The sequence below is a fragment of the Bubalus bubalis genome, chromosome 7 (genome assembly GCF_019923935.1).
Source record: "Bubalus bubalis isolate 160015118507 breed Murrah chromosome 7, NDDB_SH_1, whole genome shotgun sequence".
Lineage (NCBI taxonomy): Eukaryota > Metazoa > Chordata > Mammalia > Artiodactyla > Bovidae > Bubalus > Bubalus bubalis.
The window spans coordinates 75,203,258-75,468,465 of NC_059163.1; the positions used below are offsets into that span (position 1 = coordinate 75,203,258).

The window sequence follows — 265,208 nt, forward strand, 5'->3', positions numbered from 1 at the left end:
AAGGGAAGTCGCTCAGTCGTGTCCGACTCTTTGCGACCCCGTGGACTGCAGCCTTCCAGGCTCCTCCGTCCATGGGATTTTCCAGGCAAGAGTACTGGAGTGGGGTGCCATTGCCTTTTCCGCAAACTCTGCTAGGAATGTAAAACGGTACAAGCTACTACAGAAGCAGTACAGAGATTCCTCAGAAAAATTAAAAACAGAACTACCACATGATCTAGCAATCGCACTTTTGGATATATAACAAAAAAAGTCAAAAGCAAGTTCCCAAAGAAATGTTTGCACATTTGTGTTTGTTGCAGCACTACTCACAAGAGCCAAAAGGTAGACAAGCAACTCAAACGTCCTTTGATATATGAGTGCAGAACGTGTCTTACATACACACAATGGAACATTATGCAGCCTTAAAAAGGAGATTCTATCACATACTACAACATGGATAAACCTTGAGGACATTAAGCTACGTGATATACTCTGGGCACAGAGGAACAAATACTGTATGAGTCCACTCATATGAGATGTCTAAAGTAGACAAAGTTATATAAATAGAAAGTAGAAAAGTAATTGCCAAGGACTGGGGGAGGAGAGGAGGGTTAGTGTTTAAAAGGAATAGAATTTCAGTTTCACAAGATGAGGAAGTTCTAGAGAGCTGCTGTACAACAAGATGAATGCACAGACATTCCCCAACTTAATGATGGTTTGACTTATGATTTCTCAACTTTACAATGGTGCCAAAGTGATATGCATCCAACAGAAACCATACTTCGAATTTGGACTTTGATCTTCCCCCTGGACTGGCACTACATTCCTATCTCACAATACCCCGCAGCAGCAACCACTGGATCATGAGAAGAAACAAGCAACACACTTACAACCATACTGTATCCATACGATCATTGTTTTCCACTTTCAGTACAACAACAATTTCAATAAAGTACATGAGATATTCAACACATTATTATTATAAAATAGGTTTTGTGTTAGATGACTTTGTCCAACTATAGTCTAAGATAAGTGTCTAAGCACTTTTAAAGCAGACTAGGCTAAGCTAATAATAGAATGTTCACTAGGTTAGGTGTATAAATGCATTTTCAATTTAGATTAGGGTTTACAGGGATGTTAAGCCCATCATAAGTGGAGGAAGATCTGTACTTACCACAGCTGAACTGTACACTTAAAAAAAGCTTAAGATGGGCAGTGCACTTGGAGGTCTGTCTCTTGCTTCATATCTTGCTTCAACAGTGCTTGGTCAGAACAGACACAGGGATGCCTCCTGCTCCAGCCTCCAACCACCCTCCAACTTTTTTCTAGCTGCAACATTTGAAATCAGCCACTCAGCTGTCCAAAATCACTGGGACCAGCCAACACCATTTTTTGAGCTTAACTCCTTATTACTGATCAACTATGAGCTCCCAAATTCATCAGAATTATTCCACCAAGGTGAGGCCACTGTCAACATTCATTTGAGGGCTTTCTACACCTGCCTCTCTCTGGGCTTCTATTTCAACCACGATGATGTGACTCTGGAGGGTGTGGACCACTTTTTTGTGCAAATTGGCCAAGGAGAAGTTCAAGGGCATGGAGCTTCTCTTGAAAATACAAGACCAGCGCAGCAGCTGTGCCCTCTTTCTGGACATGTAAAAGCCATCTCAAGATAAGTGGGGTAAAACCCAGGACACCATGGAAGCCATCCTTCTCATGGAGAAGACCCCGAGCCAGGCTTTTTGAATCTGCATGGCCTACGCTCTGCCCGCACAGACCCCCACCTCTGTGACTTCCTGAAGAGCCACTTCCTAGACAAGGAGGTGAAATTGATGAGTTACCACCTGACCAACCTCCACAGGCTGGCTGCTCCCCAGGCTGGGCTGGGTGAATATCTCTTTGAAAGCACCCTCAAGCACGACCAGGAGCCCCTGGGGCCCAGTGGCCTTTGAGGAGCCCCACTAACATCAGAGCTTGTGCCTAAACCCCTATCTGCTGCCACTGGGCAGCTATTTAACACACTGGAAACCTCTCTCAAGCCTTGGAGCAAATGGAAACAATAAAGCTTCTTGCAGCAAAAAAAAAAAAAAAAAAGTTTAAGATGGTTAATTTAATGTTATGTATTTATACTCACAATTAAAGATAAGATAAAATTAATATGTAAATCTATTATGACCCATGCAGGGCTACATACCAGAAAGGAAATTCTGGAAACATAGCTCCAACTTGGCCAGTTTAACACAAAACAAATTCTCCACACAACGCACTCTTACATTTGGAAAATTGAATTAGATAATGCATTTGAAACCACTTAGGTGGTTATATATGTAGGTATATGTTAGTACCTAATCTTTATTGTCGAGTTTGTACATTTTCTTATACAGCAATTTTCTGGCCTCATATTGTTGTTATGTCACATATTATTCTCATTTGAAAACCCCTCATCAGTTCTTTCCAATAGCACAATTTTAAGCTCACCTTCCCCTTCTAGGACAGGGTGCTGTCCACCACCAAACTTAGTAAAAAGATGTGACTGAGCAAAACTATGTGTTCTGGGACAAATTGTTCTGTGACTCAGAATTCAAGTCACTATGAGACTCCATGGATGGAATGGGAAGCCCTGCCTTTGAGAATAGGAAAATGGATTTTCTGTTGTGTGTCACTTCAGGAGAGCATTAGATGTCAAAGGATCCCAGATACTAAGAAACAAAACTGCCTATACCAGAAATAGAATGTGAGAGAATATCAGAGAAGTCAACAGGCCCTTCACAAAGTGTCTGCAGTGCAAGCCATCAGTGGAAGTTATGAGGCCAAGAGAAAGGAAAGGGGCTGATACAGGAGAACCATGGCCTGGGGATGAGAGTGTTATGGTCAGGCATGTACAGCTCTGGGCTCTCTACTCAGTGCTATGTGGTGACCTAAATGGGAAGAAAATTCAAGGAGGGGCTATATGTGTTAATATATGTATAGCTGATTCACTTTGCTGTACAATAGAAACTAACAGTGTTGTACAGCAACTAAATGTCAATAAAAATTAATTTAAAAATAAAATGACCTTTCTCTATGAAATAATGGCAATAGCCATTCCTTTTAAAACATCGTCCCAATGTAGCCTTTCAATTAAAAAATAATAATAGCACTTTCCAGGAAAACACACACACACAAACATACTATAGCACACCAGGCCTCCCTGTCCATCACCAACTTCTGGAGTTCACTCAGACTCACATCCATCGAGTCAGTGAAGCCATCCAGCCATCTCCTCCTCTGTCGTCCCCTTCTCCTCCTGCCCCCAATCCCTCCCACCATCAGAGTCTTTTCCAATGAGTCAGCTCTTCGCATGAGGTGGCCAAAGTACTGGAGTTTCAGCTTTAGCATCATTCCTTCCAAAGAAATCCAGGGCTGATCTCCTTCAGAATGGACTGGTTGGATCTCCTTGTAGTCCAAGGGACTCTTAAGAGCCTTCTCCAACACCATAGTTCAAAAGCACCAATTCTTCGGCACTCAGCCTTCTTCACAGTCCAACTCTCACATCCATACATGACCACAGGAAAAACCATAGCCTTGACTAGACGGACCTTTGCTGGCAAAGTAATATCTCTGCTTTTGAATATACTATCTAGGTTGGTCATAACTTTCCTTCCAAGGAGTAAGCATCTTTTAATTTCATGGCTGTAGTCACCATCTGCAGTGATTTTGGAGCCCAAAAAATAAAGTCTGTCACTGTTTCCACTGTTTCCCCATCTATTTCCCATGAAGTGATGGGTCCGGATGTCATGATCTTCGTTTTCTGAATATTGAGCTTTAAGCCAACTTTTTCACTCTCCTCTTTCACTTTCATCAAGCAGCTTTTTAGTTCATCTTCACTTTCTGCCATAAGGGTGGTGTCATCTGCGTATCTGAGGTTATTGATATTTCTCCCGGCAATCTTGATTCCAGCTTGTGCTTCTTCCAGTCCAGCGTTTCTCATGATGTACTCTGCAAAGAACTTAAATAAGCAGGGTGACAATATACAGCCTTGACATACTCCTTTCCCTATTTGGAACCAGTCTGTTGTTCCATGTCCAGTTCTAACTGTTACTTCCTGACCTGCATACAGGTTTCTCAAGAGGCAGGTCAGGTGGTCTGGTATTCCCATCTCTTTCAGAATTTTCCACAGTTTATTGTGATCCACACAGTCAAAGGCTTTGGCATAGTCAATAAAGGAAGGGCCACCCAAAGTAAGGAGAATGGTAAGAAATACTCTCTCCCAAAGCTGGAAGCCCAAAAGGCCTCATCTTGAATCATAAGCTAGAAATAAAACTTTCATTCCATATCCTTAGGGATCTACAAGAAAAACTGCCTGTCTGAAGTCTACCTCTAAAAGGGAAACACACTCCTGACAGGTTTAACCATAACCAGTTCTGACATTGGTCTGCATCCCAAGGTGTTTATAAATGGGCAGTCCAAAAATCCTCAGAGAATTTTACTTGTTTATTTTACTTATTTGTTAAGATTTTTTTTGAAATGGACCATCTTGAAAGTCTTTATTGAATTTGTTACAATATTGCTTCTGTTATTTATGTTCAGTTTTTTTTTTTGCCACAAGGCATGTGGAATCTTAGCTTTCAGACCAGGGATTGAACCCCCACAACCGTTACCCCACCCACATTGGAAGGCAAAGTCTCAATCTCTGGGAAGTCCGAAGAGTTTTGTTTAAAATCACCCTGGGAAAGGACAGAAGGGGCTGACATAGTGTTAGAGGGAAAGGACTTCATGGTGATTTCCATAATCAAAGGCTAGAAGGGAAATCTGGAAGGAGAAGAAAAAATTTACATGAGCCAGAGATAAAAGAGGAAGAGTCCGAAAGGGAGAGTTTGAAAGGTGAAATCTACAAGCATCTGAGACAGAAGTAATAGCCATAGATGGGAGTTGGAAAAAGGGGGTTATTAACTATTGTTGGAGACAAGTGCTATTTAAAAGAAAATCACAGACTAAGAATTTTAATACAACATGCAACTACACTTAAGAATTATATTACTAGAAGGAAGAAGAGGTCTCATCACCCTGTGACTAGAGACTACCACATATCTATAGCTCAACATATAAAAAAGGTTTTCATTCACATCTGAAAACCCCTTCCAACATTGCCCTGGGGTCAGCAGGGAGAGGAAGGGTCTCTTGCTGGTCAGACACAGCAAATGAGACACTTTGATGTCCAGCAAGGGAGATAAAGATGAACTTTGAAAGGTCTTTATCTGCTATAAGTATTTATCTGGTAAAATATTTAGGCTTCCTAAGGAAAAACCCCGTGAACAGAGAAGTCTGGTGGGCTACAATCCCTGGGGTCACAAACAGTCGGACACAGCTAAGCATCAAGGGATCACAACTACTTGTGCAGAGATGTATAAAATCAAGGATTTTTTTGATAACTGAGATTTTGCTTTTAACCGTTAGAGCATGTGGCAAGAATTCCTGTTGACTGTGGAGGGGGTGAGTTCCACATCATACACCCTCTCAGGATAAATGGACCCGCCAGTTTTTACTTGGATGTTTATCAGGCTATAAATCTGCCTTTCCAAAGCTTGTAATTGCTCATTATCTCTAAATGTCCCTTGAGGGTGGTGAACACAGTCGAGCCAAGAAAAGAAGACCTTCCTACTGGAGGCCTCAGAATAACCAAGCGGATTTCTAGTTTGCAGCAGTAATCCTGAGGTTATTTGCCCATCATTTTCTGAATCCTTGAGACTATGTTGTGGCCTCCCCTCGGAAAGAGGCAAAAGCTGCAAGATGCTCGCCTTTCCCCATTTTAAATACGAGGCCAGCACCAAGTGTTTAAAAACTCAGAGTCCTTTTCTGCTTTCCAAATCTTAAGTTCTATCTGTGATTTAAAGAAATTCACTTCTTTTTTTGAGGTCATTTTGACATAGTAAAGATTTCGAGTTCACAGGTCTCTGGCTTATAGTGTTTGAGAGATTTATGAGATATATGGGTACACAGTCCATCCAGGTGCAAAACACTTTTAGTCCAGAATTCCATAACACAGATCCAGTCTCCAACTGAAAAGACTCTATTGCTGTGGAACACATGATTGACTTGACAGCACACATCCATGCAGAAAGGATCACACTCAGAACAAGGCTTTGTAAATGACTCTTCCATGGTTTCTCCCCCTTGGCGAGAAACAGAATATGAGGTGGTAACTTGTATCATTCAGGATGATTTCAGCAAGCTGAGTACCCCAGAGGAGAGAATTGCAGCTCACACATCCATCCTGATCAGGGGAAATTTGCAGGCCACTTCCATATATATTCACTGAGAAATGACTTGGTCTTTCTCAATTTCCTTTCCCTACCTTGTCAGAGCACTGCAGGTAGGGAAAAAATTAGCTTGATATTTTCTATATTTAGGATTTCACATACATACAGAAACCATATCCTATAATATGAGAACCTTGAATGAAGTTTACAATCCCCAGCAATAAACCTACTTCTAGAGCAAGTTATATTTTTTAACTTTTATTGGTGTATAGTTGACTTATTAATACAACATCATATTAGTTTCAGGTGTACAGTAAAGTGAATCAATTATACATAGCTGATTCTTTTTAAGAAACCACTCAAAACCACTCTCTTTTAGATTCTTTTCCCATATAGATCAACACAGAGCATTGAGTAGAGTTTCCTGTGCCATACAGTAAGTTTTTATTAGTTATTTATTTATATACAGTAGAGTATATATGTCAATCCCAGTCTCCCAATTTATCCCTCCCTCTTTCCTCTCTGGTAACCATAAATTTGTTTTCTGCATCTGTGATTCTATTTCTCTTTTATCAGTTCAGTTCAGTTCAGTCACTCAGTCATGTCCGACTTTTTGCGACCCCATGGACTGCAGCACACCAGGCTTCCCTGTCCATCACCAACTCCTGGAGCTTACTCAAACTCACGTCCATCCGGTCGGTGATGCCATCCAACCGTGTCATCCTCTGTCATCCTCTTGTCCTCATGTCTCCAATCTTTCCCATCATTACGTTCTTTTCAAATGAGTCAGTTCTTCTCATCAGATGGCCAAAGTATTGGAGTTTCAGCGTCAGCATCAGTCCTTCCAATGAACATTCAGGACTGATTTCCTTTAGGATTGACTGGTTGGATTTCCTTGCAGTCCAAGGGACTCTCAAGAGTCTTATCCAACACCACAGTTCAAAAGCATCAATTCTTGGGCGCGCAGCTTTCTTTATAGTTCAACTCTCACATCCATACATGACTACTGGAAAAACCATAGCTTTGACTAGACAGACCATTGTTGGCAAAGTAATGTCTCTGCTTTTGAATATGTTGTCTAGGTTGGTCATAGCTTTTCTTCCAAGGAGCAAGCGTCTTTTAATTTCATGGCTGCAGTCATCATCTGTGGTGATTTTGGAGCCCAAGAAAATAAAGTCTGTCACTGTTTCCATTGTTTCCCCATCTATTTGCCATTAAGTGATGGGACTGGATGCCATGATCTTAGTTTTCTGAATGTTGAGCTTTAAGCCAACTTTTTCACCTCTCCTCTTTCACTTTCCGGAGAAAGCAATGGCAACCCACTCCAGTACCCTTGCCTGGAAAATCCCATGGACGGAGGAGCCTGGTAGGCTGTGGTCCATGGGGTCATGAAGAGTCGGACATGACTGAGTGACTTCACTTTCACTTTTCACTTTCATGCATTGGAGAAGAAAATGGCAACCCACTCCAGTGTTCTTGCCTGGCGAATCCCAGGGACGGGGGAGCCTTGTGGGCTGCCATCTGTGGGGTCACAGAGAGTCTATGGAAATGACTTAGCAGCAGCAGCAGCTTTCACTTTCATCAAGAGGCTCTTTAGTTCTTTACTTTTTGCCATAAGGGTGGTGTCATCTGCCTATCTCCAGTTATTGACATTTCTCCCGGCAATCTTGATTCCAGTTTGTGCTTCATACAACCCAGCATTTATCATGATGTACTCTACGTATAAGTTAAATAATCAGGGTGACAATATACAGCCTTGACATACTCCTTTCCTGATATGGAACCAGTCTATTTTTCCATGTCTGGTTCTAACTGTTGCCTCTTGACCTGCATATAGATTTCTCAGGAGGCAGGTCAGGTGGTCTGGTATTCCCATCTCTCAGAATTTCCCACAGTTTGTTGTGATTCCCACAGTCAAAGGCTTTGGCGTAGTCGATAAAGCAGAATATATTTCTCTGGAACTCTCTCGCCTTTTTGATGATCCAACGGATGTTGCCAGTTTGATCTTTGGTTCCTGTGCCTTTTCTAAATCCAGCTTGAACTCTGGAAGTTCACAGTTCATGTACTGTTGAAGCCTGGCTTGGAGAATTTTGAGCATTACTTTACTAGTGTATGAGATGAGTGCAATTGTGCAGTAGTTTAAGCATTCTTTGGGACTGGAATGAAAACTGACCTTTTCCAGTCCTGTGGCCACTGCTAAGTTTTCCAAGTTTGCTGGCATATTGAGTGCAGCACTTTCACAGCATCATCTTTTAGGATTTGAAATAGATCAACTGGAATTCCATCACGTCTACTAGCTTTGTCTGTAGTGACGCTTCCTAAGGCCCACTTGACTTCTACTTCTAGGATGTCTGGCTCTAGGTGAGTGATCACACCATCGTGGTTATCTGGGTCATGAAGATCTTTTTTGTATAGTTCTTCTGTGTATTCTTGCCACTTCTTCTTAATATCTTCTGCCTCTGTTAGGTGCATACCATTTCTGTCCTTTATTGTGCCCATCTTTGGTATCTCCAATTTTCTTGAAGAGATTTCTAGTCTTTCCCATTCTATTGTTTTCCTCTATTTCTTTGCATTGATCACTGAGGAAAGTTTTCTTATCTCTCTATTCTTTGGAAATCTGCATTCAAATGGGTATATCTTTCCTTTTTCTCCTTTGCCTTTTGAGTCTTTTCTTTTCTCAGCTGTTTGTAAGGCCTCCTCAGACAACAACCATTTTGCCTTTCTGCATTTCTTTTCCTTGGGGATGGTCTTGATCACTGTCTCCTGTCCAATGTCACGAAACTCTGTCCATAGTTCCTCAAGCAGTCTATCAGATGTGTTTAATAAATAATTTCATTTGAACCATTCTTTTTAGATTCCTAATCTAAGTGGTATCAAGTGATATTTGTCTTTCTTGATCTAACTTACTTCATTCAGTATGACAGTCTTTAGGTAGGTCTATCCCTGTTGTAGAGCAAGTTATTTTTTATACTAATATCATTTGGAAAGTTCCAGCTGATCCACAGAGGAGATCCACAAGCAGGACATGCACGTAACCCCTAGGATAGAAAAATCATAGACATTTTCTGAGTGAATAGAGATCTCCCCCATCACACCCAATGGGACCTTTTGTTGCACCTGTACTGGTAGAAATGGGACAGAGCACACAATGAGATCATACTTTGGGGGGAAATAGAGCACTCTGTTGTTGTTGTTGTTCTATTATCCCCCAGTGAGTCACTTAGTGGAATAACTGGATGAGGACAAGGAGCAGGGAATGAGACTTTGGGAAGCTTATCTGGGTACAGATAGAGTTTGTGAACAGGGAGGACTACATGGCCGGCTGTGTGAACGTAGCCTTGTTCCAATTTGTAGATTAGGCATTTAGGTGTCAGAGAACAAAATAAAGGTGACAGTGTAGAAGGATGATATTCTGGGATGGAAGAGTATTTGAAGCTGGATCTCCTCAAGCTTGTCCCTTTTAAATACTACAGTTGGCTAATTCAAGAAATACAAGCTTCCTGGGTGTTATATAATTCTCATTACTTAAACTTTAATGCTGTGAACCTAATATCTTAAATGACACATAACTGTACATGATTATTTCTTAAAATCATAAAACTATAGTATTTAAATAGCCATTTCAAATTAGTTAAAAGATTGTCACTCTACTGGGCCAGATTCTCCCATTTATTATTAGTATGAAAAGTGAAGTCACTCAGTCGTGTCCGACTCTTTGCGACCACATGGACTGTAACCTACCAGGCTCCTCCCTCCAAGGGATTCTCCAGGCAAGAGTACTCGACTGGGTTGCCATTTCCTTCTCTGGGGGATCTTCCTGACCCAGGGATTGAACCCGGGTCTCCCACATTCCAGGCAGACGCTTTAACCTCTGAGCCACCAGGGAAGCCCTTATTATTAGTATGTGCAATATCAAATAGGCACAGCTTCCATCTCTACATGAAAATACTAATACTAATCCTAAAAGTCTGATTTTCTTCAACACCTCTGTGTATGCGTGCTAAGTCACTGCAGTCGTATTGGACTCTATGCAACCCTATGAACTGTAGCACACCAGGCTCCTCTGTCCACGGGATTCTCCAGGCAAGAATACTGGAGTGAGTTGCCATGCCCTCCTCATCCCAATCCAGGGATCGAACCTGTGTCTCTTAAGTCTCCTGCATTTGCAGGAGCGGTTCAAGGTCTTCCCTGGTAGCTCAGACGGTAAAGCATCTGCCTGCAATGCGGGAGACCTGGGCTCAATTCCTGGATTGGGAAGATCCCCTGAGAAGGAAATGGCAACCCACTCCAGTACTCTGGCCTGGAAAATTTCATGGATGGAGGAGCCTGGTTGGTAGTCCATGGGATCGTAGAGTTGGATACCACTGAGCGACTTCTCGGTTCTTTACCACTAGCAGCACCTGCTGCTGCTGCTGCTGCTAAGTCTCTTCAGTCGTGTCCGACTCTGTGCGACCCCACAGACGGCAGCCTACCAGGCTTCCCCGTCCCTGGGATTCTCCAGGCAAGAACACTGGAGTGGGTTGCCATTTCCTTCTCCAATGCATGAAAGTGAAAAGTCAAAGTGAAGTCGCTCAGTCGTGTCCAACTCTTAGTGACCTCATGGACTGCAGCCTACCAGGCTCCTCTGTCCATGGGATTTTCCAGGCAAGAGTACTGGAGTGGGGCGTCATTTCCTTGGGAACTCTAAATCTTCTCAAGTCGGAAAAACATTATTTCACTACAGAAAACAGTGATCATACCAAGTAAAACGTTACTAAAAGAGATCTATGCCAGAGGATGTTATTTGTTACTCTGATGGGATTTGCTAAGCACAATTTTTACTTGTTACATCAATGATTTCATAACTCTATGATCAGTTAGCTCACTTTCACAGATTCAAATAATATACATGATCCAATTCTTCAGTCTACCAACAGTTCCTGTATTTGAATTGGTAAATTTCAAGTTAAGAAAAATGTCTGTCTTCTATCAACCTTAGACACTTTGCAATTGATGGGATCCTAAGAAGTCGAACTTTAAATATTTTGAATCTGCTGGCTCTTGCATTTTTTCATTCTTAGAACCGTAAAATTCTTTAAAGTTTTAATATACATATATTCCCTGGTAGCTCAGCTGGTAAAGAATCCGCCTGCAATGCAGGAGACCCTGGTTCCATTCCTGGGTCAGGAGGATCCCCTGAAGGGCTAGGCTACCCATTCTAGTATTCTTGGGCCTCCCTGGTGGCTCAGATAGTAAAGATTCCACCTGCAGTGCGGGAGACCTGGATTTGATCTCTGGGTTGGAAAGATCCCCTGGAGAAGGGAAAGGCAACCCACTCCAGTATTCTTGCTTGGAGAATCCCCCTGGACAGAGGAGCTGTCCAGGGCTACAGTCCATTTGGGTCACAAAGTGTCAGACATGACTGAGCAACTAAGCCTATTACTTATACATTATATGATTATATATTATGTATTGCTGATATAAACATATACATACATAATTTGAGTATTTCATGTCTGCTTTAAGGTCACAACTTTATTCATATTCCCTTTGACTCAGAAAATACATTTATCTGAATCATTTGCATTTTTTGTAATGTTCTATCCTCTTGAACAATATAACAAATTAGTCAATAACACCAACATGATTGAATAATAAGACTCAACACTTTAAGTTACATTTTCTCTTTTGTACAAAATTATATACTAATGGTTTTTCAGATTTAATGGGTGTCAGTTGACCAGAGCCATTATCCTCTTTTTGGTGCTCAAATTGTCTCAAGTACACTTTAAATTGGTTCCTGTGGTCTTTTGACATAACACCATTAATCTTCGAAGGCTTCCTAGCTTTCTGGCACAACTAAGTGTGCCAGCTTCTCACAGAACCCTCCAGCACAGACGTGGAACCAACCTTTCATTCCAAGAGGCCCCACTTTCCTTGGCATTAGAGCACATCACAGAATGACCTTGCTTCTGGGCCATGTCAGTGGACAGGGCTCAAAATGACATTTCCCCCACAGAATGGCATGAGTTCTTTTTTCCAGCTTTATGGAGGTGACCTGTTAACAAATTTCCAGTGCACAATGCAGTATTGTTAACTGTATCTAAACTGTACTCACCATGTCATACATTAGATCTCCAGAACTTATTCATCCTGAGTAACTGAAACTTCATAATCTTTAAACAGTAATCTCCCCTTTTTCCCTTTCACCTCACTCCTGGCCACCATCACTCTACTCTCTGCTTCCATGAAACTGACTATTTTGGATGCCACAAGTAAGTCTGATTATGCAAGTATTTGTCTTTCTGTGTTGGACTTATTTCAGTTAACATAATGTCCTCCAGGTTCATTGATGTTCATGCAAATGGCAGGATTCTCTCCTTTTTTAAAGCTGTATAATATTATATTGTATATAGAAAGGTATATAGACATTTGCACTCTCATATTCATTGCCTTATGACACACAATAGCCAAGATATACAAACAAATGTCCACTGATGGATGAATGCATAAATAAAATGAATAGTTTAAATAGGAATTCTATGCCATTAGAAAGATTAATACAAATTCATGCCTTTCACTATGGATGAAAAGGACAGACTTTTGCAGACAGCTAAAAGTCTCTGCCACTTTGATGGCTGGATGGCATCACTGACTCGATGGACGTGAGTCTGGGTAACTCCAGGAGTTGGTGGTGGACAGGGAGGCCTGACGTGCTGTGATTCATGGGGTCGCAAAGAGTCGGACACGACTGAGCGACTGAACTGAACTGAAAAGTCTCTGTCACAGTCCAAGCATCTGAACAATTATGAGGGAAATCATAGCTACTATGTAACTTTTCTCAAATTTAAAATAAATGATTCTTTAAATGGGGAAATACTATATCCAAATATTGTTCTAATAGTATGAAAATAAAGGTAAGTAAATATTTCTGAAATGCTTTAATTTATATTTCTTGTACTAAACTACAGTCTATCTTTCTGAAATGTTTATTGGAATATCCCTTAGATAATGTTCAAACTCTTTTCAGCTTAGTGGAAAATAAGTATCAACTGCAAAGATTCCTCACAAAATGGATTTCTTTCATACCTATTGAAACCAGTAAAACTAAAAAATATTTGAAAATTTCATGTTGACTAAAACAATAATTTCTTTTAATTGGCTTTATATGGGTAATATAATGTCAATTATTTAGAAAACTTTTATAGCCTATCATTTCCATGTAAATTAGGTGAGCCATTTCACAAACTAAATATATTATACAAGTAAAAGAAGCAACAATGCCAAGATATGACAATGGAAATTGGTGACTGAGTACATCAATTCCCTAGGAGCCTTAAACATGCCATTTCAATCTAATTTCTGTTTCTGCAGCAACAAAAGTAAGTCCAAAAAGGAGTAAATCAAGAAAGGCTTAGGAATTTCCCTGGCTATCCAGTGTCTGGGACTCTGCACTCCCAAAGCAGGGGCTGGGTTTGATCCCTGATCAGGGAACTAGATCCCATATGCCACGGTTAGACAAATAAATAAATATTTTAAAAGAGAGAGAGAGAAGGCTTAAAGATTTAATCCAGTAATGTGGTAAACTAAATCAAAGCACTGATTCTTTGACACCCTTCCCATAGATAGTTCAGTCCTGGTGGCTAACGGCTGTTTGACCAATAAAATTTGAGGAAAGTGACAATGTGCTGATTTGTAGACCTGGAACTTGGCAGTTTCTACTTCCTGGTCTCTCAGAACTCTCATTTGTATAGCCTTTAGCTACCCTGCAAGAAGCCTGATGCCTCTAATGGAAAAATTATGAAGGTAGGCCCTGAGGCTACGTGGAGAGAGCAAATCGGCTGAGCCCAGACTTCCAGCTGTCCCTAACAAGGCTCCAGATGTGAGTAAAACCCTCCTTGGACTGTCTTGTCCAGACCAGACTAGCCTCCAACTGAGCCCAGTTGGACCATACAGGGTAGAATTACTCAGCTGAACCCTGTCCAAACTCCTGACCCACAGATCATGAGCATAATAAACTGATTGTTTTTACAAACCACCAAGTTTGGAACATTTGTTACACAGAAATAGATGAGGAGAAAAAGTAGATACAGTCTTAGGTATTTAAAATGGGAACTCTGCTTGTACTATGCAAGCTACATATCCTATGAAACCTCTTGTTGCAAATACTGGCTAAAACTTTTCCCAAAGTATTTTAAATGTGTAGCTAAGCTCCCAAGAGAATAAGAACACATTCATAAGTGAAGGCGCCCACAATGAATCTGGACTAGTAAGTAACACTAAAGTTGGCAACTGCCCAAGGAAAGTGGTTCTAAAAAGCAAGAACCTTGGTTTTAATGGCTGAGAGAAAGTTTGGGGCCATCACAAAATGGGGAATTAGAGTAGAGAGGCTGATTAAGCCAGGAGTCCAACAGGTTGTGCCTTGAATAAAAGACTGAATAGAAAAATGTCAGTCCTGCAAAGGGATATTATTGGGAAACTATTTTTGGCCTTCAGGGAAGGAAGAAACTAAGAAGATATTTATTCTGAGAATCTGTTAACAAAAGCAGTCCTCAAATGGATTTGGGATTCCAATTCAAAACTACCTGCATGTTCCAAAAGAGCTAAAAATTAAAGTGGTCTGAAATTGGAAACAGTCCTAGGTATCTAATTAAAATACAGGCTAGTCTCCTCTGAAGAATAGATTCCTGTCATGATGAAGTTTGAATTTCTATAGGTAAGGAAAGTAATGGGCTTGGAGCTGACTCGTGCCAACTCACAAAAGCCAAGTATGTGCATTTCTTCCCAACTCTGCATTCAACAGTACCAGGTTGATAGCCTGAAATTGGCTAGGGGTGTGGAGATTATTCATACCACAGAAATTAGCAAACACCACAAATTGGGGCTCTTTTTTTTTCATAAGTGAGCCACTTCATCAGCATAAAACTAGATAAAGGCTCCATAAACATGAGTTATTAGAAATATCACAACAAACCACAAACAGGAATCAGTAGAAAACAGCACAATTCACCTCCTAAAAGCTTCATATGATTGAACTGTAAGATAAAAAATATAAAATAAGAGTCTTTCAGATGCTTACAGGAAAGAGATTCACAAACATAGGCAAAAAATGAGAGATTATAAAAAGTGATTAATAGACTTTAAAAAGGTTTCACATATCTTTGTAAAGTATATTTATTGTGATTACTAATCATTTTTAGTATGATATAAAGATATAACTGACTTTTATAAATTAAACTGTATCTTGAGAATTTGCTGAACTTTTTTACTAGCTCTAGAAACTTCTTGATAGATTCCTTTGGACTTTGCACTTATAAGTTACCACCTACATGATTATGACATGAGACAAATTTCTTTTCTGATTTATATGCCTTTTGCCTTTAGACTAATACTTTCAGTACAATGTTGAATCAAAATAGTAAGTAAATATTCTCATCTTATTTCCAGTCTTAAGATGCTGCATATGGGAATTTATTCTTTTACTATTAATGATGTCAAGAGATTTTGTTGTAGATTGCCTTCTATCAGGCTGAGGGAGTTCATTCCAAATTTTCTGAGATAGTTTTAGCATGAAATGGTACGATTTTCATTAAATTTTTCTCTATACCTAAGGACATGATTATACAGCTTTTCTCTTTTGTTAATATGATGAATTTAATTGATTTTTTGTGTTAAATCAGTCATGTATTCTTGGGTCATGCTATCTTGCACTTCTATATATTGTTAGCTTCAATTTGCTAGTGATCTGTTGAGGATTTTCCTGTCTTTGTACCTGATAGGTGTCCTTAGTTGCTCAGTTCTGTCTGGCTCTTTGCCACCCCCTAGAGTGTAGCCCCCCAGTTTCCTCTGTCCATGGGGATTCTCCAGGCAAGAATACTGAAGTGGGTTGCCATTTCCTCCTCCAGGGGTACATGACAAATACTGGCATATAATTTTCTTTCTTATAATGACTTTGTGCAGCTTTGGCATCATGGTAATGCTGACTTAATAAAATGAGTAAGGAAGTATAAGTGAGCCACTTCAGCATTTAGGAGCTGAATTGTGCTGTTTTCTACTGATTCCTATTTGTGGCTTGTTGTGATATTTCTAATAACTCTTGTTTATGGGGACTTTATCTGGTTTTGTGCTGATGAAGTGGCTCACTTATAAAAGAAAATTGATGAAGCACAAGCTGGAATCAAGATTGCCAGGAGAAATATCAATAATCTCAGATATACAAATGACACCACCTTTATGACAGAAAGTGAAGAAGAACTAAAGAGCCTCTTAATGAAAGTGAAAGAGGAGAGTGAAAAAGTTGGCTTAAAACTCAACAAGCAAAAAACTAAGATCATGGCATAGGGTCCCATCACTTCATGGCAGATAGGTAGGGAAAAAGTGGAAGCAGTGACATTTTATTTTCTTGGGCTCCAAAATCACTGCAGATGGTGACTGCAACCATGAAATTAAAAGATTCATGCTCCTTGGAAGAAAAGCTATGACCAACCTAGACAGCATATTAAAAAACAGAGAAAAAATAAATAAATAAAAATAAAAAGCAGAGATATTACTTTGCCAAGAAAGGTCTGTCTAGTCAAAGCTATGGTTTTTCCAGTAGTCATGTATGGATGTGAGAGTTGGACTATAAAGAAAGCTACGTGCCCAAGAATTGGTGCTTTTGAACTGTGGTGTTGGAGAAGACTCTTGAGAGTCCCTTGGACTGCAAGGAGATCAAACTTGCCCATCCTAAAGGAAATCAGTCCTGAATATCCATTGGGAGGACTGATGCCGAAGTTGAAGCTCCAATACTTTGGCTACATGGTGCGACAAGCCGACTCATTAGAAAAGACCCTGATGCTGGGAAAGATTGAAGGCAGAAGGAGAAGCGGACGACGGAGGCTGAGATGGTTGGATGGGAACACTGACTCAATAGACATGAGTTTGAGCAAGCTCTGGGAGTCGGTGATGGACAGGGAAGCCTGGTGTGCTGCAGTCCATGGGGTCACAAAGAGTCGGACACAAGCGACTAAACTGATTTAACTGAAGGAAGTACTCCCTCATTTTCTTTACTGAAAGGTTTTTTATAAGATTGGATTTATTTCTTAAACCCTTGATCACATTTGCCAATGAAGCCATCTGAACTGGAATCTGTGGTAATATGGAATTTGTCTATTTTGTCTGGGTTGTTCAGTTTATTGGCAAAAAATTATTCATAATATTCCTTTATTTTTGTTTCAGTGTCTGTATCCTTGTATTGGAATCTTGTGTTTTCTCTCTTTTACTCTTGGTGATTCGAGCTAGAGGTTTATCAATTATATCAGTTTTTTTTATTCAAAGAACCAACTGGCTTCATTGGGTTTTCAGTTCAGTTCAGTTCAGTTCAGTTGCTCAGTCGTGTCCAACTCTTTGCAACCCCATGAATCACAGCAGGCCAGGCCTCCCTGTCCATCACCAACTCACAGAGTTCACTCAGACTCACGTTCATCGAGTCAGTGATACCATCCAGCCATCTCATCCTCTGTCATCCCCTTCTCCTCCTGCCCCCAATCCTCCCAGCATCAGAGTCTTTTCCAATGACTCAACTCTTCACATGAGGTGGCCAAAGTACTGGAAGTTTCAGCTTCAGCATCATTCCTTCTAAAGAAATCCCAGGGCTGATCTCCTTCAGAATGGACTGGTTGGATCTCCTTACAGTCCAAGGGACTCTCAAGAGTCTTCTCCAACACCGTAGTTCAAAAGCATCAATTTTTCGGCGCTCAGCCTTCTTCACAGTCCAACTCTCACATCCATACATGACCACAGGAAAAACCTTGACTAAACAGACCTTTGTTGGCAAAGTAATGTCTCTGCTTTTGAATATGCTATCTAGGTTGGTCATAACTTTCCTTCCAAGAAGTAAGCGTCTTTTAATTTCATGGCTGCAGTCACCATCTTCAGTGATTTTGGAGCCCAAAAAATAAAGTCTGACACTGTTTCCCCATCTATTTCCCATGAAGTGATGGGACTGGATGCCATGATCTTCATTTTCTGAATGTTGCGCTTTAAGCCAACTTTTTCACTTTCACACTCCTTGGGTTTTAACTTTTTTAATTAACTTTTACTCTTTAGTATTTGTTTTCTTCTCCTTTGGGTTTAACTTGTTCTTTTTCTTGGTTGCTAAGAGGGTGCTTAAAACATTGATTTTAAAACTTTCTATTTTCCTAATAACTATACATATCACTATGAGTACTGTACTGACTACATGTCATCAATTTTGGTATGCTTTTTTCTTTTTTATTCCATTAAAAATATTTTCTAATTTCTTTCATGAGTTAGTCTTTGATGCATAGGCTGAATTTCCATATATTTAGGGTTTTTCTGGATGTCTTTATTATTATTTGCCCACATAAATATCACTTTAATGCTTTTCATTTCCTTGTGATTTTCAGATTTCTACAAGATACCATTTATCTTCCATCTAAATAATGTCACTTAACATTTCCTATAGTGCAGGTCTGTCTACAATGCATTTTTTTACATTTTGTTTAACCAAAATTTTCTTATTTAGCCTTCCCTTTGAAGGAGATATTCACTGAATATAGACTTGTAGGTTCAAAATCTGTCAATGTTTAAAAATGCCCTTGTCTTTTGTCTGGCAAAAGTTTCTGTTGGCTCTTATCTAACATGGAGTGGGTTTTCCATGCTCTTCTCCAGGGGATCTTCCTGACCCAGGGATTGAACTCATGTCTCTTACATCTCCTGCATTGGCAAGTGGTTTCTTTACCACTAGTGCCACCTGGGAAGCCCAATTCAGTCCATAGCTGTCTCTAAATCTTCAGATGGAAATCAAACCTTGGAAAGCTGGGTTCATGATGCCAGAGTAAATCACTTGGGTAAAACAAATGCACCTGGCTTACCTGTAGACTTGATGGTTTATTGCAACTAAACTACAACTAGTTATACTAATCATTGTTTTAATTTGCTGTTTGTTTCCAAATTGTTTATGCTTAGTGTTTCCCTGCTGCCCTATAACTTTGTCAGTGTTATTAGCTGTACTACTTACGTCCTGTCTATTTTGTAAGAATGTTTGCTCTTATAGTACCCAATGTGTAATCAGACCTCCAAAGATTGGTGATGGCTAAACATCTTGAGGAAACAGATCACGTTTTTGATTTTTACAGAATGATAGTAATAATGTGGTTCTAGGTATAGGAAGAAGCAAAAAGGGAAAATATCTGCTGGGTCATAATTGACTAATAAGACAGAGGGTCCAGAGAACCTTTAATTAGCAACAGGGCTTAATCCAGAAATTGGCACCTGGAGTGGCATATCAACAAGAATTTTTGCTTGGTCTGGGGAGAGACTCTCAGCACCCAGGGACAAAAATTAGGTCATGAAATATCTCCCAAACACTGGTCGAATTTTGGACCAAGAAAAGGAACTGAGAAATAAAATATTGCCCAGCATATCAGTAAGCAAAGGACGTTACAGTCAGCAGTTGCAGCCCTCCAGTGTTCACCTGGTGAGCCCTGGGGCAACCCTTCAAGGAAACAAAGAATACCTGCCATTTGGCAGCCATCAGACTACAGCTACTCTCAGCAGTGAGTCTTGAGGAGACTCAGGATATGAAAACACAGGATACAGCCCTGAAGAGCTGAGGCACATACCAAAGGAATGATTGGAGTGAGCTCAGACTCGCACTCGCATCTTCCCACATATAGAAAAGTGCTAAATTCCTTTATCTGGGATATTGTTTTCTTTTATTAAAAGTAATCTTTTGTTCCTACTACCTGCGCTTTGTTGCAAAACTCCTATATATTCTAGGTCTCCTCTTGCCTCCTCAAAGCAGTTTTCTCAGGGATTACTTGCTGCTTCCTGGGCTTAAAGTCCTCAGTGGTGGTGGTGGTTTAGTCACTAATTTGTATCCAACTCTCATCGACCCCATGGACTGTAGCCCATTAGGCTTCTCTGTCCATGTGATTTTTCATGCAAGAATACCAGAGTGGGTTGCCATTTCCTTCTACCAAGGATCTTCGCAACCCAGGGATTGAACCCATGTCTTCTGCATTGCAGGCAGTCTCCTGCATAGTATGTCTTCCAAATAAAACATAAGTCTCAAAAAGAAATGCAGAAACTAATAGAAGACACACACTGTTGCTAAGTCGCTTCAGTCGTGTCCGACTCTGTGCAACCCCATAGATGGCAGGCAGCCCACCAGGCTCCCCCATCCCTGGATTCTCCAGGCAAGAACACTGGAGTGGGTTGCCATTTCCTTCTCCAATGTATGAGAGGGAAAAGTGAAAGTGAAGTTGCTCAGTCGTGTCCGACTCTGTGGGACCCCATGGACTGCAGCCTACCAGGCTCCTCCTTCCATGCGATTTTCCAGGCAAGAGTACTGGAGTGGGGTGCCACTGCTTTCTCCAAATAGAAGACACACATACTCACACACAAATACCCTAATTCAGATGTCAGAGTAGATAATTTTAGTTATATAAAAGGTAAGACAATAAGCATCCACTTTGTATGCTCTTGCCTGGAAAATACCATGGACAGTGGAGCCTGGTAGGCTGCAGTCCATGCGGTCGCACAGAGTCAGACACGACTGAGAGACTTCACGTTCACTTTTCACTTTCCTGCATTGGAGAAGGAAATGGCAACCCACTCCAGTGTTCTTGCCTCGAGAATCCCAGGGACAGCAGGGCCTGGTGGGCTGCCGTCAATGGGGTCGCACAGAGTCGGACACGACTGAAGCGACTTGGCAGCAGCAGCAGCATGTATGCTCTAATAACTTAAAAGTGGATTGAGGATCTTTCAGAGCCTGTAACCTAGAAAAGCATCCTTGCTCTATTTACATCAACATATTTTTGTGAAGACGAAAAATAATTAGCTAATGGTGGCTCCGATGGTAAAGAGTCTGCCTGCAATGCAGGAGACTGGGGTTTGATCCCTAGGTTGGGAGAATCCCCTGGAGAAGTGAATGGCTATTCACTCCAGTATTCTTACATGGAGAATCCTGTAGACAGAGGAGCCTGGCAGGCTACAGTCCATGGGGTCACAGAGTTGGACAGGACTGAGCGACTCAGCATACACACACACAGAACACATCTAACATTGTATGTCTTCCTTTATCCCCCATACTCCAGCAAGAAGCACTAATTTGTAACTGGACATTCTTCTATGCCTCTAAGAAGGGAGAAAAAAAAAGAAAGAAAAATTAATTTCATGGTCTACAAGATTTATTGCACAGAAAATTTGAGTCAAATTGTAAGCTTACAAAATTATAATAAGGTTCATAACCCTACTATTATCCTGAGTTATTGCCCTGAGCCTCAAATTTTATTTTTTAAAAATCTGTGAAGTAGGAGGAATATTTTTAGGAATAATCTTACTTTGTTTATAATTTTTAAATATGTATATTGTACATATCCTAACTTTACCTGTTGATTTGTAAATTAGTCATTTATACTTTCCAAAATGTGCATGTCTTAAGGGCTAACCTTAACACTTTGATCTTTGTGAACCTCTGAATGTATCATTTTCAATAGAGATTTTCTTTTAAATAAATGCATGATTTTCTATTATGAACAAGTAATGCCAATGTCCAAAAATGACAAGAAGAAAAAAAACTCAATGCATCTATTTAAAGCCAAGTCTGAGAATATGTCATTTCAAAGTCATTTCAAGTAGCTAGTAACTGCAATTCTAAAATTAAGTAAATTTACATAGTCTAACACATTTTCCCTCTTTAAGAGTTATACAAAGAAACTGACTCTTTGGAAAATGTCATGCTTTGAACAATCATTTAAATTAATGCTCCATAAATCACAATCTTATTTAGCATATTAGTTCAGATAATTAGTTTACATACACATGATTGAAACAATAAAATGTTCTGAGTTATATAATTGTTCATAATTAGAATATTAAATTACTGCCCTAGTTTTTAAATTTTCAAACAAATTGTCTCATCATTATTTGGTATTTATTTAGCTTATGTTTTTATTGCTACACTTGAGTTTCTACTTGGCAAGCTCAAATATAATTTGTTTAATGGAGTGGAGAAGATAAAACATTTAGGTAAATGTCAGTATAGCTGAATATGTAAATTTTAGAAATAGATGCAAAAGATTTGACTCCTTTCTGACAGCACCCTAAAATATAAAAAGGAAAATATATACATATACACACACATACCTATCATTTTAAAAGGCTTATCCATGCCGAACACAGACTTATTACAGTTTTGTTTGAATCTGACTTTAAAATCTATGGTAATTCTATATCATTTGTCTCTGACAGTCATATCACCAGGGAAGAATTAATCTATCTGAGTTGCTGTCTGTTTCTCTTCTTTCTCTCCTCTATCTGCTGCTATTATTCTTTCTCCTCTCTTACTTTCCACTTTCTTTTTATCCTTTTCTTTCCTAATGCCAAAAAAGCTTATTTAATTAAGCCACAACTACTATGCCTGACCTCCTAGAATTCCATAATTAAAAGCTTTATCTTCATAGACATAATGTGTCTTAGAACATATGGTAGATGTAATCTAGAATGTTTCTAGCATTCAGTAAGAATAATCAAATAACAGAATTAGTCATATTTCAACTTTATTCCATGAATAAGAATTAAATACTGAAAATATGGAGATGTCATTTTTAGGGTCCATTTTAAGGCTCTACATGAAAGCTTTAGAAAACAATTTGATTCACTTCTCAGAAGGTAGCTATTATGGGTTCAGTTGTGTCCTCCCACAAATTCATATATTGAAGTCCTAACTCACAGTCCCTCAAAATGTGACCTTATCTGAAGATAGGGTCTTTATAGAGGTGCTCTAGTTAAATGACATTAGGGTGAGCCCTATTCTAACATAACTGATAAAAAGGGGAAATTTGGAGACACATGCCACATTCACAGGGAACCCCTATGAATATCAACACAGAGATCAGGGTGATGCACCTAGAAGCTAAAGAACCCTAGAGATTGCCAAGCAAACCACCAGAAGCTCGAGGACAGATATGGAACTGATTCTTCCTCAAAACTCCCAGAAGGAAAAAACCTTGCCAAAGCCTTGATCCTGAGATTCTGGCCTACAGAACCATGAGACAATAAATGTCTGTTATTTAAGCCTCAGTTTGTGGTATTTTGTCATGGTAGCCCTAGAAAACTAATATAGTATCTAACTTTTGTTATTTCCACTTGGTAACTTTGTGGCTTCTAATTTTGATTTGTTTTCATTTGCATTGAAGACTCATTATACCAGAAAAGAAAAAAATCAGAATGTTAGGAAAAGTGAAAGTGTTAGTCACTCAGTTGTCTCTGACTCTTTGCGACCCCATGGGGCCTGCCAGGCTCCTCTATCCATGGAATTCTCCAGACAAGAATACTGGAGTGGGTTTGCCATGCCCTCCTCTGGGGGATCTTCCAAACCCAGGGGTTGAACCTGGGTCTCCTGCATTGCAGGGAAATTCTTCACCATCAAATGAATCTCAGTTCACAGCTGAATTATCAAATATATCCTACGTTCAGACTGAAAAGGCTCAACAATCCATGCATTATAGAAAAAGTTCTCCTACATTATTACAGCAGCTGGTATTACTGATGTTTCGGCATTGTAGTGTCAAAAACACACAGGTTCAGAACTTTAAAACAAGACTTGCCCCAGGTTGCAAGGTTGATGTAACATCCAAAACTTAGTTAATGTAATACAGCCTATCAATATAATTAAAGACAAAAACCAAGCAGGCATCTCCATAGACATAGAAAAGTCATTTCACAAAAATCAGCAATTTCTCATAAGGAGAAACCAACAAATTAGGAATAGAGGGTAACTCCCTTAACTAAGGAAAGGGTACCTACAATAAAATCACAACTAACATCATACTTAATGATGGTGTATCAAATCATCACACTCACAATTCCTAATTTCAAACTTATTATGAAACTGTAGTGATCAAGACAATGTGATAATGTCACAGTAGACATGTATGTTCTTGGAATAGAATAGAAAGTCAAAATAAATGGACACCTATATTAGTGGTCAATTGATTTCTAATAAGGGTGCCAAGACAATTCAATGGATATTGAACTGGATACCCAAATGTAAATGAATGAGGTTGGAACCATTCTTCACACCATATAGAAAAATTAACTCAAAGTGGATCACAATCCTAAAGGTAAGAGCTAAAACTATAATATTACTAAAATATAATGTAGGACCTTGAGTTAGGAAAAGCCTTCTTAAATATGACATCAAAATCACAAGCAATGAAAAAAGAAAGAAATTAGACTGCATTACTCAGGATTCTCTGGAGAAATATAACTGACAAGATATATACACATATAGAAAGATATTTCTATACATACATAGAAAGAGAAAAACATTGGCGCATGAAATTATAAAGACTAAGGAGTATAAAGATCTTCAGTCAGCAATCCAGAGAATCTGGAGAATAGATGAGTTAAGTTCCAATAGCTCATATGCTTGAGACCCCAGAACAATGCTGTTTTGGTTTGAGTTCAAAGGCAGAGAAAGATTAATGGGCCAGCACTAACAGTTAGGCAAGAGGAGTTCCTTTTACTCAAAGGAGGGTGAGGTTTTTTGTTCTATTTAGGTTTTCAACTGATTAGATGAGGCCCACTCACAGTAAAGCTTTTCCCTGATAGCTCAGTTGGTAAAGAATCCAATTGCAATACAGGAGACCCTGGTTTGATTCCTGGGTCAGCAAGATCTGCTGGAGAAGGGATAGGCTACCCACTCCAGTATTCTTGGGCTTCCCTTTTGCCTCGGCTGGTAAAGAATCTGCCTGCAAATGTGGGAGACCTGGGTTTGATCCCTGGGATGGGAAGATCCCCTGGAGAAGGGAAAGGCTACCCACTCCAGTATTCTGGCCTGAAGAATTCCATGGACTGTCCATGGGATCACAAAGAGTCGGGTGTGACTGAGCAACTTTCACTTTCACTCACAGTAAAGAGGGTAATCTGCTTTTATCAGTCTCAGAATGTTTGACCAAATATCTGGGCAACCCCTCCACGATGACCTAGTTAAGTTGATATGGTATTAACCATCACATATACTTTATTGAAATTAAAAATTTTTGTGCTATAAACATTAAATTAAGGAAGCAAAAGATGAGAGAAATCAAAGAAAATTAGAGAAAATATTTGCAAATCATATCTCTGATAAAGGTCTTTAAATCCATAAAGAACTCTATTAATGCAATAATAAAAAACAAGATTAAAAATAGGCAAAGTATCTGAACAGATAGTTTTCCAAATAAGATATACAAGTGTCCAGTTAGCTCATGAAAAGATGATCAACAACATTAGCCATTAGGGAAAATGCAAATCAAAACTACAATGTGATATTTTATAGCTACTTTTGTTGTTGTTCAGTTGCTAAGTTATGTGCATTGCTTTTGCAACCCCCATGTCAGGCTCTTCTGTCCATGGGATTCCCCATGCAAGAATACTGGAGTGGAGTGCCATTTCCTTCTCCAAGGCATCTTCCTGACCCAGAAATCAAACCTGCATTGCTTGCATTGGCAAGTGGGTTCTTTACCAGTGAACCATTTACACCTGCTGCTGCTGCTGCTGCTAAGTCGCTTCACTCGTGTCTGACTCTGTGCGACCCCATAGATGGCAGCCCACCAGGCTCCCCCGTCCCTGGGATTCTCCAGGCAAGAACACTGGAGTGGGTTGCCATTTCCTTCTCTCATGCATGAAAGTGAAAAGTGAAAGTGAAGTCGCTCAGTCATGTCCTGCTAGGATGGCTATAAAAAAGTAAAAGGAAAACAATAAAAATAAAAACAAGAGTTGGAGAGGATGTGAAGAATTTGGAACTTTCATAAATTGCTATGAAAGTGAAAGTTGCTCAGTCGTGTCCAACTCCTTGCAACCCCATGGACCATACAGTTGATGGAATTCTCCAGGTCAGAATACTGGAGTGGGTAGCCTTTCCCTTCTCCAGGGGATCTTCCCAACCCAGGGATCAAACCCAGGTCTCCCACATTGCAGGCAGACTCTTTACCAGCTGAGCCACAATGGAAGCACTCATGGGAGTGCAAAATGATGCAGTTTGACATTCCTCAAAATTTAAATATGAAGTTACACCAGGTGACCCAGAAATTCCATTCCTAAATACATTCACACAAATGTCTATGGCAGCATTATTCATGAGAGCAATAAATGGAAACAATTCTAATTTACATCAACTGATGAATGGATAAATGAAATAAATGCATCTATATGATAAAAGAGTATTCAGAAATAAAAAGGACCAGAATACTGACACATGCTACAATAGAGGAATCTTGAAAATACATGTTAAGTGAAAAGAATCAGTCTCAAAAGACACTTATTGCACAATTCCATTTATATGAGATGTTCAGAACAGGCAAATTTATAGACAGAAAGTAGACCAATGATTGCCTAGGGCAGAGGTGGGTTGGAAGGGAATGGGAAGTGATTGCTACAGGGAAGGAATTTCTTTCTAGGAAGACAAAAACGTTCCAAAATTGATTCTGGGAATGGTTTCCCAACTCTGTGAACATAATAAAAGCCACTTAGTTTTGCACATTAAATGTATGAATTGTATGATCTGTAAATTATATCTCAATAAAGCTGTTAAAAATTAAAATAAAATTTTAAGACATTTGCGATTGATTTGTCCCATTTCCAAGAATAGCATTGAAGAAGGGAAATGCTCATCCATGACCATTTCCTAGTTTTTGAACACACCAAAATTATAAACTTTTTTTTAGTACCTTAGTATGTCCAAGACCCTCTTCAACATCTGTTTTGTACTCTGCAAGAGAGAGGGTCTCTGAGATAACTCTGATGCGTATCAGTGAAAGGGAAAGTTAATCATATCCCCCAAAATTATCTGATTTCAAAAGGACGATTTTAACATAGATTTGGAAGAAGTCACAGGATTTGTCCAGGGGAGTAAAATTGTTACTCTTTTTGTTATTTGAGATTTTCAAGTATTCTACTTGTAACTCTGTTGTTTATGAGAGTTCTGATAACCCTGTCAATCTCTCTACTGGAGGTGTACAGATACACATATTTCACCGTATATTCTTTTTTTCTATATATTCTTTAACTGTAAATACGTCTTTCAAAGCACTGTCATTTCTCACTATCATTTTAAATGTAACTTGAGGAAATTGGGCATGGCAAGAGGTGGTAGGGGGGAATGTTTCTGTAGGGAGCAGCAAACTTCAAACGCAAGCAAGATAAAGACACATCATGACATCTCCAGTGGTTTTCTAAAGTAGTAGTAGGGGGCTTCTCTGGTGGTGCAGCGGATAGGAATCCACCTGCCAATGCAGGAGACACAGGTTTGATCCCTGATCCAGAAAGATCCCTCATGCTGCAGAGGAACTAAGCCCTTGCACCCCAACTACTGAACCTGTGGCTCCAGAGTCTGGGAGCCGCAACTTGTGAGCCCATGTGCCACAGCCACTGAAACCCATATACGCTAGAGCCCGTGCCCTGCAACAAGAGAAGCCACCGCAATAAGAAGCCTGCACACCACAACTAGAGAGTAGCCCCTACTCTCCGCAACCAGAGAAAAGCCCATGAGGCAAAGGAGACCCAGCACAGCCAAACATAGATAGATAAAATGAAGTTTTTAAGAATTAAGATTGAAAAAATAAATAAAGTAGTTCTGAGGTTAATTCTGCTTCATCAACAGGTAGGTCTTTGAAAGCTGGGGTAACCACCTGGCAGCCTTTCTTTGAGGCTAGAGCTATGTGCTGCACAGAAGTGAAAACGTGGGGGTTTCCCTTCCAGGATTGGCCTTAGACCGGGGCAGTAGGACCCTTGCCCTATGTTTCATGGTTTAGAAGATGACTATAAAACACTCAAGAGAACTTGGGTCCTGCCTCACTTAGAACCAGAGTCTTACTACTGCTAGATGCTCAGCAGCCTCTCTTGTGAGTAACACTGCTCAGGGCCCAGGAAAACACTTTTCTGTACTTCTTCCTTTGTGTTCTTGATGGTAGGGATAAGGATGAAAATTTGCAATTGTAAAGCTGATGATATTGAAGACAGACAATGCTTCAGTGTGCAGGAAGGATTTCCTCTCAGGGAATCAAATTAATCTATCAGATTCTTCCTCTCAGTGTGAATGCCATAGATACTCCCATAGCAAAGTACCATTTCCAATCGGTGTTCCAATATGTGCTTCAGGAAGTACCCAGGAATTAATTAGCGTAGTATTTGCAACATTGCACAAGGCAGCTGATGGACATTTTGTAATAGTAATTAATACTGCTCTCAAAATTGCATTATATAATTTGAGACTCAAATGTATGAAGCTTGACAACTTTATATTAAAAATTTGATGGACAGTGAACATAAGGAATGTGAATAGTTTCATTTTTATAAATGTATTTAACATGACTATATTTTCAAAAATTAATACATTTCAACTTTAGTAATTTTGAGTTAAAACATTGATGCTTATTATTATTTGAATTTGTATTTTGGTTTTAAATAATCTAAAGCCTAAAGTAACTTTCTGAAAACTTATGAAAATTATTTAAAATATTTGATATTTATTTTTTATTAATGTGAAAATATATTGAAATATATCCATTTTGGATATAATGAAAGTGAAAGTTGCTCAGTCGTGTCTGACTCTTTGTAACCCCATTGACTGTACCCAGGCCAGAATACTGGAGTGAGTAGCCTATCCCTTCTCCAGAGGACTTTCCCAACCGAGGAATCAAAGCGGGGTCTCCTGCACTGCAGGTGGATTCTTTATCAACTGAACTATCAGGGTACAATAGAATTGTTTAATTTTTTATTTAACTGCTATTAATAGACTGTAACTCAAGGGAGAAATAATTATTATAATAACATAATTATTGATATTGCTGAAATGGAGGCAAGAGAAAGAAATTTCATGGAAGAAGTTTATAATAATTTATAAGTTTTAATTTATTCAGTCATCCAAAATCACCATTAAATCAGCATAACACGTGCTGCTACTGCTAAGTCGTGTCAGTCGTGTCCGACTCTGTGTGACCCCATAGATGGCAGTCCACCAGGCTTCCCAGTCCCTGGGATTCTCCAGGCAAGAACACTGGAGTAGGTTGCCATTTCCTTCTCCAATGCATGAAAGTGAAAAGTGAAAGTGAAGTCACTCAGTCATGTCCGACTCTTAGCGACTCCATGGACTGCAGCCTACCAGGCTCCTCCGTCCATGGGATTTCCCAGGCAAGAGTACTGGAGTGGGGTGCCATTGCCTTCTCCAACATAACACCTAGACACATATAATTAATAGTTAAATTGAGTTGTCTTCACTCTTTGGCTAAAATCACATAAAAACTATAGTTTTACACATATATTTGCTTCTTATTAGAAAAGTGTATTTATCAAGATAGGCAATTAGAACATGTTTTACATAATATAGCTGGTTGGCTTAATTTAGGACTTTTAAATCTTTAAACCTATGGTAAGTAGAACTAAAATTGTGCCTCTGAACCAGAGTCCCAAAATGTTAGGGGCAAAACAATTCCCTTCTAAAGTTTGGAAGTCATAAAAGTTACTTTTTATTTGCATATTGTTTTGGTGGTGGTTGTAACATGTGTGTATGTGCTTAATCACTCAGTCGTGTCTGACTCTTTGTGACCCTTTGGACTGTAGCCCACCAGGCTCCTCTGTCCATGGAATTCTTCAGGCAAGAATACTGGAGTGGGTTGCCATGCCCTTCTCCAGGGGATCTTCCCAATCCAGTGACTGAACCCAGGTCTCCCATATTGCAGGTTGATTCTTTACCATCTGAGCCATTAAGGGAAGCCAAGTAGTGGTAACATAATTTGCCTCACTTTCCATGACTTTCCTGCTCATTACACAGAGCAGACTTTCAATGAAATTTATGCATCCACAGGCATGATCAGCTACACTATATAGTTCTGGGAGTTCATAGGGCCCAGCTGACCCAGGGCAAGGCAGGTATATCTCTGGAATTTTTACTGACATAGACCTTGGCTACAGACATGTGTCAATTTGGAGTTCAGAGTTGGCCAACCCACTCACATGCTGAAAATGAACTTGGAATGACAATGCATGTTTGAGAGGGGCCACAACCTGCCCTCCAGTTGTTGGAGGGAAATAGTGGGAATACATGCTGAGGCCCATCTGGTGATGATTTCATATAGTCTGAGGCCCATAGTCCCTTGAATTGCATTTCCCATGTTCACCATGTTAGTTGGAAGTGCTTCAAGCCTTTTACAGTTTTTTGTTTTTTGGGTTTTTTTGCAAAGTTACTTTGTTTCCTATGGTTGCTGTCATAAATTTGCAACAAACTGTGTCTACAGCAGAAATCTCTCTCTTATGGCTCTGGAGGCCAGCAGTTAGAAATCAGTTGCACTGGCACAAAATCAAAGTGTCTTCAGGGCCCTCTTCCCTCCAGAAGTTAGAGGGAAGAATCTGTTCTTGTCTCTTTCGGTTTCTGGTACCTGCCAGTACGCCTTGTCTTGAACCACATCACCAGCTTTATGGCCAGCATCTTCAATGCCTTCTCTGCTTTGATCACACAGCTTTGCTCTGTGTGTAATAAAATCTCCATTTGCCTCCTTCTTCCAAGGGTACACATGATTGTATTTAGAGTCCACCTGGATAATCTAGGATTCTCTCCTCACCTCAAGATTCTTCATATCATCCCATCGGCACAGACTTTGCTATAAGTAACATTTACAGGTTTCAGGAATCAAGACCCTATATCTTTGAGGAAAACATTTTTAACCAACAAGAAGTCACAGTCCTTTCTTAATATCATGATTTTTCTATTCTACTTTATCAGAGTTTTTAGGGTAGTATGAGGTACATAGTTTAAAATTATCTTTTGGGTCTATGTACATAGTTATGGAAAATTTACCATTAAAATGAAAATCTTGGTCTTGAACTATGTTACAAGAAACTCCAGCAAGTATTCTTGGAGTTTGGGGGTTTTTTTCCCCTACACTAAGGCACTTGCTTTTTGACAAGAAAATTCTTCTGCCCATTCAGAGAACAGGTACATGATAATTAGAATATGGGAGTATCTAACCTACTAGGGAATATTAGTCAAGTCAATTTGTAGGTGGATAAGGAATCCTACCTACCTTCCCAATGGCTTCTGCATAAGCTTTGGTCTGGTTTCTCTGAGTTACATGCAGCAAAAGTTGGGTAGTATGCACATATATCGGAAGAGCCAGGCCTAGATCAATCATCTTCTCCTTCTTCTATTGTCTTATCTCTGCCTATGGGTCCCACTAGCTTGAATGCCTGGGTGAAGACAGGAATGAAGGTCTGGGAATTCATGGAAAGACCACGTGGGAATAGCCAGACATCCAAAAGGTAGACAAAGCTGGCCTCAGACATCCAGGCAGCATTTATAAATCAGTGTCCATTTCATTCAGTTATTCAGTTGGTTTGTTTGGGCTGATAAAACACATTCTGTAGTAACTGTACTTACCACTATAGCACCAATAAATTTCCCAATATTTTAAATCAGATTTTGAAATATTAATATAAAACATATTTTTCCAAGTATCCAAAGTTGAAGTACTAGTTGTAAAAAATAAAAGAGATTCAAAAATGAGTTATTTAACCAAAAAGAAAGTTGGTTTGATTCAACATGCCCCTTTCCCCACCTTTCATTCTAAAATCTGGACTTTTTGCTATTAGGTAAGATGGTTTTCTCTTTTTCTTTCATTAATACACATAGCATTAAAATTTACCATCTTAATCTAGACAAGATTTTAAAGCATCATTTTTTCATTCCTTGTGTGACCCTGACTTTCAGTCAAACCTTTTATTCATTAGTTACTGTATGGTTTATTTTTAGCTGCCAAAAGTTAAATTTATCATGTTTGAGTTTAAAATTCTGTGAGAAAAATAGAATACTGTTTTAAAAACAGTTTATTTCCTATTGATTTTGTGTCAGAGAAACAGCATCTTACTATGTGTATACCTCAATTCACATCCCCATTTAACACTTCAAAGCTGAATTATTTTTGTTTGTTTAGTTTTGGGGATTTTTCTAATACCCAGTGTAGTCAAGAAGTCCCACTCCCTTTTAGATCTGCCTTGTAATCAGCAGAGGAGGAGACCCCATGACCCTCAGAAGGTTGAGATTTTGTGGCATTCAGCAAGGGATGGGGAAAGAACTTATTGTCACAAGCGCTTTTAAACTTCAAAAGACCATTTGAAAGGACTGTTGGCATATATTTGGAAAACTGTATAATACTTATTAAGTAAAACAGGATCTATAAAGGGATTATAGTATTTGCCTACTGAAATAAAATATTGAAGATTTAGGAGTTGCATGACTGTCCAGGGAGCAAATAATTAGGGATCTCTTTATTCTTTGTGTTTTTTAAATTTTAGAATATGTGACACCAAGTTTTTTGATTATAGAGTGGTTGATTTTCCCTTGAGTGTTATCTGTTGAGTTTCACTTCTGCCATGTTAATTGTAACCTACTTAAAAGTCTTTGAACCCAAAGGCTTCCAACATGGAATATTAAAACCAACAAATGCAGGAGTATTCAAACAATGTATAACTGAAATCTGATTCATGTGATATATTAGGTACTCAAATACTACATTAAATAGGGTCCATGATAATACTTAGGGTCTTAGAATAAAAAATAATCTGGCTTCCCTCTTGAGGAGTCCAACTCCTGGTTAAAAACCAATGTGTGATTTTTCAGTTCTCATCATAGCCAATCATAAAGGTCCTACCTGGCAGGTCTCGGGGGAGAGCTACCTGCCCCACTCCAGACTCGGTGCACAGCCCGTGCACTGCCATCTTTCAGAGGAGTTACAGTCAAAAACACGGGCACCCTCTGGTTGGTCATGCTCTTATGTTTATCTGCATTCTTAGACCAGGCTCCTATATTCCTAGGCTTCTTTGTTTGAAGCCTTGGGCTGAGGTCCTTTTAGGGTGCCTCTTCCAAGGTCTTCTTATGGAGTGAAAAGGAAGCCTTGAAGCCATTTTATTTACTCTTAGTATTCAGTAATTTCCCCCCTGAGGTTTATAAAAACGATAGAGCATTTTTGTTCAGGGCTTCCTTAACAGTAGTCCCTTCCACTCGGCTCTGGACCATTGCACCAATTCGTATGCATCTTTGGGATTGTAGATGAAATTTTATTCTTTGCTGTAAAAAGGAACTGCTGTAAGAGTTAGAAACTCTGCACCTGTGTACATATATATTTTGGCAATAAAGCAGCATGGGCTGAGAATGCAAAAAAAAAGAAAATGGAACATGAGACGTTGGCAATTTCTCTAATTTTAGCCTCTTTGCTTACATTATCTCAGAAACTGGTTAAAGACAACTCTTTTATCTTTCCTTGCTGCCTTAAATGGGTTACTCTGATATGTACAAGCTCAGCTCTCTTTTTCCCATCTCTATTGAGCTTATGCTATCTTGGGGCATTCAGGTTATTATATAACATAAGCAACATTATTAAATCAACTTGAACACCGTTACTCGAGTTTGTCAAGGGTGATTCTTCCTAATAAAGAAACCAGAATGGACACTAAGCAAGAGCTTATGATGAGCAAACCTGGGCACATAGTCTATGGAGTTGAGATTTCCTCAGTTAGGTTCAGTTCAGTCGCTCAGTCATGTCTGACTCTTTGCAACACCATGAACCACAACATACCAGGCCTCCCTGTCCATCACCAACTCCCCGAGTCTACCCAAACCCATGTCCATCGAGTCGGTGATGCCATCCAACCATCTCATCTTCTGTCGTCCCCTTCTCCTCCTGCCCTCAATCTTTCCCAGCATCAGGGTCTTTTCAAATGAGTCAGCTCTTGGCATCAGGTGGCCAAAGTATTGGAGTTTCAGCTTCAGCATCAGTCCTTCCAATGAATATTCAGGACTGATTTCCTTTAGGATGGACTGGTGGGATCTCCTTGCAGTCCAAGTGGCTCTCAAGAGTCTTCTCCAACACCACAGTTCAAAAGCATCAATTCTTCGGCGCTCAGCCCTCTTCACAGTCCAACTCACATCCATACATGACCACAGGAAAAACCATAGCCTTGACTAGACAGACCTCTGTTGGCAAAGTAATGTCTCTGCTTTTTAATATGCTGTCTTGGTTGGTCATAACTTTCCTTCCAAGGAGTAAGCATTTTTTAATTTCATGGCTGCAATCACCATCTGCAGTAATTTTGGAGCCCAGAAAAATAAAGTCAGTGAGATTTCCTAGTGTGGCTTTATTACTTATCTTGCAATACTATGGATCAAACACATTTGTATTCAAACATAAATACTAAGACATATTTCTTGTAGTCACAGAATCTTACCTTCTCTGCCACACATTAATATGAATATGTCAGAATGGTTTTGGTCTCAAGTAAAAGAAAACACAGGGATTTCCCTAGCTGTCCAATGGTTAAGACTCTGTGTTCCATTGCAGGGAGTGCCAGTTCAATCCACATGCTGCCTTTGTAGTGCAGGCAAAACACACACACACACACACACACACAAAGTGACCAAAGTAATAAGGAAATTTTTTAACTGCTCTAAATGACAGACCATCAGATTTGCAGCCTGGAATATACAAGCCTGGACTAAAAGTTCAGACAAACTAAGAGTAAAAGCATGACTGAGTTCTTGACTACAACTCCCTTTACAGAGTGCAATGGCCATGCATCAAGTCTAGTGTGTGGAGGGCAGCTCTCCCCCTCTGAGACCCACTAAGTAAGACCTTGGTAATTGGCTATGGTCAGGCATGAAAAATCACACGTTGATTTTTAACCAGGAGCTAGGCTTCTGGTCTGTCATTTAGAGTAGTTATGGTTTGATTAAAATGTTATCAGTCTATATCTCAGTCTTACTGTGATTCCTTTACCCTTTCTTTCTCTGTATATCCTTCTGATCAGCACAGAATGTTTACTAAGGAAACAATATGGCTTCCAGAGTTCTAGACTTTGTATCTGTGGGTCATTTCATCCAAAGGAAAAGAAAGTCTTAGTTTTCCCAGCATTTTCTCTCTTTAATTATACTAGCTTTGGTCATATGCCAACTCCTGAGCCAATCTTGGTGGCGAGGGCAGTGCATTATTCCAACTGTCTTGGTCAAGGTGATGTGCTCTATTCTTAAAGCTGATGGATGGAGTTATCATCTTTCCTAAAACTGCATGGAATCCCAAACAGAAATCAGGAGTTACTGAGAAGAGGTGAATGGGTACTGGAGAGGCAGCTGTAACTATCAAATAAATCGGGTAATAAAGAATTGACTACACTTTTTAATTTGGTCCAGAAATTAGCATAATAATCACAAACTCTCTGACTACTTCTAGCTTGCTTAATTAGTACAATGCATTTTGCACAACCACTATTTCAGAACCATATTTAAAGTAATGTATATCTTTAAAGTTGTACATTTAAAGTAATGTACAACTCTTTTTAAGGAAAATGCCTTTGCCATAAACAAATTACAAAGCACATCATCATTGTAATTACTTTCTGGGGGGGGGAAATCTTTAAATTGTTAAAGTATTATTGGGTAAATTAATGTAAATAGGATTATAGCAACTTCAAAAGTATCTCAGTTGCTTCCACTGCTAAAAATAAGTTGGTGATGAGCAATGACTTGAAATACTCAATAGATGACAGTGTCAATTGTATGTGGATTTATCTATGTACAGATTTGAACAAAAATAAGTAGCATATGATGTTTGCAGTATGTAAGGCAAGAAAAATTAAAGGAACAGCCTCAAGACCTCCATAATGTCTTTATTCAGATCAGATCAGTCGCTCAGTCGTGTCCAACTCTTTGTGACCCCATGAATCGCAGCACGCCAGGCCTCCCTGTCCATCACCAACTCACAGAGTTCACTCAAACTCACGTCCATTGAGTCAGTGATGCCATCCAGCCATCTCATCCTCTGTCGTCCCCTTCTCCTCCTGCCCCCAATCCCTCCCAGCATCAGAGTCTTTTCCAATGACTCAACTCTTCGCATGAGGTGGCCAAAGTACTGGAGTTTCAGCTTCAGCATCATTCCTTCCAAAGAAATCCCAGGGCTGATCTCCTTCAGAATGGACTGGTTGGATCTCCTTGCAGTCCAAGGGACTCTCAAGAGTCTTCTCCAACACCACAGTTCAAAAGCATCAATTCTTCGGCGCTCAGCCTTCTTCACAGTCCAACTCTCACATCCATACATGACCACAGGAAAAACCATAGCCTTGGCTAGACGAACCTTTGTTGGCAAAGTAATGTCTCTGCTTTTGAATATGCTATCTAGGTTGGTCATAACTTTCCTTCCAAGGAGTAAGTGTCTTTTAATTTCATGGCTGCAGTCACCATCTGCAGTGATTTTGGAGCCCAGAAAAATAAAGTCTGACACTGTTTCCACAGTTTCCCCATCTATTTCCCATGAAGTGGTGGGATTGCCCTAAACACTGAGTACTTGCATCTCCTACATTGGCAGGGAGTTCTTTACCACTAGCGCCACCTGGGAAGCCCCATATGTAGATCTAGTTTCCAATAAATGATGTTACTAGCTACTTCTTCCAGTTAATGCTGATGGCATGACATTTAACCAATTTTAAGTTGTCTTTGGTATAAAACATATAACCAAATTATTATTCTTATTCAATCTATCCAATTCAAGGATTTTCACCCCACAAAAAGTTTCAAAATATACCTAACATGTCCATAAACAAGGACAAGTAATGCCATCCTTAATGAAATTTTAAAAATGTTGTCAACAGGCAACATTTCATATAGCAATGGTTCGCCTGTATATATATTTTTTTAATCTGAATCGGCTATATGAATGATTTTATCATTTGTAAAAGTAGATATTTATAAAATATCTCAATGCAGTAACACTGGGTATACAAAGATAAACAAGGCAGTTTCTGTGCTTAAAATTCTTATAATCTACTTTTAGAAGCAGAGATGTGAGTAGAAATTAGTCCCAAGAGCCCAGGAGATGAAGAGATTCAGTTCAGTTCAGTCACTCAGTCATGCCCGACTCTTTGCAACCCCATGAATCACAGCATGCCAGGCCTCCCTGTCCATCACTAACCCCCGGAGTTCACTCAGACTCACGTCCACTGAGTCAGTGATGCCATCCAGCCATCTCATCCTCTGTTGTCCCCTTTTCCTCCTGCCCCCAATCCCTCCCAGCATCAGTCTTTTCCAATGAATCAACTCTTCGTGTGAGGTGGCCAAAGTACTGGAGTTTCAGTTTAAGCATCACTCCTTCCACAGAACACCCAGGGCTGATCTCCTTTAGAATGCACTGGTTGGATATCCTTGCAGTCCAAGGGACTCTCAAGAGTCTTCTCCAACACCACAGTTCAAAAGCATCAATTCTTCGGCGCTCAGCTTTCTTCATAGTCCAGCTCTCACATCCATACATGACCACTGGAAAAACCATAGCCTTGACTAGACCAACCTTTGTTGGCAAAGTAATGTTTCTGCTTTTCAATATGCTATCTAGGTTGGTCATAACTTTCCTTCCAAGGAGTAAGCGTTCTTTAATTTCATGGCTGCAGTCACCATCTGCAGTGATTTTGGAGCCCAGAAAAATAAAGTCTGACTCTGTTTTCACTGTTTCCCCATCTATTTCCCATGAAGTAATGGGACCAGATGCCATGATCTTAGTTTTCTGAATGTTGAGCTCTAAGCCAACTTTTTCACTCTCCTCTTTGACTTTCATCAAGAGGCTCTTTAGTTCCTCTTCACTTTCTGCCATAAGGGTGGTGTCATCTGCATATCTGAGGTTATTGATATTTCTCCCGGCAATCTTGATTCCAGCTTGTGTTTCTTCCAGCCCAGCGTTTCTCATGATGTACTCTGCATAGAAGTTAAATAAGCAGGGTGACAATATACAGCCTTGACGTACTCCTTTTCCTATTTGGAACCAGTCTGTTGTTCCATGTCCAGTTCAAACTGTTGCTTCCTGACCTGCATATAGGTTTCTCAAGAGGCAGGACAGGTGGTCTGGTATTCCCATCTCTTTAAGAATTTTCCACATTTTATTGTGATCCACACAGTCAAAGGCTTTGGCATAGTCAATAAAGCAGAAATAGATGTTTTTCTTGAACTCTCTTGCTTTTTCGATGATCCAGCAGATGTTGGCAATTTGATCTCTGGCTCCTCTGCCTTTTCGAAATCCAGCTTGAACATCTGGAGGTTCACGGTTCAGGTACTGCTGAAGCCTGGCTTGGAGAATTTTGAGCATTACTTTACTAGAGTGTGAGATGAATGCAACTGTGTGATAGTTTGAGCATTCTTTGGCATTGCCTTTCTTTGGGATTGGAATGAAAACTGACCTTTTCCAGTCCTGTGGCCACTGCTGAGTTTTCCAAATTTGCTGGCAGATTGAGGGCAGCACTCTCACAGCATCATCTTTTAATATTTGAAATAGCTCAACTGGAATTCTATCACCTTCATTAGCTTTGTTCGTAGTGATGCTTCCTAAGGCCCACTTGACTTCACATTCCAGGATGTCTGGCTCTAGGTGAGTGATCATACCATCGTGATTATCTGGGTCCCGAAGATCTTTTTTGTACAAGAAAAAAAAGACTTCGAGTGTCAAAACATTAAGGCTTGAGACTTGATTTTTCATGCAGTGAGTGTCAGTAAAGTGTTTAAGAAGGCAATGGTACAAATGGTTTTGCTTTTAAGGATGACCCCAGTGGAGTGTGACTGTCAACTGTAGTAAGAATGGAGACCAGCCAGGGCCAAGTTTAAAATTTAGGTGAGAGATCACCCTGTTCTGCATTAAGTCCATGGAAGAGTTCAGCAAAGGGAGATTAGAATGCTGAGATGCTTCTGAATTTACAGCTAATAAGACTTGGTGAATGAATGAAAAAGGAACATTGAGTAGAAAAAAAAGAACACTAGATTTGCAGCATAGGAGACCTGAGTTGACTTCAGGTTCTGCCATTAATATTTTTTGACCTCATAAATTATTTTACCCTTATTACTTATAAGTTAGATATAACCATACCTCTCAATGGTTTATCATGATTAGATATAATATTTATAAATCTCCTCCATATCATTAGTTTTATTATGATTATTAATCATAGTATGAGAGAGAAGGAAATTCTGGGATGCCTTCTAGGTTTTTGACAGAAGAATGGATGATAAGGTCAGGAACTTAAAAAGTGAAAGAACAAGTTCTTGAAAATAAGACTGAATTATTTCCATTCTCTGTAGGACTCCAGGTTGAGGTGCCCAGACATAGTTATTAACATGGGCCAGAAACTTGGAAAGAAAGCGTGAGATTTGAAATACTGTTTCTAAAATTTATCAGTGTGCATATAATGTTTGAAGTGGAAGTAATGGATAAAGCTGGTCAAAGAAAGAAGAAATAGCTAGAAAGAAGTATTTTGTGAACTAAGCTTATGTTATATGACCTTGAGTCCCACCCCCTCCAAAAATTATCCATGAAGTTCTTTAAGAAAGGTCTGTTACTTCAAAACTTCATTTTATATTAGCATAGGCTTGCTTTTGCCTTTAGGGAATCCAGACTCTCAGTTTGGGTAACTACTAGCTGGAAAAAAATGCAAAAGTGGAGCTAAAGCCATGTTCTGGTAGTTCAGGCCCTTGAGAAGCCAGACTGAGCTATGTAATGTAAAAGGTTGTCCTAGTTGGGTACAAAGAGATGAATGCAGAGATAAATAGAGTGCCACGTGGTCTTTTTCTTCAGAGGAAACTCTGTAGTGGTCCTAAGTTGCAAATCAGTTGCCTGACCTGGATATAGTGGCAAAAGACTAATCGAACCATCTAGTTTCTGGTTCCCTCTGAAGTCTCCCTCAGGATAGCTGGCGCTCTCGCACAAACCATGCAGTTTATCCGATTAAGCGAATGATTAGAGGTCTTGGGGCCCAAACGATCTCAACCTATTCTCAAACTTTAACTGGGTAAGAAGCCTGGCTCACTGGCATGGAGTTGGGCATGGAATGCAAGTGCCTAGTGGGCCACTTTTGGTCTTGGAGGACTCTTGTCATCAACTGAGTCCTCTCAATATTCAAAGAGCCTGATATGCCACTGAACTGAAGAAGAGTCTCTCTTTGCCTAGCAAGTCTTATCTCTGGATGTAGGTGATGTGGCCAATGAGGCCTTCTTTCACAGTGAGCTGTCTAGAGCTTTACAATCTTTTGGATAGTTTGGAAACACTACCTCCCCACCCCAAGTCGAATGAAAGGTGGGAAGTCGTTGACTTAGAATGCACTTTGAGATAGGATACAGACAGCCCCCGAAATAGCTCAAGTGAAACTGAGCCTCACAAGAAAGGGACCGAACCCGGTATCAAGGAGATGTCCAAACTGACCTTCATGCCAAGGCAGCAACAACAGCTTCTTCAAAGATGATTACTGGGGGAAGGGGGCGCGCGTGCATCAAGTTCGTTCTGTCCATTCAACAAATGGTCGGGGCTATGGGAGGGTCCGATATGGCTGCTGGGCCAGCCACTCAGGCGGTCTCCATTTTTCTCAGCCAAACTCTCTCCCCACCCACCCTCGCACCCAGCCACTCCTCCCTGCCTTCCTTCACCTTCACCGGACATGGTGCCTTTAAGATGACTCTGATTGTAAATAGGCATTGACAGGAAGATTTCTTCAGTCTGACCTGTCATTCCTGTAACCCTGGGGTGGGGAGGGGATTATTTTTGTCCCCAAAGGCCTCAGACCTCCTCTTTTTCTGGACCCTCTGAACCCTGGTCGCTGGACTTCATTCAATTGCCGTTTAGTAAGAGGGTCATTCAAACAGTCTTGGTATGGTAGATATGCTTTCTGTGTGGGTTGAAGCCTTCCCACCCTCACTGCAAGCTTTAAAAACCAAATAAACAGACAATAACAACAACAACTAAAAGGCAACAGTGTTTCCACTTGGGGTATACCTTCCGCAGTCTCCAGTGATCATGACACCCACTTCACTGGGCAAATCCTAGGAGCATTCTCTTGCAAAATTCTTTGGAACCATCACTCTTCCAATCACCCTCAATCATCAGATGATGTGTACAGAACCGATGGGAAAATTGGACTCCAAGGAGAACAAGGATGACTTCCATGGGATTGGATGAACTGATAAGTAGGATGATAAAATGTATGACTTTTTGTCTAAAATAGAATTGAGTGTGAAAGTAGGGGCAGGGCGGGAAATTTAGGAGGTTGGGAGGAACATATACACATAACAATACATAAAATAGATAATCAACAAGCACTTACTATATAACACAGGAAAGTATACTTAATACTTGGTATTAACCTATAAGGGAAAAGAATCTGAAAACCCGAAACTAACATGATTCTGTAAATCAACTCTACTTCATTTTTTTTTTAATCCCTTAACCTGAGTGAAAAGTGAGAGACAGACAGACAGACAGAAGAAAAAGAAAATAGGATCTACTGTTAAATCTTTTGCTTTCCAGATACAAGGAAAAACAAACGACCAAAAGAACACAACTTGTAAATTTTTAATTTTGAAAGATGGACATCCATTTGGTCACTTAATACCCCTGGCAGCAGAATGGAATCATTTATCTTTTTCTCCCTACCTGGTCCTTCCAGACTTCAGAAACTCTCAGTGAGGATTCTTATCTCCTTGGCAATAGTTATTTTTATACGTTCCTTAGGGGCCCAAATGATGTTTCCATGAAACGGGGATGCACACTTCTGAATAGGAGATTCTGATGCTATTTGCTTTCCTTTGTGTGTTGTTCTTAACCTGAAAGCAGGAATGGATCTTGAAGTTTTCCAAGTTGCCTCCAATATCTGGATACAACCCTCTCCATGCACATTTACCATTTTCTCTTACCCTTCTGATTTGGCATCACTGAGAATTCAAAAGGCCCCATACCTAAAGCCCTGCAAGTAGAAACTAGAGGACCTGGTGAAAATTTCTGAGAGAGCATCCCTGGTGGCTTACACTGTAAAGAGTTTGACTGCAATGCAGGAGACCTAGGTTTGGTCCCTGGTTCGGGAAGATCTCCTGGAGGAGGAAATGGCAATTCGCTCCAGTATTCTTGCCTGGAGAATCCTATGGACAGAAGAGCCTGGCGAGTCCCAGTCCATGGGGTCACGAGGAGTCAGACATGACTGAGCAACTCACATTCACTTTTGGTCTTTTTCATCTGTGAATTTAACACAAAAATGTTTTTCCCTAGGTTAGCACAGTCTATAGAACTTCGGGCACACACTCTCACTTAGGGATCACACCTTGTATCATGGCTTTGAATACAATGTAAATAGTGATGATTTTCAAATTTTTATTTACAGTCCAAACTTCTACATAAGCTCCAGACTCCTGTATCCCACTGCCAAATCAACACCTCACTTGGATGTCAAAGAGGCATCTCAGAGTCAACATATCCAAAACCTATCTCCTGATTCCTTCCTCCTTCTTCAAACTCTTCTCCTCGCAGAGTCTTTTCCATTAATAATTCAGAAAATGATAAGTCCATCTTCACAGTGGCTCATACTAAAAAAGCCATCCTTGATTTGTCTTTCTCTCACAATCCATAGCCAATGCCTCAGTAAGTATTATTAGTTTGAATTTCAAAATAAATTCAACATCTGCATGAGAAGTAGAGCTTTGGGAACTATTTAACACCCCACACCATAAATTGCAGAAATCTCAATAGCCATTAACAATGCCCCAGTAACATCCTAACTGAACTCCTTGTGTCTGTCTCTCCTATGACAGCAGCTGCTGCTTTGCTCCAAATGATCCCGCTTTCTGATAGCCACGCCCACATGTAATCCCCTTTCCTTGATTGTGAGCTGGACCTACCAGAGTGCCCCAACCACAATAGAAGCAATGGTATGGAATGGTCCTTCTGTGACTACGTTACAAAGACTCTGGCTTCCATTTGGCTGAGATTTCTGGCTCTGGCTCTTCGTGCTTGCTTGCTCTGATGGAGAGGACTACCTGGCAAGGAAATGAGGATGGCCTCTGGCCATCAGCCAGTAAGTGACCCAGGCACTCATTCCAACAGCCCATGAGGAACTGAACTCTCCTCACAGCCACTGAATGAGCTTGGAAGTATATCATCACCCAGTTGACCTTGAGATTACTGAAACCCTGGCAACACCTCGACCACAAGGATGGGAGACCCTAAAGCAGAGGCCGCAGCTAAGCTGTGTCTAAATTTCTGGCTCCTAGAATCTATGTGATAACAAATGTGTGTTGTTTTAAGTTGCTAAATTTTGAGACAATTTATTACACAGCTAACAAATCTCAGTGAAGTCAATTTTGAAAGAGCAGCCAAACTGACTATTTGTGAAAATCATATCAAGGTGCTCCACTTAAAATCATTCAATGGCCAGAGATGAATCCACACACCTATGGACACCTTATCTTTGACAACGGAGGAAAAAATATACAATGGAGAAAAGACAATCTCTTTAACAAGTGGTGCTGGCTGTTTACAATAGCCAGGACATGGAAGCAACCTAGATGTCCATCGGCAGACGAATGGATAAGAAAGCTGTGGTACATATACACAATGGAATATTACTCAGCTATTAAAAAGAATGCATTTGAATCCATTCTAATGAGGTGGATAAAACTGGAGCCTATTATACAAAGTAAGTCAGAAAGAAAAACACCAATACAGTATATTAATGCATATATATGGAATTTAGAAAGATGGTAATGATGATCTTATGTGCAAGACAGCAAAGAGACACAAATATAAAGAACAGAATTTTGCACTCTGTGGGAGAAGCCAGGGTGGGATGATTTGAGAGAATAGCATTGAAACATGTATATTACCATACGTGAAATAGATGACCTGTCCAAGTACAATGCATGAAACAGGGCACTCTGGGACAACCCAGAGGGATGGGATGGGGAGGGAGGTGTGAGGGGGATTTGGGAAGGGGGGGCACATGCACACCTGTGGCTGATTCATGTCAAAGTATGGCAAAAACCACAATATTGTAATTAGCTTCCAATTAAAATAAATTAATAAAAAAATAAAATAAAAGTGAAAAAATAAATCATTTAATGGCTTCCAATCTCACTTGGCATAAAAGCCAACATCCTGCAATAGCCAATATGATCCTACCTGATCAGGCCTGATCCTACCTGATCCTCCTTCCTTAACAGTCTTAGTTCTCTGACTGTATCTGTGACTGTATCTCCTAGGAGTCTTTCTCTTGTCTTTGCTTCACACTGACCTCCTGGCTATTTTTGAGCATGCAATCATCCGCACTATTTCAGAGTATGTGCGTTTGTAGTTTTATCTGCTTGGAAGGCTTTTCAAATATCCACATGCTTCTCTCCTTCAGTCTTTTCAGTCTCTATTCCAAGGTCTCCTTACCAATAAAGCCTTCCCTGATGACCCTACCAAGTATCAACTCTGATGACCCTCCCCTGGCATGTTCTACTTTTTTTCCATACTTTAAAAAAAATATTTTTATTGTGGTAAGGTCACATAATACAGAACATAGCATTTTAACCATATTTAACTGTACAGTTCAGTGGTACTAAGTACGTTCACATTGTTGTGCAATTCTCACCACCATCCATCTGAATTTTTCACCTTCCTAAACTGAAACTCTGTCCTCATTAAACACCAAGTCCCCATTCCCATTACCAACCCCTCACCTCTATACTGTTTGTCTACCTATTTATAACATGTAACCTGTATCTTTTGGGACGATCCCCTGGAGAAGGAAATGGCAACCCACTCCAGTATTCTTGCCTGGGAAATCTCATGGACAGAGGAGCCTGGCAAGCTACAGTCCGTGGGGTTGCAAAGAGTTGGAGATAACTTAGCAACTAAACAACAACAACAGCCTACACCTTGACTTGTATATGAGTATATTGTCCGTCTGCCCTTACTAAAATAAAAGCTCCGGGAATAAAAGAACTGATTTATTCACTGCCATATTCCCAGCACTAGAACAAGGCTTAATGCATAGTTAGCACTCAATTTGTCGAAAAAGCTTCTGGTCATTTTGCAGCAGAATTGGTACATTTGAAAGTTGTAAATGTTTAATGGGAGAGACACGTGATGTCTCAGGGCTTTACGCAGGACCTGCCTAGCAAGCAATACATAAATAGCCATAGGAACATGAATTGCTATGAACAACATATCACTCATTAGGATACAAAAAGAAGGTGTTAGTCGCGTCTGACTCTTTGCGATCCCATGGACTATAGCCCACCAGTCTCCTCTGTCCCTGGTATTTCTCAGACAAGAACACTGGAGTGGCTTGCCATTCCCTTTTCCAGGGGAATTCCCAACTCAGGGATCGAACCCATGTCTCCCACCTTGCAGCCAGATTCTTTACCTCTGCGCCACTATAGGCATTAATTTAATGCTATTACAAGCTAGTAATTTTTCACAAAAAGAAAAAAAATTCGGTCCCATAATCACACTGTACCCCTAACCTTGGCTAATCATCTTGCAAATGCCTGCGATTAGTCACAATGGGTAATGCGAAGGGGACTGCCTGAGGCCCAGGCAGCACCATCCATCACCAGCGCAGGGGATATAACTCACATTTCGTGTCCTACTAATGGCAGGTCAGTTAGCATCAATTTTGTACTTGAAGGGCAATTCAAACCAAATTCCTTAAATGCACCAAAATTTTGATAAGTATTCTCTGCTAATACTAACATTATCTAGCAAAACTTTAACATGGGAAGAATTTGTAGCCGTCGGGAAAGCAACTGAATTAAAAGTATAAAAACAAATCACGCAAGGCAATCTTGCTAGTTGTTTTGATGGAACGTCAAAATGTAATGGCCATTTAAGGGAACAGCATTTTATCAAAATGTCAGAAAATCTTACTCATTTTTTTTATGGATACTAACAGTTTGATTCAAATTGCCCTTCAATACAAATACCAAATATCAGAAATGGGTCAAAAGGTATGATATTTATCCCTGTGTAGAACTACCTTTGCACCTACCATAGGATGTAACATTTTAAGGCTGGAGGGTGAATATAAAAGAGTAAGAAGACCCTCTAAGAATACTCAGCAAGGCAGAAAACGAAGTGAATCAGGGTATCTACAGACATTAAAAAATGATAAAAAGGAAGTTTTCAATTGTTGAGAGCAAGAAGAAATGATGGGATGGCCTACTGTTTAAAGAATATAATGTTAACAGGTGATAGAACACTAAAATATTTCTATTCAGTCTCCTTCAAGTTGGAAAGGTCCAATTTAAAGAAAGAAATTATAGCTCAAGATAGTCGAAAAGATAGTAAAAAGGGCACATAGGCACTTCAAGTGAATTTAAGTTTCTAAGACCAAGCAAATTACATTCTCAGAAGCTGAAGGAATTTCTAGATGGAATCTCAGGACCACTCTTTGACATGAAGAAAGGGGTAGAAGCCAGACAGTTGAAGGCAGCTCTATGTTGCTCTGTTTCCTAAAAACTGAGAAATACACATATATGTATAGACATATATATTTTTAAGTGGTAGACAGAGACACAGATTGTGGGCAAAATCCAAGAGTGGATTTATTAAGTACAGCCATTTTAAACCTTCAGAACATAATGCAGTGATAGGTGTGCTGTGGCCAGAGTTTATAAACACATGGTCTAAATTGAAGTGATTTGCATTATTGGTTTGCTTTTTTTCTTTTTTTTCAGAAGTTTCAGGTTTGCTAGAAAGAGTTTTGGAGGCAGAGAGCTGATCATGATATAAATGCTGGTTCTACCACTGTCTTCCTGGGAGCTGTGGGGGAATTCTCTTCACTCTCTTTGAGTCTTGTTTACTCATAATACTGCCTCAAAGAGCTATTATGAAGGTCTTCAGGCTATCTATTGCACCTTGCATAGATGACTTAGTGTTATTTGTTAGTGCAAATCCTCCATTGCTGTGCTTCTCTATTTCCCTGGAGAGAGATCAGCTATAGCAACTTTCCTTGCCTCTCATCCTGTCTTATTCCCCTTATTTGCATACATGGGAGAAGGAAGTGGGCCTGTCCAGTTCAGACGCTTCTCTTTTTTCTCTTTTGGAATCAGAATATTGAAGGACACATGCATTCTGGTCACCTTTTCTGCCAAGAAGAAAGCTTGTTTAGGCAGGTTTGGTTTGTACAAAGGGGAGGCAGGTGATTATCCAACAATGCCTGTGACCAGGTGGGTACCATGACCTATTGTAGAGATTAGAAGCCCTGGTGGCCGCAGATTAAAACACACTCTTTGGTTCAGTTTTTCCAACAATAAAGTTGATATTCTGATCTCCATCCAAGTCTGATTCTTGTATCTCTGTCATTGGGGGAAATTTTTAAGGTTGGAGATGGAGAAAAAAGTGTTAGTTATCATCCCACTAATAGAATTATGTAAAGTTTAAAAACAAAATTAAATTAAAAAAAAAAAAAGAACCTCAACAAGATGATGACAATAACGGTGACAAAACAAGTCAATTGGGACACTGTCGTCCCGAGGATTTTACACTTGCAGCCCTGTTCCTTAAATGACAAAATCGCCGGCTGCATTTTGGTGAAGGAAATGGTTAAATGTCTGTTAACTAGATAAGTAATAATTCTACAATACCAAGGACTGATCAATAATACAGAATAGTTCCTTAGCATTTATGGAACCCTAGAGACTTCACAAGTTCTTCACATGTACCATCTAATTCCTCTCTGCAGTCACATGAAGCAAATATAACACCTTATTTTATAGGTGAAGAAAGGAGAGTTCAATGGTTAAATGATTCCTCTAAGGTCATGCAGTTAACAAGTAGAAAAATAGGATACAAACTCAGATCTAATTCCCGAGTTCATATACGATCCAGGGCTTGGCAAAACCCTACATCCTGCAGGCCAAATTCAGCCAAGACCACTTGTTATATATTGTTTATGACTATTTTTGCACTATGATGACAGAGTTGAGCAGTTGTGACAAAAAACATATGGCCTGTAAAGCAGAAAATATTTACTATCTTCACCTTAATAGAAAGTTTGGGCCTTCTGCTCTAGTATAAACCATTGTGAAACATTCTTTCAATTTAAAATCTTGAAAGTTCCCATCTCATGCCAAAAATATGATGCGAATGGTCCTTCACTTAACACTGGCAGACAAGGTAAAATTTGAGACTCTCTGAGAGGTAAGAAAGCATTCCTCAGTGATCAATGCAAAGAAATAGAGGAAAACAATAGAATGGGAAAGACTAGAGATGTCTTCAAGAAAATTAGAGATACCAAGGGAACATTTCATGCAAAGATGGGCTTGATAAAGGACAGAAATGGTATGGACCTAACAGAAACAGAAGATATTAAGAAGAGGTGGCAAGAAAACACAGAACTGAACAAAAAAGATCTTCATGACCAAGATAATCACAATGGTGTGATCACTCACCTAGAGCCAGACATCCTGGAATGTGAAGTCAAGTGGGCCTTAGAAAGCATCACTACGAACACAGCTAGTGGAGGTGATGGAATTCCAGTGGAGCTATTTCAAATCCTGAAAGATGATGCTGTGAAAGTGCTGCACTCAATATGCCAGCAAATTTGGAAAACTCAGCAGTGGCCACAGGACTGGAAAAGGTCAGTTTTCATTCCAATCCCAAAGAAAGGCAATGCCAAAGAATGCTCAAACTACTGCACAATTGCACTCATCTCACACGCTAGTAAAGTAATGCTCAAAATTCTCCAAGCCAGGCTTCAGCAATACATGAACCATGAACTTCCAGATGTTCAAGCTGGTTTTAGAGAAGGCAGAGGAACCAGAGATCAAATTGCCAACATCTGCTGGATCATCAAAAAAGCAAGAGAGTTCCAGAAAAACATCTATTTCTGCTTTATTGACTATGCCAAAGCCTTTGACTGTGTGGATCACAATAAACTGTGGAAAATTCTGAAAGTGATGGGAATACCAGACCGCCTGACCTGCCTCTTGAGAAATCTGTATGCAGGTCAAGAAGCAACAGTTAGAACTGGACATGGAAAAACAGACTGGCTCAAAATAGGAAAAGGAGTACATCAAGGCTGTATATTGTCACCCTGCTTATTTAACTTCTATGCAGAGTACATCATGAGAAACGCTGGGCTGGAAGAAACACAAGCTGGAATCAAGATTGCCGGGAGAAATATCAATAACCTCAGATATGCAGATGACACCACCCTTATGGCAGAAAGTGAAGAGGAACTAAAGAGCCTCTTGATGAAAGTCAAAGAGGAGAGTGAAAAAGTTGGCTTAGAGCTCAACATTCAGAAAACAAAGATCATGGCATCTGGTCCCATGACTTCATGGCAATTAGATGGGGAAACAGTGGAAACAGTGTCAGACTTTATTTTTCTGGGCTCCAAAATCACTGCAGATGGTGACTGCAGCCATGAAATTAAAAGATGCTTACTCATTGGAAGGAAAGTTATGACCAACCTAGATAGCATATTCAAAAGCAGAGACATTACTTTGCCAACAAAGGTCTGTTTAGTCAAGGCTATGGTTTTTCTAGTAGTCATGTATGGATGTGAGAGTTGGACTATGAAGAAAGCTGAGCACTGAAGAATTGATGCTTTTGAACTGTAGTTTTGGAGAAGACTCTTGAGAGTCCCTTGGACTACAAGGAGATCCAACCAGTCCATTCTAAAGGAGATCAGCCCTGGGTGTTCTGTGGAAGGAGTGATGCTTAAACTGAAACTCCAGTACTTTGGCCACCTCATGCGAAGAGTTGATTCATTGGAAAAGACTGATGCTGGGAGGGATTGGGGCAGTAAGAGAAGGGGACGACAGAGGATGAGATAGCTGGATGGCATCACTGACTTGATGGACGTGAATTTGAGTGAACTCTGGGAGGTGGTGATGGACAGGGAGGCCTGGTGTGCTGCGATTCATGGGGTCACAAAGAGTCAGACACAACTAAGCGACTGAACTGAACTGAACTGAGGTATACTTTTCTATTCAGAAACTTTAATTTAATAAATAATTCAATGGCCCTATAATGTTTTAGCTTTTTCTCCCTAGAGCCTCAGCATTGTTCTTAAATTCCAATAAATTTCTTAACAATATCTCTTGATTATACTAAATTTGACCTTTTCAACAAAGTAAGATAATTCATAAACAGTACAGCTGTTAGGAACAGCTTTCAAGTAGCAGGTAGAGTTTTACCTACTTTATATTATAAAAATTTTCAGATATATACAAAAGTAAAGAGAACAATACACTAACATTCCTTGTATCTATCACCCAGCTTCAAATTACCATCTTCAAGGCTAATTTTATTTCACCTAGAAATCCTTCCTCCTCCCCAACTCCCACCAGACCATTTGAAACAAATTGCAGACATCATATCATTTCAGCCACAAATGCTAAAAATGGTTTTCAACACAGAGGCAGGGAAAATATGCTAATAGGATACCAGCACATAGAAGCATATATGGTTCCTTATATGGTTATATATATAATTATAATTCTGTTCAAGTTGAGAGTTTATACTAATTCTTTGCTTATAGGCACGATGTTTACTACATTTTTTGGTCAAAACAAGATAACATACTATTCAAACTCCATTAAGGAAAAGAGTTCAGGAACCACGATAGCAGTTTATGTCATATGGCCTCAGGTGATCTCAGTCATTCACCCAGCAGTGAATCTTCAGAGGGTCATCAATAAGACAGAGTCCATGTAATAAATGAACATCAGGGCAAGAAAGAGGTCAACCCTGGTCATGGTATGCCAACAAAAATAATAAATATACTGCCTGCCATATATACTTGAAAGATCCTGTACCAAGGTTACTGAAACCATTCATTATATATTTTCAAGATTACAATAATGCAACTGTTGCTGTTGGAAGCTGGCTTTTAAGTGTGTAGGGAGAAGCTATACTCTATTGTTTAAAGATGTCAGCACAAGTCGGTCATTTACGAATGTTCTTGAAAGCTATAGGTGTGATTTTACTCTATGCAAAACAACAGAAAAGAACTTGGTCAATGCTGGTTCCTCCTGTGTCCCCAAATACTATTTGTGAGTAGGAAAAGCTAAGTATTTTGTTTACCATATTAATAGAGAACAAGCCTCTGGTAATATCTCAGTAGGGGAACAAAGTCAGAATTAATCAAGAATTGAGAACTGAAGTTTAGTTCTTTAGGTTTTTCAGTGCAAGAGAATTTGGCAAGAACTGTGTAAGGAGTAAGATATAACAGTCCAGTATTGTTGAAACCAGGAAGGCAAGGAGTTCTGAGGTATGACATTGAGAGCATCTTAGAGTACAAATGGTCTGTTGATACTTTCTGTTGTAGAATGGATGGGTCTTTTGAAGGTCCTGCTAATGAAGGCAATGGAATAGTAAGGCCATTTTAAAGTAAACAGCTGTGGGGAGCGTAGAGCGTAAGCATTTTAATTCCTCAACATCCAGCTGTGGGTAAAAGTTGGTAGTTCCAGTTCTCAACTTTCATCTTCAAATTAGAAGCGTGCATGCGCACACACTCAGTCATGTCCAACTCTGTGACCCCATGGACTGTAGCCCGCCAGGCCCCCCTATGAATGGAATTTTCCAGGCAAGAGTACTGGAGCAGGTTGCCATTTCCCTCTCCAGGGGATCTTCCCAACCCAGGGATCGAACCCGTGTCTCTTGTGTCTCCGCATTGGCAGGCAGATTCTTTGCCAGCTGAGCCACAGGAGATATAGATAGTAGATAAGCTATGTAATGAGAGATAAATCAAGAATCTCTCTATATACATATTTGTTTTAATATAATGAAGTCCATATAGTGTTTTATCTACCATCTCTTTAAGATGCCAGTAAAGAGCCTCTGAATATGATTCATTAGGCATCTTTCTTCTTTATTTTGGAGTTCTGCCCATCATTTTTTGTCTGTGTGTCTCCAAGGGTGTCACCAACAATATCCTTCATTAGAGGCTTCTTGCCAATTGGGAAGAACATCCAGTATTGACAGAAAACTTTCAATCTCTGCATCTGTACCTGCTCAAAGTTCAGATGTTAATGGAGATGCATCATCAACTGTAACAAAAGGGTGGATCTTTAATTTAATTCTTTCCTTCTAAAGTTTGCTCTTAGTACTGAGAACCCAGAAATGTATTTTTATTCCTTTGTGTTACACAGCATTTCTGAGATGTCATGGATATTAACACTATCAAACATTGTGCATAAACACAGCAGTTTAAGGCTTAGAACTCGGTGCTTCTATTTAATGTTAAGCACTTATTTCTATACTGAATTTCTGATATCAACAGAGGACAAATTACAGACACGTTTGAGAGATCCTAAATCATCTTGGCATACCAGTTATGAGTGGGAAAATTTTTTTTGTAATTTCCAGGGTCACTTCCTTTAGCTAATGTTCACCGTTATTCAAGATTCATGCAATGTATATTCCACCTACCTTTGAAATGAGAAAATTCCAAACTTTCCTTAAGTTGTTAGCATTTTGGCTTCAAGTCCAATTCATTGGCTTCAAGTCCAATTCAGCTGGAGGATTCAGTCTCTTCAATCATGAGAGAACTAACTCCTGAAGTGGGACTTTTACTGATTTCTGAACCAACTCACTGTACAGCCTCCAGTAAAGAAGGTACTGGTTACTGTGAATGCCTCCCACAGCAGCCCCTTTCAATTGCCTTACCTGATTAAACCAGCTTCTAGCCTGACACTTTTACCCCCATTAACAGATCATACCTTCCCAGTTATCGTGTTCTGTATTTATCCTGTACAACCTCTCAGTGTCCCTAATACTCAGAGCGTGCTTCCAAATCAGTGACTTTTCCTTACTGATTGAATAGTTGGTCTTGACTTTCCTTAAAAGGAAAAAAAAAACCCAATTCTCCATGTAAGGAGCCACCAACTTTATTCTTTTCTTGTGTAAGGAAACCATTTTTACTTGTAATAAAATCCAAATTCAGCTTACTTCAAATTGTTGATTTGGGAATAATATCTGATGAGGCAAGACAGTCATATCTCAGAGACTTGGGTCTTGTTCTTGGAGATTTCTCATTAATTTCTCCTGCCACTTAATGAGACTGCTGCTCCCTCTTTGACATTTTCTTCCAGGATGGAATACAAGACTCATCCCTTAATTCTCCATAGCACAGCAAGAACCATGTTGAAAGATTAAAAATAATTTACTGAGTACTAAACAGGTATAGAAATACCAAAAGTAACTTGGTACAAAATAATCAATATTCCACTATATAATCTATTTTCTACTAGGGCTTTCTTGTAAAAAGTAGTCCTTTATTCATTCCTAGTCCCTGTCTAGCCCCAGATTTGCCTCAAGGGAACAAAGGTAATTTTCTCCTTGTTTGTCTTGTTAAGTCACTAAGTTGTATCAGACTCTTTTGCGACCCCATGGACTGTATCCCACCAAGCTCTTCTGTCCATGGGATTTTCCCAGGTAAAAATACTGGAGTGGGTTGCCATTTCCTTCTCCTTGAGATCTTCTGACCCAGGGATTGAACAAGTGTCTCCTGCATTGGCAAGCAGGTTCTTAACTACTGAGCCACAAGGGAAGCCAAATTTTCTTCTCACTGCCTGGAAAGACAATTCTAATGCATGACTAGATTCTTTGTAGACCAAAGCCAAAGAAAGGTGAAATGCTCATTCACACTTGTCTAAGACCCATCAAAGACAAAAACTGGACAAGCATGGAGATTGATTTTATTCATACTATTGCAACAGGGAGAACAACCAGATCTAAAGATCAGAGCTTCTCATCAGGAGTAGTATGCAAGTATCAGAAGGTCATTTACAGTTGAAATTGTTTTATAGTCAAGAAAAGTCAATCATCTGAACAGGGAAATGTTTCTTGTCTAGTTAGTTTCAGAGGAGATATATATATATATATTTTTTTTTAATTGTCAATTTTTTTGAATATTTTTATTTAATGTATTTACTTGCCTGTGCTGGATCTCAAATGCAGCACAAAGCATCTTCGGCCTCCATTGCAGCATGCAGGATATTTAGTGGGAGCATGTGGGATCTAGTTCCCTAACCAAGGATTGAATTGAACCCAGGCCCCCTGCCCTGGCAATGCAGGATCTTATCCCCTGGACCACCAGGGAAGCAGAGAATACATAGTTTTAATCTTAGCTAATCACTCATGAGACAACGAATGGGGAGTTAGCAAAGGGGGAAAGGTCTGTGTCTGCCTTGTTAGCAAGTCCAGACAATAGGGGAAAGTTGTGTTTGGCCTTGCCACACTTCTTTCCCCTCTTGTTGAAGACAGCCATAGGTTGTCCTTAAATAGTTACATCTGGAAACAAGGAGATGAGGAATGTCCAGCTCTATACCATTGTCAGTCCAGTTTCGATCCTGATGCGTAAAAACTATCAGTTGAAATTCAGCTTCTGCATGAGAAGTCAGTTGAAAATGGAGTTGTTTTTAACTCTGATAGATCATAATACACTGTTGAATTTTATTTCAAGATGATGGCTGTGCGACAGTGTTAGGACTTAGGACTCTGAACAAGGTTCATCACCCAACTGCAAGGCATAAGTTACAAGCAAAAGGACTGATAATCTTTGTAATATACCTCACAGCCAAGATCCTGCTTTCCATTTCCTGTCCAGCAGAACATGCCCTATTGGGCATTTGGCTCAACCTTAGAGAGTTGAGTAGCCTTGTCATTCAGTCTAGTGATGGATGACTCTACTTGGTCTGTGACATTAATCCAAGTGCAGCAGGAAGTGTTGGCCATGAAGCAGGCACCTCACAAACTAGAAAGGAGAAAGTCAAGTGCTATGTGATTGTCCACAACACTGGCCAATGAGTTTAGGCTTATCTGCAGTGCTTCCATCTGTGGTCCTATCTGGTTTAATGAGAGAGTTCTAACCACCTTTTCAAACTGTGTAATTCCCGGAGTGGGCACAATGACCCTCACAGCACACATAAAGAGAGAATCCATGACGTTTCCTAGGAGTTTTTTTGAATACCCTGTAGTTTCCTCATCTGGAAATAACCATTTAAATCTACAGAGGGACATATGATCAACAGGTGGGCTGGTGATTTTGAATAAGTGGAAGTCCTATAAAAGAGTTCCCATATAAGGTAATAACACAGGAAAAACTGGGATATGTGGGAAAGGCAGGGGTAGTCTTGCTGACAAATAGTAATATCTCGGGAGGAGTTGCCCACAGACAGTTTGGGGGGATAGAAATTATTAATAATACCTGGGGTTAACCATGGGGTATATCCCTCAGGAAGGCAGAGTCTTGCTTAGAATTAAGCAAAATTTGTAAGCCTGGCTGAAAAGCGGTGGAGGAAAAAATGGTTATTAGGGATAAAAAAAAGTGTGTTTTTTCCTACATCCTGAGGAATTAAAGCTGCAAAGCTTGGCGACTTCAAGAGAAGCATAAATTACACTGGGAATTAAGTTTCAGTTAGCACCTACTGAGAGGTTGAGGTTGGTGATATGGGCGTAGTTGAAATGCCAATATGATCATTAAGGGGAAAGTCTCCCTGAGATGTGTTGAAGGGAATGACAATTGGGTGTTCATCCTGGTGTCAGGTGGGGAGATGAGTGGAGAATGTAGGGATAGTTTGAAAAAACTGAGCCGACTTAACAAAGGAGTTTGCCCTTCCTGTGATGAGGATGCAAAGGAGGGAAAGGACAGAGCAAAGAAGGGCAAAGTCATTGGTTTGTATTTTTTAAATTATGAAATATGAGCCCAAGATTGTACTTCTTGTAGTTTTGTAGCAGTATTGGTAATTAGGAGAACGAAGGTGGGTCCCTTCCGCCTGGATTCAGACTCAATCTTTCAGGGCTATCTTTTCTGGAAGACTAGGTCTCCAACCTGAAAGTCATGTAAGAGCTGTGGTGGGATGTCCAGGGGAAAGACAGAACTGACCTGAATGTATTGAATAAATATGAATATATTTAATAAGACCTTGGCAGTGTTGAAGTACAGTGGACCCTTGAACAATATGGGGGTTGCTGCTGCTGCTGCTGCTGAGTTGCGTCGGTCGTGTCCAACTCTGTGCGACCCCAGAGATGGCATCCCAGCAGGCTCCCCCGTCCCTGGGATTCTCCAGGCAAGAACACTGGAATGGGTTGCCATTTCCTTCTCCAGGGCACGAAAGTGAAGTCGCTCAGTCGTGTCCGACTCTTAGCGACCCCATGGACTGCAGCCCACCAGGCTCCTCCATTCATGGGATTTTCCAGGCAAGAGTACTGGAGTGGGGTGCCATTGCCTTCTCCCAATATGGGGGTTAGGGGTGCCAAACTTTCATGCACTCAAAATTTCCCCATATAACTTCACATTTGGCCCTCTGTATCCCCAGTTCACATATATGGATTCAACCAACCTTGGACTATGTAGTGCTGGACTAGGTGTTTATTGAAAAATCCAGATTTCCCTGGTAGTTCCAGAAGTTAAGAATCCACCTCCCAATGCAAGGGACACAGGTTCAATCCCTGGGGTCTGGGAAGATCCCACATGCCATGGGGCAACTAAGCCCTTGTGCCACAATCTACTGAACCCGTGTGCCACAACTAGAGAAGCCACCGCAACTAGAGAGTAGCCCCTGTTCGCTGCAACAAGAGACAGCCTGCACACAATGCTGAAGACCCAGCAGAGCCAAAGAAATAAATAAATGAGGAAATCCATTCCATGCATAAGTGGACCCTCAAAGTTCAAACCTGTGTTGTTCAAGTGTCAACTGCATATTGGATTGAATCAGATTAGAGTCTCCCAAGGTTCAGGATGGGAAAGGGATCTTCCTTGACCTGTTGTAATTACTTCACAAGGGCCCAAGCAGGAAGAGCAAATGATTATCAGGGCTAATAGCAACACTTTGAGCCAGAATCTGAGGAACCATTGAGAACTGAAAACAGTCCATTTACCAATAATAGAGAGACTTGCCAGGGGGAGCTGGCTCCCATCCTTGTTTCTCCTTTACATGTTTACCAGGATTGTGTTTCTGGTGGATGATGCCAGTTGAGATTACCTGCCAATATGAGGGCTGATGCAATCTCATTATGATTTCTGCAGGAGACCTTTAAGATTTCCTTTGCTATACAGGGTAATCTTACAAGGGGCTTTCCAGGTGGCTCCAGTGGTAAAGAATCCACCTGCCAATGCAGGAGACACAAGAGACGTGAGTTTGATCCCTGAGTCAGGTAGATCCCCTGGAGGAGGAAATGGTAACCCACTTCAGTATTCTCGACTGGAAAATCCCACGGACAGAGGAGCTTGGCAGGCTGTAGTCCATGGGGTCACAAAGAGCTGGACATGACTGAGCAACTTAGTAAACATCTAGTCTTATAGAATAGTTGTTGTTCAATCACCAAGCTGTGTCTGACTCTTTGCTAGCCCTTGGCCTGCAGCACACCAGACTTCCCTATCCTTTACTATCTCCCAGAATTTGTTCAGACTCATGTCCATTGAGTCAGTGATGCCATCCTACCATCTCATCCTCTTTTGCCCCCTTCTACTCCTGCCCTCAATCTTTCCCAACATCAGGGTCTTTTCTAATGAGTCAGCTCTTTACATCAGGTGGCCAAAGTATTGGAACTTCAGCTTCAGCATCAGTCCTTCCAATGAATAATCAGGGTTGATTTCCTTTAGGATTGACTGATTTGATCTCCTAGCTGTCCAAGGGACTCTCAAGAGTCTTCTCCAGCAGCACAATTTAAAAGCACTCAGTCTTACAGAGGCTTATGGGCTAGAGTTCAAGTGAGAGACAAAAAGAGACCAAGCTGGTGTCTCCAAAGCTCACTGACTGGATAGAAATCCATCCTGTTTTCAGGTAGCCTTTCCAGCTTCAGGTACCGGCAGTTGTTATGCCTTAAATTCCCCAAAAAGAGTTTCTGTGACCAAAGGAGGTTGAGCAAGGCGAACTATGTTGAGGAAGAGTTTTCTTGGAAGCAGTTCCTTAGCATATTGTCAGTCAAGGAGTTTTCCTTAGCTTCAGGGGTCTGGTTACTAGTCTGAGGTTCGATTTTGAAAATACTTCTTAGACAGTCTAGAAATTACAGATTTTTATTGTGCCCTTGACTTCAGAGTCTGAGGCCCTCTTAATGGTTATATCTTTTGACTGATCCTATTACAGAATTACTTTTGTAGAAGGCCCCATTTTGGTCTATATCTCAAATTAGGTAAGGACTAGGAATAAGAAATAAAGACTTGATCCCAACTCATAAGTTATTTTTACATAAAGGATGAATTTTATGGAGAAATAATGTTGATTTTCTAAACGAGGATCCTCAGACCACCTTTGGTGTAAATGTTCAAAGGAAATTCGAATGATCTCATTGCTTGAATTTATGTCAGGTAGCCTGGAAGAAGCACAGATCATAGGAAGCCTGTAAAAAGAGATGAATCACATTCTGTCCTACTTGACATTATATTGGCCCAAGGTTCCTTCAGGTTAAGGGCTCTGGAAGCATTTAACATGCATTTCAAGGATTCATGTTGATTTTTCAGGCAGATACCAAAAGAACTTCTTGGGTTAGACATTCTTCCAAAATGGCTCTAAGTGCTTATAATTACATTTCAAACATCTGCGGCAACAATCAGCTGGTTTTTGCAACACATGGATTGACAGGCAACTGTTCTGATTCAACCTCAGTTTGCGTGGCGAGAACTTGTAGTTAGAGCCCCATCTGAGCTGTCACCGTTATGTCTTATCAACTCCAAGCAAATGGCCACCCCTGGATGTTATAGACCACTAAAACTGTCTTAAATAAAAATGTTGGAAGAACTGTTTCCAACATTTGCCAGATTTATTTATTTTTGTCCCCAGGGTTTAACATTTCCATTTTCAGCAACTCGAATTGAATTTTCTAAATTAATTACTGTGGAGAGGGAAGGAGGTGGTGACAACTCAGGCTAAGACTTGCTGTGATGGCCCTCGTCTAAAGCGGAGGTCACCGCGTCATCCAAATTTATGGTGCCCACAAGCTAAGGTGGCTTTTGCATTTTTTAATGGATGGGGAAAAAAGAATAACCTTCCACAACACGTGAAAATTATATGAAAGTCCAATTTCAGTGCCCATAAATAGTTTAATTGAAACATGGTGCTCTTTAATTTGTTATTTATCACTTTTTTTCACCACAATAGTTGCAACGGAGACTATAGAGCTGATCCGGGCTGAGATCTTTACCATCTAGCCCTTACAGAAAACGTTTGCAGACCTTTGCTCTAGGGTTAAGTCGCTCAATTGTGTCTGACTCTTTGTGATTCCATGGACTGAAGCCTGCCAGGCTCCTCTGTCCCTGGAATTCTCCAGGCAAGAATACTGGAGTGGTTAGCCATTCCCTTCTCCAGGGGATCGTCCTGTCCCAGGGATCAAACCGATGTCTCCCACACTGCAGGCAAATTCTTTACTATCTGAACCACCAGGGAAGCCCTTTGCTCTATACTGCTGAAGAAAAAGACTCCTTCTGGAAATCAGCCCTAATATTTTTACCTACTTTTGTCCATAGGGAAAAATTTTGCAGGAGACTTGTAAAGGACTAGACTAGATATTTATCTTTAAAGGACATCAGTGGGCAAAAGATAGCCCTGATTGAATGATTGATTATAAAGTATTTTTCCACTATGGCTTGATAACAACAGAATCCTTAGAGCACCATCTGGCATGGAATATTTAGCTCTGTCTCCAAAAAACTGAGTTGAGACACAAAGAATAGAAAATAATAATTCTCTTGATTCCTGCAACAGCTGAAGAGAAGCCAGCTGGAATTTCCATACTTGCTAGGAAAACTCAGAGCAAACTCATAAAAAGTTGTACCACCAACAGTAAAGGATTCTGTTAGCACAGTGGTGGGACTAGGGGTGGAGGATAGAGTGCTGCTGGGTTTGGCAGATAGAACAGTTGATTTTGTGCTTTTAGTCTTGTTTCTTTCCTTTGGTATTTAATTTCATGTTCCGGAAGGCAGTTTAAGAAGGGTTAAATTAAAAGAGTAGATCTTGCTCCCAATAAAATTTTCTTCAAATCTTATTTGTCACTAAGTGATCACTTAGTAGAACAATAATTAAATGACCTTACGGAATTATCACCAATCACTTATTACACCATCAGGTTTTGTTTTTTTTAAATTTTCTTTATTTTTTAACTTTACAATGTTGTATTGGTTTTGCCATATATCAAAATGAATGCGCCACAGGTATACATGTGTTCCCCATCCTGAACCCTCCTCCCTCCTCCCTCCCCATACCTACACCATCAGTTTTGATACGCCCACCACTTCAGTAAACAAAGGATGTTACAGCCATCAAGCCTTCAGCCACAGCTCCCCCTCCATGGTGCACTCCAAGGGGAATTCTGGATGTGGAAACACAGTATACTGGCCCTAGATGGTTAAGATACACATCAAAGGAACAATTTCAATGAACCCAGACTCTTGCATCTTCCAATACTTAGAAAAGCTCTAAAGTCATTAGCTTGAGGTGTTTGTTTTCTGATTAGCAGTAATCTTTTGACATTTGACAATGTATTTGTTTTCCCAGAAAAAACTCTCCTGTATCCTGGTTCCTCTCTTACGTTTTTGGAACAGTTCATCAGAGTTGAGAGGCCACCTTCCTGGGCTATGTGTATGTTAGTCGCTCAGTCATGTCCAACTCTTTGCAACCCCATGAACTGTAACCCACCAGGCTCCTCCATCCATGGGATTTCCCAGGCAAGAATACTGACATGGCTTGCCATTTCCTTTTCCAGGGGATCTTCCCAACCCAGGGATTGAACCTGGGTCTCCCACATTGCAGGCAGACTACTATGTGAACTACCAGGGAAGCTCTTCCTGGGCTATAGTTCTCAGTAAAGCCCCAAGTGAAACATGAAAGTGAATGTGAAAGTTGCTCAGTCGTGTCCAACTCTTTGCGACCCCATGGACTATACAGTCCGTGGAATTCTCCAGGCCAGAATACTGGAGAGGATAGTAGCCTTTCCTTTCTCCAAGGGATCTTCCTCGAACCCAGGACTCCCTCATTGCAGGTGGATTCTTTACCAGCTGAATCATAAGGGAAGCCCAAATGAAATATAATTCTCAACTTTTAGATTTCACATTTTTTTTTCAGTACAAGTGACTTTCTCTAGTTACTCTGGTGCCAGCTCTTCTTATTCCTTATCTGCTGCTGCCTCCTCCTCTCCCAATATTTAAAAGCAGACTTTCTTTAGGACAGATGCCTGCTAATCCCTATTCTTTTCTCCCTTTGACCTTTCTATTTAGGAAATCTCATCCTCACCTATGCCTCTAATAAAATTTATAGGCTCTGATTTATGGGCTTCCTTGGTGGCTCCAATGGTAAAGAATCTGTCTGCAATGCAGGGACCCAGGTTCAATCCCTGGATCAGGAAGATCCCTGGAGAAGGGCATGACTATTTATTCCAGTATTCTTACCCAGAGAATTCCATGGACAGGGTAGCCTGGTGAGCTACAGTCCATGGGGTCACAAATAATCAGACATGACTTAGCATTCACACACACATTCTTGCCTGGAGAATTCCATGGATAGAGGTGTCTTGAGGGCTACAGTCCATGAGGCTGCAAAAAATCAGACACCACTGAGTGACTTACATTTTCACTTTCCCTTTATATTAAAAAAAAAAATCAGTGGGAATGACCTGGCAATCCAATGGTTAGGACTCAATGCTTTAGTTACTAATGGCAAGGGTTCAATCCATTGTCAGGGAACTAAGATTCCCACAAGCCATTTCTTGTGGCAAATATATATATTTGTCTCTCCAGCCCTTGCTGAAAACTCCAGGTGCACATTCAAAGCACCACCTGAATGATTAAAACAAACCTCGGTCTCAACATGTCCCAACAGCACTCGTGATCCTCCCAGTCAAACTGCTCTTCCTCCAGGGTTTCTTGTCTTGGTGAATGGCATCATCACACACTCAGGTAAACCAAAACCTGGAAGGCATCTTTGACATCACCCCTGTCCCTCATATCCCCAACCAAACAACCACAGAAGTGAGTCCTGTGGTTTCTTAATTACAGTGTCATTCATATGCATCCTCTTTTCATCTCCATTCCCAACGTCTTGGCTTAAGCTACCAGAATAATTTCTCACCTCTGGCTAAAGCACCTAATTATTTCCCAGAATCTAGTCTTCTGCAGCTCCCCATTCTCCAAGGGAGTGCATAAAACTGCAACTTTTATGGTGTCTTCCCTCTGCTTTAAACCCTTCAAAGACTTCCAAATGTTACTAAGGTGAAAAACATTCTCTCAATGAACAAAGCCACAGTCCCAGCCAGATCTTACCTTTTCTTACCTCACCAGTGTCATTGGCTGGCTCTCCTCCTTCCATTTGAGGCCCTGCTAGATTTGCCTTTTAACTTTTTCCAAACGTTCCATTTTCTTTCCAGCTGCAGGAGCCTTCCACAGGCAGGTCTCCGTCCTCTCAGTTCAGTTCAGTTCAGTCACTCAGTCGTGTCCGAGTCTTTGTGACTCCATGGACCTCAGCACGCCAGGCCTCCCTGTCCATCACCAACTCCCGGAGTTTACTCAAACTCATGTCCATTGAGTCCGTAATGCCATCCAACTATCTTATCCTCTGTCTTCCCCTTCTCCTCCCGCCTTCAATCTTTCCCAGCATCAAGGTCTTTTCAAACGAGTCAGTTCTTTGCATCAGGTGGCCAAAGTATTCAGCATCAGTCCTTCCAATGAATATTCAGGACTGATTTCCTTTATGTTGGACTGCTTGGATCTCCTTGCTGTCCAAGAGACTTTCAAGAGTCTTCTCCAACACCACAGTTCAAAAGCATCAGTTCTTTGGCACTCAGCTTTCTTTATAGTCCAACTCTTACATCCATACATGACTACTGGAAAAACCATAGACTTGCCTCTGTTGGCAAGTAATGTCTCTGCTTTTTAATATGCTGTTTAGGTTGATCATAACTTTCCTTCCAAGGAGCAAGCATCTTTTAATTTCATGGCTGCAATCACCATCTGCAGTGATTTTGGAGCCCCCCCAAAAAAGTCTGTCACTGTTTCCACTGTTTCCTCATCTATTTGCCATGAAGTGATGAGACCAGATACCATGATCTTAGTTTTCAGAATGTTGAGTTTTAAGCCAACTTTTTCACCCTCCTCTTTCACTTTCATTAAGAGGCTCTTTAGTTCTTCTTTGCTTTCTGCCATAAGGGTGGTGTCATCTGCATATATGAGGTTATCGCTGCCTATCTCTGCCCTCTGCATATCTCTGTCCTCTGAGTTGCACTAAATATTACTTAAATGCCTCAAAAGTACCAAAGTCCTTCAGAGACTGAAAGCCTTTGAGCTTCAGAGAGGGACCTCCCTGGTGGCTCAGATGGTAAAGAATCTGCCTGCAATGCGAGAGACCTGGGTTTGATCCCGGGGTCTGAAAGATCTCTTGGAGAAGGGAATGGCCACCCACTCCAGTATTCTTGTCTGGGGAATTCCATGGACAGAGAAGCCTGGCGGGCTACAGTCCATGGGGTTGCAAAGAGTTGGAAGGGACTGAGTGACTAACATTTTCACACACAGAGCCTCAGAAAGGTACTGGTCTTAAAAGCCTGCATCCCTAGGTGTCCAGGAATCTTTTTTGTTCCTATGCAGACTTACTCACCCTTCCCCCAGTGACCTGATCTACATTTGAAGGGATATTAAAAACAGAACTTTTGGTCATAAGAAAAAGGTCTCCCTTGGGGCAGTGGGTACCTGCTTGTTTATAGTGTTTTTACACTTACATAATCAAAATTTTTACATTTACAAAATTAAGAGCATTTCTTCAAGAAATTTTTACTGGGAAAAAATAGGACAGACTTTGATAATTTGCAGTCTACTAATGTCAAAAAAAATTGAATGAAAAGTATATTTACCATATTTGCTCTCAACCTTTAAAATCATCTTGCCTTTTAATTAAAGAGTAAATGGGTGGCAAAGTGGTAAAGAATCCTCCTGCCACTGTAGGAAATGCAAGAGACTTGAACTTGATCCTTGAGTTGGGAAGATCCCCTGGAGTAGGAAACAGCAACTCACTCCAGTATTGTTGCCTGGAGAATCCCATGGACGGAGCAGCCAAACAGTGGGACATGACTGAGTGCTCAGACATGCACGCGGGCGTGAGCACACACACGCACAGGTTTTTTAAAAATCAAATAATAAAAAAAGTATAATGAAATGCAAGTCTCCTCACCAACAATCCCTTTCCAAGATAAGGTGGTCTTTATAACTGTTTCTTTATATCCTTCTAGAAATATTCCATATACTCACAGTACAAATAGATACACATACACACATTATTTCTAGAAAAGAGGACCAATGGCTTCTTCCACAGATCAAAAAACAGAGATCTTAGTCTCTTTCCTCAGGTCTTCACTTGAGGTGAAGTGCCACCCATTTGTAATTTGTTATAATTTATTGAACCCATTTTTCCACTCAATTTATTAATAGACATATTATTTCCAATTTGCCGTTATAAAAAAGACACCAAGTTGTATCACTAATTTAGAGCATAATGATTATAGCTAATAATAATGTATCATAGATTTTACAGCCAAGAGACTAAATCTTTAGCATTCTCACTACAAAAAAAAAAAAATGGTAACTATGTGTTGAAGAACACAGAGGTAGTAGCTAATATTTAGTAATAATCACTTTGCAATTTTTAAATGTAACAAATCAACATGTTGACACAAATGTACACAATGTTATGTGTCAATTATATGTCAACAAGCTGGCGGGGGTGGAGGGGGGGGGACAAAAAAAAATTTTATCAATTTGTATTGCCTCCAACCATGTAGGGAATCGTTGACTTCTCCACACAAGGAAGTCATGAAATGCTATTTTATTTACTTCATGAAATGCTATTTTATTTTTTCCAATTTGATGGCTAAAAATTAGTATTTAGATTTTTGTTGGTGGGTTGGTTTGCTTGCCTTTCTTTTTTGTGAGGCTGAACATCCTTCCATATTACACCTTTTATTTTTCCTTCTGTGAGCTAGCTCTTCTCTATTTTTCTTAAGTAATTGAAGGTTTTCTTACTGATTTGTAAGCTTTGTAAATGTAATAAAGAAATTATTCCTCTACCATATACACTGCAAAGCTTTTCAGCAGCTTGACTTTTGATTTTTTTTAATAGTATTTGTTCAGGCAGAATTTGTAACCTTATGAGAAAAAACTTAACAATTCAAGCTTTGTGTCTTGATGTGGTATATATGTGCACACACATATATACATCTATATGATCATATATATGCATATAAATACAATGTTTAAAACACTTTATGATTATATTTTTATATATTTAAACCTTTGATCTCTGTTGCAGAAGAGAGGAATTTGGTGATAAGCAGTGAGTAATAATAGCTGGTAATTTTAAAATAGTAATTATCCTTTGCAGAAGGAATTTAAGGACCTTTACAATAGTAATTAAAGGATTATATATTTGTCCTCCCCATCTGACAACAAATGCCTTGAAGGTTTTACCAAAGGCTTTTTTGCACAATGCAGCAAGCCAGACACTGAGAAGCCAAGATTTGCCTCAAAGCGAGGATTTATTCAGGAGGCAATCAATGGAGAAGAAAGAGAATGCATCTCAAATCTGTCTCCTCAAAGGCAAGGGTCTTGGGGTATTTATGGGATAAAGCTGAGGTGTAGGGAGAGGTGAAAGGTGATTAGAGTTAAGTAAAGGCTGAGCCAAACATTATGTACAGGCACAACTAAGCTACCTGCTTCTCCATGGGTTTTTTTTTTTCCTACCTTTAATAACATATTTTGAGATAATTCCCTGGCAATCCAGTGGTTAGGACTCCAAGTTTCCACTGTTGGGGGTGTGGGTTCTATTCCTGGTTGGGGAACTAAGACTCCACAAGCCTCAGGACACAGCCAAAAGAAAAAAAAAAATGTATTTGGAGAATTCAGCTGATTCTACACCTGTTTCGGAGGTATGTTTTCAATTCAGACCAGGCAGTCAGAGGACTTCATTGTCCCCGCCCCTTCTGTGTGACACAGACAGGCTGGTCATATCCCTCACTGGGAACCCTGTGTGTGGAGGGGGGATTGTTGTTTTCTGTTGTTATTTTTATCTTTTTGCTAGGATTTTACAATGTGAGGATGATGTAAAGGTGAAGCTGCCTGTGACTCTCCAATTATGAGTAATTCTTGCCGGAGAACGAAGCCAATAAAGTGCTAAGAAATGAAGAGAGAAAACTGGGAACATCATTTCAGCTCCTTGATCCAGCTATGCCTGAAGCAACATTCTAGCTACATGAACTAATATATTTCTTTTTGTGTATAAACCATTTGGAATGGTGTTTCCGTCACTTTCACCTGAAATGGTTTTGACTAACATAAGACTAGTTTTGATAGCATTTCATGGTGCTTTGGCAAAGGATCTATGAATGCCTGACTCTTGACTCCCTCCTTTGAGAGTTTGAGTGCAAGAAGGAAAGGAGGGGAATGAATATGCACACAAAACGAAATAAAAGCAGGAAATATTCTTAGCCAACTGAGTAATGAGTAACCCTGAAAGGCTCAAGCAGGGTGAAATACAGTATGGAATAGAATCACTCTCTCCCTTTAAGATTCTTTGTGTCTTGCATTATTAGTTGCCAGAGAGGCTGTTTTATTACATATGCCCATCAGAAGGGGCTGAGTTTTATATAATGAAGATTAGAGAAGCTAATTAAGTGAATTTAGAATTTATATACAAAGCTTTCACAGCCAAATAGGCTTCATATAGATGAGTGAGTTTCCTGATGGGGAAAGACTGAAGTCAGACTGTTGGGTTTTTAACATTTATAATCTATATCATCAAACATTCACTTAAGGAGTAAGTGCAAGTATGAGAAATTTCAATGCAGCCAATTGAGCCAAGAGATGAGTTCATAAATATAAGTTTTCCTTGACTTACCATATAGCAAATAAGTTATGGTTATTTGGCAGTCATGAAAAGACAAATTAATCAGTGGAGAAATATTACCTCTTCTTTTGTTCATTCATTCATTATTCATTCAACAAATATTTATGGAGTGCCTATTGCATGTGCGGCACTGTTCAAGGTGCTAGGATACAGTAATAAACAAGGCAAAAGCTTTCCCTTCATGGCAAGTACCTAAAGAAGCATCTTGATTATACTGAACTGAACTTAGAATATATATACATTAATCTATATGTGTGTGTGCTTAGTTGCTCAGTTCAGTTCAGTTCAGTTGCTCAGTCGTGTTTGACTCTTTGCGACCCCATGAATCGCAGCACACCAGGCCTCCCTGTCCATCACCATCTCCTGGAGTTCACCCAGACTCACGTCCATCGAGTCAATGATGCCATCCAGCCATCTCATCCTCTGTCGTCCCCTTCTCCTCCTGCCCCCAATCCCTCTCAGCATCAGACTCTTTTCCAATGAGTCAACTCTTCACATGAGGTGGCCAAAGTACTGGAGTTTCAGCTTTAGCATCATTCCTTCCAAAGAAATCCCAGGGCTGATCTCCTTCAGAATGGACTGGTTGGATCTCCTTGCAGTCCAAGGGACTCTCAAGAGTCTTCTCCAACACTACAGTTCAAAAGCATCAATTCTTCGGCACTCAGCCCTCTTCACAGTCCAACTCTCACATCCATACATGACCAGAGGAAAAACCATAGCCTTGACTAGATGAACCTTTGTTGGCAAAGTAATGTCTCTGCTTTTGAATATGCTATCTAGGTTGGTCATAACTTTTCTTCCAAGGAGTAAGCGTCTTTTAATTTCATGGCTGCAATCACCATCTGCAGTGATTTTGGAGCCCAGAAAAATAAAGTCTGACACTATTTCCACTGTTTCCCCATCTATTTCCCATGAAGTGGTGGGACCGGATGCCATGATCTTCGTTTTCTAAATGTTGAGCTTTAAGCCAACTTTTTCACTGTCCACTTTCACTTTCATCAAGAGGCTTTTGAGTTCCTCTTCACTTTCTGCCATAAGGGTGGTGTCATCTGCATATCTGAGGTTATTGATATTTCTCCCCACAATCTTGATTGCAGCTTGTGCTTCTTCCAGCCCAGCGTTTCTCATGATGAACTCTGCACAGAAGTTAAATAAGCAGGGTGACAATATACAGCCTTGGCGTACTCCTTTTCCTATTTGGAACCAGTCTGTTGTTCCATGTCCAGTTTTAACTGTCATGTCCAATTCTTTGCGACCCTTTGGCCTATAGTCCTACAGGCTCCTCTGTCCATCGAATTTTTCAGGCAAGAACACTGGAGTGGGTTGCCATTTCCTCCTCCAGGGGATTGAACTAAGTCTCTCAATTCTTCTGCATTGCAGGCCGCTTCCGCTGAGCCATCAGGGAGGCCCATTAATCTGTACAGTGATGGTTGTTCACTTGCAAAGGGATGAGGATGATTGAGGTAATTACTGGACAAATAGAACTGTAAAAGCCGGGTAGGATGAAGAAAGTCGTCTGGCTTCCTCCTGAATTTCCTGTATGATTATCTCAATTCTCCATTTTGTCTTCCTAGTTGAAGCATTGTCTGAGTGTTCACAGTGTTTATTTTGGAGGAATTTAGAGCTCCAGAGATGAAAGGAATTGATACATATATAATTGTAGTGTTATTAAAGATGAAATGCTTTTGTAGCTTATAATGTTTATAATGATATGCTCTAATTACATGGAATATTTTTCCCAGTGATTTCCTTCACACATCACACATCACTTCTTTACATTTCCAATAATACTGGAATGTGTGTGTGTGTGGGGGGGCAATTATTAGTTTCTCAATTTTGCAGGTAGGGAAATAGATCTTGAGCAAGTGATGTTTAAATCATAACTCATAACCAGGTTTATAAGAAAGCTTGGTTACAGGTTTATAAGGGAAACCAACTACACCTGCAAAGTTTTCCCAGCTCTCTGGTTCAGGCTTTCACGTGCACAAAGGGTTTGACCTTACATTCATTTAACCTCCTTAGATTTCAGCTTCATCTGGAATATGAGGCAATGGGCTAGATTCAGGATCAGCTAACCTTCAACAAGTACTTACTATATGCAAGTAGTGTGTTAGGAACTTTCAATGTAATCATAATAACTCATATTAAATTTTAAATTAAACCCTATAACAGGTGAAGAAACCTAGGCCCCAAGAAATTAAGCAGCTTGCTTAAGTCAAAGAACTAATTAGTATCAATAATAATTAATTTAAATCAAAATAATTTAAATTAATTTATTTAAATATAAATTAAAATACATTAATTAAACTAATTAAAATTTATTAATTTGGATTCATATATTAATCCTATCTCCTGACTTAAAAAAATCAATGCTTTTCCCTCTATACTTTCACACTTTCCTCCGTATTTTAGCATTATATACAATTATAGAAAAATGTATATGAGCTTTGATTTATTGATATATAAAGTATTCCTATTACCCAAAATACACACGAGTAAAATAATTAATATATCTAAATCGAAATTTTAAAGTTTGACTGAGTTTATATAATCAAATTGCTTGACTTACTAGTGTTTGAGGTTTCTGAGTGACATGGGAATGTGTTTTAAAACATATTACAGAAATCCAAACAGCAAGATATTCCATGTGTTATCAACATACAGATTCAGAGATTGAGTCAAAGTAGTGAATTCTTGATTGAGAAATGCATAATTTCAAATATACATTCTCATTCTGTTCAGCTCCATGAATGGGTTTTAGTATGTTAACTGACCCTAAGAAGGAAGAAGACTACTATTTTTAAAAAAAATTTTAGATGGAAATTTCATGATTGGTATATCTGCTATTGTGTCTATCATTAATAATTATTAGTTGGTGATAGATTTTAATCATTATATTGGCACATAGGAATACAATTTATAATAGCATAGCTGATATAACAAGACATACATCATATTTGGGAGATAAATATTTAGGAAATACTGCTATTTGGGAAAGTAATATACATCTCTGGTGTGGACTCTATTTCTAAATTTCCCCAAAGTCTGCTGTTTCCTCTATTATGTACCATGTTTTATGTTATGCACTATGTTTTAAATATTTTAAAACATATAATTCTGCTATAAAAATAATAGGCAAAAAGGAAGGAGAATTGATGACACTAAATAGAGAAGCAAAGACTGTGTGAGACATGGTAGATAGAGAAAAAGAAAGTAGAGTACATGTGGGATGAGCAGATAAAAATGATGGGACAAAAGAGAACAGGATGAAAGGATAAATATTTAGAAAAGGATGAAAGGATAAATATTTATGATTCACTAAATGTGCATATGGCATATGAGACACTCAATATATATCGGATTGAAAAACAGCTGCTCATTTGTGACATCAGATTTGGCCCCATGTTCCCTCTGTCCAGGAAGCCCAAATAAAGTCCATAGCTGCTTATTGGGCGAGTTATAATCATGGCCAGGTATAACTGCCCCCGCATCTCTAACAAAGCAGTGAGATGTTGGTCCCAGACATCTTAAATCTGTTAGGTCATCTTGCTTAAACTTCAGCTGTGGTCTTTGGAACTACACCAGCAGTGGGGAAAGTTGACGTGTCTGAGTTGGAAGATAGACCGATGGACTAACTCAGTTCATATGTGCATTGTATATGTTGAGGTGATAGGTCTTTCTTCTGTTTGCATCCTAATCCTTGTGGGTTAACCTAACCCAACTCTTTCCCTGCTTCTCCCTGGTCCATGTGTTTTAAATGGATATAATAAACTGTGATTTGAGCATCTTAATTTGCACTGTGAGCCTTCCTGTTCCACCACCTCTGTGCTAACCTGCCTGGTCATGTACTTGGAGACTCCTATTACATCAAGGTAATTCCCCACATGGCGCAGCTGGCCAATTTTTGCCTCATATTTCTTCTTTATATTTACAACTGATGGTAATTACACTGCAGTGGGTAGAGAATATACCATTTCAGAAAGATATTTGGTCATCTAAAAAGAGCATTTAACTGTCACAGGGATACATTCCAATAATAGTCTGGCTGCAGCAGACAAACAATAGAAGAATTCATGGTTTAGCAGGATAAAGTCAGAGCACTTTAAAGCTGGTTCCAGTTCAAATTCTCATTTCAGAAAGACGAGATTTAGTGACTTGCTGAAGGTCACTATTTCTAGTAACTAGTAAGGCAGAACAGGAGCCAATGCTGTCTAAAGAGGTTATGGGGTTATTTGAGCTACTGCTGCTTCTAGCTGGGTCCTGGGTAATAACCAAGCATGCATTCCAGCACATGCCATGTAATGACTAAAAATATAAACTACAGCAGTCGCAACTAATAGATTAACATTAAATGATGCAAAAATAAACAGAGAATGTCTGTTTATTAACAGGGTTTATAGAGGTGTCACTGAGACATTTCAAGTGCTAAAAATTGCTGTTCTTTCCATGTCAGTTTAATTATGACATTACACATTTCCCTTTGATTCTGGAAGACAGGACATTAGTCAACGTTCTCAACACTCACTAGCTAATATATTTGAAGAACTGTGTTAGATGTTTGCCACATAAAAATGAGTAAGGTATAAACTATGAGAATCAACACTTTAGACTCCCTTCCATGTGCCAGGCTCTGTTGTAGGCACTAGAAAACCAAAACAACAGTGGCTTAAACCAGAGAGCATTCATAATAAAAATAAGTCCAGAGGTTTGAGAGGCAGCTCAACGATGACCTCGGGGATCCAAGTGTTTTCTAGGTCTTTCCATTTCCTCCTATTATTTCAGAATTTTCCTTTGTTCCTTTTGCCTTGTGGTTTCAAAAGGCCTTGCTTCAGCTCCATGCCTCATGTTCTCACAATACCATTTCCAAAGCAAGAAGGATGAGGGTGGTGAGACAGATCTTTTCTTGTAGGTCTCTATTTATCATGCACAAAATTTCTATCCTGGTTTCTCCGCAGGCTCCCCTCAGAATTGTGTTGAAGAGTAGAATTTTCTGTGAGTTGAAACTCTTCCATAATTTGTGCTACCCAAAATGGTATCCACCAGCCACGTATGGGTAGTGAGCACTTGAATTATGACTAGTGTGACTAAGGAATAGAATTTTTCATTTCATTTAATTTTAATTAATTTGAGTTTAAAATTTAAATACATATGTCTAATGTCTACCATATTGGACAACACTGCCTTTGGCTCTTTCTGGGTAGAACTACAATATGGCCACCAGTAGTTTCCATATTGCATAGCTTTTTCAACCTCCAAAGGAGAAAAAGTTGGGGAATGGCTCTTTGGCAGCAACTAACAGAAGAAAGTGAAACTGTTAGTCACTCAGTTGTGTCCAATTCTTTCCCTCCAAGGGACAATGATTGCGTAGCCTTTTCAGCCTCCAAGGGAGAAAAAGTTGAGGAAAGGCAGTAACTAACAGAAGAAAGTGAAACTGCTAGTCACTGAGTTGTGTCCGACTTTTTTCGACCCCCATGGACTGTAGCCCACCAGGCTCTTCTGTCCATGGAATTCCCCAGGCAAGAACACTGGAGTGGGTTGCCATTCCCTTCTCCCAAGTATCTTCCCAACCCACGGATCGAACCCAGGACTACAGCAGTGCTCTCAGATTCTTTACTATCTGAGCCCCCAGGGAAGCCCAGAAACGAACAGAGTCTGCCTTAAAAAGTAAATAAGACAAAGTGTCATAGAGCTGGTATTGTAATGGGGGAGGCTAACATCATAAAACTATAAACAAACTTTTAAAGGTAGCCATCTTCAGGTTGGAACAAGCCATGTTATCTAGATTCAGTCTAGATGACTGGTCTAGATTTTAGAGTGATGTAATAGGGAGTAATTGAAGGTGGGAGGGAGTAATTTAAGAAGGGGTGGGAAAAATCTGAAGAAGTTCATCGTCTGGTAGAAAAGGAAGAAGACAGCCATATAAAATTAAATTGTTAATAAATAGGGTGGTATATATATATAAATCCATGTATTTATTGCATAGTAAATATATGTACATATGTATTTACTCACGTACATAGTTAATACAGAGTCTATACTAGGAGGATAAACAAAGCATCTTTGAATGTTTCCCTGGTATCTCCTACAATCTTTACATAACATAGCAAGACAGGATTCGCAGCATAGAAGCCTTGGAATGTGGTCCATCTACCACCCTTAAAGCAACAGTTGACACAATACAACTTTACAGGACTATGTGTACAGGAATATGGTTAATGAGTGATTTCTCAAACAGTTCCTATAGGATGTTCTAAGGTGGGATAATCAACAACACAGTGAAGACTTTGAAAGGACCTATTTAAGTAACTTCAAAAGGTATAATATTCTTGATGCCTGAGGGGGGATCAGCAGTAGATAGACCTGTCTGACAAGAGACTGTCAGGGCTGGGGTAGCTTAATTAAAGCGAAGATTTTGCTGTGACTGAGGGTTAAAGATGGTAAGTTTCAGACAGTGTCATTCTCAGAGATCTTCTTAACTGGGGAAAGGACCATCTACCTATGTCCTTATGAACCCATATGCTGGTACAGAATGATGATAACCCAGGGTTGTGTGCTTTCCAAGGACTACAGGGTTGAAAGACAGACTTTCTAAAGCCTTTTCCAGTTTTGATATACTGTATTATTATTTTGTGACTTGTAGTGATTTTTTTCAAAGACAGTGATTTCTGTGCCAGAATGTTTGAAATCATCCATGTATTAAAACATGTCCTCCACAGTTTTCCTTGGATTCAGGATATTACTTGAGATATCTCTGTGATAATTCTGTGCTTTCTACAGCTTTCTCAACTACAGTGAGGTAAAAAAGAGGATATGTATCAAATTGGTGTTAATACGGTAAACAAATTTCAAAACAGACATGCAAATTCATTTCAACCATAGGCTGAAGTAGAGTGTGTGAAGATACAGATTCTGAGTTCACATGTCAGTTGTGGCTCTGACAGTAGTAACATGGCTAATAAACTTCCATTTAGCTATAAAGTTTTAATCTATAGAGAAAACTGATGACAACAATGATGATTTTGTTAGGGAATAAGAATTCTTTAAATAAATTCAAAAGAATTTATTTAATTTCACCACTTAAGCTTATTTATAGGTTTAAAGCTACTTAACGGTGATGATGATATCCCACTTTTTCGATCCATCAGTGTCAAAAACTGCACAGTTCAACAAGGTAGTCACTAAGCACCTTGGACTTGAAATTTGAATTAAATTAATTAAAGGTAATGTGAAAAATTCTCTTCTGACCTCACACTAGCTACATTTCAAGTATTAAATAGCCACCACACTGGACAGTGCAGATCTAGAATATCTTATTTCAGACTGCACTGTTAGCAATAGACACCTTCAGGTTCACATTGTTGGTTTTCAAAAAATGTTGATCAAATGAAGCACTATTCAATTTAATGCAACAGTGTCTGTTAAATAGACATCATTTATTTACTATTGAGAAAGTTTTAGTCATATAAAGAGATTCCTAGGAACTGGTGCCTAAGATAGATTCTGTAGGGGCCTTAGTCAGTAATGACCTTAGACTTGGTGAAGAAAAACCCCTTTCTAACTCTGCATGTTATTTTATTTTTGGCTTTATTTTTATTTTTTAGCCACACCTGGCAGCATATGCGATCTTACTTCCCCAACCAGGGATTGAACCTGTGCCTCCTGCACTAGAAGCCAGGAGTCTTAACTGCTGGACCACCAGGCAAGTCCCTGAGTCTGCGTTTTAGAGGGCACCAACCAAGCTCTCCTCCCCAAAGGGTGAAAAATCTCCAGGGCCAAGGGACTTATTCCCTAAGAGCCTGTGTCCCCTTTCTGTCACTAGACCTTGTCCAAGGAGCCCAGGCCCCTGGAATTTAGTGACTGAAAATTCCCAATGCTACTTCCAGGGCCTGTGTGCTCTGTGCTAAATCGCTTCAGTCCAGTTCAACTCTTTGCGACCATATGGACTATAGCCCGTCGTGCTCCTCTATCCATGCCATTCTCCAGGCAAGAATACTGGGTTGGGTTGCCACGCCCTCCTACAGGGGATCTTCTCCACCTTGGGATCGAAGCCGCTTCTCTCGCGTCTCCTACATTGCTGGTAGATTCTTTGCCCCTACTGCCACCTGGGAAGCTCTATAAGGGCTTGAGCAGGCCTCTTTCCAGAATTTTCCTCTTAAGGGAGGGCCAAACAACTGGTATTTGCACTCCTAGGCCTGAAGGGCTGCCAATACCACTTGAGGGTGTGCATGGAGCTTCGTTGAGAGGCTGGGGTGTCCACCAGCGTGCAGAAAGCTCCTCTTGTTCATGAATGGTGCGGGCACAGGAAGTTAAAGTCACATAAGTGTGTAGACCAAGTGCTGGGACCTACCACTTATGAGGTGTAACTCCAAGGTATTTGAGAGCTCGGTACACACACCTGGCATTCCAGGTTGTTATTAAGGAGTATTTCTCAAGATGGGAGCACAGAATATATATATTTTTGAAGGTCTGACATACTCCTTGTAAATATTTAAATATAGGGTAGGTGAGCCCCGGTGTTGCGAATGTTAGCGCGGGGTTGGCAGCACTGCCTAGAAGAAAAATAGATTCCGCTTGAGTTTCTTGGCTGGTTTGCTCGCAATTGATCTAAAACCGGTTATATCTGAGGTATCTTTGGATACCAGAGGGAAATTTCCTTTTCCAAAGGCTGCCAGTCCATCGAGGCCCCAATGCATCCTTTGCAGTGGTTATAAGTGGAATTGCTGAAGGCCAGAAACGGCTTTGGAGGGTCCTTTTTCTGGGACAGGACCCTGTTCCCAGCTCGGATGTATCTGGGACAAATGAGACTACGGAGTGCCTAGAAGGAGGTTCGAGATGTCTGCAGAGAGGAGGGAAGGCGATTCCTTTGAAGACTGTTAGTTTGGGGCACTCTCTTCTTTCTTGGGTTCTCCAAAGAAACTGAACCCTGCTCTCCTCCCCTTCCCGAAGCCCAGGACTGGGGCTCGCCAGGCGGAACGCGCGGCCCCCAGGGACACACGGGGCGCCTTTGTCTGGAGGGTTGCGGTGGAAGAGTAGAGAAGCGTGCGAGAGTGGCCACCGTGGCTGGAGTTTGGACTAGAACTTTCTTCCACCCTCCCTACGGGTGACGGTACTCCCGCTGACCCACAACTCCGGCCCAGAAGCCGGGAGCGCCTAGGTACCGGGGGTCCGGCTCCGCGGCGGGCGGCGCAGGTCCCCACGCACGCCCCTCCTTCCCGGAGCCGCGGGCGGCGAGGGGAGCGGAGACGACGAGGTAGAGGAGGAGGAGGAGGTGGAGGAGGTGGCGGAGGGGAAGGGGCGGGGGCGGCGGGCGGGGAGGAGCCGCCGCGGGCAGTGGCCGGGGGAGGCGGCGGTGACTGAGGAGGAGGTGGAGGAAGCGGCGGCACTCCCGCCCCGCCGTAGAGCGGCGCTGGGACCCACGCGGCCGTGACCCCGCGGCTCCCCGGAGGCCGAGCGCGGCAGCTGCGGACAAAGGAGCATGTCGGCGCCGAGGAGGGCGCGTCCTCCGGCCACCACGAGACTCCGGGCGCCACCGGGCCCGCGCTGCGCTCCAGTCCGCCGGGGCACCGGGGCGGCCCGCTAGGCCAGCGCTGCGTCGCTCGGCCCGCAGGCCCCGGCCGGCCGCCCGGCCCGCAGCATGGAACGGCCCGGGCGCCCGCGGGGCCGCCAGCCGCCGCCCCTTCTGCTGCTGCCGCTGGCGCTGCTCGCGCTGCTGGGCGGCGGGGCCGTGGCTCTGCCCCCAGGCTGCAAACACGACGGGCGGCTCCGAGGGGCCGGGAGGGCGGCGGGCGCCGCCGAGGGCAAGGTGGTGTGCAGCAGCCTGGAGCTCGCGCAGGTCCTGCCCCCGGACACGCTGCCGAACCGCACGGTCACCCTGTGAGTAGCCCGCGAGGCGCCCCTCTGTACTGGCGCCCGGTCTCTTCCGTCCCAGCGCTTTCCGTCGTGCTGCTTCTCCTTTCTCGCAACTTGGAAGAGGGTCCCGCCGCCACCCCCGCGCCTTTGTGTGCATGGAGCCGCTGGCGGGGGTGATGCTGGGGAACCGGGAGGCTCGGCCGGAGGCGTTTCTGTGGCTGGCGAGCGGATGTGTGCCGGCGTCGCTCCGCTAGTTTGCAAAGTAAAAGTTTTAGGGTTCCCCCGCGCGGTCCCGGCGCAGTGCTTGTGAGCTAGCTGCGCGGTGCCACGTGAGGATGCAAGTAAACATGCAAGCCGCGGAGTTAAAGCTCATTCATCCTGTGCTTGGGCGCAGGAAAACAGCTGGGCTAGAAGGGCCAGCCCTTCAGTTACTTGCACGTTAAGTTACTCGAACACTAGTTTTCAGGATACTAAAGCCACACAGGGACTTTGAACGCCACTGTGTGTGATCTCCAAACTTCCAGACTGTTTCCTTTGCTTTTGCCAGCTGAGTTTTATTACATTAAAGAGCACCTTGTAAAATAAGAGTTTTTTTTAAGGGCCCAGAAATATATTTGAGATGAAATCGTGCACCTTCGACCCCCGGTTTCTTGGGTATGAGAGCTTATCTTTAAAGCCGAGAACTTCACATTTGCAAACTGGGTTTGTTGAGCCTTCCAACTCAAGGGACTTGATTTTCGGATTGAGTTTCCACCTGGAAAGAAAAATTTTTGGTCTCGTAATTCACTTTGTGCTACGATTCACTGTCCAGTTTTGCCAATTCTATCTGAACCCTTGGCCCGGTGACTCTTGATTTTATTTTCTGAACGATGAATTGGTTTGGGACAGTTTAAAAGTGTTTCTAATGGGTATTTTGTCGAACTGAAATATGAGTCCCTCGGCGCCGTGTGCCTATGTGTTGTTTTGGTTGGTTTCCTAAAAAAGAATCAAGGCTGCCAGTATAAAAACATGAAGGCAAGAGGAACAGCGTGACCTGTGAAAGAACTTAAAATATGGTTTTTAATTTAGCCCAGAAATATGGTTTTTAATTTAACCCAAATTAACCCTAGCAGGATTTATGGGTAAGTACAGATTTCATTACTAACACCTTTGTTCTTCGTTTCCATTTGTTTGAATTAGGAAAGGTTTAACACAGGAAAACTGTGTGTGCTTCTGTTTATGGAGGCCTGAAAAAGGTAAAAGAGTTTTTGTTTTGTTTGATTCCTTTACCAACACTTGACCACTTGGTAGTGGCAGCAGCTGTATTTATTTCTTAGCCAGATTCTTTGAAGTGGAAATCTTGAGTATGGGCCCATAATTACAGTCTGGAGTCAAGTGGAGAAAACCTTTGTTTTGGAGATATCCTTTGTTATTCTGAAGAAATTAGTCCTATATTTGGCTTCTGAATCAGTGGCACTTAAGCTGATTCAAGTTTAGGTCGATTTTTCCTGAATTGTCAACAATTGTAAATTGTTGATTTCACAGGGGAAAAAAGTTGATATTGTAGAAAATAACTTTTCAGCATATGATCAAACTATTTCATTGAATGTTAATGAACTGATTAAAATATGTGCCTTTGAAATGTCATTTTAATCCTTTTTTTTGCACCTGAAAGTCCTTTAAAGTAAAAGTAATACAGTTTAGTGAATGGGAAGAATTATAATTGAGGATCAGATAAAGTTGATGTTCTGGTTGAAGTTGGTTTCAAGTGTATCAGAATGGTGTGTGTGTGTGTGTGTGTGTGTGTGGTGGGGGTGTTCTGGGCCAGTTTCCTCATTTTCCTAGAGAATAAATTAGAGGGTCATAGTAGATAAGTGACTTGCCCAATTCCTATGATAGATTTATAGCGAGGGGATCCGTGCCCTGGATTCTTGCCCTGCGGTTCACATGCTTTTTCATCTTCATTCCTTGTCTTCATCTTCCTTAGTTCAACACAGGTTTTTTTTTTTTTTTTTTATTAAATCGTTTCTAGATCATTGGCAGTACGTTGAGGTTTGGACTAGGTGTTATTTTCCTAGGACTGTGGTAGATTAATCACTAGTTTGATGACTTAAGACAGCAAATTTCTTCTCTCACCATTCTGGAAGCCAAAAATCCAAAAGCGAGGGTTTTAAGCAGGACCATGTTCCTGCCAAGGCTCTGGAGAATCCTTGCCTCTTTTCAGCTTCTGACTTTCCTTGGCTTGTGGCAGCTCAATTCCACTCTGTTTCTGTCTTCCTGTGGTCTTCCCTGTGGTGTCTTTCAAATATTCTCCTTTCTCTTATGAGACACCAGTCTTTGAATCTAGGGGTCCACTGGGAAGTCCACGAGGCTCTTTTCTCAAGATTCATGACTTGGTTCCATCTGCAGAGAAACCCACAAAAACCAACCCTATTTCCCAGCAGCGTTATTTTCAGAGGTACTAGGAGTGAGAACTTGGACCTTTGGTTTTGGGGCACACTCACTTTTCAATTCATACAGAATATAGACAAAAGCATTATCTTTCTTCTCTAGGAACTCACAGAGATTTGAGGAGAAAGTTTCATCATGTCTCAGGGCAGTATGGTAAACATTCTAATATCAGGGAACACAATTAGCAAAAGGAACGCATAAGAGGGCAACTGAGGTTCCTCTGGGGCATAATGGGTGGGATCGAGGATCTGAGAACCCATAGCCAATTTGAGAAGTATGAGAAAGATACTGTGGAGGAAATGAGGGGATGAGAGGTGGGCATCCCCGGCAGGCCCAGGGTAGTGGAGATGCTTGAGGAATTGTGTGTTTGAAGTTGCTGGAATGTCAAGGACACATGTCTAGTGCTTGGAATGGTGGTGGTGGTGGTAGGGGTTTGGGGAGTTCTAGGAACAAGTCAAGGATAGGCAGGCTCTCTAATTCCTTCGTTGTGGCCAAACGTTTTCAGCTGAGTTGTGATGTGGCTGCCGAGTGGAAAGTTGGGGGTTGAAAGGAGGGCAAGGATTGAAGTTTTCTTTCTCTTTAATAATGAAAAATAAGATTATTTCTTCTTAGTGGATTTCTTTCTCAGATCCTTCTGCTGCTGCTAAACTTCAGTCGTGTCTGACTCTATGAGACCCCATAGATGGCAGCCCACCAGGCTCCTCGGTCCCTGGGATTCTCCAGGCAAGAATACTGGAGTGGGTTGCCATTTCCTTCTCCAATGCATGCATGCATGCTAAGTTGCTTCAGTTGTGTCTGATTCTGTGTGACCCCATGGACAGCAGCCCACCAGGCTCTGTCCATAGGTTTTTCTAGGCAAGAATACAGGAGTGGGTTGCCATTTCCTTCTCCATCAGATTCTTCTACGATCTTAGTGAACAACACTTATTTTCATAGCCATGTTTCTAGAGAGGTTTGGCAGAAATCCTCAGCTTGACCACACTTGTTCCTTGTATCTTATATAGCCTTCTGCATTAAAGGATTACGTTCCATTTATTATTTTTACGCACAAACTGAATACAAATTTAACTGCATTAATGCTTTTGTTGGAAATCTATTTCTATGTTTCATGTGAAATGCTCAATATTAAGTTTTAAAAATTCTGAAGACATCAGTGGTAGAAAGTTTCACAGATTTAGTCGTGGTCTTCCAATAGTGTTTTCCTGGTGATGCTACATGGTGATTGTAGATAAAAGGTTTCTTTTAAATAAATTTTATGATTTGTTAAGTAACTTTGGGACAAAATCCAGATGTTTTTCAGACTGTTTAACAGACTAAAATAATGCTCGGGTTTGGTTTTTACTTTTATAAAATGTTAAGTTCTTTTGCTATCAGAGGACTGATAATTGGACATCCCCAGTGTATGCACTTCAGTGCCAGGTACACAAAAAGAAGTGCTGGTGTTGTTTGGAAACTTCAGTCTGGTTGGAGAGGGAAGATTTGCACCGAAGCAAAGCAGACATCTAGGGAATAATCTCAGAATGTCTGTAATTAAGTAATAAATTCTGTACTGCTGATTGTTTAAATGCTTTAGGAAGCCTGTTAAGAGGAGAGAGCTGTGGGGCCGTGGAGGCCTGGGAAGGTATTAAAATTTTCCTGGAGAGGTTAAGACTTGAGCACGGCCTGAGGGAAGGGAAAGGTTTGGGTTTTGAGCTAGGGGAGAGAGGGCGCTCTGCAGTTGCAGTGAGGCGTGGTGATGCACTGGCCCTGCTGAAAAGCAGGGAGGGTTTCAGAACCATTGGTCTGTCTGTGGTGTTTCAAGCACCAGGCTGGTCCAGGTCAGTTAGGGGAGTGTGTCCAGATGGGAAGGAGGAGGGGCCCAGGCTGAAGTCCCCTGGACCAGTAGAGGGGCCTGAGAAGGAAGGTGCAGCTGGTAAGGTTGAGGGGCAGCAACTGGGGAGTATTTGGTCAAAGAAGCCAAGGGGAGTTCAGGTTTGAAGACAGGAATGGGGCGCCCCGGTGGAGAGATGCTGTGAGATCAGAAACAGTAAGAACAAGCTAGACTTGACAGCTTTGGTGCCCTCCGTGGGCCAGAGGCTGCAGGAGGCAGATTGTGGTAGATTAAAGGGAGAACTGTGTGAGGATGGTGGTGTTAGCTTGATGAGGAAGAAATTTGGTGTGAGGAAAGAGAATCTTTGCATCCTGCTGAGTATGGTTGGCAGTAGTCGGGGAGAGGGAGAAATGGATGATGGAAGGTGAGATATGATGGGAGCTGGAGCCAGGTGGGGTGTTAGGCTTTTAGATGGAGGGGGGTTGTTCCATCCCCAAGTGGTGACTGGAGGGAGCTTGGGCAAAATGGTGGGTGGGAGACCACTGAGGAGGGCATGTGGGATGAAGAGGGCTTTGCTGCCCCCTGGCATTTATTTTTTCAAAGACCTAGAGGCAGGGTTAGGGAAGAGGGTGAGGAGATGGTGTGAGGAGGAAGTGAATGAAGAGTGAAGTGGCCTTTTGGAAAGGACCCGGGGATTGTAGAAGTGCCACCCAGGTGGAGTGGTGTCCATTTTTGCCTTGTGATCTAATTCAGAGGGAGATGGTCAGCATGTTTTTTTTCTTCTCTCCAGCTGCTTTCAGCTTAGAGATGAGAACAGTGGATATTAGCCAGGCTGCTTCGCCACGTGAGGACAACAGAGGAGGAGAAGGAGCAGGGAGATTTTAATGAACATCACGGACAGCTGCTGTGGTCTGAATTCATGTGGATCCAGGTTTTTATCTTTGAATGAAAGGTCTTCTCTGTAGCCATATTTTCCCATTCTCAGCACAGGCTTTTTTCCCTGTGCACATCTATTGAGACCCTATTAATATTGTACGCACAACTCTGAGTGTTAGGGATGGCTCTGAGTGCTAGGGATGGCTAGAATAAGCCATAATTCTTTCATCCGAGGATCAATGCTGCTGCTGCTGCTGCTGCTTCTAAGTCGCTTCAGTCGTGTCTGACTCTTTGCGACCCCATATACGGCAGCCCAGCAGGCTCCCTCGTCCTTGGGATTCTCCAGGCAAGAACACTGGAGTGGGTTGCCACTTCCTTCTCCAATGCATGAAAAGTGAAAGTGAAGTCACTCAGTCATGTCCGACTCTTAGCGACTCCATGGACTGCAGCCTACCAGGCTCCTCCATCCATGGGATTTTCCAGGCAAGAGTATTGGAGTGGGGTGCCATTGCCTTCTCTGTGAGGATCAATAATATACCCCAATTCTCTGCTTCACCACAGCATGCGTCTCATTGTCCCCTGAGCAGATTTTTATGTATTGGCTTCCTGTATGCCTCGGCTAAGTTTGCCACTCGCCTGACACCCCTTTCCTGGTAAAAATCTGGGTTCTCATTAATTTAGCCCAATTGCAGTGGCCTCTTTTGTGCCTCTTCCAATGCTCTGATCCTTCTCTTCTCTAAACTTAGGAAGTGCTTCTTATCTGTGCTCTTGTGTCACTTTATGGGATACTTGATGCGATCCTAAAGCATGTCCTGTCAAAGGAAGGGCTCTGAGACCTCAGTGGGTGGTAATGTAATCACTCTTTATTGATAAGAGTAATGCCAGCAATGATAGGACTGTATGGTGGGAGGTCAGGACAAGCGGAGAGATGTGAATTCAAAATTTTACTCTTTTATGGCCAGTGAAAACATTTCATTAGTTTAGGTCAGCATTTCATAGCTGTTGGGTCCCCGATTCAAGAACAGGTATAAATATGGGCAGTTACATTTGACCTACATGATCTTATGTGTGTGATAAGCACACATTGCCAACATCCATTGGATCATAGAAAAAGCAAGAGAGTTCCAGAAAAGCATCTACTTCTGCTTTATTGAGTACGCCAAAGCCTTTGACTGTGGATCACAACAAACTGTGGAAAATTCTTAAAAGAGATGGGAATACCAGACCGCCTTACCTGCCTCCTGAGAAATCTGTATGCAGGTCAAAAAGCAACAGTTAGAACCAGACATCGAACAACGAACTGGTTGCATACTGGAAAAGGAGTATGTCAAGTATATTGTCACCCTGCTTATTTAACTTCTATGCAGAGTACATCATGGGAAATGCTGGGCTGAATGAAGCACAAGCTGGAATCAAGGTTGCTAGAGAAATATTAATAACCTCAGATATGCAGATAACACCACCCTTATGGAAGAAAACGAAGAAGAGCTAAAGAGCCTCTTGATAAAAGTGAAAGAGAAGAACGAAAAATCTGGCTTAAAACTCAACATTCAAAAAATGAAGATCATGGCATTTGGTCCCATCACTTCATGGCAAGTAAATGGGGAAACAATGGAAACAGTGAGAGACTTTATTTTTCTGGGCTCCAAAATCACTACAGATGGTGACTTCAGCCATGAAATTAAAACACGTTTGCTCCTTGGAAGAAAATTATGACCAACCTAGACAGCATATTCAAAAGCAGACACATTACTTTGCAGACAAAGGTCCATATAGTCAAAGCTATGATTTTTCCAGTAGTCATGTATGGATGTGAGAGTTGGACTATAAAGAAAGCTGAGCACTGAAGAATTGATGCTTTTGAACTGTGGTGTTGGAGAAGACTCTTGAGAGTCCCTTGGACTGCAAGGAGATCAAACCATTCAATCCTAAAGGAAATCAGTCCTGAATATTCATTGGAAGGACTGATGCAAAAGCTCCAATACTTCAGCCACCTGATGCGAAGAACTGACTCATTTGAAAAGACCCTCATGCTGGGAAAGATTGAAGGAGGAGGAGAAGGGGACAACAGAGGATGAGATGGTTGGATGGCATCACCACATCGATGGACATGTGTTTGAATCAATGGACATGAGTTTGAGCAAGCTCTGGGAGTTGGTGATGGACAGGGAAGCCTGATGTGCTGCCGTCCATGGGGTCACAAAGAGTCAGACACCAACTGCGTGACTGAACTGAACTGAAACACACACATAAAACAGTGTTTTGGCAGGTTGATCAGAAATACTGAAGAATTTTGGGCAGACTTAGGCATTTGGTCTATGAATGCAAGTCTTGGTGGTGGTGGTTTAGTTGCTGAGTTGTGTCCGACTTGTGACCCCATGGACGGTAGCCTGCCAGGCTCCTCTGTCCATGGGGTTCTCCAGAAAAGAATACTGGAGTGGATTGCCATTTCCTTCTCCAGGGGATCTTCCCAACCCAGGAATCAAACCCTGGCTTCCTGCATTTTAGGCAGATTCTTTTCCAACTGAGCTACAAGGAAAGTGTTTTTTGCAATCTGGTGAGGTTTTGCATGACCTAGCCCCTTAATCTTGTTGCTTCTTACCTGCTTTGGAGTCCTCCAGCATCAGGAATTTTTGATGAGAAGATGGTGGGTTTGGCAATAAATCAGAAATAAAATACTAGAAAGAGACATAGGAACTTTCCAAACCTATAAAGGTGTTTTTTTTTTTTTTTTTAAATAGGCAAAAACAACAAAGTAAAAACTCCTAAAAGTACTCAGAAAACAACACAGGGTGAAGTTCCTTAGAGTTGCATTTAGGACTTTTTTTTCCTTCCTATTTAGTTGCGTCTCTGAAAACAGTTGCTTTCTGTATTGGCTGTCCTCCTGTGGAGGAATTTTTTTTTTTTTTTTTTTTAATTATAGCAGATCTATTTAGCTTTATCGAGTCTTAATTGTGGCACACAGGATATTCATTGCATCAGGCAGAACTTCTGTTACAGAACACTGGCTTCAGTAGTTAAGGGCTCATTTGCTCTGCTGCCTGAGGGATCTTAGTTCCCCTGCCAGGGATCAAACCCGAGTCCCCTGCATTGCAGGGAGGATTCTTAACCACTGGGCCACCATGGAAGTCCCTCGCATGAAAGTCCCAGAGAACATAACAAATTCATTGTTCTCAACATTTTTGTCAAAAACAGACCAAAAAAAAAGAGTATAGAATTCTTAAAATTTTAGTAACTTATTAAGTCAGTTTTTTTTTTTTTTTGCCAAAATTAGGAAGCTGTAGATGCAGACTTGCTCCATGAGTTTTTAATAGTTGCCTAACTAAATTTATTTTAATAAATTATTTAATGCTTTATGGATGGTTTAGCTTGTTTTTATGTTCATGTGCAGATAATTTTAGTCCAAAGAGGGAGTTTTAAATTAAGCAGTCTCTCCCAAGCTTTTTTTAAATTTAATTTTGCATGTGTGGTGAGGGAAACTCCTGTGTGTTGGATGGGACAGAACAGAGGTGTAGCTGTTGCCCACAGAAGAGACAGGTCTGTCCTGGCCACTTGTAGTGCCATGCTGAGCACCTTGCACACAGTGGGCATTTCACTCAGGTAACCTTTTCTTGTCCTCAGAGCCTGAAGGGAGTAAACGGAAGGGGTTGGTGTAAGAATCATCTAGGACTTCCCCCATCCCCCTGTGCCCACCCAGCTTCCCCCCAGCACCCTTTGTCTGCAGGTTGCAAGCCCAGGTTTAAATCTGCTTTCCCACACACAGCAGGGACCTTCCAAAGACCAGACTTTTGGTAATCACTCTTCTCTAGTGACTGTCTTCGTAATTCCTATCCTAGTTTTTAAAACTGCTTGCTTTTGTGTTCGCTCGGCAAATAGTTATTCCCTGCCTACTCTGCATGTTGTCGATGTAATTTAGGTGTGCTTGTGTGATTGTTTTTGGCCATTAGACCAGTTTTATCCTAGGCGCGTGTGCTTGTATTCCTTTCTGGAACTCCACCTCTTGCCTTCCAGAAACACAACATCTCCCTGGTCTGCCTCTTTGTGACACAGTTTAACCTGCATCCTCTTCCTTCGCCACACTCTGCTATGAGAGCTGGAGATAACGGGGTTGGGGGTGGGAGGGGGAACTGGTGGACTTCAAAAATTACTATAGGCGTTGAGGTTTCTAAAGAGAAATCTGCAAGACTGGTTTAGGAACAACATAACCAATGGGACTGATAGACCATGGTGGGCAGTGACCACCTTTGCTTTCCCTTCACATCTGTCTGCTGGGCACAGAATCTTTCACCCCATATGTCTCTGATCTCCTGTAGCACATAATCACCTCCAGTACTCAGAGCAGTTCTTTCTGAGGATTTTCATGTTGTAACACGCACACACACAGTGCTAAGGTTTGTGTGGAGGGTGCTGCAGGTGGGAACTCCACTGAGCCAGACCCTGCATCCCAGCCCAGCTTGGGAAGGGGTTTGGGAGAGCAGTTATTTCCACCTTCCTGTAACCTGGTTGCTGAGTTTGCTGTTGAGACTTTTCACCTTGCTTTGAATCACCTGGGAACATTAAAAGCTCAGATGCCTGGGCCACAGGTCTCATGATCTGATTTGACTGTTCCAGGATGGGGCCTGGAAGTTGGTATTTTTCACAGCTCTGCAGGTGATTGTCTTGTCACCTGGGCTAAGAACCTGTTTTCTAGGTGTTTTCTTCACCACCTGTCATCTGCTACAACAAAAAAAGGTAGAAGAAAGAGGAGTGGAGCAGATTGAGGACAACTGCCTCAGGGGAAGGGGGCTGTTCCAAGTGGAGCAAGGATGAATGGAAATCAGGAGATGTTTTTAGGACAGAGAACTGAGAGCTTTAGGTTGGGGCCTTATTCATAAGAGAGGAGAAAAGTGACTATATGTAAAGTGGGGAATGATATGCCGAACTAGGATTTAATATCAAGTCATGAGGTTAATGGCTTCCCAGAGGGCTCAGCAGTAAAGAATCTGCCTGCAATGCAGAAGATGCAGGTTCGATCCCTGGATTGGGAAGATCCCCTGGAGAAGGAAATGGCAACCCACTCCAGTATTCTTGCCTGGAAAATCCCATGGACAGAGGAGCCTGGTGGCTGACAGTCCGTGGGGTTGCTAAGAGTTGGACACGACTGAGCAACTAAACAACAGCAGCAACGGCATGGGGCTAAGGACAGTAAGGTTGTGGAGGTGCATTGTGGCACTGAAAGGATGAACTGAGAGAGTCTAAGGGCAGCAAACCAGCATTTGGGGGCCTGATACTCAGATGGAGCAGACAACGAAACACATAATAGCCCCTGCCTTGATCTGCCTTAAATCCTTTATTGTATATTAAATTTAAAATAGAGATTTATTTCTGATAATAATCCATTATTAATATAAAATAGTAAGAAAGCGTAGAGAATCCATGAGAGGCCCAATTCCCCAAGTATCTACCTACGTCTAAGTTATTAAAAAAAAAAGAGCTTATTTTAATTTACATCCTCATTATAAGTGAAGTTTCATATATTTTTGACACATCTGCAAAAGGGTCATTTGTATTTGGCCACCTTCTCTGTACATTTTTAGTTTCCAGCAGTTTTTTTTACCCCCCAGTTGACACTTAGATTTTTTGAGTGACCACTCATCATCTGAAAATGTAGTACTTTCATTATTTTCTTGCTGCTTTGGCTGGGACTGAGGAGGCAGGATTGTGGACACCTTTGTCATGTTCTTCACTTGATAATGGACAGGCATGTTGGGCAGATGAGGACAAGAGATATTTCCTGGCAGGACACGTGATTTTGTTGAGAGGCTAAATCCACTCATATAGCAGGCATTTGCTAGTTGCTTTTAGCTCTTTATCAATTCACATGACTGACATTCTTGGTTCTTAGGTTAAATAAAAGATATCTTTTGTTCTTCTTTTCCTTCCCATATTTTGCCTTGTTATGTTTAAATTATGTAATGGTTGAATTGTACATATTTGAAATCTTTTCTTCCTGAATAATCAGTATTGGGGGGGGAAGGGCATGCCTGTGGAATGCAGTTTTATACAAAGAAGGCTCAAATGACAGTCATCCTCACTCTCTAGTTCTTAGGCTATTTTTATTAAATTCTTTTGGATGACAGTGGCATGAGCATGAAGAAAATCTTTTGGCAGGATTGCTAGCTCTACAAGCAAAAGCGGTGCTTCCACCTAGTCAAGAATTGTACAGTAATCCTCCTTTATACCTAGTTTCAGTTACTCGTGGTGAACCATGGGCCACAAATATTAGATGGAAAATTCCAGAAATAATTCATAAGTTTTAAAGTGTGCACCGTTCTGAGTAGTATGATGAAGTCTTGCTCTCTCCTGCCTGGGATGGGAATCATCCTTTTGTCCAGCGTATCCGCCTGTTAGACACTTGGTGGCCGTCTGGGTCATGTGTCATCAGATCGATTGTCCTGGAAGCTCAGTGCCTTCTGTTCCAGCCACCCTTGTTTTACTTCGTAACGACCCCTCAAGTATAGGAGTACTGATGCTGGCAATGCAAAGGTGCCAAAGAGAAATCTGTAAAATGCTTTCTAAGTGAAAAGGTGAAAGATTTAACACGGAAAGAAAAATAATCATATATACTGAGGTTGCGAAGATCTACAGTAAGAACAAATTTTTAGCCATGAAATAGTGAAGAAAAAAGAATCCGTGCTCATTTTGCTGTTGCACCGTAGACTGCAAAAATTATGGCCACAGTGTGTGATAAGTGCTTAGTTAGATGGAAAAGACCTTTTTCATTTGTGCAGTGAGATATTTTGAGAGGGAGACCACCTGCATAGAACTCTGATTACAATATGTTGTCATAATTCTCTTAGTTTATTGATGATAATCTCTTATGTGCCTTCTTTAAAAACTAAACTTTATCGGAGAATGTATATAAAGGAAAAAAATAGTACATAAAAGACACTGAAGTTGAGGCATCCGCTGGGGGCCTGTGGATAGGAGGGAAGCGTATCCCCTGTGGATAGGAGGGACTCCTGTACTTGCAGGCCAAGATGTTTCCCCAGAATAGGAACAAGCACGTCCTCCACCCAGGCTGGGGAGAAATAAAGACCGCTGTGGGTAATCTAAGCTCCCCAAGCTGTGCCCCTACTCCTCTCCCCTGCATCCTCCTAGTATGGGACATAATATACAGTAGGTGATTGTGAGTTAAATTCACTCCCTATATGAAGACATTTCTGAATTAGAATAAATAGTTCCATCTCTGTGATCTTGCCTCCCCTAGATAATGGAGCTTGGAGACTTTTTTGTCCCCTCCTGCCACTCTCGCACCTAGAAGAGTGGTCGGCTTTTCATTGGCATTTCTGTGATCGCCTCCTATCGTGAGCTGGATAGAAAGCAGGTTGTAAATTGTGTTGGGGATGACACTTCTGTCTAAACCCTCCTGAGATTTAATTGAAGGAAACTTAAAGTGGGCTTTGGAGATGCAGCTGTAACACAGACTCTGTAATGCAGTTGTTAAACTTCTCTTTCTTCAAGACTGCTTGAATCTAAGTCTAATTAAATTGATTCATTTCCCATCAAGATAAGACTTAAAAGCATTCTTTGTTTTATTGTGCAATTCTTCCCAACTCTTTTCTCATGAAAAGGCAAAGAGTAATTGACTAGGGGTGTATTCATCTCCAGTACCATGTTTAAGGCAGATGGGCTTTCTATTAGATTAAAAAATTTTTTAACCTTCATTTTGTTTGTTTGAAACAAGACCAAGTGTAAACTCTCCCTTGCTGGTGAAGATTTGATTAGATTTCTCAACTCTAAAGATGGTAACAATAACCCTGTATACGAGACAGCAAAAGAGACACTGATGTATAGAACAGCCTTTTGGACTCTGGGAGAGGGAGAGGGTGGGATGATTTGGGAGAATGGCATTTAAACATGTATAATATCATATATGAAACGAGTTGCCAGTCCAGGTTCGATGCACGGTATTGGATGCTTGGGGTTGGTGCACTGGGACGACCCAGAGGGATGGTATGGAGAGGGAGGAGGGAGGAGGGTTCAGGATGGGGAACACATGTATACCTGTGGCGGATTCATGTTGATATATGGCAAAACCAATACAATATTGTAAAGTTAAAAAAAAAAAAAAAGATTTCTAAACTCTTTCCAGTACCATGGGATTTGCAGTCCACCTTGGCAGCCAGTGCTAGGCTGGCTCCGCCATTCCTCGTACCCGCATCCAGCCTCATCCTTTGCTTGCATTACTGCAGCTGTCATAATCTTTGGAATTATTTATTTACAATCCTTTCTGTCTTACCAGACTCTGAACTTTTAAAAAAATTGACTATGTATAGTTGGTTTAGTTTCAAAATGTCCAACATAGTGATTCAGTATTTTTGTAACTTTAAATGGACTATGGCTGTGTATATACTAAGTCACTTCAGTCATGTCTGAGTCTTTGCAAACTTACGGATTGTAGCCCTCCAGTTTCCTCTGTCTATGGGTTTCTCCAGGCAAGAATACTGGTCTGAATAGCCATGCCCTCCTCCATGGGATCTTCCCAACCCAAGAATCGAACTCATATCTCTTACATCTCCTTCCCGGGTTCTTTACCACTAGCATCACCTGAGAAGCCCTTAAATGGAGTATAATCTATAACAAAATAATGGCCGTATTTCTCTGTGCTGTACAATATATCTTGTGGCTTAATTTACTTTATACATAGTAGGTTGTATCTCTTAATTTCCTACCCCTATTGTGCCCCTCTCCCCATTCCTTCTCCCCATTGGTGATCACTGGTTTGTTCTCTGTATCTTAAAGTCTGTTTTTTGTTTTGTTACATCCATCCCTTTGTAAGTCAAACCAGTCAATCCTAATGGAAATCAACCCTGACTATCCATTGGAAAGACTCATGCTGAAGCTCCTATACTTTGGGCACCTGATGCGAAGAGCCAATTCATTGGAAAAGACCCTGATGCTTGGAAAGATTGAGGGCAGGAAGGGAAGGGGACGACAGAGGAAGAGATGGTTGGATGGCATCACCGACTCAATGGACATGAGTTTGAGCATACTCCAGGAGATGATGAAGGACAGAAAAGCCTGGCATGCTGCAGTCCAAGGGGTCTCATAGAGTGGGACTTGACTTAGTGACTGAGCAACAATGAGTGATAACATAGAGTGTTTGTCTTTCTATGTCTGACTTATTTGTCTTAGCATGATATTCCCTAAGTCTGTCAGCTTTGTTGAGTTTCCTTCTATTTTGTGGCCTAGTAATGTTCTTGTATATATGTACCACATCTTCTTTATCTGATCAACTGTCGTTGAACACTTAGGTTGCCTCTCTATCTTGGTAATTGTAAATAATGCTGCTACGAACGTTGGGTGCATGTATTTTTTAAAATTAGCATCTCTGTTTTCTTCAGATGTATACCCAGCTGTGACATTTCTGGATCATGTGGTTCTGTGTTTTATTTTTGAGGAACCTCCATAGTGTTTTCATAGTGGCTGCACCAGATTGTAAACTCTTGATGGTGATACTTACTCTGTGTCCTGAGTGTCTATCACATAAACACCTAGTAAGTCTTTGTAGAAATAAGGCCCGTGTTTCCCAGTGTTCTTCTTTTTTCCTCAAGTAGAACTAGAAGAAGAATCTTGCATTATTTTTAACACAGGATGATGACTCTATCACTGATAAGCTTGAGAGTCTTCAAAGCGGAGTACCCAACCTACAAGGTCGAGGCTTAAACTCCCACTCTGTATTTGCTAGTGAAAAGCCTTTCTCTCTTATCCATATTACTTTGTTTTGTTTTTTTTTTTTTTTCCTTCCCTTTTCTTGATCTGCTTCCCTTCTACTTTTGGAGAGACTGTCACTTACCTTTTCTGTTTTAAGCTTCTCCCCTTGTTTGTGATTTTTCTCCTTGGCATACATAGCCTCTGTTAAAACAAAAACAACAACAAAAATCTCGCCTCCCTCATACCACCCTTACCGAAGCACTATGTAGGTACTCTTCTTATTTCACAATTAAGCTTCTTAAAAAGCAACATGAATTCACCCCGGCATTTCCTTATTTCAGTTTCAGTCCATTGTCTAGTTTCTGCACTGTGCCGTGCCTGAAGGCAGCTAAACTCAGAGCTCTTTTCATTCCTCCATCATGTGTAGTCTCCTGATCACCACCTCTGTTACCATGCTCATTTAATGATTAAACTTCAGCAATTTGACATGGTTTGGGCTCAGCAGCTCCTATGAGGAAGTGGCTAGCTTGGCTGTATGGTTTCCTGCCAAGATGACCACAGACAGCAGTACCTCCTTAGGGGATGGTGTTTTTTTGAAGGCAAAGCCCTACGGAATGCGTATTGTCCACCCTGAACCACCATAAACAGAGATTGTCTACTTGAGATTATTGCCTACGTAGAGAAACCTAGTTAACTGTCTTCCTTGGCTTGATTTTTTTCAGGGATCCTTACTAGGGGGCGGGAAGGGAACTGTCTTGGAGTTCTTCCCCCAGGGATAAAGTTGAAAAACTTGTCCATCAGCTTAACTAGAACAGCTTAGCAACCACAGACTGGGGCCATGATGTAAGGACTTTGTCAGACTTTCCCTTTTTAAGCTTTGTTAGTGTTTCCATTGTTTTTCCTTTTAGTGTTTTATAGAACTTTAAAAATTGCAGATGTTTTGTTTTCACCGCGTGGAGCACAGATGAGGGGGGATTTTGGAGACCTCCTACACTAAGTCTTAACTTTCACTAAGTCTTACACCATCTTAGATGTGACAGCTTATAAATAGAAAGAAACTGTTTATTTTTCTGTCGGGAGGTTGATAGTAAAGCCAATGTGAAGAACCTTCTTGTTTTAGGAAAAATAGTATTTCAGAAAACTTCTTAGCTTTCTGTTGAGATTAATTTGGTAAACCTGCTGTTTCTACTTCTGATGTAACTGTAAAGAATACATGATTGAGTTAGCTAATGTAGGTGGTTAAAAACTTTTGTTTTAATGCTGGTTCAACTTTCTCCCCAAACCAGCTTGATAATTGCCTTAAACTACCATGAATAGCACAAACTAAGGTGTAGAACTCCTTGGCCTCCAGAACTTTATATAGTTGACCCTTTAACAACAAAAATTTGAACTTCGTGGTTACATTTACGAGTGGAAGTTTTTCAGTAAGTACTGTAGTACAATGTAGCACTCAACATTCAAAAAACTAAAATCATGCCATCTGGTCCCATCACTTCATGGCAGATAGATGGGGAAAAAGTGGAAGCAGTGACATTTTATTTTTCTGGACTCCAAAACCACTGTGGACAGTGACTACAGCCATGAAATTAAAAGACGCTTGCTCCTTGGGAGAAAAGCTATGACAAACCTAGACAGCGTATTAGAAAGCAGAGACATCACTTTGCCAACGAAGTTTCATCTAGTCAAAGGTATGGTTTTTCCAGTAGTCATGTATGGATGTGAGAATTGGACCGTAAAGAAGGCTGAGCTCCAAAGAATTGATGCTTTCGAATTGTAGTGCTGGAGAAGACTCTTGGGAGTCCCTTGGACAGGAAGGAAATTGAACTGATCAATCCTAAAGGAAATCAACCTTGAATATTCATTGGAAGGACTGATGCTGAAGCTCCAATACTTTGGCCACCTGATGCACAGGGCCAGCTCATTGGAAAAGACCCTGCTGCTTGGAAAGATTGAGGGCATGAGAATGGGTGACAGAGGATGAGATGGTTGGATGGCATCACTGACCCAATGGACATGAGTTTTAGCAAACCCGAGGAAATACTGAAGAACAGGGAAGCCTGGTGTGCTGCGGTCCATGGGTTGCAAAGCGTTGGATACAACTGAGTGACTGAACAACAACAATAGAACTACATGATCTGAGGTGGGTTGAATTCATAGATGTGGAGGAACCATGTATACTGAGAGCTGACTATAAGTTGGATTTTCCACTGAGTGGAGGGTTGGTGCCCTAACCGCCATGTTTTTCAAGGCTCAGTTGGGTATAAGTGCCCTTAACTGATTTTGATTTCAGTTCAGTTCAGTTGCTCAGTCGTGTCCAACCCTTTGAGACCCCATGGACTGCAGCACTCCATGATTTCTTTAGAGCTGGCTGACTGATGGGGAAATAGAATAACTGAGACTTTAAATACTTACCGTGTCCTAGTAACTCAGGTTCTAATTGTGATATTTATCATGTGCTGGGTACAGTGCCAAATGCTCCACATACACATCTTAGTTGTTAAAATAACTTCATAAGCTTGGCATTGTCCCCATTTTTCAGGTGTGCCATCTGAGGGTGGACAGGTAAATTGATCCTCTCAGGTTACATGCTGTGTAGGCTCTGGCTCTGGAATGTGGCCTTTAAGCTTGTAATTCTCACTATTGTTCTGTTCATAAAAGTCACTGAGAAGCTAAATGCTCATAATGGCAGTAGGGGTTGAGGGTAAGCCTTTGCAGAACAAAAGAGATGGGGAACTTCTTTACCTGAACCATTTCTTTAGAGTTGGCTGACATGGGAAAATGGAATAATTGAGACTTCTCCTTCAGTACTTACTGTGTCCTAGTAAATCAAGGACAAACGTAGTGTCTCGTTTTGCTATCAGCAAGTGGTTATGGAAACGATCAGAGCGTCACGCTTAGGATTGCATTGTAGTATTATTGATTATTAAATAGTCCTCTTACCTGTGTTCCTGCGATCAAAAATTTTATCCTAGAGTGATATCTTCGAGTCATAAATGATCTACCTCAGGCATTACTGCTCTGTTAAGATGAAAGGAATAATGACATCATAGGGGGTAGTTGCATGTTTAATAGATCTCTATGGGACGTGAATCCATCACACACAGTCTTGTCAGGGAGCACTCACATCTACCTGTCAGAGTTGTGCCTGAGTAAGTAGGGAGCTGGTGTGCCTATTCCATGTTTGACAAAAATGCCCAGAAAGCAGGATACAGAGGAATTAGCAACAAGACTCAAAAGTGTTCAGGGGCTCTGTTAGCTTTGCTACTGAGTAGAATGTGACCCTTTACAGATCATAATTTTTCTGGCTATCGCTTTCCTGAAGAGTAAAATAAGATTTTGAACTAGGTTATCTTTAAGTCTCTTTAACTGCTGAAATTCAAGATTACTGAGATATTTTTAAAAATCCTCAGAGTTCATATGCACATTTGATGAAGCTCAAATTGTGTATTAGAAGGGGTTTGTTGCATTAAAATAGCAGGGCTGTTTTCTTGGCGGATGTTGGGGCTGTGCAGTCCTTAGTATCTGGCCGCATGCCTTTTCTCACCACTCTTAGGCTGATTGCCCATCAGTTGCGGGCTGAGACCTGCCCTCGTTCCCTAGGGCTAAACCAACATGGAACTTGGTGCTTTCATCCTGTTAGCTGATTTTGTTTTGTCCCTGAGTTAGATCTGAATCCTTGAGCTCTAGCACTGAACTCTGGCTATCTCTTTGCAGATCCTCATTCTTTTCCTCTGTTAAAGAAATATAGATTATTAAGTCCCAGCCCAGGTAGTCTACCAGTCTGCTTATCTGAGTTCCTGAGTATCACAGGAATGTACAAGGTGTCCATAAAGTTCAGAAGCATACTTTGTTAAAGCAACGTGAAAATGAGCTTTTTTTGACTTTATACATACACAGACCCATGGATATTTTCCTCTTTATTTCCAGACTGTATGGATATGCTGCAGATTTTATATCATGTGATTATTTTTCTTGCCTGCGTGCCCCCTACCCCCTTACTGCTTTGCCCAAATGCCACACTGTGCATCCTCTGATGCCAGTGTTCTGACTGATTCTACTTCACAGCACTTCCCTGTTGACTCTCTGTACACAGTTCACCTTCAGTGGGCAGGTCAGTGCCTGGTCACGATGCCTCCACCAGTTATAAAAAGTACATTGAGGTCGTAATTGCTGTGATAGAGTTTCTGTTGTAGAACCAGTATGGTAAATATATTCCTTGAATGACAACATCTGTGAATTGGGAGCAGCCATCAGGAGTGTGGCCTGAGCTTATCAGGAAAGCGCCAGTTCAGATGCCTGCTCTGGCACAGGATGGGGAGGTGGTGGCACACATGCCCTTATTTGCCAATGGCCCTGGAACCCCAAAACTCTGTTAATGACTGGATTGTTTGGTTTTATAATCTTGGAGTCATATGGGTTTTTGTACATACCCAGGTTCTTTGCTGTTTGATAACAGTTTCAACAGCTACATGGAAAGAGTGTCTCTGAATTTTATAAAAGTCTCAGGAGATTTCTTTTTTTTTTTTTTTTTGAGGCATGTGGGATCTTTGTTCCCCAAAGTATGAAAGTCTTAGTCGCTTGGTGGTATCCAGCTCTTTGCGACACCGTGGATGGTAGCCTGCCAGGCTTATCTGTCCATGTGGATTTTCCAGGCAAGAATACTGGAGTGGGTGGATATTCCCTTCTCCTGGGATCTTCCGACCGAGGGATTGTACGCAGGTCTCCTGCATTGCTGGTGTATTCTTTACCATCTGAGCCACAAGGGACACCCCCTGCCCCAGGGATCAAACCCATGCCCCCTGTAGTGAAAGTGCAGATTCTTAACCATTGAACTTCCAGGGAAGTCCCAGGAGATTACTTACCGAAAGAATTAGACAATTCTTTGCTTAGCAGTGAGCACTATGCTTGTCAGAAATAATGATTTCACTCCTTGGTAATAGTTTCCGAACTCGAAGTATCTTCTAACAGAGACTGGCACCCAGCATTTGGGCCAGCTGCCTAAGAATTTTTGGAAGATCGTAATTAGTGAGAAGAGACAGATAATCCATTCGAAATATGGGCCAGTAATAATCAGTAATGTTTGTTGAGTGTGCCAGATCCTGTCGTAAGTGTTTTTAAGGGTTGTGTTGTATTAGTTGATTCTCATAATTTCCTCATGAGGTCATTATTATTATGATCCCTCTTCTGTGCCTGAGCAAGGGAGGCATAGAAGCTCATTAATTTTCACTAGATCACCCGGGCAGTAGGTGGAGCCAGGCTGTGAGCTGAGGCAGTCTAACTTGAGAGTTCACACTTAACAACCAGTGTGTTATAATGATCAAAAGACATTTGCACACCTTCACAGAAAGGGAACACAAATTCACAATGGGAAGTGGAAATTACAAGGTATCACTTTTTTTTTTCCTGTTCAGGTTGAAGCATGCCTCTGGCAAGAATATTTCACAGGTGATATGTGCACTCATTTCCCTCCTTCCCTCCACTCCATTCATTAACTTAGGAGCATCCCCTCTATTGGTACCCAGCTGTGCAGCCACTTCCCACCCTGAGCAGAAAACCCACATACTCTGGGCTGGGCTTCTGACCTGCAGAGCTATGTGCTAAGTAATAGGTATTGATTTAAAGCATTAAGTTTGTGGTAATTCATTATGCAGCAAAAGAAAATAATACAGAGAGTTTATCTCTGTTTAAAAGGATTTTCCCCTTCCTGTCTGCACTTGGAATTCTTCCTCATTTAACAACAAAGTTCAGAAATGTTTCCTTTATTCATTTGCATTTCTGCAACATTTAAACTCTGTATTTTCTTTGAATCATACAGTCCTCTTGTAGCACTTTATACCAAGATTCATGTATTGTATTAGTCCTTGAGACCAATTATTGTGTCCTTTAATGTAACTCCCAGCACACAATAGATGCGCAAATACACTCAATTAATGCGTAGTAGGTTCATTGTGAATTTCAGCTTAAAAATCAGGCTCAAAATCCTAGAAGAAACTCATTCTGTTCCCAGGAGAAAGCTCTCTATTTGATTAAAATGCCAAATAAGCATGCTTTTATTGTATTCATAAATATTAAGTGTCCAGTGTTCTTTATGATGTTAAAGACACCTTGAAAAATAGGCTTTCTTTTCTCATTGAGCTAATGTGTTCCTAAGATAAAATGAAGTGTTATTTAATAAGCAGTTTTTCATTTTTAGGCATTTTGAAAACAATCAGTTCAGTTCAGTCACTCAGTCATGTCTGACTCTGCGACCCCATGGACTGCAGCATGCCAGGCCTCCCTGTCCATCACCAACTCCTGGAGTTTATTCAAACTCATGTCCATTGAGTCGGTGATGCCATCCAATCATCTCATCCTCTCTCTCTCCCTTCTCCTCACACCTTCAATCTTTACCAGCATCAGGGTCTTTTCAAATGAGTCAGTTCTTCACATCAGGTGGCCAGAGTATTGGACTTTCAGCTTCAACATCAGAGAAGGCAATGGCAACCCACTCCAGTACTCTTGCCTGGAAAATCCCATGGACGGAGAAGCCTGGTAGGCTGCAGTCCATGGGGTTGCTAAGAGTTGGGCACGACTGAGCGACTTCACTTTCACTTTTCACTTTCATGCATTGGAGAAGGAAATGGCAACCCACTCCAGTATTCTTGCCTGGAGAATTCCAGGGACAGAGGAGCCTAGTGGGCTGCTGTCTATGGGGTCGCACAGAGTTGGACACGACTGAAGCGACTTAGCAGTAGCAGCAGCAGCTTCAACATCAGTCCTTCCAATGAATGTTCAGGACTGATTTCCTTTAGGATGGACTGGTTGGATCTCCTTGCAGTCCAAGGGACTCTCAAGAGTCTTCTCCAACACCACAGTTCAAAAGCATCAATTCTTTGGCACTCAGCTTTCTTTTATAGTCCAACTCTCACATCCATACATGACTACTGGAAAGAACATAGCTTTGACTAGACTGACCTTTGTTGGCAAAGTAATGTCTCTGCTTTTCAATATGCTGTCTAGGTTGGTCATAACTTTCCTTCCAAGGAGTAAGTGTCTTTTAATTTCATGGCTGCAGTCACCATCTGCAGTGATTTTGGAGACCCCCCCCCCCCAAAATAAAAAGTCTCTCACTCTTTCCACTGTTTCCCCATCTATTTGCCATGAAGTGATGGGACCAGATGCCATGATCTTAGTCTTCTGAATGTTGAGCTTTAAGCCAACTTTTTCAGTCTCTTTCATGTTCATCCAGAGGCTTTTTAGTTCTTTGCTTTCTGCCATAAGGATTGTGTCATCTGCATATCTGAGGTTATTGACATTTCTCCTTGCAATCTTGATTCCAGCTTGTGCTTCATCTAGCCCAGCGTTTCTCATGATGTACTCTGCATAGAAGTTAAATAAGCAGGGTGACAATATACAGCCTTGACATACTCCTTTTCCGATTTGGAACCAGTCTGTTGTTCCATGTCCAGTTCTAACTGTTGCTTCCTGACCTGCATACAGATTTCTCAAGAGGCAGGTCAGGTGGTCTGGTATTCCCATCTCTTTCAGAATTTTCCCCAGTTTATTGTGATACATGCAGTCAAAGGCTTTGGCATAGTCAATAAAGCAAAAATAGATGTTTTTCTGGAACTCTCTTGCTTTTTCGATAATCCAGCAGATGTTGGCAATTTGATCTCTGGTTCCTCTGCCTTTTCTAAAACCAGCTTGAACATCTGGAAGTTCACGGTTCACATATTGTTGAAGCCTGGCTTGGAGAAATTTGAGCATTACTTTACTAGCATGTGAGATGAGTGCAATTGTGCAGTAGTTTGAGCATTCTTGGCATTGCCTTTCTTTGGGATTGGAATGAAAACTGACCTTTTCCAGTCCTGTGGCCACTTCAGAGTTTTCCATATTTGCTGGCATATTGAGCACAGCACTTTCACAGCATCATCTTTCAGGATTTGAAATAGCTCAGCTGGAATTCTCCACTAGCTTTGTTTGTAGTGATGCTTCCTAAGGCCCACTTGACTTCACATTCCAGAATGTCTGCCTCTAGGTGAGTGATCACACCATTGTGATTATCTGGGTCATGAAGATCTCTTTTGTACAGTTTTTCTGTGTATTCTTGCCACCTTTTCTTAATATCTATTGCTTCTGTTAGGTCCATAACATTTCTGTCCTTTATTGAGCTCATCTTTGCATGAAATGTTCCCTTGGTATCTCTAATTTTCTTGACGAGATCTCTGTTCTTTCCCATTCTATTGTTTTCCTCTATTTCTTTACACTGGTCACTGAGGAAGGCTTTCTTATCTCTCCTTGCTATTCTTTGGAATTTTGCATTCAAATGGGTATATCTTTCCTTTTCTCCTTTGCTTTTGGCTTCTCTTCTTTTCACAGCTATTTGTAAGGCCTCCTCAGACAGCCATTTTGCTTTTTTGCATTTCTTTTTCTTGGGGATGGTCTTGATCCCTGTCTCATGTACAATGTCATGAACCTCCGTCCATAGCTCATCAGTAGTATGGCATAAAAAAAAAAAAAAACCCTTTAGTTTTTCTTAATTAACCAAATGCTGTTTGATTACTGGAGAAGGCAATGGCACCCCACTCCAGTACTCTTGCCTGGAAAATCCCATGGACGGAGGAGCCTGGTAGGCTGCAGTCCATGGGGTCGCTAAGAGTAGGGCACAACTGAACGACTTAACTTTCACTTTTCACCTTCATGCATTGGAGAAGGAAATGGCAACCCACTCCAGTGTTCTTGCCTGGAGAATCCCAGGGACGGGGGAGCCTGATGGGCTGCCATCTATGGGGTTGCACAGAGTCAGACACGACTGAAGTGACTTGGCAGCAGTAGCAGCAGCATTTGATTACATGCGAACTTACTGCTTAATGCAAAAACAGAAAAATAGATTTCCTTCCTATTTATAAAACTACTGAATAAAGTGGAAAAAAGTGGAAGTGTTAAGTTGCTCAGTCTGCTCGTGGCAGCCCCCTGAACTGTAACCTGCCAGCCTCCTCCATCCATGGAATTCTCCAGGCAAAAATACTGGAGTGGGTAGAATTCCCTTCCCCAGGGGATCTTGCTGACCCAGTGGTCAAACTCAGGTCTCCTGCTTTGCAGGCAGATTCTTTACCATCTGAACCACCAGATCAGCTCTTTTATTTATAAAACTACTGAATAAAAATTCTGAAATAATTATAAGGAAAAGCAGGCCTTAAAATGTCAGATTTTTGATAGAAATGCCTGGAAACTTGAAAGGTTATTTAATGAACCATTTGAGTATTAAGGGTGACCATATGCCCAGGTTAACACCTGTTGTCTTGCTGTGATTATTAATGTGAATGTAAGCATCAAGTGTCTGGTGATAAATTATATGGTGACCCTATAATAATATGTTAGCTGGTGATATCTTTGACTTGCTGTCTAATTTTTAAATATTATTCAGGGACTTCCCTGCCAGTCCAGTGGTTAAGAATTCATGCTTCCATTGCAGAGGGCGCAAGTTTGATCCCTGGTCCGGGAGTCGAATCTTGGTCTCCTGCACTGCAGGGGCTTGCTGTGTAGCTCAACTGGTAAAGAATCCACCTGCAACGCAAGAGACCCCGGTTTGATTCCTGGGTCAGGAGGATCCCTTGGAAGAGGGCATGGCAACCCACTCCAGTATTTTTGCCTGGAGAATCCCCATGGACAGAGAAGATTGGCAGGCTACAGTCCATGGGTTCACAAAGAGCTTTACAGGACAGAGTGACTAAGCACAGCACCTGCACGGCAGGCAGATTCTTCACCGTCTGAGCCGCCAGAGAAGCCTGAATAAAGCCAGTAAGAGCTTTTAAAGTTGTTCAGTTGAGCTTTGTCTTTTAATAGTGGCCAGGTGAGGGAACAGAATTACAACTTCCCTCTCGCACCCCCTCCCCCCCCATGACTCCCCACCCTTGTTTAGCCTTTGGGGGTTGGATGCTGAACCAGATGCCTGTGGCACTCGTGAATGGGTTTACTCAGCGACACCTGATTGTTTTACAGGGCACCTGGAGCTTTACCTTTGGTGGACGTATGAGGCATTGTTTTAAGCAGGTCCCCTTGTGATTAAACGTCATCTTTCTTCCAAGTGAAAGGTGGTTGAGAATTTTCTATGGGTTTTGGCAACGTAAAGGGAAAGGCTAGCCTCCCTGTGTGCAGGGCTGGGATGGGCCAGACAGGAAGTCTGACCCCAGTCATGTTGCATCGAGAGAGGATGCAGGAGAGGAAGGGAGCCCTCCACTCTTAGGAAATGACTCTTTTACAACCCCCTCAGTGGATATACATTGAACCACACTTGTTTACTTTTTCTTCTTTCCTTCCAAAATTCTGTTGAAAATGACAGCAGAAACATGAAAATATGAACAGACCCATAACTAATGGGGCTGAAAACTGAGAAAGGTGCTGCAGTGCTCCAGGCGCACTGAGGATGCAGTGGAATAAATAAAACAGATGGGATCAGATTGATGGTGAAACTGCACGGCGCGGGAACTTACAACCCAATAGAGACGGAAGAGGGAGTAACTGCGCAAATGAATTTTTCTTCACAGGATCCTGGAAGATTCCCAAGAATTGAAACTCCAGGGAGTGGCAGCAGAAGTGGTGAGGAGAGTGATGGGCAGGAATGAATAGCTCGGAACCAGCTCTCGTTGAGTTTGACTCAGCAGGCTTGGTGGTAGGGTTCGCCTCTGCAGCAAAGCCCTTCAGCGGAGTTCTTAGTAAGCTGGGAGATTTGTCCAGGCAGAATACTGGTAGTTTACTGTAGCCAGAAGTTGAAGTTTTTGTCACTGAGGACCCCAGGTTTGTGTCCCTACCTTTGAAGGGTTATTAGACTTTGTGCCTTGAGATGAATGCTTTTTGCTCAACTCCCTTTCCTGCTTATTCCCCATTATTTTCATATGCGCTCAAGAAACCGCCTGCAGCGGGGAATCTGCATTGATCCAGACCCCCATTTGTAAAGATGAGCAAGCAACCATGGGTCATCAGGCATGTGAGAGGAAATCAGCAGGATGATCAAGAAGTTAATACAGGAAACTTTTAATTTCCTAGTCTCAGATCCAAGAGAAGGACAAATCCAGAAGGCAACAGCTGTTGAGGGAAAGGAGTTACAGAGAAAAGGAGGCAATTGGAGACATTAACCGTGAGGTTGTAATGTTAGACTGTGGCGGCTGGGGGCAGCACATGGGCTCGAGATTAAAATAGGAACTGCATCAGACTGAGAAAATTAGTGGTCGGGAAAACTGAGCTGAGGATTTCTTCTAAAATTCAAAGCAGAAGGTTTAAGAATTATGAAGAAGAATTGAGAGATGTGAAAGATGGGTCTACGAGAGCCTGTTTCCAACCAACTTGAGGAACAGATGGAGAAGAAAAAAGCAGCCAATATTTGCTGCTAAGATGCCATCAACAGTCAGATGCCTGTTTCCAAACAGCTTTTTTCTAAGGGAGCTAATTTCTCTAAAAATGTCGGTGTTTTTTCCCCACACCATGAAATACCACTTTTCAGTACTGAAGTGGACACCCAGCCATCTCATTTAGAAATCTTCTGAAGCACTTGACCATTCTTGTCATGCCTAGTGTCATCTTAATACAAAACTTTTTATACTGTCCTCTGAAAATAATTTCAAACATGAAAGTTGAAAGTAAGAATAATGAGCAGAACCCTCATTTTATACCCAAATTTGCCAGTTTTGACTATTAATAACATTTTACCCCTTTATCAGTCCCCTTTTCTTTTCTGTGTATAAATGATAAATGTATTTTAAGATATTGGACAGCATGGTGCATGTATTGTAAACTACTGAGCTTTTTATCAAAATGATCTTGACTTTTTCTTTTGCATCTTTAGCCTTGGCATTATAATTTGGCTGTTTGTAAGGAATATTAGGGTTTTATTTGTACTTTTTATTTGGTTAATTTAACAAACTTCCTCCACCTCCATTGAATCATGCTTCATTGAAGTTTAACTGCTTCCCTTATAAATTTGCTGCAGCTTATGAGAGATGGGAGCTGCTTGAATGATAGTTCTCCATGACACATGAATGAATCCCACCAGCCTCTCCTAAATGTTAAATTCTGGGAGATTTAACATTTCTGCTGCCTTTAATTATGCTGACTGTCATATAATATGTAGTCTCTCATTACATGACTTTTTATTTCAGTGCTGTATCATGGTGAAACCTTAATATATCAACATTAAGCCATCATTAAGGATTCAGACTTCACATTCAGCCACAGTTTGTGTATTTGCCAGGAAGAACAGCTACTGATAACTTATTCCTTTTTCTAGCAGCTGGACATTTTTTTTTTTTTTTTTCTATTTTAAGATGGTCCTAATTTTAGAAGGGTTAAAATGTGGGGTAAAGTATATTAAGACAACTTTTACTACAATATTAAAAGAGGAAGGAGCTTCCCAGGTGGCTCAGTGGTGAAGAATCTGCCTGACATGCAAGAGATGTGGTTTCAATCTGTGTGTTGGCAAGTTCCCCTGGAGGAGGGCATGGTAACCCACTCCAGTATTTTTGCCTGGGAAATCCCATAAGCAGACAAGTCTGCGTTGGGTTGCAAAGAGTCAGACACCACTGAACACACATGCACATAGAAGAAGAAATCTAGGCATATTCTGGTAGATTTTTTTTTTATTTCTGCCCCCGTCCCCTCCAAACTTTTTTCAGTAGGTCTCAGAGAAGAAGGAATAAGCATGGGACTGAAATTTATGTCTCATCTGTATGACTGGGTGCTTGGATATTGTAGATGTTGTATCATTAATCCCTTGTAGAGGGATCTTTGAACACAGAACCTTAAACCCAGCCATAATTTTATTTCACTCATTTACCAGACAGATATTGTAGGTGTCTTATCAGTTGGATCCTCTGGGAAGCACATGCCGGAGTAGGGTTACAAGAATAACTCTGGAAACTATCTCGGGGGGTAGGGGAAGAAGGAGATGAAGCAGAAGTTATGGAAAGCCTCTGGATTGGGATGCAAGTCTAGCACTTGTGAAAGGAGAGGGTAGGAAGGATGATTGGGTGGTGCAGACTACCTGCAGCTATGAGAGGGTTTTGGCCGCCCGGCAGGAAGCTCTGGTGCAGAGCAGGACCACTGCGGAGTCTGTACTGACCAGGGATGGAGAACCTGCTTATCACTGTGGAGCTCAGTCCTGGACTGGCATTGCCTGCAAAGTGGGTGGCCTCTGCTTGGAACTGAGGCAGATCTTCTGGACAGTCGCAGCTGGAAGTGGTCAGTTGCCTGCTCTTCTGAACAGGGTCTGTCCGGAAGGGAGATCTTAGTACTGCACCTCCCTTAGCCCCGTGAGTCTCTCATGTATCAGGCACCGTTTGACTCTTCACTCTGCTACTTGGTCTGAATATGAATCTGCCTAAGTTGCCCAGCTTGCAAATTTTCTTTTGTTACTGTCTTTGAAAAAACAATAGTGCCTGTTTCATAGTGTTGTTGTGAGGAGTAAATGAGTGTGTATCCATATGGAAAAGAATGGCTGCAAGATAGACTCTCTCCAGTGTTCACCATCATGATCTTTTTTTGTGGGGATGTGGTGACAGTCATGTTGAAAAAAATCCCCTGCGCTTTATGGATTTTACCTTGTCATAGGAGACATGTAAATAGACCAATATCTGAGCAGAGTAATTTCAGATAGTGAGAAGTGCTGTTAAAACAAGATGATGTGACAGAGCGAGGACAAAACATTTTTTGACCCACAGAGACAGAGCATACCACCCAGAATTCTTTCTGCAGGAATGAATGAATGCATCCAGTTAACAGAAGGATGCACTGATGAACAGATAACATGTGTGTAATTGCTGATGCCTTGCAGAATTAAATGCGATTTTAAAATAAAGATTATTCAAATCAATGTAGAGTTTTGAAATGCAGTAGATACTCTTACTCTTACTTGGTAGGAAGAATTAATTTAGAAATTAGCATTTGGTTTTCATTTGCCTGAAAACAGAATAAGCTGAGACAGAGTACACTAAGATAAGACTTGGCAAACTTTTTCTGTAACGGGCCAGACAGTAAATATTTTAGATTTTCCTGGCCAGTCTCCTTCAGTACTCCTCAAGTCTGCTGTCAGCATCAAAGCTGCCATAGACAATATGTGAACAAATGGGCATCGTCGTGTCGCAATAAAACTTTAAGAACACTGAAATTTGGATTTCATAGATTTTTTTCATGTATCATAAAGTATTATTCTTTTGGTTTTCTTTCAGCCATTAAAAAACATAAAAAACCATTCTTAGAGCCCATGGGTTGTCAACAAAACAGGTGGTGGGTTGTATTTGGCTGCCCCCAAGAGAACATGGGAAATAACTAATTTTCATTAATGGGATAAATGAAGCAAAGTACTAAACATTCACTTTTGAGGAGTTAACATTTCTGGTTTTAGCTTATCACAGGTGGCCCTAAAGGTTTAGGCAGTGTGCCCGTTGTGTAAGTTAGTAACTCAGAAGCATAGCCTAGCCATATTGTCTATTTTTCTTGCACTTGATAAAGATGTAGCAATAACAGGTGCTCTTCTACATGATAAATCTAGTAGAAAATCAATTTGCATTATTATTTTAGCAAATCAAAAGTGTCAAGGGATGGGACCGTTTAATATGTAAATATATGCCCTCGGTCTTCAGTGTGTCTGATCTGTATGAATAGCTAAAAGCTTCCTCGCCACCACCTCTGTGCCCCCATCCCCCATTCTGCATGGTATCCATTTAATGGAGGACTTAAACCAATTCCATATTCCTGGGGCCAACTTAAATATTCAGTAATTAGCTTTTATAAACAATAGAGCAATGCATAATTTTGTTATCTAAATATATAATTATATAATATTTAACATGTACTATATTTTGTACATGTGCAAGTATGTCTTTTGGAGAAGGAAATGGCAATCCACTATAGTATTCTTGCTTGGGAAATCCCATGGACAGAGGTGCCTGGCGGGTGGGCTACAGTCTCAAAAGTGTCAGTCATGACTTACTGGATTAAACAACAGCAACAAAATATGTCTTTTGGGTAAATTTCCAGAAGGGGAATTAATGGATCACATATTATATATGCATTTGTGCTTTTGCCCTCCATAGTAATTGTACTGATTTATAGCTAAATGTGAGTGGCTATTCCCGTCTGAGTCCAAATGTGTTACCACATTTTTCTCCATTCTGATAAGTGATTTATGGCATCCTGTTTTAGTAAGTTGCATTTCTTTTGTAATTAAGGCTGTATATCCCTTCATGTGGTGGTGATCCACTAGTGTTTACTTTCAATGAACTATCTAGCTTTTGCTAGATTTTCTATTGGGGATTTTTTTTTAAAGAGCTCTTTATACATTTGGGAAATTAGTCCTTTGTCTTTGATAGTGGTTGTAAATATTATGTATTTTTTAACAGTTAGAACTGGACATGGAACAACAGACTGGTTCCAAATAGGAAAAGAAATTCGTCAAGGCTGTATATTGTCACCCTGTTTATTTAACTTCTATGCAGAGTACATCATGAGAAACGCTGGACTGGAAGAAACACAAGCTGGAATCAAGATTGCCGGGAGAAATATCAATCACCTCAGATATGCAGATGACACCACCCTTATGGCAGAAAGTGAAGAGGAACTCAAAAGCCTCTTGATGAAAGTGAAAGTGGAGAGTGAAAAAGTTGGCTTAAAGCTCAACATTCAGAAAACGAAGATCATGGCATCCAGTCCCATCACATCATGGGAAATAGATGGGGAAACAGTGGAAACAGTGTCAGACTTTATTTTTGGGGGCTCCAAAATCACTGCAGATGGTGACTGCAACCATGAAATTAAAAGACGCTTATTCGTTGGAAGGAAAGTTATGACCAACCTAGATAGCATATTGAAAAGCAAAGACATTACTTTGCCAACAAAGGTCCGTCTAGTCAAGGCTATGGTTTTTCCTGTGGTCATGTATGGATGTGAGAGTTGGACTGTGAAGAAGGCTGAGCGCCGAAGAATTGATGCTTTTGAACTGTGGTGTTGGAGAAGGCTCTTGAGAGTCCTGTGGACTGCAAGGAGATCCAACCAGTCCATTCTGAAGGAGATCAGCCCTGGGATTTCTTTGGAAGGAATGATGCTAAAGCTGAAACTCCAGTACTTTGGCCACCTCATGCGAAGAGTTGACTCATTGGAAAAGACTCTGATGCTGGGAGGGATTGGGGGCAAGAGGAGAAGGGGACAACAGAGGATGAGATGGCTGGATGGCATCACTGACTCGATGGACGTGAGTCTGAGCGAACTCCGGGAGTTGGTGATGGACAGGGAGGCCTGGCGTGCTGCGATTCATGGGGTCGCAAAGAGTTGGACACGACTGAATGACTGATCTGATCTGATCTGATGGATTTTTAAAAGTAAAAAAATAAGCTTTAAAAATATAAATACATTACGTTTAAGAACATAGTTTTGTTTACACTTTTCCTTAGATCTGGAAAATCTTTGGTTATTATGCCTGTATATTAGGTATATCTGCCTATCTTCCATTTTCTCTTTTTCCTCTTTCTGAGGTTGCCCTTGTTTTCACATGTGCCTCTGAGTCCTCTTTTCTTTCTCTTCTGGGACACCCGTCACTGTGTTTAGAGCCCAGCCTAATCCAGGATGGGTTTTATCTTGAAACCCTTAACTTCATTGCAGATACCTTATTTCTAATTAAGGTAGCATTTACAAGTTCTTGGTATACCTTTTGGAGTCTTCCCTGGTGGCTCAGTATGTAAAGATTCTGCCTGCAATACAGGAGACCTGGATTTGATCCCTGGGTTGGGAAGATCCCCTGGAGAAGGGAATGGGCAACTCACTCCAGTATTCTTGCCTCGAGAATTCACTGGACAGAGAATCCTGGTGGACTACGGACCGTGGAGTGACAAAGAGACAGACATGACCGAATGACTAACACTTTCACTTTCATACGTTTTGAGGAACACCATTCAACCCACTCTAATGACCCTATTTATCTTTTTTTTTTTTTGACTTTCTTTTTTTTTCTTGCAGGAAATTATATTGATTTTAAGAGTTATATTCCTAACGTTTGCTCTGAATATTTAATGCTCTTGAAATACATTTTCAGTTCCTCTTAAAAGGAAAATGACTCTGTGTCTTCTGCCATACAGAATGTGGATGCTATGAACAGCATTCCATTCTGGGAGTTGAAATAGCATGCAACTGAGAAATTGTAATGCTGAATTTTTATTTCTTTCTGCTCCATAACCTTTTGATTTAAAAAAAAAAAAACATGTCTACATTTTGTCTTATTCCTTTTTTTCATGTTTCAGGCATAAATTACACACCGAACTAACTTGTTTCTGGGTTAAATGGTAGCAGTGGACATCACACTCTTCTTGTGTTTGAATTCTAGAGGCATGAACCCATAAAAGCATTCCTGAGTGTTGACTGTAGATCATGTGGTGGTAACATCATCAGTATAGAACAGAAATGAGTATATATAAGCTTTGTAACTGTGGTCAAGTTTTACATTTTTCATTTAGTTACCTCCTAGAAAGTTTGAAATTTCAAAGATGTCAGCAAAATATTGATTATGAATAGGTTTTAGGTTTATAATGATACATGATATTATGCACTTGCTAGTTCCACAGTCCCTCTGTCTCAAGATTGAGTATAAAAACTGTCTGCAGAGTAGATTTATTCATACCGATCCTGTTTTCTTGCAAAAATCCTTAAACACATCAAGTAATATGTAGACTGAATATATTAACATGAGGTTGTAAACTATATTTTTAAGGTTACAGTTATAACTTTTTAAGTGTGATAAAATATCTTTCCTTTTACTCTCGTCAATAAAGTCTGTCATTTATCGTACTAAAGCCTTTATGACTGAGCAAATGACAGGCCTTTTGCTGAAGCAATACCAAGTCTCACTGAGTGTAATTCAGTCCGCATCCTGGCAGTTTTTCCCAAGCTACGTCTGTGTGTAGGTTTCATTCTTCATTCTGAAACAGCATAGTGGTGCCAGTGAGCTTGGTAGCTTTGTGTAGTTTTCCTTTATTTCCTTACTTTTGGTTCATTGCTAGTAAATTCTCAGTCACCATCAGTTTCTTCAGCTTTGCTCATTACAACATGAATAATTATAAAAAATTAAAAATAAGTTGGGAGGTGCTTCTTTTAAGAATGGAGATCATTCTTGCCTAATCTATTCTGTCTTAAAAATGATAAAACAGAAGTCTACGTAGAAAAGTGAAGTGACTTGTCAGAGACTGAGTCATGTATTACTGGTGAGGTCTCAAAAGCTTGAGATAGCAACCACATTGTTCTTTGCACTACTTTTACTGCCTTTTAAGTTGCAGTCACTACATAAACCTTTTTTGAATGTAAATAATGAAATGTGAGCTTTTAATCTCAGCAGAAATAAAGTATTCCTTACTTCAATGTTTATTTCTAAGATATACTCAAAATCAGCTCAATTTGAAGCTATACTTGGTAATTAAGATTCTTATGTTTATCATCAAAGTCTGTTTCAAAGAGAAGAATCATTCTAGATATTTCAAAATACTGCAAGATTACAAAGACTAAGAGAGAAGTAGGAGCCTCATCACCAAGATAGTGATCATTGTCATCTATTTCTTCCAAGTCTTTTTTGTCTCTGCATTATATTCATTCCAGTCAATGGTGTCAGTTTTGTTCTTTGCTTTTTAACTGATTATAAGCATTTTCCTTTTTATCAAGTTTCCTTTAAAAGGATCATTTTTTAATGGATGTGCACAATTTTGTTGTTTGGTATACCATCATTTGTTTAACGCCCCCTCTTACAAAAGCTGAACTCTTTGGTATAAATCATGCTTAAATTAGATCATTGAATATATTTCTTGTTGGATTTGGTGACTTCTTAGCTTAGGACCCCTGCCTGTTTAGGAAGGCAAGGTTGGTAGCTCTTGGGTATGGACTGCCGGAGAAATGCCGTTACAGTGACCTCTGTGGCCTTGTCCAAGTCCAAGCCCATGTTTGCTTTTGCTCATGCCTACTACTACTTTACTTAAAGTCCTTTTGCAGCTTTGATTAGATAAAATGATGTTTTAATTGGCATGTTCTTGATCACCATGTTTTTCTTGGTTCCAGTGGTTCAGGCCTTATCCTTGCTTTAGTAACAGGTTGGAGGAGAAGGAAAATAACTCCATAGTGATATGCTTTGATTGCCGGATACATTTTGACATCAGAAACATTAAAATGAGGGACGATGTGTGTCTTAGAACCAAGGAAATAGAATTTGCAACATTACACTCATTGAGCGTGTTAGGTGTTTTCTGCTTTCTTTCTAGAATTATATGAGGTATCAGTAGATACTGTTCTTCCCATTTATAAATGAGGAATTGTGTTACAGAGAATGGAGTGACTTGCTCATGACCAGTGTAATTGAACATGATAGAGCTGGGCTTCAAGCACACATAAGCTTGACTTTATCGCAAAAATGCTGTGAAATGTTAATCTGCATTAGCTGTTTTTTTTTTTTAACTTCAAACTAAAGAATATCAGTCAAATGGCTATTTCTTTTTGCTTGCTTTCATACACATAATGGACTCTTTTGTTCTAAAGAAAGATGAGAGTAAACAAAATGAAAATGAGTGCCTGAAACCTCATGACCCAGGGATGTTCTGTTAACATTTGTATGTACAGTGTTGCCCATTCTGGATTGGGGGCAGCCCTCATCCTGGACCCAGTGTGAAGGGTCTGCCCCTGAAGTTGTACAGCACCTTGTGGGATGGAGAGTTTTCTGCCTAAAATGCCAGTAAGGGTGTCTCTTGACCAGCATTGGTCTGTATTGAAGAACAGGGGGTTTGGAGTGAAGTGTGTACCAGGGTTCCTATTCCATCTCTACCATTTCCTGGGATGGTCTTGAGCCGTTAATTGAACTCTTCTAAGGCTGTTTTTTTTTTTTTTTTTTTTTCATTTATTTTATCTCGTTATTTCCACTCTCCCAAGTAAGGTAGCTTTAACATTTCCCCCTTCTGTGTGGAAATTCCTTATTGGCTTGCAAGATGCAAAAGGAGCATAGTTACAAAGCCTAGAGAGGAAGCAAGACCATGTGTGCATTGTCTGCTCTTAGGCAAGTTCTGCCATGGTGGTGGCTCGACCAGGACTTCTTTTAAATCATTTTTTTGTTTCCAGTTTTTTAAAGAACATCATCCTAATCCATGAGTTGTAGTATTGCAATACAGCTACCTGTTTCTGCCTGTGAATGTGTGCAAAAAGTATATTTTCACACAAACTTATATGCAGAGTACATCATGAGAAACGCTGGACTGGAAGAAGCACAAGCTGGAATCAAGATTGCCGAGAGAAATATCAATAACCTCAGATATGCAGATGACACCACCCTTATGGCAGAAAGTGAAGAGGAACTCAAAAGCCTCTTGATGAAAGTGAAAGAGGAGAGTGCAAAAGTTGGCTTAAAGCTCAACATTCAGAAGACTAAGATCATGGCATCTGGTCCCATCACTTCATGGGAAATAGATGGGGAAACAGTGGAAACAGTGTCAGACTTTATCTTTTTGGGCTCCAAAATCACTGCAGATGGTGACTGCAGCCATGAAATTAAAAGACGCTTACTCCTTGGAAGGAAAGTTATGACCAACCTAGATAGCATATTCAAAAGCAGAGACATTACTTTGCCAACAAAGGTTCGTCTAGTCAAGGCTATGGTTTTTCCTGTGGTCATGTATGGATGTGAGAGTTGGACTGTGAAGAAGGCTGAGCGCCGAAGAATTGATGCTTTTGACCTGTGGTGTTGGAGAAGACTCTTGAGAGTCCCTTGGACTGCAAGGAGATCCAACCAGTCCATTCTGAAGGAGATCAGCCCTGGGATTTCTTTGGAAGGAATGATGCTGAAGCTGAAACTCCAGTACTTTGGCCACCTCATGGGAAGAGTTGACTCATTGGAAAAGACTGTGATGCTGGGAGGGATTGGGGGCAGGAGGAGAAGGGGACGACAGAGGATGAGATGGCTGGATGGCATCATTGACTCAATGGACGTGAGTCTGAGTGAACTCCGGGAGATGGTGATGGACAGGGAGGCCTGGCATGCTGCGATTCATGGGGTCGACTGAACTGAACTGAACTGGAGTTGCAAATGGAGAAGGCAATGGCACCCCACTCCAGTACTCTTGCCTAGAAAATCCCATGGACAGAGAAGCCTGGAAGGCTGCAGTCTATGGGGTCGCTGAGGGTCAGACACGACTGAGCGACTTCACTTTCACTTTTCACTTTCATGCATTGGAGAAGGAAATGGCAACCCACTCCAGTATTCTTGCCTGGAGAATCCCAGGGACTGGGGAGCCTGGTGGGCTGCCATCTGTGGGGTTGCCCAGAGTCGGATATGACTGAAGTGACTTAGCAGCTTAGCAAGTTGCAAATAATATTCAGTATTGTTGAAATGGCATCTAGAAGATACTGTATTTCTCTTTTTAAAACTGTTTTACTTATTTATTTATCTGTAATTGGCTGTGCCGGCTCTTTGTTTCCGTGTGGGCTCATCTCTAGTGAGCAGGGGCTGCTCCAGATGCGGTGTGTGGGCTGCTCATTGCAGTGGCTTCTCTTGTGCAGCATGGGCTCTAGAGCACGTGTAGGCTCAGTAGTTGTGGCTCATAGGCTTAGTTGCTCTATGGCATGTGGGCTTCTCCTGGATTAGGGAACAAGCCAGTGAGTGTCCCCTGCGTTGGCAGGCCAATTATTTACCAGTGAGCCACCAGGGAAGCCCTGTATTTCTTTCCAAGTCAGTACTTGGTAGAGCTCTTTTTGTATTAAGTTTCCAGTTTTTAAGTAGATATTCAGTTTATATAAATTAATTTTGTAAATGTATATGACATTCTTTATTCTTACACTGAACTTAGAACTATTTTATGTTGACTTTTTATTTCAAATGTCTTGGTTTAGGGTGACAAGAACAATTTAAGATGTGACAAGATGTGCAAATTAGCTATTTTGGGTTGTTTCTCAAAGAGAAGGAAGCTCCAATTTTTTTCAGGCATCTCAAAAATTCATTGGGTAATAAGTGACTTCTTAGACTTCTATAGTTTAAACTTAACAAGCTAAATTTCTTTGATGATGTACATATATTAGGCAACTTACCTTTTTTTTTTTTTGTCATTTTTAGGATTCTGAGTAACAATAAGATATCCGAGCTGAAGAATGGTTCATTTTCTGGGTTAAGTCTCCTCGAAAGATTGTGAGTATTTTTTTATTATCATCTCTTATTGGTATTTTGTTTAATACATTTCCAATGTAAGTCTGTTACTAAGCTATCAACTTTTCAAAATAAAATTTGTTTTCCCATTATGAAACATATGAGAATTTTTTTTTTTCCAGAATTGAATTTTAAAAAGCAATACATTAAAGCAGAGGAGGGTGAGCTTTTGGTAAGGGCCAGATAGTAAATAATTTAGGCTTTGTGGGCCGTGTGGTCTCTGTCACTGTGACCCAGTTATGCCATTGTCTAGAGAAAGCAGCCACAGACAGTACATGCACGAATCAGTGTGGAGGTAACTTTGCTTACAAAACAGGCTGTGCAGCATGGTTTGATGACGTGTGGCTTTTAAAGCCTCAGTGCTGTTTTGAAATTCTGTCATGAGATGTGTGTAGAATTAAAAAACAAACAAACAAAAAAAACCTCATCCAAGGGGAAGTACTTTTGTATAAACTTAATATTTTATTCAGCCGTCTTTGAATGGGATCCTTTGGTTTTGCTTAACAGTTAGGTCTAGTTTTGCTTCTGACCAGATGTGTGACAAGTGTCACTTATTTTTTGCCTTGGTGACTTTTGCACAGTGGATCTTTAATTTGCTTGTATGCTGAATGCTACTCTAGGATCATTTTTCCAATTCCCATATTACTCATATGCTTCAGATAACGTTTCAGATACAGCAGGGAGCCGGTCACACAGTGAGCATCTCCGTTTGTGTTGGATAACAGACTTCTTCATTTTCTTAGTTCTCATTTCTTCCTTTTCTCTACTCCTGTGTGGCCTTTCCTTGACCGTTTCACTTGGTGTCTTCTCCCACAACTGATTCCCACTGGACTTCATTGCTTTGATCTCAGATGTGTTATTTAAGCACATAGCATCTAAAATTCTTCATCTTTTTCTTTTATTGAGATCAAATGTCTTTGAATTAGGTTATATTAGGGCCTTCCAGCTCCCCCTCTACTCATTTACATATACACATATAGCAATGCATTTACATTTACCTATGTAATATATGCATTTACATGTATATAGCAGTGCATTCATGTGTGCATGTGTACATATAATCATGTATATACACACATGTTTACACATACACACCTATAAAATGATCTTTACACAGTAGTGCTTAATTCTCAGATTTTTTTTTTTTTTTCTTCTGTTTTCATTTGAGGCTTCCTGTCTTGTTCCACATTGTCTGTTTGCTTCCGAGGATGCTAGCTGTACCTCGTGTCCAGGCCTTTCCTTGAGAGAACCATCCACACACATTTCATGGTCACTGATCCAGTAATGGGTATTTGACACAGTTGAATCCAGTTGAGATTTGCTTGGGGCTTTGGGGAGAGGAGTTTGCTCCCTGTCATCAGAAAGATGGTTGGACTTCTGGTACAGAAGCCACCATGCTGCGGGCTTGGGCAGAGCTGACACACAGAGGAGAGTGGGGTAGGCCCGTTGGGTGAGTGGAGGGAGCTGGCACGACCTCCCTGAAGCAGGACTCCCTCTGGACTGTTGGAGTCGTAAGAGGTGGCATGATCCTGTTTAGTTTTCTATTCCTTGTAATAAAAGTCATCGTGCTGACAGATACCCTGTCACACGCAGCACAGTATCAGGCCCTGCATGTAGGTGCTCAGTGATGCAGGAACAGCGAGGTTTGCCCTTTCCAAGGGAAGGGTAATGGACACTCCAGGGAGCTGTGGTGTCTCTTGTGTTCAGAAACATAAGTTACTTTTGGCACCAGGATTGCTCTGGTGGTTCATGCACATCAGAAGTGTGGACAGCATTGTGGTAGTGGGGGTTTTGACCTCAACATAGGAAATCCGGGGGTACACAATTCAGCCTGTGGCAGTGATGTAGTATTTTGATAGATTCAGTTCAGTTCAGTTCAGTTGCTCAGTCGTGTCCAACTCTTTGCGACCCCATGAATCACAGCACGCCAGGCCTCCCTGTCCATCACCATCTCCTGGAGTTCAATCACGTCCATCGAGTCAGTGATGCCATCCAGCCATCTCATCCTCTGTCATCCCCTTTTCCTCCTGCCCCCAATCCCTCCCAGAATCAGAGTCTTTTCTAGTGAGTCAACTCTTCGCATGAGGTGGCCAAAGTACTGGAGTTTCAGCTTCAGCATTATTCCTTCCAAAGAACACCCAGGATTGATCTCCTTCAGAATGGACTGGTTGGATCTCCTTGCAGTCCAGGGGACTCTCAAGAGTCTTCTCCAACACCACAGTTCAAAAGCATCAATTCTTCGGCGCTCAGCCTTCTTCACAGTCCAACTCTCGCATCCATACATGACCACTGGAAAAACCATAGCCTTGACTAAACGGACCTTTGTTGGCAAAGTAATGTCTCAGCTTTTCAATATGCTATCTAGGTTGGTCATAACTTTTCTTCCAAGGAGTGAGCGTCTTAATTTCATTGGTACAGTCACCATCTGCAGTGATTTTGGAGCCCGAAAAGATAAAGTCTGACACTGTTTCCACTGTTTCCCCATCTATTTCCAGTGAAGTGATGGGACCAGATGCCATGATCTGTGTTTTCTGATAGATTAACCCATGTATATTTTCCTTACCTGTTTCCTAATTGCTCTGCCTCAGGAGAATGGATAACAGAACAGAAAAAAAGACTCTTTGACCAGTGAGTTCCTGAAGTCTTAGTCCAAATGTAGAAAAGAGGTTTCAGTAGATGTGAAAAATTATTCCTTACCTTGATACATACTCTGTGGGCTAATTGTGGAGTTAGAGGGAGTGTAGATAGAGCTTACATGCTGGTGGGTCCTCAGGAAAGGGCTCTGTCTTTGTCTTCCTCCCTGTTCCTACCTGGGATGAGGAGGAGATAGGCGAAAAGACAGGGAAAAAGATCATGTGAAGTCAGTAAAAGGTTCTGGATCCAAAGGGGCATCTGAGGCCTCTTTCCTGGGGAAGCAAAATCCCAGATTTCCCAGGACCCAGCATGACGTGGGAGCAGGAGAGCTGATTGTGTAGCCATTGAAGTGTGTGGGCTAGGACCGTCTGTCGAAGGGTTTATCGAAGGGTTTCCCCAGGGAGCGGTAGGATAGGCTTGGGGCTTGTTATCAGAGAGAGGACGCTCTCTCTGCAGAATCCTGCTGGTTGCCAGGAAGTACTTGAGAAGCGTCCTGGGCTGGTTCTGGGAACCCAACTTAAGACAGAGCTAGCTGGATAAATGACTTCTTGTTTGCATAAATGACATTTTTTCAGATCTTTCAAAAATTACCTGAAAACACTGTAGCAGACTTACTCCTTTAACACTTTCCAGAATGGGATGTGGTATAAAAAGCAAGTGGTAGGTCCAGGAATTATTCAGACTAGGGCCAAAACTGTAAAAGTCTGGCCTTAAAGTTCCTGTAGCCAGGCCATGCAGAATAAGAGAGGGGCTTAGTAGTGCTGGGCAGGGTGCTTGGAGTAGAACAGTAGGGGCTGGCTGGGTTGAACTAGCTAGCACATGTGCCCCAGAGATGGAGTAAAACCTGCAAGGCAAGCTGTCTTGGCAGTTCTTTTGGGTTGAAGAGTGGATTTCTTAAGAGGATTAGTTTTCTCTTTTTTTCCACAAAATAAAACTCGTGCTGGTAGACACACTCCTTCTTACAAACTCCATCAAGAAAGGAACCTTTTTCTTTAGGCTTTGTTCTTCCAAATGTTTGGTTTTCGTTTGGGAGCTTTCTTGTTTTCCATCATTTGTATTTGCTTTTGTCCCTCATAAGAAAGTAGCAGAGTGTGTGGTGTGTGTGCTTGTCTTTCAAAATTTTTATTTGAGTATAGTTGATTTTCATCATTGTGTTAGTTTCAGGTGTACAGCAAAGTGAATCAGTTATACACATACACACTCTTTTATTTTTTTAGATTCTTTTGAGTTTTTCTTCAGGGTTTGGGGTTTTTATTTTTAGGACATAATACCTCTTTCTGACATCTTGGAAACTAGTTTCCTAGTGATGATCTACTTTTTAAAAAGATTAATTGGCATTCTTTTAAAAGTGTGTGCCATGGATAAGTGATGTAGATATATTGTATCCTGTTAATTAAAACCATTAAAAAGGTAAATGGTCTAACATCAAGGCTTGGTACAAGTATTGTCTCAATCATTATTAAGTCTTTACTGAGTAGCTAATCTAAATTTGTTCAGCAGATATTTATTAATTGCCCACACTGTCTTAGGATTGGGATTCATTGGTGAATCCCAATCCTTTGTTGTCAAAGGTCCTGTCTTTAAAGAGTTTATGTTGTGATGGGGAGAAATAGAATAGACATAGCAAGCAAATTGATAGCATAAGTACAGGTGCCCCTGCTCCAGGTTCCATCCTGCATGGTATGGAGGACTGACTCTACTCTACCATTTTACATAAAGGACTTGAATGTCTGGATATTGGTGTTTGTGGGGGTCCTGGAACTACAGGAATGACTGTACTATGGGTAAAGAAACATACAGCAGGGAGTGGCGTTTGTGCACCTATGCACTACGTATGTGAGTTTTGTATGGTGATAGTGTGAAGGCTTAGAGCAAGTGATTGAGCCTTGAGGAAAGAATATTATAGGCAGCCGGACCTGTAGGTGCAAAAGCTGTGCTGTGAAACGTGTTGCTTGTGTTTGAGGAGCAGCAAGGAGACCAGAGTGAGGCCAAAGAGGTATTAGTGGGACAGATTCTAGAGGGTTATTGTAAGGACCTTGGCTTTCACTGTGAGCTACTGTGAGCAGTAGTCATATATGGATGTGAGAGTTGGACTATAAAGAAAGCTGAGCGCCGAAGAATTGATGCTTTTGAACTGTGGTGTTGGAGAAGACTCTTGAGAGTCCCTTGGACTGCAAGATCATCCAACCAGTCCATTCTAAAGGAGATCAGTCCTGAATGTTCATTGAAAGGACTGATGCTGAAGCTAAAGCTCCAATACTTTGGGCACCTGATGGGAAGAACTGACTCACTGGAAAAGACCCTGATGCTGAGAAAGATTGACGGCAGGAGGAGAAGGGGATGACAGAGGATGAGATGGTTGGATGGCATCACCGACTCAATGGACATGAGTTTGAGTAAGCTCTGAGGGTTGGTGATGGACAGGGAGGCCTGGTGTGCTTCAGTCCATGGGGTCTCAAAGAGTCGGACATGACTGAGCGACTGAACTGACTGACTGACTGACTGACTGTGAGCAGAGGGCCTTCCCAGGTGGTGCTAGTGGTAAACAACTCATCTGCCAGTGCAGGAGACGAGAGAGATGCAGATTTGATTCCTGGGTCCAGACAGTCCCTTGAAGAAGGGCATAGCAACCCACTCCAGCATTCTTACCTGGAGAATCCCTTGGACGGCGGCTCCTGGCAGGCTTGATCCATTGGGTCTCAAAGAGTCAGACATGACTGAAGTGACTTAACACGCACGCACTGTAAGCAGATGCTCTGGCTGCTGGAATGAGGGGTTGGGATAAGGAGGAAGTAGGGAAGTGAAACGAAAGTTGCTCAGTTGTGTCCGACTTTTCACAACCACATGGACCATACAGTCCATGGAATTCTACAGGCCAGAATACTGGAGTGGGTAGCCTTTCCCTTCTCCAGGGTATCTTCCCAACCCAGAGATCGAAGCCAGGTCTCCCGCATTGCAGGCAGATTCTTTACCACCTGGGCCACAAGAGAAGCCCAAGAATACTGGAGTGGGTAGCCTATCCCTTCTCCAGCAGATCTTCCCCGCCCAGGAATCAAAATGGGGTCTGCTGCGTTGCAGGCAGATTCTTTACCAACTGAGCTTTCAGTTCAGTTCAGTCACTGTCCAACTCTTTGCGACCCCATGAACCGCAGCATGCAAGGCCTCCCTGCCCATCACCAACTCCTGGAGTTTACCCAAACTCATGTCCATTGTGTCGGTGATGCTATCCAACCATATCATCCTCTGTCGTCCCCTTCTGCTCCTGCCCTCAATCTTTGCCAGCGTCAGGGTCTTTTCAAATGAGTCAGCTCTTCTCATCAGGTGACCAAAGTATTGGAGTGTCAGCTTCAACCAGTTCTTCCAAAGAACACGCAGGACTGATCTCCTTTAGAATGGACTGATTGGATCTTCTTGCAGTCCAAGGGACTCTCAAGAGTCTTCTCCGACACCACAGTTCAAAAGCATCAATTCTTAGGCACCCAGCTTTCTTCATAGTCCAACTCTCACATCCATACGACTATTGGAAAAGCAATAGCCTTGACTAGACAGACCTTTTTGTTTTTGAGCCTTCAGGGAAGTGTTAAATCTAAGGTAATTTAAAGCCCATAATCTCTGTTTAGAGACTAGTGCCCTCACCTGGACTGGTGGTTGTCCAACTTTGTGTGCAGTAGAATCACTTGGGAGGACTTGATAAAGCACAAACTAGAGCTCCTGATACTGTGTTGGTTTTTGATGTGGCTGTGAGATGTCCAGATGTAGGTGTTGAGTTAGACAGCTGTGTATGCAATAGGGAACTCAAGGGAATGGTGAGGTTGGGCTACAGATACAGTTGTGAGCCTAGAGAGGGGTGGTGATGATTGCCTCAGAGAAAGTAGTTGTGGCACACAGGCTTTAGTTGCCCACGGGGTGTAACATCTTCCCAGCCTAGGGATCGAACCCGCGTCCCCTCCATTGGCATGCAGATTCTTACCCACTCTTCCACCAGGGAAGAAAGACTTAGGTCTTTTAACAACTGTTAAGATACTCCTTTAATTTTGTTGATGCAATTCTTGTGTGCCTTTTCATTTATATTTTAATGATGCAACATTGAGATTTAGCTGTATATCCTCAACTTAGACTTGTGTTCACTAAGTCTGAAAGTTGTGGGTTGGTAAAGGCAGGGAGGGAGGGCAATGTTAAATGAAAGAATTTGACTATAAATATCTTTTGGCAATGCCTGATTAATATGGCTATTATTAAATATTGTATAATATGTCAAGGATTTTTTTTATTATTGAAGAAAAAGTGCATCTTTAAATCATATTATAGTCCTCGGTTATTCATGAGAGGTATTTTGTAGAAACACATGCAGTACATCATTGACCACAAATTTATGTACTGCTTTAGCTAAATCACTTCCCGTTGTAGATACTCTTTAAAATCTGATAACTGAAACATATGTATTAAAAAAATAGAACTGACATTGTATATTTCTTTTTGCAGAACTTTTTGCTTATATAGGTCAAAAACATTGATTCAGGTTTTTCCTAAAATCATATCTTTGCAATAAAGAATTGGGGTTGGTTGTGGTGGGGGAGGGGGGTGGGGAGATGAGAACTAATAAATTGAGCCTGAGGACTAGTTGTAATTCATGGGACTAAAAATAGTGGGAACAAAATTTGTATTAAAATTTTCAACATATAGAAAATTGAAAGAATGATGTAGTAATCTCCCACATTACCAATTTACCTACTCAGTCATTAATAACAGCACGTCATCATTGTTTTCCTTTATATTGGAGTATGCCTACATATACATGTTTGCTGAATGATTTGAAAGTCAATTGCAGACATCATGACCTTCTGCTTTTATTGAGAAATATTAGTACTTATGAATGAGATGCAGCAGTTTCTACATTGTCTGACTATGAATATCCTAATGATTTTGTGGCTAGCTGTAATTGACTAAAAAGACTTTTATGGTGAAGGTCAGGTAGTGTAATCCTGTCTCTCAGCCATTGTTTACTTTTCCATCCATTTATCATCTGTCCCAGCCTGTTCTGGCTGCTGTAACGAGATGCCATTAGCTGGTTGGCTTATGAACAGCAGACATGTATATCTCTCAGTTCTGGAGGCTGAGAAGTCCAAGATCAAGGCTCTGGCAGGTTTGGTGTCTGGTGAGGGCCCACTTCCTACTTGGCCATCTTTTTGCTGCAGTTTCTCTTATGTAGTGGAAGGGGAAGCGGGAGCTCTCTGGGTCACTTTTACAATGGCATTAACCTCATTCATGAAGTTTCTACTCTTATAACCTATTCACCTCCCAAAGGCCCCATCTTTGTGGAACATAAAATCTGAGTTCTGATTAATGAAATACTTACTTAGTAATGGTAACCAGAATAGACTCTATACTATATTAAAAGAATGTTTCCTATATTTATAGAATTGCAAGGTACTTGGGGGTTCAGTTTTATGTAGAAGAACCTGGCTCTGATTTGTAGAGGGGGTGGAGTGGGATTGCAGTTTTGCTGCTAGCTTACAGAAGAAGGCTTAACGCATAAGGTTGGGAGTGAGACATGGAGAAGGCAGAACAGGGTTTGTTGGCGGATGTTTATGTGCACAGGAGTCACTGGTTGCGCCTGGAGAGAAGAGTTCTTGATAATTTCTGGTCAACCTCCATCGCTTGGTATGAAACAGCATTGAGAGCACAGGAGGCCAATGTGGATGGCACGTGGAGAGAGCTGGGTTTACAACAGGGACTGACCAGTGCTGTGAGGAGCAGAGAGCCAGTTTCATCAGGCTGTTTTTGTGAAATTGCCAGGAAGCCTGCCTACAAACCAGTCCTAGTGGTACAGCTTTGTCTATATTGATCGTTTGAATGAGCCATTAAGGAAAAAGAGCATATTATGAAGCAGGCCATACGACAGTTTTCATCAGCTGATGTCAGTAAAATTGAACGTGCCTCCCTCACTGGATGACAGGAAACACGTGGATCTGAGCCCACTGCAGTGACTTCCCCAGTGTCTGTTTCTTAAGCACCAGTAGACCAAACAGGTCAGATGCCTGAGGAAGTGAACTGAGTATTTTTCTGCTAAGTAGTTTAGGCTGCTTCTCACAGGCTAGACTGCCCACGATAGGGCAGTAGTGACAAATGACCCCAGAGACATGTCACCTCAGTGTTGTGATAACAGGCGGCACCAGTGGTCCAGGATCTGCTTTCAGGAAAGCTTTTTATTTCTCAAATAAGTGAGGTACTGAAGGACCCGAGAGGTACATGCTACCCTGGGTTTGTATTGCCCTTTGCTCTGCATTTTTGCATTGTTTCACCAACTCTGTGTGTGTGTGGGGGTGGGGGTGAGGTGGGGGTGGGGGGTGTAAGTCACTTTAGTCTTGTCCAACTCTTAGAGACCCTGTGGACTGTAGCCCATCAGGTTCCTGTGTCCATGGGATTCTCCAGGCAAGAATACTGGGGTGGATTGCTATGCCCTCCTCCAAGGATCTTCCTGACCCAGGGATTATGTTTACTGCATTGGCATGCGGGTTCTTTACCACTAGCGCTACCTTGGAAGTCCAGTTATGAGAATAATGATGGATAATTAGGAGGATTGATGCCAGAAGCTCACACAAACATGGAAGGGGAAATGTTGCCTTTGTTTGGGAAAGACTCCCAGGTGAAGAGAAGTTGGGAAGGGTTTCTGTTCACAGTCTGACCTGAGGTGCTCTGAGAGATGACCAGAGGCCACTCAGGCCTCCAGTGGGCAAGGTTATGAGTGAGTCCTGATGAATGGGCCCACTTTGGGTGTCTAGTAGAGTCGAACTGTGGGCCAGCCATTGGCTGGCCTGTGGGAAGCGGGCCACTGTTCTCCTTCTCAGTGCTCCTGTGGCTGAGGATCGCTCTCTACAAATGTTAGCTGGTCGCTTGTGTGGGGTGACTGGAGAGTTTCAGCTGAGCCCAAGCAGAACCTTTGAAAGTGAAAGTTTCTCAGGTGTGTCCGACTCTTTGCAACCCCATGGACTATACAGTCCATGGAATTCTCCAGACCAGAATACTGGAGTGGGTAGCCTTTCCCTTCTCCTAGTCTTCCCAACCCAGGGATTGAACCCAGGTTTTCCGCATTGCAGGTGGATTCTTTACCTGCTGAGCCCAAGCAAGCAGAACCTTTAGTGATGGGCCAAATCTGCCCTGGAGGAAGGATCTGGCTGTGATGCTCACTGCTGCCCCCAGTGGTGGCGTGCTGGCATGGAAGGGCCAAGCACCGGAGGAGACTGGGGATACAGTAGCCTCCCCACCCCATCCGAGGTTTCAGTTTCCACAGTTTTATTTACTCATTGTCAACTACAGGTGGAAAATATTAAATGGAAACTTCCAGAAATAAACAATTCCTATGTTTTAAATTACACACCATTCTGAATAGTGTGATGAAATCTCACACCATCCCACCCAGGGCGTGAATCAACCCTTTGTCCCTCACATCCTGCTCCTCAGTCCCTTAGTAGCCATTCCGGTTATCAGATCCACTGTCAAGATATCTCAGTTTGTGTTCAGGTCACCCTCATTTTATTCAGTAACAGTTCCAAAGCATGAGAGTACTGATGCTGACTGTTTGGATGTGCTAAAGAGAAGCTATATGACACTTCTTTTAAGTTAAATGGTGAAAGTTCTGGACTTAATAAGGAGAGAAAAAAACTGTATGCTGAGGTTGCTAAGATCCATGGTAGGAATGACTCTTTCTCTGAAATTGTGACCAAAAAAATTGTACTAGTTTTGCTGTTATATCTCACATTGCAAAAGTTATGGTCACAGTTGTGTTAAGTGCTGAGGGAAAAGGCATTGCGTGCATGTTAAGTCACTTGGTCACGTCCGACTCTGTACAACCCTATGGACTGTAGCCTGCCAGGTTCCTCTGTCCGTGGGATTTCCCAGGCAAGAATACTGGAGTGGGTTGCCATGCCCTCTTCCTGGGGATCTTCCTGACCCAGGGATCAAACCCTTGTCTCTTATATCTCCTGTATTGGCAGGCGGGTTCTATACCACTGGGAAAAATGGAAAAGGCATTGCATTTGTACAGTAAGATATTTTGAAAGAGAAAGACCGATCTTATAAACTTTTATCATATTGTTATAATTCTGTTTAATTGTTGTTGATCGCTTACTCTGCCTAATTTACAAATTTTGTCACAGATATGTATGTATAGAAAAAAGGCATAGTATATAAAGGATTCGGCACTATTTCAGTTTCAGGCATGCACTGGGAGTCTTGGAACGTATTCCACATGGATGGGGGGACTGTTGTCCGTTGTGATTGCTGTCAGATGCCATTGCATGGAGGACTGGTGCATCTTGGCTTTGAGCTATATACTGTGAAATAACACACTGTTTTATAGAAAGCCTCGCCTTAGAAGTCCTGGGAGGAAGAAATATTAACAACCAAATGGTGTGAATTTCAGAGTGTATAGTTTTGAAAACGATTTGAAAATTTTTAATTTAATTATCCTTGTCACCAGTACAGTCTGATTTATTTTGATAATTAAAGTGTAACATACTAAGGAAGAGACTGTAAAAATAATGTATAAGATTGTCATTTAGTCATAACTTTGAATTGGAGTAATGCTATGCTATGCTAAGTCACTTCAGTCGTTTCCGACTCTGTGCGACCCCATAGATGGCAGCCCATCAGGCTCCCCCGTCCCTGGGATTCTCCAGGCAAGAACACTGGAGTGGGCTGCCATTTCCTTCTCCAATGCATGAAAGGGAAAAGTGAAAGTGAAGTCGCTTAGTCGTGTCCGACTCTTAGCGACCCCATGGATTGCAGCCTAACAGGCTCCTCCATCCATGGGATTTTCCAAGCAAGAGTACTGGAGTGAGGTGCCATTGCCTTCTCCAGAATTGGAGTAATACTAACATGCATATCTTTTTGACATATACCTTTATTCTATATTGCCCCACACAAATGGCTTCAGAACCAGATTTCTTGATTTTGAATTCTTGCTCTTCCACTTACTACTGGGCTGATTTTAGCTTAGCCTGTTTGGCCTCAGTTTCCTCCCATTCCTATTACTATCATTGCTGTTTTCTGTACAGCAGAATGCCTAAATAGTTCTTAAGTGTTGAGATGTAAGTAACTTTTATTTTGTCTTTAACAGGGACCTCCGAAACAATCTTATTAGTAGTATAGACCCAGGTGCCTTTTGGGGACTGTCATCGCTAAAAAGATTGTAAGTGTTTGAATTGCTGGCTTATGAATTTGAACCATTCCTTTTTAAGTAACTGCTAACGTACTTCAAACTTTAACACGATAAAAAAGTGGCTTTTTAATAATTTTTAGAAGTTCATCTAGCCGGGTCTAAGATAGAAAAGCAGACTGTTTAAAGTAAGTAGCTCAGAAGGCAGTTTATTTATACAGCAGTTTGATTTGTTGGTGGCAGATGGTTACATCCCTCTTATGGTAATAAAATGATTATGGTTGGCTTTGCCAGTGGGCATAATCTGTAGATGAGTTTCAACTTACGAATGCATTTAAACAATCTATTGTAAATGCCCTAAAAATTGAGGCCTCTTTCTATTAATGATTTCAAAATCTTGCCAATTTCCTATGTATTTTATCTATATGTTATTTTAAAATCTAAAGACCAGTTTTTATTACTTCCGAGACTAAGCACTCTTGCTTTCCTTATCGTGTTCTTGTCACAACTACTTTGTGAGAGTGCTCATATTTTAGAGGTCACCTGGTGCTTAAGCCATGTGGACTGCACCACTACCCTTCATTCCTTCTGAGTGCATTTATTGAGTGCTGACTGCTTACTGTGCTTGGACTTCCCTGGAAGAACTTACAGACTCTTAGGGGCAAATCGATAGTGAAAATACATCCTAAATAATGTTACTAATCTGCCGGGGAAAGGAGGGGCCACCTGAGATGGGAATGACCTCCATGAGAGCAGCCAGCCTTTAGACTTGACTTTGCTCCTGAAGGGTGAGTATGTATTGAAGAATAACAGAAAGAGCACTGTAAGCAGAGTGGACACAGGTATGAAAAGAACATGTTCTTTGACCAAAGCATTAAGTAGAAAGGGGAAAAGAACATTGGAATGTAAGGTTAGTCAGAAAGAGACCAGGCTTTTGATGACCTCCTGCCATGTTGAAGAATTTCAAATCTATTATTTAGACAGTGGAAGGCTGGCAAAACTTCTTCAGTATGGAGTTGATGTGATCAGATTAGTGACATCAGGGCTGCAGTGGATCAAGCTGGGTTTAGACGTCAGTGAAAGTATTATCAACGTATAGAAATGTAATTGAAGTGGAAAGACAGATCAGCATCAATTCAGTTAAACAAAAATTTATCAAGTCCATCCTCTGTGCCCAGTAGTGAGCCAGCCTCCATAGATACAAAGGTAACTAACTCAGGAACCCCTTGGAAGGTTTGCAGTCTAGTGGAATTATGTATATTAACCAAGATCTTGGATATGGGTTTGGAATATACTTCCAGAGAGATGGAGCCCTAGATGGTGTTCAGCTGTTAAGGGTCTTTGAAGCTGTTGGGACTTGCCAGACGGACACAAGCAGGAGCGTGGAACGTGGCCATCAACAGGCTACATGCATCCCCAGAAATGGACTAGCCCCTAAGATAGTCCTTAGGGAGTGGGGGGCAGCAGCCAGCTGAGCTTGATTTATAACAAAGAGTCATTTTCTCTGTGCTTCTTACTGGGACAGACTGGCACCTTGTTTGGATGGAATGTGAGCCCTCACATAGGGAGGAGGAGGAGGAGTGGAGCTGCTAGAGCTGCCCTATCAAACTCTGGGGCTGAGGCTAAAGCGGTTTTGTTTCAACTGTCCTTCCTGGTGATTCTGATGCTAAAGCTGGAGAATTACTACAACTAGTTGTTCCAAGAGGAGGGAGGAGGATGGTATCATATGGCCAGACAAGTCCACTTATTCTCTCCTTCTCTGATCACGTGACCATCTGTGTTCTGTTTTCTGATAATAGGGAGCTTAATATGATAATATCTGCATGTTGAGGTAGAGATCGAAGGAAACTCGACTCTTAATAAAAAGCAGCTTCATCAGGCTCTTTCAAGCATACTGCAAAATAGCCTGTGTTCTCCATCAGTTCTTTATCCTTCAGTAAATAATTTTTCACATATTGCTATCCAAAATAAATTTAAAATTTTCTTGTTCAGTAGCACTTAATTTAATTACCATGATTGTCCCAGATGTTGCCTTAGCATTTTTTCATTGCATTACACATTAAGTAGTCTCTGGTGTTCATATCTAGGAAGGTAATTGTCATTTATAATCTTCCCACTAGAAAATTTGGTCTTAATTCCACACAGCTAACTTGGTATACAGCTTGCAAGCTGAGAGAGTTCTGTATGAAAACTCCGTGAGATAGAAAGGTATCTGCTAGTCACTTCTTGACTACAGGCACTTTTTCTTATGAGGCCTTAAATCATTCAGTTGTGCATCTCACTCAGCAGCTACATATAAAGTGTTTCTGTAAGTGTCCCGTGCCTTTACTTTATAGATAATTTGGATCAGGAAGATTAAGTCAGTGGCTTTCTGAAGAATAAACTACCAGAAGTAGGTAAAACCTAGACCCATTCAGTTTCTCTTTTGCTTTATCAACAAAATTCAAGCTGATTCTCAATTCAAATGAAAACTCATTATCAGTACCTAAATTCCATTTTAAATAGGTATAGCTGTAATGAAATTGTTTCCCAAAGAATCAATGGTAATTACACCATTTAAAACTCAGAACTGAGACAAGATAATGAATAGAACTCAAAATGCTTGTTTAAGCAACACTTCACACGATGATGCCTCATTTTCTTAAATAGTAAAGCCCAGAAATAGAAGGAAAATCAGCCGGAATAAAGAAAAGTCCCACACGATTAAATACTTAGCTTTAATATTCTGAGGAGCTAGAGCATAATGAATGTAGATAAAAACTTGTATTGCTTAAGATATTTTTTTAAATCAAAAGTTGCCATAAGTAAGGGAAAACAGAGCTATGAAATTTTTGAATACTAGGGATTACCTAAACTAGCTTTTAAAATATCTAAAGGAAAAAATTAATGAGTAGGTACTGAATTCAAATATGAAGTCTTTGTAATTTCTATCAGACTAATACCCTTCCCCCCCCCCCCCCCCCATTACCAAGTGTATAATTTACAATCTGACAGTTTTAGTTTAGAAATGGTTGGTATAAGTCTCTAAAGAGTAACTCGGTGAAATTCAAAGAATATGTCCTTCTCTATTACAGAGAATAATACAGACAGTGAAGAAAATACGAGAAAGATATTTTTTAAAGTTTGGCTTAGAAAGCTTGTTTTACTTCTTTTATTGAAATAAAAAATGACCAATAATCCCAAATCTTAATAACTGAGAAAAACAAAGATTCATTGTTTTAGGGCTTTCATAGTAAATCCACTGATGGGAAATGATGAAAGCTATGCTCTCTTATTTGGAGAAATAGTTATCTCCTAATTAAAATAAATCTTAATTGAAGTATAAAATTGTGTTCACTGTGCTTGGTATGAATAAAAATAGTGTGGAAAGAACAAAATACTAAACTTATTACAGATAAAAGGGAAAAAGTTACCTACATTGAGGAGGATAAAAAAAAATGGTTTCAAAGTAACATTTGATAGGAACTATAAGAAGTTTAGGAGTGACTGAAAAAATATGGGCCATTACCTCGATATTGTGATAAAGTAATTTGGCTTGGAGGCTAAATGACAGATCTGTAAAGTAAAAGCTAGCTCAGTTGTTTTTTCATTACAGTCAATACTTCTGAGTATTTAAGGAATGAAGTTAGCATTAAGTTTCACTTGTTCTTGAGGAAATAAAAGTTTTGGGATTGTGATAATGTACCTTTTTACCTGTTGTCTCTTGGATGTTGCCTTAGATCAGCTCTGTTCCCTAACTTACCAGCGTGATGAGCTGTGTATATCATCTCAGGCAGTAAGATAGATTGGTTTTATCTTGAGTCATTTTACAGGAGTAAATGGTTTTAAATATCGAGGGCACTGTAATTAAACAGCGGTTAGTTTTCTGCGTGCCGGAAGTAAGTGAAAGCAAGGATTATTTCTTCTCTCAGTGCTGTACTTGAGATAGGTGAATATGTTAGAGATGCTTAAAAGAAAAGTATTGTGTGATACCTGGGTGCCATTCTTGAATATGAAATGTATGAAACTTTCATTAACCAGGAGAACTAATTGAAGATACTTTTCCCCTTTCTCCTTAGGGATCTGACAAACAACCGAATAGGATGTCTGAATGCAGATATATTCCGAGGACTCACCAATCTGGTTAGGCTGTAAGTACCTCTGTCTTCCATATTATAATACAAGGAAGCATTTGAACCAGTACCCACATTTTTATGACCACTAATATGTTTAACATTAAAATAGCAACTATAGAGGTTATAGAACTGGTAGGGGGATAGTTCAGTTCAGTCACTCAGTCATGTCCAACTCTTTGCGACCCCATGGACTGTAGCATGCCAGGCTTCCCTGTCCATTACCAGCTCCTAAAGCTTGCTCAAACTTATGTCCATTGAGTCGGTGATGCCATCCAACCATCTCATCCTCTGTCATCCTGTTCTTCTGCCTTCAACCTTTCCCTGGGAAAGATTGAAGCTAGGGGATAAGGAGCTGGAAATTTAATCATGGAGATAGAATGTCATCAGAATATAATAATGCATGACATCCACTGCTCCACCCGTACATGCACACATGCGATGTAGTATGTGTGCATATTGGACCTAGAGAATAGGTCCATATTGAGACACATGATCAAAAGCTTTGATGGTTTGGGAAAATTTCTTTGAAGAGGTGAATCTTGAGCTAATGGTCCAGATCCTTAGAAGGGAAAAGAAGTCAAGCAAATGATAGAAATCAGAGCGAGGCCAGTTTGTCAAGGTGAAAGCTGATAGTCTTATGCATAGACTGACCATTGAAGTCACTCCTCTGACCTTGTGGTTATAGGTGACCTCTCAAGCTTTTCTGTTTTTCATCTATACAGTAGGATTAATAGTACCTCAAAGTTATTAGAAGGATTAATTAGCATTTGAATTATCTATACCTGTTTCTTATAATTTATATCTAATATAAATGGAGAACTTTGTATATATCATCAAATATATTTTAGTTTTATTTTTAAAGTTAAGAATCTGAGAGTAACTAGAAGTAAGGACAGTTACCTGTAATAGAGCTTTATACAAGAGTGTATGAAAGGCAGACCGAAGCTTAGAACTGATTCAATCCTAGGAGGCCGCTGGAAGACACTGATGTGGGGAAATGGCATAAATCATGATTTAGAGAAGAGCAATCTAGAAATAGGGTGCAGCATGCAAGGCAGGATTTTGCGGTAGAAGTTCTAGTTCTGAGATCGCCTGTGCTTGGCTCTTTCCCTTTGTAGCTTTTTAGGATGTTTCATCTGTTTTGTTCAAGTTAACTTTGAAAAAGCCGTATGGGCTTAAGTACTGAGATTATTTCATCTCTACAGTAAGTGATGGGTCTCACTTGTCAGAATGTAACAAAGTACTCCTGCTTCTCAGTCAGCAAATTCGTATTTTTCAGTGTGCCCTTTAGCTCTGGGGGAAAGATAGTTGGCCGAAGTATATGTTTTTAAATAAAAGATTGATTTGGTTTACAGCTTACTCATTGCTAGAAATCAGTTAAATCTATTATGGTGTTCTTTTTTTGTAACTGGATTACAAACAGTTTTGTTTCAGTGCCTTTATTATCTCGAGAGTTTTTAATTTTTGGTTTTGAGGAAAGTGTAAGAATTGGCAATCTGAGGCATTTATGGAGAAAAATTTGTTATCTTTTTGAGTAGTTAGGAATCAAATAGTGAAAGAGAGAGTCTGAAGTTTACCATTTTCTTGACTTTAGTTCCAGATGGATTTATAGCTTTGGTCTAGGGATTTTTGACCCAACAGCAGAAATTCTTTAGGCAAAAGTGTTGTTTTGGACAGTGCTTACATTAAGGCAGGTTACTATACAACTTACTTTTTTGTTTTTGCCTCCTGCCTTAAAATCTAATATTGTTGCAAATTTTAAAGCCTGGATTGTCTCTTACATTTTTACCAATTCTCTGATACCTGTGTGAGAATTTACAGGACATAGAACATAACGGACATATATCCAGGTGAGTCATTAAAACATAGAAATAACACTACCAAGCTTCCTACTTTGTGATTGATTGAGGTAATTTTGTAGTCCATGTAATAGTAGATGATAGCCCTCTAAAATGCAACAGTGTGGCACATAAAGAACTATACCTGACATATCCTTCAAATACTGTTCTAAGAAAAATTAAGGCTTCCCGCATGGCTCTTTGGGTAAAGAATCCGCCTGCAATGCAGGAGACCCAGGAGACATGGGTTCAATCCCTGAGTCGGGAAGATCCCCTGAAGAAGAAAATGGCAACCCACTCCAGTATTCTTGCCTGGAAAAGTGCATGGACAGAGGAGCCCGGCGGGCTACAGTCCATGGGTCGCAAAGAGTCGGACACGACGGAGTGACTGAACTGAACTGAAGAAAAATTATCAGTACTAAGCACATAAACATAAACACATAGGAAAAATTAGCAGTTGTGGTAGCTTCTTAGCATTCAGGAATGCTTTGCAGTGGAGTTGCTTGTGATCATTTGGGTTGACAGTTCTTGAGCATTGGATCAGGAACCTTTGGATGGGTGTTCTGTGTGGGCTGCACAGCTTTCTGGGCTCTCTAAGCCAGGTTGTATGTTGCTTGTAAAGGCTGATAGCATTTGGTATTTCAGATATGGAGAATAGCATTTTCATTCTAGCAAGTGGAAAAGAGAGTCTGATTAGTTAAGGGACATGTAGTACATTTTTAGGTTAAGAGTCAGAGAAGCTCTGTATTACTAATATTTCCCACCCTATAGAGTAAATGTGCAAAAGAAATCAGTCTAGAGTAGATTACTGTTCTAGCCCTTTCCTCTGCTACCTCTTCAGCTTAACTCCTTGGGTTACCCTGGAACTTTGGACCCTTAGACTCACTTGGCCTCTTAGCCACGGAGCCTGGAAACCTTGGCAGAAGGCCTGTAGCATTCCCACCCAGACTTCTCATTGGCGATTTAGTGTAAAAATTGAAAAATGACATACGTCAGAGTGTTCAGTGGACTTGGGTGTGGTAGGTAAATTGATTGAATCTGTGTATTGATCTCTGCCTTTATTGATGGAGAAGTTTTGGGAAGTGAAGCCATCCTCCCAGAGGTTCCCACTCTAACCCTAGGAGTAACTGGCAGAAAAAAGATGGAACTAATAATGGACTCCAGTGAAGTCTCTGTCCTTCACTTAAGAAGTTAGCTTACAGAGTAGTTGTTAGGAGATCCAAAAAAATCAAAACTTTGCTTTTAATTTTCTTTATGAATTTTGATCAATTTAAAACCTGTGTTTTTCCTCTAAGAATTATACCTTTAATATTTTTCTGTCAATTTAGTGATATTTATAAGAACTTCCTTTCTACAATTTAAAAATTATTGATGTTGTTAAGTAATAAAACCATATAAGAGAGATATGCAGGAAGAGTTGAATTTCCCCTTCATCTCTTCAAACACACCCTTCTGAGATAGCATATACTGTCCAGTGTATATATTCTCAGATTTTTCTATTGCCCCTGCAAATGTGTAGGCGTCCACACAGGGCTTTAAAAATGTGCTCTACTCTGGACTTCCCTGGTGATCCGGTGGTTAAGACTTCACCTTCCGGCTCAGGGGGAAAGGGTTCAATCCCTGGTTGGGAAGCTAAGATCCCACATGTCTTGTGACCAAAACCCCAAACATAAAATAGAAGCAGTATTGTAACAAATTGAGTAAAGACTTAAAATGATCTACATCAAAAAAAATCTTTAAAAAGTATATTCTACTTGACAACTTACTTAAAAAAATTTTACCAAGGTACCATTATCTTTTTAGGAGAATACTTTTTAGGAGAATACCATTATCTTTTCAGGAGAATGTTTTTGTTTATGCTTCTGACTAGCTAACAGAATATTCCACAAGTATAGAACAGTATGCTGTGCTTAGTCGCTCAGTTGTGTCCGACCCTTTGCAACCCCATGGACTGTAGCCCTCCAGGCTCCTCTGTCCATGGGAATTCTCTAGGCAAGAATACTGGAGTGGATAGCCATGCCCTCCTCTGGGGGATCTTTCCAACTCAGAGACTGAACCCCGGTCTCCCACACTGCAGGTGGATGCTTTTACTGTCTGAGCCATGAGGTAAAAGAACAGTATGATTTAGTCAATTATTCCTGAGTTAAAGGAGGTACCATTTGATTCATTACCTCCTCCTTTAACAAGTCTGCCCTGGTAAACCTGCCTGTACATATACAGATGCTGCATCGTACCCATTTAAATTACAGGAATGCAAATATCTATTTAACAAAAAGTAAGTAAATAAAAATTAAGTGAGAGAGTAAGAAACAGCATGAGTGGGAGTGGGTGGATAATTCACCTGCCACTCCATTCAATGAGCTGTTTTAGGACACGAGAGAGTGACTTTGCTGTGAACATTGTCATTCTCAGTCCCATGATGCTTTTTTTGGTATAAGCATCTCAGAGTTGGAATGTGCTTTTAATGTATTAAGGGCTTCCCTGGTAGTTCAGAGGGTAAAGCGTCTACCTGCAATGCAGGAGACTCAGGTTCGATCCCTGGGTTGGGGAGATCCCCTGGAGAAGGAAATGGCAACTCACTCCAATACTCTTGCCTGGAAAATCCCATGGACAGAGGAGCCTCATGGGCTACAGTCCACAGGGTCGCAAAGAGTTGGACACGACTGAGCGACATCACTCTCACTTTAATGTATTAAAGTATATGTGAATTTTTATGGTCATCAGCCAGTTGCTTCACTTGGTGTCTAGCCAATCAAATAGCAGTTTGTTCCAACACTGGAGGAAAAATTGCTTTGTGTTGGGATTTACTGGGAGGATGGCATGTCTTTCTCCAATGTGATTCCTTCCTCAGTGATTTCCAAGGAAAAACAAATTAATAGTACCTAATAATTACCATAAAGTTACCTAGCAATTAGAATCTAATGGTTCCTGTAAGATACAATCATTTTGTTTATACTTAAATCCTGTACTTGTAGTAAATATTTTTATTTCCAACGACTACACTCTTTCAAACATCTAAAAATTACAAATAATTGTACAAGGAATCTCCATGTACCCATCAGTCAGTTTCAACACTTAGCAACTCAGAGCCTATCTTGTTTTAGTTCCACATCACATCTCTTATCTTCCCACCTTTATTTACAGTAAACCCCAGTAATCTTATAATTTCACATAGGGTACCTTGATAAAAGTACAGTTGTTCATTTTAATTACATCCAGGTTACTTTCTTAAAATGTTACGATTTGCATTCCGTCAGCCGTAATAACCTTTTCAAAATCCACATTTGGTGTTCACTCTGATAAGCCAAAAAAGAAAAAGGCATTGCTTTCATGATTCTTTAATGTAAAAGTATTCTTTTTATTTTTTAAGTTCCTTGGCAATTCTTTTATGAAGATCAAAATTATTTTACTCAGCCTCTTTTCTATTAAAAAAATTATCCTAAGATATATGTAAAATGAATTCAATAATGTTTTTACTGAAGTCCATTATATATTACTTTTGAGGGATTGGTCTTTGTGCAATGTTAAGTCTTCCCATCCAGAAATACGTCGTTGCAGGTGTCATGGAAACAGCTGACCTCTGCCCTCTTCAAGTCTCTTCCCTCTCCCCACTGGGCAATCCTTCTACCCAGGTGTCACTTTTTTCCATGCTTAAAGGATTTAACTGAGCCTCTGGACGTGAAGCAGGCCTCCCTGCGGGTCTCAGGACTGCTTCCGTGAGAATTCTAGGTCCAGACTATAGCATTCTTGATACTACAGCAGGCACTGAACAGATCTTGTGGTGGCTGGGTCATCCTGCCGTTTTCCTGGAGCCCTTGGTAGCAGCTCCTAAAGCTGGGGTCCATGTCCTGAACAGCCAGCCACTGCAATTGAGCACCTTCTGTATACTCTGGCTTCTTACTGGCTGCCAGAGGTATCCAAGTAAATAAGACACACAAGCCCTTTCTGTCCTGGAGCTTATGAAAGTCGAGCATGGAAGAAATCACAAAAAAATGATTTGTACAAACTACTCATATAATAGCATAAGGTGTTCTACAATTTATAGCAAACTCTGCAAGTGTTTATATATTTATTAAAGCCACGATACAAGGGGAAACCAGAGAGGTTAAGTAATCTGCCCAAGGACAACACTGAATTCTATCCCAAGTCTTTGATTAAACCCTGGACCCATTTCACTCTTCCAGTATATTTTAGTAGGTGACTGTCAGCTGCTGCTGGTTATTCGTACCATCCTTTTCTTTGTTTTTTAATTTTTGTTTCCTTAAATGAAACTGAGTGAACTCCTGAAGAGCAGTTCTAGTTGCAATGAGAGCGTGATTAAAAATCAGGTTCAGGAACGTAACTTGGAAGTTCTACATGTTATTTAACAGAAAAATCCTTATCAAGCAGTAATTTTAAGTAATTTTATTTATTGCTTTATATAAGGTTAATTTTCTTCTTCAACTTTGGAGAAAATATTTACTAGATACTTCTTTCTATGAGATTTAAAACAACCTTCATAACTTCTTAATAACAGTATTTAATGATAGGATGTTTTAGGAAATATAATATAAAATGATATATAATTGTTCGCCTTTCTTACAGTAAAGTTATTTCCTTTTTTCCAGAAACCTTTCAGGGAACTTGTTTTCTTCATTATCTCAAGGAACTTTTGATTATCTTGGCTCATTACGATCTTTGTAAGTAAGAATTTTTTCTTCCTGTTTTTGTAAATGTATCTGAGTGTCTGAAAATTAAAAACAGTTATTATATGGCTTAAGAGACTTCATGGGAAAATTTTGTGATTTTGCAATAATTAGAATCTCACTTGAGAGTGTGCATTCACATTGAAAAACATACCATAAACCTTAATAATGTGTGTCAGGCTAGAGCAACCATTTTCTTCTTAGAATACTCTTATCTCTCTAATTTATATTTAAATAGGTTGGTAATTTTTTTCTTTGTGTTTCCAAATTAGAAAATATTTTGTTTACCTAATTAAATCCCCAAAGTATAAAATAAGCCTCCCTTCTTATGAAGAGTTTATAGTTAAGACTTATGTTGTACTTTGAGAGCTTTCCTGGTGGCTTACATGGTAAAGAGTCTGCCTACAATATAGGAGACCTGGGTTCGATCCCTGGGTTGGGAAGATCTTCTGGAGAAGGGAATGGCAACCCGCTCCAGTATTCTTGCCTGGAGAATCCCATGGACAGAAGAGCCTGGAGAGTCTCAGTCAATGGGGTGGGTCACAAGGAGTCAGACACAATTGAGCGACTAACACTTCACTTCATGTTATGTTTTAGAGATTAATTTTATCCTGTGACTCCATCCCCAAACTGAATTCACAGCTTATTACTGATATTTTTAGGCATGCTTACGTAGAATGTCTGCTTTATATTTACACAGTTCTCTGTAGCTTTAAAATTGGCTGAGTTTTTTTTTTTTTTACACCCAAAACCAGTTTTGTTAAGTGAGAGATTAGATTGTCTAGGAGTTACTTTCGAAGCTTACTGTATTTTCAGTAGCATTAATATGTCTCAAAGCATAACTTTTACTGATTCCTATTGGAATTACAGTTAAATACAATGGTTTTTCAAATTTTTATTGCATGTGACATACAGACTTGAGTCTCTTTTTCCAGTGAAAGATGTCTTCTCTGCCAGATGCCTGTTTGATGTATGCTCACTTCTTATCTTTCCCCCCTTCCCCTCCCCTTTCTTTTTCCTTTCCCTGCCCTCCTCTTCATCTTTAGTTTTGTAAATTTATAATTTCAGTCTCATTTAGCAGCTTTCATTGGAATAAAGCCAATGGGTTAGGTGCTCAAGGGGCTTCTCACCATTATGGCAGACATATGTATGTACTTCTAGAATCCCTACATCAAACTTTTTTTTTTTTTCTTTTTTTAAATTTAATTTTATTTTTAATACTCAAAGTATTTTTTTATTGAGGTATAGCTGATTAACAATGTTGAGGTAGTTTCAGGTGAACAGTGAAGGGATTCAGCCATACATATACACGCAACCATTCTCCCCAAACTCCTCTCCCATCCAGGCTGGCACATAACATTGAACAGAGTTCCATATGCTGTACAATAGGTCTCTGTTGATTATCCATTTAAAATATAGCAGTATGTACATGACCTTCCCAAAGTCCTTAACTATTCCTTCCCCCCAGCAACCATGAGTTCTGTTTTCTAAGTCTGAGTTTCTTTGTGTTTTGAAAGTAAGTTCATTTGTATCATTTCTTTTAAGATTTCACAATAAGGGATGTGATGTGATATTTCTCTGATATTTCTCTTTCTCTGAGACAGATAATAATTATCTCATAATTATAAAAAATAATTTTTTGACAGGTATTATTTTCATAGGCTTAAAAATTTGCAATCATTTTTCAGATCAAAGTAAAAGCCACTAACTTGCCATAGTGAACAGGCTTTGGATCATCTCGTTCCCTGACTCTTCCCTGATCTCAAGTCCAGTCAAGTCCCCCTCTTCCATAGTAATCCTCCAAGATGCCAGGCAGACATGCTTCTTCTGCCTCAGGGCCTTTGCCCTTGTGGGGCCCTTTGCCTGGAGAACACTTGCACCAAGTATCACCCATGGCTCTGGGACTTCCTGGTGGTCCAGTGGCTAAGAGTCTGTGTTCCCATTGCATGGGGCCTGGATTCAGTTCCCGGTCAGGGAACTAGATCCCACATGCCACAACTAGGAGTTGTGGCTCCTACACCCTGCCTCAAACTCTTACCTGGTCTTTTTGGTACTATTAACATTCTTACCCAGAAAACTGCTTTTTAGTGAAAACATCTCCTTTTAGTGGGCTTATGTCAGCCATTTCTGTGAAGTTTAGGAAATAAAGACTGCAAAAATGATCTGACTTTTGAAACCCTAGATAGCAGGAATGTAGGAAGTATTTTCATGCAAAAATTGAGCAAAATTGTCAGTGTTTATAAAAGATAATGCTGTAAACTCAACCAGAAGGTGGTTCTTAGGAATTAGAAGTTAGTCATCCTAATCAGAAAAACAGAATATAACCATGCGAAGCAGTCATATGTTGCTTTATGCTGTCAGAATTAAGAGTTTGCAGATATTTAAGCCAAGAACATGGCAATGATGCTGGAAGAAATGGGGAAAGCTTCCGTTTCCAGTAATAGTGCCACAGCCCTGATGGCATATCCGTACAAGTTTGATAGACAAAAGGAATGTGGATGTGATATTCCAGTACCCTGGGCTTCAGAAGTGTGTTTCATAGATGATGAAACGATTTTGTTCACATACCATCTTTGATTGAAAGCCGAGTCAGTCCAGGATCAGGTGGGAAGGGATTTTGGGGTCAGACATTCGACATCATCTCACTGGGAAGGAAACCATAACCAGTTGATGGTACAGTATGTGCCCTAGGTGAGATTGAGCAGCTGTGTGCTTGTCACGCAAAGACTAAGCCAATGTAAAGCAAAAGTGCAATTTAATTCATTTACCATACTGTCTAAATTGCATTTTGTGTGCTACAGAGAATTTCAGACTGAGTATCTGCTGTGTGATTGTAACATATTGTGGATGCATCGCTGGGTAAAGGAGAGAAACATCACGGTACGGGACACACGGTGTGCTTATCCCAAGTCTCTTCAGGCCCAGCCAGTCACAGGTGTGAAGCAGGAGTTGTTGACATGCGGTAAGGAAGAAAAGCTGAGAAAGGGTTAACTGTTTTGCTTGCTGCCATGTGTTTCCTGACAAACTTCAGAATTCTTTTTATATGTTGGAACCGATTGTAGCCATCACTCTTCATGAATTTGATAATATTTAGTTTTTGTCAACAGTTAAGTCAGTTGAATTAAAAAATGTTTTTTTTCAATTGGCATTTAAAGTTCTTAGGTTCTGAACAGCTTTCTTAATGAAATTCAATTTCAATAAATAGTATAGATCTTCATATTTTCTAATAGCAAATCAGTAATACGTTGATAGTGCTAAAATCTCAGGATGCAATCATGCATTTTATTGATAGGGTATGAATTGATACAGCCTTTTTGAAGGGTGGCTTGGCAGTAAGTATCAGTGTTCTTAAAGAATTGGTACAACTTGATATAGCTAATTCTGCAAGTAGGGCTTAATTCTTGAGAAATCATCAGCTATGTGTGTAAATCTTCAGATTTTATATATGAACATATCTTAAATTCTGAAAAATAGGGCATTGGCTTACTTATGACAGTCCATTCAATGAAATAGCATATTTGTTGAAAATCATGATTTTCCAGAATACCTGAAGACTTGAGGGAAATAATACACTTACCATGTGTTTAATGAAAAAGAAAAACCAGAAAAAACAAGAAACACTCCTTATAATGATAGAGGGAGGTTCCTAGTTTAGTCTCCGTGCTTGGAAATAAACAACCCTATCAGTTTTTTCCTTTTATTTTCATCATTATTGTTGTTTCACATGTGAAGTGTGCTCATTGGATTAAAGATTTATGAAAAGAAATAATGTGTACACATAAGAAATCACCTTGGTGTACACTTTAAATATCTTATAATTTTGTCAATTATACCTCCATAAAGCTGGGGGGAAAAAAATGAAAAAACTGAAAGAAGGAAAAAAAAAACAAAATCCATACTTAACATTCTTATCACTCATAGGTAGCTAACATCAAAGATACCTTGGTATACATATCAATTTTCTACCTTTTTATTATGTTTTATCCAAAATACCATACTCTAATGTTATTTTGTATCATTTTTAAACTTGAAATAATGTAAACTTGTTTCCTCATCATACTGATATAAAAGATGCATACCAATTCATTATATATATATAGCCATAACTTTTATTTTTACATTATAGGGATATAGCCACAATAATTTCTTTATTACTGCATATTTAGGTTGTTAATTTCTTTTTTTTTTTGGTTGTTAATTTCTCACTCCATAAACATTAACAAGATTAATTTCCTTACGTACATCTTTACGTATTAGCTATTTAGGATAGCTTGCTACTAAAAGTAGAATTGTTGTGTTAGAGACTGAATATTTTAAAGGTTTTTAATGGGCCGTGATATTTGTGTATGTTTTTGCATATGTAGTTTAAGATTTCCTTCTTTTATTTTTCTTATTGGAAAGAAATATATCAGCTTTGTAAAAGTGACATGAAATGGTTTAATTTTAATTTTATTTAATGGTGTTTTCATCTTGGATCCTCTTAATTCAGCAACATCTTTGTTGATGGTAAAACTAGAATGCTGATTACTGAGGAATTTGTTTTTCCATTTTTAAGATTTCAATTCGAACTTCTGTAATTTTAAGTTCTGTAGTGTGAATATGGTATTTGTTTACTGGGTCTTTGTTCTCCTGTCTCTAGACCCTCCCCTTGAATTACCATCTTTCTACATGACTCCGTCTCATCGTCAAGTTGTATTTGAAGGAGACAGCCTTCCTTTCCAGTGCATGGCTTCATACATCGATCAAGACATGCAAGTGTTATGGTATCAAGACGGGCGAATAGTCGAAACTGATGAATCCCAAGGTATCTTTGTTGAAAAGAACATGATTCACAACTGCTCATTGATTGCAAGGTAAACTTTTTTAGATGAGGAATTGTCTCTGTAGATTTTATTTATCATCTCAGAAATTGTAATGTTTAGTTGACGTTTAAATTAATATTTTACCTTCTTGCATTTAAAAAGCAAATGTCTGACATTTCTTTTTCTGATTGTTATTTATCTTTGAAAATTATCTTTTCTTTATCTTTTCCATCTAGTTTTGGAGGTCAAAAGAGCATAAGGTAGAAGGGAAACACTTTAAAAGCTGGAGACTTTTTGTTTAAAGTTTTAAGAGGAAAAAATGTAAAATTTTTTTTTTTTTTTTTTTACCAAACTTAATTTCCAACTATTTCCTGCTGCCATTAATAAGCGCAGAATTTCACTTCTAGGAATCACCTAATTTTCACTCTTATGATTAATGTTGCATTTTAAGATACTGCCTTTTTTCATCCTGTTAGTATAAAACAGTATACTACCTGTTAACCTCATGTTTGGTGCAAGTGCCACAATAGTTAGTTTGAATGAAGTTAAAGTACAAAAAAACAGGATAAAAATAAATGTTATCACTCATTAGATTTTATTTTGGTGATATGTTAATCTGTAGGCATTGAATTTTCAGTTTCCTGCTCTCTGCCTCTGTCTCTGAGTATCTCTCCAAGCCTTTTCTATGTTTCTCTCTTTCCTTTTTATCAATTTTATGACGTTAGACCTCAACTTGAATATTTAAGGATAGAGATATAACTTTCTACTGAGGCACTTTATGTAGTATTACAAAAGTGCATGAAAAAACTATCAAGAAACTAATAGTTCTCTGAGTTCAGTCTCAGGTCTGGGAATTTTGAGGTTTGAATATTCTATTTCATAATTTCTCTTTCTCTTCTGAGATTTCCTTAGAAGCATATTTTCATTTATGTCTTTGAACTTTTATAGTAGAAACCCTTAAATCCTTGCCTCTTAGTATCTGGGTTATATGGGTGTCATCACCCTGCTTATTTTTTATGAATATGGTTTATATTTTCTACTTTAAAAAGTATTATTTATATGTCTGGTAATGTGGGATTGTATCCTAGATATTGTGAATGATTTGCTGTAGAGAAGCTGACAGAGTACAGCTTATGGGACAAATCTGGCCTATTAATTTTTTTTTATAGTTTTAAATGGTTACCTTTCAAATGGTTATACAGATACCTTCCAAATAATGTTGCTTCTCGGTCAGCAAAACCTAAAGTATTTACTTTGTGGCCTTCAAAGAAAAGGTTTGCTGACCCCTGACTCTGGATTCTTTTGTATTCTTCTCAAAGACAGCTGATTTTGTTTCATTGAGCAGTTAACTTTTGGTTAAGCTAAAACTCCTGGATCTGGCTTTTGTGTAGTAGGCAGCCACTGAAATCTGCTTGGTGTTTGCTGTGTCTGCATGTAGGTCAGGGATCAGTTAAAGAACTGGGTGAATTATATATGCACAAGTTTGGGCTTCTAGCCAGGCTGCTTTCACCTCTGTCTTTGATTTTTCAGCCACTCAGATTTTGAGTTTCTTTTTGAATAATGCCTGCCCTTTGGCAAAAGTCATTAAAAAAATTTCCTGGTTACTCCCCAGTGCCAATCTCTTTTTCCTAAAGTCAGTTCCTCTTTGGCTTCTGCTCGCTTTGGATCACTCACCATGTGTTCAGATAGTTGACTGTAGTTTGTCTACAGCTGATAGCTGTTAAATGTAGGGAGTGTGGTTTGATAGGAGCCAAGAAAGGAATGGCAATCCACTCCAGTATTCTTGCCTGGAGAATTCCACGGACAGAGGAGCCTTGGAGGGCTACCGTCCATGGGGTCACAAAGAGTCGGACAGGATTGAGCAACTCACACTTTCTTTCACTCTGCTATTACCAGAAGCAGAGTTCGCTTACTAGGGGTTAAGACTGTTAGGAAAGTTTTGTGTGTTCTTTGCATCAGTGTATTAAGTCCCAGTGAGAAGAGTCTGTTACATTGTTTTTACTGTGGTGATAATTTCACAAGTGTATACATATGTCAGAAGTTACCAAATTGTATACTTGAAGTAGTTTATTGTCTGAGTAGACAATAATTGACATATAGTACGCACCCCACTCCAGTACTCTTGCCTGGAAAATCCCATGGACGGAGGAGCCTGGAAGGCTGCAGTCCATGGGGTCGCTGAGGGTCGGGCAGGGCTAAGCAACTTCACTTTCACTTTCATGCATTGGAGAAGGCAATGGCAACCCACTCCAGTGTTCTTGCCTGGAGAATCCCAGGGACGGGGGAGCCTGGTGGCTGCCGTCTATGGGATCGCACAGAGTCGGACATGACTGAAGTGACTTAAGCAGTAGCAAAGCTTTAAAAATGTAATAGAACTCTTGTCTGAATAAAAGCTTTATTTTTTAAAATTTTACTCAAGTTTAGTTAATTTATAGTACTGTGTTAATTTCTGCTATATAGCAAAGCGCCTCAGTTATATATATACATACTTATACATATATACACACACACACACACACTTTTTCAGATTCTTTTCCATTATGGTTCATCACAGGGTATTGAATATAGTTTAAGAGCTTCAATTTAGGCTTCTTAAATTTTGTAACAAGTAACCAGATTTACTTTATAAATTCATTTCTCTGTCATGTTTAACTTAATCTAAATTCCATTAGCATTAAAAAAAATTAATTCAAAGGATAGCAACTTCGCATAATGGTTTTTTGTTGATAAGAATACTTACCAAAGTGAAAGTCTTTCATACGAAGACTGGGAAGTCCTTTACCTGGAGTTAGCTCCAGAATAATAGAAAGTTGTAGGAGAAGGAAATATGTGGTTATTGGATTGGTTAGCCTCATAGACCTCTTGATTCTTCATTGGTCTTTGCATGTCATTGAGCCTTCATTAATAAGAACTGGAGTTTGTATTTTTCCTGGACATTGAAATTGAAGCTACCCCCTTCTCCTTAAATCTCCTAATGTGTTGAGTTGAGGATTCTTGAAAAATTTATTCTGATATTTGGTTTTAGACATTGAAGGTATTGCTGAAAGTTATCTTTAAAAAATGTTAGAACCATTTTCCCTAGAGCGTGTGCCAACATGCTCTGGGATGCTACAGTGAGTGGACAGAGGTGCTGTGGGGTATTTTGAGTGTTTGAGCATAGCGATACTGGACATTCCTGGACATCGCACAGCTACCAGCTCCGGGCAGTTAGGGTGTTGACATTACATCATGCTGCCTCCCTTTTGTTTGTGTCACAGCTTGGATACTGGTATTTTGACAATTACTATGGTACAAAGCAAGTACTATATGAAAATCATTGTGGAATGAGAAATAGAGATATCATTGTCTGATCTGTATCTGTTTAATTTTGGAGTGCCCAGTAAGCATGCACAACCGATTAGGAAGCAGTTGTGGTTATGTAAGACTGAAATATTTATTTTAAATTGATTTTTTTTTTCAAACGGCTGTAAGGTATTAGGACATATGTACACAGGTTTAGGATTTCGCGTGGTCATTGCAACCACCCTCGGTGTTTCTTTTAGGCTGGGGGCGCTGTGAAAGTTATCTAGTCAGTGAAGGTACCATGAACTGAGAAAATATGGGGACTTCTGGATTTGAGAATGCTTTTTATTGCCCAGAATTTTTATATACTTTTTCCTGGTTCAGTAGAGTCATATAAAGTAGAATTGTAGTTGGCAATGTTTTGGTTATTTAAATTTAATGTCAAACTCTTCTGTGTCGTTTTACCTTGAGTATATCTATTTTAATATGTTAATTTGTTTAACTTGGTAAAGATGATAAACATTTTCTTTGGTTCAGAATCACAGTCCCTAAAAGTCTTTATTAGAGCATTTGTTGTTGTGTAGCCATTAATGATTTAGGAAGCTACAAAAATGTATATTAACTTTAAGACATTCTTTAGTGAGTTAATTAAAATGATACATGCTTTACGTCTAATGATTTATCTGTATCTACATAAAAGCAAAGTATAGTAGATCATGTGGGGGGAATAAAGGTTAATTGAAGATTCTGCCATTTGCTCTTAATTAATAGGTTTTATATTAGAGAATTATGATGTCATCTTGAAAGTTGAATTTTCTGACAGCTGTTCAGAAATATAGCTGTTATTAGAAGTTGAAGTATACTTTTAAATGAAAAGCTACTTTTTAAAAGCCTTAATTGGTAATTTATTAAATCTTTTTAGAGACTTAATAGGTTTCCCCCCTTTTCCATAAGATATTTCATTTTAAATATTAATTACACACTTTATATTCGTCTCCTTCATGCTTGAATATTTTCCCTAGAATTCCCAAGATGTAACTTGGTAACTTCTCTGCTAGTTTTTTTCATTGTTAGGCTTTTGATTTTTTTCTCTTTTTTTTATTGCAGTGCAGTTGATTTACAACGTTGTGCTAGTCTCAGGTGTACAAGGTGATTCAGTTAGACCTGTGTGTGTATACATATTTTCCAGATTCTTTTCCCTTATAGGCTATTACAAAATATTGAGTATAGTTCCCTGTGCTATACACTAGGTCCTTGTTGGTTACCTGTTTCATGTATAATAGTATGTATATGTTAATCCCAAACTCAATTTATCCCTCTTCCCTCCTTTCCCTTTGAGAACCATAAGTTTGTTTACTATGTCTGTGGATCTGTTTCTGTTTTTATCCCTTATATGTGAAATCTAAAGAAAGAGATATGAATGAACTTAGATACAAAACGGAAAACACATAGCCTCTCCATTAGTTTTGCTGAAGGCAGTGCGGTGATGTTTCTGTTTTGGCGCTTGGTTTCCCTCTGTGGCATGGCCTGCTCTCCCTTTTCCTGGAGTCTCAGTGCCACTGCCCTCCATTCATTCTTATGTTACAGCTCTTGACTTGCTGCTGAAGTACTTAAACGGAGGGATCGTTTTTTTATTCATTTTAATCTAGCAAGCCCTTAGCCTCCAGCACACATTCATGTTTGCTAAATGCATGATCGAAGCACATGTTGTCTCCCTTCTTGCCTAACCATATTTTCTCTCTTTAAACTCTTTCTTCATGCAGTGCCCTAACCATTTCTAATATTCAGGCTGGATCGACTGGAAATTGGGGCTGCCACGTCCAGACCAAACGTGGGAACAATACAAGAACCGTGGATATTGTGGTCTTAGAAAGCTCTGCACAGTACTGTCCTCCTGAGAGGGTGGTGAACAATAAAGGAGATTTCAGGTCAGTGACTTGGAGAGTGCTGAAAGGGGCTGATTTGCCCCAATTCTTTTTATTCTCAAAGGCATAAGTAAGTAAGTGAGTAAGTGAAGTCGCTCAGTCGTGTCCAACTCTTTGCGACCCCATGGACTGTAGCCTACCAGGCTCCTCGGTCCATGGGATTTTCGAGGCAGTAGTACTGGACTGGATTGCCATTTCCTTCTCCAGTGGATTTTCCTGACCCAGGGATCGATCCCAGGTCTCCCGCATTGTAGACAGACGCTTTACCATCTGAGCCACCAGGGAAGTATAGATGTATGTAATTGGTCTCCTGTCTTCAGTAAGAATTTGAGAAATGTATTCACATATATAATAGGATCACTCTAGTGGCTCAGGACAGTAAAGCATCTGTCTGCAATGCAGAAGACCCAGGTTCGATCCCTGGGTTGGGAAGATCCCCTGGAGAAGGAAATGGCAGCCCCCTCCAGTATTCTTGCCTGGAAAATCCCATGGATCTCAGAGCCTGGTAGGCTACCGTCCATTGGGTTGCAAAGAGTCGGACACGACTGAGCGACTTCACTTTCACTTTATGCACATATATATCCTTATATATCTAAGGACTACCCTTTAGAATGGTGATTTCAGAATCATTTATGGAAACTAAAAGTAAAAACAGGTGCCTGAACTTTATCTCAGATCTATTGATTGATGAGTCTCTGAAGGTTGAGCCAGAAGTGTTTATTTTTATTTTGTAGTTTTGTTGTAGTAGTTAAGAACCACTACCTTAAGAAACATTTTGGAAATTCCACTCAAATAATGTGAAATTCAGACAGGTTAACAGCATTTCCTGTTTCTGAGGGGCTTTTTTTGGATGGCCTTTGGAAGGTTTTGTTATGTTAATTCAGTTTTAACTGCAGACAGTTGGTAGACCTTGTACTTAGCAGAAACACACACCCAATTTCCCTCCCCTGTGTGGTTCTTCTAGCAATTAAACCAGGGGACTTTGAGAAAAGAAAGCTGTTGGGTGGCCTGAAAGCTGGGAAGCCACTAGTGTTGGATGATGTTAGGATAAGCAGATTGAGTTAAATGCTATGGTTTTGTTTTTGCTTTTTAATAGAAAGTTTAGAATTTGTGAGCGGTAACAACTTTTACTTTAGACTCCCCTTACTTTCAAAGTTGCTTTAAGACATTATCTTTAAACTTATTATTTATCTAAAATGCTTTATGTTCAGGATTTTAATAATCAGTTTATAGTTAATATAAATGAAGGGAAATATGTAGCTCTTTAAAGCAGCATATTTTTGAATACACGGTTTACACTGTCTTTGATTGGTATTTTTGCTGCCTTGTGGCTAAAAGTCTGATTTTAAGGATAAAAAAAAAACTCTTTGTTGTTATTCTTTCAAGTCCAAGGTGAAGAAACAATGACAACTTTAGCTCAGCTAGTTCTTCATTGATTTTTTTTTTTTAATTGCCTTTTGACATTCCTTTCTCCTCCCCCATTTAAAATTTTTCTGGATAATGTGTGTGTGGAAATCATAATTTATTATTGCCAACAGATAAGTCTTTTATGTGGATTAAGTGTTAACTTGTAATATTTATACAGTATACTTTGAAGTGAAATAGATACCATTTGTTACTTTTGTTACATTCAATGCCTTTATTAAATAATCATAGTATATTTTCTGTTTATGGTGTATTATCTGTCTTTACTCATAGTTTTGGAGCATTTTCATTTTTAAAAATAGAAGAAGAATCTGTTTAACTGATTAATGAATTATTTATCTTTTGACACTCCTTAAGATATAATACAGTTAGAACTTCCACTGCATTAATAAAATTTAGTTTAGCATTGCTTGATCTATTTATACAGTTTTTGATAATGCATTACATTTTGGTGTGGCTGATATTATAATTTAGAAGTTCATATGTTGTAAGTCATCTGTAGCTTTTATTAAATACATTATTTTCATTCCCAGTTTTGGAGAAATAGAGCTCAGATAACAAAGATTTCTCCCAGTCCAGTTAGTGCTGATTTCACGCCAGCAGGTTGGTGTAGTCACTTGCACAGTACCTATGCAATTTATCTGGGCTTCACTCAGATAAATTCGGTTGTATATGTTATTGGATATTTTCAAGACCACCCCCCAAGTGCAAAAGTTTGTTGAAAGGACTCACAGGACTCAGCATGCAGCTGTGGTCACAGCTCAAATGTAGTGATGTAGTAATATACCTAGCTGGATAATAAGGGGAAAAGACACAGATGGATTCTGGGGGCAATCAGTGTGTAAGTTCTTGATTATCTCTGCCTCCCAGGAGGCTCATGCAGAGCCTACCCCTCCTCCAGCCTTGAAAAGGCAGCAGCCTCTGTATAGTGTTTTTGCCCAGGGAAGACGATTGGAGTCTCAGCATCCAAAACTCCTGTTGGGAAATGTTCATAAAGGCAACCTCTGTCTATCTCATTCCAAAACTTTAGACCCCCAGGATGAAAGCAGGTGCTCAGCACACACCATATGGCTTCCCCAGACTGTCTAGGTAAAGTGAATCACTCTTACCAGTTAACTGTGAACACAAAAAGCCCCAAATTCCTGGGTGCCACTGAAGGGCCAGCATTGCAGGCAGGCCACTTTAAGGATGGCAGTCCTTTCTGCAAGTATACTGTCTTTCTGTGAAAGGCCAAATTCTATTCATACTGGAAAAGATTCTGACCCTATATACCTAATGATTGTATAAGCCAACGATACAGTAACAGTAATTAAAGAAACATAAGACCATTTGGTGCACCATTTTTCTTTTCTGCTCGATAAGGTACAATTTCCGTGGTTGTATTTAGAATATTTTGGGAAAATATTCTGTTATGGCATTAAAATTTATTCAGCTGATACCTTACAATGGTTTTAGTTCATTTTAGCTTTTTCTGTTTTTGCCTTTATTATTAAAGGAGTTCTGTTTCTTCTTGTTTTTCCTCTGATTCTGTGTGGCACATCCTGAGCCTCGATTTTCCCCTGCTATTACTTGTGTCAGCGTAGGTTCTCTCGTGTCTTCGTCTCTGTAGGTGGCCCAGGACACTGGCGGGCATCACCGCGTATCTGCAGTGTACTCGCAACGCCCACGGCAGTGGGATCTACCCTGGGAATGCACAGGATGAGAGAAAGGCCTGGCGCAGATGTGATCGAGGTGGCTTTTGGGCGGATGATGACTATTCTCGCTGCCAGTATGCGAACGATGTCACTAGAGTTCTTTATATGTTTAATCAGGTAACTGGAAAGTTTTCAGATCTGCTGAGGTTGCTAATAAGACGTGGTGCTCACACCAAACACATAAGTTTTTTTTACTACTAGTAAAGCGTAAGGATTTGGTGTCTATACTTTCGTGGACTGTGTCTTTGGGATCAGACCTGTTCTTCTCAACCAGTATTCACGGCCCTCTCTGGCATTACTCTTCCTTTCCAGGTATGGCCTGGCTTTATGCCTTTGCTTGAATAACTTAGCATCTGTATCCCCAAACAGAATCCCAACCATTCTTCAAGAGCACCTGGGAGGCCCCCTCTTCGGTTCCTTTTATAATCCCTTTGTCACAAGAGATCCCTTGTCGTGCTTGTCTTTTTAGTGTGCCTTTTCTCATCTCTGCTTCTATGTCTTTTTTAAAACCATAGCTGATTATAAGCAGCTGGCAGGTGGTTTCTTTTACACATTTTCTTACGCTTCTTTGCACCTGGTATACACTTTTTGTAATGGTTGGTGCTGAGTTGTGTCTAAGTCAATAATAAACAAATGTAAAACATTACAGGCCGTGCATGGCAGTATAGATAAGTGCTAAATAAGTGGTTCATACTCCCAGGTGGCAGGAGTTCCAGGGGAGATATTGATCCCTCCTGGCTGGAATACTTGGGAAAGGTGTTACTAGGCAATTGGAATTGAGTATATATAGGATTTGGATAGATAGAGATGAAGAGATGGTGCAGGCCGCTTCCCTGATTTTTCTTTTTCTTTTTAAACTTTTAACTTTGTTATTTCTATCTTTTGGCCGTGCTGTAGCATGTGAGATCTTAGTTCCCTGACCAGGGATCAAACCCACATCGCCTGCACTAGAACCACTGGACCACCAGGGAAGTCCCTCCCTGATGTGTTTTTATGTACTGTTTTATTTCATTCTAAGTTAAAAAAAGAAAATTCCTTCAGTTAGTTTCCAATAAAATTTGTCTTCTCAGTTTTGGAAAAAGCATTTTAGGAAGGTCATAGTGAATCGGGGATAAAGAGTTTTGAAATTGCCATGTTTTGAAATGCAAAGGTAAGGTGCAATGTGGGAGACCTGAGTTTGATCCCTGGGTTGGAAAGATCCCCTGGAGAAGGGAAAGGCTACCCACTCCAGTATTCTGGCCTCGAGAATTCCATGGACTGTACAGTCCATGGTGTCACAAAGAGTCGGACACGACTGAGTGACTTTCACTTCACTTGCTAAGTGCTTCTTTTTTGCCTTTTTAATACAGATGCCCCTCAATCTTACCAACGCTGTGGCTACAGCCCGACAATTATTAGCGTACACTGTGGAAGCAGCCAACTTTTCGGACAAGATGGATGTTATATTTGTGGCTGAAATGATAGAGAAATTTGGAAGATTTACCAAAGAGGAAAAATCAAAAGAGGTATTTTCTGGTTCAGATTTGTAGCATATAGTATGTCAGCAAATGGTCATGTGATAGAGCTGACTGTCTATTTTTAAAGCCTACTTATGTTTGCTGTATTTAAACTAAATATACATTTTAATTTCCAGAATTGTCATTGAGAAACCTATGCTCCATCTGTCATGGGAACTTGTTGGGAGGAGTAGAGGTGGATTGTTAGTTCTTGGAAATAAGGTACCAGGGTAGGGCAGAACCAGCTTGTGAGAAAGCAGCTTTTTCTGCATCCATTGTGAGTCGGGCTGCATCTCTTAGGCTAACTGGGATTTCCCTTCTCCCCACTGGTGTGTTTTCATCCTTCTTTGTTTTTTTTTTTTAAATCACCACTTAAATTTATTGGTTGAAGATGTCTTTGTATGCTTAACAATTTACAATGTTCAGAAAGTAGAATCTTTTTTGTTCTTCTATTTATTTTTTAAATTCAATTTTAGATTAGAGGGTAATCACAATATTGGGATGGTTTCTGCCATACATCGACATGAATCAGCCAAATGTGTAGATGTGTCCCCTCCCACCCCCTCCCCACCCCAGCCTTCCGGGTTGTCACAGAGCACTGGCTTTGGGTTCCCTGTGTCATACAGCACACTCCCACTTGTTCTTCCTTCTTCATGAGAGTTTTAGTTCCCCAGATCTTGTGTTAAATTGCTTTGGGAATGTTCTAGAGGAAATATAAGACTATTTTAGCACTTTTAAAACAAAATTCCAAATGATTTAAGATACACGAGGCATGAAAATTTAATGACTTTGAAAAGGGGCCACGTTCAAGCTATGATTTCCCTGTCCACATGATACCCTTTAGGGGAAGACATTGACAACTACTGTTTTCAGAATCAGTGAGCAGCAAATAATGATTTGAATAAGTTTTTTAGCTGCAGATTAACGTGTTCTTAAACTTTATTTCCAGCCAGGTGAGAGCTTTTATATAAACTGTTTCTCTTGTGATGGAATCACATAAGAATGAATTTTTGAGCTAGAATAAACCTAGATTAGGTCATACACTGAAGCCTAAAGAAAATTAAATAATTTCTCTAAGGTTTTAGAGCTAAATTCCAAGAACTTTGGCTGTCTAATCCAGCAGTTTTCTGCTGTATCACGTTTACTTTCTAGAAGAACTTTGCTCTGTCATAGTATTCCAAAAGTACTGTGGGGAAGACACTGAACTAAACAAAGTCTTAATATATTTCTTTATGTGGGGCTTCTCAGATTCATTAATGTTCTAAAAGGTGGTATTGGTTTGGCCAAAAAGTTCATTCAGCTTTTTCCGCACAGTGGTATGGATAAACCCCAATGAACTTTTTGGCCAACCCAATAATATCCCTTGTTTCTCTACATAATTTAACCAAGGGAGTTTTTTGCATGTGGTATCTATTAATATCTGGCATTTTGGTGATAAATTTTGAAATTGCAGCTCTAGTACATTAGGTACTTTACTTGCTGTAGTGTAGCTGATAAAGGAAAGAAAGTAGTGACATGTTTATGAATGGGATTCAGAACACCAGACCACCTGATGATGACACAGCATTTCACTGTTGTTATCTGAACTTCAGACCTTAGTTTCCCAATGAATTGTTCCTTTGCTTGATTCTGTCCTTGGGCCATAGCCTGCTTCCCATGATGAACTTTTGTGGTGCTGGGAGGAGCCGTGTGAATCCTGGCTCTGTGGTAACCCTGCTCTCCCTTGTTGATTATAATCACAGGTTAGCTGCCCACATGATTAGAAGTCATTCATGGAGGCTGGATGTTTCAGGTCGCTAGAGTAATTGGAATGGCATTTGGAATCTGGACATAGGGAAAGGTCCTGCCATCATATGATAGTCCAGAGTTTATCCCCTTGCTGCCCTGTTCTGGTGTGAGGGACTTCGGTACACCTCCCAGGTCGGGAGCAGCAGTGTGGTGCCCTGAGGTGTACGTTTCCTTGTGTCGCTGCTGTGTGGGAAGAATGGTCTGAATCTTTGTTGCTTTGTCATGTTCCTGGGGGGAAGCATCTTGTTGAAGTCTGGAAGTGGACCTGGTTTGTGAGTTATTTATTAACCATGGACCCTTTGTTTTTAAAATGAGACATGATGCTTGTCCTGTTTAACTTGTAGAGTTTACGCAAGTGAGAACATATAGATGAAACTATTTTTATCATTGCAAAGCTAGGATATACTTTTTATAGGGTTAAGAAATTAGCATTCTTTTTTGTACGTGTGAGGAATTTTCATTTATTTATCTATATTAATTGAAGTTGAGTTGATGTGCAATACTGTATGTTATAGATGCACAACATGCAGTTGCAGTTCAGTCGCTCAGTCGTGTCCTATTCTTTGCAACCCCACGGACTGCACCATGCCAGGCTTCCCTGTCTATCACCAGCTCCTGGAGCTTGCTCAGACTCATGTCCATCGAGTCAGTTACCATCCGAACATCTCATCCTCGGTTGTCCCCTTCTTCTCTTGCCTTCAGTCTTTCCCAGCATCAGAGTCTTTTCCATTGAGTCAGTTCTTTGTATCAGGTGGCCAACATATTGGGGCTTCACCTTCAACGTCAGTCCTTCCAATGAATATTCAGGACCAATTTCCTTTATGATGGACTGGTTCGATCTTCTTGCAGTTCAAGGGACTCAAAAGAGTCCTCTCCAACACCACAGTTCAAAAGCATCAATTCTTTCGGACTCAGTTTTCTTTATGTCCAACTCTCACATCCATACGTGACTACTGGAAAAACCATAGCTTTGACTATACGGACCTTTGTTGTATATATACAACATAGCCATTCACAATTTCTTTTTTTTAATTTATTTATTTTAATTGGAGGATAATTACTTTATAATATTGTGATGATTTTTGCCATATATCAACATAAATCAGCCATAGGCATACACGTGTCCACTCTGAAAAGTAACATTCTTATCATCTCAGAAGCTAAGAGAGAAGTCCTTTAAAAAAAAAATCACCAGATTGCTTTAGTTACTTATCTAAAAACTTACTTTGAAGGAGATTGTTGTCACTTTCACTCGCTGACATAGAAGGTAAAATTTTAACTATCTTTGGAAACAAATGATGGCAACCTGTTAAATAGAAAAAAACAAAATTATTCAGGATTGAACAATTGAGATATAAATGTAAAATTACCTTTGATGCAGTGACAGACATTTGATTCTTTGGAAGCTTAAAATTGCAGGCCAGAGCTTTCCCTGTTTATTGCTATGTTAAGAAATCATAAGGCTTAAGGGCTCTGTTTTAAGTTAATTAACACTGCATAAAATTATGCTAAGGTATCTTAAAATGCATATAGCATAATTGGACAATTGATTTTTGTATTATATCCAGAAAGTTGTTGTGCTGTGGATTTTTTCATAAACAACCTGTGATTGAGTCTAGCCAACACAAGCTGGTACTCTTGTTGTCTTAGGGTGGGTGCTGAAAACTATCAAACTGCCAGATCTAAATGAGGTATTTACCGGGGTCTTTTAAAGAGAGCCGAAGGTTATCTGTCAGATAGTGTGTGTTCCGTATTTACTGTAGTGCTTTCTCTTATGGGAACAAACATATATCCATTTTACAAGATGAGAACATCTATGAAGATTAGAGTTATGTGTTATAGTTTTCTTACTGTGCTCTAGTTTTAAATATGTAAGGCATGCATCTCACATCTGTACTGGTGAGTTTCTTTTTTATTTTCAATATTTTTAATGTTTTTTTCCTGGATCTTACTTGTCAGACTTCTGATATTGCTAACATTTTCAAAGACCCAGCCGCTGGCTTTTTGATCCTTCTGAGAACATGGTTTCTCAATCTTGCATGGGGCCCATGATTGGTACCAGGTTCCGGGTGCAGGAAGCCTGAGGATTCGTATTTCCACTAAATTCCAGGTGATACTGGGCAACGTCTTTGGCACAGGCTTTGAGCACCTCTGTGAAGTGAAATGAAGTGAAAATCCCTCAGTCGTGTCTGACTCTTTGCGACCCCATGGCCTGTAGTCCATGGAATTCTCAAGGCCAGAATACTGGAGTGGGTAGCCTTTCCAGGGGATCTTCGCAACCCAGGGATTGAACCCGGGTCTCCCACATTGAGGACCACTGTAGTATATTTCTTTTCTATCCTTACCTCTTTTTTAAAAAATGTTCTCTTTGGGTTTAACTTTTTAAAAACTTTTCAGACACTTTTTTTTTTTAATTAGAAAATTCCTAAAGTGTAGGAGAAGGAATATTACTATTAACACTTTTGTTTTGCCTTTCACTGAGTTTCAACAGTTTTCGGCACTTAGCAGTCTTGCTTAATCTCTCCTGTCCACGTTTTTATGTTTTCTGCCCCTCCTTCCTTGTCTCTTCTCCTCTCTCTGCGTCTCTGTGTGTCTCTGTCTTACTCTGTGTCTTTCTGTCTTTCAGTGCCGGAACATTTAAGAGCACCTTTTAGGTGTCATATTTCATCCATAATTTTTTTTTAAATTGTAAGGAACTTTAAAATAGAACCATGATATGGTTATTATATCACCCAAATGAACTCAAGTCCTTAATATTATAAAATATCTAATCCGTGTTCAGTTTCCCTTGATTATTATTATTTTTTTTTTAAATGTGGGCCTTGTGTCTGGTTTCCTTATGAAATTCATTCATATAATTTTCTAGTTGGTTTTGTGGGATTTTCTAGACAGATGGTTTTGTCCGTAGACAGTAGATAACAGTTGGTTTGTCTGTTTCCGTATAAAACACATCCTGTTTTTCTGGTTATACATCGGTGAGGACCTCCAGAACTGTGCTGATGCGTGTTGGTGACGAGTGGTCTTCATGAGAATGGTATGATGTGTCATTATTATGACATGATACATAGTATGATGTGATACTTATGTGCTTCTGCTAGGTGCTGGGGGGCTATATCAGTGTTAGGGGGTCACATTGGAAGTAGTTCTCAGCTTGAGGTTTCTCAGACCACAGAAAAAAATGAGAACTCTGTTCTCAGTCCTGTGTGAAGGTCGACTTGTATTGACAGATGGACAGGGAAGAGATTTTTTTACCTCCTTCCTACCTTGTGCCAAAGTCAAGATGGGCAAGTTTCAAGTTTCCTTGCGATTCCCTTCCTTCCAGGAGGCTGGTTTAATGCTGGTTGGCCCTGACCCTGCTGGTGTCCCCTTTGGCTTATCAGCTTTATGCTGTGGTTTTCTCCTGTTAGCCTGTGTTGGCAGGGCCTGGGTCTTACATGGAAGTCAGAGCATAGTCTGTGGTCAGCTGAGCTCAGCCGCAGAACTCTTCGGATTCCTATTGTTTTGCTGTTGGCCTCTCGTGGAGCCTTTGTTTTCTGAATGGTCAGTGGTGCATTTAAAAGGTAACTTTTTTCCTTTACCATTTTTCACTTTTATCAGGAGAATTGTCCATAGTACTTAGTCCTCCATGCTTCCAGAAAGGGAGATGCATGTACAGTTTTGTCATCAGAAAAAACAAGATCTGCTTACAGTGGGAGAGTTGGAGGGATCGTAGAAGTTAAGCCTTGCCATTTGTTGTGAAGGTATGGCTGAGGGTGTTGAGCATTTCACTTGGTATCTCTTTAATAGTGTTCTTCACGTGTTCTAAGAATTTTCTTTATGAAAGTGACTGTCTACTTGGAGGAAATATTCTCCTTTTCATTAATAATTGAACAGTTATCTTCACTGCCTTGACTAGAAACACGTCAAGAATCAATTTTTCCCCAGTCTCATTAACTCTGCCATTGGTGTGTATTTTAACTTATTTGAGTCTTTTTTTAAGCCTGTATTTCCCATCAGGACTTCCCTGGTAGCTCAGACAGTCAAGAATCTGCCTACAATGCAGGAGACCGTGGTTCTATCCCTGGGTCCCGAAGATTCCCTAGAGGAAGGAAATGGCAACCCACTCCACTATTCTTGCCTAGAGAATTCCATGGACAGAGGAGCCTGGAAGGCTACAGTTTGTGGGGTTGCAAAGAGTTGGACATGACTGAGTGACTAACACACTTTCTCACTCTCTATGTATGTTTTAATTTAAAAAGAATTATCTTTTAAACTTTGTTAGGCTATTTCAGATACTTTCTGTGAGGCAATAGAGAATAAATGCAACTTGTATTCCCTGTGACATTATTTTCAATCTTTTCCCCTTCCCACTTGTTTTCCCATCACCTTCCTCTTAAATTTTGTACCAGAGTGACACCAGAGCTTTTGTTTTTTTTTCTGGTTTTGTTTTTCTGGTTATACATCGGTGAGGACCTCCAGAACTGTGCTGATGCGTGTTGGTGACGAGTGGTCTTCATGAGAATGACCTTTCGAACACTGACTGCTTATCAAGCTGAGCAGCGTTCAGTGGGGTCCCCAGGCCCTCAAGATGCTGAAGCTGGTTAATAATGCCCTAAACATACTCTTAAAAGTTGACTTTCAGAACAGAGCAATTCCTTCATTAAAGTAATCAGGGCACATAGCATACTTTGAGATGGGAATGATATCAATACAGCTATTTATAATTAGGAAAAACCATGAACTTTACTTGAACTAAAATAATAACATCAACTGAGTTATTATTTAATCGAGTTTGAACTGTGTGTCAGTTCTGGACTTTCCATCTCCATCTTAGCTGTCCCCAGACAACTTCTCAGCATACTGCCCTGTGGTATATGTGTCTCTAATTCTTGCTTCTCTGGTTATTAGAATTGCTGAGGTACCCCCTGCTGACTTTGTGCTTGAAACAAGAATGTGGGAAGGGGCCTAGATTTCTTGGCTTTTCTCAAAAACTATATGAATTGCTTAATGAAGATATTTGCCTTCTGTTCTCTCTCTCTCTCTGTCTTTCTTAAAGAAAGACAGTTTTCATAGGGTTCTTGGTCTCATTTTGCAAATGGGCAAACAGAGACTTGGAGAGGATAAATAATTTGCTATGGACATTTAACTTGTAAGGGATGGTTGAACTCTTAACCCAGGAGAACTTAACTCCAAGGCACATAAGCATTCTTGCTGCAGTGTTATTTTATACTCCTGTTACATTAAAATCCAATACCATCAAGTTGAATTTATGTATTGTGTGTTACGTGAACCAACATCAGAAATTCATGAAATTTACAGGTGATTTTAATCTAGTTTTGCCCGGGATTGCAAACATAAATATTGAAAAGAGCATGAAATATTCTGCCTCTTACCACAGATGACATTTAATGGTTTCATTGTTATTAATGTGGCATTTTCATTCCTTTACCCTTTTATCTTGGATAAAGTGCGTTCACAGTGTTTTCGTTTGATCCTCACCCTTTGGTATGACAGATGGCAGAGCAGGTGCATGACTCCTCCGACCCTTCCGTAGCTGGCGTGGCCTTCAGGGAATGCGGTTGAAGAGAAATACGGTGCTTCCCAGCACATTGGTCGCAGTTATTAAACTGTACCTGTGTGTCACATTTCAGGGATGCTTTTTTAATCCAGTGTAATTTTTCATGTACTGTTATTCTTTTTGTGTCCTTTTTTGCCACCATGAAGGATTCAGAACTACTTCCATAACCAAGCTCCAGAAGAATGTAGTGTTACATGATTGCTTGCTATGGGGGATATTTTGGCTACAAAACTGTTTCTTTAATTCATTGCCATTTATAATGAAATAATGGGAAAAAAAAAAGCTTATCCTCAGCTAAGGCAACCACTTTTATTAGCTCTATACTTTCTTACAGATACTACTACTACTTTTTTTTTTTTTTTTTTTACAGTTATTGACATATGTCAAATTCCTTGGCTGGCATTATCTAGTGACCCATACCTGTAGTTCCTTGATTAAAAAATAAACAGCTTTTCAAAAGAGATGATGTATCAGTTAGGTCTCATGTTAGAGTTTCATAAAGCCCAGGCATGTAGAACTTGTAAAGAAATTTCCAAACTAGTTGTAAAATTGCTGATTTTTTTGAATACTTCATAAATATTTGAGGAGGGCCTTGGAGGAGAATTGGTATTTTCTTGTATTTTATCTTTTAAATTTTTGCAGGCAATGGCCATTTCTTTTCTGATAGCCATAGAACATATCATACAGTGTCATCTCTTATTTATTTTTGTATACAGTTTTGAAAATATAAATTTGAAAGGTAAGAATAAGAGGTAAAAATGTAACCAAATTCTCTAGCTTCTCTGAATTGCCATTAAGAGGTGGTAGTTATTGTTCCAGTTGCTGTATAAGTGGCTGATATACAAATGCGGGAGTCACCACCCATCTTCATAACTCCAGAAATAAACACTTCTGTTACAGTGAAATTTACCCCCATACCTATTGTTTTTAGGAATATATTCTAAGGTGCTGGTGTTTTCATGAAAGTGAAAAGAAAGTGAAGTTGCTCAGTTGTGTCTGACTCTTTGTGACCCCGTGGACTGTAGCCTACCAGGTTTCTCCGTCCATGGGATTTTCCAGGCAAGAGTAGTGGAGTGGTTTGCCATTTCCTCCTCTAGGAGATCTTCCTGAACCAAGGATTGAACCCAGTCTCCTACATTGTAGGCAGACGCTTTACCATCTAAGCCACAGGGAAGTCTGGTGTTTTCATAAATTGTATCAAATGAACAGACTCAGGATTCTACATAGTTTGATTATAGGTTCTTCTTAATTCTTTGTCAGTTGATCTTGTTCATGTCTTGGGTTTGAATGAGTTGCCTCTTGAGAGAATATGTGAGTCCATTAAAATTGGGTTTTGCGGTTAAATTCCATTACTATCTGTCATTTATTACTCTGTTTATTTCATCTCTTGCAGGTATCACAACCTAGTCACTTAAAAAAATGTATTTAGTTGCTTGTTTATATTTTCTTGATAGATAGAGACTCCAAAATATATCTTTTATGTTTCTCTCACTGCTGTATCTCCATTGCTTGGGGATAGTGTCTGGCTCACCTTGGTCCTCAATAAATATTTAGTCAGGGAGTGAATGGGTATTATATAGCTGTTGGCTTTTATGCGAGGAGTTACTCTAATGAATGAGTATGAATATAAGTAGGACATTGTGCTGTCCCTGCCCCCAAGATGTTTATACTGGAATTAAAATAAGGACAGAATTGTGACACATGATGGTAACGGCAGTATGAAGTCAATTAACTGTATTTGAGTTGGATAAGATGATAGGGTTTTATGGAGGAGATAGAGGCAGTTTTGCTGGGTACATTGTTCCTCTTTATATATGAACATGTAGACTTTAAAAATGTACCCCTCTTAACACTTCTAGAGCCTGTCATTCTCAGAAAGACTTATTTTGGGATGGAAATGGAAAAAAAAAAAAAGGAGCAGTAAAATTAGAGCTGGTTTTGAATGCCTGCCATGTGCAAGGCATAGTTTGAGGAGCCTTATAGTTATTAGTGGAGCTTAATCTTCACAACATTCAGAAAAGACAGGATGGTTATTATCCTTGTTTCACAAATAAAGAAAGGTACGGGAGGTGCCAGCCCTGATCCATGGCTCGGGGGTGGAATCCGGTAGATTTCCGCAGGCTTGTCTTCTTCCTGAAAAGAAGCATGGGTGGAAAGGACTGATCTTTTTCCAGACCCACCTCAGCCCTCATAATTACACACCCTGGGAAGAGTATTGGAGACAGAACAGGGTTGAAAAGCTCAGCTGGACTCTTCTGGGGTGATGAAAAGACATCCGCTGAAATGGCCTTGGCAGTCTGGCTTGGCTTTGGGGCTTTTGAGGCTTTTTTCTTGGTTAGAGGACCTGCCAGCTTGTCAGTCCTCCAGTGCTACCTCCAGAATGCTTGTGTGCTCTAGCTCTTGTGAACTGTTTGCTCAATAGTAGACCCTCCCGGCAACAGGCTTTCTCCTTATCCTGGACTGTTCAGTGCACTTTTCTGAAATGAGACATACAAGTCACCAGCAACGACAGCCCATTGATATTTCACTGGTGTTGCCTGACAGATGTTTACATCTGTAAGTTATGGACTGAGCTAATGAAAAGAATTCAGGAAATGGAAACAAACAAGCAGTGGAAAAGTGGACACTTCTTGGGATTCATTTGTTTTTGTGACCATGTAAATCTAAAAGCATCCCTTGAGTTGGGAGACAGGGAAGAAGCAGCTCATTTGAGATAAAGATAAAGGGAACCTTGTGTGCACAGATTCACGAGATGGCCCAGCGCATACGGAGAACTCACAGTAGCTGGACATTCCTAGGGTTTTAAACATGACAGGATGCTAAAGAGGTCACCAGTATATTCTTTAATTTTTAATTAAATTTAAATGGCAACCCACTCCAGTGTTCTTGCCTGGAGAATCCCAGGGACGGGGGAGCCTGGTGGGCTGCCATGTATGGGGTCGCACAGAGTCGGACACGACTGAAGTGACTTAGCAATAGCATAGCATAGTTGATTTAATGTTGTGCCAGATACTTCTTGATTGTATTAATTAATACTTACGCAAAAAGAAGATAAGTGTTTTTCCAGAGTGGAGATCTGTTTATTCTGAGAATCATGTGATTTTCTTCCCCTTGATTAATATACATGCCTTTCTCCCCGGACTCCTTGACTGCGCCCCCCCCAACCTGTCAATTTGAGTACTACATGTCACTCTTTTCCCTGATGATTTGGTGGTTACGTGAGTACACCGTTTTGAGCTAAATATTACCAAATGGTTATAATGACTGTGCTCTTTCTATCTGAAGATGCCTTAATGAGAAATGAGTCAAGTGCCTGTTGGGTTTTCCTGTGAAAATTTAGACTGAATGCCCAGCTTAGTGTCTCATTAGGATTTTGATGATGTAAAGCCTCCTGTGTGGGCTTTAAAGATCTTCCTTTTCTCTCCTGCATGCCTGCTAGCTTGGCGATGTGATGGTTGACATTGCAAGTAACATCATGTTGGCTGATGAACGCGTCCTGGGGCTGGCACAGAGGGAGGCCAAAGCCTGCAGTAGAGTCGTTCAGTGTCTGCAGCGCATTGCCACACACCGACTGGCAAACGGAGCTCATGTTTATTCAACAGTAAGTGTCACGTTATCCTAGATTTCTAAGGAAAAGGTTTATTGAAAGCAGCTCTGACCTCAAAATAGATAGGTCTCATCCCCATTATGGGGTGAGTATTTTGTCACTGCCGATTATTACAGAATTTCCTGTTCTCAGACATTTAAAAAGACAGTTTTGCTTCCGAATAGTCTGTTTTCTTGGTAACTGGGCTTAATTTGTAATTTGAGCAGTTACCACCATCTCATCCTCTGAACCTTTCCACAACACAAATAAGAACACCATAGCCTTGCCCTCCTGCCACATGCCCGTTGTGCATCCTAGCTGATATTGTCTTCTGGGCCCTGAAGGATGTTTTGAGACAGTGCTTGATTGCTTGCCCAGGTTTCAATTTCAAAAGGGAGCTAGGATTCCCCCAACTCTTGTGAACCTATTGACATTTTTCAGTCAATTCCACTTTGGGGGAAGTGAGTTATTTATATGTAATAACCACTCTTGGGCTTCCCTGGTGGCTCAGTGGTAAAGAATCCGTCTGCCAGTGCAGGAGATGCGGGTTCGATCCCTGGGTTGGGAAGATCCCCTGGAGAAGGAAGTGGCAATCCACTCTAGTATTTTGCCTGGGAAATCCCATGGACAGAGCAGCCTGGCGGGCTACAGTCCAGGGGGTTATAAAAGACTTGGACGCAATTTAGTGACTAACCAACAGCAATGATCACTGTGTTAAATAATCTTAAATTTTGTTTGGGTAGAATTTCTTGGTGTACTGCTTACTTTTTTTGTTCTAAAATGTAGATATGATAAATGTGAGAACTATGATAAATAATGCTTTATTTTATTCTTTTAGCAGTCATATTCTGCTCTGGCCCATGATTTTCATTTTCTAACTATTTTAGTGGGTTCGTTGAATGTTTTCTACTTCCTCCTATGATTTTATACAATTCAAAATTACTGTCTTTAACTGATGGAACCTTTTTGATGAGACCGTGTTTTATTGATCCTTTTGTTAAGTTTAGTATTACTTTCTTGAATAATAAACAGAATGGAGGCCTAGACTGGCTCCTGTCAGGACAATATAGTTTAGGGTAGGTGCTCTCTATGACCTTACTTGAAATGAGCTTGCCAGTTTGAGGGCCACACTTGGTCCTCCCAGATCATTTAAACCCATTTCCATCCTGTGCTTCAGCCTTGCTTATTACTCAGCACAAAGAGCTTCCTTCATTCTCCTGAGAACCCACAGGTATAATAGAGGGTGTAGGGGGTATTTGTACAACACTTCAAAGTATAAAAAGTTCCTGAGAAACAATATATCTACTTAGGACATGGCTTCAAGGGCACTTCAAAATGGCAGTTTTCTTTCAACTGAGGTTTTACATGTTTATCATAATTATAATGTGTCTTTGATTAATAAAAAATTTCAAATACAATTTGCTGGTAAGTATGATTAAATTTAGTACGATTTTTCAGACTCTGTCATCTCTGGGGCAAAACTAAATGCAAAGATTTCTTACCCTTAAAAATTTGGGGAGCCACCAGATATATTCTACTATATATATGGTACTTGAAAAAATTCTACCTTCTTATATTTAAAAATTTTAATCTTCCTGATAGATTTTGGACACCTTACACGAAGGTCCAATATTTAAAAAAAAAAAAAAAATGTTTAAAGGAGAACTTTGTCCACATGTGGCACTTAGAATGGTGCCCTGCTTCCATAGTAAACATAGAATTTACCATCCTTAAAGGAAGGAGTTTACCGCACATCCTGTCATCTTGCTGGATGTAAAAGAAACCGGTCAGCCTGTCACTTCTTATGTTAGCTCTGTCATGGTTCTAACAGGTGGGAGTGGTGCCAGAAGCTCCTGGACATGGGTGGATGTTGTTTGTATCCGCAGACCGTGGGTTTCGATAGACTCTCAAGTTCAGTCGCACTCTTGTATTGCTTAACATTGTCAGGACAGGTGCCATCTTTTTCAGGTGACTTTTCTGGCCTAATTCGCCCTTCAGAATCTGTTCATTTATTTCTATTTGGACTAGCACCTCCCTTCCTTTTCTGAAGAAAACTTTGCCATGAGTCTGTGTAAAGATTTTATTGGTGAAACTTAATGCTAAGTGTTTATGTTCCTGTAAAAGGAAGAATTTAAAGACGTTATGAAGCGTTGAATAAGGCAGCTTTTAAGTGTACTAAGATCATTATGACTTCCCTGGTGGCTCAGACGGTAAAGCGTCTGTCTACAATGCAGGAGACCCGGGTTCGATCCCTGGGTTGGGAAGATCCCCCGGAGAAGGAAATGGCAATCCACTCCAGGACTATTGCCTGGAAAATCCCATGGATGGAGGAGCCTGGTAGGCTACATCCCATGGGGTCACAAAGAGTCGGACACGACTGAGCGACTTCACTTTCACTCACTTTCACTAAGATCATTAAGGGGGTCCACTGATTTCTCTAGCTGGTTTTTTTTTTTTTTTTAATCAGGATACTTCCATTTTCAACTTACAGATTCCTGCAACTACTCTTCAAATTATTAATTGACTTCTCATTTATATCTGATCTTCCATACTTCGTGACTTTTTTCCTCTTTGTGGGTATCTTGCTATTTTAGGATATCCTTCTGTAGTTGGCATCTTTTTTGATTCTGCCAGTTATCTACACAATGTCTTTGTTTAGTAAGAGCTCAAGCTTTGTCTTCTAGCTTATATAGTATTTTGTGTTTTAAACTCTTTGAAAGTGCTTTTTCCCCCTATGTTATAAATCTTTTGTAACTCCTGTTTGATTGACTTTTGAAGTATTCACCCAATATTGCTCTGGAAGCTTATATCATCAAGGCTACTGGCTTCACTGGGATGACATGTACCGTGTTCCAGAAAGTGGCAGCCACTGACCGGACAGGCCTTTCTGACTATGGGAGGCGAGATCCGGATGGAAACCTGGATAAACAGCTGAGCTTTAAGTGCAACGTTTCGAATACATTTTCAAGTCTGGCTCTGAAGGTACGTTATATTCTGTAGTCATTTAAGACTCTGTAGTTAGATTAGAATACAATACCTCCATATCCATAGGTTCTGTATCTACAGATTCAACCCAACTGCAGATTGAAAATATCCAATTTAAAAAAATATCCCCAAAAGTTCCAAAAAGCAAAACTTAAATTTGCTACATGCTGGCAGCTATTTGCATAGGATTTACATTATATTTACAGTTATTTGTATAACACCTGCAATAGGTATTTTAAGTAATCTAGACATCATTTGAAGTAAGTATACCAGAGGGTGTGCCTAGGTTATATACAGATATTATGCCATGTTAAATAAGAGACTTGAGCATCTACAGGTTTTGGTATCCGAGAGGATCCTGGAATCAGTCCTTTGAGGGTATGGAGGGTGCTGCACTTAAATGCTCTGCTTTGCAAAAATAATCTTATGAAAGGTTGTTGGCAGGGAGAAGTGTATTAGAATTGCCTTTGTTCTTGTTTTGAAAGAAATTCAGACCAAGAAGGAACACATCATGGCCTTCATGGGCCTAGGCATTTTTGCCCTCTGGACCCCTTTCTGCATATGAATATATCAAAATTAAATTTTATGACTGGAGTGGTAAAAGCATGAATAAATTAGTTACATATTGAGACATTTTCTTTGACTTTAAAGTTCATTTTTATGCTGCTGATTTTAAAGACATGAAGACGTTTTTGTAGACTTCCTATAAGTATTCGGTGCCTGTGGCTCTGTGCTCCTGGGCCTAATGGGAAAGTCCAGGCATTTAATCAAGCCAGCTGTATATCAAGATTTTTTGCACAGAAGTGCACACACATGTGTGTTTGTAAATTGGGGCTCCCCTGGTGGCTCAGATGGTAAAGCATCTGCCTGCAATGTGGGAGACCAGGGTTTGAGCCTTGGGTCAGGAAGATCCTCTGGAGAAGGAAATGGCAACCCACTCCAGTACTCTTGCCTGGAAAATTCCATGGATGGAGGAGCCTGGTAGGCTACAGTCCATGAGGCCGCAAAGAGTCGGACACGACTGAGCGACTTCACTGCAGCAAGCAAAATTAAAAGCATTTTTATTGGTTTTTAAAATTGGGGGTTTAGGCATGTTTTATTAAACTACATTGAAGCAAATGGTGGAAGTACAGTTTGACACCCTAATGGAACTGTGTTTTTTCATTGAGTTTTGTGTGGCTATGTGTAATTGTGTTCTTGGTGGTTTTTAATTACACAGTACTTTTCTTTTTTTATAGTTCGTTTCTTAATTGTATTGCAAACAATATTCCATCCATTCCAGTCTTAATGCCTGCATAGTAATCAAATGGGTCTTAGGTGTCCTGGTACACTGGAAGTGCAGTGAATATCGAATGAATGAGTGAATGGATAAATGAAGAATTAATATATTTTGTCATACTTTGGTGGTTTAGTCTGATGGTGGGTTAGTCGCTAAGTCATGTCCAACTTTTGCAATCCCATGGATTGGGAACCTACCAGGCTCCTCTGTCCATGGGATTCTCCAGACAAGAATACTGGAGTGGGTTTGGAGTCACGCTTTACACTTGTGACCTCCATAAGGAGAGCCAGTTTGCCTAATTTAGAAATAATCTTAACTTCTCCCACTGCCCAAGACCGCTATCTCAACTATATCTGAATGTCTAATGATAATGTATTTACTTGATGCCATATATTTAGAGGAAAATTAGCAAGATATATTTATTACTCTTGGCTCTTGGAGAGTGTTTGCACCTAGCAATGCAACTCCTTAATGTCTGCTCCTTTGCTTAGAGTGTAGTATTGGTAAAAACATACTGCAAAAGGCATCGAAACAGCATCACACACAGGCCCGCAAGAGAGGGGTGTGTGTCATTGAGGAACACTTAAAATTGATGAACCCTTCTATCTTAGATGATCACAGTTGGTAGGAAGGGATTAAAAATGATGAAACTCAACATTTCATCAATTTCACAACCTACCCCTCTGGGTAAGGAGGGTTTCTACCTGCTGAAGTAGAAAGCTTTAAATGAACACTCTTAAATTTGTCAATTTCATACTGTTCCATCATTTTAAGATCATCTTGTGGCCAGAAACCAAGGATGCATCACACTATTATTCATGCTTCATAGATGGACATGCTTACACCTAGTGAAAAAGGACCATATCCTTCGTGATACAAAAGTCAGTTAAAAATTTTTGCATTGACAATGCAAAATGCCTTAGCGTTTTAATGGAAAACTTTTACATTTTAGACTTTGTATTATGGCAGTTTTTACTCTCTTTGCTTGTGCTTTTTTTTTTTTTAAATGCCATCAATGGACTAACTAGACATCTTGAAGATGTCATAATTGATTGTATTGCCCTTGGATGGGAGAACACGCTAGCCTATAAAGTTAAACCCATAAGAAGGCAGTCCTTAGCTGTAGGAGCCTAACTGGAGTTGTTGTCTACATATTTTTTGAATCCCTATTGTCCTGTCTTTACTCTGTTTATTCCATCACAGCCCAGTTTGGACTTTCATTCTGTATTGCCCATACCATTGTGTGCTTCTGTTTAGTCTCTGTGTCTCCAGGTTCTTCTTAAAACACTATGCTTTTCTGAAGCAGGGCACCCAGAACTGCTGGGTGCCAACCTGGAGGGATTGGGTGGGGATGGAGGTGGGAGGGGGTTTCAGGATATGGGGCGAGACATGTATACCTATGGCCAATTCATTTTGATGTATATATGACAAAATCCATCAAAATATTATAAAGTAATTATCTTCCAATTAAAATAAATTGATTAAAAAAATATCCATGCTTTTCATACAGGTTGGTCTGCCTAGGGCAGTATTCAGCCGATGCATACCAATCCAACCATGGCAGTTAGTAAAATATTGAAGTGCTTCCTTACCCTTTAGTGAATAGCTGTGCCGTGCCCCTGCACCGCCAGCTACACACCCCCCCCCCCCCCAACCCCCATCCCCTGAGTCCCTCCACAGCTGACATTCTGGACACTCTCCAGTCTGTCAACCCTTTAGCAACTGAAGGACCTGCAGAGCCAAGGACCTATAGGACCTTCCCCTCTCTTCACACTCTTTGATTGTGAATATTATCCCTGGATCTGTCCAACATGGAGATGACCTTTGCAGATCCCATGATAAATTCTTCATGTCCTTTAAGGAGGCTGGCTGTCAGTTAACTCAATAATTTGGCATTTATCTGCCCTTGTCTAGTAAAAGAAAACTTCCTTTGTTGTCTCTTCCAACCACTGACCAATTTTACTTAGGCCAGGCTCATGCTAATTCTTCTACTAGAATCCCTGCTCCTCTACTCCCCTCTCTTCCCCAGCTGCTTGGTTCTGTGATAACACCCAGCAGAAAGATGTAACCTTCGAGAATCCTAACTAATTCCATCTGGTCAGTCCTTGCCTCTCCCATCCTCATCTTCATTTCTCTTCCTCACTTTGCCCATAGCGCTCTGGTCATCTCTCTGTCATCGCATGTTACACACAGGGGCCCGATGGGCTTCTTATTCCTGCACTGGACTGAGGGTTCTTGAGGTCAGAGCTGCTCTTTACGTCATTGATGAACTCCAGTGCTGGCCCTCAGTCGTTCAACCATTTGGAGATTGAATTACCTGTGGTATGACTCTTTCAGCACCTGATCTAAATTTTTTCTTTACCAAATGCTTCCTTCCACTGTTGGTACCATAAGTCAGATTTGTTAGCATCACAAAATATTGCCTATTTTTTGTTAAATATTAAGAGCTTTTAGTAACTGTTGGTGTTTTGAATTCAGTCGTTAATGTAGCCAGAAGGAATTGGTTCTTTAAAATTTTCTTGGCAGGAATTTGGAAATCAGGTTTTCTTTATGTATCCCACGTTTCTGTTGTTCCATCGAGGGCTTTAGCCCAAATGAAGTTTTCATTTCCAAGGCAGTCGTGTACATCTTCATGCTTCCTTCCTTCATGTGTGCCCCTTTTCATGCCCTCAGTCACCCCCCCGCTCAGGGAAATCCCTGTTACTCTCTTCTAAGAACCAGCTCAGATGGCAGCTTCCTTTTTTTTCTCAGACAGAATTCATTGTGGCCATTAGTTCGTAGTGCTGTGTTCATTGTCTGGAATAAATAGAAGCTGATATGCTGGTGAGTTGAGTTATAGTAAGAGGCTAGAAGATATGGCTACTAAAATGTGTTCATGTTCTGCTTCCCCACTTAAAAGCTGTGCAAACTTGGGCAAGTACCTTAACTTCTCTGAATGTCAGTTCCTTTCTCTTACATAGGAATCATGAAGTGGTGTTAAACTCAAAGGGTTATTGAGAGGGTTTAATGAGGCAGATATGTAGACACACACAACAGTGCCTGGTACAGGACTAGCACTTAATAAACGTTAAGCTTGTATTGTTTTATTATTGTTGTTGTCTCTCCCTTGCTAAATTTTGAATATTTGAGGTCAGGGACCATGGCTTATTTCATTGTTTATCTCCAGATTCTGCACAGTGCCATGAGTAGAGGAATGAAACATCTAATAAACATCATTGAATAAAAATTAACGGCCAAACTTAATTAGTGAAGTCAGTTAAAAAAATTCTAAAGGCAAGCATAATCCTTGTTAATCTTCAGCAGTGAGATAATCAAAAGGTAGAATGCAGTTAATAACTAATTATACATAAGAAAATAATTAGGATGTATCTGAACACCTATCTGTTTAAAATCCAGTGAATAGATAGTCAAGAAAACATGAACAAATTACTGTTTCAGTCAGCTAGCTCTTTGACTCATTCTAATTTTATTGTTAAAATTCTAGAGACTTAAACAAAATTAGGATTTCAAAAAATTTTAATTTCTCAATTACATAGTTTTTGGAGTCCAGATTATTTCACAAGGAATGATAAAATCTAATGGAAATATTTGAGTTAACGTCCCTTAAGATACTTAGCCATGTTCTTCGTAGTGTCATTCTAAATAAGCAAAAATGCATGCAAATAAATTCATGATAAGAGCTCAGTGATGACATTAATTTCATGTGTGTTTATAGTTTGTCAGTTTTGATTATTTAAAACTAATTCTGAACTGTGAAAGTCAGAATGTGAGGTTGTAGATGATTGTTGGTAAGTCAGTTACTTTAAGGCATTTTCTCTCCCCAGCCTTCAGATAACACCTGCCACCCTACAAACAGTACAAGCAGATCTTTGAAATATTGTGGGTTTGATTCCAGATAATTGCAGTAAAACAAATATTGTAATAAAGTGAGTTACATGAGTTTGTGGTTTCCCAGTGCATATAAAAGTTACATTTACACTATACTGTGGTCTATTAAATGTGTGATTGATTATGCCTAAAAAATAGTGTTGTTCTTCAGTTGCTTAGTCCTGTCTATCTCTGCAACACCATGGACTACAGCATGTCAGGGTCCTCTGTCCTTCCCTGTCTCCTGGAGTTTGCTCATATTCTTATCCCTTAAGTCAGTGATGCTATCTAACCTGTTAGATCTATCTAACATCTTCTGTCGCCCCCTTCTTTTGTCTTCAGTCCTTCCCAACATCAGGGACTTTTCCACTGAGTCGGCTCATTGCATCAGGTGGCCAAAGTATTGGAGCTTCAGCATCAGCCCTTCCAATGAATATTCAGGGTTGATTTTATTTAGGATTGACTGGTTTGAGCTCCTTGCAGGGCAAGGGACTCTCAGGAGTCTTCTCCAAAACCATAGTTCAAAAGCATCAATTCTTTGGTGCCCAGCCTTCTCTGTGGTCCAACTCTCACATCCATACATGACTGCTGAAAAAACTATAGCTTTGACTATACAGACCTTTCTTGGTAAAGTGATGTCTCTGCTTTTTTTTTAATACGCTGTCTAGGTTTGTCATAGCTTTCCTTCCAAGGAGCAAGCGTCTTAATTTCATGACTGCAGTCACCATCCACAGTGATTTTGGAACCAAAGAAAATAAAATCGGTCACTGCTTCCACTTTCTCCTCTTCTGTTTGCTATGAAGTGATGAGACCAGAAGCCATGTTCTTAGTTTTTTGAATGTTGAGTTTTAAGCCAGCTTTTTCACTCTCCTCTTTCTCTCTCATTAAGAAACTCTTTGATTCCTCTTCATTTTCTGCCATTAGAGTGGTAGCATCTGCATATCCGAGGTTGTTGATATTTCTCCCAGCAATCTTGATTCCAGCTTGTGATTCATCCAGCCTGCCAATTTTGGATGATGTACTCTGCAAAAAAATTAAATAAGTAGGGTGACAGTATACAGCCTTGACATTCTCCTTTCCCAAGTTTGAACCAGTTCATTGTTCCATGTAAGGTTCTCACTGTTGCTTCTTGACCTGCATACAGGTTTCTCAGGAGACAGGTAAGGTGGTTTGATATTCTAATCACTTTAAGAATTTTCCATAGTTTGTTGAGATTCACATAATCAAGGCTTTCATGTATTCAGTGAAGCAGAAGTAGATGTTTTTCTAGAATTCCTTTGGTTATTCTATGATCCAGCAGATGTTGGCAATTTGATCTCTGGTTCCTTTTCCTTTTCTAAATCCAGCTTGTATATCTGGAAGTTCTCAGTTCATATACTGCTGAAACCTAGCTTGAAGGATTTTGAGCACAACCTTACTAGCATGTGAAATGAGTGCAATTGTACGGTAGTTTGAAGTCTTTGGCATTGTCCTTCTTTGGGATTTAAATGAAAACTGACTTTTTCCAGTCCTGTGGCCACTGCTGAGTTTTCCAAATTTGCTGGCATATTGAGTGTAGCATTTCCACAGCATCATCTTTTAGGATTTGAAATAGCTCAGTTGGAATTCTATCACCTCCACTAGCTTTATTTATAGTAATGCTTCCTAAGGCCCACTTGACTTCACACTCCAGGATGTCTGCCTATAGGTGAATAACGACGCCATCATGTCTATCTAGGTCATTAAGACCTTTTTTGGACAGTACTTCTGTGTATTTTTGCCACCTGTTCTTAATCTCTTCTACTTTTATTAAGTCCTTATTGTTTCCTTCCTTTATTGTGCCCATCCTTGTATGAAATGTTCCCTTGATACTCCAGTTTTTTTGGAGAGACCTCTAGTCTTTCCCATTCTGTTGTTTTCCTCTGTTTACTTGCATTGTTCATTTAACAAGGCCTTCTTATCTCTCCCTGCTCTTCTCTGGAACTCTGCATTCAGTTGGATATATCTTTCCCTTTTTCCCTTGCCTTTCACTTCTCTTCTTTCCTCAGCTATTTGCAAATCCTCCTCCCAACCCCTTTTGCCTTCTTGAGTTTCTTTTCCTTTGGGATGGCTATGTTCTCTGCTATGGCCATGTTCCTGTACAGTGTTAGGAACCTCTGTCCATAGTTCTTCAGGCACTCTGTCTTCCAGATCTAATCCCTGGAATCGAGTCATCACCTCCACTGTATAATCACAAAGTATTTGATTTAGGTCATACCTGGAAGGCCTAGTGGTTTTTCCTACTTTCTTCAGTTTAATTGTGTAATAAGGAGCTGATGATCTGAGCCACAGTCAGTTTCAGGTTGTGTTTTTGCTGACTTTATAGAGCTTTTCCATTTTCAGCTGCAAAGAATATAATCAATCTGGTTTTGGTATTGACCATTTGGTGATGTCCATATATAAAGCCGCCATTGTGTTGTTGGAAGAGGATGTTTGCTATGACCAGTGTTCTCTCTTGACAAAACTCTGTTAGCCTTTGCCCTGCTTCATTTTGTACTCCAAGATCAAACTTGCCTGTTACCTCAGGTGTCTCTTGACTTCTACTTTTGCATTCCAGTCCCTTGTGGTGAAAAAGACATTTTTTTTTTTGAATGTTAGTTGTAGGTTTTGTAGGTTTTCATGGAACTGGTCAACTTTAGCTTCTTTGGCCTTAGTGGTTGGGGCATAGACTTGGATTACTGTGATGTTGAATGGTTTGCCTGGAAATAAGTGAAGATCATTTTGTTGTTTTGAGATTGCTGCTGCATTTCAGACTCTTGTAGACTATGGTGGCTGCTACATTTCTTCTAAGGGATTCTTGCCCACAGTGGTAGGTAGGTCATCTGAATTAAGATTCACCCATTCTCGTCCATTGTAGCTCACTGATTCCTAAGATGTTGATATTCACTCTTTGCATCTCCTGCTTGACCATGTCCAGTTAACTTGGGAAGCCTGGCATGGTACAATTCATGAGGTCTCAAGAGTTGGACACAACATAGTGACTGAACAACAACAATGAACCTAACATTCCAAGTTCTTGTGCAATGTTATTCTTGATGACATTGGAGTTTACTTTCACCACCAGATGCATCCACAGCTGAGCATCGTTTCTGCTTTGGCCCAGGCTCCTCATTCTTTCTGGAGCTATTAGTACTTGCCCACCAGTCTTGCCCAGTAACATATTGGACACTTTCCAACTTTGGGGGTTCATCTTCTGATGTCATCTTTTTGCCTTTTCATATTATTCATGGGGTTCTCGTGGCAAGAATCTTGGAATGGTTTTCCATTTCCTCCTCCAGTGGACCACGTTTTGTCAGAACTCTCAGTATCACTTGTCCATCTTGGGTGACCCTGCACGACGTGGCTCATAGCTTCGTTGAATAATGCAAGCCCCTTTGCCTTGACAAGGTCATGATCCATGAAGAGGAAAAAATAATGTACATACTTTAAATAAAAAAATACTTTTTTTTTTTCTTTTTGCTAAAAATTGCTAACCATCTGACAGTGTAGGATTGCCACAAACATTGCATTTGTTAAAATCAAAGCAAACAACTCCTCCCACCCCCAAAATGCAGTATCTGTGAAGTGCAATATAACAAGCTATGCCTGAAATAATAATAAAAACACCACCCACAGTTCCATTGCCTTTCATGCTTGTCATGGTTATGATCCCATTTGGTCCTCACAACTATTTGTTAGGAAGGTCATTAGGTATATGTAACAAATGCAACTCAGAGGGTAGACAAAATCTTGCAGTGTCTAGCCACGGCTTTCTGGTGATGCTGGGACCCAAATTGTGGTTTCTTGTTGCAGATCCCATGTTCCCCCTCCTCAGGGGTGGCATATAATCTTCAATAGATATTATAATAGACTCCAAAAACATGTCTTTCCAAAAGAGTTGTTTTTTTTTAATTGAAGGATAGTGGATTTGTAATTTGTGGTAATTTCTGCTGTACAGCAGTCATTCAGTTATATCAATACATATATATATATTTATATTCATTTTCATATTCTTTTCCATTATGATTATCACAGGATATTAAATGTAATTCCTTGTGCTATACAGTAAGACCTTGTTTACCTAGTGTATATATAAAGGTTTGCATCTGCTAACACGAAGATTAGCAGTCCATCCTTCCCCTAGTCCCTTTTGGCAGCCTTAAGTCAGTTCTCTTTGTGTGTGTGTGTGTGTGCTTTGTTTGTGTGTGTGCTGTTTCATAGGTAAGTTCATTTGTGTCATATTTTAGATTTCATATGTAAGTGATATATATGATATTTGTCTTTCTGACTTACTTCACTTAGTGTCATAATCTCTAGTTCCTTCCTTGTTGCTGCAAATAGCATTATTTTATTTTTTTGTGACTGAATACTGTCTCATTTGTATGTATATACCACATCTTCTTTATTTATTCATCTCAGTGGACATTCAGGTTGTTTTCACATCTTGACTATTGGGAATAGTGTGCTATAAACATAGGCGTGCAGGTATCTTTTTGAATTTTGTTTTGTGGGATATATGCCCAGGAGTAGGATTGCTGGATCATATGGCAGCTCTATTTTTTAATTCTTTAAGGATCCTCCATACTGTTTTCCATAGTGACTTCATCAACTTATATTCCCACCAACAGTGTAAGAAGGCTTCCCAAAGGTTTTGGAAAGAAACTTTTCTGATTTAGTAGCTATAATTCATATGTTTTATGTCAGTTTCCATTGCTGTAATCCATACATTTTAAAATGAATAAATGGTTAAATGAAATTATTGCCTTTGTGTTTTTGTCTTCAGGCTAAGTGGCAAATGTATAGTCACAATAAATGTATCAAATATGTCCGTTAGTTTTGGACATGCCACGTAGCATGTGGAATCATAGTTCCTCATCCAGGGATCAAACCTTCACCCCCTGCATTGGAAGCACAGAGTTTTAACCACTGGACGGCCAGGGATGTCCTTCTTGGTGAACTTTTTCATTAGATTTACAACCTTTCTGTAATAAATGATCAGGACTTCTTTTAAAGAGATTAAATAGTCAAATGTTAACATATTTACTATAAAAATATTTTGATACAGGTGAAGTTTGCTTTTCCATCGCCCCTAGGCTACCCCAAGGGACCTATAATTATTATTTGGCAATACTCTTTATTGGACTTTGAAGGATATCTTATAAATTATAAGCATGTAACAGCCTTGAATTTGTAGCTCTCATCTCTCAGGGATTTGTCCTTACTCCAGAGTTTTTTAAATTTGTTGTTGTTGGGTTGGTTTTGCCAGTTTAAATTTGTATAGAAAAAAAATCGGACTTGTAGAAATTGTAATTGTCATTTCCTTTTTCAGCTGTCTTTTAGAAAGTAAAGTATGACTTTCTTTATTAAATTAATTTGATTTATCATAAGGAATACTTTCCCAGAGAGCTGCAGTTTGTTTTCAAGTTATTTTGTGTTCATAATAGAATTATTTTATGGACTTTTAAGTACTTAAGTTTTAATAAATGTCCACCATGTAACATTTCATCAGGATTTTGACCTTCTAATTAAATTGATCTATTGATGTTTTTCCATTTTGGCATGCATCTTTATATACTTAGGATAAATTTATATACTTAATAGAAATGTACTATGTTAGTGAGTGAATTGGTAATATTTTTATTTGCCTATCAAGTTATATTTGGGAGAATAGTAGAAACCTTATTATATGTTTTCTTAGATGTAATATTTCTACTAAATATTTTCTTGTTATCTGCAATTTAAAAGTAATGTTCACCTATCGATATTTAAACTTCAAAAATGCTTTCAGCAGATATTTATGGTTATCTGCTGTGTTACAACACTGTTTTAAGCACAGTAGTTAAGAACTAATTCTGAAGTCAGTCGTTTGCTTCAGTAGAACCTTAAAAAAGGCCACACAGACTTTCATTAATTTCATAAACAATGGGCCAGTTTTATTAATGCTAGTGCCAGGAACTATTATTAACATAGGCAGTCCCCAAATAAATGAGATTATCTGCATTCGAAAGTTCTCTCACCCTAGTTAAGAGGAGTAGACAGTCGGTTACACTGTGATACTTGAGGACTTTAGTTATGCTGTGCTGTGTGCAGAATGCTGCCTGAGCCCAGAATAGGGAGCAGTACCTGGAGCAGTGATGTAATTAATCACCCCCAAAAGCCCTATTAATAAAACCTTGCAAAGTCACTCTCTTCTTGGCTGCCAACCTTTCTCATCCTGATCCATCCTTTGCAGAAGCAGCAGAATTAACTTACTAAAAATCAGATCTGACCAGTTTGAGCTTACCAGATAAAAGAATCATGGGGCATTTCAGCCAGAGATACTGGCATGTGTGCAGTGGCATTTAAGAATCAGGGGATGGGGCTTCCCTTGTGGCTCAGTGGTAAAGAATGCGCCTGCCAATGCTGAAGACATGGGTTGGATCCCTGATGCAGGCAGATGTCACATGCCATGGAGCAACTAAGTATTGAGCCTGTCCTCTAGAGCCCGGGAGCTGCTACTACTGAGCCCATGTGCCACAGTTACTGAAGCCTGAACACTATAGAGCCTGTGCCCCAGAACAAAGAGAAGCTACTGCAGTGAGAAGCCTACGCTCTGCAACTGAAGAGTAGCCCCCACTTGCCACAACTGGAGAAAAGCCTGTGTAGCAATGAAGAGCCAGCACAGCCAAAAATAAATAAGTAGAAAAGAAAAGAAGAAAAAGCAGGGGATGTCAAAAAGTGATAAACTCGATTCGTGTGTATTATCATATATGAAATAGATTGCCAGTCCAGGTTCCATGCATGAGACAGGGCACTCAGGGCTGGTGCACTGGGACGACCCTGAGGGATGGGATGGGGAGGGAGGTGGGAGGAGGTTCAGGATGGGGGACACGTGTACACCCATGGCTGATTCATGTGAATGTATGGCAAAAACCACTACAATATTGTAAAGTAATTAGCCTCCAATTAAAATAAATAAATTAAAAATATATATGTATTTTTCTATCAATGTGACCTCCCCCTCTTCCCACCAAAAAAAAAAAGTGATAAACTCACTATGGCCCAGTCATAGGTTGTGCTGTAGGGAGTGTTAGGAGATGAATTTGCGGCAAGGATTTTAGCCAAATTATATGGCATACTTAAGAATTTTTGGCCGTATTTTCTAAACATTTGGGAGCCAAGGTGTTACTTGAACTGAAATAACAACAGATTTGTTGAAGAGGAAATTCTGTTGGCATCATGAGCATTGGGTTGGAGAGAAAGGTTGGTGCCAAGAGAAAGGCTCTGTGATGAGTCCTTAAAATAGGGAAGTTTTTAGATTATTATTTGCCTCCTTGGTGTACAGATTTTTCATTAAATGCTGAATAATTTATACTTTAAAAATCCCTAATAAAGAAACCTGAAGAACATCCAGTGCCCGGCCAGCATTTTCACTTGTTCCTCTTTGTGACTGTGTTTTTGTAAACCTAATGTGTTTCTGAGTCTAAAGTTCTGTTGTGTTTTTGTGTAATTTCTTCTGTTCTTTGACAGTCGGAATCTATCATGAATCACCTTAAAGTTTCATAAGCCCAAATTAATTATACTCACATTTGCGATATGCTCCCTTTGTGCTCATTCACCATATTTTGTCATTGTAAAATTCATAGGCAGAGTGATCACTGAGATCTTGTTCTGTTTAATGCAGTTTTCTTTAGCAGTGTACAGTATCAGGGGAAAATTCACTTTGAAATAATCCCTTGTTTACTACTTTAATGCTTTGAAATAGAGTTTGCATTTCTCTTTATTTTCTGCTGCTTTTGTTCTATGCTGTTATATGATCTTTAGGCATTTCACTTAATGAATAAATTGTTTTAACTACTAAATCTCACTCATATATTTAAAACCTGTGTTCAGCATGTAACTAGTCAGTATTCATAACTGTCTGAAATGTTTCTGGTTTTAACCTACTAAGATGTCAACTCTTCTTTGTTTCTTTTTTTTTTTTTTTAATATATTTTCAGAACACTATTGTGGAGGCTTCTATTCAGCTTCCTCCTTCCCTTTTCTCACCAAAGCAAAAGAGAGAAGTCAGACCAAGTGATGACTCTCTCTATAAGCTGCAGCTCATCGCATTCCGCAATGGAAAGCTTTTTCCGGCCACCGGGAATTCAACAAATTTGGCCGATGATGGAAAACGGCGTACAGTGGTTACCCCCGTGATTCTCACCAAAATAGGTTTGTCTGTGGCATATGTCTTCCTGTAGTCACTGGACACCACGACTCGATCATTCCCTGTTCCTAAAGATGCTTATTTTTTGTTGCTTCTCATTTTAATGAGTCACTAGAGAAAAAAAGATATTTGCAGATGCCCATTCGTGTATGTTGACATTTAATTGTTCATGAAATTTGTTTCAGAAATATTTTTATTTCCCATTTCCTCCAGATGGTGTGAACATTGATACCCACCACATCCCCGTTAATGTGACGCTGCGTCGAATTGCACATGGAGCAGATGCTGTGGCTGCCCAGTGGGATTTCGATTTGCTGAATGGACAAGGAGGCTGGAAGTCCGATGGGTGCCATATACTCTATTCGGACGAAAATATCACTACCATTCAGTGCTACTCCCTTAGTAACTATGCAGTTTTAATGGTATGGCAGTTGTTAATGCATAAACACTAAGCATTCGAATTTCTTCCCTATGCATAGTTAAGCTCAAATGAAGATTTTTTTTTTTAACTTTTCACATAAATTGCTCCCTTAATTAAGGAAGAGGTGATATTTGGTGTCATTCTGATTTTAAAGGGAAATTGAGTTACTACTAAGTGAAATGTATGGGATTGAATTTGGTATGGGAATTTTCAGTAAACTTTAAGCCAATCAATTCAACTAGACCTTGACCTTAAAATTTGGAAACACGCTGTCCAACTCTTAATCAAGAGTGATTCATTTGCCCAAACATACACAGTAAATAGGCCTTCCCTGATGGTTCAGCTGGTAAAGAATTTGCCTGCAATGTGGGAGACCTGGGTTCGATCCCTGGGTTGGGAAGGTCCCTTGGAGAAGGGAAAAGCTATCCACTCCAATATTCTGGCCTGGAGAATTCCATGGACCGTATATCCATGGGGTCGTGAAGACAAGACGGAGCAACTTTCACTTTCTTCACCCAGTGAATGGGGCTTCCCTGGTGGCTCAGACGGTAAAGAAGCTGAGTACAATGCAGGAGACATGGGTTCGATCCCTGGGTCAAGAGATCCCATGGAGAAAGGAATGGATACCTATTCCAGTATCCTTGCTTGGAGAATTCCGTGGACAGAGGAGCCTGGAGGGCTACAGTCCATGGGGCAGCAGAGTCAGGCATGACTGAGCGACTAACACTTTCACATTCACACAATGAATAGTGAGAGATTTTCATACTTTGCTATTTAGTGCCTCTCCGACTACACATCATAATTTTTACGATTCCTTTTGTATTTAGAGTAATGGTGATAATTTCAGTTTAGTTGCTGCAAGCAGCAACCCTGACACAAATGTCTTCAATTTTAATGCTAATCAAGTTAATGTTTTCTGTTATTTACTATTTTTGTATTTATTAATCTTTTGTGAAATAGCTAGTTATTAGCGTATCTTTTTATTAATGAGTCATTTATGTGAATCTGATCTCCGAGTTGATAATTATGAAATTAGCTGTACTAGTTTTTATTGCATATTGTGGTTATTCTAAGATACTGACATCCTGAAGCGTGTATACATGCATTTAGAGCAGAGTGGAAGAAATTGCTGATGAACATGAAGGACATTTCTTAGCAATGGCTTGAGGCTAGCCTGGGAGTGAGGATGCCTACGTTTTGATTTCTGCCACCAGCTCTGAATCTTCTGTTATCTAGATAATATTTTATCAAAGCACCAAATAATCTTGAAACATGATATATTTTACTCTTAAGTGAATTTTCTTTTCTTAAAACTACAAAAGAGCATTTTCACTGGAAATGGTCTTGAAGCATGCTTTAATTGGAGTAGTTTCTTCAGCTCTGTATTTTGGTTTTCTCTTTACTCCTCAAATTAGGCTACCTACCTAGTGTCCTGAACAGGTGAAGGAGTAAGTCGATTATCAGTCAGGGCAGAAGGATTAATGTGTGTGTTATTTAACCCAGCAGACAGTGGGTGGGGTCTACACTAGGAAAGAGCTCAGCTGTTTGGATCTAAGTCATCGCTCCTTTTGGGTTTAGTGTTAATAGTATAGGATTCTCTTCACAAATAGATGTTTGAGTTCTGTAAGTCTAAGTCTGGTTTCTGTAAGTTCACATTTTATTGTTTTGTAGTCAGCTTTCAAAGAATGCTTGAAGCAGTAATTAAAATATGAAGCATTTGCTCTTTCAGTTTAAAAGTGTTTTCTCGTTCAGGTTTTGATTATAAAATAATGTGGAACTGAGAAGTACTGAAGGAGAAATAAGAGAGAGGTAGCATCATTTTCAGAGAAGGCAATGGCACCCCACTCCAGTACTCTTGCCTGGAAAATCCCAGGGACGGCGGAGCCTGGTGGGCTGCCGTCTGTGGGGTCGCACAGAGTTGGACATGACTGAAGCGACTTAGCAGCAGCAGCAGCAGCATCATTTGAGGAGAAGGCAATGGCAACCCACTCTAGTACTCTTGCCTGGAAAATCCCATGGACGGAGGAGCCTGGTAGGCTGCAGTCCATGATGTCGCAAAGAGTCAGACACGACTGAATGACTTCACTTTCACTTTTCACTTTCATGTGTTGGAGAAGGCAGTGGCAACCCACTCCAGTGTTCTTGCTTGGAGAATCCTGGGGACAGCGGAGTCTGGTGGGTCGCACAGAGTCGGACACGACTGAAGCGACTTAGCAGCAGCATCATTTGAAATTTTTTTAGTAGTTAACTAGAAGAAGTTGGGCAAGAGAAATGAAATGCAGACACACAACGAAAGGCATTTTATAAGCTTCAGTGTTCAAGACATGATACTGTACCATGTGAAACTTTTATTTAATACCAGTTAAAATATCTATTTTTGAACTTCCTAGCAGTTCTTCTCCACAATTTAAATTAGTATAATCCTTTTCTTGAAGAAATAAGCTATTCTTTTATCTTTCATACTTTTAATCTTTTAAAAAAATGTAATACACAATTCTTAAAGCTAAAATACAGCACTAAGTTTTTTTTCTATTTTCAAAGAATATCCTTTCTCTCTTCTTAAATATAACTGTGCCACCTAGAGGTAGCAAGGTGAAAAGGATCTGAAATTGTTGACAAAATTGTCAAAGTTAGTATATGGCATTTTTAGAGTTGCTGATGAAATGTGAAGGCAAAGTTAATGAAATCATACCTACTCTTAAATAAAGTCATGTCTGAGTTAGAAAACATAGCTTTAGAAATTGGAAGTCAACATCTTTTTTTCTTTGCCTGACACTGTTTTGAATAATAGATAAAATCCTATGTTTTTTTTGTTTTTTTTTTTTTGGAGAACTGCTTTAATGTAGGATTTTATTTAGCAAGTCTAAATTCCTTTATTTGCAGCTAGCTCATAAAGCTTTTCCTGCTGTGGTTTAAAAAAAAAGTGTAATTAGAAAATGAAATGAAAAGAATATATTTGTTTTTAAATCTCAAATAGATATTCATAGTTCTAGACAGATAACATAGTTGAGTAGGCATCCTGCAATAACTATTTATATTCTAAGTTCTCAGAGAAAAAAGTTAGGTAGAAATAGAGTTTGTTTGAATTATGTGATCAGAAATAACCAATTGACCAGAGGTCAGTAGGGAACAAAAAAACTGAATGAGAAGGGCCAGACTATTCGTGGTAGTACTTACTACTTAATTGGTATTAGTAGTGAAGATAAATAACCACTATATTTTGATTCTCCTTTGTTACTATATTCACCTAGAAACACATGAAACCAGAAAGCACTCATTTGTTTTTACATCTCTAGTTTTTTTCAAGGCAAACTTGTGGTTTCATTTACTCTGTAATTGAACATGAATGTTAGCATTGTTTATATAATTCTTAAGTAGGTATTATACTCACATGGATCAAATGTTTGAATTATTTCTAATTAACGTACAGTGAGAAATTAAACTCCTGACACTCTGTTGTCTCTTCTCCACAGAATCAGTTCAGTTCAGTTCAGTCGCTCAGTCATGTCCGACTCTTTGCGACCCCATGAACTGCAGCACACCAGGCCTCCCTGTTCATCACCAACTCCCAGAGTTCACTCAGACTCACGTCCATTGAGTCCGTGATGCCATCCAGCCATCTCATCCTCTGTCGTCCCCTTTTCCTCCTGCCCCCAATCCCTCTCAGCATCAGTCTTCTCCAATGAGTCAACTCTTCACATGAGGTGACCAAAATACTGGAGTTTCAGCCTCAGCATCATTCCCTCCAAAGAACACCCAGGGCTGGTCTCCTTTAGAATGGACTGGTTGGATCTCCTTGCAGTCCAAGGGACTCTCAAGAGTCTTCTCCAACACCACAGTTCAAAAGCATCCATTCTTCGGCGCTCAGCTTTCTTCACAGTCCAACTCTCACACCCATACATGACCACAGGAAAAACCATAGCCTTGACTAGACGGACGTTTGTTGGCAAAGTAATGTCTCTGCTTTTGAATATGCTATCTAGGTTGGTCATAACTTTTCTCCCAAGGAGTAAGCGTCTTTTAATTTCATGGCTACAGTCACCATCTGCAGTGATTTTGGAACCCCCAAAAATAAAGTCTCTCATTGTTTCCACTGTTTCCCCATCTATTTCCCATGAAGTGATGGGACCGGATGCCATGATCTTCGTTTTCTGAATGTTGAGCTTTAAGCCAACTTTTTCACTCTCCACTTTCACTTTCTTCAAGGGGCTTTTTAGTTCCTCTTCACTTTCTGCCATAAGGGGGGTGTCATCTCCACAGAATAGATAACCCTTAATAGTTTTTTTTTTTTTTTTACACATTATCGAAGGACTTTCACGTATGTTACAACAAAATGAATACATGATCCTATTTCCTTACATGTTTATATGAAGGTAGCATGCTACAAACATTCTAAACCATGCCTGTTTCCGTGAAGCAGTATGTCTTATACAAGGATGATGCTAACCATGGAACAATATGTCTTAGCACTGGCGATGCTGCCTTGTGTTGGTGATATTCTTAGGATGATATGAGGGTAGTGATGGCAGTGGTTAATTTTTATTAAGTACTTAATGCACCGGATTCTCTTAAATCTTTACCTACGTTAACCTATTTGGTCATCATAAACACATCATGAAATGTGATGCTACTATTATTACCCCCAGTTTCCAGATGGAGAAACCAAGGCATAGAGAAGTGAAGGACCATGACATGACCAGGTTGACAAAGGTAGTCAGTGTGGAGTTGGAGTTCAAACTCCAGAAATGTCTTCTTAATCCCACTACTGAATTTCCTTTCTGAACACTTCCTTATTAGTGTTAGAGAGCTTTCTCGTTCTTTTTTGTCTCTGAATATTACTTATGACCTTACCATCATTTATTTGGGCATTCTTCTATATTGTTTGTGTTATAATAATTTCTGTGTATAGAATGATTTTACACATTAGAAAATCTGTATCATAAATTATCTGAAGTAAATTGATAATCAAAGGGAAACCAAAACTTTTCCTTTTTTCATTAAATTGAGCTATCGATCGATGTTCATAGATCTTAACTATATAGCTTAATGGTATTTTTACCTGTGAACCTACATGTTTAGCTGCCATCAAGACTTTTATTTGAGCACTCAGAAGCTCTGATATGTTTCTTTCTAGTAAATTTTCAGTGTCATTTGAAGAAATAGCCTTCTGATGTGTATCACTAGATAAGCTTCATCTGCTCTTTAATTCCATATAATTGGAATTGTACAGCATGCACTCTTTGTGTCTGGTTTCTTTCCCATCATTATGTCTGTGATATTCGTCTTTGTTTTTACATGTGGTAGCAGGTTATTGTTTTTTCTTTTTCCTTCACAGTAGGCCATTTTATGGGCTTCCCAGGTGGTGCTAGTGGTAAAAGAACCTGACTGCCAATTCAGGAGATGTGAGAGACGTGGGTTCAATCCCTGGGTCAGGAAGATCTCCTGAGGAAGGCATAGCAACCCACTGCAGTATTATTGCCTGGAGAATCCCATGGACAGAGGAGCCTGGTGGGCTATAGTCCCTGGAGTCACAAAGAGTCAGACACGACTAAAGCGACTTAGCATACACACAGGCCATAGTATAAAGATATCAGAATTTGTGCATTGATTGATTTTTGAGTTGTTGTGAGGTTCTGGATATCAAGAAAAAGCTGTTGTAAATACTTGTGGACAGTGACTTCAGCCATGAAATTAAAAGACACTTGCTCTTTGGAAGGAAAGCTATGACAAGCCTGGACAGCGAATTAAAAAGCAGAGACATCTCTTTGCTGACAAAGGTCTGTCTAGTCAAAGCTATGGTTTTTCCAGTAGTCATGTATGGATGGACCATAAAGAAGTCTGAGTCCTGAAAAATTGATAATACTTTTGAACTGTGGTGCTGGAGAGGTCTCTTGAGAGTCCCTTGGATAGCAAGAAGATCAAACTAGTGAATCCTAAAGGAAATCAACACTGAATATTCATTGGAAGGACTGAAGCTGAAGCTCTAATACTTTGGCCTCCTGATGTGAAGAACCAACTCATTGGAAAAGACCCTGATGCTGGGAAAGATTGAGGGCAGGAGGAGAAGGAGGTGACAGAGGATGAGATGGTTGGATGACGTCATTGACTCAATGGACATGAGTTTGAGCAAACTCTAGGAGATAGTGAAGGACAGGGAAGCTTGGCATGCTGCAGTCCATGGGGTCGCAAAGAGTCAGACATGACTAAGTAACTGAACAACAACAACAAAATAATTTAGGAACATGTTTTTTGATGGACATGTGCATACAGGAGTGGAATTGCTAAGTTGTAGGCATCTGTATGCTGTGAGAAGTAATGCCATGCAATTGATCAAACTCATTTTATTGGTGTACAGTCTCACCAGTAATGAGTGTTAATTGCTCTGTATCCTTCCCAGTGCTTGGTATTCTCAATCTTTAGTTTTAGTCTTCTTGTGGCTGTGCTGTGATAGATCATTGTGGTTTTAATTTTTTAAGTTTTTTCAGTCTTTAAAATTTTTTAAAATTTAAATAAGATAAAAATTAAAAAAAAAATTTGTTTTTTTTTTGGTAACTGATAATATCGAGTACCTCTTCATTTTCATATTATGGTTTGAGTAGCCCTTTTGTGAAGTTATTCTTCAAATCTTACATATTTTTAATTTGATTGTCTTTTGCTTTCTTACTGGCTTATAGGAATTCTTCATGAACTCTGAATAGGAGCTCTTTGTTAGATTTATGTGTTGCAAAAATCTTCTCCCAGTTCATGACTTGTTTTAATCAGTTCAGGCTGCTACAACAGAATATCACAGACTAGGTCATTTACAAACAGAAGAAAAAAAATTTTTTTTTTCATAGTTTTTGTAGGAGTCAGGATGAATTAAAAAAAAAAAGCAGGCTCTGGCAAGGGCCGCAAAAGAAATTTATAATTGTTGATAAACTGGATGCTATAAGGCATGAGAGTCTTGGAACAAGTCCAGAGGGAACAGTTCATAACCTTGAAAACAAGATATGATCCTGGGGTCAGAAAACTGACCCCAGACTGTTTCTCAACTGGCGTCTCAGAGTCACATGTTTTATGTATCTGATGAAAAAATCTACAGATAAAAATATTAGTCTTAGTTACTGATTTGTTATTGATTACTGTTTCCTAATTACTCAGTGGTTCATGATCATTTTATTCTTTGGCCCTGAAGGCCACAGGAGTTATAGTTTAACTCCCCGCTTATTCTTTCATTCACAGCTGAAAGTATAATAAAGCTGACTTGGATTCAGTTTCGGCACCTTCACCTTGGAGCCGTGTTGGTCCCCTGATCCTCGCTTTTCTCTAAATTCTTGTGTCTCGTTTTTTATTCTCTCGCCGCATTGTGCTTTCAAAAACCCTGCTTGTCAAGCTGGTCTTGATAGTTCTGGAGGCTTAAGTCCATGATCAAGAAGCTAGCAGATTCTTTGTCTAGTGAAGGCCTGCTTCCTGCTTCATAAATGCTGTCCTTTCTCTGTGTCCTCTTGTGGTGGAGGGGGCATGGGAACTCTCAGGTGTCTCTTTTATACAGGGACACTAATCATGTTTATAAGGGCTCCACCCTCATGACCTAATCACCTCTCAGAGGCACTGCCTCAAGATAATATCACATTGGAGGTTAGGTTTCAACATGTGAATTTTAGCTGGGTGACACAAACATTTAGTCTACGGGCATGCCTCTTTTTTTCTTAATGTTGTCTTTTTATAAGCAGAGTTTCTAATTTTTCTAAATTTTTTTAGTAGTTAGTGGGTTTTATTTAAGAAGTCTTTGCTTACCCCCAAATTATGAAGTTATTTTCCTTTATTTGCCTTAAGAAGCTTTAAATGTGTTTTATCTTTCACATTTAGGTCTGTGATTCGACCGGAACTGACTTTTGTGTATGGTGTGTGTTCAGTTCAGTTCAGTCGCTCAGTCGTGTCCGACTTTTTGTGACCCCATGAATTGCAGCACGCCAGGCCTCCCTGTCCATCACCAACTCCCAGAGTTCACTCAGACTCACGTCCATCGAGTCAGTGATGCCATCCAGCCATCTCATCCTCTGTCGTCCCCTTCTCCTTCTGCCCCCAATCCCTCCCAGCATCAGAGTCTTTTCCAATGAGTCAACTCTTTGCATGAGGTGGCCAAAGTACTGGAGTTTCAGCTTTAGCATCATTCCTTCCAAAGAATACCCAGGGCTGATCTCCCTTAGAATGGACTGGTTGGATCTCCTTGCAGTCCACGGGACTCTCAAGAGTCTTCTCCAACCCCACAGTTCAAAAGCATCAGTTCTTCGGTGCTCAGCTTTCTTCACGGTCCAACTCTCACATCCATACATGACCACAGGAAAAACCATAGCCTTGGCTAGACGAACCTTTGTTGGCAAAGTAATGTCTTTGCTTTTGAATATGTTATCTAGGTTGGTCATAACTTTGCTTCCAAGGAGTAAGCGTCTTTTAATATCATGGCTACAGTCACCATCTGCAGTGATTTTGGAGCCGAAAAAAATAAAAGTCTGACACTGTTTCCACTGTGTCCCCATCTATTTCCCATGAAGTGATGGGACCGGATGCCATGATCTTCATCTTCTGAATGTTGAGCTTTAAGCCAACTTTTTCACTCTCCACTTTCACTTTCATCAAGAGGCTTTTTAGTTCCTCTTCAGTTTCTGCTATAAGGGTGGTGGTGTGTGTTAGGAGGATTAAAATCTTGAAATGATTCCTTCTTTCTTAGGGGAAAAATTAAAAGAAACAGACATGATCTCAATTTTTTTAAAGACATTTTTAATTTTAAATCTATTCTAAAATTTTATTGTCAAACTCTTTTTAAAATACTTATACTCTGACAGAGGGAAACTGAGATGTTTTTCTTTGGTCTTCCTTCCATTGTTTAGATCTTGATGAGTTTAAACCATAATTAATTTATAATTATTATTGATGTGATGCCAGTGAATTATTTAAAACTGCTAGTGCACCCCACTCTAGTACTCTTGCCTGGAAAATCCCATGGATGGAGGAGCCTGGTAGGCTGCAGTCCATGGGGTCACTAAGAGTCAGACTCGACTGAGCAACTTCACTTTCACTCTTCACTTGCATGCATTGGAGAAGGAAATGGCAACCCACTCCAGTGTTCTTGCCTTGAGAATCCCAGGAACGGGGGAGCCTGGTGGGCTGCTGTCTACGGGGTCGCACAGAGTCGGACACGACTGAAGCGACTTAGCAGCAGCACCAGCAGCAGCAGTGATCTTATATTTAGTAATTCTCAGGCTAAAACTATTGTAAATGTATCAGTCTCTATCAGGTTAATAAAAATTTCAAAAGCTCTTCTTCCGTTTATTTGGTTCCTTAATAATAAGTACTTTTGTAGTTTTTAACACACTTTTACATGTTTTAATATTCTCTGAATTGGTGCAGTTTATTTTGGTGAACTTTACTTTCCATTTTCTGGCCTGTTTTCTTAAACTTAGTAGTAGTAGTAATAACACTTCATTTGTGTCCAACTCTGCAACCCCATGGACTGTAGCCCACCAGGCTCTTCTGTCCATGGGAATCTCCAGGCAAGAATGCTGGAGTGGGTTGCCATGCCCTCCTCCAGGGGATCTTCCTGACCCAGGGATTGAGCACACGTCTCTTATGTCTCCTGCTTTGGCAAGTGGGTCCTTTACCACTAGCGCCATCTGGGAAGCCCTTAAACTTTGTACCATATATAAGAGTGATTAAGATCACCATTTAGTGATGGACTGTGGTTGAATAAGCACCAGAGGCAGACTTTTCCTGTGCTATGTATCACTGTATTGCAAATGTGAATGACACTTTGTACTTTTCTTCCATGGGTGTCTCCTAGTGGCCATTTGGACAATGTATTTGGTAATTTTTTTGTAATGGAAGGGATTTGGTTTATAAAAAGAGAATAAAAGCAAGAATCATGGGTTTCTGTGAAATTAAAGAGATTGAAGTCTTTTGATATGTGTCTTCCTGAACAGGTAGATTTTTTTTCAGTAGAGGTATAATTGACATACAACATTTTATTAGCTTCAGGTATACAATGTAATGATTCAGTATTTGTGTATATTACAAAATGATCACCACAATAAGTCTAGTTTAGTTAACATCCATCAGTATACAGTTACAATTTTTTTCTCATATGGTATAAACTAGCTTTACTCTTTGAGCAGCTTTCAAACTTCTGTATTATTATTAACTGTAGCCCCTTGCTGCACATTGCATCGCCAGGGCTTCATTTGTTCTATATTTGGAAATGTGTGCTTATGGACTCCTTTCACCTGTGTTTTTGTTACAGTATCACAAAGCCTCTATTTGTTGATGGATATAATTGAAAATAATTTTGACTTAAGATTTCTACTTTACTTCTTTTGTTTTAGTCTTTAACTTCTCTTCTTTCCTATCCTGATCTTCTCAGTTGTCTTATACGGCCTTAAATTCTCTTACATTTTGTCATCAAGATACAAGATCAAGTTTTTGTTAACTTGATTTGTCTCCTTTACACCAGTAATGGAGTCTGCAAACCCTGGCAAATATTTGATCCACAGGCCTGTTCCAGTCAGCTCTCATTTGTTTGTTTGATGTTCTAAATGCTGGAAAGCTAGAAATGGTTTCCAAGTTTTAAAGGTTATATTTTAAGTGGTTAATAAGTACCTGCATAATAACCTCAATTTTGCCTTTGGCCTGCAAAGCTTGAGCTCTTAACTCTCTGGCTCTTCACACCTTGCCAGGGGTTCTCTTTCATTTGGAAAGGTCTATTTATTGTGACAACAAAAATGCCCCTGTGCGACAGTCAGTAGTACTTACTCCTTCCTCCAGGACTACTTTGGCGTTTTAACAGTCTGGGTCCTCTGTGTCAACATCCAGCTTCCCTGCTCATGCTATGTCACATTCATTGGCTTTTGAAAAAACTGAATTCTTTTAACCATAAATATTGTATAAAATGTAAGTGAAAGAGGAGAGTGAAAAAGTTGGCTTAAAGCTCAACATTCAGAAAACTAAGATCATGGCATCTGGTCCCATCACTTCATGGGAAATAGATGGGGAAACAGTGGAAACAGTGTCAGACTTTATTTTTTTCAGCTCCAAAATCACTGCAGATGGTGATTGCAGCCACGAAATAAAAAGATGCTTACTCCTTGGAAAAAGTTATGACCAAGCTAGATAGCATATTCAAAAGCAGAGACATTACTTTGCCAACAAAGGTCTAGCTAGTCAAGGCTATGGTTTTTCCTGTGGTCATGTATGGATGTGAGAGTTGGACTGTCAAGAAGACTGAGCACCGAAGAATTGATGCTTTTGAACTGTGGTGTTGGAGAAGACTCTTGAGAGTCCCTTGGACTGCAAGGAGATCCAACCAGTCCATTCTGAAGGAGATCAGCCCTGGGTGTTCTTTGGAAGGACTGATGTTGGGGCTGAAACTCCAGTACTTTGGCCACCTGATGAGAAGAGCTGACTCATTTGAAAAGACCCTGATGCTGGGAAAGATTGAGGGCAGGAGGAGAAGGGGACAACAGGGGATGAAATGGTTGGATGGCATCACTGACTCGATGGACATGGGTTTGAGTGGACTCCGGAAGTTGGTGATAGACAGGGAGGCCTATTGTGCTGCGGTTCATGGGATTGCAAAGAGTTGGACATGACTGAGCGACTGAACTGAACTGAACTGGCAGTTTGTCTGATGTTTTGTTGGATAATATCCAGCCACCTGTGTTTTGTTATTCTCTGCAAAGGCCTGTGGAAGGCAGGCATACACAGGTTCTGCCCCTTCCTCAGACCCTGCCAGATGAGATGACTGTGGGGTAACTGCCCCAGATCATACAGCTAGTGGTGGCAAAGTATTCTTGTAACATTTCCTGAAGGATTGGGAAACAGGCAGTGCACAGAAAGAGTGAAGAGACCACATCCTAGACGCTGAAAGTTTGTCCTCAATTATTTATTCTCCATGGGAATAGAAGCTTTTCATAGAAACGAGGGAGAATCTGTCCACTCCAGCTAGCGTCTAACTGGCTCTTGTTGCCCCAGTCTTCTTTGAATTTCTCTTCTAACATTCTGGATTTTTAGCAGAATGCAAGTATTGATATGTTGAAACTGTACCATAGACCATGGGCATCTTACAAGGACAGGTTGTTCAGAATGGTGGCTGTAGGTTTCTGTCTTATATTTTCCCTTTCAGGTCTTAGTTTATAGACTGTCAGCCCCCAAGAGATCCTGTGTTTCCCTGAATACCCGGTACTTGGCATAGTGCCTGGCCATGGTGGTCACCCAGCTGGCATTTATCAAATACGTAGATGAAGTACAGGCTTGTGACTCCTGACCGTGGGCTGGAGTGGAATTTCCCCTCCTGTGCCTCCAGTTTCTCATTAATTCTGACTTTTGTCAGGCTTTGTGGCCTCTGTTAGTCATTTGTTAATGGTGAGGGACTTGCGAAGGTGTTCGGATAGATCTTTCTGGCTGTGTAATTATACACAGTTGAGCACTGATTCTTCCCAGGAAAGCGTGCTGCTTCCGTCCCTCCTCCTCCTCTGTTGAGTTGTCATCAGTTTCCTCGTGTGTCTCACCCGTTTCTTCCTGTCTTCATCATCTTGGTTTTTCTGGTTTCAAGAATTATCTTAATAACTTCCTGACTAGAGGTGCATCCCACTGTGAACTCCTTCCCACGTCCAGCTGTCATTTTCTAGCTTTCAGAATCAATTTAGAAAGAGAATTTGGTGACAGGACCTGGTGAATCTGTGGCTTTCTCTCCTGACACCCTGGTTGTCTGTCTTGGTGTCCGGGGCCCAGGGAGAGACATCTTCCAAGCTTGCCCCAGTCCTTTGTCAGGAAGGAAGCCTTTAGGTGAATGATGTTTTCGTTTTAGGATGCCACTGTCTGCTTTGTTTTAGGGAGCAGAGCCTTGGCAGCCACAAACTCTTTCAGATCTGATCTTCCCAGCCCTTAACCTCTTTGTGCTTGTTTTTCAAGCTATAAAATGGGACTAACAATATACCTAGTTTATAGGGTTATTCTGTGTAGGGTGCCTGGTTTAGGATAAATGCTCTGTGAGTGATTTTATTACTGATATTTGATCTCTAAGCGCTCAGTCACAGGGCTGCCCTTATGTTGATCAAACATTGTTATGATCTCATTGTGTGTCTGAGGACCCTGTGACTTCTCAGCTCTTCAAGAGCAAGAATCATGGGTTAGCATTACATCCCTGTCCTTCGCACAGTGTCTGGTCCATTCATATGTGTTGAACGTGACTGCGGGAGGTTAGGCTTTATTGACTCAGAGATACTGCTGCTGTCTTGTACCTTATTAGCTGGTGAATATGAGGAGTGACACGTTGGGTGAAAGTGAAGTGTTAGTCGCTCAGTCACTTCTGACTCTTTGCAACCCCATGGACTGTAGCCCACCAGGCTCCTCTGTTCATGGGATTCTCCAGGCAAGAATACTGGAGTGGGTTGCCATTCCCTCCTCTAGGGGATCTTCCTGACCAAGGAATCGAACCTGGGTCTCCTGCATTCTTTACCGTCTGAACCATCATGGAAACCAAGGGCATTAAAAAGGCTGAAGTCTGTGGTTGACCTTCTAAATCACTGCTTTCCCTCTCCACTACCCTCAAAGGAGAGTCAGTGTTCACATTTATAAAGCAGATAGTCTATTGTAAGAAGAGTGTGTGTGTATGTGTGCATGTATGTGTCTATACATACTACATGAGTAGTTAACACAGTACAAGTTAGGAGGGCATAGTAATATGTGAGGAAAATGGCATGAAACATAGCCCTTGGATACAATGAAGAGATCCAAGGGCCAGAGTTCTCTTTATCGGTATATTTTAGCCCCTGAGAAAATCCCAACAACTCTGTGCAGAGCAGCATTCCTAGAATAATGCTTTCATTTTCCCTTCAGGATCTGACGGGATCCGAATTCTACACCCAGGCAGCCCATCTCCTGCACCCTGTGGTCTACACGACTGCTGTCATTCTTCTCTTGTGCCTCTTAGCGGTCATCGTCAGTTACGTATACCATCACAGGTAAGAAATGAAACTGACTGCAGAGGCCTGTGGACGTTATTTCACATTTAATTAGGATAAAATGTTATCCTAATTTTATACCTAATTTAATACCATGCTGTCCTTCCAAAGTAAGGGCAGTTACTTCAGAGTACCTCCAGGCCTTCTTCATGCAAGTCAAGACATAAATAATAAGTGCACGTGGTAATAAACTCATCTTCTGCAGCGTCCAGTCACCCTGCTGGGTTTGTACCTGGCAAAGAACACGGGAAGTGTGTGTTGGGGAGTGGGGCATGAGGGTGAGGTAAAAGTGGAGCCTGGTTACCTGCAGAGGTGTCTTCCAGAACCAGACTGTGGTATTATTTCTATTTCATAAATTTTTGCCTGTTGTGATAGTCTCTTTTACACATGGCATTTAAGAAAGCTTGTGGCATTTAAGTGTGGGATATGGTTTTTGTTAATTAGAGGCAAAGATACAGAAATTTTTATTTTATGGTAAGATATAATGAACTGAAAGGATTTGCTAAGCAGAAATACACTTTCAAGAGATTTTGCTAGAATGTATTTTCCTCTTTAAGCTGGACATATATGACATTTCTTGACATTTAGTTAAGAAACAAGGAGATTTTGATATAAAAAAGAAAGACTTGAGCATTTCATTATGAAAGGCCACGAGGAAATGCATTGGTTGTTTAGACCGTGTTATCCTAGTAGGTCAGGAAAAATAGAGATTGGCACCTTGCAGAAATTTCTGGGAAGCAAACAAGTAATCCATCTGTCATAAGACATCATAACTAACAAAAGCGGACGTATTTCTTATTATGGAGAATTTGTGTAGCCTTTAGTGGATGTAGTAGTTCCATTTGACTTGTCTTTTAGTGTATAAAGTTAAATGTTAAGAAACTGTATTGTGTTGAGGGATTTCTCAAAACCTGTACGTGTGTGTGATAATATGTTTAATAAAATGTTTGCACATTTACATTTGGCCTTGTATGAATTAGGTATGTTAACTTGGAGATGTCCAGCTTCAGGTATATTAACCCGAGTATTAATTTTTTCCCTTTTCTTTTAACAGTTTGATTAGAATCAGTCTCAAAGGCTGGCACATGCTTGTGAATTTGTGCTTTCATATTTTTCTGACCTGTGTGGTCTTTGTGGGAGGAATAAGTCAAACTAGAAATGCCAGCGTCTGCCAAGCTGTAAGTCAAAGTGAAAAAGTAAAATAAAAAAAATATACTGGTATTAAAAAGTAATTTCGTATGTTTCATTGACTGTAAAAGGAAAATTGTTTCTTTAAAGCTTTTTTTTCCTTAGCTAATTAAAGTTAACCTGAATGTTACTTAAATAATTCAGCAGTATACTTCAAGTTCTGAACTATAATTTCACAACGGATATATGACTTATGGAGCTTGTCTTTTTATCTTTGGGAATTTTGTGCTGCTTGTTATGTCTGTTATAATGACAAACATTGAATTTTTAAAATTTATAAAATTCTGATATACCTGAAGAAGTAACATTTTCTGACAGGATTTTTAAAATTTTATCTATTTATGGAAACAGGAATTATAAAGATTTTAACTATAAGATATAAAAACAAGAAACTTCCTAGGTATGGTAAATATGAAGAATTTAAAAATCTTCCAACTCTTAATTTCAAGTAAATGATTACATATATAGCATTAGTAGGCAGTGTTCTAATAGTATAAGTATAAAAAACAAAACTTCTTAACATATGAGTAGGAAATAGATAAAATTGTATTTATTTGCATATTATTTTCTATGTGCATCATAGCAAACAGTGTCACATAGAAATTCACAGTTCAGACTACGTGGATTTGGATTTCAGTTCTGCTTTTTCCAGTGTTTTTATGGGCAATTTGTTCAACTTTATTTTTTAATTGCAGATAATGAGATCTACCCTCTTAACCAGTTTCTAAGTGTGTTGTATGGTGATTAAGGACATACAGCAGATCTTTAGAACTTTTTCATCTTGCGTGGCTGAAACTAGACCTACGAAACGGCCACCTCCTGTATCCCTTCCCCTCACCTCCTGGCCCCACCATTCTACTTTCTGTCTCTGTGAGCTTGACTTCATAAATACCTTATATCAGTGGAATCATGCAGTACTTTTCCTTCCATGATTAACTTATTTCATTTAACATAATATCCTCAAGGTTCATTCATGTTGTAGTATGTCACAGGATTTCTTGCTTTTTAAGACTGAATACATATGTCATTGTATGTATACACCACATTTTCTTTATCCATTCATTTATCAATAGACATTTAGATTGTTTCCAGCTCTTGAATGTTGTAACACTGCAGTGAACATAGGACTACAATTATCTTTGATCCTGATATCAATATTTAACATTTCTGTGTCTCAATTTTCTCACCTGTAAGTTAGGAATAATAATTGAGTTGTTGTCAAATGATGAGACTATTGGCATTGGAAAAGCTAAAGTAATTTACAGATAAATTATTAGAAAAATAGGAAAACTTAGTTTCCTATGTGTGTAGTTTTTTTTATGTAGTTTAATATACAGAAGTGTGCTGCTAGTATGCAGAAATGTAACCAAGAGAAAACATAATTAATGAGAAGGTAACATTTATGTAGTATCAAAAAATATCCAGTACTTAGAAATAATAAAAATATTCAAGATTTACAGGTAAAATTTTAGTGTATATTAAAGAAGACCTAAATAAATGGAGAAATACACTAGGTCCAAGGATAGGAAAAGTTAAAATCAGAGAGGTAGCAGTTCCTCCTAAATTAATCTGTAGATAAGAGAATTTTTCATGAAACTCAATAAAATGGTCTTTAAATTTATATGAAAGTAAAGAGGATCAGTGATAGTTAGGATACTTCTGAAAAATAGTAGAGTAGGAATTTTTCTTGGAGAAGGTGATGGCACCCCACTCCAGTACTCTTGCCTGGAAAACCCCATGGATGGAGGAGCCTGGTAGGCTGCAGTCCATGGGGTCGCGAAGAGTCAGACTCGACTGAGCGACTTCACGTTCACTTTTCACTTTCATGCATTGGAGAAGGAAATGGCAACCCACTCCAGTGTTCTTGCCTGGAGAATCCCAGGGACGGGGGAGCCTGGTGGGCTGCCATCTATGGGGTCGCACAGAGTCGGACACGACTGAAGCGACTTAGCAGCAGCAGCAGGAAGTCTTCTAATCACCCAAACTGTTGAGGCTGTTGGAATTAAAACTGTGCATTAGAGTAGGGATAGATAAATGGACCAACACAGTAGAATAGCATCCTTGGAAGCAGACCCATGCAGAGATTTGGTATGAGACAGATGTTACGTGTCTCATCAGCTGGGTAAAGACAGACCATTGTCCAGTTAAGGGAGCTGAGGAAAATCTATGTGGAAAAAAAGATTAAAGTGGATCTGTACTTCATGCCATGTTAAAAAAGTCAGTTTTGGGTAGATTAAATATTATAAGTCTAAATGAAAGTGTTAAAATTTATATTAGAAAATATAATCCTTGGGATAAGGAGGGATTTCTTAAATATGACTAGAAAAGAAAGAATGTACTTTTGACTAAATTAAAAAGAATATCTTTTTCTTTAAAAAATGAAGATTCGTAAGGAAAATGAAAAGACAAGTTCCACATTAGAAGACACTATTTTCAGTACATATGGGCTTCCCTGGTGGCTCAGATGGTAAAGACTCTGCCTGCAGTGCGGGAGACCTGGGTTCAATCCCTGGGTTGGGAAGATCCCCTGGAGAAGGGAAAGGCTACCCACTCCAGTATTCTGGCCTGGAGAATTCCTTGGACTGTATAGTCCATGGGGTCACAAAGAGTCAGACACGTCTGCGTGACTAAGCATATCACAGCATGAATTCTCAATACATAACCACTGACAGAGCATTAGAATAAAAAAATGTATATATTAAAAACTAATCAGTGAGAATGCCACAAACAGCCCAGTTGGAGAAGTGGTGAGAGTGACAGGCATTTCATAAGAGAATAGACACAGTGCCAGCGTACACCGCATTGGTGGTGACGGAGATGCAAATTCAGATCGCTACCACATTATGCCTTTTCTGTCAGCAAAAATTAAGCCCGGCAGTGCCAAGTATTGAAGAACACGTGGATCCACATATTTTATACATACTGGGTAGGAATGTAAGCGGATGACTCTGGGAGGCTCTACTTTATACAGGTAAACTTTCACACAGTCCCACTGTAGGGCTTAGAGTGAGTGCCTGTGAATATTCATAGCAGCAGTCTACACCGTAGCAGAAACCTGGAAGCAACCCAAGTGCCCATCACTGAGAGAGTGAATGAATAAATGGTGATATTATGCAAGAGTCAAAATTAATGAATTACAACAAGGCATAGCAGTGTGAGTCAGTCTCAGGAATATAAGTGAAAAAATTAAGTCCCATAAATTACATTCATCCTGATAGTTTTCTTTATAAAGATAAACATAACTAAAATGAAATAGCATACTTTTAATGAAAATACATAGGTGCAGTAAAATCTTAAGAAAGAAAGCAAAGGGATGATAAGCATAGGATAAATGGTGATGATTACCTTGGGTGAAGGGGTTCTTATGTGCTGATACAGGCTTTTGTCAAGATCCTACCTTTTGTCTTATTGATAGGTTTGTGGACACATAAATAACAACTATTTAAGAAACTAAAGGCAGGCCATGCTTGTGTGCTCGGCTCAGTCATTAGAATGTGTCATTAACCTAAGGCTGATGATGAATCCAATATTTTCTTCATGTAAAACAGTTTCAAATATGTATGTGTGTGTATATATAAGAATTGTTGAGAGAATTAAATGACTCCAGAGTACCAGGTATACAGTAAGTGCTCAGTAATGTAAGCTATTATTACGACGGTTATTGGTATAATTATCTCTTAGCTGTGCAGAATATTCCCCTGTATTAGGGCCATTACTATACATCTGAAATCAAACTTGTTTGAAGCCTACAAGAAGTTAGGTAATGGATCCCAAATCAACTTAATACGTGTACCGAAGATAGTGCTTCTCTTTTCTCAGTGTTTTCTCCCTTCTTCATCTGGGTGACTCCCACTTACTTTGTAGGTCTCAGTTTACTGTTTTAGAGATGCAGTCCCTCCACCTCGTCCCCTCATTATCCTTTGCTGCTGATTAACATTCCATAGTGCCTGCAAAACTGCGTAATTGACTAGCATTTACCTATTTGTTGTCCCTAGACTCGAAGCTCTACAGGGATGGGGATTGTACTGATTCAATTCACCAATGTTCATCCAAGAATCAGTATAAGACCTGACACATAGTAGGTGCTCAGCAGATACTGCGTAAATGAACAAACATAGCCTCTGTGTGCAAATAGTAGAACTCATTCAAGCCTGGAGTTGTTTTGAACATAGACTATTAGAGTACTCAACACACAATGGTGGTAATAGTCTCAGTTCTGTCTAAAAATACTCATTGATTTCTGGAAGTAGACACATAAATTTATTTCACTAAGGAAATGAACAGAAAGAGGCCATAGTAGAAATGACTGCCTTTCATCATCCTGAATGGTATTTTATACCATTTCTAGAATGAAAAGGATAGCAAAGAACACTGAGTTTTCAGGGCCTCAAGAATGAATGTCTATTAGGTAAAGAATTACCTGAAAAAGTGTGAGGTGGGCAGGCTTCTAGATGTTTTCATATGTTGTTTTCTTCTTTTTTTTTTTTTTTTTTATAGTGTTCTTCCTCTGTGAAAGACATAGCATCATTCTTATTATTTCTGACTCAGACATGAGTTGCTTCACTTTATCTTTCTAATACTTATTCAGTTAGTAGCTAGCTGTGTCTGCCAGAACGGCCTGTGTGGCTTGTCTCTTAACCTCAGTTCCGTTCAGTTGCTCAGTCATGTCCGACTCTTTGCGACCCATGGACTGCAGCATTCCCGGCTTCCCTGTCCATCATCAACTCCCAGAGCTCGCTCAAACTCACGTTTGTCATGAACAAACCTAGTGGTGGTGGTTTGTTCATTCAGTTGTGTCTGGCTCTTGTGACCCCATGGACTGTACCTGCCAGTCTCCTCTGTCCATGGGACTTCCCAGGCAAGAAATGCTGGAATGGGTTGCCATTTCCTTCTCCAGGGGATCTTCCCAACCCAGAGATAAAACCTGGGTCTCCTGCATTTCAGGCAGATTCTTTACCTACTTAGACACCTGGACAGCCCCATAACCTAGTAGGGACTTCATGTTTCTTCTGCAAAATAAGGGGGTGGGCTCGTCTTCCATCTCTAAAACTGAACCCTGAAGCATACATCTTCTACATGCATTTCTTAGGTGCACATGATCGGTGTTGTCTTTGGCATATCTCCCTTTTAGAGCTCATGTATCTTATGAATGGTGTGAACAGGTTCTAATGCAGTTTATTCCCTGAAGTAATTGGCTGAGGTTATTAAAGGCCTCACCAGACAGGGACTTCCCACTCTGGTTCTTATGTCATCCTTTCTGGGTGGTGCCATGGGTGCATGCTCTAGCCTTGAACTTTCTTATGCAAAAGGAGCCAAAGGGAAACTGAGAAGTTGAGTGATAGAGTAGAAGAGGCTGTTGACTCAACAGGGTTTGGAGGAGATCTGGGTTCTGGGTCAGGATGTGCTGCCAGATAACTGTGTGATCGTTAGTTTTTGGTCCTTGGTTTCCTAGCTATGCAGTGAAAGGATTTGGCTGCAAATATTTAGGACACTGTGTTGCTCTACCACTCCATGATTTCATCTGTTAACTATTGTGCCAGCTGACCTTCTCAGGTGTCTTCTGGTCTCTGTTATCCAGAGGACTGCTGCACGGGCACATAGGATACACAGGGAAAGATTCAATCCATGGATGTTAAGAGCTTTCTACTTGCCAGCTACTGCATGTTAACTTTCACATTAACCCTAGGAGGTAGTTCTTACTCATATTTTATTAGTACAGAAATTGAGTCTTACAGAATTGAAATAACTTGCCCCAAGTCTAAGGCCTTTGGGCGGCACAGCCCTGATTCAAATGACAGTCTCTTTGAGTATTCCTTGCCAATCCCCACCCTTAACACTGCCTTCTTATTATTGAGGACCAGGATGATGTAATAGAAGAGTCTCAGGCTTTGGGTTTGAGTTGCTGCCCCACCACTCTCTATGTGGCCTCTGGAGGATGATTTAACTTCTTTCAGCCTCCATCTCCTTGTCTGTAGCACTAAGCAAATTGTGACACTAAGAGGATAAAATAGAAGCACATAAAAAATTGTCTAATACATTTTGGCGTACATAGCAGGCATTCTGGAGAAGGCAGTGGCACCCCACTCCAATACTCTTGCCTGGAAAATCCCATGGACGGAGGAGCCTGGTGGGCTGTAGTCCATGAGGTCGATAAGAGTCGGACACGACTGAGTGAATTCCCTTTCACTTTTCACTTTCATGCATTGAAGAAGGAAATGGCAACCCACTCCAGTGTTCTTGCCTGGAGAATCCCAGGGACGGGGGAGCCTGGTGGGCTGCCGTCTGTGGGGTCGCACAGAGTCAGACACGACTGAAGTAACTTAGAAGTAGCAGCAGCAGCAGCAGCAAGCATTCAGTAGTGGATGCTCTTAATTTTTATATATATTCATATCAGACTATGAGTATTAAAGATGATTTTTTTGCACACTTGCTGTGTATGATGCACTATTATAGGTTTTGTTGGTGGTTAAAAACCCAACTGTTAAAATATCTCGTCTCTGGTATGTGAATGTTTATGGTTAGGTAACATATAAAGTCCAACTCTTCAAGATAATTTTTTGTATCCATTTTGCACCTTTGAAAACTGATGTCTTGAGGTAAGGTGACTTTCTTAAGTTCTAATCTGTTGCATTTAATGAATCATTTACATGCCCTATAAATTATATTATTTCCAAACTGTTTACAAATTTCCCACATGTATCTGATTTATTTGGGAGAAATAGCCCAAGTGTCCGATGGAGAATAAAATAGGAAGCACATATGTGTGCTCAGTTGTGTCCGACTCTTTGTGACCCCATGGACTGTAGCCCACCAGGCTCCCCTGTCCATGGGACTTTTCAGTCAAGAATGCTGGAATGGGTTGCCATTCCCTTCTCCAGGAGATCTTCCTAACTTAGGGATCAAACATGCGTCTCTTGCGTCTCCAGAATTGGCAGGTGAATTCTTTACTGCTGAGCCACCTGGGAATCCCAAAATAGGAAGCAACTTTTTCCAAAAGATAGGAATACCACTGCTGCTAGACTAGATCTCAGTGCCTCCTTTATTCTGTCTTATGGAACATTTGGTGATTTGCTTATGTGACTATTACCAGGTACCATTAGACCCCTAAAATTCCACTATTGGTAATAATTGTTTAACTGGAAGGCTTTAGTATCTTTTAAGTATGAACACTTCTCTGCAAATTTTGAAATGCCATAGGAAACTTCAAAATCTAAAGGTTGAGTTTTACCTATTAGATCTAAAACAAGAAAATTCTCCATCTTGCACCTCCTGTGTTGAAAATATAATTAATTTCTGTTTTGAAGCTTATTTGAAGCCTTGTCTCATTCTTTTGACCTCTACATCGGAGAAAACTGTAGAAACAGTAGAGGATACCATTTTGAGTCAATATTATTGATTGGTTTTGAATGTTTTGGTTTTTATGCACCAAATCCAATTATACTATTTTTATTTACAACATTTGATGTGACTCCAGATAGCTCAGAGGGTTATTTTATGCTTTTTGTTCCACTTGCATCTGTAAGCTTTGCTTTTCTAGTGCAGTGAGTAAAACTAATAGGAACCATGGAGCAAGTTTTCTGCTCAAGAAGATATTGTGAGGACTTCCCTGGTGGTCCAGTGGTTAAGAATCCATGTTTCCATTGCAGGGAACATAGGTTCAATCACTGATTGGGGAACTAAGATCCCTTGTGTTGCAAAACACTACCAAAATACAAATAAATAAAAATTAAATTCAACAAATTTTTAAAAGATGAAGATACTCTGACCCTCTGGTTCAGCCAGGCTGGATCACCCTCCTAGCCCTTTCAGTCATTGAGAGGACAGTGACTTCCCTGGACAAGTGACCACCCTAGTGTTTGCCCTGCAGAATAATCTGTGTACTTCCATGCCATCAAGTTTAATGAGGTTCATGTCTCATTAACATGAGCCTTAGACAGCAGTCTAGATTCTTCTGTTACTTACCTAGGATTGGTGATGTCAATTTGATTTTCTTGAGATTGGAGAGTCATCCTTCTTGAGTTAAAAAAAAGTTTTTTTTTTCCTTGGAAATTTTCATTGATAGAAGTTCACCTGTAATCATTGTGTAAGACGAAAGGATCAAAAGATAGAATTAGATAAGAAAATTATGTCCATGCTGCTCCATGCATTTATTTTTCTTAAAATAGATTTTAAACCTCTCTTACCCCATATTTGTCTACCTAGAATTTTATTTCTAACTGCTGTTGCTTCAGACACAGTTCACAAGGTGAACGTGCCCCCCATCATCCCTCTGGGAGGAACTCAGTGTCATCACTTACCTATACTGCAGTTCTCCATCACCTTTCGAGTACTTATTATGTCCCAGATATTGTGCCCTTTCAGTCCCTACAAAAACCCCTAGGGATGCTTATGGATGGATAGTCTTTCTACTTTTCACATGAGGAACATTAATTTCAAGAATGTTGACGTTATTTTCTTAAAACCATACTCCTAATAATAATAAAGATATTGCTGTATTTTTAATCACGTATAATGTACTAGGCAAAGTGCTAAATGCTTTATATACGGTGTCCTATTTAAAGCCTTGTGGTACTTTAATATTATCCTCAGTTTACAAATGAGAACAGTGCTTGAGATATTCTGCAAGTTTGCTTAGGTGTCACAAGGGGTAGATTCTAGTTTTAAAACCAGGCAAAATTGTTAATTCCAGAGCTCACTCATTTCAAATAATCACCGATCTGTTATACTGCTCGCTTGCCATCCATTTTGATACATAAAAGCTGTAAATTAGAACTATTCAGGTCTCTGACTCCAAAGTTTATTCTCTGTTGGCTGTGACTTTTGCCCTCCAGTTACCCTTGACGTCCCCCTGATAGCTCAGTTGGTAAAGAATCCACCTGCAATGCAGGAGACCCCAGTTTGATTCCTGGGTTGGGAAGATCCCCTGGAGAAGGGATAGGCTACCCATTCCAGTATTCTTGGGCTTCCCTTGTGGCTCAGCTGGTAAAGAATCAACCTGCAGTGTGGGAGACCTGGGTTCGATCCCTGGGTTGGGAATATCCCCTGGAGAAGGGAATGGCTACCCCACTCCAGTATTCTGGCCTAGAGAATTCTGTGGACTGTATAGTCCATGGGGTTGCAAAGAGTTGGACACGACTGAGTGGCATTCACTTTCACTCGCACTTACCCTTCACCTCTGCATTGCTCTTTAAAATAGACTTTAGGATCTCGACTCTAATTTATAGCATAGCATCTATGAGAAACATGGCTTTGGTTTACTGTTGTCCAGGAGTGAATTCCTTGGTATGTTTAATGTCATCTTAGGTATAAGTTGTAGTCCATGGGCCTCCTATATTCAACTATAGATTCAGTCCTCTATTATACACCTTTTAGAGTGTTTTCTTTGTTCATTAGCAGGCAAAGGAATGGATCATTAGAATATACCTTCGTACAGTTTCTGAGTCAGATATTCAAAATAACTTACCAGTCTTTTTGAGGAAGCTTACTGGCAATTATTATATTTTGATTGTAAAGGGGAATTTTTTTTTTTTCATTTTAGTTCATGTATTCTTCTTTCTAGGTTGGAATAATTCTTCATTATTCCACTCTTGCTACAGTACTATGGGTGGGAGTGACAGCTCGGAACATCTACAAACAAGTCACTAAAAAAGCTAAAAGATGCCAGGACCCTGATGAGCTGCCACCTCCACCAAGACCAATGCTCAGGTATCTAATATCTTTGTGTACTATCTTCTGTTAAATGTCCACACATATTAAATTTAATGAAGTATGGTCATAACAAAAAATTGCTGAGTGAACTTTGGAATGTGGAAGAATAGACTTGTAAGCAGCCTTGCAGCTTTGTGAAGTTCTGTATCCTCTCTTGTCTTTCTGTCTCATCTAGAAAGTGGGAATGATTGTCTTTCATAGACTTGTTGTGAGGCATAAGTGACTTAATGTGTAAAGCACTTCAGACGGATGGTACTGGCCATGGAATAGACTCTGAAAATATTAGTTTTTATTTCCTTGAGGTCGTTTAGTAGATTTCAGTCTTCTCAAGTATGTATCAGTGTCGTTATTCTCCAAGAAAGAAAAAACAGTTTTGGTGTCGTGCTGTTCCTAATATCATAATTTAAATCAGTTGTCAGTTAATTATTATTCTCAATGGGTAGAAGACCTGTCCTTGAGGTCTTTACAGTCTGTGAGGAGACAGGTGTGAGAAGAACTACTGTAGCTGTGTAAGAGCTGGAGTGGAAGTACCTTCTCTGAAAGCGCCAAAGAGGAACTGTAATTCTGAGGGGTCAGGGAGAATGGGGGGCTATTAAGAATTGCTTGACTACCACATAAAGGGCAGAGGTGGCACTTCAGATACAGGATCATATCGCAAGCTGGAACAAATTTGAGAAGTGTGGTTTGACTGTGGCTGGAACCTAGGGTTTATGGTGTAGAGTAGCATGATTCAGAGTAGAAGCTGAGTTTCAGGTTTTAGAGGGCCAGATTAAATTGTGGGCTATACATTAGAATGCCCAAAAGTAGGAGACATCTACAAATAATTCTGCTGAGGTCATTAGGAGATCCTCATGAGTACTGCATAGGGTCTTTTGCCCATTTCAAAATTGGGAAAGGAGTATTTCAAGGCTGTGTATTGTCACCCTGCTTATTTAACTTATATTAGAGTACATCATGAGAAACGCTGGGCTGGATGAAGCACAAGCTGGAATCAAGATTGCCAGGAGAAATATCAATAACCTCAGGTATACAGATGGCACCACCTTTATGACAGAAAGCGAAGAAGAACTAAAGAGCCTCTTGATGAAGGTGAAAGAGGAGAGTGAAAAAGCTGGCTTAAAACTCAACATTCAAAAAACTAGGATCAGGGCATCCAGTCCCATCACTTCATGGCAAATAGATGGTGAAACAATGGAAACAGTGACAGATTTTATTTCCTTGGGCTACAGAATCACTGCAGATGGTGACTTCAGCCATGAAATTAAAGATGCTTGCTTCTTGGAGGAAAAGCTATGACAAACCTAGACAGCATATTAAAAAGCAGAGATTTTGCCGACAAAGGTCTGTGTACTCAGTGCTATGGTTTTTCCAGTAGTCATGTACAGATGTGAGAGTTAGACCATAAAGAAGGCTGAGTGCTGAAGAGTTAATGCTTTTGAACTGTGGTGTTGGAGAAGACTTGAGAATCCCTTCGACTGCAAGGCGATCCAACCAGTCCATCCTAAAGGAAATCACTTCTGAATATTCTTTGGAAGGACTGATGCTGAAGCTGAAGCTCCCAATACTTTGGCCACCTGATGTGAAGAACGGACTCATTAGAAACAACCCTGAGGCTCGGAAAGATTGAAGGCAAGTGGAGAAGGGGGTGACAGCGGATGAGATGGTTGGATGGCATCACCGACTGGATGGACATGAATTTGAGCGAGCTCTGGGAAGTGGTGAAGGACAGGGAAGCCTGGTGTGCTGCAGTCCATGGGGTCCCCAAGAGTCAGACATGACTGTGTGACTGAACAACAGATGAGGACTGCCACCGGCACAGTGGCATGGAGGTTAGGGAGGACACGTGTTCAGGAACTTGAGGCAGTTTCTCTAGGAGTGATGACTAGCTGCATTTGGGAGCTCTGTACGGGGATTTGAAGGTGGCTGCAGGTTGTCTGCTCCAGTTGGCTAGAGTCCTTCTGCAGATGGTGCATCCATCAACTGAGAAAGTCACAGGAAAAGTGGGTGGGGGGACCCAGGGAGGGTAAGCACAGGGGAAGTGGGCTCACCCATACTTCCTCATGGAAAGTTTACATTTGGGGAGTCTGGTGCTCAGCAGAGAGGACACACTCTGTGTCCCCCTGACAGGACGGAAGATGTGTTCACATGTGTTCATTGAAGCAGTGATAAGGAATGAGCTCTCCCAGGGAAAAGTCAGCTAACAATGATACCTGGGCCATGTCAGTGTTGAGTAGATGGGCCATAGCAGATAAAGGAAAGAACTGAAAGAGAACATTGAAGATTGAGGGGAGAGTGGTTCAGTGAGTGGCAAGGGACAGAAGGAGTGCTTGGCCACAGCCAAATTATAGGATGCGATTTGACACCTCTGTCACTGGTGTTAAAGAGCCTGAGGGGGATGGTGTTTGGCCAAGAGACAGGGATCCATCCTCATGCAGCTGTTTGTTTCTGTTGGGTTTCCTTTCTGTTAGGTGATTAAAAACACAAAGGGTTTAGTAAAAGGCAGCCTGAGCGCCAAAGCCTATGTAGTCCTCTGTGGCCAGTAGGTACGCCCTTCGCTTTAGACGGTCAGGTTCACCCTGTAGGCTGCCCTCCTTTCCCCGGGTTCTGGAGCTTAAGGAAACTCAGCATCTGGGCTACATGGATGATGGGCAGGGACTTGTCCTGAGTCTGCTGGCCCCAGAGAGGGCAGTTTCAGTAGCACGGTAGCTTGGAAGCAGCGTCACCTCGCAATAAAGGTGAGGCACATGTTGGTGGTGTTGTTTCCAGGAATTTGTCACCAAAGGGAGCAAGAAAGAAGGTGGTAGTTGAAGGAAAGTTTTAGAAGATGGAGAAAACATGAACATACACATAGGCTGGAAGGAAGAAGCAGTGGAGAAGTAGATTTAAAGCTTTAAAGTAAGAATTAGTTGGTAGCAGGCAGTCCGGGAGTGGAGGTGGGGAAGGAGTGGCAGAGAGTACTGTGGAACTCGAGACAAATTTGGGTGAACTGATGCTTTTTTGTCAGGTCAGAAGCAGCTATGAATTGGTTCAACAGGAAGAAGGGCAGGGTCACAAATGTTGGCCTTCCTCTAATCTGTGGAATAAAAGACATGGTTATAGTTTTATGGGAGTAATTAGCTGTCTTTTTCAGCAGTAATATCATATTGAAGATTTTTAGTACCCATAAGCATGACTAAGAAAAAAATATATGGGAAAATGCGTTGTGAACATTGCCTTTATCCAGCCAATTCAGCATGTGGACTGTGTCTCTGGACTTGGCAAATGCAGAGTTAAGACTGGCTGTACCCAGGGGTAGCTTACCAGGCCAGGAAGTTCCCTAGGATCTTTTCAGAGAACTCAGAGAAGCTGCTCCCCTCTGCCCCAAAAGTTGTTCTTCAGAGGACCAGTCAGCACTCCATCTCCCTCAGGTCTGTGGGCAGTTGGTGAGGAAGGGCCCAAGCGCTGTGGGCAGCTGGGATCCAGGTACCTTCCTTACTTCCATTTCAGCTGACTGAGGATAAGCATACACAGCAGCAGGACATTAGATCTAGCAGGTCCTGCTAAGCATTAATGTGCAGGTCTAGCCTGGCATTAATGAATAAACGATGTTGTTACATCTTTAGTGTGAACATGGCTCAGTGGGATCTTCAAGTCCATTTTGCAATGGACTAACTTTCTGCTCCACTGGCTAACTCTAAAAGAAACAAGTATAAACTAAAGCCCTACCTGCAGGAACTGGGTGTTACTTCGCCTGCCCACAGGGTGGCAGAAGCTGATCAGCTTTCCTTCAACTCAAACTTGGTAGATCTGCTTTTTTAAACTAAAGAAATCAAGAATAAATAAAAACTTAAAAAAAAATGTTACTGTTAACAAAGGAGCCTGCAAATGTTAACCTCTCCTGAATTATTGAAATAGTGATTAATCTTTAAGGAATAACTTCTGCAGAAATGAGATCCTACAATGTGTACACCTAAAGCAATTAGATTGATGAGCTGTTGTTTCCATCGTTGCCCCTACTAGGTTCTACCTGATCGGTGGTGGTATACCCGTCATAGTTTGTGGCATCACTGCAGCAGCAAACATCAAGAACTACGGCAGTCGGCCAAATGCACCCTAGTGAGTATTCAGTGTTCTCTTTGTACCTGAGTTGGTTGCTTCCCCTGGAACTGTTTCCCAGGAACTAAATCTTATTGCAACTTTTTAAACAGTTTCTTGACATATGGAGCATCTGAGCTGGTTCTCCATTTTCTTTCCTAGTTGCTGGATGGCGTGGGAACCCTCCTTGGGAGCCTTCTACGGGCCCGCCAGCTTCATCACTTTCGTAAACTGTATGTACTTTCTCAGCATATTTATTCAGTTGAAAAGACACCCTGAGCGCAAATACGAGCTGAAGGAGCCCACCGAGGAGCAGCAGCGGCTGGCAGCCAATGAAAACGGAGAAGTCAATCATCAGGACTCCATGTCTCTGTCCCTGATTTCCACATCGGCCCTGGGAAACGAACACACTTTCCATGCTCAGCTTCTGGGGGCCAGCCTTACCTTGCTCTTGTATGTCGGCCTGTGGATGTTTGGGGCCTTGGCTGTTTCTTTATATTACCCTTTGGACTTGGTTTTTAGCTTCTTTTTTGGAGCCACGTGTTTGAGCCTCAGTGCGTTCATCATGGTTCACCATTGTGTCAACAGGGAGGATGTCCGGCTCGCATGGATCATGACTTGCTGCCCAGGACGGAGCACCTATTCAGTCCAGGTCAATGTGCAGCCCCCCAGCTCCAGCGGGCCGAGCGGGGAGGCTCCCAAGTGCACCAACAGCAGCGCAGAATCTTCATGCACAAACAAGAGTGCTTCGAGCTTCAAAAACTCCTCCCAAGGCTGCAAATTAACCAACTTGCAGGCTGCCGCGGCCCAGTGCCACACCAATTCCCTACCTTTGAATGCCACACCTCAGCTCGACAATAGTCTGACAGAACATTCAATGGACAATGATATTAAAATGCATGTGGCGCCTTTAGAAGTTCCATTTCGAACAAATATGCACCCGAGCCGCCATCATAAAAACAGAAGTAAAGGGCACCGGGCCAGCAGACTCACGGTCCTCAGAGAATATGCCTACGACGTCCCCACGAGCGTGGAAGGCAGTGTGCAGAATGGCCTGCCGAAAAGTCGGCTGGGCAGTAATGAAGGACACTCTCGGAGTCGGAGGGCGTACTTAGCCTACAGAGAGAGACAGTACAACTCCCCCCAACAAGATAGCAGTGATGCCTGTAGTACGCTTCCCAAAAGCAGCAGGAATTTTGAAAAGCCTGTTTCAACTAGTAGTAAAAAAGATGCAGTAAGGAAGCCAACTGTAGTTGAACTCGAAAGTCAGCAGAAGTCTTATGGCCTGAACTTGGCCATTCAGAATGGACCAATCAAAAGCAGTGGGCAGGAGGGACCCTTGCTGGGTACGGATAGCACTGGCAATGTGAGGACTGGGTTATGGAAACACGAAACTACTGTGTAGACTTGGTGGGCTTCCTGGGCAAGAAATCCATATAAACTGTGATAGTCACATTCCTTTAAGCTATGAACATGTAAAAGCAGACTGTTTACAGCCACCTTAGGGATTCAAAAGAATTTTGAATAAACTTTTAAGTTTTGGATTTTGTGTATTTTATATCCCCCCAAGTGTTGCATTTTTATGAATTTTGGAAAAAGCCTCTTAAACAATGTTTCACATGTCAAAGCACCAGCAAGACATTTTGGGAATCTGAAATGTAATTTTCTTGAAATCTGTACTATCTACTTAACATTTCAGGCTTGTATTTAATACAATAAATAGGTGTTTATCATTGTGTCAATCTTACATTTTTACATTTTACAGTCCCAGAAGCATTTAGTTCTAATTTAATGAAGTTTGTGCATTGGGATAGTTTAGCCAGAATTATACATAAATCAATTATCAGATTTTTTACATGATTAGCTTCACTGATGATGGCATGTAAATCAAATGGCTTCTGGAGTGATGTATTTTGTAAATACTGTTTTAAGTACTGTAAGTTTTTTTTTGTTTTTTTAATCTCACAGTTTTTTTTGAAAATGCAAATGCCGAAAAACTTTTCCTAAATTACCTTATTTTCACCCTATCACTTTGGTCTTATTAATACTATTTTTTTATATTTTTGTGGCTTTTCAGTGGTTTATATATTGGTTTACTTCTTCTTTTTCAAACACAAGTTATTTTTTTTCTTTTTTTAAAAAATATTTATTTGGCTCTGCTGGGTCTCAGCTGTGGCATGTGGGATCTTTAGTTGCCATTTGGCTTCGCTGGGTCTCAGTTCCAGCATGCAAGATCTTCACTTGTGACATACAGACTCTTCAGTTGTGGCATGTGGGGATCTAGTTCCTTGGCCAAGGATCAAACCCAAGCCCCCTGCACTAGGAGCAAAAAGTCTTAGCCACTGGACCACCGAGATCCCTGTTATTTCTTATTAATTGAAGTATAATTTGACTTACTATATTGTATTAGTTTCAGGCATACCACATAGGGATTTTATATTTTTACACATTATGAAGACAGTGATCACCACAGTAAGTCTAGCTACCATTTGTCATTATAAAAGCACTTGAAATATTCTTGATTCTATTCTCTATACTGTACATTGCAGCCCCATAACTTACTTGTTTTTTAACTGGAAGTTTGTGCCCCCTTAATCCCCTTGAGCCTGAATGAAGAAGAGTTATGATATAAGGTTCACATTCATTTATTTTGGATTCTTCTGTGTTGGCAATTACTTTGTCCTTAAACAGGTAAAGTTCCTCAGGTTCATGGAATTTTTAAATTCCATCCCAAGGGCAAAAACAGGTCTGATCCAGAAGTTCTCATTGGTTGTTGGTGCACCCCAGTCCTTATCTGTCTCTTGTCTCCAGTCTCACTGCAGTCCTTCCTGCAAACGTCAGATGTGTCTTCTCCGACAGCCTTGTGCATGTGCTTCCCCCCATAGGCAAGACAATGCCTGAAACGGTCAGCAGAGCTTAGATCTGTTTTTGGCAGCAGTTTCAAGGTTTGAATCAGATTAGATTCAAAAGTATTGGGTGGGCCAAGAAGTTCCTTTGGTTTTCAAGTAAAAATAGAAGACACATTTTAAATTTTCATCAAGAACTTTATTAAACAACATATTCACTGTTTTGTTCTATACCTTCTGCCATTTTTCAGGCAACTTCACAGTTCTGTCTTCTCCCAATTTTTTATCTTCTTGAGCAAAGAACTGGTGCAGGTGCCTTTTACAATCTTCCAGGGAATGGAAATTTTTTTTCATTAAGAAAATTTTGTAAAGACCGAAATAAATGGACATTTGAAGGCACAATGTCTGGTGAATATGGTGGATGAATCAGAACTGTAGCACTTTTTGCCTGATTATCAGTGCTTGATTTGGATATTTTGAGTATGTTGGTTATCTCTAGCATGGTATAACATCAATTGTTTTCTGTTGATGTCTCGATCGCTATCAATTTCAACTGGTCTACCTGACCATGGAGCATCATCTATTGAGAAATCTCCAGCATGAAGCTTCACTAACCACTTTTGACACAGTCAGTCACAGCACCTTCTCCATACACTACACAAATCTTGTTTTGCATTTTAATTGCGTTTTTACTGTTCTTGAAATAATAAAGCATAATATGCAGAAAATGTTGCTTGTTTTCTTCCATCTTCAATATTAAAATGGCTACACAAAAATCCACAGATTTTGATAACTTTTTGTAAAATGCATGCTGATAACACAGCTGTCACAATACAACCTACAAAATTGTTTTGAATGAGGTTAAAGACAAGCACTATTGGAGCCATCCTAGGAAAAAACTGAACCAACCTTTTGTCCAACACAGTATATGTTCAAGAAATACTAAAATCAAGAAGCTTGATAAACCTCAAAACCTGAGAGACTTAGTATTTTCATGCATCAAGTAATTCTCAAAGGGGATGACAGGCAATCACTCATTATGGTGAAAATGTTCACTTTTCATTGAGTTACTACCTTAGAAATAAATTATTTTGTCTTAATAAAACTGGTAGTTCTATATAGGCCTTTTATTAGCTCTTGGTTTTAAAAGAATTCGTTTTGGTGGGGAAAAGAAGGCAGTTGAGTGGGTAAATTTGGCACCTGTTCATTTAACTACTTCCTGGCCCAGGGTTTCCAGGTAAGTTGATAAATTTGTGCAGGATGATGTTTAGAAATGACCAAGACAAACTAATAAGAAATGGAGTAAATCATTCTTATTTATTTGAATTGCTATTTAAATTTTGCTCTGTTATTTTGCAATATATCATTCCAATGTTTAATCTGTATCTTTGACCCATAGATCAAATAGAAAAACAACTTTTTCTGCTTTTTCTTCCTCCACAGGAAGTGAGGAGTTGCCCTTCCTGCAAGTGTTCACTCTTAAGTAAGCACTTTTTAATTTAAACATAGCTTTTTGTAGGTAACAGAAGAAAGAGAAGCCTGGAACTTGGAGAGGTGGAGACTGGAGAGAAAATTTAGAATGAAATGAAGACTAAAAATATTCAGAGTGTTTTGATGCACAAAGCATAGGTGATGAGCAATGACTTAATGCCTTATATTCTTAGTTATTTGAATTGAAATTTGATGTTTACAAATAGGAAGTAAATAAAACATGGCATCCTCCCCATATTATAAAAGACAAATCTTTGACTTCTTACTAGATGAGATTTCTCTATTTTTCATAGAATCATAAAGTCTTAAGATACGTTTCAGTTTTCTTAAGAGATCAGGTCATTCATTTTTCTCATTTAAAAATTTTAGCAACTGAAGCTCTAAGGGTTTCTGACCTGCTGAACACGCCAGTAGGTTATGCCACATCCAGGCCCAGGTCTGTGTTCCCTGATGCCATGGCCACTGTGTTTTGCACATTGACTGCTTCTGTGAAGGCAAATACTCTTGCTCTTCACAGTGTCTATTAGCTATAATTTTGCTAGACTTCTTTCTCATCCCTGTTATTATGAGTTAATTTCATATTGTGAAAGTGAAAGTTGCTCAGTTGTGTCTGACTCTTTGCCACTCCATGGATTATACAGTCCATGGAGTTCTCCAGGCCAGAACTGGAGTGGTTAGCCTTTTCCCTTCTCCAGGGGATCTTCCCAACCCAGGGATCGAATCCAGCTCTCCTGCCATTGCAGGCAGATTCTTTGCCAGCTGAGCCACAAGGAAAGCCCCATAATAAGGTATAATTGGTTATATTCAACTTAAGGAAACATATGATTTATTTCATAAAAGTTTTTTCTAAAAATCTGTTACATACTATGTAAAGTATGTAATAGGCACATTATATATATATATATATGTTTTACTTCAGTTGCTCAGTCGTGTCCGACTCTTTGCAACCCCATGAATTGCAGCACATCAGGCCTCCCTGTCCATCACCGACTCCCGGAGTTCACTCAAACTCATGACCATCGAGTCGGTGATGCCATCCAGCCATCTCATCCTCTGTCGTCCCCTTCTCCTCCTGCCCCCAATCCCTCCCAGCATCAGAGTCTTTTCCAATGAGTCAACTCTTCGCATGAGGTGGCCAAAGTACTGCAGTTTCATTAGCATCCTTCCTTCCAAAGAACACCCAGGACTGATCTCCTTTAGAATGGACTGGTTGGATCTCCTTGCAGTCCAAGGGACTCTCAATAGTCTTCTCCAACACCACAGTTCAAAAGCATCAATTCTTCGGCACTCAGCCTTCTTCACAGTCCAACTCTCACATCCATACACGACCACTGGAAAAACCATAGCCTTGACTAGACGGACCTTTGTTGGCAAAGTAACGTCTCTGCTTTTCAATATACTATCTAGGTTGGTCATAACTTTTCCTTCCAAGGAGTAAGCGTCTTTTAATTTCATGGCTGCAGTCACCATCTGCAGTGATTTTGGAGCCCCCCAAAATAAAGTCTGACACTGTTTCCACTGTTTCCCCATCTATTTCCCATGAAGTGATGGGACCAGATGACATGATCTTCATTTTCTGAATGTTGAGCTTTAAGCCCCCTTTTTCACTCTCCACTTTCATCAAGAGGCTTTTGAGTTCCTCTTCACTTTCTGCCATAACGGTGGTGTCATCTGCATATCTGAGGCTATTGATATTTCTCCCGGCAATCTAGATTCCAGCTTGTGCTTCCTCCAGCCCAGTGTTTCTCATGATGTACTCTGCATATAAGTTAAATAAGCAGGGTGACAATATACAGCCTTGCTGTACTCCTTTTCCTATTTGGAACCAGTCTGTTGTTCCATGTCCAGTTCTAACTTGCTTCCTGACCTGCATACAGGTTTCTCAAGAGGCAGGTCAGGTGGTCTGGTATTCCCATCTGTTTCAGAATTTTCCACAGTTTATTGTGATCCACACAGTCAAAGGCTTTGGTATAGTCAATAAAGCAGAAATAGATACTTTTCTGGAACCCTCTTGCTTTTTTGATGATCCAGCGGATGTTGGAAATTTGATCTCTGGTTCGTGTGTGTGTATATATATATAAAATGTTTTATGCTAGTGTATTCTAATCTATTTTTAGGTAACAGATTTGTGTGTGAATATTTTTGTGATTTATGTACGTGTGTAAATGTTAACATTTCAGGTTATTAGGTGGCAACTAATTTCTAAATCTCAGGCTATTTTGTACATGTAACTTAATTTACATCTATGTTTAATCTACTTATATAAATAGGTATAATCTTATAAAGAAGGCAATTTATGTGTAAATGCTGAGGTTTAGGTTGTATTCTTCATTGAGATATAACAATGTTAAAACATTTAGATCTATGTGTTTCAGGCATTTAATTCAAATTGTCAAACTGAAGTTGGTTGAGACCATAAAATTGAGGAATTAAAAATATTAACTGAATGCATTTGATGCAGGAATTAAGCTAAATCATCAAGGAAAGTGATGCATACACAGCAATCAGAAGTTTAAAACAAATGTTAATTCTGTTTTTCCTTTCATATTCCCAGAATAATTTAATTACTTTAATATTCACTTCAAAGCTCTTAGCTAAGAGATGACTTGATTGTTTATAACTACTTATGATGAAATTAAAAGACGCTTACTCCTTGGAAGGAAAATTATGACCAACCTAGATAGCATATTCAAAAGCAGAGACATTACTTTGCCAACATAGGTTCGTCTAGTCAAGGCTATGGTTTTTCCTGTGGTCATGTATGGATGTGAGAGTTGGACTGTGAAGAAGGCTGAGCGCCGAAGAATTGATGCTTTTGAACTGTGGTGTTGGAGAAGACTCTTGAGAGTCCCTTGGACTGCAAGGAGATCCAACCAGTTCATTCTGAAGGAGATCAGCCCTGGGATTTCTTTGGAAGGAATGATGTTAAAGCTGAAACTCCAGTACTTTGGCCACCTCATGTGAAGAGTTGACTCACTGGAAAAGACTCTGATGCTGGGAGGGATTGGAGGCAAGAGGAGAAGGGGACGACAGAGGATGAGATGGCTGGATGGCATCACTGACTCGATGGACATGAGTCTAAGTGAACTCTGGGAGTTGGTGATGGACAGGGAGGCCTGGCGTGCTGCGATTCATGGGGTCGCAAAGAGTTGGACACGACTGAGCGACTGATCTGATCTGATGATATTTTCCAGACTTAAGTCATTCTATCAGTTTTGAGAATTTTGACGTATTTTCCCTAAATTTACATTAATACCATCATCTGGGTTAACTCACATTTTCCCTCTGAAATATAAAAATAAACCAATAGATTTATTTTTATAAATAAAGCACTCCTGAAAGAAATATGTAACTTTATAAGTTTGTTGGTAATAAGAAAATATCTAACTCTGTTGCTTGATTTTAGACAAAAATGAGATTGCAATAAGATTTTCTTTTTTAAGTTCATATTAATTGAATCTTCTTCCCAACCTACCTGCAGGTTTCCAGTCTAGAGCTATCCATTAGAAGCTTCAAGCCAGTGGTAATTTTGAAATTCTGGAGGCATCAATTGAGAAATAAAAGTGGTGTATTAACTTAATCATTGTAGGTTAATGGTCCTGTATTTCTGGCTTCTCTGGTATACCCTGCTCTGTGTGTGATGAAGTCTCAGGCAGCCTGTGGTTATAGATTTTTTTCAGCCTCTTCACTGGGGACATCAGTGCCTCAAAGGTGGATACTGAATGTGAACTTACAGGACCATATTATTAAGAAATCCCCATTTATATGGTCAGCGATGGACCCCATCTTTGCTTATAGAGTTAGATGCTTAGAATTAATTCCTGGCCAAAACCTTGTTAAACTTTTGTTTGAAACACATGCTGTCCTTCTGTGTCATGTGTATAAAATAGTATTCAATGGAAGGAAACAGTTCAATCTGTTGTCTGCTACTACCATCTAGTTTGAGCAGATACTGATGAAGGATTTGATCAGAGTATTCCAAGTATATTCAAAAAGTTCAAAATCTTTTCAGAGAGTTCTTCAGATACATTTCCAAATAGATGGTTTAAATAAATAATTCAGCTAATCACATTTTCAGTTTTTCAATCATTGTGTTCATTCTGTCTTGGCATATACTATTGATGACATTTTGTGTGTACAGATAAATTGAATGTTCTATGTGCAAACATGCAAGTTATGATTGCTTGCAAAGCCACGTATACTCACATGTACCAACTCAGGTTGAAGATTGCAGCTAGGAAGATACTTCACGTGAAAGCAGTGAACTCCAGTTCTAAGCAGGTATTTTGTTACCAGCGTTTGTTCCTTTATGAAACTGAGTAAAAATGTTAATTTAGTGGTCAACCATGATTAACAATTTTTTTACTAGTTTTTTTTAATTTTCATGTTGAATCTGGGCGAACTTTTTAAAAAAATCAACATTTTAGAGGCTTAATGCAATAAAAATTTCTTGCTTAATAGTCTTCCATGTATGTTCCTAGTATGGCAGCTCTCCCAGGAGTTCTCACCCAGATTTCTGCCCTTCTCTCAGGTAATTCCTCAGAAGACGGAGGATAGCACATGGGAGGATTTTAAGGATCAAGCCTGGAAATGGCATATATTGTTTCAATCCACAAGTCATTGGCCAGAACACAGTGTGGCCACACTTGACTGCAAGGAATCCAGGAAATGTAGTCGAGGTATGTGTCCAGGAAGGAAAGGTAGATGGTTTGGTGAATGATTAATCAAATTGCCACAGGAATAAATTCCTGGTATGCATAACAGTGAGGTTTAGTCCTACCTAGTCTTCATGTTTTTGTTGTTGAATTGCCAAGTCATATTTGACTCTTTGTGACTCAGTGGACGCCAGGTTTCCCTGTCCTTCACTATCTCCGAGTTTGCTCAAACTCATGTCAATTGGTCAGTGATGCCATCCAACCATCTCATCCTCAGTCACCCCTTTCTCTTCCTGTCAATCTTTCCCAGCATCAGGGTCTTTTCCAGTGTTGGTTCTTTGCATCAGGTGGCCAAAGTATTGGAGCTTCAGCTCCACCTCCAGTCCTTCCAAAGAATGTTCAGAGTAGATTGCCTTTAGGATGGGCTGGTTGAATCTCCTTGCAGTCCCAGGGACTCTCAAGAGTCTTCTCCAGCACCACAGTCCAAAGTATTAATTCTTCGGTGCTCAGCCTTCTGTTTGTCCAGCTCTCATATCCTTACATGACTACTGGAAAAACCATAGCTTTGACTATATGGACCTTTGTTGATAAAGTAATGTCTCTGCTTTTTAATATACTGTCTAGATTTGTCGTAACTACTTCCAAGGAGCAAGCATGTTTTTATTTCATGGCTACAGTCACCATCCACAGTGATTTTGGATCACAAGAAAATGAAATCCGACACTGTTTCCACTTTTTCCCCTTTTACCATGAAGTGATGGGACTGGATGCGATGATCGTAGTTTTTTGAATCTTTAGTTTTAAGCCAGCTTTTCCACTCTCCTAGAGTTTCACCTGTAGTTTCTCTTCACTTTCTGCCATAAGGGTGGTGTCATCTACATATCTGAGGTTATTGATATTTCTCCCAGCAATCTTTAATTCCAGGTTGAGCTTCACCCAGCCTGGCATTTCGCATGATGTACTCTGAATATGTTAAATAAGCAGGGTGACAGTATACAGCTGTGACAATATACAGCCTTGACATACTCCTTTCCCAATTTGGAGCCAGTCCATTGTTCCATGTCCAGTTCTAACTGTTGCTTCTTGACCTGCCTACAGGTTTCTCAGGAGTCAGATTAAGGTGGTCTGTTGTTCCCATCTCTAAGAATTCACACAAAAGCTTGAGCATAGTCAATGAAGCAGAAATTAATGTTTTTTCTGAATTCCCTTGCTTTTGCTATGATCCATTGGATGTTGGCAATTTGATCTCTTTATGAGTACCAAACAAAAAATCTAGGTTTCATGTCAGTTTGCAAATTATGTTTCCTTATGAGTCCTCTACCTTGTTACTCTGTTCTCACATTGTCATTCCTTTCTTTGTGCACATCCCTGGAGTCTCTAATGTATCCAGATTTCCTCTTTTAAGGACACTAGTCAGATTGGACTAGGGCCGATTCTGTTCATCCTTTAAAAGGTCCTGTCACCAAATGCAGTCACAGTCTGAACTACTGAAAAGGTGAGTTTCCATTCCAATCCCAAAGAAAGGCAATGGGAAAGAATGTCCAAACTACTGCACAATTGCACTCATCTCACACGCTAGTAAAGTAATGCTCAAAATTCTCCAAGCCAGGCTTCAACAGTATGTGAACTGTGAACTTCCAGGTGTTCAAGCTGCCTTTAGAAAAGGCAGAGGAACCGGAGATCAAATTGCCAATATCCGCTGGATCATTGAAAAAGCAAGAGAGTTCCAGAAAAACATCTGCTTCTGCTTTATTGACTATGCCAAAGCCTTTGACTGTGGATCACAACAAACTGCGGAGAATTCTTAAAGAGATGGGAATACCAGACCACCTGACCTGTCTCCTGAAAAATCTGGATGCAGGTTAGGAAGCAACAGTTAGAACTAGACATGGAGCAACAGACTGGTTCCAAATAGGAAAAGGAGTACGTCAAGGCTGTATATTGTCACCCTGCTTATTTAACTTACATGCAGCGTACATCATGAAAATGCCGGGCTGGATGAAGCACAAGCTCCATCAAGATAGCGGGGAGAAATATCAGTAACCTCAGATACTCATATGACACCACCCTTATGGCAGAAAGTGAAGAGGAGATCAAAGTTTCTCTGATCTAGGAGAAACTTTCAGTTTTTCACAATCAAGTATGATATTATCTGTGGGCTTTTCTTATATGGCTTTTATTATGTTAAAATAGTTTTCTTTTATTCCTAGTCTGTTGATGGTTTTTTATGAAAAGGTACTGTATTTTATCAAGTGCTTTTCCTCAATCAGTTGAGGTGATCCTGTTTTGTTCCCCTTTATTTTATAAATGTGATATATTACATTGATTTTCATGTATTGAATCCTCCTTTCTTTTCAGGAATAAATTGTACTTGGTCAGTGGTGTATGTTCATCTTTATGTGCTGTTGGTTTTTTTGTTAGTATATTATTGCAGATTTTTACACTGATATACCTCTAATGCTTCATCTTTTGATATGCCATTGGATTTAGGTATTTTGTAAGTAGCTTTTATGATATTAAAAAAATTTTTTTACCCCTCATTAGCCAAGTTTTAACATGAATGAGATTTGGATTTTCTCAACTATTGAAATATTTAAATCATTTTCTCTTTATTCTGTTACTGTAGTCAAAAACCTTGACTGAATTTTGAATGTTAAACCAACCCTGCATTTCTGGAATAAATACTATTTGATCATAAAATATTATCTTTCCAATATATCACTGGGTTTTATTGCCATATGTATTTTTTAATGTTTTGCATCTGTGTTTATTAGAGAAATTGGCCTATAATTTTGTTTTAATAATCGTTATTGGGTTTTAGATGAATATTATACTGCCCTCTTAAGATGAACTGTGCTCCTCTGAAAGAATTTTTATAAGACTGGTATTAGTTACATGTCTTAATTTGGCAGAATTTTCAAGTGAAATTATCTGGGCGTGTTTTTCTTTCAAGGGTAGTTTTTTTTTATTATAGATTAAATTTTCTGAAAGGTACTGAGTTATTAAAGATTTTCTGTAGCTTCTCATTCAGTTGTAGTGAGTTGTATAATTTTCTTTGGAAAATGGAATGGAATCTGTCCATTTCACCTAAGTTGACACATTCATTATCATAAAGTCCTTCCTAATATCCACTCATCCTTTAAGCTGTGTACTAATTTCATCTTTCATTTCTGATAAAGCTGTTTTGTGTTTGCTCTATTTAAAAAAATCCATGTTCCTAGAGATCTTGCCACTTGAGTTAACTTTTTCAGGAAATCAACTCTGGTATTGTCCATTTTCTCTGCTGTGTGCTTGCTTTCTATTGTCATTGTCTTTTATTCATTATTTCGTATTTTGGGGGGGCTTACATTGCTGTTCTCGCTCTAGTGTTTTTAAATGGAGTTAATTCTGTAATGTACACTTAGAACTATACGTTTCCCCATGAACGTTGTTTGAAAACTATGAAGACCAAAAGATTATCCATCTACACCTTGTAAACTGTACATAAATGCCTTCATGTCATTTTCTATTTTGTTTGTTTATTTTGAGGAAAATATTACTCTCTTTATTTATGCTACTTAAAGTGAGAAATTATTATTTAAAGTTTAATTCTTTATTTCTATTTTTAACCCTCCTGCCTAGGATCCTCTTATCTGCTTAAATTTCATAACTCCTTATTTTGGTAGTTTTTCTTCCATGCTGTTAGAAATTACTGCGGGGCAGGGGGGTGTTAGTCCATGGTTTAAAGATGCCTGAATGTGCTCCTATTTGAAGATACATTGCATGGGTGTCTTCTTAGTATAGGCAGGACACTAAGAGACTATCTTGCTATAGACCAATTCTAACTGTGTTTCTGGAGACATTTAGATCATCTTATGTAGAATATTACCTGAAATAGAAGCTTTATGAGAAACTAAAGAAAACCCTGTAACTTTATAAATTATAATCAACAACAAAAGGAAACTTGAAAAGACTGATTAGAGTCAAGTATATAGATTTTATGTTACGACTTAAGTGTTCCTAACATTGAAAGCAAATTGTGTTTGAAGTGGTTTCTACATGAGATTTCCATACATTTTACTGCTTTCAAGGTTAAATTGGCAACCTGATACATGACAGGCCTGGAAGATTTGGCTGGTTTTGTTGACTGAAGGACTTGGCATTCATATAGGGATAGGACAGAAGGCCTGGTGCTTAGAGAGATAGGGATTTGCAGCCAAGATGACTACACGAAGCTGAACCCCTCAATGTGCTACATCCACAGGAAGAAATCCCACCCACATTTAGAGGCAGAGAGCAGGGGAGTTTATCAGTCCAGGCCTGGGCTGTGGTTTGTTGCCTCTGCAAGTTGATAGCCACATAGCTTTAGTGTTCACATTTTTACTTCTTGCATTCTTCTTTGCTTCTCCCCAACAAGAGATGGTAGCATAAAAACATGGCCTTGCTGGATGCCACTTCAGCAGATGGAAGAATACACACCCAATGACCTATAGGTTTTATGTGCACAGGTATGAACTGTCTCTTACTTAGGTATTCAGCATCATTCTATCTGAACGCTTTTGGAATGACCTGCTATTGTTGTCTTTATTGCACCCCTCCATTTCATCAATACCATCTTAATGCAGTGGGATCTGCCTGTAGTTAATTATTCCAGAAATGGATACATGGCCCCAGCCAGGGCAAGCAGTCTTTTCCCTGGGAATTGGAATGAATAAGTTCCTCCCTTGATAATTTGAAGACTCAGGATCCTTTGGCTGTTGTATATTCTGCCGTGTAGCCCTTTTGCCAGAGAGAACGATGCAGAAAACCAGAGGGAATGAAGACCAAAAAAAAAAAAAGAAAAAGAGTTTCAAAGGCTTTAGAGTGCCTGGGTTTAGAAATATCTTGAAATCTAGTTGCATTCCCTACTTCCCAGGTGGCGCTAGTGGTAAAGAATTCTGCCGATGCAGGAGATGCAAGAGGCAGTAACTTTGATTCCTGGGTCGGGAAGATCCCCTGGAGCAGGAAACAGCAACCCGCTCCAGTATTCTTGCCTAGAAAATTCCATGGACGGAGGACCCTAGCAGGTTACAGTCCATGGGGCCATAGAGAGTCAGACACACACCCGTGATTTCCATGACATCCATCCTGTCGCCCAGTTCCTCTACCACTGGGCCCCTCCCACTGCCTTGTTTTTTTCTTTTTCTTGTTTTTCAGTCGCTAAACCGTATCTGACTCTAAATGAAGTTATAGTTGATTTCTGTTACTTACATTTCAGAAGAGTTCAAGCTAATACATCAGTAGAGCCTCCATCTCATTTTTTGGTGTGCTCTCAAAGATCAGACATCTGTTTTTGATGGAACGTTTGGAAGAAATACTCCAGATCTGACAAAGGCTGAAGCTGCAATTGCCTTTTTGGATAAACACTAATTCATTTTCATCATTTGAGTAAAAATGCCTAAAAATAATGTGAATATAATTTTTGGTACCATTATTTTGTGGATTTTATAAATGAGTTTAGCCATTATACTAATAGAAGTTTAAGAATGAAAAAATACATTTCTTTAGGCAAAATAGTGTGCCAACATCACGTTGCACATTTAATATTTTGCAGGTGAGGTTTGCTCTCCAGCTAAAATTAATTCTTTTTCATATGAACAGAAGATTGGTTGAGTGATAGTTCTTAATTCAAGAAGGAACATCATAACTGAAAAGCTATTCAGAAGCAAAAATACTCTCCTAAAAATATTTTTGCATTCTATTAAATGTTGTTCATTTAATATTCACCTTTGAATATTGAAGCTCCTGTTGACTCATCAGATATATTTATTCTGTCACAAGACATGCTTTAAGAATTTAACAATTCTTGAAGGTCCAGTTATAATTTCATGTTTTGACTTGAGCGAAATAGAATATTAGAATGGAACTCTTAGGATATTAGAATGGAACTCTCCCTGCCTCAGTTTCAACTAAGGTGCCAGTTTGATAAATTAGAATACTAAATGGAGTGAAAGCATCACATGTAAGTTTTATTAAAGAACTGTAAAGAAATGTGTTCCACAACTCTATATCCATTTGACAGACCTAAGGATCAAAGAAAAGGTCAGATAGGCACTTGTGAAGAGACTGGAGAAGAGATCTTTGGAGGATTTGTTGCCATCCTTGGACAGGGAGTGGAGTGTGCTACCATCTATACTTCAAGCCTAGTGGGAGTGATTTCCATGAGGAAACCTAGAAAGGCTACTTTAGGATCCAACTCACCCCTAGCCCTCAGAAACATAGTAGACAGAATGCATCAACAAAATAATGGACCTCCTAAAGATGTCTACATGCTAATCCCTGGCCCCAGTGAACTTGTTACTATACATGGCAAACAGGACTCGGCGAGTGTAATTAAGGATCTTGAGATGGGGAAGTTATTTAGGATAATCCATGTGAGCCCAGTGTAATTAAAAGGATCCTTTGGAAAGGGAGGCAGGAGGATCAAAGGAGGTGTGATGATAGAAGTAGTGTGACACAAGCCAAGGAAGGCAGGTGGCCTTCAGAAGCTGGAAAAGGCAAGAAACTGGTTGTCTGTTTCCTCACCAACTTCAGAAGTATCAGCCCTGCCAGCAGAGTTTAGCCCTGTGAAACTGATTCTGGACATGTGACCTCCAGAAGTGTAAAATCACAGATTTGTGATAATAGGAAACTAATGCACAGAGTGATGCTTTGGCGATAGAGTTCAGAGTTCTGCTGCTGTGAGGTAGGTCAGCAGGCTCAGAAAGTGGGGAGAAGGATGGCTGAGTACTTCCCGTGGACCAGATGGGGACCTCACAGGAGAGAGATCTGGCAAGGGGTTTTCATTAGACTTATCCAATAGTGCCCTCTGTAGGAGCAAGGCGGTCTCAGCGGGCACAGTCTGGAGTATACCGTTGACTTCCTGTTATTAAGGAAGGAATTCCAAATGACTGTGTGCATCTTTATATCAACAAAACTGTAACAAAGTATGGGCCCAGACAACTCAAGGCCAACATATGACAGTTCCAATGAAAATTTCTCTTGTCCCTTTCTCCGACGTGTCATTTCTGATAGAAGCTAAAGAAACCTTCGTGTAGATGGGGAAGATAAGGTGCAGAAATAGAGAAACTGGTCTCCCATGCCTTTCCTATTGCTGACTTGGAACTACTGTAGTTACAGCAACCTGCTGCTGCTGCTGCTGCTAAGTTGCTTCAGTCGTGTCCGACTCTGTGCGACCCCAGAGACGGCAGCCCACCAGGCTCCCCTGTCCCTGGGATTCTCCAGGCAAGATCACTGGAGTGGGTTGCCATTTCCTTCTCCAATGCCTGAAAGTGAAAAGTGAAAGTGAAGTCATACAGCAACCTAGAAGAAAGTAGAAGATTAGACACTAAAGCAAATTCGCAGCTTTATTATATTGAACTGGACTTTCTGGCTACTTAATAAAGACTTGTTCATGGTATAAAGGGACTGTAGAACCTTCGGGAGATCTAGAGTTTCCTCTCAGGGAATAGTTTTGTCTCTCACCAAATAAAGTGTAAACAAACAATAGGGGACAAAATACAGTTACATCTTTTACATTTTATGAAAGCTTCCAAACAAGTAAAAAATTAGAAATAATAGCATGAATTTCCCTCTATGATGGACTGAATTGTGGCCCCTCTTCTGCCCTGCAAAATTCACATGTTGAATACTAACTCCAGTGTGACTGTATATGAAAATAGGATTTTTAAGAGGTAATTAAGGTTAAATGAGGTCATAATACTAATATCTTAGGACCTTAGATGAAGACAAAGAGCAATCCTCTCCCTCCCTTACTCTCTCAGTCCCTCTCTGTCTCAAAATCCTCTTTCTCTTCCCCCAACCCCCTGCACATATACTCTGAGGAAATTCATGTAAGAACACAGCCAGAAGTTGGTTGCTTACAAACCAGGAAGAGCTCTCTCCAGAAAGCAACCATGCTGCATCCTGATCTCAGACTTCCAGCCTCCAGAATTGTAAGAAGACATCTGTTTGCTAAATCTCCCGGTCTGAGTGTTCTGTTATTGCAGCCCAAGCAGATGAGTCCACTCTTTACCATCCCTCAAAATCAGTTATCATTAAATGTCATGATTCCTTCCTTGACTTTACTCCTTTTTGTACCCCCTCATCCCTACTGCTCATTTTATGAAGACTAGTTTTATATCAAACTTAGACATCATTGGGCTTCCCTGGTGGCTCAGAGGGAGCCACCTGCCTGCAATGAAGGAGACCTGGGTTCGATCCCTGGGTGGGGAAGATCCCCTGGAGAAGGAAATGGCAACCCACTCCAGTATTCTTGCCTGGAAAACCCCATGGACAGACAAGCCTGGTGAGCTACAGTCCATGTTGTCACAGAGTTGGACACGAGTTCACTTTCACTTTTTTTAGACATCATATGATATTTACTTCTAACCTCTGCATCTCTGAAGAATAAATGTGACTTACCACCCAACCCTTGTGGCATCATCCTTGCTATCCATTAGGATCTTGCTTCCCAAACATGTTGGATATGCTGGTAATTGAAGTCAGTTGTGGGCATGCAATTTGTTTTCACTTCTGAAATGAAAACACAGGTAACATGTATCAGGTAGCTATTACTGTGTAATAAACTACGCCAGAATGTAGTGGCTTTACAGGCATTAATTTTTTTCACAATTCTGTGGGTTGGGTGGGCATTTCTTTTGTTTTGAGACAGTTTGGCTTATCTCTATGGTCAGCTGGCAGCTCTGTGTGTGGCTGGATGGTGCAGGAAGTCCCCAGTTGGGGTGATCTGTTTGACCATATGTTCTTTCCTATTAGTAGACTAACTTTGGATTCTGCATAGTGTGGTTCAAAGAGCGTGAAGAGAAAGTAACCTCCAATGTAGACGTGGTTTTGATTCCTTTTGATCAATTTACTAATGTCCCATCCACCAAAGTAAGTCATATGGCTGAGCCCAAATTTAAGGGGACAAAAATAGACTCCCTCTCCTGTTGCAAAGAGCTACAGCGTTGTCATATTTCACAGGAGTGTGCATACAAGATGAGAAGACTTAATATTGTAAAGCAATTATCCTTCCATTAAAAATAAATAAAAAGATGGGAAGAATTTGTGTCCATTTTTGTAACCTATAGTAGTGTGAGACTCTTCCTGAGTGATAATTAACTGAGGGTTTTGTTTTGCATACAGTACATGTGAAGTCTGGATAACAAATTAACAGTTGAGAATTGGCAGTGGAACAAAGCAAAACAGTGTTAAGAGGAAAGAAAGAATGCTATCTAACCATTCATTGACAGTATATAGAAAAATTGTATGTATGTAGTTATATGTATATTCCTGAAAACTTGATAAATTTACTTAAAAATTATAGTAACTTCCTTAAGATCTTCTATATACATGATCATGTGGCCTACAAATACAGTTTTAATTCTAATGTGTATGTGTTTACTTTCTCTTGCCTCATTTCTAATATAAAGGAAAAGCATTTAGTCTTTCAACATTAACTATGTTAGGTATACAGTTTTTATAACACCCTTTATCAAGTTGAGACTGTTCCTTTCTGTTCTTAAGGTGGAAATTTTGTTCATTGATATTATTATTTTCTTTTTTCCTAAGCATTTAGAGCTACAGTTTCTTCTAAATTCTATTTTAGCTTGTTCCTCACAATTTTTATGTTTTCTTTCATTTTTAGCTGTTTAAAAATATTTAAAATAAAAAAAAATTTCTAATCATTTCTTTTTTGACCATGTGTTCCAGAGAAGTGTGTTGGGAGATTTTCCAGGTATCTTTACTATATTCCTAATTTAATTCCTTTGTCATCAGAGAACACACTTTGTATGTCTTAAGCCCTTTCAAATTTGACTTATTTTATACTCAGCATATGTCTTGTTGAATATTTAATGAACATGTGTAAAGAATGTACATTCTACTGCTGTTGGATAGAGTATTCTATAAATGTAAATTAGGTTAGTTAGATTGGTGGTATTTGAGATGTCTGTATTCCTGATTTCTGTCTGGTTGTTCTATCACTTGCTGAGAGAGGGGTATTGAAATCTTTAACCATGATTTTGGATTTGTCTACTTTTTCCCTTTCTGTCATTTTGTTGTTCATATATTTGAAACTTTGTAATTAGGTGCATACACACTAAGACTGGTATGTTCTTTGAATTAATTTGTTATAAAATATTTGTGTTTTTATTTCTGATTATTTGTATGATTTTCTTCTGTCATTGGCTTTCAGAAATTTTATTATATGTTTGGTGTGGTTTTTGTTGTGTATATATTTATTGGATTTGTGCACTTATTGTCTTCATAAAACTAATACAATCTATAGCCTTATTCCTTTGAATATTTTTCTTTATCCTACATATAAGTTAGCTCACAACTGCCCCCAAATCCTCAGAGTCCTGTGTTTTGTTTTGTTTTTTTTTTGTCTATTTTTCTCTCTTTTCTTCAGTTTGCATATTTCCTATTGCTTTATCTTCAAGTTCACTGATTTTTTCTTCTAGAGTTTCTAATCTCTCTTAAACTCATCCAGTAGATTATTTATTTTAGATACTGTGTATTTTATCTCCAGAATGATTCTTCTTTGTATTTTTTCATTTTGTATATGTTTTTCTTTACTATATTAATTATATTTATAATAACTCTTTTAAATCTCTGTAATTCCATCCTGTGAGTCATCTCCAGTGATTTTTTTTTCTATTGACTGACTTTCCCCCTAGTTTTTGAAGTACATTTTTCAGCTTCTCAGTTTATTAATTTTAACTGAAGGTTGTGCATTGTGATTCTTCACTGTTGAGTGTTTGATTCTTTTGTCTTTAGGAGCATTCTTTTTTTTCTGGAAGACAGCTACAGTGCTTGTAGATTTGCTCAGTTCTTTAGATGGTTGTTTGTGAGGGCTTGTCTGGTGTACTCTTCACTGTAAGGCTGTTTTACCTCTACCACTTAGCAGTGACACTTCTCAGGTCTCCACTCTCAGTGGGCAGTGCTCTCAGTGGACAAAGTGGCCTGTCTACACTGGCAGGTTAAACTCAAATATCTCTCAGTCCTACACAAGAGGTGATAATTTCTCAGTTCTTTCCTGATTCAGTGAAACTTCAACCTAGGTGCATTAGGGTCTGGAGAAGACTCCTATGCAGATTCCTGAAACTCTTTCTTTGTGTAACAGCCTCCTCTCTGGTTCTTTCCAGAGAAAGAACCACATGAGCCTCTCTTAATTCCCATCTTCCTTTCATGAACACATTGACACTTCTGAGCTGTACTTGGGTTCTGTCTTCCAGTGTGGTCTATAAAGTGCCTCCAGGCAGAAAGTTGGGGTGACTGTATTGCTCACTTTGATTGTTTTTTCTCCTTTGGGGAAGTCATAGTTTTATGCTTTATGTTCTCTAATGTCCAAAAACAGTTGTTTCACATATTTTATCCCTTTTTCTAGATCTTTATTATGGTAGACGAGTCTGATCCCAGTACTCTAGTGTAGGTAGAAGGGAAGACCTCATTCCATTAGACTTTAAGAGAAATTATTAAGTGTCTTTAAAATTTTCTCCAAGGTATATCAAACTGCTCAAAATACATTTACTATTCATAAGCAAAAATTTTATCGACTTTTGAAAATTAGAGGAGCTAATTGTGATAAAGCTATAGATCTTACAGTAGAAATGGAAGTCTCAGTAATTATCAAGAATGTTTTTATTAATGAGACAAAAGCATATAATGAAGTACCATTAAACTGGTCATGGAAGCATAACTGTTGAGGATCTATGTAATTTTGCTATTCTCTTCTGAATTTAGCAAAACTTTTTTTTATGTTGTCCCTGGGGATTATAATAATGTCGTTGATTTTCATATTTTTTAAAGGGTGAACTTGGTTATATTAGGGGGACTCATTAATTCTTGGTTTACATGGCTTTTAGAAACATACTTTTCTGGATAAATTTGACTAATTTGAATTGATATAAATTTCTTTTCTCTGCTTTCTTTAGTTTTAGTTAAAGACCCTAAGGGGACATATTTGGAATTATTCATTCATTTAGAGAAATCAAAGAAGGTCTGTGAGAGATTTGGTTTCTTTTCATCTTTAGTTTTAGAAATTGTATTTTCACAGATGTTGACAATATTGGACTCCTAATAAGTGAAAATATACAAGACTAGAATTTTTGTATGAATTTTAAAGCAAGTAGAATCTTTAAAGGATGTTACTAAAGATACAAAACAAACATAAACATTAAAAATGCTAATAAGCGTCCCAGATTCTGTATTTCTTATCACACTCATCCCTGTCATCTCATCCCCAATAGAAAGCTCTTAATGAACTGACCATAATATTAAAAACCCAGCTTCTACACTGCTGCCACTAGTATGGACACAACCATCCAAGAACAATCGAAACCAGAACCAGGAACAAATTCAGCCAAGAATCAGATTTTGCACTCTCCAATTGCCCAGTTACTTAACCTGTGGCTCAATACAAGGAAGCGCGTATGAAAAAATCATGGATATGACTTTTAGGGTGCAGAGTGAACCCAGATAATGTTCAAAGGACATGCACATGCAGTAAATATCTTCAGATTTGGGGACTTCTCATCTTCCACAGCCACATGTACCAATCCTTTATAATAAATTTCTCTCTCTCTCCCTTAGAGAGATACAGAGACATAGTCATGGATATACATCTATATATCTATATCATATTGGTTCAGTTTCCCTGGAAAACCGAGGGTAATGATAGCTTATGGTGAACGATGTTGGATTTGTAATCTCCGAAGAAGATTTAGCTTCGGAACCAGGGACCAGCTTGATCACTCAAGAGCTTTTGTGTAGCAGAGTTTTATTAAAGTGAAAAAGGGAAAGAGAAAGTTTCTGACATAGACATCAGAAGGGGAACCCATTCCCACAGTATACAAGTTTTAAGATAACAAGATTAGTCAGAAGGTTCTTGTTAAGGAGAAATAAATCCTCGAGCAAGATACATTGTTATATTGACTAAGACCAAGCAATGTAGAAAAAAAATGTTTGTCTTTTTCTCCTTCTTGAGAGCCCTGCACTCCTTTATCCTTCTCCAGGGCCCTGGACCCCTTTCTTCTCCTCAGGGACCCAGAACTTCTTATCAACCTGCCTAGGAATTAACTCTCTCAGTACTACAAGTGCTGAGCCACTTCTGAGTATTAAGATTAGGACCATCCCAGGAATGGCAAAACACCAAGACAAAAAGACCTGGAATCACCATATTACCTTGTGGAACAGAGATTCCTACCTACCCTGGACCACTTGCCACCTGAACTGGTGTATGACAGAGCTGGAATCTTCTGTCTTATTAAAGCCATTGTGTTTGCTTCTCTGTTAGAGTTGCTTAGCTTATGCTCCAACATGGTGCCAACAGTCAACCTGGGTACATTTGCTCTTCTTCAGGTTAGTATTTTTCTTCCCTTAAGCTTGCATCTTTGACTACAAAAATTGGGAAATTAGACTAGCTATGTGTCCATGGCCTCTTTGCCCAACTCCGTAACCCATCTGGATAGCTATAGTAGATTTGTAAAGAAATTCATGATGTTTTCTCGCAGTTTGTAATTGTAATTCATGTACTTATTAATTCACACTTCCACTGTATAGTCATTAAGGATTTGATTTAGGTCATACCTGGAAGGACTAGTGGTTTTCCCTACTTTCTTCAATTTATGCCTGAATTTTGCAATAAGGAGTTCATGATCTAAGCCACAGTCAGCTCCCAGTCTTGTTTTTGCTGAATAGAGCGTCTCTATCTTTGGCTGCAAAGATATAATCAGTCTGATTTCAGTATTGACCATCTGGTGATGTCCATGTGTAGAGTCTTCTCTTGTGTTGTTGGAAGAGGGTGTTTGCTATGACCAGTGCATTCTCTTGGCAAAACTCTGCTAAACTTTTCCCTGATTCATTGTGTACTCCAAGGCCAAATTTGCCTGTTATTCCAGGTATCTCTTGACTTCCTACTTTTGCATTCTAGTCCCCTATAATGAAAAGGACGTCTTTTTTGGATGTTAGTTTTAGAAGGTCTTGTAGGTCTTCATATAGTAGGTTATACAGTGGATGTGTCAAATAGATTCAAGGGATTAGATCTGATAGAGTGACTGAAGAACTATGGACAGAGGAGGTTCATGACATTGTACAGGAGACAGTGATCAAGACCATCCTCAAGAAAAATGCAAAAAGGCAAAATGGTTGTCTGAGGGGGCCTTACAAATAGCTGTGAAAAGAAGAGAAGTGAAAGGCAAGGGAGAAAAGGAAAGAGAAACCTATTTTAATGTAGAGTTCCAAAGAATAGCAAGGAGAGATAAGAAAGCCTTTCTCAGTGATCAATGCAAAGAAATAGAGGAAAACGATAGAATGGGAGACACTAAAGATCTCTTCAGCCATGAAATTAAAAGACACTTACTCCTGCGAAGGAAAGTTATGACCAACCTAGATAGCATATTCAAAAGCAGAGACATTACTTTGCCAACAAAGGTCCGTCTAGTCAAGGCTATGGTTTTTCCAGTGATCATGTATGGATGTGAGAGTTGGACTATGAAGAAAGTTGAGTGCTGAAGAATTGATGCTTTTGAACTGTGGTGTTGGAGAAGACTCTTGAGAGTCCCTTGGACTGCAAGGAGATCCAACCAGTCCATCCTAAAGGAGATCAGTCCTGGGTGTTCTTTGGAAGGACTGATGCTAAAGCTGAAACTCCAGTACTTTGGCCACCTCATGCGAAGAGTTGACTCATTGAAAAAGACTCTGATGCTGGGAGGGATTGGGGGCAGGAGGAGAAGGGGATGACAGAGGATGAGATGGCTGGATGGCATCACTGACTCAATGGACATGAGTTTGAGTGAACTCTGGGAGTTGGTGATGGACAGGGAGGCCTGGTGTGCTGCAATTCATGGGGTCGCAAAGAGTCAGATATGACTGAGCAACTGAACTGAGCTGAGAGATCTCTTCAAGAAAATTAGAGATACCAAGGGAACATTCTATGCAAAGATGGGAACAATAAAGGACAGATATGGTATGGACCTAACAGAAGCAGAAGATATTAAGAAGAGGTGGCAAGAATACACAGAAGAACTATACGAAATAGATCTTCATGACCCAGATAACCACAATGGTGTGGTTACTCACCTAGAGCCATACATCCTGGAATGTGAAGTCAAGTAGGCCTTAGGAAGCGTCACTACGAACAAAGCTAGTGGAGGTGATTTCAAATCCTAAAAGATGATGTTGTGAAAATGCTGCACTCAATAAGCCAGCAAATTTGGAAAACTTTGCCATGGTCACAGGACAAGAAAAGGTGAGCTTTCATTTCAGTCCCAAAGAAGGGCAATGCTAAAGAATGTTCAAACTACCGCACAATTGCACACATCTCACACACTAGAAAAGTAATGCTCAAAATTCCCCAAGCCAGACTTCAAGTATGTGAAACATGAACTTCCAGATGTTCAAGCTGGATTTAGAAAAGGCAGAGAAACCAGAGATAAAATTGCCAACATCTGTTGGATCATTGAAAAAGCAAGATATTCCAGAAAAACATTTACTTCTTTATTGACTATGCCAAAGCCTTTGTGTAGATCACAACAAACTGTGGAAAATTCTTAAAGAGATGGGAATACCAGACCACCTGACCTGCCTCCTGAGAAATCTGTGTGCAGGTAAGAAGCAACAGTAGAACCGGACGTGGAACAACAAACTGGTTCCAAATCGGGAAAGGAGCATGTCAAGGTTGTATATTGTCACCTTGCTTATTTAACTTATATGCAGTGTACATCATGTGAAATCCCAGGCCGGATGAAGCACAAGCTGGAATCAAAATTTCCGGGAGAAATACCAATAACCTCAGATACACAGCTGACACCACCGTTATGGCAGAAAGCGAAGAAGAACTAAAGAGCTTCTTGATGAAAGTGAAAGAGGAGAGTGAAAAAGTTGGCTTAAAACTCAACATTCAGAAAACTAATATCCTGGCATCTGGTCCTATCACTTCATGGCAAATAGATGGGGAAACAATGGAAACAGTGAGAGTTTTATTTTCTGGGCTCCAAAATCACTGTAGATGGTGACTGCAGCCATGAAATTAAAAGACACTTAATCCTTGGAAGGAAAGTTATGACCAACTTAGACAGCATATTAAAAAGCAGAGATACTACTTTGCCAACAAAGGTCCATCTAGTTTTTCCAGTAGTCATTTATGAATATGAGAGTTGTATTATAAAGAAAGCTGAGCACTGAAGAATTGATGCTTTTGAACTGTAGTGTTGGAGAAAACTCTTGATGTCCTTGGGACTGCAAGGAGATCTAACCAGTCCATCCTAAAGGAAATCAGTCCTGAATATTCTTTGGAAGGACTGATGCTGAAGCTGAAACTCCAATATTTTGGCCACCTGATGCAAGGAACTGGCTCATTGGAAAAGACCCTGATGCTGGGAAAGATTGAGAGCAAGAGGAGAGCGAACAACAGGAGATGAGATGATTGGATGGCATCATTGACTAGATGGATATGAGTTTGAGGAAACTTCAGGAGTTGGTGATGGACACAGGGAAGCCTGGCATGCTGCAGTCCATGGGGTTGCAGTTTCTTTTCATTTGAAATATATTGTAAACTTCCAGTTTATATGCATTAATGGAATAGGGCCACAGTGTAAGTATCCTAAATTCAATTCAACCAGTGTTAATTGGGTAAGTAAAATATGTAAGCATCCAGTTGGTCCTATTAGGGGACACAAAGTATTATAAAATAAATCTCTCATCCTCATAGGGAGTTAATATTTTAATGAGGGAAAAAGGATATTCATAGTTTTACTATAATTTCCCCAAATGGTTATTTCAATAAAAAATAATATTCAGTTTTAATGGGAAATGGACAATGATCATGCATTATCAAAAAATGATGCAAATGTTATTTCTATATAGTTTTTAGAATGCATGAAATTTTCATGGAATCACATGGAAAATTTTAAACCTGGGTGCGTTCAGATGGCACAGAGAGGGAGATAGGAACATGATGTCAAAGGTAGAGAGTTGCTCTATGAAGTGTGAAAAATCACTCTTAAGGGCTGTAGTTGTTAACTGAGAGTTAACTTATTTACCTCCATTATAGCTTTCTTTCTTTCATTCTTTTTTTAGGCATCTGTATCATCATACCTTTCTTTACTAAAGTTTTGCCATTCAAGTACTATGAGTAAGCCTTACTCAACCAGAAATGATATACAGAATAATTAGCATAGAATTATAATATTTTCTTTCTGATTTCATGAGAAAAAGAAAAATAATTCTGATTAGACTCACACCTGGATTGGTAGAATCCTCATGATGCCTCAAATATAATAAAAGTTTGTTGTAACACATTATTTTGAGTGCAGTTTTTAACCTATAAATTTTCCTTTCTTCTTTTGTCTGGTGGTATAATGGTGAGTGAAGTTTGCATATGCAACAAAGTCTATATGGTATGAAATTAAGTTCAAAAGGATGAAAAGATAAGGCAAGTAGCAGCAATCAGCTGCTATAAATTATAACTTCCTGGCCACAGTGACTTGCAATGCAGGCAACTAAAATAAATTGTGAGTGAACCCATCAAACTGCTATTTGAGGAATTCTGAGGAGTAGAGAATTCAGGAAGAATCAGAGTTGGGTAAGTTTATTTCTGATTTTTTTTTTTTTTAAATGAGATCTTCCACACACTGTCAAGTTTACTCACACTCAGAAGATAAGGAAAAGCCAAGACCTGACTGATCAACCAGTCCAGATACAATGAGGCACTTTTAGGATTAGACCATCTATTACTTACAGACAGTAGGGAGCTGAGTAAGCCGAGGGACTGGCACCAAAGTCTTTGGCCCCTGCACCAAAACAGGAAGGGGCAATGAGTCCATCTCTGGGGTACTCCATTGCTAAGTTGCCTGTGCTTCATGAGAACCCAGGAGATGATGAGAATCTGTCTCATAGTATCCTTTCAGGAAGGTAGAGAGGTAAGTGGGAGATGGCTTCATAACAGCTCATTAGAGGCATCCAAAATTTTCTCCATTCCAGGATGGCGTTCAGCCAGGACTCAGGTCATCTACAGTTCAGGCTTTGTTTATACCAGTTCTTGTAAGGTTGCCAGGGCAAAGCTGTTCCTCCACCCAAATCAATAAACTTGGATGAGTCTAGAGTAAAATCTTAAACATAATATTTATAAGTAAGATGACTTGTAAACACAAAGATAATGATGAGATGATGATGAAGATGCTGACAAGGTAAAATTTAATATAAGTAAGTATGTAATTATGGCTTTGTTTCAGGGAACTGACCTTCCAAACTGAGAATGAGAATGGGTTTAGCAGAAATCCTCAAAGAAATAGACTTAGGGGTTTACAAAACTCAAAGAGTTTTACTGGATAACTTAATAAGAACATATTGTGATCTGAGTGCCAAGAGAGTAAATGGGCTCTCAGGTCCTAGTATTAGGATATTGTTTTCAGCCCCATGTAAGTGATACGCTTTGTCTAACTCATGTACAGGAACATGACTAGGGGATCACTTGAAGAACACACAATTTAGGTTGAGGGGGCTGGAACCACACTAGATAGGAAGTAAGGATTTTGTAGTTCAGAGGAGAATCAAGAGGAGTTATTATCATTGTTGTGAATTAGATTCCTGTCATGTTCTAGATACTGTTACATGCTTTACATGAATTATGAATGAAAGCCTCACAATACCAACAATGACCATTATTACCCTCTTTTTCCACATGAGACAGTGAAGACTCCATGAGGTTAAATGGCTGCCCAAGGTTACCATGATATTAACTAGTGCCCGAGCTGGGGTTTGAACTCGGGTAGACTACCCCAGCTTCACACTCCTATGCAGTATACTGTGATATCTCACTGACACTTTCCAGCATCTGAAGGGCTTTAATATTTAAATCAAGTATTAAGGACTGAATGGTGTTCACCCCAAATTTATATGGCAAACCTCTAACCCCCAATGTGACTGTGTTTGGAAATGGATCTTTAAAGAGCTAATGAATGTGGAGTTCCTAAGCCAATAGGACAGATGCCCTTTTAAGAAGAGGAGATTTTGGGGGTCAGCACACAGAGAAATAGCCATGTGAAGGCACAGCAAGAAGGTGGCCTCAGCAAGCCAAGGCCTCAAGAGACACCAAACCTACCAACATCTTGATCCTGAACCTCAACCTCCAGAACTATGAGAAAATACATTACTACCATTCCAGCTACTGAGTCTGTGGTGTTTTTATATGGTAGCTAGAGAACTAGCATAAGGGGTTAGATTAGTTTCATATTTGACAAGCAGTGAGCTGAAAGTATGAGACAGTATGAGATAGTATGAGATGGGGGACCCTGGCCCTTGACCTAGTGGCCTACAAGGACCCCAAGGAAAGTGCCAAAGTGGAAGCTGTAGAGAGACAACTTTAGACTATAACGGGAAGAACCTTCTTTAAAGGGGCTCCAAAAATATTTCCTTATTAAGTTGTCTTGGCTTTGAGATATTTCTGATTAAAATGCAATTGAATTGTATTTAGCCTGAATGAACTTTTTTTTCTTTTTTTAAATTTTATTTTATTTTTAAACTTTACATAATTGTATTAGTTTTGCCAAATATCAAAATGAATCACCACCTGAATGAACTTTTATAGGTGATGTTGATGAAAAGATTTAAATGTTCAGCAGTTGGTTGGACTAGATAATCAGGGCTTCCCTGGTGGCTTAGTCAGTAAAGAATCCACCTGCAATGCAGAAGAATCCAGGCTCGATCCCTGGGTCGGGAAGATCCCCCAGAGAAGGAAATGGCTACCCACTCATATTCTTGCAGAATCCCATGGACAGAGGAGCCTGGTGGGCTGCAGTCCATGGGGTTTCAAGAGTCAGACACAACTTAATGGCTATTCCACCACCAGATAATCTCTAAAGACTCACAATTCATGCCTCTCTTATCTTTGCACTTTGTACCCACTGAGGTTTGTTTAGAAAGATATATTTTGTTAAAATACTTTTAGATTTACAAAAAATTGCAAGGACAGCACAGAGAGTCCCTTCATATCCACACCCAGTTTTCCCTTGTGTTACTGTCTTACATTATATGGTATTTGTCACAATTAATGAACCAATATCCCCACTGAACAGTCAGACTTCTTTTTTTTTTTTTTGGAAAAAATTTCAACTTTGACTTTAGTTTAATCAAATGGAATCTTTTCTTTGTATTGAAAGTAACTATTGAAAATATAAAAATACCGGTTGCTTCTGAGAGTTCTATCTGGGCAAAAAATTTTGAGAAAAAAAGCGAAAACTCACTCCCCAAATTTTAGCCAAGTAGGCAGGACAAAAGCTTTAGAATCTTGAGAATTATTAGATAGCTCAAAAATGGAAACTGGGTAGAACTTGAGAAATATGTATTGGAGGGGAAAGAGCAACAAAATGCTGAGAGTTGCTCCTCTTCTCTTTTTATTTATTTTTTTTTGGTCATTTGTTTAAAAACATAGAAAAGCCATGGGAAAGCCAGATTTTATTTTGCTTTCTTTGTGCTTACATAGCAGTTGTTGCCCCCTAAGGAAAGGGGGAGAAATCTGGAAATTCTTCCTGATGGGCAGCAGAAGCTTCTCAGGCTTTTGGGGGAGGATTTCTGACTTTGTGTCCTGTCACACACACTGCAGCTCCTGGCATGCAGGTTCTGTAAGGGTCTTTCTCTGGACACCATTTACATGACACATGAGCGCAAGAGTAACTGTCTGACTCTTCCTTTAGGCACTGTTTCTGTAGTAAGAATTTTTAGAATTAAAAACTATACAAGGAAGGATATAAAGATTTCATCCCATGATTCATTTATTTTCCTAGAGAATTAAATTATCACTGAAAAAAGTGTTTGAAAACTTATCACTGTCTCTCTACAGGTATTGGCATGTTGAAAACTTAACCTAAAAGATGGTATCAGTTCAGTTCAGTTCAGTAGTTCAGTCGTGTCTGACTCTTTGTGACCCCATGAATCGCAGCACGCCACGCCTCCCTGTTCATCACCAACTCCCAGAGTTTACTCAAACTCGTGTCCATCGAGTCGGTGATGCCATCCAGCCATCTCATCCTCTGTCGTCCCCTTCTCCTGCCCCCAATCCCTGCCAGCATCAGGGTCTTATCCAATGAGTCAACTCTTCGCATGAGGTGGCCAAAGTATTGGAGTTTTCAGCTTTACCATCAGTCCTTCCAATGAACACCCAGGACTAATCTCCTTTAGAATGGACAGGTTGGATCTCCTTGCAGTCCAAGGGACTCTCAAGAGCCTTCTCCAACACCACAGTTCAAAAGCATCAATTCTTTGGCACTCAGCCTTCTTCACAGTCCAACTCTCGCATCCATACATGACCACTGGAAAAACCATAGCCTTGACTAAACGGACCTTTGTGGGCAAAGTAATGTCTCTGCTTTTCAATATGCTATCTAGGTTGGTCATAACTTTCCTTCCAAGGAGTAAGCATCTTTTAATTTCATGGCTGTAGTCACCATCTGCAGTGATTTTGGAGCCCAAAAAGATAAAGTCTGACACTGTTTTCACTGTTTCCCCATCTATTTCCCATGAAGTGATGGGGCCAGATGACATGATCTTCGTTTTCTGAATGTTGAGCTTTAAGCCCACTTTTTCACTCTCCACTTTCATCAAGAGGCTTTTGAGTTCCTCTTCACTTTCTGCCATAAGGGTGGTGTCATCTGCGTACCTGAGGTTATTGATATTTCTCCCAGCAATCTTGATTCCAGCTTGTGCTTCTTCCAGCCCAGCGTTTCTCATGATGTACTCTGCATATAAGTTAAATAAGCAGGGTGACAATATACAGCCTTGACGTACTCCTTTTCCTATTTGGAACCAGTCTGTTGTTCCATGTCCACTTCTAACTGTTGCTTCCTGATCTGCATACAGGTTTCTCAAGAGGCAGGTCAGGCAGTCTGGTATTCCCATCTCTTTAAGAATTTTCCAGAGTTTGTGGTGGTCCACACAGTCAAAGGCTTTGGCATAGTCAATAAAGCAGAAGTAGATGTTTTTCTGGAACTCTCTTGCTTTTTTGATGATCCAGCGGATGTTGGCAATTTGATCTCTGGTTCCTCTGCCTTTTCTAAAACCAGCTTGAAGATCTGAAAGTTCACAGTTCATGTATTGCTGAAGCCTGGTTTGGAAAATTTTGAGCATTACTTTACTAGCGTGTGCTGCTAAGCTGCTACGTCACTTCAGTCGTGTCCGACTCTGTGCGACCCCATAGACGGCAGCCCACCAGGCTCCCCCGTCCCTGGGATTCTCCAGGCAAGAGAACACTGGAGTGGGTTGCCATTTCCTTCTCCAATGCATGAAAGTGAAAAGTGAAAGTGAAGTTGCTCAGTCGTGTCTGACTCTTAGTGACCCCATGGACTGCAGCCTTCCAGGCTCCTCCATCCATGGGATTTTCCAGGCAAGATTTCTGGAGTCGGGTGCCATTGCCTTCCCCTACTAGCATGTGAGATGAGTGCAATTGTGCAGTAGTTTGAGCATTCTTTGACATTGCCTTTCTTTGGGATTGGAATGAAATCTGACCTTTTCCAGTCCTGTGGCCACTGCTGAGTTTTCCAAATTTGCTGGCATATTGAGTGCAGCACTTTCACAGCATCATCTTTAAGGATTTGAAATAGCTCAACTGGAATTCCATCACCTCCACTAGCTTTGTTCATAGTGATGCTTTCTAAGGCCCACTTGACTTCACATTCCAGGATGTCTGGCTCTAGGTGAGTGATCATACCATCGTGATTATCTTGGTCGTGAAGATCTTTTTTGTACAGTTCTTCTGTGTTCTTGCCACCTCTACTTAATATCTTCTGCTTCTGTTAGGTCCATACCATTAGGAGGAGGCTATAGTATGTTTAAATGGCAGCATCCAGTTGGGCACTGAATTATGTTACACATCCTAAAGTAAAAGCTTTCTGCCCATTGACGGAAGCTCAGACATCACTCCATTTAGCAGCCTTTCTTTTCCTCTAAAATGGCAAAGCTATCTATTCATTTTGTCATAACAAAGATGATACCTGTTCCCAGGTTGTCAGACTGGAGATGGCTAACATGTCCACCAAATTGGAAGACAAACACATTTTAATTCTACACAGACTTGTGAAGTAGCTAAGAAAAATATGAATAACCAGAGTTACAGATCCATAGTTGTGGAAGACCTTAATGATTGATTAAGATAGTCTAAAAGTAGTTTTACATTAGCAATCAGCAGAATCAGCATTACCACCTATGAGACAAGATGGGAATCAGCAGATTCCATGAAAGTAAGACAAAGAAAGGGGAAGATTTATCCATAACAAGATAAAAATGTGCCCCCAAACTCACCTGGATACAGTTTTCATTAATCCTTGAGTGAGGAGGGGTTAGATATTAAGCATAGCTCCTAAACATCTACTGTAAACATGTATTCTTACATTAACTATTGAATAAAAGGCAAGTGGCAAGTTCATTCCATATTTCAGATTCAGTCCTTCTTAACTGATCCTTGTACTGGTTTCAAAACCCCTTCATTGAATCCCTCAGCAATGGTTGAGGGAGGTCCCTCGACTGTATCCACACAAACTTACCTGCTAGTCAATGGCTGGTCTGCACAGTAGGCAGAACCAGGTATGTGGCCATCTGTCTAGGTGCTCCCTGTGCAAAGCATCCATGTCAGGACACAACCATACGACTCTCTGACATCTTTGATCTGCGTTTCTCAGGCTGTGGTGGGCGGATCATGTGCATCAGAATTCCCAGAGGGGCTTAATTAACATACAGACTCTAAGTCCCCCTTCCTGCATCCCGGGTAATGAATCAAAATCTCTGGGAATGTCATTTTAAAGACAATTAACTGCTTTGAATGAGCAAACAAGAGATTGAAAACTACTGTTTCAGATTCTGCCAACATTAAAGGGAATGCTATATAGAAATTCTTTGGGAAACCAAGAGATAATTGCCAGTTTTTAACATTTCCCTGGGAACTCTTCTATTTGTATCCATAAATGATTTTCTCAGGAAGGCTTCACTTGGATGTTGAAAATATTTATAGTATGTGTAGGGAGGTTACCTATAATTACATACCTGAGAACCCATAAGATAGAACCACGCTATATATCTACAGATAATTTTTCTAATTGCTCAAGCAATGTGGAAAGCACTTACTTAAAAACTAAATTGAAGTCATACGACAGAGACAAATCTATTTTGTTGGTTCCCACATTTCTCCATGTATCTAAACCCAGTACACATTTCCACAGCAAGTTACATGTGTTTTTATAAATCATTAATGTAAATCAGAGTAATGTACTAATGTTGTTTCACTCAGAATCTTACAGAAAATATTCTCTATGATTATGTTCACTTGACAGCAACAATTATACTGTGTACTTTTGTAGCTGGACTAATATATAAACCAAAAATCTTGACTTTTAATTCACTGACTTGTATGAAATACTCTTTCTCTACAAGGTCATAATATAAAACTATATATGTATTTTGAAATATAATCCAAAAGCATTGTGTTAGAAGAAACCATATTTCAGCAAAACTAAAAATATATTCTTGAAGTATGGTGTGATGATTAAAAGTATAGACTGTGGAACTAGAATTTCTAGACTCAAAATTCCAGTTCTCACACTTCTTAGCTGAATATCCTTGGGCAAATAACTTCTCTATGCCTAAGTTTTGTTATCTGTAAAATAGCAAAAATAATTGCACTTCTCTTGTTGGTTTGCTGTGATGGTTACTTGAGTTTTATATATAAGACCAATAGGACTCAAAGTTAGTGTATTATTATTATTAATCTATTTGATGATGTGCCAAAATTATGCTTCAAGTCATTAATCCATTTTCAGTGTATTTTCCTACCTCATTTTGCTCTTGAGGGTTCTTTTCAAAAATTATTGAAATCAACAACATAACATTGATTTCAGATGTATAATGTTATGATATAATATTGTATATATTGCAAAGTGATCACTGTAAGTTCAGTTTGCATCTGTCACCATACATAGTCAATACCATTTTCCCTTGTGATGAGAACTTTCAAGAGCCATTCTCCTAGCTACTTTCAGCTACGCAAACAGTGAAAGTGAAAGAAAGTGAAAATTGCTCAGCGTGTCCAACTCTTTGTGACTCCATGGAATTCTCCAGGCCAGGATACTGGAGTGGGTAGCCTTTCTCTTCTCCAGGGGATCTTCCCAACCCAGGGATCAAACCCAGGTCTCCCACATTTCAGGCAGATTCTTTACCAGCTGAGCCATAAGAGAAGCCCAGGCAAACAGTAGTATTAATACCTAGGTCACAATGTTGTACTTTTCATCCCCGGACTTATTCATGCTGTAACTGCACATGTGTACATTTCGACCCCCTTCACCCATTTCACTCACCCTACCCCCAACTCTGGCAACCAGCAATCTGTTCTCTGTGTCTTATGAGGGTTCTCCCCCAACCCCTTCAGCCCATATCAATGCTGAAAAAAAGATTAAAAGTTACCACTGACTTGAATGCTAAAGGAGGATTCTTGGGTCAGTTTTTATATTATCAGTGAGAAGCTTGAGGGCTTGGGGCTGGGGAAAGGCCATAATGGTGACTAGAGGGAAAGAACTGGAGGGAGCGATTGGGAGTCCGCAGAGTCGGAGGGAAAGAAAAGGCCCTTCATCTGGAGACGACTCCCAGTGAGCACGCCATCTGTTGTGGACACCTGTCCTTTGCATCCCACAGGCAAACTGCTCCCCAGCATCCCTGACACATAGAAGCTTCTGCTAACAGGCTGGGGAACGTGGGCACCCTGCATGGGTTTAGGCGTTTGAAGGGAGAACCTCAACCTTGCAGACTCAGTTGTGTATTGAGCCAGTGGGGATGTCCCTAAGAATGGAGCAGTGAACAATTGCTGTAACGATTCAGATACATGCATCTACCTACGTACTGGAAAAATGCTACATTGCAAAAAGGTCAAGCTGGAGTTTGGGTGTTTTTAATTTCCATAGTCTAGAATTATGAGAATTAGGTGGCTACACTGATTAATTATAGAGTAGTTTTGAGTAGAGTAAAAAAAAAGTTCCTGCTCAAATAATTCTTCTCTAGAACTTTTAATATTTCCCTCTTAAATGAATCATTTCCCTTTGTCCTTTAACAAAAAAAGGCTTTTAAAAAAATCTCACAAATTTTTTTCTCATGACATAAATCTCAACCTCCCACCACCAGTTACCATGTCTCATAGTTTCTATTTGCACTTGGGATGACTAGAATCACACTGCTAGTTTCATATTTCCACTATTTATTCCCTCCTACATCTGTACATAGACTTAAATGTGGGAGTATATGAAATTAAAAGACGCTTACTCCTTGGAAGGAAAGTTATGACCAACCTAGATAGCATATTCAAAAGCAGAGACATTACTTTGCCAACAAAGGTCCGTCTAGTCAAGGCTATGGTTTTTTCCTGTGGTCATGTATGGATGTGAGAGTTGGACTGTGAAGAAGGCTGAGCGCCGAAGAATTGATGCTTTTGAACTGTGGTGTTGGAGAAGGCTCTTGAGAGTCCTGTGGACTGCAAGGAGATCCAACCAGTCCATTCTGAAGGAGATCAGCCCTGGGATTTCTTTGGAAGGAATGATGCTAAAGCTGAAACTCCAGTACTTTGGCCACTTCATGCGAAGAGTTGACTCATTGGAAAAGACTCTGATGCTGGGAGGGATTGGGGGCAGGAGGAGAAGGGGACGACAGAGGATGAGATGGCTGGATGGCATCACTGACTCGATGGATGTGAGTCTGAGTGAACTCCGGGAGTTGGTGATGGACAGCGAGGCCTGGCGTGCTGCAATTCATGGGGTCGCAAAGAGTTGGACACGACTGAGCGACTGATCTGATCTGATGATAATGTTTGGAAAATTGCATTTTCCAAATTAATTAAGCCCTTATCTGTTCAAGTCGATTTCACTCATTGCTTTTCTTGACTTTTCAGAAATATCTGACACCAATTCCCTTGTCTACTTCTCTTGAAATTATCCTTTCCAACATAGTAATATGATGATTTTCTTTCTTTCTTTGTAACTCCTTTGTGGAATCTTAGGGGTCATCCTTGACCTCAAGCAACTTATAGTTTAGTGCAAAAACCAACATTCTGGTGGACACTGCTGAATGGCTGACCCAGTCTCAGTGCATAAACCTCTTCTCCTCAGCCATTTTCCTTTATATAATCTACTAGTCGTCTATGGGGTTGCACAGAGTCGGACACGACTGAAGCGACTTAGCACCAGCAGTACACAATTAAGTATGAAATCTGTAAGCAGTAAAACTATCTACCAAAAGAGCAGGGGTGGGGAGAAGTCATTTAAATGGCAGAGATGGGGAAGCTTTCTATAGGAGGTGACACTTGGGATGAACATCTAAAGATGGAGAAATTTCAACAGTAAGAAGTAAAGATATTCCACATGGATGAAACTACTAGAGCAGTGGACAGAAACAGAAAAATACTAAAATTCTTAACAGTTCTAGGATGAAGAATAATCACCAGGATGAAGTGACAAATGTGAACCTTGGTAGACTGGGGGTGGGGGGGAGTGGTGGGGAACACGTAGATCATAGATCAGTGCTATGGAATCTGGCTGGCTTTATTTAGATAAACGGGAGTGTTTGACAGTTTAGGGAGAGGAGTGTCACAGTGCTGCTGCCGCGTCGCTTCAGTCGTGTCCGACTCTGTGCGACCCCAGAGACGGCAGCCCACCAGGCTCCCCCATCCCTGGGATTCTCCAGGCAAGAACACTGGAGTGGGTTGCCATTTCCTTCTCCAGTGCAGCAAAGTGAGAAGTGAAAGTGAAGTCGCTCAGTCGTGTCCGACTTTTCGCGACCCCATGGACTGCAGCCTACCAGGCTCCTCCGTCCATGGGATTTTCTAGGCAAAAGTACTGGAGTGGGGTGCCATTGCCCTCTCCGAGTGTCACAATAGAGCTATGTATTAGAGAGCTTGAGTATCAGTGTGGAGAACACAGTGGAGGATGAGAGAGTAGAGGTGGGGCATCCTTTTAAAAATATCTCATTTAATATCAGTCATATGTTATTCTCCCATATTTCTATGCTAAATATTTAGTCATGCCTTGCCTTCTAAGAGCATAAGCTCTTTAAGACAAGAGCCATATCATGTTTTTCTTTCAAGTATACTATCCCAGATATTATCACCCTGCCTTGTACATTATCTTCATAATTTTCATTGTTATATTAAGTAACACTGAGCATTTGCCACATACCAGTTGTTTGTGTCTAGTCACTAAGTTGTGTCCGACTCTTTTGCTTCCCCAAGGACTATAGCCTACCAGGCTCCTCTGTTCATAGGATTTCCTAGGCAAGAACACTAGAGTAGGTTGCCATTTCCTTCTCCACATACCAGACACTATGCAAAATCAATTACATGCATTATCTCACTTAATCTTTAAATATGATTGTCCCCAATTTACACATGTGTAAACAGGGACTTAGAGAACTTAGTCCTTTGCTCCAGAGCATGGAGATGGTAACCAGTAGAGCCAGGTTTCAAAACAAGTTCTCTGTGACTTCAAATTTATTAACAACAATGTTAAATGGACTCCCATGGTGGCCAGTCAATGAATACTTTTAAATGGTTGGGTAAATAAAAATGGTGGATCACAGAATGAAGACATCAGCTCGTCATTTGAGTTGATCTATATAGGCAATTAAACATATCCATTCATATTGGGAATACAGCATGTGTTTGAATTGTGCAAAGTATCTCCTGTATTTTTAAAATAATAAGTTTAATAAACAATGGTATAAAATATCACTCATGTAAATGAACATCATTAAAGGAACCAAGTAGTAAATAATGTCAGAACTGTATCCATATTCCCTAATGTCTCTTTTCCTGTTCCTGTGTATCCCCAGACTTTAATATGCTTTTATTCCTATCATTCCATAAACTATAGCAATTTGGGATGGGACTTTTCTTCAATCTACTGGTGGTTTCTTTACTAAACACGTGGGAATTTATGTCCTCCTGGGTTGAACCTTTGCTGATGACTCTTTGCCAATGAATTTGAAAGTCAAGCACACTTGACTCAGATAACTCTAAAGAATAACTTCCTTTCTAAATAGCATTAAAACATGTATATCACCATATGTAAAATAGGTGACAAGTGTGAGTTCGATGCATGAAGCAGGGCATTCAAAGCTGGAGCTCTGGGACAACCTAGAAGGATGGAGTGGGGATTGAGGTGGAAGGTGGACTCAGGATAGGCAGGACACATGTATACCTGTGGCCAATTTATGTTGATGTATGGCAAAAACCATCACAATATTGTAAAGTGATTATCCTCCAATTAAAATAAATTAATTAAAAAAAAACTTCCTCTCTAGAGTTTACCATAGGAGCAAATTGAAGCTACCCTGTGCCAGACTTTGAGATCACACCTTTATTTGACTTCATTCCCTTCACTTCCTTGCTTTCTTCAGCCTTTTATTGGTTTCACTAATGAGATTTCCTTGATAAATCACTTGCATATGAACCTTCATCTCAGGATCTGCTTCTGGGGATATTGACATATGAAAAATGATACATTAAAATCTACTGAATATGTTAATGTTTCCCTTTAAAATAAATAATGGTTTCTTTTCAATACTTAACATGGTACCTTCTTCATTTTAGGCGAGAAAAAATCAACAGTATCATGTTAGGATGCCCTCTGTTATCACTTAACTCTTTATGAGATTTGATTTTACCTATGATAATTTTCATAGCAAACTACGTGGAAGAAAAGTTTTCTGCTGTGTTCCTGTATAAAAGTGCAACTTATAGACATTTTGTTGTATGAAAACTAGAAATTGCCTTAAAATTTTTACTATTGGATTTCTAGGAGTTTTATTTTCTAAGTTCTTAAATTATATTCTAAATATAGAAAATGTGCTTTAAGTGGGTACATTTTGAATTCACATGGTTCATATAATTCCATTTCTTCCAGCATTATGAGCAAAACATTAATATGTTTCTTTTCTTCATTTTCCAAGCTGAACACTTTATTTCCTCCAGCAGGATCACAGATAAGCACATCATTCCAAATCTAGTGCACTGGAAACCTCTCATATTTAAATCATAGATGGTTTTTATGGGTTTTGTACCTTTTGCTAATTTATCCCACAGTTTGCTTCAGGTAACATTCTGAATGATGGCAGTTTCTTCTGCATTCAGACTGGTGATGGTGTTGAAATCTCCAAATGGCCAAGTCATAAATATGTCTTGTATTCTTTAAATAGACTCAATAGTCCTCATGATTTGCAAACTCACTGGCCCCCTCTTCTCTCCAGTCATCTTCCTTAAGTTATAAGTGACTCATGTGACCCCATCTTCATCTAATCCTACTTATGTGACTGACTACTGCTGACATGGAATAAAGCTACCTAACGTAGAAATTCTCTTTGAACTTGTAACGAAAATAGACATGGGAATTTTTAGCTGAAGATATATTTTTATATTTAAGCCCTTTGAGATACATCATGTTAGCTAATTCCTCTGTCTTGGAGATTATATATTGAATCCAGATTAGAGTCTACTCTAAAGCCTTTAAGTGGAGTGAATGTTCTTCTCTCAAGTGTTAGCTGACCCTCCAGATAGAAGGCCAGGGTGTGGGAATGCAGAGAACCTACTGTAAGATGGAGAAGCAGATGGAAGACAGAAGACTGATATGCAAAAATGACCAAGGAAAAATCTATCACCAAATTCCAGGGCCTGTGGGATGCTGGGCAAGAAAGATGAAGCTAAAAGGGCAGAAACTGAGGAAAAGGTGAAGGCAGTAGCAGGAATGAGGAAGAGTTGGACTTTTCCAGTGTTCTGATCTGAGATGACTGCCTTCTGATGCCTTGGTGGTTTGATCCATGTTAAAACTGCGGGATCAGGCAAACAAGTACTATATTAAAATCCTCTTATACAACAATTAAGAATGATTCACTCTTTATAATTGAAGGGCACTGCAGTAGGCAACGGGGTTGCAAATAATAATAATAATGATCATCATCATCATTGTGATAATAGTAACAAAAATAGCTTGGACTCCCATAGAGCTTACTTGTATGGTGTATATTATGTGCCAGATTCTTCCCTAAGGGCTTCACATATATTAACTCCTTGCAACAACTCTATGGGGGTGCTTCCATTCTCTTATTTATTTACTTTTTTGTTTTTCAGGTGCTACTGTTCTAATTACCATCTTATGAACGATGAATCAGAAATACAAAGAGGTACAGCACTTTGCTCAGTGTCACTCAGCAGGTAAGAAGCAGAGCCACAATTTAAATCCCAGGAAGAATGGATTCAGGATCTGCAATAAACTGCCTTCAAATAAGGTGCTGTTAGATGGAGAGGCAGGAAATGCCCATAACCATATAAATGACCATAAAACCCATTTTGTCCTAAATATTAAGTTAATGCTACACACAGTGGATGCCTCAGAGGGCTGGAGCTGGGAGCCGGTGTTGTGGTTGGCTACTTGTACAAGTTATAGAACATCCAGGAGTCAAATACCAAACCCATACTTTGAGAAACAAAGGGGGTTCACTAGTGACATAACTTAAAAACCCCCGAGTTTTGGCATGACTGTCATAGAATGCAGATAATACTATCAAAATATTCCCTCCTTTATTTTGGATTTTTTTTCTTCTGTCAGCTTAATCTCAGCAAAGTCCTCTTCATGTGGGCCAGATTGCTCCTAGCAACTTCAGAATTACATTCTGCCTGTTCACCAGTAAGGGGGCTGTCCTCTTCAGTGTTTCTAGAAACATTTCCAGGATTGATACTCACAGATTCTAATTTCCGTGGCTTTAGTGATGTATCTGCTTCCTGAACCAATTACTGTGCATGGTTTGGTTTATTTGTTCATTCCTCACACCAGAAGTGTGCTCCTCTGATTCTGTATGGATTAATAGCCTAGGAGAGGTGGTTTCCCAAAGGAAAATCTAAGTGCAGTTGGTGAAGGAAAGGGAAATGATGAACTTTGGAAGAAAATAAAGCAAAACAACAGATCCCTTGTCCCTATATTACCATGGGACATTGTATTGACTAACCAGGTTAAGTACACATATAACTATAGAGAAGGTAAAGCTGAAAATTTTTATTTTGGCCAGATTATGGAGAGACTAAGATATATGTAGATTTTATTTTGTAGGCAATGGATAGATAACCATTGCACATATTTCTGCAGTGAAGTAAGTAAATCCAAAACTAATGTAAGATAATTAATCTAGAAGAGATAGCTAGGCAATCATGGGTTCCGAAATCATTTACTAATTTCATGAGATTTTTAGATGAAATCATACAATATATTAGATTGATATATTGATAAGTTCATGTTCATCAAACTCAAGTGGATACACAACACTGCTCTGAAAATCTTATTTCACTGTCTTGAGCAATGGTCACTTTCTGAGATGGGTATTTCATACTGCTCCCTCCATTGTCTAAACTCTAATCCTTTCTCTTGCCCTTCAGGCCTTTCTGGAGGCCTCCAACCTCACTGCCACCACATCAGTTCAAATTCCCTTTCACTCCCACTTGAACTGTTGCAGTATCTCCTTAGAGGCTGATGCCACCCTTGTTTTGTTATGGCCCCATTCCATGGCTCTAGCCTTTGGTGATGGGTACTAGGTCCTAGGGGTGATGTGGTGGAGTCAATCATTAAAAAATCATTTAATGAAGTCCCACAGTAGAGGAAAGGTAAGGAACAAAAAGGTGAATGAGGAAATATTGAGCTTGTTTTTTGGCTGAAGAGAGGAAACCAGTAGAGAGAATTATGATGCAAAGAAAAAGAAGGGGAATAATTAATGGACCAAGGCCCCAGAGTGTAGAAATGTATTCCAGTAAAGACATCTTCTTACTCTGAAACAGTTGAGAAGTAACAAGGATTTGTTGAGTGTTGTATTGACAAATTGATGCACTTACCTGTTCTGCTGGCTTCCTACCCTGAACTCAAATCTGAAGATGCTATGGGGGTGAGTAGGTACTAGACAAATTTATTCAATACTTTGTTTAATTACTTCCTAGGCCTTTCTATGCCTATTGGAATTTGACTGTGACTCACTGAATGTGAATCATTGTAGAATGTACATTGTATTAGAAACTGAAAAACTAAAGGAAATTTAAGTCAAAACCACAATGAGTTATTACATCTGTCAAGATGGCTGTCATCAGAAAGAACATGTAACAAATATTAGGGAGGATGGGGAGGAAAGGGAACCCTCCCTCACTGTTGGTAAGGTTGTGAATTGGTGTAGTCACTGTGTAAAACAGTAGAGAGGTTGCTCAAAGAACTAAAAATAGAACTACCATATGATCCAGCAACTCCACTCCTGGGTATATATCTGAAAATGCAAAAATAATAATTAAAAAAGATACATATACCCCAGTGTTAAGCAAACTAAGGGTGTATCAACAGGTGAGTAGATAAAGAAGAAGCAATATGACAATGGAATACTACTGAGTCATACAAAGGAATGAAATCTTGCCATTTGCATCAACATGGATGGACTTAGAGCTCATTATGCTAATCAAAATGTCAGACAGAGAAGAACAAATACTGTATGATATTGCTTACATGTGGAATCTAAAAAATACAACAAATACTACCCTTATTAACTGATGGCTTATTGTTTATGCAACCATTGCAAAGCTCCAAACCCACAGATTCAGTTCATCTTTGGGCAGGGTTCTTGGTATACTATTTTTTTGTAAACAACATGCATGAATCTTTAGTTTTGGAGTAAAAGTTTTAACGTTTAAATAGTGCTGAATTTCAGCTCAGTTTGGGAGCACTGAACATCAGAAGCAGGCAAAGAGATTGGGATCAACAGCAACATTGCATATAAAAGGACAATAGAGTTATAAATCCACTCTATTCAGTTTCAAAAATGACAGAGGTAGTATATTCGTACACATTTCTTAGAAACTTATTGATCAAACAGACATTAGCAAGCTAGAATGTTTGAATAACATAGTTAATATATCCAGGATAGTAGATTTATACAGAAATAGAAATGTAAAATGGAGAAGGCAATGGCACCCCACTCCAGTACTGTTGCCTGGAAAATCCCATGGATGGAGGAGCCTGGAAGGCTGCAGTCCATGGGGTCGCTAAGAGTCAGACACGACTGAGTGACTTCACTTTCACTTTCCACTTTCATGCACTGGAGAAGGAAATGGCAACCCACTCCAGTGTTCTTGCCTGGAGAATCCCAGGGACGGAGAAGCCTGGTGGGCTGCCGTCCATGGCGTCGCACAGAGTCGGACACGACTGAAGCGACTTGGCAGCAGTAATGTAAAATATGCATAGAAAATTTTTGGCATTGTTAAATCTTCATAAAACATTAACAAAACTGTATAAATACTATGTGACAAAGAAATTTCAATAAATAAAAGAATACCACACAAAACAATTCAATCAGATTAGAAATCAATAGCAAAAGGAAAAATAAAAAATTGGCACATGTTTAGAAACTAAAATCATACCATTCAATATCCTTGTGTAGATATTTCATAATTAGAATAATTATGAATTATCATTCATAAATTATTAGTACTAATAATTTCATAATCAGAATATATGAAATTGTTACATGATAAAATTTATGGCATATAGTTAGAGGTAGTATTCAGTAGAAAATTTAGAGCTTTAAAACATTTGCTACAGTAAAAACAAAAGTCAAATGAACTGATTGGTCTTCTATAGAAAGAATTAACAATGAAAGAGTTAAGCCTGAGTAAGAAGTAAACAAGAAAATTAAAATTATGACAATAATTTTTATATGTAGCATTTATTGACCCTTTCTAATGTTTTACTCACTTGAGTCATAATAAGAAAGACAAATGCAGAAATTAATGAAATTGAGTAAAAATGGTAGAGAACATTAATCAAACCAAGTTTAGCCATTTAAAAATATAAATTAATTTAAATTGAATAAAATCATTTTTCTGTTGAGCTTTATCAAATTGTCAAGGAAAAGATAATTCCTACTCTACTAATTTTTTTTTAGAAAGCAGATATATGCCCAATTCATAGTGTAACTGGCTAGAAAAACCATTCTTCCAAACATGAAGATGATATGAAAAAGAAAATTTTAGGCCCCTGCACTTAGAAATGTAAGTGCTAAAATGTAGTAAGATACTAATTAAATCTAACAATGTAACGTTTCATGATTAGGTAGAATTTATTCTAGGGATTCAAATGTGATTTAATAACAGAGTTTCTATGCTAATGGATTAAAGAAAAAAATCACATTAATTGAAATAAAAATGGTATAGAAAATGTATTTGATAGCATCCAATTACTGTTTGTGATTTAAAAGGTCTGGACAACTAGATATAAATGGAAAACTATATAACTCAATAAAAAGCAGTAAACATTACGTATTGGTGTTTAATAATACAAAATTCCATGTCCTGGCTATTATAAACAGTGCTGCGATGAACATTGGGGTACTCGTGTCTCTTTCCCTTCTGGTTTTCTCAGTGTGTATGCCCAGCAGTGGGATTGCTGGATCATAAGGCAGGTCTATTTCCAGTTTTTTAAGGAATCTCCACACTGTTCTCCATAGTGGCTGTACTAGTTTGCATTCCCACCAACAGTGTAAGAGGGTTCCCTTTTCTCCACACCCTCTCCAGCATTTATTACTTGTAGACTTTTGGATCGCAGCCATTCTGACTGGTGTGAAATGGTACCTCATAGTGGTTTTGATTTGCATTTCTCTGATAATGAGTGATGTTGAGCATCTTTTCATGTGTTTGTTAGCCATCTGTATGTCTTCTTTGGAGAAATGTCTATTTAGTTCTTTGGCCCATTTTTTGATTGGGTCATTTATTTTTCTGGAGTTGAGCTGTAGGAGTTGCTTGTATATTCTCGAGATTAGTTGTCAGTTGCTTCATTTGCTATTATCTTCTCCCATTCTGAAGGCTGTCTTTTCACCTTGCTAATAGTTTCCTTTGATGTGCAGAAGCTTTTAAGGTTAATTAGGTCCCATTTGTTTATTTTTGCTTTTATTTCCAATATCCTGTGTACGAGACAGCAAAAGAGACAATGATGTATAGAACAGTCTTATGGACTCTGTGGGAGAGGGAGAGGGTGGGAAGATTTGGGAGAATGGCATTGAAACATGTAAAATATCATGTATGAAATGAGTTGCCAGTCCAGGTTCGATGCACGATACTGCATGCTTGGGGCTGGTGCACTGGGATGACCCAGAGGGATGGAATGGGGAGGGAGGAGGGAGGAGGGTTCAGGATGGGGAACACATGTATACCTGTGGCGGATTCATTTTGATATTTGGCAAATCTAATACAGTTATGTAAAGTTTAAAAATAAAATAAAATTAAAAAAAAAATAATACAAAATTCCCCACTTCCATCATTACTCTTCATCACTGTATTGGAAGTACTGACCAATGCCTCAGATAAGATAAACAAATAAGAGACATGTCAATCAGGATAGGTTAGATTATGCCGCAAGTCATAATAACTAAACATTTTAGTTGCTTAAAAGCCACAAGAGTTTATTTTTTGCTCATACTAAATGTTCTTTATGGGTTGGCAGAAAGCCTGGACTCATTGACACTCAAAAGAGGCAGACTGGTGGGATAGCTACCATCTTAAACATTGCTAGTCATTGTATCTGAGGGAACAGGGCAACTTGGGAGAGTCTGGTGAAAGTGTTAGTCACTCAGTCGTGTCCAACTCTTTGCAATCCCATGGACTGTGGCCCACCAGGCTCCTCTGTCCATGAAAAGGTCTGGTATCCACAGTTAAATTTTCTGATTACAAAGTGATAATATGTCACCTGTCTCAGAACTCAGTTGGCCAGAAATAGTCATATGGTTCCACTGAAGAAGGTCCAGAGAGACAAGATATGGAAATATTGGTGGGTATTACTAATAACTATCACAGAAGGATATTAACTGAAAAAGAAGACAAAAAATTGTCTTTTTTTTTGTAGATTTAAGAGTGTTTACATAAACTGACAAGAAATATAAAAAAATTGACAGTCCAGTTATCATAACTAATAAGATCTTGTAGCAATGTTGCTGAAAATACATGATCAGCTCACAAAAGCAAATAGTAGTGCTAAACATCACCTGTGCATACGTCCATTGCCTTTTCTCCACTAACTGTGGATGAATATTTAGTTTCATGGCCACTTTAGAGCCAGATTCTAATTTCTCTCACTTATTCAAACAGATTACAACTCTCTATTCTTATTAATTCTGGAATATTTCTAGAACTCAAGCATTCTACAAGTTCTTACAAATCTTAAAATAATCAGCAAAGTTCTCAAACATTCTATGAATGCTCACATCTTAAGAATATACAAGTAATAAATGCTGGAGAGGGTGTGGAGAAAAGGGAACCCTCTTACACTGTTGGTGGGAATGCAAACTAGTACAGCCACTATGGAGAACAGTGTGGAGATTCCTTAAAAAACTGGAAATAGACATGCCTTATGATCCAGCAATCCCACTGCTGGGCATACACACTGAGGAAACCAGAAGGGAAAGAGACACGAGTACCCCAATGTTCATCGCAGAACTGTTTATAATAGCCAGGACATGGAAGCAACCTAGATGTCCATCAGCAGATGAATGGATAAGAAAGCAGTGGTACATATACACAATGGAGTATTATTCAGCCATTAAAAAGAATACATTTGAATCAGTTCTAATGAGGTGGATGAAACTGGAGCCTATTATACAGAGTGAAGTAAGCCAGAAGGAAAAACACCAATACAGTATACTAACGCATATATATGGAATTTAGAAAGATGGTAACAATAACCCTGTGTACGAGACAGCAAAAGAGACACTGATGTATAGAACAGTCTTATGGACTCTGGGGGAGAGGGAGAGGGTGGGAAGATTTGGGAGAATGGCATTGAAACATGTAAAATATCATGTATGAAATGAGTTGCCAGTCCAGGTTCGATGCACGATACTGGATGCTTGGGGCTGGTGCACTGGGACGACCCAGAGGGATGGAATGGGGAGGGAGGAGGGAGGAGGGTTCAGGATGGGGAACACATGTATACCTGTGGTGGATTCATTTTGATATTTGGCAAAACTAATACAGTTATATAAAGTTTAAAAATAAAATAAAAAAAAAAAAAAAAAAAGAATAATCCTGTTTTGTTGATTGCACATCCACCTCTAACTCCTGTCCCATTTTATTGTTACAGCTAAGAGTAAAACTTGAAAGAGCTGTCTGTTCTTGCTATCTCCAATTACTCTTCTTTCTTTTTATCCTGAATCCATAATCTTTTACCATTCTTTCCATGATGGTTAATGGCTTCTGTGTGGCTAATCCTGTAGTTACTTCTCAGGTCTTTACTAATTTGACCTATCATTAGTATTTGATTAAATTAATTACTTCCTCCTCTAAACCTCTGTTCACTTGGCTTCTACAAAATAGTAACCTTGTAAGTTTACTCCACTGTCACTTGTCACTCTTCGTAATCTTTGTTCATTTTCTCTGCATCTCTGGAGATACAGATGTGGGAGTATACCAGGATCAGTCCTTGGACTTCTTTTTTCCCCTTTTCTTTGTTCCTTGGTGATTTACTATAGTCTTTTAAGTTATATGGTAATGTTACTTAAATTTATATCTTAGAGACAGATCTTGCCTCTGAACTCCAGACTCACATATACAACTGTCTATTCCAGTCTCACTTGAGTGTTTAATGACATCTAAAATGACCTTTTAGATCCCTTTTAAAAAAGACATCTAAAAGATGAAGGGAATTTTTCTCCCTTAATTTGTTAAGTAGTCTTCCATTCGGTAAATGGAAACTTGATTCTGTAAGTCATTCAGGATAAAAATTTTGAGATCATCAATGATCCTTCTTTCTCTCCCATATTCCAATTGACGTGTTGTCAATGAATCCAGAGTCTGACCCCTTCTTTCCTCTTCCATTGCTACTAAATCATCCAGATCACCACCATCTCTTATTTACCCTGTTGAAATCGTCCCTAACTGGCCTTTTTTTTTTTCCTACTCTTGCCCCACTAGCAGCTTAATTTCAACACAGTGTCCAAAGTAAATCTGACATGTGGATCAGTCATGGTTCTCCTCCTATGTCCCAGCCCACTCAAAGGCAGTGCAGGGCAGTGTGTAAGAGGAGAGGCTCTAGAATTAGACTGTTGGGTTGGAATCCCAGTTCTGTCACTCACCTGCTGCATGACCTCAGGCAAGTTCCTTAAGCTATGAATGTATGTGCGTGGTTTCTTCACCTGTAAAGTAAGGAATGATAGTAGTAACTCTCTCACAGTGTTATTAAGGGGATTCAGTTCAGTTCAGTCGCTCAGTTGTGTCTGACTCTTTGCGACCCCATGGACTGCAGCACTCCAGGCTTCCCTGTACATCACCAACTCCCAGAGCCTACTCAGACTCATGTCCTTCATGTTGGACCATCCAACCATCTCATCCTCTGCCGTCCCCTCCTCCTCCCACCTTTGATCTTTCCCAGCATCAGGGTCTTTTCAAATGAGTCAGTTCTTCACATCAGGTGGCCAAAGTATTGGACTTTCAGCATCAGTCCTTCCAATGAACATTCAGGACTGATCTCCTTTAGGATGGACTGGTTGGATCTCCTTGCAGTCCAAGGGACTCTTAAGAGTCTTCTCCAACACCACAGTTGAAAAGCATCAGTTCTTCGATACTCAGCTTTCTTTATAGTCCAACTCTCACATCTATACATGACTGGAAAAACCATAGCTTTGACTAGGTGGACCTTTTTTAGTAAAGTAATGTCTCTGCTTTTTAGTATGTTGAAGGGATTAGATAAATTAAAATGTTTAAAACCCTTAGAATATTGCCTGGCAAATAATACAGAATATGTTTTAGCTGTTACTGCTATTTTAATAAATACTTATATTGACTTTTAAGACTTTATACCATCTACCCATCCTAAGATAAGCTCTGTGGTAATCAGAAACTTTTGTCTGTTTCCCCAGTACACAAAATAATGTCTTTTTAATAAAGGTGCTCCATAAATATTTGCTAAGTGAATTAATGGATAATAGAAGAAATGAATTCAAAACTGCCAGTTCAATATAATGGAGATCTCAGAATCTAGTCCTTATTAAATGCTATAAATTGCACCATGAATCACAGGAAACAGAAGGACTTTTTAATTAATATTGTTGAAGGCATTGGCTTTTTATGTAGAAAAAATGAACATTGGTATTTTTAAAACCTACACCACATAGAAACCTAAATTTAAAAACCGTGATTTTTTTAGATAAACCCCTAAATCACAAACCCTAACAATCAAAAGTGGGTTGGGCAAAACTAGCAAAAGTAAGAAAATAATGATTAAAGCATAGATAAATAGAGACTAGAAAACAGTAAGAAAAAATAGCAGTGAAACCAAGAGCTGGTTCTGTGAAAAGATCAGCAAAACTGACATTGAGTAAAGTCACTGAGGAATCTTGGGGCAGGAGACCTAAGAAGGAAAATTGTATGTTCTGTTGGTGTTAGTTGCTCAGCTGTGTCCGACTCTTTATGACCCTGGTCTGTAGCCCACCAGACTCCTCTATGCATGGAATTCTCCAGGCAAGAATATTGGAGTAGGTAGCCATTCCCTTCTCCAGGGGATCTTCCTGACCCAGGGATTGAACCTGGGTCTCCTGCATTGCAGCAGATTTCTGTCTGAGCCACTGAAAAGGATTGGGGCTATTATAATTTGAACAATAAAAGGAAAATGACTTTTTATATCCAAACTGATGAGGGAATACTTGTTACTGATCTTGTGAGTCATTTTATATAAATAGGATCATAATATGCATACTGTTTTATGACTTACTTTTTTTCTTTAACAATATGTTGGGAACATATTTCCATGAAGTAAATATATAAATGTGAAAAAATTAAGGATCTCAGAAAAAAAGTAGGTTGGATTGACTACATTTAAGTTTTGTTTGTCAGTGAAGGACATTAAAGATAGCAGACAACTGACAAATTGGGAGCTGAGAACCATAATCAGAACACTGGAAGCCAAAGAATTGTTATCTAGAACATAATAGAAATATCTGAGTACCTTTGGATCTGCAGTTAAAATAACATAGAAAATAATTCACAAACAAGGAAATCAGAATGTCTTATAAGAGATTCTTACCCTCATTAATAATCAGAGAAATATAAGTTAAAAATCATATAATCCTTTATACTTTTCAGATTGGTGATATAATACTGATACCATCATTAAAACTCCTCAGATTGGTATAAGACATTAGGATACTAGCAAACACTGGTGGTGGTAATGAAATGGGAACCCTCATATTCTTCTAGAGAAAGTATTCAGTTCAGTTCAGTTGCTCAGTCGTGTCTGACTCTTTGAGACCCCATGGACTGCAGCGTGGGGTCCATGGGGAAAGTATAAGTTGGTAGAAACCTTGAGGGGAGAGAAATCTGACAATAGCTCATGAAATAACATATGTGTATCCTCTAAAACTCCCACAACCCTGTTCTTGGTTACAGACTCCTCTTCAACATGTCTAAGGATGTGGCCTGTGTCAGTCACTATTTGTGGTGGTGGAAACAGGAGGAAACTGTCACTGGGGAAATAATAGGTAGAATGAGGCTGATGCACACAGGGATCTGTTGTGTAGCGTTTAGGAGCAATAATTAAGTAGCTATCGATCTATCTATCTATATATACATATATATTATATATTTAACTATGAGTTACAGTTGTTTTTATATATCTATGTATTTTGAAAGTGTATTATTGAGTGGAAAATAACAACCATATTCAATGCAATTTATTTAAAGTAAAACCATATATTCACATGAAATGATCCCTATTATCTTATAAAAATATATACGTATCCAAGGTAACATGTTAGAGATGCAGAGACCAGAGGGAGAAGAAATGTGGTGAAGGTGAAATTCCCAAGTTGAGAAAGCCCTTTGGAGATGTGTGGTGATGGCAAGGTGTGTACATCTACTATGGAGGAATGAAGGGCAAAAATGAAGATCATCTCATGGCAATAATTCTTCTTCAGTGATTTTGCACCTCACTACTTCCCTGTGTGTGTGTGAGGAGTGATGCCTCCAACACTAGACCAGGCTGCAAGGCCAGTGCTGTGTCTGTATCTGATGTGCTTATTATGGCTGGAGACATGAAGGCCATTGAGAAGACCTCTGCCCATCAGTGCAAATAACACACCTGGATCCTCCAAATGCCTTAGTCTGGAATTCCTTCAGAAATGAGCATAAGAAGTACAGATTCACAAGAAATCACATTTCGGGCCAGAAAAGAAATTGAAAGCATAAGGAAAAAAGACCTCTACCTTTTCATGTAAGTAATGAAAAAGGGCAACGATTTCAAATCTTTACAAAGTTCAATATCTAAAAACACCACCACCATGTCTTAGATTGTTCACATCAGACATTAACCACAGTTTTGGACTTTGTCATTCTTAAGATATAGCCACTATTGCTTAAGTTCTTACTGTGCTCTGGGATACACAGGCTAAAAGCCATCCCTTCTGCCCATATTTCAATAAAATCAATGTAAACAGTTCATAAATTGCCTAGAATACCTGTCAGCACACGTCTCTGCCAGTTTGACCTGTGATTGGGCTTGTGTTTAAAAATTTAAGTCCCTAGTATTATAGGCAACTCCCAAATATTAAATCGATTTTATTTCAAAATTTATTTTATGACCTTATTGTTGGGAAATGAGATTGTCTTATCAGATAAAAGGATTGTTATAAATGGTGTAACCCACTTTCCTGGGCACTGGGCCCGCTCTGAGCAGAATTCTGAAAGTATGAATCTTGGCAGTTCCCCTGCAATACTCACAGGTGATGCTTCACGTGCCTGGCACACCCATCCATGCACACACCTACCCAACGGGAAATCACACCGATGCTTCAGCTAAAGAGCTGTTCCAGAGGAATTGCAGGTGAAGAAATGGGATGTATTGTTTTTCTAAATCCCTGGATCTCAATCCTGCTTTTCAGAAGAGGAGATCAGAATCCTGGCAGGTGGGTGTTAGGTGCAGAAGCTGCCCAGGTGATTCTGGGTCCCACTGTGTTGCCAACCAGCACCAAAGTCATTCCAACACTGTTCTCTTTCCTCCACACCTGTGGTGTCCACCAGGGCTGCAGGAGCAGCAGACAGCTCAGGGGGCCCTGGCCTGAAACCCAATGTGCAGGGGAATTTAGGACCTCACCCCTAGTGGCTGTGGAATCTGGCAGGTGTCCAGAATGACAAACTCTTATCCACAACTTTACCCTCACTTTATTGTCTAGTATAACACTGAGGTTCTCAGAACAGGACACCTTCTCTGGTTTTAGAAATAAGTGATCAGGATGTGACTTTTGTTTCTTTTTTCTTACTTTTTTATTGGAATATAATTGTTTTACAATGTTGTAAAACATATATATCCCCTCCCTGTTAAACTACCTCCCCCCCACTTCACTCTCCCACCCCTCTAGGTGATCGCTGCAGGTTCCCACTAGAAATCTATTTTATGCATGGTATTGTATTTATGCCGATCCTAATCTCCCAGTTCATCCCATACTCCCCTTCCCCTTGCCCCCATGTCCACAAGTCCATTCTCGACATCTTCTCTATTCCTTCCCTGCAAGTAGGTTATCTGTACCATTTCTCTAGATCCCAATATATGTGTTAATATATCATATTTGTTTTTTTCTCTCTGACTTACTTCACTCTGTATGACAGACTCTAGGTCCATCATAGAGTCTGACCTTTGATTGTGATAAGCAGAAAAAAAGAAAAGTCAGACCACATTGTCTGAAGTGAGAGGGAAGGGGTGAGATTCTGATACGGGCTCCCAGTGGACAGCCAGGTCACCATTTGTGTGTTCATTCGTGCAGTCTGCCAACAAGCAGTGAGATAAACAAAAAGCGCTCTGGCCAAACACTTCTCTAGGTTCTGGCAATATGGAAGGGAGCAAAGCAGATGCAGGTCTGCTTATAAGTAGGTAAAATAGGTAAAATATCCATAAGGCAGCACTAAGTGATAAACAGAAAAATAAGAAAGGGCCCCAGGAATTTCCCACGTCTGGGGGAGTGATAAAGAAGGCCTTGCAAGGGGGTGACATTTGTGTAAAGACTTAAAAGGGTGAAAGTGAGCCATGTTGCAAAGGCAGGTGGCATGTCTGGTATAGGGGAGGGACATCAAGGTACCTGGTATGTGCCCTGAGTGGGAGCAAGTGAGAAAGAATCTGAATAGAAATAATGAGAAAGGAGGTTTATTTGATTCTGGAAAAACAAAAAACAAAAACTGCCGTGACAGCGAAAGGACACAATTCCCTTTCTCTTGCCTCTCTCTTGAGTTCTGGAGCTTTTGCAGCAAGACTGAGATGGTCTGCATCCCCTGAAAAGGCACTGTATTAGTTTTTACCAGGACTTAAACTTTCTTCCTCCAGTACCCCCATATCCCCAAATGTTTTCTTCTCTTCACATTAAACACTATTCTTTGCTTCCATGAAGATGAAAACAGCTTTGTGTTAGAAGAAACCAGTAACATAGAGTTCTCACTTATGAGCTTGTCAGTAAGAATAAATCTCTAATTGAGGTACCATCCAGCACCAGGAGGAACAGAGTCCCTGGGCCATTGCCTTCACCTGTGAGTCGTCTCTGAATCAGGGGCTGTAGCTGGTGGTTCAGTGCATTTTCCTGTTGTTTACTCTGGAACCCCCAGGCTCATCAGGAACCCTGCTTGATGTCTTTTGGAAGTGATGGCACACATTTTATGATGGGAAGGGGCAAAGATGACAGGCCTTGGACCAAAAAGGAAGCTCACCTGTCAGTTGGCGTTTGCGGTTTGCTGCCTGGGGCGCTTGCCAAGCTAAAGGCAGGGCCTAGGGGAATTCAGGGGCCCGTGCGCCTTCTGAGAGCAGACTTACCTGAAGAAATGCCCTGGACCTTTGCTGTTACGGTGGTGAGTCAGGGAGCAGGAGGTGGGGGGCACAGCTGGGGTGAAAGTAGAGAGGATAAATTAGTCCAGGAAACAGCAGGCCAAGCTTCCAGAGGAGCTGCTACCACTACCTACTGCTTTGAAGTGAAAGAAGGCCGACCAGAGTCAGATGGCTCAAAGGGACCCAGAGGTGAGAGAAGAATCATTCTCAGGAACCTCAGCACCAAAATAGTTGCATTCAGGATGACCCAACCCAGATTTAAAGTCAACCAGGTCACACCTACCCCTGCCACACACACACACACACATCCCCCACTCTCTTACTCTCTTCTATTATCTATCAGTTATCTATCTGTCTGTCTACCTACCTACCTACCTATCAATCAAGCTATGAAAAGACATAGTCAAACCTACATTGTCAAACCTAGAATGAGGATAAATAGGTCAAATCCTGAAATCTGTTTTTTTGGCATCTAGACTGGAATTAAGAGATTCATTATTATGTCAACAAATATTTATTAAGTGACTAATGCATGTCAGTAAACACACACACAAAGATGTATCAGTTTTCAGTATGATATCAGTGGAACACACACATTTATAAAGACTCAAGGTCAAGAATCTGCCTGCAATGTGGGAGACCTGGGTTTGATCCCTGAGTTGGGAAGATCCCCTGGAGAAGGGAAAGGCTACTCCAGTATTCTGGCCTGGGGAATTCCATGGACTGAATAGTCCATGGGGTCGCAAAGAGTCAGACATGACTGAGTGACTTTCATTCACTCAAGGTCACTTCTGAGCCTCAAGTGAAGAGCCGTTTTCCTAAATTGGATTTTAAATGCAAGGCTTTAGCCAGGTTAAGCAGAGGGCTGGAAAGACACTGCACGCAGGAATGAAGACATTTCAGAGCCTTATCTCCTGGGGGTGTTGTGAATTATTTGCAGGAAACACACTTGGGGTTGTGATCTAATATAATTTGGGGGAAATATACAAAATGTATGGAAGGACTTTTGATAATGAGAGAAAAAATATGTTGGAAGACCAGGAGTAAACATGCTGAATAGTTGTTTTCATTATAGTAAAGGACTGTTACGTGTACAAACTTTAGATTATTCACAATACTTAATAACAGATTTGAGGTAAGAAACTTGGTTTAATTGATTTCCTTAATATTCCCCCCTCCACCATACTCCTCATCCAGAGTTCCATACTTTGAGTAGAATCTCTGAACTTAACCTAAAAATTGAACCTCAACTCACCAGTCAGGCAGTGAAAGTGAGGGAGGGGACAGGTGTGCAGGCTGGAAAGCTGGTGATCCTCATGTGCTGTGGCAGAGTGGGCATAACTTCCTTGTGATACCTTGGAAAACCGACCACACTCTGACTAAGCCTGCAGCTTTAGGGAAAAGGAAAACATTCAGAATTCTGGGGTGTGTTCTTGTTGGTCATTTCGGCAAAGACCTGCCGGAGCAATGCACTGAGGCCAGAGCACAGCACGGGGAGAACAGAGCTTGGGGAGGAGAGAGGTGCTCTTCCTGCAGATTAAATCCTCCGTGACAGAGTTAAGTCGGGTGAGGTGCAGCAGAGCGCCACACTTCAAAGGAAACAGTTAACAGGTGGCTCTGAAGAGTTTACTGAGCAGAACTGGCATCCCTAACCTTCTCCCCAACCTCTTGTTAAAATCTCTGGAAGGCTAGATGAGACAAGCTTGCAGCAAACATCAGATTTAGGAAGCTTCCTTTTCTATCAAGCCTAATTTTTCACATAGCCTTTGGGTGCTTAGTTGTTATGGCCTTTGGCTACCCACATGAAAAGCCAAAGGGTCAGAAAACAGGCAGATCTTAGAGTCTAGCAAATCGAAGAGCAGCGCTGTCTCTGGTGGCTCAGTGGGTAAAAGCATCTGTCTATAATGCGATTCCTGGGTCGGGAAGATCCCCTAGAGAAGGAAATGGCAACCCACTCCAGTACTCTTGCCTTGAAAATCCCATGGACGGAAGAGCCTGGTAGGCTATAGTCCATGGGGTCACAGAGAGTCTGACACAACTGAGCGACTTCACTTTCACTTTCAATCCTAATCCATTGTGAAGATACAGGTGGCTATGAGAGGGGGGTTTAATCCACTTTGAAATTCAGGAATGTTCTGACGCTCCATCTTTTTTCCATGTTTAACTTCTTGATGAATCAATGCTTGAGCTGAAACCTGAAAGACAAGTTATTAATAGAAATTAGCCAAGGGAAAAATAGAAGTCTTTCCTGGCGAAGGACACGCTGCAAAGAGGGGCACTCCTAAGAACACAGACCTGCTCCAGTGTATTGGATTTTATTGTTTGCTCTGGTTCTGACGCTGGCCGTGGTACAGTGCATCACCCTGGCCTTGAGAGTGCGCCCCCTCCTGGAAGACTGGAAATGGCACAAGGATTTCAGATAATTATGACCATTGGCCAAGGTCATAATTTTCACCACTTCGGTATCATCATCAGTCAAATGGAATACTAATAACTACCTTGTGAGATTTAAGGGAAATTACATGAAGGGCGCAGAAAGGTGGAAGGTTCATAGCAGCTGCTCAGTAAGTGTTGGCATCTTTTTTTTTTTTTTTCTTTTTTTGCTGTGCTGGGTCTTGGTTGTTGCGAGAGCTTTCTTTAGTTGCAGTGAGTGGGGACTACTCTAGTTGTGATGTGCAGGCTTCTCATTACGGTGGCTTCTTTTGTTGCAGAGCACAGGTTATAGGCACACAGGCTTCAGTAGTTGTGACACATGGGCTTAGTTGCCCCGTGCCACATGGGATCTTCCCAGACCAAGGAGCGAACCAATGTCCCCTGATATCTTTATAATATCACCCATCCCTACCCATTTTTCACAGCCAAGGTGAACCTTACTGCTTTCATAAATCCTTCCTTCTCTGATAACTCCAACTCCTTCCCCCTACCCCTTCTTTAAACTCCTGTATTCCCTTATCTTATTGTCAACAAATTTCATTTTTCTTCATACTTTTTCATTAAAAAAAGCTGATAGAAGTTTGAGATGTGCAACATAGTGATTCGGTGTTCTTATACTCCATTTAAAGTTATTGTCAAATAATGGCTTTATTCCCTGTGCTGTATAGCTTTTTAACATTAGCCTTTGTTCATCAATATGATTGTAACCCTCTAAGAAAAACTTGTCATAAACTCCAGGGTACCTAGAAAGTTAATGAGCACAGAGTGGGTGATTTATAAATTTTCAGGGCTAGAAAGACCCATAACATTATGGTTATTGAATTACCATAAATGCTGAACTTCATGGTTCTCATATAGGTCTCAACCAGAGTACCTGAAAAGTGGACCAGAAACACACTCAGAGAATGCATTCCCACAGGAAATATTTTGGTGTGAACATGTATGCATGTCTGCTCGGTCGCTAAGTTGCATCTGACTCTTTGTGACCTCATGGACTGTAGCTTGCCAGGACCCTCTGTCCCTGGGATTTTCCAGGCAAAAAAAATATTGGAGTGGTTTGCTATTTCCTCCTCCAGCACATCTTCCCAACCCACAGATCGAGCCTGCATCTCCTGCACTGCCAGGTGATTCTTTACCACTGAGCCACCTGGGAAGCCCCATAAACACATATGTGCACGTGTTCATGCTTAGTCATTTCAGTTGTGTACGACTCTTTGGAACCTATGGACTGTAGCCCTCCAGGCTCCTCTGTCCATGGGATTCTCCAGGCAAGAATACTGGAGTGGGTTGCCATTTCCTCCTCCAGGGGATCTTCCCTACCCTGGGATGGAAACCCGCATCTCTTATGTCTCTTGCATTGTCAGGCAGGTTCTTTACCACTAGCACCATCTGGGAAGTCCTGTGAACATGTAGACATAGATGCTAAATGCTACCAACATTTAATAAATTTGGGTGGAGAGGAAGAATACTGCTATCCATTCAAACATATGGCA

At 40.0% G+C, this 265,208-nt stretch overlaps 1 protein-coding gene and 1 pseudogene across 2 annotated transcripts; both read left to right on the forward strand.

Moving 5' to 3' along the window:
* Positions 1-1,401: 1,401 nt before the first annotated feature.
* LOC102400897 lies at positions 1,402-1,931 on the forward strand (annotated as a pseudogene).
* A 74,300-nt stretch (positions 1,932-76,231) lies between these two features.
* ADGRA3 (adhesion G protein-coupled receptor A3) lies at positions 76,232-208,958 on the forward strand. Of its 2 annotated transcripts, none has more exons than XM_025290244.3 (19): positions 76,232-76,761; positions 113,640-113,711; positions 125,482-125,553; positions 129,579-129,650; positions 136,081-136,152; positions 138,960-139,120; positions 140,798-141,011; positions 146,006-146,170; positions 149,202-149,403; positions 150,636-150,791; positions 161,567-161,728; positions 164,492-164,695; positions 177,821-178,034; positions 178,243-178,451; positions 192,320-192,444; positions 193,499-193,622; positions 203,192-203,337; positions 207,340-207,435; positions 207,577-208,958. In XM_025290244.3, exons 1-19 carry the CDS (start codon positions 76,523-76,525, stop codon positions 208,817-208,819), a joined length of 3,948 nt encoding a protein of 1,315 aa, XP_025146029.1. In that variant the 5' UTR covers positions 76,232-76,522; the 3' UTR covers positions 208,820-208,958. The 2 variants fall into 2 exon arrangements, with proteins under 2 accessions (XP_025146029.1, XP_044801975.1); XM_044946040.2 differs by lacking the exon at positions 76,232-76,761 and adding an exon at positions 77,800-77,858.
* Positions 208,959-265,208: the final 56,250 nt, after the last annotated feature.

What these genes read in the sequence shown, in the direction of transcription:
- ADGRA3 (XM_025290244.3), top strand. Translation starts at nt 76,523, where the DNA reads ATGGAACGGCCCGGGCGCCCGCGGGGCCGCCAGCCGCCGCCCCTTCTG. An exon ending in TTCTTTATATGTTTAATCAG is followed by an intron (nt 149,404 to 150,635) that starts GTAACTGGAAAG and finishes TTTTTAATACAG; the next exon opens with ATGCCCCTCAATCTTACCAA. An exon ending in TTTCAAGTCTGGCTCTGAAG is followed by an intron (nt 164,696 to 177,820) that starts GTACGTTATATT and finishes ATATATTTTCAG; the next exon opens with AACACTATTGTGGAGGCTTC.